Here is a 288,358-nt window from a genome sequence, read left to right on the forward strand (position 1 = left end):
GTATAATGACTGCACATGATGCTCCATATTGTATAATGACTGCACATGATGCTCTGTACTGTATAATGACTGCACATGATGCTCCATACTGTATAATGACTGCACATGATGCCCCATACTGTATAATGACTGCACATGATGCTCCATACTGTATAATGACCACACAGGGGCGAGGGTGGGTTTCGGGTGAGAGGTGACCCAACTTTTATTAAAAAAAAACAAAAAAACAAAACAGCAACAAACCTTGCGTAGTGCGGGACAACTAATGTCCCGCCCGGGATCACGGGGCTGTCAAAATCAGGACAGTCCCGCGGGATCCGGGATGGTTGGGAGGTATGAGTTAAGGAATGTACCCACCAGAAAAAGAAATGTTAACAGGTTAGCTTGTGGCTTCTTCATCATAATGCCTTGAACAATCACAATGTAATTGCCTATTGTATTAGAGCAAAAATATTTACTGTGCAAGTTTCAGAACAGTTTGTGGCAGCAAAAATAATAAGGAAGTTTTTGCTTCCTATTACCAGCTGCTATTGCCATCTACTGGTCAGGCTCAGAACTCCAGCTATTTAAACTCTGAATTTCAAAGTCAAAACAAATGTATTTTATTCCTGTATATAAAGCCATTCATTTACACAGTGCTTTACAGACATGATCATCACTGTCCCAATTGGGGTTCACAAATTAAATTCTCTATCGCTATATCTTTGAAGTGTGGGAGGAAAATGGAGAACTGGGAAGAAACCTACGCAAACACGGGGAGAACATACAAACTCCTTGCCGATGTTGTCCAGGGTGGGATTAGAACACGAGATCTCGAATCACTGAGTTTCCCAATTTCAAGTGAAGTACTTCATCATTTTTCTGTATTCAGGGTAACTTCACATGTGGCAGATTTCTGCCACTGAGAATTCATTCCATTCACATCAATGCAGTTATTTTTATGGGAAGCACGTGGATCTTTGTAAGTTACATTCACATGAAGGTGACAGTTCAGAAAGTTCTGCCCCAGAATCTATGGCATGTGACTTCACCCTTTGTATATTTTTTTTTAAATACAAGAACAATTAGTATCAAGGAAGCAAAAACAAACACTGAATATACAACTAAACATTTTGTTCACTTTAACAAAATCTGGTAGGTCAACGAATAAAACATTAGGTAAAAATGTTTAATCCTTTACCGATGGAGATCAAGTAAAATCTCTTGAACACTTCAACATTTTGAAGTGATTCTGAAAGTTTCATGACACATTGTACTTTGTGTTAGCAGTAAATTTGGCTTGAAATGCTTGCATTTTCTTTAAAAAAAAATCTGAAATTTGATGAAAATTTAGAAAAATTCAAAAAATTTAAATTTTGGTTAAATTCAGATAGTCATATCACACAAAATATTTTGGCGTATCTTCATGCAGTCAGTCGGGGCTCCTCTGGCATCTTCTTAAAGCCCGGAGGCCCCGCCGGCAGCTCCATTGCTACGATGCGGTGGCCTCCGGGAAAATGGCCGCAGGGGCGGCGCATGCTCAGATTCAGATCTCGTCCCGAGATCTCGGGAGACGAGATCTGAATCTGAGCAGCGGCCATTTTCCCGGAGGCAGCTCCATTGCTGCGATGCGGTGGCCTCCGGGAAAATGGCCGCTGGGGGCGGTGCATGCTCAGATTCAGATCTCGTCCCGAGATCTCGGGAGACGAGATCTGAATCTGAGCAGCGGCCATTTTCCCGGAGGCCACCGCATCGCAGCAATGGAGCTGCCAGTGGGGCCTCCGGGCTTTAAGGAGATGCCGGAGGAGCCCCGACTGACTGCATGAAGATACGCCGCCGCCGCCCCACAGCACAGAGGCCCCACACTGCAGAAGAGGAGCCGCCGCCCCACAGCACAGCACCCACGCGGCACAAAGAGGAGCAGCAGCCGCCGCTCTCAGCACAAAGACCCCACGCTGCAGCGCTACGATGAGGTAATGGGGGATACTCCACGCACTTTCCTGTGAGACGCCCCCTCGTCGTCATCAGGACCACTCCCCCCCCACCCACCATATACACCCGGTGTACAAGACGATACCCGGCGTATAAGATGACCCCCGACTCTTAAGATTTTCAGGGGTTAAAAAGTCGTCTTATACGCCGGAAAATACGGTATATAGGTTTTTTTTGTGCTACTTTTATGTATTACAAATTTAAATTATTTTAAAAAATAATAATATAGCCATATTCTAATACTCTGAAAGTTATAACTTTTATTTTTTGGCTATTAGAGCTATAAAATGACTTATTTTTTGCTGGACATGTAGAAATTTTAATATACCATTTGGAGTTACATAAAACATTTTATGATTGCTTTTTATTCAGAACTAGCTGTACTACCCGGCTTCGCCCGGGTTAATAACTGCTGTTAGCAAAATAGAATGTGTTAACAAAAATTTATTCTGCACACAAAAACCACAAAACAAATAGATAGAAATGTAATTATTAAAAGGCAAAAACTAAGCTAATAGAAGCATTTTACAACATATATTTCAACTCCAGAGATATTCCACACAGATTTAACTAAATTGGCCAAGTAATGTTAAGTAATCTTCTACTACTTATTCGAGAGCCTTTTGATAAACGACATTCTTAGTTTTTCCTTCAGGTGCAAAGACTAACAGATTTTTGGCTGTTCCAACTTTTGAACAGGCCACATAAAGTTGACCAAGAGAAAGGCATGGAGATTGTAAATCGATTCCAACTACTTTCAAGGACTGTCCCTGAGCCTTGTTGATGGACATAGCAAATGCCAGTCGAACAGGAAACTGGAGGCGTTTAAAATCAAAAGGCAAATCAGATGGAATGAGAGGAATTGTTGGAATGATAACATCTTCTCCTGTGGCACATCCTGTCAAAATGGTTGCCTCAATTACATGTGGAAACAGGTTCTTAATCAAGAGTCTTGTTCCATTACACAGCTTTGGTGGATCCAAATTTCTCAATAGCAGAATAGGTGCTCCAGGTTTTAGAAAGAGGTTGTGAGGAGGAAGTCCTTGTGGCTCCAAGGAATTGAGGAACTCAGTTGGATAAAATAATGCTTGAGCAGGGTCTATTACTGTATCTACTGACTTGTAGGTTGTGCACACACCTGGAAGGAGATTTAGAATTTAAAGATTGATCTTGTTGACGCTGTCATTTTTGGGAGCTAGAATAGCCCTTTCACACAGCCAGCCAGAATTTTTGAAGTGGAGTTGAATGTTTGGAAAAACCTTTGCTTTCAACTCCTCAATGGAAGTCACAATGCAACAAAAGTTGCTTGGGAAGGTGATCTGTCCAGTGGTTGCGTTTACTGGTGCCTTGCCATCTCCAATAGTCAACAGCTGGCTCGAAAACAGTCCAGCAGAAACATCGCCTGTCATGTAGACCCTCATGTTTGTGTTCAGTGACATTTTCTTTACTTTTCTCCAAAGGTACGATGCTTTGAGACAGGCATTGAGTTCGTCTGCAGGGGTTGATCGTGGAATAACAGGTAGTGTTTGGCGGAATTCACCTGCCAAAACAACAACTACTCCTCCCATTATATATTTGTTGCTACGCAGGTCTTGCAGCAGTCTGTCCACTGCTTCCAGAGCCCTTTTGTGTGACATGGTGCATTCATCCCAAATGATGGCACTGCATTTTTGAAGCAATTTGGCCAGTCCTGATCCCTTGGCAATATTACACACGGGGCTGTCACTATGAGACAGGTTAAGTGGTAGTTTGAATGTCGAATGTGCTGTCCTGCCACCTTTTAAAAGCGTAGCTGCAATTCCAGAAGATGCCACTGCAAGTGCAATCTTTATTTGTTGTCGAAATTTTGCCAGGAGCAAGTTGATTACAAATGTCTTTCCTGTTCCACCTGGAGCATCAAGGAAGACAATCCCATCTTTGTTGGTTTCACTGAAACTTAAAATGTAGTTATAGGCGTCCCTTTGATCTGATACCAATATTGGCTCGTTCTGAGATACAAATGCTGTCAGTTCATCAATATTGTAGTTTGTTTCTATGAAAATCTCCCTACACATTTGGATGCCTTCAGGATTTCTTATTGGAGCAGGCAAACCAAGCAACTGTAAGGCCTTTCCTGACATTGCTATGCACTGATCTTCAAGAAGCATTAAAGTTTCATTGAACATTTCCTCAGTGAAGTTGATTTGCTGAGTTGCTGAGGATTTTCCCTTCTAATCTGCATGAGGATGTCCTCACTGAGATCAGTTTTGTACTTTGTCCAAATCTCAAGAGGATTTGAAATGCTACAGGTTGTTAGAATAATAGCAAAGAGGTGTCTTAGTCGCTTTGGGGTTTGTGTGGCTGCTGCTTCACTGAGGGTCATGTCCCAGTGTCCATCATTTTCCAGAAGGCCTTTTCTTTGGCAAGCTTCCCTGAATGTTTCACACACATGGCCTCCGATGGTCTTCAGGTAAGAAAATGATGTAGGACCTTTGACAACATGAAGTAACATGCGCAGGTAGAAGCACTCTGCATTTGACGGATGAACAGTGTAGACGCGACCAAGCGTATCAGTTGCTTTCACCCCTGGATAGCCTTCAATATCAAGCCCCCGTTTCCTCAGTTCCAATGTTTTTCTGGAGGCATTCCAAGTGTAGTACTTTGGTAAATCACAGTAGAGAATTGTTTTTGCAAAAGGGTCTTGTTGACACAGCTCAAAAAATGCCAAGAGGGTGGTCTTAGGTGTGTTAGGAGCTGCTGCTGCAAGTTTGCTGGGTTAAAATAAATTCTCTGTCCATTTTCCAAGTGCACACTCAGATGCACAACTGGTGGGTAGCGCTCATGAATAGAGAATCCTAGTATTCTCCAAACAGCTTCATTGCTGCTTATGTACCTGCCCATCTGGAATGCTTCCACTTCATAATAGGTCCATTTTTCTGGAGTTCAAAAACTGCTTGATCACTTCCTTTGTGGACATATTTGCAGATATACTTGATTGATTTCACAGAGTGGCAAGATTTGACATTTATGTGGGCCTGGAAGATTGTTGAGAGCAAAGGGTTGTAAGGCACTACCCACCTGTTGTCAATTTCTATCTCTTGGAGTGATGATCCAACACGCATTTTGAGCTTTGCTGTGAAACCACCATCCCCTGGCTTTCTTCTTCGGTAGACTGGATATCCATCTTGTCCTGTTTGGGTTTCTTGGACCAGGGATCGTGGGTAATGCTTTGAACACCTGCCATCAATCATACAGGGAGAATTTTTGTTGAGACTCCCACACGGACCATGGATCATGTTTTTTGTGAAGGTGTCAAACAGCAATGGGTCAATCTGAAGGTCTGGCAATTCGGCACTGATGATATTGTAAATTTCGGTAGGCTGTATTTTTTGCTTCAGCCAGATCAAGATGTGGGCGTGAGGAAGGCCTCTTTTTTGCCATTCAACTGAATACATCCAGCACTGCGTCTCACCATAAATATGTGATTTTGTGATGAGATTAGTCATTTTTGAAAGTTTCTGTTTGAAAACCCGAGCAATAAGGTCATGGCGATTCACTGTTTTTTGGCCCGGCAACAGGTGCCCTCCAATTTCCTCCCAGGCAGGATTGCAAGTAAAGGTGATGAAAAGATCTGGACGGCCATACTTTCTCACATAAGTCCTTGCATCCTGTGTGTATTCATGCATGTGTCGTGGGCTTCCAGTGACAGTTGATGGAAGAATAACCATTTTCCCCAACTCTTTTGGATCAGCATCATTTGCAACAGCATCTCTAAGGTGAATATATTCCTCTGCCCTGAGCTTCTTTTGATTTAGTTGGATATATAAAAGACGTTCACTCTCAATCTTTGCATACATGTCAACAATAAATTGGTGGAAGAGGTGTTTGCATTTCAAGATGTGATTTTCCTCTGCAAATCTTGTCATGATCCTATATGCATAGAAGTCCATGGCAGACACTTTTTTTCCTGAAGGGTTGCCTGTTGTAGGATCTGTCTGAGGTATTCCAAAGTGATAGCCATCCTGTCCCTGCCAAAAGATGATTGGATATTGCAGTGCATCATAGGACCTGTGAGTTTCTGCTACTCGTTGCAAACTATTGTTCCTTTTCTGAAGCACAATGTCACGGCTTTAAAAATCATTACCTACAATCAAGATGGCTACCTCATCAAATGTGGGAGCATTGAAACGTCGCTGATGTTCACCTTGTGCTGTTTTGTCAGCTCGAATGACAACCTTGTAATCGTCATTTGGCATGCATTCAAGTGCAGTCTTGAAAAGTTGAACATATGGATTGTTGGAGTGAAGGAACTGCTGCAAAATAGTGACAATATCAAGGTGAGTGTTAGGAATTAAAGAGCATCTCCGCTGAGCCTCTGCTTCTGCATTTCCCACGAAGAGTTGAAGAAATTGAGGTTCTTCTCCTTGTAATGGAAGCAGTGAGCCAATTGAGTGGTAAACCTGTCCTTGAACTTTAAATGTCGGCATAAATCCTGTTGTAAACATTTCTTTTGTTGCACCAAATGATGTCATTTGGAAGCAGGAGTTGTACTTCCTGATGTTGTCCAAGAAATGCTTTGATATTGTACTGGTACCTGTCATCAGAGACTTTAGGGGATCTGGTGGTGACAGGAGAGGTGGAAGTTTTATCTTGCCATTTGCACAGCATAAACCTGGCGGTTCATCTTTCCATTTTAGGGCACTGTAGTACATGCAGACCACATCCATTTTTCCTACCTGAACTTTAGGACTATCCTGATAGTTTATGTCTGACTGGTAACAAAAGGCAGCATGTTTCAAATCTCCAACCATTTCCTGTGCCCTGGTGGAAGAAATAGAAATTCTCTTAGCGGCAAGTCGACCTACTCTCTGCTGAGATGACTCATTGGCCCTTGAGGAAGCAGCTCTTCTTCTCTTATCTGCAAGCCTTGCTTCCCTCTCCTCAGAAAGTTCATTGGCTCTTGAGGAAGCAGCTCTTGTTTTCATGTCTGCAAGCCTCGCTTCCTTCTTCTCAGAAAGTGAATTGGCTCTTGAGGAAGCAGCTCATTTTCATGTCTGCAAGCCTCGCTTCCCTCTCCTCAGAAAATTCATTGGCTCTTGAGGAAGCAGTTCTTGTTCTTGTCTGCAAGCCTCGCTTCCCTCTCCTGAGAAAGTTCATTGGCTCTTGAGGAAGCAGCTCTTATTCTCTTGTCTGCAAGCCTCGCTTCCCTCTGCTCAGAAAGTTCATTGGCTCTTGAGAAAGCAGCTGCTGTTCTCATGTGTGTCAGCCTTATTTCTCGGTCTTCACATTTTTCATTGGCCCGTAATGCAGCTTTTCTTTTCGCATCAGCTGACATTCGTGCCATGGAATTCCTTTTCTTATGAGGCATTATTGTGGTAAAAATAGTCTGTAACTGGCAGTTTCTATATCCTCTCACATAGAGGTAATGTGACTGACATCTGCCTTTCCACCAACACACCCTAACAACATGCTATTACCTCACACAAGCTTTGTTATACTGAGAATGTCCTGCCTATATTAACCAATCAGAGCTCAGATTAATTAACTGTAGCAAAGTAGAAGCTGAGCTGTGATTGGTTGCTATTGGCAGACTGATAAATCCCAGCCAACAGGAAGCCCTCCCCCCTGGCAGTATATATTAGCTCACACATACACATAATAGAGAGGTCATGTGACTGACAGCTGTCGTATTTCCTATATCGTACATTTATTGCTCTTGTAGTTTGTCCGCTTACTTATCAGATTTTTATTTTTGAAGGATAATACCAGACTTGTGTGTGTTTTAGGGCGAGTTTCATGTGTCAATTTGTTTGTGTTGAGTTGCGTGTGGTGACATGCATGTAGCGACTTTTGTGAGATGAGTTTTGTGTGGCGACATGTGTGTAGCAACTTTTGTGAGATGAGTTTTGTGTGGCGACATGCGTGTAGTAACTTTTTGCGTGTCGAGTTGCATGTGACAGGTTAGTGTGTTTTGCACGTCGAGTTTTATGTGTGGTGCGTTTTGAGTATGTGAAAGTTTCGTGTGAGGCAACTTTTGCATGTGTTGCAACTTTTGTGCATGTGGCAATTTTTCCACGTGTGCAAGTTTTGCGTGTGGTGAGTTTTGCACGTGTGGCGAGTTTTGCGTGAGCCTAGTTTTGCATGTGGTGAGTTTTGCGCGTGGCGAGTTTTGAGCGGCGACTTTTGTGTTTCGACTTTTATGTGGCGAGGTTGGTGCATGTGTGGTGAAACGTGTGCTGAGGGTGGTATATGTGTTCAAGCACGTGTTAGTGTGTGGCGCATTTTGTGTGTGTGTTCATATCCCCGTGTGTGGTGAGTATCCCATGTCGGGGCCCCACCTTAGCAACTGTACGGTATATACTCTTTGGCGCCATCGCTCTTGTTATTTAAGTCCCCCTTGTTCACATCTGGCAGCTGTCAATTTGCCTCCAACACTTTTCCTTTCACATTTTCCCCATTATGTATATAGGGGCAAAATTGTTTCATGAATTGGAACACGCAGGGTTAAAATTTCACCTCACAACATAGCCTATGACGCTCTCAGGGTCCAGACGTGTGACTGCGCAAAATTTTGTGGCTGTAGCTGCGACGGTGCAGGTGCCAATCCTGGACATACACACATTCAGCTTTATATATTAGATATACCTGTAAGTCATCTCCCCTGTATATAGTCTATACCTGTATGTCATCTCCTCCTGTATATAATATATAGCTGTATATCATCTCCCCTGTATATAGTATATACCTGTATGCCATCTCCTCCTGGCTGTCAATTTGCCTCCAACACTTTTCCTTTCACTTTTTCCCCATTATGTAGATAGGGGCAAAATTGTTTGGTGAATTGGAACGCGCGGGGTCAAAATTTCGCCTCACGACATAGCCTATGACGCTCTCGGGGTCCAGACGTGTGACTGTGCAAAATTTTGTGGCTGTAGCTGCGACGGTGCAGATGCCAATCCCGGACATACACATATTCAGCTTTATATATTAGACTAGCTGAAGAGCCCGGCGTTGCCTGGGCATAGTAAATATCTGTGGTTAGTTATAGCACCTCACTTCTCTTATTTTCCCACCACGCCTCTCATTTTCCCCATCACATCTTTCATTTTCCCCCTCACATCTCTCATTTTCTCCCTCACACCTCTCATTTTCCCCCTCACTCCTCTTATTTTCCCCCTCACTCCTCTCATTCCCCCCTAACACTTGTCATTTCGACCTCACATCTGTCATTTTCCGATCACTCCACTATTTTCCCTCACTCCTCTCATTTTGCACTCACACCTTTTCATTTTCACCTCACACCTCTCATTTTCACCTCAGTATATACATGTTTGTCATCTCCCTTATATATAGTATACACCTGTATGTCATCTCCTGTATATAGTATATACCTGTATGTCATCTCCCCTGTATATAGTATATACCTGCTGTGTGTCATCTCCCCTGTATATAGTATATACCTGTATGTCATCTCCTCCTATATATAGTATATACCTGTATGTAATCTCCTCCTGTATATAGTATATACCTGTGTGTCATCTCACCTATATATAGTATATATCTGTGTCATCTCCTCCTGTATATAGTATATACCTGTATGTCATCTCCTCCTATACATAGCATATACCTGTATGTCATCTCCTCCTGTATATACTATATACATGTAGGTAATCTGCTCCTGTATATAGTATATACCTGTGTGTCATCTCCTCCTCTATATAGTATATACCTGTGTGTCATCTCTCCTGTATATAGTATATATCTGTGTGTCATCTCCTCCTGTATATAGTATATACCTGTGTGTCATCTCCCCTGTAAATAGTATATTCCTGTGTGTCATCTCCTCCTGTATATAGTATATATCTGTATGTCATCTCCTCCTGTATTAGACCTCGTTCACACGTTATTTGGTCAGTATTTTTACCTCAGTATTTGTAAGCTAAATTGGCAGCCTGATAAATCCCCAGCCAACAGTAAGGCCACCCCCTGGCATTATATATTAGCTCACACATACACATAATAGACTGGTCATGTGACTGACAGCTGCCGGATTCCTATATGGTACATTTGTTGCTCTTGTAGTTTGTCTGCTTATTAATCAGATTTTTATTTTTGAAGGATAATACCAGTGTGTGTTTTAGGGCGAGTTTCGTGTGTCAAGTTGTGTGTGTTGAGTTGCGTGTGGCGACATGCATGTAGCGACTTTTGTGAGATGAGTTTTGTGTGGCGACATGCGTGTAGCAACTTTTTGTGTGTCGAGTTGCATGTGACAGGTTAGTGTAGCAAGTTGTGTGCAGCAAGTTTTGCGCATGGCGAGTTTTGCGCGTGGCGAGTTTTATGTGTGGTGCCTTTTGAGTATGTGCAAGTTTTGTGTGAGGCAACTTTTGCATGTGTTGCAACTTTTGTGCATATGGCAATTTTTCCGTGTGTGCAAGTTTTGCGTGTGGCGAGTTTTCCATGAGGTGAGTTTTGCACATGTGGCGAGTTTTGAGCGGCGACTTTTGTGTTTCGACTTTTATGTGGCGAGGTTGGTGTATGTGTGGTGAAATGTGCGCTGAGGGTGGAATATGTGTTCGAGCACGTGGTAGTGTGTGGCGCATTTTGTGTGTGTGTTCCTATCCCCGTGGTGGTGTGGTGATTATCCCATGTCGGGGCCCCACCTTAGCAACTGTACAGTATATACTCTTTGGTGCCATCGCTCTCATTCTTTAAGTCCCCCTTGTTCACATCTAGCAGCTGTTAATTTGCCTCCAACACTTTTCCTTTCATTTTTTCCCCATTATGTAGATAGGGGCAAGATTGTTTGGTGAATTGGAAAGCGCGGGGTTAAAATTTCACCTCACAACATAGCTTTGACGCTCTCGTGGTCCAGACGTGTGACTGTGCAAAATTTTGTGCCTGTAGCTGCGACGCCTCCAACACTTTTCCTTTCACTTTTTCCCCATTATGTAGATAGGGGCAAAATTGTTTGGTGAATTGGAAAGCGGGGGTTAAAATTTCACCTCACAACATAGCTTTGACGCTCTCGGGGTCCAGACGTGTGACTGTGCAAAATTTTGTGCCTGTAGCTGCGACGCCTCCAACACTTTTCCTTTCACTTTTTCCCCATTATGTAGATAGGGGCAAAATTGTTTGGTGAATTGGAAAGCGCGGGGTTAAAATTTCACCTCACAACATAGCCTATGACGCTCTCGGGGTCCAGACGTGTGACTGTGCAAAATTTTGTGGCTGTAGCTGCGACGGTTCAGATGCCAATCCCAGACATACACACATTCAGCTTTATATATTAGATGGACAAAACCCAGCGATTTAGTAATTTTTTTAAGTCGTTCAAAAAACTGTAAAATAAAACATGTATTTTCCAGATCAGTAAGATTATAGCAATGCTACATTATATACTGTAGTGTCACAGATAACAGGGAGGTCGTACAAATCCCACAACTATCACCAGTATGTCAGGGATACCAAACTCCGCTGCCTCCAATTGTCAGGACAATTAGCAAAATGGCTGATGAGTGATGGACGAGGCAGTGGCTGCTTCCACTAGGCCGGTTATTGGTGAACTCAGTGAGCTATGGTATATACACCTCAGATTACAACGCATGAAATATATATATATATATATATACTAGACTGTGGCCCGATTCTAACGCATCGGGTATTCTAGAATATGCATGTCCACGTAGTATATTGCCCAGCCACGTAGTATATTGCCCAGCCATGTAGTATATTGCCCAGCCACGTAGTATATTGCCCAGCCACGTAGTATATTGCCCAGTCACGTAGTATATTGCTCAGCGCCGTGGTATATTGCCCAATTACGTAGTATATTGCCCAGTGACGTAGTATACAGCACAGAGCCACGTAGTATATTGCACAGCGAAGTAGTATACAGCACACAGTCACGTAGTATATTGGCCAGTCACGTAGTATATTGCCCAGCCACGTTTGTCACAGGTTAAAAAATAAAAAATAAACATACTCACCTTTCCGAGGGCCCATTGTAGTCCACGGCAGCTTCCGGTCCCAGGGTTGGTCTGAGCGCAGGACCTGTTATGACGTCGCGGTCACATGACCGTGATGTCACGGCAGGTCCTTTCCGCGCAGGCCTTGTCATGACGGCGTGGTCACATGACCGTGACGTCATGGCAGGTCCTTTCCGCGCAGGCCTTGTCATGACGGCGCGGTCACATGACCGTGACGTCATGGCAGGTCCTTCTGCCATACGATCTTTGCCACCGCAACCTGTAACGGAAGATGGCGGGCGGCGCGAGCAGCTCAGCGGACTACAGAGGGTGAGTATAGCAGGTTTTTTTTAATTTATTATTTTTAACATTACATTTTGTACTATTGATGCCGCATAGGCAGCATCAATAGTACAAAGTTGGGGACACACAGGGTTAATAGCGGCAGTAACGGAGTGCGTTACCCGCGGCATAACGCGGTCCGTTACCGCCGGCATTAACCCTGTGTGAGCGCTGACCGGAGGGGTGTATGCGGTCGCCGGGCAGTGAGTGGGGGGAGTAAGGAGCGGCCATTTTTTTCCGGACTGTGCGCGTCGCTGATTGGTCGCGGCGCGTCGCTGATTTTTGCCATTAGTTGATAATGGCTTTCACTGTGGTTTGCTGGAGTCTCAAATCTTTAGAAATGGATTTATAACCTTTTTCAGACTAATAGATTTAAATTACTTTGTTTCTGATTTGTTCCAGAATTCCTTTGGATCGCGCTATGATCACTTTTTGACACAGGACTCTGTAAGTTTGGATTTCTTTTTCCCTTAATAATTAAGACCTTCATTTAAAAGCTCCATTTTGTGTTTACTTGTGTTTTCTTTGTCTATTAGTTAAGTTTGTTTGGTGATTTGACACATTTAAGTGTGACAAACATGCAAAAGAATAGATCAGGAAGGAGGTGAACACTTTTTCACACCACTGTATATTGGTGGTCCTGGATTTTGCTATATGGTACCCAGAGGCGGTAGCCTTAAGAAATTCCTGCGCAAAGTTCATCTCTCGAGAGCTGCTCAAACAGGTCTGCTGAAGGAGATACTAACTGATCAAGGTACCCCCCTTCACTTCGAAGGTCATAAGGGATTTGTGCAAGACACTGCAGATTTCACAGCTCAGAACTTCAGTGTATAATCCCCAACATCCAAAGCGCTGCCAATTACTGACTGTGGGGACATAGCCTAATAACAGTTGCTGTTTTGTTACAGCATATGTAGGTTAATTATGTTAATGCTCCTACATAGGCTGGTGACTAGTGTTGAGCGATACCGTCCGATACTTGAAAGTATCGGTATCGGAAAGTATCGGCCGATACCGGCAAAGTATCGGATCCAATCCGATACCGATACCCGATACCAATACAAGTCAATGGGACTCAAGTATCGGACGGTATTCCTGATGGTTCCCAGGGTCTGAAGGAGAGGAAACTCTCCTTCAGGCCCTGGGATCCATATAAATGTGTAAAAGAAAGAATTAAAATAAAAAATATCGCTATACTCACCCTCCGACGCAGCCTGGACCTCAGCGAGGGAACTGGCAGCGTTGTTTGTTTAAAATTCGCGCTTTTACTTGGTTACGTGAAGTCCCGGCTTGTGATTGGTCAGGGCGGCCATGTTGCCGGGACGCGGACCAATCACAGCAAGCCGTGACGAAATTACGTCACGGCTTGCTGTGATTGGTCCGCGTCCCGGCAACATGGCCGCCATTAACCAATCACAAGCCGGGACGTCACGGGAGGCTGGACACGCGCCCATTTTAAAAAGCGCGCGTGTCCAGCCTCCAGTGACGTCCCGGCTTATGATTGGTCACGGCGCCATGTTGCCGGGACGCGGACCAATCACAGCAAGCCGTGACGAAATTACGTCACGGCTTGCTGTGATTGGTCCGCGTCCCGGCAACATGGCCGCCATTAACCAATCACAAGCCGTGACGTCACGGGAGGCTGGACACGCGCGCTTTTTAAAATGGGCGCGTGTCCAGCCTCCCGGCTTGTGATTGGTTGACCGCGGCGCAACCAATCACAAGCCGGGACGTCACGGGAGGCTGGACACGCGCCCATTTTAAAAAGCGCGCGTGTCCAGCCTCCCGTGACGTCACGGCTTGTGATTGGTTAATGGCGGCCATGTTGCCGGGACGCGGACCAATCACAGCAAGCCGTGACGAAATTTTAAAATGGGCGCGTGTCCAGCCTCCCGGCTTGTGATTGGTTGATCGCGGCGCAACCAATCACAAGCCGTGACGTCACGGGAGGCTGGACACGCGCGCTTTTTAAAATGGGCGCGTGTCCAGCCTCCCGTGACGTCCCGGCTTGTGATTGGTTGCGCCGCGGTCAACCAATCACAAGCCGGGAGGCTGGACACGCGCCCATTTTAAAATGCGCGCGTGTCCAGCCTCCCGTGACGTCACGGCTTGTGATTGGTTGCGTCTCCCATGTGACTGCGACGCAACCAATCACAAAGCCGGGACGTAATTTTAAAATCCTTAAGGACCTGAAATTACGTCACGGCTTGCTGTGATTGGTTGCGTCTCCCATGTGACTGCGACGCAACCAATCACAACGCCGGAATGTAATTTTAAAATCCTGAAGGACCTGAAATTACGTCACGGCTTGCTGTGATTGGTTGCGTGCCGGTCACATGGGCGGCACGCAACCAATCACAAGCCGGGACTCACGTAAAGGAAAGAAAAGCGCGAATTTTAAACAAAGAACGCTGCCGCTTCCCTCGGTAAGGTGCAGGCTGCGTCGGAGAGGTGAGTATAGCAATATTTTTTATTTTAATTCTCTCTTTTACACATTTTTACATTAATGTTGTTTCGATACCGATACCCGATATCACAAAAATATCGGATCTCGGTATCGGAATTCCGATACAGCAAGTATCGGCCGATACCCGATACTTGCAGTATCGGAATGCTCAACACTACTGGTGACTGTGTCTGTGTGTCTTTATTTAACATTAATGAGGGTATCTGGCTGGAGGTTGAACAAGGAAATTACATCACATTTTTTTAATAATACATCTTTATTTAGCTTACAAATCCGCATGAAAAGCCACATAACAAACGCATCAAATCCGAATGGAATTTCAACTGCATTTTCTGCCAAGAGACAGAATCCGTGCAGAATTATACACAAGCAAATCTGTAACGTGCGCACATAGCCTAAACGGGGAATTATTATTATAGCACCATTTACGCCATGGAGCTTTACATGTGGAAAGGAGTACACATAACAAAAAAAGAAAACAAGTACAATCATCTTGAACAAAACAAGTCATCGACTAATACAGGAAAGAGGACCCTGCCCGCAAGGACTAAAAATCTACAAGGCATGGGTGAGGATGCAGTAGGTGAGGGTAGAGCTGCTTGTGCAGCAGTATGGTGGAACAGTGGTTACCGTAGGTTGTACACTTGTCGGAAGAGGTAGGTCTTCAGGTTCCTTTTGAAGGTTTCCATGGTAGGCGAGTCTGATATGTTGGAGTAGAGAATTCCAGAGTACATTGGATGCATGGGATAAGTCAGGGGTGAGCAGAGACAAAATAATATCAGAGCTTGTAAAAGCTGGATTGTTGTGTCTCACATACCAGCGGTGAGTAGCAGAATGTTAAAAAGCGAAAAAAAAGTTTACAAATATATGTATAAAACTTAAAAGGGTTGTCCACTACTAGGTCAACCCGTTCTTGAACTAAGTGTTCGGTCCCAATAAAATAATTAAGCCTATATGCAGCGCCCCAGAGTCCTGGTCGTTGCAGTATTGTCGCTCTTCCACCAGGGGGGAGTGATGGTACGTCTGATGGCACTAAAGGAGTTCACCTGACCAGGTATCACAGTCAAACACTACACTTCACACTCCAGTCCACCAGGGGGAGCAAAGGTTCTACTTACTAGGCCACTCCTCACACACGGGTAAAACTGGTGGGTTGGATAGGAAGTCAGGCAGAACGCTACTGGGTTTGACCCAGGGAAGACCTATCAGGCAGACAGGGGGAGAAGGAGGAACATCTGAGCTGCAGACAGAGGTCCCTGTCAGGGGTGGGATCCTGACAGAGACAGAGCGAGAGATAGAACGTTACGGAGCTGCGCCTGTACCTCATTGCGGCAGCATCTTAAGAAAGGACACAAAGCGAAGTATATTGTGGAGAGTGAGCAACGAGATCACAGCACAAGGAGATAACACCGGGAGGAGGGTCTGCCCCGAGATCGGCGGCCTCCTTCTGAGGCGCGTAGCCGGTGGCTGGAACACCGAGGGAGTAATAGGCTCTACGCATTACTTCAAACTACGGCAGGACAGTTAATTCCAAGTTGGCTGCCCAACCTTTAACCTAATGAAGACAACGGATGCAAATTGTGGGAGAGGGGCGTCTCTAGGGTCCCTATAAAATAGCTCCAGGCCTACCCCGTCATACGGGCCGTCCTATCCATACCATCTGGGGGACGGAGAGAGAATATCAGAAACATACACGACAGTTGTGAGGACTATCCCATGGTGCTCAGCAGGGAAGTACTACAACACACAGGCGCTAGTAGGAAGGCTACTGATTTCCACCTGCAAAGGGAACTCTGGATGTGCCTTCGGACTGGCCAGACTCAGCCAGCCCTGTTAGCAGTGCTCTGGATTGTGGACGCTGAAGTCTACAGTAAAAAGTAAAGAGACTGCAACCTGGTGTCATTATTTACTGCGACTTACACCATCATCATCTACATATCTGGGAAGCCCTGGGGACATACTTCACCTGTGGGAAGGTACACCATCTAGCTGCAATAACATCACCCCAGCGGACCCCTAAGCAGCGTCGGTCATCCTGACCGAATACCACAGGTGGCGTCACGATTTTGGACACAGCAAAAATGCAACTTGCTGCGTCCTCTGCACCCGGACGCGGGCGCCGCAGGGACGCATGCGGCGCAAAACGCAAGTGCGACGCATGTCCATGCGCCCCCATGTTAAATATAGGGGTGCATGACGCATGCGGCGACGCTGCGGCGCCCGACCCTGAGGCGCCGACCGCAAATGTGAACGTAGCCTCAGCGAGCCCTGTTAGGCTAGTTTCACATTTGCGTTTAAAAACGCAGCGTTTAAAACGCAAACGCAGGTGGTGAAAAAAACGCATGTAAACGCGTGCAAAAAACGCATGCTTTTTTTGCGGCAAAAAAAAACGCCTCTAGAAATTACTACATGTTGCATTTCTGCAGCAAAACGCAAGAATAGAAACGACGCATGCGTCGTCAAACGCAGCAAAATGCATACAAAAAAAAATGCATGCGTTTTTAATGTTAAATATAGAAAAAAAAAACGCATGCGTTTTTTTGCGCTAAAACACAGCGGCAAAAAACGCATATGTGAAACCAGCCTTAGCAGTGCTCTGAATTGTGGACACTGAAGTCTACAGTAAAAGGTAAAGAGACTGCAACCTGGTGTCCTCATTATTTACTGCGACTTACACCATCATCATCTACATATCTGGGAAGCCCTGGGGACATACTTCACCTGTGGGAAGGTATACCATCTAGCTGCCATAACATCACCCCAGCGGACCCCTAAGCAGCGTCGGTCATCCTGACCGAATACCACAGGTGGCGTCACGAACACTTGACAAACTACCACCTTTAATTGGGCGCCCCTTAGCAGGGCCACGGACTGGGTCGGGCCACCGTGACATCCCCAGAACCGAGACAGAGGGACCCGGTACCGAGTACCCCACTGCCCTGCGCCTGGGGGCGATCCATATACTCTCCCTCCTGTACCTTTCCACAGTGTCGGAAATCGCTCTCCCCGGGCTTCTGTGCTATTGTGACAAGTGACGCCGGCACCCAATCAGCGTTGGCATCACTGCTTCTATAGAATTGAACATGAAGAGGAAGTCTGGGCTGATCTGACTTTATCTTCACGTTCAATTCGACAGGAGGCAAAGACAGCGAGACAAGCGCTGATTGGGGACAGGGATCTCGTGTCACAACAGCAAGGAAGCCCTGGGGAAAGCGAGTGCCAATACTGCGGGAACAGCGTCAGTACGGGAGGCAAGCATAGGCTTTATTACTTTATCGGGGACAAACACTTAGATCACGATGGGGTTGACCTAGTAGTGGACAACCCCTTTAAGCTTTATTCACATATTTGTAAATTTGTATATTTGTAAAAATATATATATATTTGTAAATATATTTGTTGCTTTTTAACATTCTGCTACAATGCAACAATCCAGCTCTTCCAAACCCTGATACTATTTTATCTCTGCTACTCACCCGACATTTCCCGTGCATCCACGCTAATCTGGAATGCTCTACCCCAACATATACTGATTAACACCTTCACCCCGAAGCCTGTTTTCACCTTCCTGACCAGGCCAATTTTTACATTTCTGACCACTGTCACTCTAGGAGGTCATAACTCTGGAACACTTCAATGGATGCCACTGATTTTGAGTGTTTTCTCGTGACATATTGTACTTCATGATGGTGGTAAAATTTCTTTGATATGACTTGCGTTTATTTGTGAAAAAACTACAACAGAAATTTGGTGAAAATTTTCCAAATTTCAAACTTTTCATTTTTATGCCCTTAACCCCTTTCTGACATTAGACGTACTATCCCGTCGAGGTGGGGTGGGCCCGTATGACCACCGACGGGATAGTACGTCATATGCGATCGGCCGCGCTCACGGGGGGAGCGCGCCCGGGTGTCAGCTGACTATCACAGCTGACATCTGGCACTATGTGCTAGGAGCGGTCACAGACCGCCCCCGGCACACTGCGATCAAACATGATCGCAGTGCTCCGGCGGTATAGGGAAGCATCGCGCAGGGAGGGGGCTCCCTGCGTGCTTCCCTGAGACCCTCGGAGCAACGTGATGTGATCGCGTTGCTCCGAGGGTCTCTTACCTCCCCCTCGCTGCAGCAGGCCCGGATCCAAAATGGCCGCGACATCCGGGTCCTGCAGGGAGGTGGCTTCACAGCGCCTGCTCAGAGCAGGAGCCAGGAAGCCTGGATCTGTGCACGTCAGATCGCCGATCTGACACAGTGCACAGCAAAGTGTGAGATCGGCGATCTTACACTATAACATGATGCTAAGTTATAGTCCTCAGAATGAAGCGATGCAAAAATAATTATTTTTTCTATAAAATAGTTTTTAGCGCATAAAAGCGCCAAAACATAAAAAAATGATATAAATGAGGTATCACTGTAATCGTACTGACCCGAAGAATAAAACTGCTTTATCCATTTTACCAAACGCGGAACGGTATAAACGCCTCCCCCAAAAGAAATTCATGAATAGCTGGTTTTTGGTCATTCTGCCTCACAAAAATCGGAATAAAAAGCGATCAAAAAATGTGCCCGAGAATGTTACCAATAAAAACGTCAACTCATCCCACAAAAACACAAGACCTCACATGACTCTGTGGACCAAAATATGGAAAAATTATAGCTCTCAAAATGTGGTAACGCAAAAAATATTTTTTGCAATAAAAAGCGTCTTTCAGTGTGTGATGGCTGCCAATCATAAAAATCCGCTAAAAAACCCACTATAAAAGTAAATCAAACCCCCCTTCATCACTCCCTTAGTTAGAGAAAAATTAAAAAAATGTATTTATTTATATTTTCCCATTAGGGTTAGGGTTGGGGCTAGGGTTAAGGCTACAGTTAGGGTTGGGGCTAAAGTTAGGGTTAGGATTACATTTACGGTTGGGAATAGGGTTGGGATTAGGGTTAGGGGTGTGGTTAGGGTTACCGTTGGGATTAGGGTTAGGGATGTGTTTGGATTAGGGTTTCAGTTATAATTGGGGGGTTTCCACTGTTTAGGCACATCAGGGGCTCTCCAAACGTGACATGGCGTCCGATCTCAATTCCAGCCAATTCTGCGTTGAAAAAGTAAAACAGTGCTCCTTCCCTTCCGAGCTCTCCCGTGTGCCCAAACAGGGGTTTACCCCAACATATGGGGTATCAGCGTACTCAGGACACATTGGACAACTTTTGGGGTCCAATTTCTCGTTACCCTTGGGAAAATACAAAACTGGGGGCTAAAAAATAATTTTTGTGGAAAAGGATTTTTTATTTTCACGGCTCTGCGTTATAAACTGTAGTGAAACACTTGGGGGTTCAAAGTTCTCACAACACATCTAGATAAGTTCCTTGGGGGGTCTAGTTTCCAATATGGGGTCACTTTTGGGGGGTTTCTACCGTTTAGGTACATTAGGGGCTCTGCAAACGCAATGTGATGCCTGCAGACCAATCCATCTAAGTCTGCATTCCAAATGACGCTCCGTCCCTTCCGAGCTCTGCCATGCGCTCAAACTGTAGTTCCCCCCCACATATGGGGTATCAGTGAACTCAGGACAAATTGGACAACAACTTTTGGGGTCCAATTTCAACTGTTACCCTTGGAAAAATACAAAACTGGGGGCTAAAAAATAATTTTTGTGAAAAAAAAGGATTTTTTATTTTCACGGCTCTGTGTTATAAACTGTAGTGAAACACTTGGGGGTTCAAAGTTCTCACAACACATCTAGATAAGTTCCTTGGAGGGTCTAGTTTCCAATATGGGGTCACTTGTGGGGGGTTTCAATGTTTAGGCACATCAGTGGCTCTCCAAACGCAACATGGCGTCCCATCCCAATTCCTGTCAATTTTGCATTGAAAAGTCAAACAGCGCTCCTTCAATTCCGAGCTCTCCCATGTGCCCAAACAGTGGTTTACCCCCACATATGGGGTATCAGCGTACTCAGGACAAATTGGACAACAACTTTTGGGGTCCAATTTCTTCTCTTACCCTTGGAAAAATAAAAAATTAAGGGCGAAAAGATAATTTTTGTGAAAAAATATTTTTTATTTTTACGGCTCTGCATTATAAACTTCTGTGAATCACTTAATGGGTCAAAGAGCTCACCACACATCTAGATAAGTTCCTTAGGGGGTCTACTTTCCAAAATGGTGTCACTTGTGGGGGGTTTACAACAACTTTTGGGGTCCATTTTCTCCTGTTACCCTTGGTAAAATAAAACAAATTGGAGCTGAAGTAAATTTTTTGTGAAAAAAAGTTAAATGTTCATTTTTATTTAAACATTCCAAAAATTCCTGTGAAACACTTGAGGGGTTAACAAACTTCTTGAATGTGGTTTTGAGCACCTTGAGGGGTGCAGTTTTTAGAATGGTGTCACACTTGGGTATTTTCTATCATATAGACCCCTCAAAATGACTTCAAATGCGATGTGGTCCCTAAAAAAAATGGTGTTGTAAAAATGAGAAATTGCTGGTCAACTTTTAACCCTTATAACTCCCTAAAAAAAAAAAAATTTGGTTCCAAAATTGTGCTGATGTAAAGTAGACATGTGGGAAATATTACATATTAAGTATTTTGTGTGACATATCTCTGTGATTTAATTGCATGAAAATTCAAAGTTGGAAGATTGCGAAATTTTCAAAATTTTTGCCAAATTTCCGTTTTATTCACAAATAAACGCAGGTAATATCAAAGAAATTTTACCACTATCATGAAGTACAATATGTCACGAGAAAATAATGTCAGAATCACCGGGATCCGTTGAAGCGTTCCAGAGTTATAACCTCATAAAGGGACAGTGGTCAGAATTGTAAAAATTGGCCCGGTCATTAACGTGCAAACCACCCTTGGGGGTAAAGGGGTTAAATCAGAGTCATAACGCACAAAATAGTTAATAAATAACATTTCCCACATGTCTACTTTACATCAGCACAATTTTTGAAACTTTTTTTTGTTATGAAGTTATAAGGGTTAAAAGCTGACCAGTGATTTCTCATTTTTACAACAAAATTTGCAAAACCATTTTTTAGGGACTACCTCACATTTGAAGTGACTTTGATGGGTCTATATGACAGAAAATACCCAAAAGACCATTCTAAAAACTACACCCCCTCAAGGTACTCAAAACCACATTCAAGTTCAGTTGCTTGAATGTGGATTGTGAATGTGAATCACAGGATTTTTTGGAATGTGGAAGGAAAAAATAAACATTACGTTTTCTTTCACAAAATTTTTTTTTCAAACCTATTTTTTCTTTTTTTTTCTTTCGCAAGCGTAACAGTAGAAAATGGACAATATAAATTGCTGAGCAATTTCTCCTGAGCATGCCGATACCCCACATATGGGGAAGATCTACTGTTTGGGCACAAGGCAAGGCTCGGAAGGGAAGAAGCGCCATTTGACTTTTTGAATGTAAAATTTTCTGGAATAATTAGCGGATGCCATGTTGCGTTTGGAGAGCCCCGATGTGCCTAAACATAGGGGTGGAGCCGCATATTCATTACTGTAATGAGCGATACCAGTGACCACTCAACGCTGGAAGAAGCTGTCAGCACCCGGAGACCATCTGTAAGAAGTAGGGACCGCGCCGAGAGCAGGTGAGTATAATGGTGAGGGTGAGCACTGCGCAATATTCACCTGTCCCCGTTCCACCACCGTGCGCCGCTCCGTCTTCCGCAGTGATTGTTCAGGTCAGAGGGCGCGATGACGTGTATAGTGCGCACCGCCTTCTGCCTGAACAGTCACTGCAGAGGACGCGGAAGACAGAGCGGCGCCCGGCGCTGGAACGGGGACAGGTGAATATTGCAAGTGTCGGGGGCCTGAGTGACAAGAGGTATGTCACAAGACAATGGCACAACTGCAGTGATCAGTACCGCCGTGAGAAACAGCAACGGGCCAGGAGTGGTGCAGCAGCCAGTAAAAAGCAGAAATATATATATATTGTGACCGTTTGAATTTCCTAGCTCTCATTCTTGATCCACGTTCGTAAGTGCATGCTTGACAGAAATTTTCATACTTAGCCTTAAGGTACATCATTTAAATTTTACTTTGAATTTGAATAAATAGCAGAACTGAATCCATTACTGAAAGAGAAACAGTATCGTATTCCGAGGTCAACTTGGACCCTGTTGGCGAAGTTGAAGATGATACTGGAACTTCTTCTGCACCATCAGCAGCAAACTAACCACGACTTTCTGCAAGACAGGAATCCAATGGAGATGAGGATGAACGTGGACGTTTAAGTAGTCCTACTCTACGCCTGGATACCTCACCTCAGGCTGTGGCAATCCCACGCCAGAGCCGGAGGGAGATTCCCACATTGGAATTTTGGATTATCTCTCGAGCACTGTTAACGATGGTGAGGAGGCATATGCTCGGAGTATTGCACTCTATTTGCGCACAATTCCCAGCGAGTTTAGGCTGCGGCCAGAGGTGCACTGCAAATTGTGATCAATTCATGCACAGAGCTGAACAATCCAAATGTGGTTTTCAACTTCCTTGAAAGATGGCAGTTGTCCACCGACAACCACTTACACATGCCTGGAAGCCAGGATGAGCAGCCTACAGAACTCCCCGAACTACCTCCACCACTGATCACATCAACCCAGCCACATCAAACCACGTTCCAACATCACCAAACACATGCACACTCCTCAAATACAGCTACACCTGCCCAATATGGCCACTTGAACATACCCACTGTAGGAGAGTGGTCACAACATGGGTATATTTCACATGACCATTCTGGGGGAGGGTTTATCCAAATGCCAAACACAAATCCACATGAGTATGGATACCATTACCCAAGTGGCCAATACCATGTACCACAACAGGGCCCTCCATTGGTCTGAAATCCAGCGTCATCCACCTCTCTGGTGATAGAAAATAATTTGCTAACATGTCCCACACTTTAAAGGCCAGAGGGCTATTGATGTGGATTGTGAACATGTGTAGCCATGCCATTATTTCCATAGACTCTATCATCACTATCATTTGCTGGACAGTCATGGATCCTAATGAAATTCTGAAGAATGACACAGCCTTTAATGAGATTTATATTTCCTTCACTTAGTTGTATGGCTGACATCAGGACCCTCCATTTTGCACATAGGATTCCAAAGGTGCACTCCACCAATCCTCGTGCATGGGATAACCATTAAAAAGTCTGCGTGGGTGGTCAGGAGCTCTCCATTGATATGGCCTCATTGCATTGCGTTTCAATTGAAATGCCTCATCAGCAACCATGACATAAGGAACTACTTCCAAACTGGAACCCGGAAGAAGTGGGGGTGGGATGTCCAAATCATTATTTCGCAGCCTCCTTCCCATTATGGAAGAATTGGAAGACTCTGGAGTCTCCAGAATTATATATAGATATATAATATATATACACCACTATACACACCTCTATATAAAGATGTACATTTTGGGACAGTTCCCTTCTACAGGCCCCAATATCTAGAATTATAAACTTGCATGTTCTGTCGACCAGGGCCAACAGCACTACAGAAAAAAATTGCTTATAATTGTAATGTTGGGACCCTGAGTTTGGCGGCTTACGAACATGGATGTGTTTCCCATCCAGGGATCCTAGGCAGTTGGGGAACTGGCATGTTTGCTCAAACCAACTGGCTATCCGCAGTCTTCTTTTTTGGGCTCAGGCATTACAGAATTATGAAGGCGTGCCAATATTTCTGTACAAGCAGAACGTACAATGCCTGAGATGGTGGATTTCCCAATGAGAAACTCCAGATGAAGTGCCGCATAGGAGAGACCAGTGGGTAGAAATCTAAAAATAATAATAAACAATCAGAAATTGAGAAATTCACATCTCAACGCATAATCTTAACAGTGTAGGCCATCATAAAAGTAAGCTACATACCAAACTAAGCCCTTGCCCAACAAGAGGCAACACTATTACCATGCTAAGGAACAGATCATTATGATAAACATCAGGGAGTGAAAATGACAAAATGTGATGAAGCAATTAAAGATGCGGGCAAAAATACAAAGTTAAAAAAAAAAAAAAGGCTGGAGTGGGTTTGAAAATGCAAAAGACATTTAAAGGGAACCTGTCACCCCCAAAATGGAAGTTGAGCTAAGCCTACCAGCATCAGGGGCTTATCTACGGCATTCTGGAATGCTGTAGATAAGCCCCGGATGTATCCTGAAAGATGAGAAAAAGAGGTTAGATTAAACTCACCCAGGGGCGTTCCCGCTGCGGTCCGGTCCGATGGGTGTCGCGGTCCGGGGCCTCCCATCTTCATAGGAGGATGTCCTCTTCTTGTCTTCACGCTGCGGCTCCAGCGCACTGTCTGCCCTGTTGAGGGCAAAGTAGTGCAGTGCAGGCGCCGGGCCTCTCTGACCTTTCCCGGCGCCTGCCACTGAAAAGTGGGGCGTGCAATATTATTCGGCCCCTTTAACTTAATACTTTATTTTTGCTGCGATTACAGCTGCAAGTCACATGGGGTATGTCTCTAACAGTTTTGCAAATCGAGAGACTGAAATTCTTGCCCATTCTTCCTTGGCAAACAGCTTGAGCTCAGTGAGGTTTGATGGAGATCGTTTGTGAACAGCAGTTTTCAGCTCTTTCCACAGATTCTCGATTGGATTGAGGTCTGGACTTTGACTTGGCCATTCTAACACCTGGATACGTTTATTTGTGAACCATTCCATTGTAGATGTTGCTTTATGTTTGGGATCATCGTCTTGTTGGAAGACAAATCTGTGTCCCAGTCTAAGGTCTTTTGCAGACTCCAACAGGTTTTCTTCAAGAATGGTCCTGTATTTGGCTCCATCCATCTTCCCATCAATCAATTAACCATCTTCCCTGTCCCTGCTGAAGAAAAGCAGGCCCAAACCATGATGCTGCCACCACCATGTTTGACAGTGGGGATGGTGTGTCCAGGGTGATGAGCTGTGTTACCTTTACGCCAAACATATTGTTTGGCATAGTTGCCAAAAAGTTAGATTTTGGTTTCATCTGACCAGAGCACCTTCTTCCACGTTTGGTGGCTTGCTGCAAACTTTAAACGACACTTTTTATTGATACCTTTCTTGGTCAGATTTGTGCAGTGCACGACTGATTGTTGTCCTATGGACAGACTGTCCCACCTCAGCTGTAGATCTCTGCAGTTCATCCAGAGTGATCATGGGCCTCTTGGCTACATCTATGATCAGTCTTCTCCTTGTTTGAGATGAAAGTTTAGAGGGACGGCCGTGTCTTGGTAGATTTGCAGTGGTATGATACTCCTTCCATTTCAATATGATCGTTTTCACAGTGCTCCTTGGGATGTTTAAAGTTTTGGAAATCATTTTGCATCCAAATCCGGCTTTATACTTCTTAAGGCTATGTTCACACGCTGCGGATCCGCAGCAGTTTCCCATGCGTTTACAGTAAAATGTAAACCTATGGGAAACGCAATCCGCAGTGCACATGCTGCGGAAAAAAACGTGCGGAAATGCAGCTGTTTACATTCCACAGCATGTCAATTCTTTGTGCGGAATCCGCAGCGGTTTTACACCTGCTCCATAATAGAAAACCACAGTGGAATCCGCACAAAAACCACGGTAAATCCGCAGGAAAAACGGACTGTTTTTGCCCTGCGGATTTATCAAATCCGCTGAGGAAAAATCCGCAGAGGATCATTCTACGTGTGCACATACCCTAAGGCTATGTGCACACTTTGCGGGGTCCTCTGCGGGTTCTCCCGCAGCGGATTTGATAAATCTGCAGGGCAAAACCGCTGCGGTTATCCCTGCAGATTTATCGCGGTTAGTTTTGCGGTTTCCGCTGCGGGTTTACTCCTAAACTATTGATGCTGCATATGCAGCAATATGCAGCATCAATAGTAATGTTAAAAATAATAAAACATGGTTATACTCACCCTCTGATCTCCTCGGCGCTGCACGCGGCGGTCCGGCTCCAAAGATGCTGTGCGAGAAGGACCTTCGTGACGTCACGGTCATATGACCGCGGCGTCATCACGGTCATGTGACCGCGACGTCACCGCAGGTCCTGCTCGCACAGCAACCCTGAGACTGGACGGCCGCGTGCAGCGCTGAGAGGTGAGTATATCATTATTTTTTATTTTAATTCTTTTTTTTTTACACTAATATGGTTCCCAGGGCCTGGAGGAGAGTCTCCTCTCCTCCACCCCGGGTACCATCTGCACATTATCCGCTTACTTCTCGCATCGTGGGCACAGCCCCATGCGGGAAGTTAGCGGATCAATGCATTCCTATGGGTGCAGAATCGCAGCGATTCTGCACAAAGAAGTGACATGCTGCGGAATGTAAACCGCTGCGTTTCTGCGCGGTTTTTCCCGCAGCATGTGCACAGCGGATTGCTGTTTCCATAGGGTTTACATGTAAATGTAAACGCTATGGAAACTGCTGCGGAACCGCAGCATCAAAATCGCCGCGGATCCGCGGTAAAACCCGCAAAGTGTGAACATGGCCTAACAGTATCACGGACCTGCCTGTTGTGTTCCTTGGTCTTCATGATGCTCTGTGCTTCAAACAGAACCCTGAGACTATCACAGAGCAGGTGCATTTATACAGAGACTTGATTACACACAGGTGGATTATATTTATCATCATTTGGCATTTAGGACAACATTGGATTATTCAGAGATCCACAATGAACTTCTGGAGTGAGTTTGCTGCACTGAAAGTAAAGGGGCCAAATAATATTGCACACCCCACTTTTCAGTTTTTGAATTTCCACAAAAATTTAAAATAACCAATACATTTCATTCAACTTCACAATTGTGTTCCACTTGTTGATTCTTCACCAAAAATTTACATTTGGTATCTTTATGTTTGAAGCATGATATGTGGGAAAAGGTTGAAAAGTTCCAGGGGGCCGAATACTTTTGCAAGGCACTGTACCTGTATATACAAAATTTGAATATGAATAGGTACCCAGGACCACAAGTAGTCAAAATAAACATCTCAAAGTCCTGAACAAAATTTTACATAAACAACATCCACGCTATGTATAATTAAGAAATTATTAATGTAAATTGCTTATTTCTGAACGTTAATGGAAACTTGGAAGAGTTTCACCAGTAACTTGCTAGGACTATCATCACAATGTACTTCATGGCCAGAATGTTGTGAACTACATCCAGTAAGACATTATTCACAGATTCTGTATGAATTTGAAATTCTGTGTTACATAATGCTATAAGCGCATAATCAAACGTACTCAATCGTACATAAGTTTAATTTGAAGAGGTACCCTGGACCACTAGTATTAAAAATGAACATCTCAATGTCCTGAACAATATTTGCCAAAAAAATTATCAACTCCATGTGTAGTTCAGAAGTTATTCACGTAAATCGCTTATTTATGTATGTTAACGGAAACTTGGAAGAGTTTCACCAGTAACTTGCTAGGACTATCATCAAAATGTACTTCATGGCCAGAATGTTGTTATGTATGCGGCTTGGAATCTACCCAATCTAGCACACTATTATTCCACCAATCATGAAGCCCCAACGGTCTGAATTGAGAGCTCAGGGATATAGAAGGAGGACTGTCCAGTGACCAAGTCTCTTGCTGCATGGTACCAATTTTGGATCTGCGGATCCGATTGGCAGGCAATAAACAAACCTGGATTATAAGACTACATGGACTTCAGCATCGAATGCAAGGATTCGGCTGAGATATTAAAGACTACATTAGGACGGAATCCAGCTTGGGACAATCCAGTCACCTGACTACAGAATTTGCGGTACTCAGTCAGCTTCCTAAATCTGGCATTAATCTTTTCTCGGTGGGTGCCAGCCGAAAGCAGGGTGCTGCTGGCTTGGAGTAGGTAGCCCTGGAAGCTCTGAGGCACAGATATTATAATACAACCAAAAAAACTACTTGAAATAATTAAAGGAGAATCGTATATAAAATTTATAAATATTTTATTTAACACCAATGGAGCAATACACAAAACATTTAAAAACAAGAGGGGCAGTTGATGGCACTCAAAAACGATATGTATAAATCCATGATAAATATTTCTTTTATAACATTAAGTGCTGGTAGTAAGGAGAGAAAATTTATTTTTTCTGCTATAATACCAAATTGAATTTCATCCAACAGGAGCAATAGACTTCCAGATAAGAGGTATTGATGTTGTACATCTTGGTATTTGGGGAGGGAATATTATGAATAAATTAGCCCAAAGGGAATGCCGATGGATCTGAGAACGATGAAACCATACGGCTTAACCCCTTAACGACCGCCGATACGCCTTTTAACGGCGGCCGCTAAGGGTACTTAAACCACAGCGCCGTTAATTAACGGCGCTGTGGAAAAAGTGAATAGCGCCCCCCAGAGTCGGATTTTCTCTGGGGTCTCGGTTGCCGAGGGTAGCCAAGACCCCAGAGAACATGATTCGGGGGTTTTTTACCGACCCCCGAGTTGCGATCGCCGGTAATTAACAGTTTACCGGCGGTCGCAACAAAAAAAAAAAAACGCGATGTGCCGTTTAATTTCTCTGTCCTCCGATGTGATCGCACATCGGAGGACAGAGAAATAGGGTCCCCGATGGCCCCCAATAGCCCCCCGATACTTACCTACCTCCCCCGGTGCTCCTCGTGGGTCCCCATGGGCGCCGCCATCTTTTTTCCGGGAAAAAATGGCGGGCGCACGCGCAGTACGCCCGCCGCCCGGAAGATCTTTGGGGTCTCGGCTGCCGGGGGTAGCCGAGACCCCAAAGAACATGATCGGGGTCGGTTTGCACCGACCCCTGTTTTGCGATCGCCGGTAATTAACAGTTTACCGGCGACCGCAAAAAAAAAAAAAAAAAAAAGCGATCTGTATTTCTCTGTCCTCTGATGTGATCACACATCAGAGGACAGAGAAATAGGGGGATTCGGGGACCCTAACATACTCACCCGGTGTCCCTGGGTCCTCTTCTGTCTTCTCCTGCCAGCCGGCTTTTTCCTTATGGCGGGCGCATGCGCAGTGCGCCCGCCATCTGCTGCCATCTGCCGGCCGGCAGGAGAAGACGAGTTGGGGCTAAAATTAGGGTTAGGGTTAGAGTTAGGGTTAGGGCTAGAGTTAGGGTTAGAGTTAGGGTTAGAGTTAGGGTTAGAGTTAGGGTTAGAGTTAGGGCTAGTTAGGGTTAGGGCTAGGGTTGGGGCTAAATTTAGGGTTAGGGTTAGGGCTAGGGTTAGGCTACTTTCACACTAGCGTTTTTCACACTACCGGAACTCCGCCCCCGCCTCCCCTCACAATGGGGCAGCGGATGCGTTGAAAAAACAGCATCCGCTGCACCCGTTGTGCGGCGCTTACAACGCTAGCGTCGGTCCGGCACACTGCGATGGGCCGAGTACGACGCTAGTGTGAAAGTAGCCTTAGGCTTCTATCACACTTGCGTCGGTACGGGGCGGTCGCAATGCGTCGGCCCGACGTACCGACGCACGTTGTGAAAATTGTGCACAACGTGGGCAGCGGATGCAGTTTTTCAACGCATCCGCTGCCCAGTCTATGTCCTGGGGAGGAGGGGGCAGAGTTACGGCCACGCATGCGCGGAAATGGCGGACGCGACGTACAAAAAAAAGGTTACATTGAACTTTTTTTGTGACGACGGGGCTAAAGTTATGGTTAGGGTTGGGGCTAAAGTTAGGGTTAGGGTTGGGGCTAAAGTTAGGGTTAGAGTTGGGATTAGGGTTTGGATTAGGGTTGGGATTAGGGTTACGTTTGGGATTAGGGTTAGGGGTGTGTTGGATTTAGGGTTTTGATTAGGGTTATGGTTAGGGTTGAGATTAGGGCTGTTTTGGGGTTAGGGTTGTGATTATCGTTAGGGTTGTGATTAGGATTATGGATCGGTTTAAGATTAGGGTTAGGGGTGTGTTGGAGTTAGGGTTGGAGTTATAATTTGGGGGTTTCCACTGTTTAGGTACATCAGGGGGGTCTCCAAACACGACAGCCAATTTTGCGCTAAAAAAGTCAAATGGTGCTCCCTCCCTTCTGAGCTCTGCCGTGCGCCCAAACAGTGGTTTACCCCCACATATGGGGCATCAGCGTACTCGGGATAAATTGGACAACAACTTTTGGGGCCCAATTTCTCCTGTTACCCTTGTGAAAATAAAAACTTGGGGGCTAAAAATCTTTTTTGTGGGAAAAAAAAATATTTTTTTATTTTCACTACTCTGCATTATAAACTTCTGTGAAGCACTTGAGCATTCAAAGTTCTCACCACATATCTAGATAAGTTCCTTAGGGGGTCTAGTTTCCAAAATTTGGTCACTTGTGGGGGGTTTCTACTGTTTAGGTACATCAGGGGCTCTGCAAACGCAACATAACACCCACAGACAATTCTATCAAAGTCTGAATTCCAAAATGGCGCTCCTCTTCCGAGCTCTGCCGTGCGCCCAAACAGTGGTTTACCCCCACATATTGGGTACCAGCATACTCAGGACAAATTGGACAACAACGTTTGGGGTCCAATTTCTCCTGTTACCCTTGTGAAAATAAAAACTTGGGGGCTAAAAATCTTTTTTGTGGGAAAAAAAAATATTTTTTAATTTTCACTACTATGCATTATAAACTTCTGTGAAGCACTTGGGCATTCAAAGTTCTCACCACATATCTAGATAAGTTCCTTAGGGGGTCTAGTTTCCAAAATTTGGTCACTTGTGGGGGGTTTCTACTGTTTAGGTACATCAGGGGCTCTGCAAACGCAACATAACACCCACAGACAATTCTATCAAAGTCTGAATTCCAAAATGGCGCTCCTTCTCTTCCGAGCTCTGCCGTGTGCCCAAACAGTGGTTTACCCCCACATATTGGGTACCAGCATACTCAGGACAAATTGGACAACAACTTTTGGGGTCCAATTTCTCTTGTTACCCTTGTGAAAATAAAAATTTGGGGGCTAAAAAAATCTTTTGTGGGAAAAAAAAATACTTTTTATTTTCACTACTATGCATTATAAACTTCTGTGAAGCACTTGGGCATTCAAAGTTCTCACCACATATCTAGATAAGTTCCTTGGGGGGTCTATTTTCCAAAATGGGGTCACTTGTTGGGAGTTTCTACTGTTTAGGTACATTAGGGGTCTGCAAACGCAACATAACGCCCGCAGACAATTCTATCAAAGTCTGCATTCCAAAATGGCGCTCCTTCCCTTCCGAGCTCTGCCGTGCGCCCAAGCAGTGGTTTATCCCCACATATGGGGTACCAGCATACTCAGGACAAATTGGACAACAACTTTTGGGGTCCAATTTCTCTTGTTACCCTTGTGAAAATAAAAACTTGGGGGCTAAAAAATCTTTATTGTTAAAAAAAAAATATTTTTTATTTTCACGACTCTGCATTATAAACTTCTGTGATGCACTTAGGCATTCAATGTTCTCACTACACATCTAGATAAGTTCCATGGGGGGTCTAGTTTCCAAAATGGGGTCACTTTTGGGGGGTTTCTACTGTTTAGGCACATCAGGGGCTCTCCGAACGCGACATGGCGTCCGATCTCAATTCCAGTCAATTTTGCATTGAAAAGTCAAATGGCGCTCCTTTGCTTCCGAGCTCAGCCATGCACCCAAACAGTGGTTTACCCCCACATACGGGGTGTCGGCGTACTCAAGACAAATTGTACAACAACTTCTGGTGTCCATTTTCTCCTGTTACCCTTGGTAAAATAAAAATTTGGAGGCAAAAAGATCATTTTTGTAGAAAAAATGCGATTTTTTTATTTTCACGGCTCTACGTTATAAACTTCTGTGAAGCACCTGGGGGTTTAAAGTGCTCACCACACATCTAGATAAGTTCCTTAAGGGGTCTAGTTTCCAAAATGGTGTCATTTGTGGGGGGTCTCCACTGTTTAGGCACATCAGCGGCTCTCCAAACGTGACATGGCGTCCGATCTCAATTCCAGCCAATTCTACATTGAAAAAGTAAAACGACACTCCTTCTCTTCCAAGCTCTGCGGTGCGCCCAAACAGTGGTTTACCCCCACATATGGGGTATTGACGTACTCAGGAGAAATTGCACAACAACTTTTGTGGTCTAATTTCTCCTGTTACCCTTGTGAAAATAAAAATTTGGGGGCAAAAAGATCATTTTTGTAGAAAAAATGCGATTTTTTATTTTCACGGCTTTACGTTATAAACTTCTGTGAAGCACTTGGGGGTTCAAAGTGCTCACCGAATATCTAGATAAGTTCCTTAAGGGGTCTAGTTTCCAAAATGGTATCACTTGTGGGGGGTTTCCACTGTTTAGGCACATCAGGGGCTCTCCAAACGCGACATGGCATCCGATCTCAATTCCAGCCAATTCTGCATTGAAAAAGTCAAACGGTGCTCCTTCACTTCCAAGCTCTGCGATGCGCCCAAACAGTGGTTTACCCCCACATATGGGGTATTGACGTACTCAGGAGAAATTGCACAACAACTTTTGTGGTCTAATTTCTCCTGTTACCCTTGTGAAAATAAGAATTTGTGGGCGAAAAAATCATTTTTGTGAAAACAAATGCGATTTTTTATTTTCACGGCTCTACGTTATAAACTTCTGTGAAGCACTTGGGGGTTCAAAGTGCTCACCACACATCTAGATAAGTTCCTTAAGGGGTCTAGTTTCCAAAATGGTATCACTTGTGGGGGGTTTCCACTGTTTAGGCACATTAGGGGCTCCCGAAACGCGACATGGCGTCTGATCTCAATTCCAGCCAATTCTGCATTGAAACAGTCAAACGGTGCTCCTTCACTTCCAAGCTCTGCGGTGCGCCCAAACAGTGGTTTACCTCCACATATGGGGTATCGGCGTACTCAGGAAAAATTGCACAACAAAATTTGTTTTTACACTTGTGAAAATTAAAAAAAATGGTTCTGAAGTAAAATGTTTGCAAAAAAAAGTTAAATGTTCATTTTTTTCTTCCACATTGTTTCAGTTCCTGTGAAGTACGTAAAGGGTTAATAAACTTCTTGAATGTGGTTTTGAGCAGCTTGAGGGGTGCAGTTTTTAGAATGGTGTCACACTTGGTTATTTTCTATCATATAGACCCCTCAAAATGACTTCAAATGAGATGTGGTCCCTAAAAAAAAATGGTGTTGTAAAAATGAGAAATTGCTGGTCAACTTTTAACCCTTATAACTCCCTAACAAAAAAAAAATTGTTTCCAAAATTGTGCTAATGTAAAGTAGACATGTGGGAAATGTTATTTATTAACTATTTTTTGTGACATATCTCTCTGATTTAAGGGCATAAAAATACAAAGTTTGAAAATTGCAAAATTTTAAAAATTTTCGCCATATTTCCATTTTTTTCATAAATAATCGCAAGTAATATCGAAGAAATGTTACCACTAACTTGAAGTACAACATGTCGCGAAAAAACAATCTCAGAATCAGTGGGATCCGATAAAGCGTTCCAGAGTTATAACCTCTTAAAGTGACACTGGTCAGAATTGTAAAAATTGGCTCGGTCATTAAGTACCAAATTGGCTCTGTCACTAAGGGGTTAAATGATCAATGGGGATTCGCCAGTTTTTTGTAGTTTGAATCCTTAGCTGTTGCCTGTACTGCCAATAGTTATTTAGTTTTTAATAATTTTTTCTTCTTTTTTCATTATTTTGTATCAAAATAATGTTAGTTTTAAATTGTTTGTTTGTCCTGTTTAGGGTTGGTCTAAGGGGACTTTTGGTCCTCTGGTTATCCTATTGAAATGTGGGGCTCTCCTAATTAGTTTGATTGATTAGTTATTTATTGTTTTTTTGTTTTTCCTTTTTTGTATTTAGGTATCTATTATATATAAAATGGTATGAAGATGTACGTTGGTGAAGCAAAATCGTGGTTATGGATTTTAAAGAAGAATATATCACTTTGTATTGATAGAAATAAAAAATGTCACTTTTGTATATTAATATTTATTAATATTGGCTCATGTTTATTATTGATGCACTGTATATTAATATATTTTTTTATGTTGTAGTTTTTTATAAACTTCATGCCTTTTTATGGAGGCATATATTTTGATTATATGTATATTCCTTGTGGCACATATATTTTATTCACTATTTAAGATTAGTCACTATATGTTTGTTTAAATTCTCTTTATTATACTATTTAGTTTGCCCACATATCTTTACCCTTAGTTATTATGGCCGAAATGCTGCTGAGCGCGTTTCCTGTTTCCTTGTTGCGGCGGCGCCGTCCCATGCCCCGCTTGTGATATCGTGGATCGCGCTATGGCGCGGTTCTATGATGTTGCCGCGGGTTGTGGGGTAGCGATGCCGTTGCTATGGCAGCATGCGATGCGCCGACACAAAGGCATCATACCGGATATGACCTGCGAAGTACTGTGCGCATCCCCTGGTTCCCTGGTGTACGCATGCTCCGTCACATGTCTGGCCTGTGACGTCACGGACGGCGCTACGCGCCCTCTTGTGACGGCGCGGGCTGGCGTTGGGCGGGGGTGCCTCGCCGGGGCAGCATGTGATGCGCCGCTAATAACGTATTTCTGCTGGATTGGCCGCAATTTTGATTTACTGGGTATATAAAGCGATAGTATGACCTCCCTCATATCACTCCCTGAGGAAGCAAGACGTGTGAAACGCGCATTGGAGTGTGAGGTGGCAGTGTCAGCACGATTACTATGAGTACTGGTTAGTATACATCTCTTTATGCACTAGCACTATGCACTTTCTAATTACTCTTTTAGTGGGTTATTTCTGCATTTGAAATGCTATTAACTTCTCTTTGGTATATTTATTAAATTGCACCTTTTTTTCATTTTTTGCCCCACTGGGGTTATATACCAATTTGGTATTATAGCGGAAAAAATAATTTTTCTCTCCCTACTACCAGCACTTAATGTTATAAAAGAAATATTTATCATGGATTTATACATATCGTTTTTGAGTGCCATCAACTGCCCCTCTTGTTTTTAAATGTTTTGTGTATTGCTCCATTGGTGTTAAATAAAATATTTATAAATTTTATATACGATTCTCCTTTAATTATTTCAAGTAGTTTTTTTGGTTGTATAATAGGTTGTTTATCTGCTTGAAGTTTATTTATTTATTATTGTGGGATATTTTCCTTGTCGGATTACAGATATTATAATCCCTGGTGAGCCAGCGGAAGGGTGAGAAACTGTTGCCTTTTACATTTTGTGTTTTGCTGGTTATGTGATACTAGATGGTAGCCCGATTCTAACGCATCGGGTATTCTAGAATATGTATGTAGTTTATTTATGAAGATTTTAGAATAATACATTGAATACACAGGACTGCGCCTGTCGCTGATTGTTCGCGGCCGGCCACGTAGTATACACTGTGTTCCAAATTATTATGCACAAAGAGTTTAGGAGTGATAAGGTTAGAATTTTTTTGTTTGTCATTTAAACTCATTGATGGTGATGTGTGTCAGGGCTCTTTATATCACTGAAAGCAATTGCAGATACCTGTGCAAATTAGTTTGGCAGGTGTGTCCAAATAAAGGCAAGACTACTTAATAAGGCTGTTCCAAATTATTAAGCAGCCTACATTTTTTGCCAAAATGGGAAAGAAAAAGGATGTGTCGGCTGCTGAGAAGCAACAAATTGTGGAGTATTTAGGTCAAGGCATGACTACAATCAACATTGCCAAGACACTCAATCAAGAAGTATGTAGCTGATTCCCGGCACACACGTGTGCGTGCTGATAAGGAAAAATTGAGGACTCTTTGCAACAGGCAATTGCATAAGGTTAAAAGAGCAGCTGCAAAAATGCCTTGTCATAGCAGCAGATAAGTTTTTGAAGCTGCTGGTGGCTCCAATGTCCCCAGAACAACAAGATGCAGGGTCCTTCAGAGGTGCGTAAGCCATCCTGTCAACCACCTCTATCCACTGCACACAAGCAGAAACGGCTCCAGTGGGCCAAATGATACATGAAGACTGACTTCCAAACTGTTTTGTTCCAAGATGAGTGCCGTGCAATGCTCGATGGTCCAGATGGATGGAGTGGAGGATGGCTGGTTGATGGACACCCCATGAAAACACGGCTAAGGCCCCAACAAGGAGGAGGTGGAGTAATGTTTTGGGCTGGAATCATGGGGAGAGAGATTGTTGGCCCCTTTATGATCCCTGAGGGGGTAAAGATGAACTCCATAATCTATGTGGAGTTTCTAAAAACACTTCCTGCTATGGTTCAAGAGGAAGAACCGTGCTTTCCGCAGCAAGATCATTTTCATGCATGATAATGCACCGTCTCATGCTGCAAAAAACACATCTGCATCTCTGGCTGCTATGGGCATAAAAGAGGACAAACTTATGGTGTGGCCACCATCTCCCCCTGACCTCAACCCCATTGCGAACCTCTGGAGCATCATCAAAAGGAGTGACTATGATGGCGGGAGGCAGTTCACATCTAAGTAACAGCTCTGGGAGGGTATTCTGTCCACATGCAAAACAATTGAAGCAGAAACCATCCAAAAACGGACAAATTCAATGCATGAGAGAGTTCAGAAGCTTCTTTCGAACAAGGGGTCCTATGTGCAAATGTAACATCACCTAAAATAAAGTTTTCAATTGAAAACTGTTTGATTTCATTTTGTAATAAGCTGATAATGCTTATAACTTCACAATTGACCATTTTTTTTTGTTCAAAATAAAAAAAAGGTTGAAAACTCTGCTGTGCATAATAATTTGGAACATGCATTTTGAGTGTTTATTTTTTTTTAGAAAGGATACTGTTCTCATAAGCAGTTTGTTCCAAAACATTGCAATTATACTAGAATAGTAGATGACTGGAAAATAACAATGACTGCAATTCAGATAGGTAATTTAGAGAAAATATGAGGAAATAGTATTTGCATAATAATTTGGAACACAGTGTATAGCACAGCCACGTAGTATATAACAGCCCACGTAGCAAATAGCACAGCCACGTAGTAAATAGCACAGCCGCGTATATATAGCACAGCCCACGGAGTATATAGCACAGCCCACGGAGTATATAGCACAGCCCACGGAGTATATAGCACAGCCCACAGAGTATATAGCACAGCCCATGGAGTATATAGCACAGCCCACGGAGTATATAGCACAGCCACGTAGTATATAACACAGCCCACGGAGTATATAGCACAGCTACGTAGTATATAGCACAGCCCACATAGCATATAACACAGCCACGTAGTTTATAACAGCCCACGTAGAAAAAAGCACAGCCACATAGCACAGCCACGTAGTATATAGCACAGCCCACGGAGTATATAGCACAGCCCACGGAGTATATAGCACAGCCCACGGAGTATATAGCACAGCCACATAGTATATAGCACAGCCCACGGAGTGTATAACAGCCCACATAGCATATCACAGCCACGTAGTTTATAACAGCCCACGTAGCATATAACACAGCTCACGTAGTATATAACAGCCCACGCACGCAGTATATAACACAGCCCATGTAGTGTATAACACAACCCATAGTGTATAACACAGCCCACGTAGTATATAGCACAGCCACGTAGTATATAGCACAGCCACGTAGTATATTGCACAGCCCACGTAGTATATTGCACAGCCCACGTAGTATATAGCAATAGCATACTCCCCTCCACTCACACAGGGTTAATGCCAGCGGTAACGTACCGCGCTATGCCGCGGGTAACGTTACCGCTGCTATTAACCCTGTGTGTCGCCAACTTTTTACTATTGACGCTGCCTATGCAGCATCAATAGTAAAAAGATCTAATGTTAAAAATAGCAAAAAAACCAAAAAACCTGCTATACTCACCCTCCGTAGTCCGATGATGCGCTCGCGCCGGCCGCCATCTTCCGTTACCAGAGATGCTTTGCGAAATTACCCAGAAGACTTAGTGGTCTCGCGAGACCGCTAAGTCATCTGGGTAATTTCGCAATGCATTCTGGGAACAGAAGATGTCGGCAGCCGCGCGCATAGGGACAGCTTCGCTGGATCCCAGGGGGTGAGTATATAACTATTTTTTGTTTTAATTATCTTTTTTTTAACACGGATATGTGCCCACACTGCTATATACTACGTGGGCAGTGTTATATAGCGCGTGGGCTGCGTTATATACAGCGTGGCTGCTATATACTACTTGGCCAGTGTTATATACCGCGTGGGCAGTTATATACCGCGTGGCCAGTGTTAGATACTATGTGGACTGTGTTATGTACTGTGTGGCCTGTGCTATATATTACGTGGCCACTGTTATATACTGCATGGCCTATGTTATATACTGTGTGGCTACTATATACTGCGTGGGCTGTTATATACTATTTGGGCTGTTATATACTGCGTGGCCACTGTTATATACTGCATGGCCTGTGTTATATACTACGTTGCCTGTTATATACTGCGTGGCTGCTATATAATGCGTGGGCTGTGTTATATACTATTTGGGCTGTTATATACTGCGTGGCCACTGTTATATATTGCGTGGCCTGTATTAACGCATCGGGTATTCTACAATATGTATGTATGTATATAGCAGCCACATAGTCTATAGCACAGGCCACGAACTATTTGTCTGCTATATACTACATGGCTCCTATATACTACGTGGCCTGTGTTATATACTATGTGGCTGCTATATACATACATACATACATAGTCTAGAATACCCGATGCGTTAGAAGCGGGCCACCATCTAATAAAAATTATATCTATGATCAGTTGGTTTTGGAACAGTTGGTGCGCCATAGATGGAAATCTAATAGCTAAAGTCGAGCTGCGGCTACGTTCACATTTGCGGTCTGCGCCGCAGCGTCGGGCGCCGCATGCGTCATGCGCCCCTATATTTAACATGGGGGCGCATGGACATGCGTCGCACTTGCGTTTTGCGCCACATGCGTCCCTGCGGCGCCCGCATCCGGGCACAGAGGACGCAGCAAGTTGCATTTTTGCTGCGTCCAAAATCAATGAAAAAAAGGACGCATGCGGCGCAAAACGCAGCGTTGTGCATGCGTTTTTGTTTGCGTTGCGGCGCCGACGCTGCGGCGCACAACGCAAATGTGAACGTAGCCAGGGGCTGACTGGCCCAGGTGGCAAAGAGGCAAATGCCCCCCGGGCCGCTCCCCCAGCAGCTGTTCAGGGCCGGCTGCCTGGTGGTGGCTACAGCCACACAGCAAATTGTACGCAGCCATGTCTGCTGTACTGTGACATGGCCGGCAGCAGACACAGCCGCATCTCAGTCAGCGCACACGTCTGCGCTGGGGCCAGGAGCTATGCTTGGCTGTCACCTTGACGGCTGCGCAGCTACTGCTCCCTTCATGTTCTCTATACTTCCAGGTTAGGTGTTGGGCATGAGCGATGGCATCCTCACGCACACGCCGACATGACCCAGATGCTAGAAGCAGAGAGGCACTGCAGGGGAGCGACTGGTGAGGTAAGTATGAAGAACTTTTTTGTTTTCTTTATACAAGAAATTTTATGGTGGGTAACTGCAAGTGATGAAGTGGGTGGTGTAAGGAGACTGCACATGATGGAATATGGGGGTTAAAGGAGACCGCACATGATGGAGTTAGGGGGTAAGTAGGGCTGCACATGATGAAGGTTGAGTGGGGCTGTACATGATGGAGTGGGGCTGCACATGATGAAGGGGGAGTGGGGCTGCACATGATAGTTTAGTGGATAAAGGAGACTGCACATGATGAAGTGGGGAGAGTGGGGTTGTACATGATGGAATGGGGCTGCACATGATGTGGGGGTAAGGGGGATTGCGCATGATGAAGGGGGAGTGGGGCTGCACATGAAGTGGGGGGTAAGGGGGACTGCACATGATGAAGTGGGGGGTAAGGGGGACTGCACATGATGAATTGGGGGTTAAAGGGGACTGCACATGATGAAGTGGGGGGTAAGGTGATCTGCACATGAAGTGGGGGGTAATGGGGACTGCACATGATAAAGTGGAGTGTAAGATGGACTGCACATGAAGTGGGGGATAAGGGTGACTGCACATGATGAAGTGGGGGTAAGGGGACTGCACATGATGAAGTGATAGGTAAGGGGGACTGCACATGATGAATTGGGGGTTAAAGGGGACTGCACATGATGAAGTGGGGGGTAAGGTGATCTGCACATGAAGTGGGGGGTAATGGGGACTGCAAATGATAAAGTGGAGTGTAAGATGGACTGCACATGAAGTGGGGGGTAAGGGTGACTGCACATGATGAAGTGGGGGGGTAAGGGGACTGCACATGATGAAGTGGGGGGTAAGGGGACTGCACATGATGAAGTCGGGGGAAGGGGACTGCAGGACTGCACATGATGAAGTGTGTCTGATGTGGCACTGCTCATGATGAAATGGAAGGGGGATAGGGGGCTGCAAATGATGAAGGGGCACTGCAGATGAAGTGAGGGGTGATAGGGGACTGCAATGAATGAAGTAAGGGGACTTCAAATTAAAGTGGGGGGGCTGCAAAATGATACATTCAGTGTGAGGGACAGCAATTTAATTGAAGGTGGGGGTGGGGAGAGCAAATGATCAATTGAAGAGGGGGTGGGGAGAGCAAATGATGATCTAGGGGAAGAACAAATAATGAATTTTAAGGGTGGGGGAGTAAATGATGTATTGAATGTGCGGTAGAGCAGTTGATAATGAATAGAGGGTGAGAAAGAAAGACATGATAATGAATTGGGGTGGGAGGGGCATGTAACTATAATGAATCGGGGTTAGGGTTAGAGTGGTAGGTACATAGTGGGGAGCGTTGAGGATGAAGTGACTGGTAATGAATTGGGGAAAGAGTACAGGTGCTAATTAATTTATATATTAAATGGGGAAAGTGGCTATTTATAGTTAGTGGGTGCACAGTGGTGGATTATAATTTATATTTGGAATGGTCGGTTAATAATAATAATTATAATAATTTAATTTCTATAGTGCCAACACTTTACATTTTAGAGGGGACTTGTACAGACAATGGACATTAAGCATAGCAATAAACACATAGATCAACAGATACCAAAAGGAATGAGGGCCCTGCTCGCAAGCTTACAATCTATGAGGTTGCATAATAACCAATTATATATTGTTTGTGGGTGCACCTCTGTATTCAGATGTCTAGTGTACACCATGTTCCAAATTATTATGCAAATTGGATTTAAGTGTCATAAAGATTTAATTGTTTTGTTTTTCAAATAAACTCGTGGATGGTATTGTGTCTCAGGGCTCAATGGATCACTAAAATCAATCTTAAACACATGTGATCATTAGTTTTCCAGGTGATTCTAATTAAAGGAAAACTACTTAAAAATGATGTTCCACATTATTAAGCAGACCACAGGTTTCAAGCAATATGGGAAATAAAAAGGATCTCTCTGCTGCTAAAAAGCATTAAATAGTGCAATGCCTTGGTCAAGGTAGGAAAACATTAGATATTTCACGAAAACTTAAGAGTGATCATCATACTGTGAAGAGATTTGTGACTGAAACAGAGCAAAGACAGAGTTCATGCAGATAAAGGCATAATGAGGAAGGTTTCTGCCAGACAAATTAATTGGATAAAGAGAGCAGCTGCCAAAATACCATTACAAAGCAGCAAACAGTTATTTGAAGCTGCTGGTGCCTCTGGAGTCCCTCGAACCTCAAGGTGTAGGATCCTTCAAAGACTTGCTGTGGTGCATAAACCTACTATTCGGCTACCCCTAAACAGTGTTCACAAGCAGAAACAGTTGCAGTGGGCCCAGACATACATGAAGACAGATTTCCAAACAGTCTTGTTTACTGATGAGTGTCGAGCAACCCTGGGTGGTCCAGATGGATGGAGTAGTGGATGGTTGGTGGATGGCCACCATGTCCCAACAAGGCTGCAACGTCAGCAAGGAGATGGAGGAGTCATGTTTTGGGCCGGAATCATGGGGAAACAGCTTGTTGGGCCCTTTAAGGTTCCTGAAGGTGTGAAAATGACCTCGGCAAAGTATATAGAGTTTCTGAATGACAACTTTCTTCCATGGTATAAAAATCAGAATTGTGCCTTCAGGATCAAAATCATCTTCATGCATGACAATGCACCATCTCATGCTGCAAAGAAAACCTCTGAGTCATTGGCTGCTATGGGCATAAAAGGAGATAAACTCATGGTGTGGCCATCATCTTCCCCTGACCTCAACCCTATAGAGAACCTTTGGAGTGTCATAAAGCAAAAGATCTATGAGGGTGGGAGGCAGTTCACATCAAAACAGCAGCTCTGGGAGGCTATTCTGACTTCATGCAAAGAAATACAAGCAGAAACTCTCCAAATACTCACAAGTTCAATTGAGGCGAGAATTGTGAAGGTGATATCAAAGAAGGGCTCCTATGGTAACATGTGACTTGGCCTGTTAGGATGTTTAGCTTAGCTTTTTTGTTCAGTGAATGTGACCTCCTGATGCTGCAAATTCCACAAATGAGCATTTTCAGTTCTTTAAAACAGATCAAATGTTTAGAAATTCTACTGTGCCTAATAATTTGGAACAGTGCATTTTGAGTTTTTATTCATTTTGGAGATTATACTGTTATCATTGGGAGGTTTCTTCAATAAAATTTGATGTATACTCTAACAGGTGATGACTTTTATTAGACTGACTGTCATTTGCACCAACCAATTAGGAAAATCCGAGAAAAATATAATTTGCATAATAATTTGGAACATGGTGTAGAAGAAAGGGAAAAAGTGGGGAATGTGGTCTGGAAGCCGTGCTCTAGGTAACTGTGTTATTTTATGCAGAGACGAGTCCTGGCTGGAAGAAGTGACGGCAGTCTGTGCTGGATAAAAATGAAGAGCAAAGATGAAGGACTTCAGCTAGAGACGTCACTAGTGAGTCAGTGTATTACCTGTACACTGACACTATACACTGTATACTATATACAAAGCTCCTGTGTATAATGTCACTGGCAGTGGTGATCACTGTATTACCTGTACACTGACACCTTATACAGATCTCCTGTGTGTAATGTCACCAGTGATCACTGTAGTATCTTTACACTGACCGTAAATACAGAGTTCCTGTATACAATGGCACTTAGTATTGTGCTTTTTTAAAATTAATGATCAGTATTGTAGTATACAAGTAGTAAAAGGTGTACACTCCCTGACAGAAGTAATGTCGCTTATCCATGTTATGTAAATAAAAGCTTATAACCTGATGTTAAATTCATCCCTTGGTTGTATAAATTATTCTTTTGAAAGCTGAAACCTTCCAAAATGAGATTTAGGTTAAGAAAATAAATTGACATCAATGCAGAAATATTGATCAGTTAATGAACACAGAATGGTCAGATTTTAGCAAGACAAAAGTTTTGTCGCCTGGTCATATAATGCACCCAATCCTAGTTTACATCCTCACCTGTGCTCAGTAAATGATCGGTTATTTAGTGTGTGTGTGTGTGTGTGTATAAAAAGAAACCCAGCACCCCAGACCTTCACTTGAACTGCAACTTAAGCTCTGACAACATGCCAAAAATCCACCCTGCAACCAAAGCCTGGATTATCAAGAGGCTGAAGACCAGATCCACTGCAGAGGTGGCTGGCACCTTTAATGTGTCTCAGTGTCAAGTACAAAGAATTAAAAAAAAGATTTGAAGAGACTGGAGATGTGTTTGACTAGCCCAGGTCCGGCAGACCCCGCAAGACAACTGCTCAGGAGGAATGTTTGTTGGTTAGAAAATCCAAAGCAAGCCCCTCTTCCACAGCAGCAGAGCTCCAACAGGTCTGGTCACCTCAAGTCCCTGTGTCAACTAGAACAGTTTGTAGGATTCTGTCTCAAAATGGCCTCCATGGTCGAATCAGTGCCCAGAAGCCAGCACTAAACAAAAGGCAAATAAAAAACCGTGTGGCATTTGCAAACTCCCACAGCCTGCTAAACAGATGGACACTGGAAAAGTGGCAGAAGGTGGATTTCTCTTCAGTAGAATTACACCACAGCTGCCTGCCACAAACACTGCATGCAGGAGACTTACTGGAGCCTGTATGGATCCAAAATACACCCAGAAGACAGGTAAATTTGGTGGTGGAAAGATCATGGTCTGGGGTTACATTCAGTATGGGGGTGTGCGAAACATTTGCAAGGTGGAAGGCAATATCAATAGCCTAAAATATCAAGAAGTATTAGCTACCTCTTATATTCCAAATCATAAAAGAGGTCAAATTCTGCAGCAGGATGGTGCTCCATCTCATACATCCATCTCTACAACAAAGTTCCTCCAGGCAAAAAAGATCAAGGTGCTCAAGGACTGGCCAGCCCAGTCACCAGACATGAACATCATTGAGCATGTTTGGGGAAGGATGAAAGAGGAAGCTTGGAAGACAAAAAGCTAAGAATCTAGATGAGCACCACAACTTCATTCACCAATGTTATGCAACATATATTTGTATTTCAAGTTAATTATTTGTCTGTGGGCAATAAAAATTTTGTCTTGCCAAAATCTGACCATTCTGTGTCCATTAACTGATCAATATTTCTGCTTTGATAACAATTTATTTTCTTAACCTAAACCACATTTTGGAGGGTTTCAGCTTTCAAAAGAATAACTTATACAACCAATGGATGAATTTAACGTCAGGTTATAAGCTTTTATTTACATAACATGGATAAGCGACATAACTTCTGTCAGGGAGTGTATGGTGGCATCATTGGTCTTTGTATAGAATGTAGTTTCATGTAGAGGTAATGGTGGTATTATAATATTATGTATTCTCTGTGTAGTGGGGATAGTACTAGGCACTGTGTAGCTGTATTGTTGTGTGTATGTTTGTAAGTAAGCTCCGTTATGGCACCATATCTAAGCAATAAGCTTGGTTCTGGTACTGTATCAATGTAGTAATCTAGATGATGGTACTGTATGTATGTCGTAATCTCAGTTCTGCTCCAGTTTCTATGTAGCAGACTTGGTTCCATGTAGTAGACTTATTAAGCTCGGGTCTGCCCCCTTATCTCTGTAGTAAGCTCTGTTCTGCTCCCATATCTCTGTAGTAAGCTCGGTTCTGCTCCCATATCTCTGTAGTAAGCTTGGTTCTGCTCCCATATCTCTGTAGTAAGCTCTGTTCTGCTCCCATATCTCTGTAGTAAGCTCGTTTCTGCTGCCATATCTCTGTAGTAAGCCCCGTTCTGCTCCCATATCATTGCAGTAAGCTCGGTTCTGCTCCCATATCTCTGTAGTAAGCTTGGTTCTGCTCCCATATCTTTGCAGTAAGCTCGGTTTGGCTCCCATATCTCTGAATCTAGTAAGTTCGGTTCTGCTCCCAATCTCTATAGTAAGTTCGGTTCTGCTCCCATATCTCTATAGTAAGCTCTGTTCTGCTCCCATATCTCTGTAGTAAGCTCGTTTCTGCTGCCATATCTCTGTAGTAAGCCCCGTTCTGCTCCCATATCATTGCAGTAAGCTCGGTTCTGCTCCCATATCTCTGTAGTAAGCTTGGTTCTGCTCCCATATCTTTGCAGTAAGCTCGGTTTGGCTCCCATATCTCTGAATCTAGTAAGTTCGGTTCTGCTCCCAATCTCTATAGTAAGTTCGGTTCTGCTCCCATATCTCTATAGTAAGCTCTGTTCTGCTCCCATATCTCTATAGTAAGCTCTGTTCTGCTCCCATATCTCTATAGTAAGCTCTGTTCTGCTCCCATATCTCTGTAGTAAGGTCGATTCTGCTCCCATATCTATGCAGCAAGCTCCGTTCAGTTCCCATATCTGTGTACCAGCCTGTTTTTAAATCCTGTTATCTCTGCTACTTTAATGCAGTGGCCAGATATAAGCAGGGAAAAGGAGGGCCATCGCAACTCGAGGGCCACTGCCTTGTGATTGCCCCCCAGGCTGAAAATTGCCAGCCAGCCCCTGAACGTAGCCACTCGAAACCGGTGGGAATCTGCAAGGTGTGCACAAACCCTCAGGCCGCGCTCTCCGCACAACGAACGACGCAAAAGAAAAAAGGGAACAAATGCGGAGATTTTTTTCCCCACCATTTTACCTCAGCTCCCGTTACTCAGAACATTATACGGTAACACGAATTCAAAACTACAGCTAAACCCACAGAAAACTACCTCAGACAAAGCTTTGGCTGTTTGAAAAACAAATATTGGAAGAAGGAGCAAAAAAAAACCCCTCAAAAATAATTTGCTTCCTAAATTATAGCAGGAAAGGACTCCCCCGCCCGGATAACCGGAAGATTTTCTGTCGGCGCCACAAGAACACGGAATTTCCTGAAAAGTGAAATCTCCTCAGACTCCTCTCTCCGCCCGCGACCTCTGCCACTTCCGTCACCCCCGGCGACAGTCACGAGCCTGAGTTATTGAGTGACGTCACCTCGGTCCCGCCCCCTACCCTGGCTCCGCCCCGGCCCTCGCTTTGTCTTCTGGTGAAGCCGCAGACGTGTGACGTCACTCGCTCCCGTGCTTGTTGGTGTTCGGCCGCTCCTGCTGAGAGTAACGGTCCCGGTGTCTCCGTTATCTGCCCGCGGAACAAGGTGAGTGTGTGACCGCTGCAGCTCACTGGGCCTGCTCAGGGCTGCTGTTTCCGGACGTTGCCCCGGGCCGGCCTTCGCCCGCAGCAGCTGTGTGTCTGTCAGGTGTGGCTGTTATTCTCTGCTCCTTCCTTCTGCCCCGCGTCCCCTCCCCCACTGCTGCTTCCCTCAGGTCTTCGGTTTCTTCCCAAGTTGTTGTCACTTCTCCCTGCTCCTCCCAAGGCTGCAGCTCAGGAACCTAGAAAAGCTGAGTGACAAGAGGGGGCAGCTGTGATGGCGGCCTGGAGGGTCACCCAGCTTTCCTAGGAAGTCTCCGTCCGGGGGATGTCAGAGGGATAGTACATAATCGCCATTTGTCACCAGTACACAGGGATCGGGGGTCCGAAAGTGTTGTGAGCCATTGGTGGTCCTGCATTGGCAGAGAGCATTATAGGACCCTTGTTCTTAATCGGTGCCACCCCAGAAATTGGGCATTCATTACTTACTCTGCGTATAGGCTGTGTTTAAAAATAAGTTCCCACTTAAAGGGGATGTCCAGGTAAAACAAGCTCTCAGCTATCCGCAGACTAGGCGCTAACATAGGCTAGTGGGGGTCCGAGCGCTGGGACCTGCACCGATGGGCAGAACAGAGCCCTCCTATCCCCATAGAATGGCGTTTATCATTCTCTGACTCTCCGTCCACCCCCGATAAGGCTTTTTCCCGCGGCCCCATCGGGAATGAGTGGGATGGTGGTCGGGTATCTCATCTGCTGCTCCTTTTTGTAACTGGGATAAAAATTCCCAATTCTGCCGCTACGTGTGGACCCCAGCACTGGGACCCAACCCCTCCTATCGGCCGTTTCTCGTCCTGCAGATAGTTGGTGACTTAACCGACGTCTCCCTCTGCAGCTGATACTGTGTCCTCCACTAGTCTCCTGCTATCAGCATCCAGAAGGGGGCATCTCTTGACCGCTGCAGTCAGTCAGTGACTGTTGATCAGAAACATCTTCTTTCCTGTTTGTCTGCAGCATTCAGAATGCATCTTATCAGTGGCTTCCATAGGCTATGTGCAAAAAAAATCCGTGCTCATGATTCATCAAGACCAGCGGGTTTACACACTGGTCTTAAAGTTGGCGTGGTGTAGCCAGATGCTCCTGACTTATGGAGAGGCAAACTCCCCCAGCTCTGCCAAAATGGGGAAAATCTGGTGTGCAAATGGCAACAAAATGCTAAATTTTTGTGCAACTCCAAGTTGCATAAAACTATTGTGACTTTTCAAATCTTTTAATGCTGTTTTTCTAGATTAAAAGCTTGGATGAATCGAGGCCTGAATGTTTATTGTAGAAGTACACTAGTGAGAGATTAGCAGCTAATCTGCTCGTAAATATACCATAAAACTGGCTATACACATTAATATTGTGTGACCCCCGTCAATATCAGTGTGACTGTATAACCATTTAATATTTGAGGGTTTCTTTACTCTCCCCCGAAAGATAATGTTGAAAAAAGGATTGTGTTGATTCTCTTAGCTGAGATAGTTGGCAGCTGGGTATTGCTTGTATAACGCCATCATATTCCGCTGCTCTTTACAGACTTCATCATCTCTGTCCCCGATAGGGAATCTAGATTGTGAGCCCCATCAGTATGTCTTTGGTGTCTGGGAGAAAACTGGAGAAAATACAGTATGCAGATGTGGTCCTTGTTGGGATTTGAACCCAGGGAACCACCATTGCAAAGCAACAGTGCTAACCACTGAGCCAACGTGCTGCCCACCAGCTGTCCGAGATATATGGCCAGATGAAAGGAGTTCCCGAGAATGTGACAAAAATCTCTCCTGTCTCATATTTTCATGCTGCATCTCCTCTTAGTTAAATGTCATGACTAGTGATGAGCGAGTATGCGCATTATTTGAGTTTCTCCGAGCATGCTCGGCTTGTCTCCAAGTATTTCAGCGTGCTAGGAGATATAGTTTGCCGACGCAGCTGCATGATTGGCGACTGCTAGACAGCTTCAATACATGTGTGGGATTGCCTAACAAACAGGCAAATCATGCAGCTGTGTCGACACAAACTAAATCTCTGAGTACGCCGAAATACTCGGAGACCACCCGAGCGTGCTTGGAGAAACTTGAGTAATGAGCACACTCTCATCACTGGTCATGACTGTTTGCCACATGAAGAAACACTGCTCAAGACTAGTGATGAGCGAGTATACGCGTTGCTCGGGTTTGCCCGAGCATGCTTGAGTGGTCTCCAAGCGTTTTGTGAATGTTCGGAGATTTAGTTTTAGTCCACGCAGCTGCATGATTTGCGGCTGCTGGACAGCCTGAATACAATGTGGCAAACACAAGCAATGAGTATACTCGCTCATCACTACTCAAGATATGTCTTAACTGTTAGAACAAATGTATGATCTTCTCACTCAGGAGCAGGGTTGTGACAGGTGGTAAAAATACTTCTTGGCTGACTGAGCCCATTAGGGTCTTTTCCACCACCTTCATCCTGCTCTGTGCAGTAAGTGCACTACTATAAAACCGTTAGGATATGTGCACACGTTGCAGGTTTCCTGCTGATCCGCAGCATTTTTTTCTGTGCAGAAACGCTGAAGATCCGCAAGTGATTTACAGTACAATGTAAATCAATGGCCAAAAAAAAATGCTGTGCTCAAAAATCCGCACTGAAAACGCAGCAGATTCAAAAAAGAACCATGTCCATTGTTTTTGCGGATCTGCTGCTTTTCTGCACCCATTCCATAATAGAAATTCTCAGGAGTTAAATAAAAAAAAGGAAGAAATCTGCACAAAATCCGCAGCAAATCTGCACAAAAAACGGAACACCCCCCCGCAGATTCTGACCTATGTGTTCTGCCAAGAAATGCAGAATCTGCACAGAAAATTCCACAGTCAAATCTGCAACGTGTGCATGTAGCCTTAGGGTATGTGCACACATTCAGGTTTTTGCGCGTTTTTTTCGCGATAAAAACTCATTAAAAACGCATACATTATGCATCCTGTCATTTAGAATGCATTCTGCATGTTTTGTGCACATGGTGCGTTTTTGTTCTGTGAAAAAAACGCATCGCGGTAAAAAAAAGCAGCATGTTCATTAATTTTGCGGATTTTCCGCATTTTTCCCGCAATTCTATGCATTTGGAAAAAAACTCTTCAAAAACGCATGAAAAAAACGCATGCAGATTTCTGGCAGAAATGTCCGTTTTTTGTCAGGAAAATTTCTGGTAGAAATCCTGACGTTTGCACATAGCCTTAGGCCGGGATCACACGCAGCGAGATACGGCCGAGTCTCGCAGGTTAAAACCTAGCTCTGGCACCGGCACTCCAGAGCGGAGTGTGCGGCCGCATAGCAATACATGGAGCCGCACACTCCGCTCCGGAGTGCCGGTGCCAGAGCTTGTTTTTAGCCTGCGAGACTCGGCTGTAGTGTGACTCCAGCCTTAGGGTACCGTCTCACAGTGGCACTTTTGTCGCTACGACTGTACGATCCGTGACGTTCCAGCGATATCCATACGATATCGCTGTGTCTGACACGCAGCAGCGATCAGGGACCCCGCTGAGAATCGTACGTCGTAGCAGATCGTTTGGAACTTTATTTCGTCGCTGGATCTCCCGCTGTCATCGCTGGATCGGTGTGTGTGACACCGATCCAGCGATGCGTTCGCTTGTAACCAGGGTAAACATCGGGTTACTAAGCGCAGGGCCGCGCTTAGTAACCCGATGTTTACCCTGGTTACCATCGTAAATGTAAAAAAAACCAAACCGTACATACTCACATTCCGGTGTCCGTCAGGTCCCTAGCCGTCTGCTTCCCGCACTGACTGACTGCCGGCCGGAAAGCAAAAGCACTTTACGGCCGGCACTCAGTCAGTGCGGGAAGCAGACGGCTAGGGACCTGACGGACACCGGAATGTGAGTATGTACGTTTTTTTTTTTTTTTTTACATTTACGATGGTAACCAGGGTAAACATCGGGTTACTAAGCGCGGCCCTGCGCTTAGTAACCCGATGGTTACCCGGGGACTTCAGCATCGTTGGTCGCTGGAGAGCTGTCTGTGTGACAGCTCTCCAGCGACCACACAACGACTTGCCAACGATCACGGCCAGGTCGTATCGCTGGTCGTGATCGTTGGTAAATCGTTTTGTGTAACGGTACCCTTAGGCTGACTGCAGCAAGAGTTTACTAATTCACATACAGCAGGATAAAGCTAAAGAAAACCATTTAGCCCCCTCTGCTTGTTTGCTCATTCAGATAAGGATGCTTGTTTTGTTTTTCCCCTTTTGTCACATCCTTTCTCTGTATCTGAGTGAGCAGATCAGGTGCTCAATACTGTTCCTCAGGTAGTTGAGACACATGTCAAGCAGTGGTTTTTTTTTGTTTTTTTTAAAGGCAGTAACTAGTCCTGACTTGTGAGTAGGATGGGTTGCAGCATGAAATATGTACTGATTTTTCTCACATTCCCAGATAATCACTTTTCAGAATAGCTGTCATGCATATACACATTGAATAACACTTTTTCTTGCCTTTATCTGACTTCTACCCTGTATTTTTACCATTTTTTCTCTGCAGAATATCATCCAGCATAAACAGGACAGGTGCGAGCGAGATCAATGGCATTCTATGCGCACAGAGCACTTGTGTTAATGGCGAGCGCACTCGCAGTTGACCTTTCGTATTAAACTAATAAGTTACTAAATGACTGCCATCAGCAGTCATTTGATATCCGCTATCACTGAGTGTAAATGTGCCCTTAGCACACAGAGAAAAGTAGCGGCATGGAGGAAATTATACAGTAGTACTAAGCAGCGCTGATGTGAGTCCAGCTATGGGTTGTTATTGTTAGAAAGCTCAGCTAGATCTTTGTCTGTTTTCTCCCCTCTCCATAGAGTAGAATAGTAGGAGCTGTAACCTAACACATCCCTGTGCTGGCAGTCAGTCATGGCAGCTGTATAGGTTATGCCCCAATGAAAATTTTATATCTTTTTCTTTTTTTTTATGGATCAAATTTCTCAGTCGTGATAAGTCTAGTCTGGTACCACAGTAAAGTATCTTTTTTTTTTTTTTTTTTTTTATTGTGGATGAAGTGGCTACACAGCCATACCATCCATCACTTTTATATGTACAATGTGCTGACAGGTTCTCTTGGCAGATGATATGCAGGTAGGATGTGGCAAAAGTTTCCATAAACCTTGTTTTATATTCATTGAAATCCTGGTGTCTGTATATATACAGTGCCTTGAAAGTATACATATCCTATGAACTTTTCCACATTTTTTTTTTCACATTACACTTACAAACTTAAATGTGTTTTATTGGGATTCTACATGATATACCAACACAAAGTAGCAAGTATTTGTGAAGTGTGAAGAAAATGCAACTTGGTTTTCTAATTATTAAAAAAAAATAATAAATAAATATATATATATATTCTGAAAGTTGTAACGTGCATTTGTTTTCAGCTCCACTGAGTCAGTACTTTGGAGGACCAGCTTTCACTGCAATTATCGGTGGAAGTCTTTTGGGGTCTGGCTCTCAGCTTTGCACAACTAGAGGCTGGAACTTTTCTATTTTTCTTTGCAAACTAGCTGTAGCTCAGTGCGATTCAATGGTGATGACTGTGAACAGCAATTTTCAAGTGTTGTGTAATGAAAATATGTAAAAGGTCACAAGCCATGAATACTTTTTCAAGGCACTGTACTAGTCCAGTAGGTGGTCCTGCTAGTGATTCCCAGTATGACTGTGCATAGAGATACCTGTCAATCAGTGAATAGCACTGGCCCCTTGGACTCGGGTATACATACATCTCAGATTTCAATGAATAAAATACATAAGTTTTGCTGAATCTTTTCCAACAACCGATGTATAATTTGCTCAGCTTCTCCTCTACTCCATGCTGTGCCCAGATCGGACTGCATGTACGAGAGACAGGTTTAAGGCTCAGTTCAAATTTACAATGGAGGCTTTCTTCAGCCTTTGTCTGGCGTAGGACAGTGAGTCGTTTTTTTTTCTGTGAAAACCACCTGCACCACAACTAGCACAATAAAATACTTCTACATCTGATGCAGTTGTGATGACTGCAGTCTGTTCCATGTCCTCAGTTGGCTTACTGCTGCTGAGCAGTGTATAGTCCTTGTTGTTGGACTCCCTCGCAACGCCTACAATTTATCTGTTGTCCAAAAACTGGAATGGTGTCCAAAAGAGTCATAAAGGAATGTGTTCAGGTATTTTTATGCAAAGTCAAGTAGTGGTGGGTGCTTCTGCACAAATGTCACACACATCCCATGTGTATTTATTCATTCATTCATTCATTCATTCATTTTTGACAATAGATTGATCGTTACTTGATAACATTAACAGAAACAAGTCAGCGATTCATACTGCCTGGACCACACAATTAGGAAGCCTGACCCTCATTCATAATGCCTGTGGTGTAATCAGATTATCGTGTACAGAGCCGGATCAGCACAGCTTCTTAGACCGTGCAGTTGTCATTTTCGGGTCCTGAAGCTAAGCTCCAATTCGGTGCAGTAGGAGCTAAGCTGCAGTATTTGAGAACGACCACTTCAGTATACAAAGCTATGCTACTCCAGCCCTACACACTGATCTTGCCTCTATGGCCACTGATTAGCTGCAGCAGTTATCAGACTAATGGAATGAAGGCATGGTCCTGGATCAGGAGATAAGTAGGAGCTTGCTTTTTTTTTTGTCACATCTGAAGGCCCCGTCTCACATAGCGAGATCGCTAGCGAGATCGCTGCTGAGTCACAAGTTTTGTGACGCAACAGCGACCTCCATAGCGATCTCGCTATGTGTGACACGTACCAGCGATCAGGCCCCTGCTGCGAGATCGCTGGTCGTGTCGGAATGGCCTGGACCTTTTTTTGGTCGTTGAGGCCCCGCTGACATCGCTGAATCGGTGTGTGTGACACCGATCCAGCGATGTCTTCACTGGTAACCAGGGTAAACATCGGGTTACTAAGCGCAGGGCCGCGCTTAGTAACCCGATGTTTACCCTGGTTACCAAAAAAAACAAACAGTACATACTCGCCTTTCGGTGTCCAGGTCCCTTGCCGTCTGCTTCCTACTCTGACTGAGCCGCCGTAAAGTGAGAAGTGAGAGCACAGCGGTGACGTCACTGCTGCTCTCACTTCTCACTGTACGGCCGGATCTCAGTCAGAGCAGGAAGCAGACGGCGAGGGACCTGGACACCGAAAGGCGAGTATGTAGTGTTTGTTTTTTTTGGTAACCAGGGTAAACATCGGGTTACTAAGCGCGGCCCTGCGCTTAGTAACCCGATGTTTACCCTGGTTACCCGGGTGCTGCAGGGGGACTTCGGCATCGTTGAAGACAGTTTCAACGATGCCGAAGTCGTTCCCCTGATCGTTGGTCGCTGGAGAGAGCTGTCTGTGTGACAGCTCCCCAGCGACCACACAGCGACTTACCAACGATCACGGCCAGGTCGTATCGCTGGTCGTGATCGTTGGTAAATCGCTTAGTGAGACGGGGCCTTTAAGGTGGTTCTTCGGGGAGCTAAAACATTTTGTACTGCCCTCATAACTGTAAAGATGAGTTTTCCAGGGCACTTCTGTTGTCTTTATAAGGCCATATTCACACTTTGTGTTTGATCAATATTTTAAATCGGTATTTGTAAGCCAAAACCAGGAACAGGTGAAAAATACAGAAGTGGTGACGTGTTTCTATTATACTCTTCCTTTGATTGTTCCTCTCCTGGTTTTGGCTTACAAATACTGAACGTGTGAATGTGGCCTAACACTTGTAATTAAGTGTGACAGGAGCTGCTCCTCACTGCTCTCCCTTCCTGTCAGGGACATTAAAAGGAACCTGTCGGGAAAACCCTAGTAATGAGTGTACCCGCTCATCACTAGTTATAAAGATTATTAAAGTGTACTGGGCAGGGAGAGGGCAAAACTTTATCTCCCCAGAGTACCGCTTTAATTAAAAGGTGACTAACCTCTTTAAGGTTGGAGTTTACAAATGCTGTTAGATATCCCCAATGTATACCTCTAAGGCCTCTTTCACACTTCAGTCTTTTGGCGTCCGTTTGAATCCGCCGTTTTCCTCAAATAGCGGATCCGCAATTTTTTTTATTTATTTTTTTTTGGCGGATCCGCTATTTTCCCATAGACCTGCATTAGCGACGGATTGTGGCGATGGTCGTCCGTTCCATCCGCCATGCGACGGATCCGTCGAGATTTGGCGGACGTCATCTAGACATTGACTGACATTATAACGTTTTTTTGTCTGCGCTAAAATGGCGGTTCGCGATGGATCCGTCACGTCCGCCATTCCATAGAATGGCCGCCTATGGGCGACTGATCCATCGCGAAGGTCATTTGGCGGATCCGTTGCCCCAATCTGCTTTTTCAATTGCGCATGCTCCAAAAAGTAGATACTTTTCCCAGACAACCCCCAAGTAACGGATCCGTCAAAAAAAAACGGATCCATTAGAACCGTTTTCTCAACAATTGTGACGGATCCGTCACTTTGTCGGAGCAGACTGATGCCAAACAACTGAAGTGTGAAAGAAGCCTTAGGCCTAGTACCTGTTTGTTCGAGTGTGGATACCTGTCTAATAGTTATACTGACACAGCCCAGAGTATCCCAGAAGGTGCATGGGGCCCTAGGGATATGTCTGGCATCTGCTACATACATATACATTGATTATTTTCAAAAAGTCAAGTATGTTACTGTGTGTATATGTATGATACACAGCGATGATTGTGGCCCGTTAGACATTTTACATTGTGATGACTCATTTCTGCTGAATCGCTGGGAGTTCAGGAAATGTTGCAGTTTCGTTTCTCTGATGGTGTTTATTCTTGTTGTGTGATCTAGTTCTGGCTCCTGATCTGTAAGAAATTCATCATCATTCTTCAGTTGTGTGACTGCAGGATCAGTAACCAGAAGTAATGGCGCAGTCAGACTTCATGGACGACGATCACAACGCAGTGCTCGCACTGGCTGGCGACCCTCCTGACTGGAGCGTGATGGTTTCATGTATTTCTATGCAGTTGTCACGCTTGGGGTCAAGAGTGCCGCTGGCAATGATCGTCGTCTGTTATATGGCCGTCTAAGGCCTAAAGGTGGAATACACCTCAGAGCGCTCAGTCAACAGCTGATGCCCCTCACAGCCTATACACAGTGTGCATGAGGCACCCCTCAAAATGGCCCAGGCAAAATAATTGGCCATGTTCAAATTCAACATTTCTATCCCTTATTTTTTTATTTTCTTTTGCTTCTCATATAGTATACTGTAAATGGGGAAGCTGTGACATATAATACACATAGCCAAACTAGGTTTGGTTGGAACTGCTGACATTCATGTTGCAGTCCAGCATGGTGGAATCCAACGAAGAGCTGTACCTGCATAGAGCTTGTATGTTCTGCCCATATTGTGTGAGTTTCCTGTGTACTGTTTTTCTTCCGACACTACTAAAATATACTGTACTGGGGGACAAGTTGGCTTCCTATCTTCCTATGTAGATATGTAATATGTAACCCCCAGTGGGGACAGGAGCTGATGTGAATGGTGATCATTTCTGTACAGCACTGCAGATCATGTCGAGCTCTAACCTAGACCGTTTGACTTACCTGATAATTGTGTGAATGGAGTTGAAAAGCAAGTCTACATATAAGGTTTCTCTCAGGTCTTTTGCATGGGTGAATCACACCTGTTGCATACCTCCCAACTTTTGAAGATGGGAAAGAGGGACAAAGTTTGCGGCGCGCTTCGCGCGCCACGGCAAATTTTAGGCCACGCCTCTGACCACACCATTCATAATTAGTCACACCCATATCCACGTCCCAACCATACCCATTTAGCACTGCCGATCACACTGTTTCATATACAATAATTATAAACAAAAAAATATGGCCACAGTGCCCCATACTGTATAATGGCCACACATGATGCTCCATACTGTACGATGACCACACATGACGCTCCATACTGTATAATGACCGCACATGATGCTCCATACTGTATAATGACCGCACATGATGCTCCATACTGTATAATGGCCGCACATGATGCTCCATACTGTATAATGGCCGCACATGATGCTCCATACTGTATAATGGCCGCACATGATGCTCCATACTGTATAATGGCCGCACATGATGCTCCATACTGTATAATGGCCGCACATGATGCTCCATACTGTATAATGGCCGCACATGATGCTCCATACTGTATAATGGCCGCACATGATGCTCCATACTGTATAATGGCCGCACATGATGCTCCATACTGTGTAATGGCCGCACATGATGCTCCATACTGTATAATGGCCGCACATGATGCTCCATACTGTATAATGGCCGCACATGATGCTCCATACTGTATAATGACTGCACATGATGCTCCATACTGTATAATGGCCGCACATGATGCTCCATACTGTATAATGACCACACATGATACTTCGTACCATATAATGGCCACACATAGCTACTCCTACACACGCGGCTGCGCTCCGTACACTTTGCACATGGCTCCGCTCCGTACACCTCGTACACACGTGGCTCCGCTCCAGACACCTCGTACACACACTGCTCCGCTCCGCACACCTCGCGCACACACACGGCTCCGCTCCGCACACCTCGCGCCGCACACACACGGCTCCGCTCCGCACACCTCGCGCCGCACACACACGGCTCCGCTCCGCACACCTCGCGCCGCACACACGCGGCTCCGCTCCGCACACCTCGCGCCGCACACACGCGGCTCCGCTCCGCACACCTCGCGCCGCACACACGCGGCTCCGCTCCGCACACCTCGCGCCGCACACACGCGGCTCCGCTCCGCACACCTCGCGCCGCACACACACGGCTCCGCTCCGCACACCTCGCGCCGCACACACACGGCTCCGCTCCGCACACCTCGCGCCGCACACACGGCTCCGCTCCGCACACCTCGCGCCGCACACACACGGCTCCGCTCCGCACACCTCGCGCCGCACACACACGGCTCCGCTCCGCACACCTCGCGCCGCACACACACGGCTCTGCTACATCCACACCGCACACCTCCTGACCCCATACAAGGCATTACTTACCTCCTGCAGGACCATGTGTGTGGCAAGGTGGCAGAAACCAGCACAGCCAAGTCCTGTAATCCACGGAGGTCCCGGTCTGCCGATCATGTGACCGCTGACTCCTCCCCTCCTGTGACCTCATCACAGGTCCTGTGCGCAGAAAGCAGGCAGCCATACAGAACTTAGGGTAAGGGCCCGGGGCATGGGTTAACTATACAAGGGGGCGTGTCGGTCCTGCTGTCTGCACCGTGGGATTAGAGTGCCCCGTGCGGGAGTGCGGGGCAGAGGCTGAAAACCGGGACAATCCCGCACAATGAGGGACGGTTGGGAGCTATGCGAATGTGACTTCATTTACTCAGAGGAAGTGTTACGGAACTCAGGGCGCCGTGTACATTTATCATTACTGTGTATATTAGTATAATGAAATATGTCTTTCTCCAGGCCCAGATGGTGGATCTGATGGGTGTGCTTTTTATCACTTACATCCTTCTTGGTTACCTCCTTTTAATAACATTCCTATCGGTGACCTTTGTATTCTCTTTGGCACATAAGACTAATACTTCAGCCATAACAGTGAATAGAGGCGTTCACTTTTGCTACTTTCCTAGAACTTGTGGGAATTTCCCCAATTTGGTTAATGGTTATGATGGAATATGCTGGCGTGTTACTGGACATCATGTGACTGTCATCTGCCTGCGATCTGCTGATCTCACTAATCCTGTCATATGGTTCTCGTCGTTTGTTCTCCATTATTCTGGTTTTAATATTACATAGCTTGGTATTTGGTAGGTAAAGAGTTGCACATTTATCTTCATATTTCTAGTTTCAGAATCACTTGTTGTAATTTTATGCCGTATATTTTACTTCTCTAAGGGTATGTTTCCACGGTCAGTAAACGCTGCGGGTTGGACGCTGCATACATCCGCAGCGTCCAGATGTTACAGCACAGTAGATGGGGATTTCTTGAAATCCCATCTCCACTATTTCTTCAGAGATGCCCCCGGCATCCCTGCGTAAACAGATATGCGGCATGTCTATTTACGATGCGGAGACGCTCCAGTCTCCGCAGCGTAAATTTCACATTCACTATCATTAGATAAACTGCATTATCTTTATAGTCACATGAGTATTAAGTGTGGGAACGCAGCTTACTATGCATGTGAACTAATTTAAATGTCTTACCTTGTGCCACAGCCGGAAGTTCGTGTCCACTGCAGTTTTCGCGATGAGCTCAGTTGACCGCGAGAACTGCCTTGTACGTGACTGCCGGGTTTATATCCGGTCACTTGCCAAGTTCTCACGGTCAGCTGATCGTGACAACTGCTGTGCAGGTGACCGCCGGAGACCAAGTTATCTCTGGTCATCTACAATCTCCGCTGTGTCTGGATGTGAGGCTGGATGGTTGCATAATGCCAACGTTCAGCCTGACAACCAGATGTAGCAAAGCTGGACTCGTCATGGGACATTGTGGATTATCTTCTCGGCGGACAGGCATGGTATACTGTTGCTTTTTTTGTTTTACTTTTTTTTTTTTTTTTTACTGGAGATCGAGGGCTTCGGGGAATTAGGTGTTGCAGTAAGTATGATTGGTTTAATTTAGAATATTAAAGGGAACCTGTCACCCCCCCCCCTCCCCACAGGCGGTTTTTAACTAAAAGAGCCACCTTGTGCAGCACTAATTCTGCATTCTGTCGAGGTGGCTCTTTTTAGTTTGGGTCCCTGCCAACGCTGAAATAATCATTTTTAGAATTTGCCCCTCATACCTGCAGTTTGTCAGGGGGGCATGTCTTTTCTCCCCTGACACAAACGCCTCCTAGCCATCACTCGGGGCCTCCAGGCGCTGCCTCCATTTCCTTCCTGAACGTCCCCAGCGCCTGCGCTGTAAGTTCCCATCATGTGATGGGAGTTGAAGGGCAGCGCAAACTGCGCATGCCAGAAAAAAAACTTACAGCGCCGGGAACGTTCAGGAAGGAAATGGAAATGGAGAAGGCGCACGGAGGCCCTGAGTGACGGCTGGGAGGCGTTTGTGTCGGGGGGGGAAAGACATGCCCCCCTGACAAACTGCAGGTATATGGGGCAAATTCTAAAAACTATTATTTCAGCGTTGGCAGGGACCCGAACTAAAAGAGCCACCGTGACAGAATGCAGCATTAGTGCTGCACAAGGTGGCTCTTTTTAGTTAAACCCGCCTGGGGGGGTGACAGGTTCCCTTTAAATGAGTCTGTATGATTATTTCAATTAAAGGACTGGCTGTGTCTTTATTTGCCATATAACTATAGTAATTAGTAATGGAATCAAGCCCACGTCTCCATTACTAAGACATGGGCTTGATGTCATCGGTCAATACAAAGGTGATATCAACCCCACAAATATTACCCTGCTTGCCACCGCTACAGGGCAAGAGGGAAGAGCTGGGTAAAGTGCCACAATTGGCGCATCTTTGGATGTGCCAATTATGAGGTGGCTGCGGACTGCTATTTTTAGGCTGGTGAGGGTCCGAATCCATGGGCCTCGCCAGCCTGAGAATACCGGGCCGCAGCTGTCTGCTTTTTCCTTGGCTGGCTAACAAATATAGGGTGACCCCACGCTATTTTTTTTTTTTTTTTGGAAGGGATCCCACTATTTTTTTCGAACCATCCAAGGTAAGCAGACTGCTGCGGCCTGGTATTAGGCTGGTAAGGTTCATGGATATTGGATCCATACCAGCCTGAAATACCAGTCCCAGTAGTCTGCTTTACTTTGGCTGGTTAAAAAATATAGGGGGACTCCGTGCTTTCCTCCACTTCCTGTGTCGTGTATGTCCGGCTGTGTCACAAGATTCACCATTATGTAAATTAGTTCACATGCGTAGTAAGCTGCGTTCCTGCGCTTAATATGCATGTGATTGGGAAGATAATGCATTTTTACCGCATCTAATGATGGTGAGTGGGTAATTTACGCAGCGGAGACTGAGCGTCTCCACTACATAAATAGACATGCTGCGGTTTGGAAAGACTCTCCACATGTCCATCTATCGGGGTGTCAGTGCACGCATAGTGGGCATGGGACTTCTTGAAATCCCATCCACTATGCCGTAACATGTGGCCGCTGTGGGTTGGATGCTGCGGATGCACACCGCATCCAACCCACAGCATTTACTGACCGTGGGAACATACCCCAATATATCCGCAAACAGGAATCGCTTTTTTTTTTTTCCTTCTCAAAAGCTAACTTTCAATTAGCTTTATTTCAAGTGATAGAAAAAAATGCATGCGGAAAAAACGCTTCAAAAAACGCATGTAAAAAACGCAGGTGACCTGCCAGTGTCCTCAGATGCAGATTTCTCCTGCGTCAAATGCTGAGCAAATACTGAGCCATTCCTGACCGTGGGAACATACCTAAGTCTTCAAGAACAAAACTCCATCATGTGAGTTCTTGTTGATGTGGTCATTGGTCTAACAACCAAATCAATTCCCAAACCTGCGATTTCAAGAATTACCTGATTATTCCGTATTTACAGCTTATTTACCACTCAATCTAAAAGCCTCTATATACATCAATTTAATGGGGACTGGTTTTCCATTTGATGTCTTTGGGATAGGGATGAGCGGACGTGCTCCGATAATGTCTTATTCGAGCATCTGGGTGTGCTTGTATTTTATGTCAGAGTCCATGCGGCTACATGATTTTCAGCTGTTAGACAGACTCTGCACGTGGGGATTGCCTGTTGGTTAGGCAGTCCTCACATAATATACGAGCACGCTCAGATAGCACCCGAGCATGCTTGGATAAGATGTTTTCCGGGCACGTTCACTCATCACTAGTTTGGGGGGCTTCCTGGCAGATTATGTTGGGGGAGAGAGAAGGATCGGGCAGTTGAACTTCCAATGGTTGTTCTTCTTTTAAGATAAGCCGCTGCCCAGCTGCTTCCGCACCTCTCCCCATTTAACGTGGGGATGGGGGAGAGGGGTCAGGGAGAGCACTATTGACTATACAAATGTGCGACTGAAGTCTGTCTTTTGTGTCTGGCAAGCTTAAATTGATTCTTTGCCAGATATTGATAACCAATACTTGGGATATGTCATCGGCATCAGGTCGATGGGGGGGGGGGGGGGGGGGGGGTCCGACCGTCCAACACCCGGCAGCACCATGATCAGCTTAATGTAATTCTTGTTCTGATCTGCACTGTGCAGCTTTATTCAGTGTGCAGTGGCCACTGCTGGGTGCCGCAGAGCACATCCTATTCAATACAGCTACTAACTGGTGAGGGATTGTGACCCCCAGCGATCTAGTATAGATGATCTGTAGGTAATATCTTCTGACTCGACTACCCCCTGAAGCCTCATGCACACAGCTGTATTACATCTCCATTATGTACAGTCATAATGGGCCTCATGTGAAGTTCATTGGGCCTCAGTTGGGCTTTGATTTCATCCCAAGGATCTTTCTATCGGATTGTGAAGGATTCTGCACAGCAGCACAAAAGTTGTATGACTTGAGAGAGAGAACCACAGACTCCATGGGGCAGTGGAATCCTCCACTTTATATTGTCCATTGCCCCAGTGGAGCAGATAGGTGGAATTGGTTCTGTGGGACAACTCCTGAGTGCTTTTTGGACACAATTTGGGGTAAAATACAATTAAATCCTCTGCACTGTGTTTTTGGATCGTGTACTTGTTGTTATTCTACTTGTAATAATGGCTTTTTTTTTCTGCTTTCTTAATAGGAGGATCAAAATGTCTTTGTATCCATCACTTGAGGATCTTAAGGTCGACAAGGTCATTCAGGTAGGTAACATTCAGCTTTTAACCGGCCTTGTGTGACCTATCCTTAGTGAGAGGGGTTCATCCCTAAAGCTCAGACTTGAGTCCAGGTTCATCTTCGCTAAGGAGACCTCCATACACGTGCAGGGGATTTCTGTGAAGCATGAGTACTGTATGGCTAAGGTTAGTCTCTGACTATAGTGACCCTATAAAGTGCTGATGTGCTGGGTTCCTTGTCTTTTACATGGCCAATACACGTTCTGCACTGACCTAGTGTAATTCACAGCTGATGTTTGTGATAACAGATAAAACCTTGTCTGGACCGTTCTGCTGTGAACGCTTTCTCTGGACAGTGGATTACTAAAGGTTTTTCATTTGAGATGAGGAGCCATGTAAAGGCCGGACTTTCTGTGCTGGAAGGAGATAATAGAGAGCAGTGGACGGGAGCCAAGTTCTGGCTGAATAATTTGTGTCCTTGTGAATACGGGAATATTTGTATGCCAGCTATCCCCCTCGGACTGGTAAAGTGGACTATTTGTATAGTTTATAGTACCCTTTTTAACTCTTAATGGATGGATTAGTTTTACATTAGTAATGTATGACATTGTCTGAGGAGCTGTATTCCTCCTACCAGAGATAAGTGGCCATTGACTGTTTTTAGCTCCACCGCTGACTTGTCTCCATTTATCTCCCATTGCTGATGAGCTGGAAATGTTTTCCTCCTCCACTCAGAGAAGGTGTAGAGATGCATTTCTGAGGCATGCGATTTTTGTGTTTCCTTGCGCTATTCTGGGTGATGCTAATAGGTGTGGTGTTGTGAAATCTGAATCCAGTAAAACGTCAAGTTATGAGAGGTAGTAAGGATGTACCTGGTCGGTTGTATTGTCCAAATCTTGCAGAACATCGTCAGATGAAGCTCGTAGATAATAACTAGAATGGTTTATTACAATATGTATTTCTTATTTCGCAGGCACAGACAGCGTTTGCAACAAATCCAGCGACGCCAGCAATATTATCGGAGGCTGCAGCACCGTCATCTGCATCTCAGTATGGAGGTACTATCACAGCTGGAGAATTCACTGCGTTTGCTTGAATTACTTCTCGCCATTTAGACACCTTAGGTAGAAGTCAGGTACCCAAGTTACACAGTGATCTGCCTCCACACCCAGAAGGTCCTGTTAATATGTAGTAGACTTTCATCCATCTAAGGGTTGTAAAAATGAACCCACATGTTGAAGAATCCACCCCATTTCAGGTGTACGGAACATAATTTTCACGGTGAGAGGGGATCCGCCCTTCATGAACAGGAAACCTACAGGATAAAAGGGCAGTATGTCTCCCACGCATCAGTTGGGTCTTAGATAGAGGACCCGTTGTTTGGATCAGCGGTATTTTATAAAGATTTACCTGAGCCTGGCCAGTCGATTTTGGCAGCATCTCAGTCCCTGGTGCAGCCGGTGTAGGGGTCGTCCTGTTTGCGCCATAATGTGTCTAGGGGGGACTTAACTGACATGTGGGCATGACTAGCGGAGTCATTCTACGTGGTCGGATGGCTGCTGTGCACCCTGGGTCTGTGCATGCGCATCAACCAAGATTAAAAAGAAATAGTGGTATATTGGATAGGATTGTCTCCACATGACGACTTCTATTTGTGACGGCTTCTTAAAAGAGTTGTCCAATACTGGCTGACACCTTAATTGCTTCAGTGCGATGCAAAATAAACATATTTTCTGGATTGGCACCACTCTAAACAGTGTGTTCCCTCCCTGCTGGTTTTATTATTTATTATAGCGCCATTTATTCCATGGCGCTTTGCATGTGAGGAGGGGTATACATAATAAAAACAGGTACAATAATCTTGAACAATACAAGTCGCAACTGGTACAGGAGGAGAGAGGACCCTGCCCACGAGGGCTCACAATCTACAAGGGATGGGTGAGGATACAGTAGGCGAGGGTAGAGCTGGTCGTGCAGCGGTTTGGTCGATCGATGATTACTGCAGGTTGTAGGCTTGCCGGAAGAAGTAGGTCTTTAGGTTCTTTTTGAAGGTTTCGATGGTAGGTGAGAGTGTAATATGTTGTGGTAGAGAGTTCCAGAGTAGGGGTGATACGCGAGAGAAATCTTGTATGCGATTGTGAGAAGAGGAGATAAGAGGGAAGTAGAGAAGGAGATCTTGTGAGGATCGGAGGTTACGTGTAGGAAAGTACCGGGAGACGAGGTCACAGATGTATGGAGGAGACAGGTTGTGGATGGCTTTGTAGGTCATGGTTAGATTTTTGTAACATAAGCATTGTCTCTTTACCACTGCAACCAGTCAGGAGCTATTCTTTGTCATGGGATTGGTACAGTACACGGGGTTCAGAGCAGAGACACAATGCTGAACAGGGAGGTAAATATATATCTATTAGTACAGACCAAAAGTTTGGACACACATTCTCATTTAAAGATTTTTCTGTATTTTCATGGCTATGAAAATTGTACATTCACACTGAAGGCATCAAAACTATGAATTAACACATGTGGAATTATATACTTAATTTCAGTTGTTTCACACTTTTTTGTTATGTCTTATATTGTAGGTTCTTCAAAGTAGCCACTTTTTGCTTTGCACACTCTTGGCATTCTCTTGATGAGCTTCAAGAGGTAGTCACCGGGAATGGTTTTCACTTCACAGGTGTGCCCTGTCAGGTTTAATAAGTGGGATTTTTTGCCTTATAAATGGGGTTGGGACCATCAGTTGTGTTGTGCAGAAGTCTGGTGGATACACAGCTGGTAGTCCTACTGAATAGACTGTTAGAATTTGTATTATGGCAAGAAAAAAGCAGCCAAGTAAAGAAAAACAAGTAGCCATCATTACTTTAAGAAATGAAGGTCAGTCAGTCCGAAATATTGGGAAAACTTTGAAAGTGTCCCCAAGTGCAGTTGCAAAAACCATAAAGCGCTACAAAGAAACTGGCTCACATGAGGACCGCCCCAGGAAAGGAAGACCAAAAGTCACCTCTGCTTCTGAGGCCGTTTATCCTAGTCACCAGCCCCAGCCTCAGAAATTGCAGGTTAACAGCAGCTCAGATTAGAGACCAGGTCAATGCCACACAGAGTTCTAGCAGCAGACACATCTCTACAACAACTGTTAAAGGGAACCCATCACCCCCAAAATCAAAGGTGAGCAGAGGCTTTTCTACAGCATTCTGGAATTCTGTAGGTAAGCCCCCGATGTATCCTGAAAGATGAGAAAAAGAGGTTAGATTATACTCAACCAGGGGCGTTCCCGCTGCGGTCCGGTCCAGCGCCTCCCAGCTTCTTACGATGACGTCCTCTTCTTGTCTTCATGCTCCGGCGCACGCGTACTTTGTCCTCAACAGGGCAGACAAAGTACTGCAGTGCGCAGGTGCCGGGAAAGGTCCAAGAGGCCCGGTGCCTGCGCACTGCAGTACTTTGCTCTGTCCTCAACAGAGCAGGCAAAGTACGCCTGTGCCGGAGCCGCAGCATGAAATCAAGAAGAGAATGTCATCGTAAGAAGATGGGAAGCCCCGGACCGGACCGCGACGCCCATCGAATCGGACCCCCCGCCCAGGTGAGTATAATCTAACCTCTTTTTCTCATCTTTCAGGATACATCGGGGGCTTATGTACAGCATTCCAGAATGCTGTAGATAAGCCCCTGATGCCGGTGGGCTTAGCTCACCATCGATTTTGGGGGTGACACATTCCCTTTAAGAGGAGACTTTGTGTAGCAGGCCTTCATGGTAAAATAGCTGCTAGGAAACCACTGCTAAGAACAGGCAACAAGCAGAAGACTTGTTTGGGCTAAAAAAAACACAAGGAATGGACATTAGACCAGTGGAAATCTGTGCTTTGGTCTGTTGAGTCCAAATTTGAGATCTTTGGTTCCAACCACCGTGTCTTTGTGCGACGCAGAAAAGGTGAATGAATGGACTCTACATGCCTGGTTCCCACCGTGAAGCATGGAGGAGGAGATGTGATGGTGTGGGGGGCTTTGCTGGTGACAGTGTTGGGGATTTATTCAAAATTGAAGGCATATTGAACCAGCATGGCTACCACAGCATCTTCCAGCGGCATGCTATACTATCCGGTTTGCGTTTAGTTGGACCATCATTTATTTTTCAACAGGACAATGACCCCAAACACACCTCCAGGCTGTGTAAGGGCTATTTGACCAAGAAGGAGAGTGATGGGGTGCTACGCCAGATGACCTGGCTTCTACAGTCACCAGACCTGAACCCATTTGAGATGGTTTGGGGTGAACTGGACCGCAGAATGAAGCCAAAAGGGCCAACAAGTGCTAAGCATCTCTGGGAACTCCTTCAAGATTGTTGGAAGACCATTTCCGGGAACTACCTCTTGAAGCTCATCAAGAGAATGCCAAGAGTGCAAAGCAGTCATCAAAGCAAAAGGTGGCTACTTTGAAGACATATTTTAAGTTGTTTCACACTTTTTTGTTAAGTATATAATTCCACATGTGTTAATTCATAGTTTTGATGCCTTCAGTGTGAATGTACAATTTTCATAGTCATGATATGTATATAATTTTTTTTTAAGCCAGTTGCTATGTATATATGAGCATGTTGAGCTATTACAGAGAAGGCTGAGTTAATATTCCTTGCTTTGTCTAGGATTGTACCCAAAACTGTACCCAGAGCTTTCTCAATACATGGGATTAAACCTGAGTGAAGATGAAATACACAAGAACATGTCTATGGTGCCCTCGGCTGGGGTGAGTACTTTGCAACATAGTGAACTGATTGTACAGCTTCCTTTAGTGATGTGTAACTATAATCCAAATGACCTCCTTTGGGTTTGCACATAAATAATACATGAGCAATACACCAGGTTTCTGGGCATTTGTTGCTTTCTTTCTTATAATAAAAATTCTGTGCATTCACTACCAAGACAGGTAAGTCTGCTATAGACCATGCATAGAACTGTAGCGGGCTTCCCTGATCAATCCTGACTGCAGTGAGGATGAACACCTTGTTCTGAATGGTGAAAGTTGCTGCAATGGGGTTAACTGTTGTTGGATATTTCTCACCTATTCTGTGATTAAATCGTACTTATCTTTGGGAGAAAATGCTTTTGCATTTCACTCAAATACTTCTGCAACCAAAGTATTAGATCTATCTGATGTTTCAGCAGCAAATCTGAATTAGGCTGGATTCACACGTCTTGACGTTTCCGGTACTTTTGGTTTTCAAGTGTCCGTATGTGTACTACGTGTGACAGCTGTGGGAAGTGGTGTACAGTTGCCTGTGCTCATCATTCTCCCCTGCCGGTGATCAGCATGAATAGGGGAGAATGTTGAGTTATATTCCACTGATAACAGCGAGAGCAGGTGGTGGCTGATGGGACAATTACTCTCACTAGCCAACACCTGCTGCCGCTGATAACTGTGCGAGCAGTCTGCGGCTGAAGGGAGTATTCATCTGTCGCCTGCGCAATAGATAAATAAATTAGTTAAAAATCCGGCTTGAGTTTCCCTGTATTTTTGATTACCAGCCAGGCAAAACTAACAGCTGCGGGCTGCAACTCTCATCTTCAGCAAGCCTAGTTATCAAGAATACAGGGGTCCCCATGCTGTATTTTAAAATTATTTAAATAAATAATTTTAAAAAATTGCATGGGGTCCCCCCCAATTTTTGTCAACCAGTCTTTCTAAAGCAGACAGCGGGGGGCTGGTAAGGGGCCATGGATATTTTCCCCACCCAACCTAAAAATAGCAGCCTAGAAAAGACAAATCTATTAGATGCACCAATTCTGGCACTTTGCCCAGCTCTTCCCACTTGCCCTGTAGCGGTGGCAAGTGGGGTAGATGTCACCTGTGTATTGCCTGGTGACATCAAGCCCACGGCTTGGTAATGGGTAGGCATCTATAAGACACCTATCCATTACTAATCCTATAGTTGTATTGTAAATTCACAGCAAGAATAAAGTGTTTTATTTGAAATTAAAACAAAATACTTTTTTCCATTTTTATTTAAAGTGAACGGTTATACTCACCTAATACCCATTCTATTGAATCCCTCGTCTCCTGTAATAAAATTAAAAAAAATAACCATATCCTTCACCTGTCTGACGCTGTAATCCATGTCTGGGGATAAATGGTTTACAACCTGGACGGTGCCAAGATGCGACTGTCCAGGCTGAGAACCACTAATGAATGAGCTGCTGCGAGCGCAGCATCAGTGAGTAGTGGTGAACTCACCGAGCTGAATTGTGGTGAACTCTGACTTTTTCTCACGATGCTGAGGTTACCACAGTTTAGCCCGGCTGGGAATGCAGCCTCAGTGACCCGCTATAACCTTGATGATGTCAAATTGATTTCAAATAAGACTTTATACTGGCTGTGTCTTTATTCACAATACAACTATAGGATTAGTAATTGATAGGTGTCTTATAGATGACTCTCCTTTACTAAGCCATGGACTTGATGTCACCAGACAATGCAAAGATGACCTCAACCCCACAAATATTGTCCTGTAGGGATGGAAAGTGGGAAGAACCAGCCAAGCTCCAGAATTGGTGCCTCTAACTGATGTGCCTTCTCTGGGAAGCTATTTTTAGGCTGGGGGGCAAATATCCATGTCCCCTTGCCAACCTGAGAGTATCGGCCCCCTAGCTATCTGCTTTAGCTTGGCTGGTTGTCTCTTTTTAAAATTATTTATTTAAATAATTTAAAACAAAAATAAAACCAGCGTGGGGACCCCTCTGTTCTTGATAACCAGCTTTGCTGAAACTGACAGCCCACAGCTTTTGGGTTTTGCCTAACTGGTTATCAAAAATACAGGGAAACCCACTCCGATTTTATTTTAGTTATAGTGCAGGCAGCTGATGCATTCTCCCAACAGCCTCTGCCTGTTCTCACTGTTATTAGCAGCAGGGGTAGACGGATGTGAGAATAGTCCCATCAGCTGCCACCTGCTCTCCCTGTTATCAGTTGAATAGAATTCTCAACATGCTCCCATGCTTGTGCTGATTGCCAGCAGAGCAGGGGAGAATGAGAGCTGTCTTCAGCACCTGGCACCGGGGAACAGCGCTAACTGTACCGCTACTTCTCTGGCGATGGTACGTGTCACACTGATGACATCCCTGTGTTTCATCCGTGTGCTTGTGCGGGATGTTTTGTGGCTCATGCTGCTGTTAACAAAAAAAAATATATATATATATATATATATATATATATATATATATATATATATATACATACATACACACACACACACACGTCAGCGTATCTTGCCCAGACACCCGGTCCGTGGATACACACTGACATGTGCACAGACCCATTCACTTGAATGGGTCTGTGTGTAAGTGTCTCTGATACGTGTTAAAACTGTCACCACTCTTACCGGACACACTGATGTATAAAGGAGACCTTAAGTGGGTATTCTGCAATCTTACAAAAGTGAGTTATGAGCAAGAAATGCCTAAAATAAAACGGTTCTCCACTAGTTTGTACTGTGTAAATTACATTAGGGAAAGTAAGACCTATGTAGTTCTCACTGGAGAGCGCTGTGTAGGAGTGAACCTGACCTAACCGTTTAGTAGTGAGATTTCCATGGAAACTTTGCATCCAGCCTGACATTTTGCTTACTTGCAGTAACTTTCGTTAGATGAAAGTTTAATGCAAATAGTGATCTTCTGATACGCCTCAGACATTTTCTTTATAATATCCTCTTTGTAATTCTCCAGATGCAGGTAGCAAGACCATCAGCAGTGAATAATATGGTGGCTCCTGTAAGCGGAAGTGATGTTGGAATCCGCAGAGCAGAGATAAAGCAGGGGCTCCGGGAGCTGATCTTGTGTAAAGACCAGGATGGAAAGATTGGTCTCCGCCTTAAGTCCATTGACAATGTAAGTTTTGGATCGGTCAGTGCAGGGTTAAGACCAGATTTGGTCTTATATAAGTGTATTTTCTGTTTCAGGGTATTTTTGTGCAGCTCGTACAAACCAACTCTCCAGCATCTTTAGCTGGTCTCAAATTTGGTGATCAAGTTTTGCAGATCAATAGCGAAAACTGTGCCGGCTGGAGCTCCGAAAAGTCTCACAAATTCCTAAAGCAAGCTGCAGGAGACCGAATAAATATGGTGGTGAGAGACAGGTGGGTACAGTGATCCTCTAATAGAACCCAACAGGAAGGAGACATACAAGACTTAATTTTAAACGTTTGTTTTGGATTCCGTTTGATGTTTGCACCAAATTCATCAATGAAGGTCCGTTCCAGACAAGCATATTACTGGATCATTTAGCTACAGTGGTCATGTGAGTGGGTGCACAAGTACTGGCCTCAGCTGTGACGCTCGCATGCACAGCTCATGACGTCTGATGAATGAAGCAGACCGTTCAGGTCTTTGATCCGCGGTCAGGCCCGAACTTGCATCATGCCTGTGGTATGGCTAGAAAATCTGCTGGGGTGTTAATGCCTAATTAGAAGATCTGATTAAAAGGCATCCTGACCCACCAATGCTAAACAAAAATACCCACCACAATGCTATATCTGCTGTTGTGGCTTTAGATAAGTGATGTCTTGTATCCTTGCCATGACATTAATAACACTTTAAGGAAACATGATTTTCCAACCAAGCAAGTCAGTACAATTCGATGCCAGACGTGTTCCCATCCCACCTGTTTTAGCATTTCCTCTTTTTGGTCATTTTTAGATTTTTATTAGTTTGGATAATTACAAGTTTTATAATTTTTTTTTTTTTTTTAATGATTGGGTAAAAGCTACTCGAGACACTCACACTTCTTCTTTTTTTTTTTTTTTTTCTTTTTTTTTTCTTTTTAGTATTAGGGGACTTGAAACTATTCAGTACTCTAAAATGTTATAGCGTTTTTGTATGGGACGGGGGTTGGGGGCGATGGCAGCGGCATTTAAGAGGTTGAATCTGCACCCACGCAAATGAGGCTCAGAGAGGTGGCGCTGCTTTAGGAACACAAACTCATAACTCCTTTTTATTGTCTGATTTATTGATTTTATAAAATCTAGTCTTTTGATTTTCGTTGGTTGTACAAGCGATCGTAATTCCACACATTGAACTGTTTTAGGCCCTTTGAACGCACCATCACAATGCACAAAGACAGCAGCGGTCACGTTGGCTTCATTTTCAAAAATGGCAAAATATCTTCCATTGTTAAGGACAGCTCCGCTGCAAGAAATGGGCTTCTGACTGAACACAACCTGTGCGAAATTAACGGCCAGAATGTCATCGGACTAAAGGTACGTTATGCTCCCTGTGCGGTATGTCATGTATGTAGGAGCACGATTCTTCTGATAGTTTGGACCCTGCTTAATACAACTTCATACAAAACTAGAACCTCTGTACAATTTACCAGAGTGCTGCTACCTTCTTGGCCCAAATAAGGAGACAAGGGATGTAGGTCATTAATGCACCATAGTGCTGGCTTTAGCCTAAAGTTATGAACTTGTTTTTGGGCCTTAACATGTAATAGCAGAAGAACTGGTAAATTGCTTTATGTAACACTCTCTCGTTTTTTTTCTCATGGTTTAATGGGGGTAAAAGTGTTGAGTGACAATGGCAGATGTCCTTGTACAATGTGAAGAACCACATGTGATGCACGCAGCGTGTGCCCAGGTGGATGAGGGTGTAAAAATGTCCCATCGCTAGTAATCCGGCTATAAGGATTGTGGAGGCATGGACCTGCCGTCTGATTGAGGAGTAGCACAAAATTTCTCATCCACTGTTTCTCTCCTCCTCTGACACTGCAGCATGGTCTATGAACCTACATTTTTCCTCAAACATTTAAAATTTAAAGCATTTGATTAAAATACGTATTTTCTGTAAATTTGACTATTCCATGATCCACTGACTGTCTGCCCTTGTTCTGTTGGCCTTTTTGAGGGTTGTATCTCTAGGACATGGCATAATCTGTCTTATTGTTGCATTATCTATGGTAAAATGCTTTTAATGTCTGTTCCCGTGTAGTAAAATGTTAATGTCTTTGTGCAGGATTCCCAAGTTGCTGACCTGCTTTCTGGCTCTGCCAACGTGGTTACCCTGACTGTAATGCCATCTTACATTTTTGAACACATGGTGAAAAGGTGAGAGAGACCCATGAAATGTCTAAATGATTCATAGATCAAGCGCAGCTTTCTGGTTTCCCAGAAATGTCCTATGCTGAGTGTACTTGAGCCCCTGCTACATAGTACTCCAATTTTTTTCTGTATAGTTGCACCATGTCTAAGTCCCGAAATGAATAAAAAGGTATAAATTTATTTAACATATACTCGTACAAAAAAACATTAACCTAAATCCAAAAAATTAGATAACCGTACTAGAGACATAAAGCAGCAAGATCAGGTAGAAAGTGGCGCAAGTGTTGCAATTATAACAGGCAAATGTATAGTAAAGTGCTTAGTGCATATTTCCAATGGGAGTAAGCATAGTGGATATCATTGTATCATTGCCTTAGTGCTTATAAAGACCTGGTTCTAGAGTCCCCCACATCCTAAAGATTTTTACCCATGTCCTGTTAATGCAGAGAACGTGCTACGCCGCCACTGATGCGCTTTTCCCGTTCGCTTCTTCGAGGTGCAATGATATCCACTATGCTTACTCCCTTTGGAGATATGCACTAAGCACTTTATTATACAGTACATTTGCCCGTTATAATTGTAACCCTTGCGCCATTTTCTACCTGATCTTGCTGCTTTGTCTCTAGTACTGTTAAATCCCCAAAATTATATATGTTATGTTTTTTTTGTATGAGTATATGTTAAATGAATTTTTACCTTTTTATTAATTTTGGGACTCAGTACTCCAATTTTTTGTGTAGTTGCATTTAGGAGTGTCCTACTTCATTGTTGTGCCATAGATCTGGCCACGTGGCCTTTCATCTGTTTGGCTGTTGTTTCTTGATGGTTCCGTATATGATCTGTATTTGTCTTATAGTCATGGCGCAGTATACAGCAATATAATGAAACAACCAAAATAGCACATAGTAGTTTGTCCTAGAACCAATTATATTATGGTGAAACTATTGCAACTTGATTTTTTGGAAATCACTTTTAAGTTGCTGATCTCTGGAGGTCTGAATGCTAGAATCCCCCTCCAGCAGTTTTGAGTGTCTTTGCAGCCCTGTCCTGAATGGAGTTTTGGCCGGGCATGCGTACCACCACTTCCTTCAGGACTGGGCTGCAGAATCCCATTCTAGGGCTTCCAAAGCCCCACTGTAAGGAGTGCTGGGGGGATTCATTGGCCAGGCCCTATGTGATCAAGAATTTATTCCCTATACTGTGGATTTTGGGGTAATAACACCTCTGTTAGGCTGCAGCTACTGACAAAATTTCTCAGCTGTAAAAACCACTGTGGATCTGGCTTTCTTTGCCCTACACTTCACCTTTTGCATTACAATGGCATGCTGCCAAGCTGCAAATTTCAAACCCACATGTTGCATTTACCGTATTTTCCGGGGTATAAGACGGCTCTTTAACCCCTAAAAATTGTCCCAAAAGTCGGGGGTCGTCTTATACGCCGGGTACGGCGTGTGCAGGGAGCGATCCTGGATGTTCCCAGGGTCTGAAGGAGAGGAGACTCTCCTTCAGGCCCTGGGATCCATATTCATGTAAAAAATAAAGAATAAAAAAAAAAAAATATGGATATACTCACCCCTCCGAGAACCCTGGCTGTCGCCGCTGCAAGCTTCTGCCTCCGTTCCTAAGAATGCAGAGCGTGAAGGACCTTCGATGACGTTGCGGTCAGGTGACCGGTCACATGAGCGGTCACGGACCAATCACAAGACCGCGACGTCATCGAAGGTCCTTCACCCTCTGCATTCTTAGGAACGGAGGCAGACGCTTGCAGCTGTGACAGCCAGGGCTCATCCGAGGGTGAGTATATCCATATTTTTTATTTTTATTCTTTTATTTTTTACATGAATATGGATCCCAGGGCCTGAAGGAGAGTCTCCTCTCCTTCAGACCCTGGGAACCACACGCCGTATAAGATGACTGGGCATATAAGATGACCCCCGTCTTATACGGCGGGCATATTCCATATTTTATATGGAAAAGTTGGGGGTCGTCTTATACGCCCAGTCGTCTTATACACCAGAAAATACGGTAGTTTAGTTAGGATTTTTCTCTGCAGCACATACAGTGGCTTGCAAAAGTATTCAACTCCCACACCCTTTGGAATTTTATCCGTTTTGTTACATCACAACCAGTATTTAAATATTTTTGTATTTTGATTTGTGGGTGACGCATCACCAATTTAGTACTGAAGTGAGGAAAAAATATAGGCTTAAATTTATGGGATAAAATAGCTAAACATTGGCATGTGCATATGTATTCACCCTTTTGCCCTAAAGCCCTTAAAAAAATGTTGGTGCAAGCAATTGCCCTCATAAGTCACATGCTTAGTTAAAGGAAGTCCACCTGTGTGTAATATCGGTGTCACATGGTCTGTCAGTATATGCTCACCTTTTCTGAAAGGCCACAGAAGCTGTAACACCATTAAGGAAGAGGCACCACTAACCAAACACCATGAAGACCAAGTTGATCTCCCAGTCAAGTCTGAGACAAAGTTGTGGAGAAGTACACATCAGGGTTCGGTTATTTAAAAAAAAAAAAAAAAAATCCCAATCTCTAATTAATCCCCAGAGCACCATCAAGTCCATTATCAAATGGAAAAAAACATGGTAAAACAACAAACCTGCTAAGAGAGGCCCGCCCACCAAAACTCTCAGCCGGGGCAAGCAGGCAGCACAGAGACCTAAAGGTAACCCTGAAAGACCTGCAGAGTTCCCAAGCAGAGACTGGAGTATCTTGTCCATACGACCACAATAAGCCGTGCACTCCATAGAGGTCGTCTTTATGGAAGAACTAGAATGGTGGCCCAATTCTAATGCATCGGGTATTCTAGAATGTGTATGTATGTATGTCGCGCTGTGAGTGGGGGTTAAATTCCGCGCCAATATTGCTGATTGGTCGCGCCCGGCTGGCCGATCAGCGAAGCGTGGTTCAAATCTGGCGCCAATCTGCCAATCTGGCGCTGGACTGTGCCTGTTGCTGATTGGTCACGGGCAGCTGGGCACTACCAATGACCGAAGCCGTGTTTAAATTGCGCGCCAATATCGCTGATTGGTCGCAGTCGGCAGGACCGCGAAATCATCTGGGTAATTTCGCAATGCATTTCTGGGAACGGAAGCTGGCAGCAGCCTCGCACATCGGTGGACGGCGGAAGGTGAGAATAGCACTTTTTTTTTTTTTTTTAATTATTATTTTTAACATATCTTTTTACTATTGATGCTGCTTAGGCAGCATCATTAGTAAAAAGTTTGTCACACAGTGTTAATAGCAGCGTTAACGGACTGCCGTTATGCCGCGGTGTAACGCAGTCGGTTTAACGGACTGCTAAAACACTATCTGGGGGGGAGAAGTATGGAGGGGGCACTGACTGCAGGGGAGTAGGGAGCGGCCATAATATAATCACGAAAAAAAGGAACAGCACGAGAAAAATATACTTATCTTCGGGTACAAAGCCCCCAGCCAACCAGTCCTCCGATTATCCAAGTCAATAAGCTTCAAAAAAAAGAGGCAGCACTCCATTAGTCCAATATAAAACGTGCAGGGTTTAATTTACCCACATATTCAGGCAACGTTTCAGCTCCTAATGAGCTTTTCTCAAGCCTTGAGAAAAGCTCATTAGGAGCTGAAACGTTGCCTGAATATGTGGGTAAATTAAACCCTGCACGTTTTATATTGGACTAATGGAGTGCTGCCTCTTTTTTTGAAATGTATATACATACATACATATTGTATGTGTGTGTATTTTGCACGTACGTACGTACGTGTCTTTACTTACAATTTTTGTGTGTAAGGTTCATTTTAAGTTTTCAAAAATAGATGTGAGAGAGTCTCCAAAATAGAACTTTTTGGCCACCAAGTAAACTGTCTGGCGCCAAACCAATACAGCTCATAACCCCAAGAACACCATCTCCACAGTAAAACGGGGTAGATGGTGGTATGATGTTTCCGCAGCAGGGACAGAGAAAATGGTCCTAATCTAGGTGAAGATGGATGGTGCGATATATAGGTAGGTGTGTGTATATGTATGTGTGTATGGTATGTGTGTGTATGTACAGTGGGGCAAAAAAGTATTTAGTCAGTCAGCAATAGTGCAAGTTCCACCACTTAAAAAGATGAGAGGCGTCTGTAATTTACATCATAGGTAGACCTCAACCCCACTGTGATATATATATATATATATATATATATATACACACTAGCTATTGAACCCGTTCTACGCCCGGGTGGCGAGCATTTATATTGGAATATGGTCTCCATCCTGGTATGTGCTGCTCCCATCCTGTCATATGCTGCTCCATCCTGCGCCCCCATCCTGTCATGTGCTGCTCCACCGTGTCATGTGCTGCTCCATCCTGCGCCCCCATCCTGTCATGTGCTGCTCCACCGTGTCATGTGCTGCTCCATCCTGCATCCCCATCCTGTCATGTGCTGCTCCATCCTGCGCCCCCATCCTGTCATGTGCCACTCCACCGTGTCATGTGCTGCTCCATCCTCATCCCCATCCTGTCATGTGCTCCCATCCTGCGCCCCCATCCTATCACGTGCTGCTCCATCCTGCGCCCCCATCAGTGCGGGCGGCTGTATGTGACGTAGCTGTGCTGGGTGCGGGCGGCTGTGCTGGGTGCGGCAGCTGTGGATGGCTGTGCTGGCTGTAGGCGGCTGTGCGAGGCTGTGCGTGGCTGTGGGCGGCTGTGCGTGGCGGCTGTGCTGGGTGCGGCGGCTGTGCGTGGCTGTGCTGGGTGCGGCGGCTGTGCTGGGTGCGGCGGCTGTGGACGGCTGTGCTGGGTGCGGTGGCTGTGCTGGGTGCAGCGGCTGTGCTGGGTGCAGCGGTTGTGCGTGGCTGTGGGTGGCTGTGGGCGGCTGTGGGCGGCTGTGCGTGGCGGCTGTGCTGGGTGCGGCGGCTGTGGGTGGCTGTGCTGGGTGCGGCGGCTGTGCTGGGTGCGGCGGCTGTGGGTGGGTGCGGCGGCTGTGCTGGGTGCGGCGGCTGTGCTGGGTGCGGCGGCTGTGCTGGGTGCGGCGGCTGTGCGTGGCTGTGGGCGGCTGTGCGTGGCTGTGGGCGGCTGTGGGCGGCTGTGGGCGGCTGTGGGCGGCTGTGGGCGGCTGTGGGCGGCTGTGCGTGGCTGTGGGCGGCTGTGCTGGGTGCGGCGGTGCTACGTGTGGCGGGCGGCTGTGCGTGGCTGTGGGCGCCTGTGCGTGGCTGTGGGCGGCTGTGCGTGGCTGTGCTGGGCGCGGCGGCTGTGCTGGGTGCGGCCATTTTCTTGGTCCTGCTCCCGGAGTCGGCGCCTGCGCAGTCCGCGCTTTCCGGCGCCATTTTCTTGAAGACACTGCAATGTGTCTTCAAGAAAATGGCGCCGGAAAGCGCGGACTGCGCAGGCGCCGATTCCGGGAGCAGGGGGACAGTCACGGCCCGGAAGCGCGTCGGTGGAACGGGACAGGTAAGTATACTCACCCTCCGCCTCCTGGCTCGTCCCTGCTTGTCCGGTGGAGATCGCGGTGTGCGTTCAGCGCTTACGCATACCGCGATCTCCTGGGAGCGTCGCTCTGTGCGGTCCGGTCCAGACTGCGCCGGCGCTTGCGCAGTCTATAGAGGCTTCGGACAGAGTGACGCTCCCAGCGTTATATTATAGATATATATATATATATATTTTTTTTTTTCTCATATATTCTCGTGATGAACCCGCATCAGGCTGTTAGTGACTTGAGAATAGGATGGAGGTTCAACTTCCAACAAGACTATTACCCAAAGCATACTGCTAAAGCAACACTCGAGTGGTTTAAGGGGAACCGTGTAAATGTTTGCGAGTGGTCTAGTCAAAGCCCAGACCTTAATCTAATTGAGAATCTGTGGTTAGACATGAAGATCAGGGTATGTGCACACGTCCGTATTTCTTGCAGAAATTTCCTGAAGAAAACTGGAAATTTTCTGCAAGAAATCCGCATTTTTTTTTTTTTGCTTTTTTTCCGTTTTTTTCGTGCTTTTTTTAGCATTCTGCAAGCGTAATTAGCTTGCAGAATGCTAAAGTTTTCCAAGCGATCTGTAGCATCGCTTGGAAAACTGACTGACAGGTTGGTCACACTTGTCAAACATAGTGTTTGACAAGTGTGACCAACTTTTTACTATAGATGCTGCTTATGCAGCATCTATAGTAAAAGATAGAATGTTTAAAAATAATAAAAAAAAATGGTTATACTCACCTGCAGGCGTCCGTTCCTATAGATGCCGGTGTGGTTCAGGACCTTCCATGACGTCGCGATCACGTGAGCGGTCACATGACCGGTCTCGACCAATCACAAGACCGCGACGTCATCGCAGGTCCTTCACCGCACACCAGCTATAGAAACCGAAGCGGCAGCATGCACCGGAGAGGCGGGAAGACATCGAAGGTGAGTTATAGGACTATTTTTTATTTTAATTCTTTTTTTTTTTTGACCAATTATATGGTGCCCAGTCCATGGAGGAGAGTCTCCTCTCCTCCACCCTGGGTACCAACCGCACATAATCTGCTTACTTCCCGCATGGTGTGCACAGCCCCGTGCGGGAAGTAAGCAGATCAATGCACTCCTAGGTGTGCGGAATCCCCTGCAATTCCGCATTTTAATGAACATGTTGCTTTTTTTCCGCGATTTTTTTTTTCGCGGAAAAAAAGGCTACATTTGCACAAAAAATGCGGAATACACTGAAAATAATGGGAGGCATATGTTAGCGGTTTTTTTTCGCGTTTTTATCACGTTTTTATAGCGAAAAAATGCGAAAAAAAGCGAAAAATACTGAACATGTGCACATGGCCTTACTGTTCACCAGAGGAAACAATAGAACTTAAAGGAGCTGGAGTAATTTTGCCTTGAGGAATGAGCAAAAATCCCAGTGGAAAGCGCAGACACCTATCCAAAGCGACTTGCAGTTGTGATTGCTGCAAAAGGAGGCTCTACAAAGTACTGACTTTAGGGGGGTGAATAGTTATGCGTAGTGAAGTTGTCAGTAATTTTTTTCCTATTTGTTGTTTGCTTCACAATAAAAAGAAAACCGGATGTTCACAGTTGTAGGCATGTACTGATGCAACCCTCAAAAGAAAAAAAAGTGACATTCCAGGTTGTGTGGTAGCGAAACGCAAAACAATGCCAAGGGGGTGGGGGCGAATTGTTTCACAAGCCACTGTAGATGACTTTCTGTAAAATCTCACCCATCATACTGTAACACACAGCAGATTTCCTCTACAAAGAATCTACCACGGTTGTTGATGGGTAAAATAAAAAATGCCTGTATTACTGTAATGTGAATAATGTGATGTTCTTCTTAGTAAAAACCTATTTGAGTTAAAAAAAAAAAAAATAATAATAATCTACCACATTTTTGTCCCATGGAAAGATGCATTAACACTACAGCAAACTAGTCATTTGTTAATAAACCCTAAATTGGCATACTAAAATAAGTAAGAAATTAAGGTTTAGGGTATTGTCAGACATGGTGTATTTGCACAGATTTGCCATGCACTATTTATATGTGGGAAATCTGCAGCTATACAGTACCAGCAAAGTGGATGAGATCTCCAATAAATGTCATCTTGTTGCTAAGAAGTTCAATGTGGAAAATGACTGGTGTGAAGATGGAAAAGCAGAAAATACATTCAGCTAAAGTCCTCAGTGATATCCAGCTTCAGGCTGTTCTTTCTAGAGGGAGGTCAGGATCTTATTCAGAGTTTTGCATAGTACACATAGGCTCCAGTTCATCAAGACCACTGATTTTTATCGCCGGTCTTGATGAGGGAGTGTGGTGAAGTCAGACGCTCAAGATTCAAGTAGATTGATGTCACTTCATGAATCTGGAGTGTCTGGCTTGTGTGGTAGCTCTAGAAATCTTTAGTCAGGGACTGGAGTGAGATTTCTTGCTTATGGCACCACAGCTTGTCATCAATTAGATGAGCCATGACGTCACGTCTCCCTCTACACTCATTATGGCAGAGCTGGGAGAAACTGGCATAATAATATTAAGTTCCAAAATTCTACAACTTCTCAAAACTTTTAGTGCTCGGAGATTTACTTTTCATCGCCGCAGCTGAATGATTTACATCTGCTAGACAGCTTGATTACAAGAGCGGATTCCCTAGCAACCAGTCAACCCCCACATGTACTTGTGCTGGCTAGCAGCTGTAAATCCTGCAGCTGCATCAACAAAAACTAAATCTCCGAGCATTAAAAAATACTCAGAGAACACCCGAGCGTGCTCAGGAAATCTCGAGCAGCGAGTATACTCGCTCATCACTAGTAAGGTGTTATCAGAGCATGCTCGTGTGCTAACCAAGTTGCTTCGGCGCGCTCGAAAAATGTTTGAAGTCCTCGCGGCTGTTAGACAATCTCTGCATGTGTAGCGGATGTCTAACAATAAGGCGCAATAAGGGACAAAAAGAAAGCATTTAGAGAATTAAAGGAAGTAGGTAGTGAGGAGGCATTAAATAAATACAGAAAATTAAATACATTCTGTAAAAAGCAAATCAAGGCAGCAAAGATTGAGACAGAGACTCATTGCCAGAAAGAGCAAAAATAATCCCAAAATATTCTTTAACTACATAAATAGTAAGAAACTAAAAAATGATAGTGTTGGCCCCCTTAAAAATAGTCTGGGTGAAATGGTGGATGAGGAAAAAGCCAATATGCTAAATGACTTTTTTTCATCAGTATTTACAAAAGAAAATCCCATGGCAGCCAATATGATCAGTGATAACAAAAATTCCCCATTAAGTTTCACCTGCTTAACTCAGCAGGAAGTACGGTGGCGTCTAAAAATCACTAAAATTGACAAATCTCCGGGCCCGGATGGGATACACCCCCGAGTACTGCAGGAATTAAGTACAGTCATTGATAGACCATTATTTTTAATCTTTAAAGAGTCCATAATAACAGGGTCTGTACCACAGGACTGGCGTATAGCAAATGTGGTGCCAATATTCAAAAAGGGGACAAAAACTGAACTCGGAAATTATAGGCCAGTATGTTTAACCTCTACTGTGGGTAAAATCCTGGAGTGCATTCTAAGGGATGCTATGCTGGAGTATCTGGAGAGGAATAACCTCATGACCCAGTATCAGCACGGGTTTACTAGGGACCGTTCATGTCAGACTAATTTGATCAGCTTCTATGAAGAGGTAAGTTCTGGACTGGACCAAGGGAGCCCAGTGGATATAGTGTATATGGACTTTTCAAAAGCTTTTGATACGGTGCCACACAAAAGGTTGTTACATAAAATGAGCATAATGGGGATGGGGGAAAATGTGTAAGTGGATTGAGAGCTGGCTCAGGGATAGGAAACAAAGGGTGGTTATTAATGGAGCACACTCGGACTGGGTCGCGGTTAGCAGTGGGGTACCACAGGGGTCAGTATTGGGCCCTCTTCTTTTTAACATATTTATTAATGACCTTGTAGGGGGCATTCAGAGTAGAATTTCAATATTTGCAGATGACACTAAACTCTGCAGGGTAATCAATACAGAGGAGGACAATTTTATATTACAGGATGATTTATGTAAACTAGAAGCTTGGGCTGATAAATGGCAAATGAGCTTTAATGGGGATAAATGTAAGGTCATGCACTTGGGTAGAAGTAATAAGATGTATAACTATGTGCTTAATTCTAAATCTCTGGGCAAAACCATCAATGAAAAAGACCTGGGTGTATGGGTGGATGACAAACTCCTATTCAGTGGCCAGTGTCAGGCAGCTGCTACAAAGGCAAATAAAATAATGGGATGCATTAAAAGAGGCATAGATGCTCATGAGGAGAACATAATTTTACCTCTATACAAGTCACTAGTTCGACCACACTTAGAATACTGTGCACAGTTCTGGTCTCCGGTGTATAAGAAAGACATAGCTGAACTGGAGCGGGTGCAGAGAAGAGCGACCAAGGTTATTAGAGGACTGGGGGGTCTGCAATACCAAGATAGGTTACTACACTTGGGGCTATTTAGTTTGGAAAAACGAAGGCTAAGGGGTGATCTTATGTTAATGTATAAATATATGAGGGGACAGTACAAAGACCTTTCTGATGATCTTTTTAATCATAGACCGGTGACAGGGACAAGGGGGCATCCTCTACGTCTGGAGGAAAGAAGGTTTAAGCATAATAACAGACGCGGATTCTTTACTGTAAGAGCAGTGAGACTATGGAACTCTCTGCCGTGTGATGTTGTAATGAGTGAGTCATTACTTAAATTTAAGGGGGGACTGGATACCTTTCTGGAAAAGTATAATGTTACAGGGTATATATATTAGATTCCTTGATAAGGCGTTTATCCAGGGAACTAGTCTGATTGCCGTATGTGGAGTCGGGAAGGAATTTTTTTCCCCATGGTGGAGCTTACTCTTACCACATGGGTTTTTTTTGCCTTCCCCTGGATCAACATGTTAGGGCATGTTAGGCTATGGGTTGAACTAGATGGACTTAGGCTATGTTCACACGGTGCGTTTTTTGGTGCGGATCCGGAGCGGAATTTCAGCTGCGGATCCGCATCCGTTTTCCATGTAGGTTACAGTACAATGTAACCCAATGGAAAACAAAATCCGCTGTGCCGACGATCCTTTTTTCCCCAGGAAAATCCGCGCGGATTTGCCTGCGGAAAAAAGAAGTACCATGTCAATTCTTTCTCCGGATTCCGCTGCGGGTTTCCAGCAGCACCAATAGGAAACTGCATTTGGAAACCCGCAGTGGAATCCGCAGAAGAAAAAGGATCAAAATCCGCAGCTAAAATCAGCGCTGAATTTTAGCTGCGGATTTTCAAAACAGGACAGGAAAAAAAACTGATGAAAAAACTGAACGTGTGAACGTAGCCTTAAAGTCTTCCTTCAACCTTAATAACTATAACTAACAGCCGCAGGGACTTTGAACATCTTATTCTTGCACGCTGAAGACACTTGTTAGCACACGAGCATGTTCGGATAACACCTTATTCCAGCACGTTTGCTCATCAGTACTTGATATCAAACGGAGCGGCAGACCCTACTCCTAGTAAATAAGTCTGACATATCTAGTATTGCTCTAGTCAATGTAGAGACGCAACTAAATGGCAATTACAGTACTACGTGTTCTACCGATAACATGCTCGTGTGGATTGGCACAACAATTACATGTCAGTGTGTACAGGGTTACAGTAGGAAAGGGCACTGTACGGTGAAAACACTAACTTCAAGGCCGTGGTACCCTGCAGCTTCTGGACATCCATTTTGTCATCAAACATACACTGAATGCATTTTCTTCTCTCCGGCAGAATGGCTTCCAGCGTGATGAAGAGCTTGATGGATCACTCTGTTCCAGAGGTGTAATAGTATCTTCCGCCTTTCATCCAAGCCTTGAGACCTTGGCAGAGCTAGGACTGGCTTTACAATAAGCAGACAGCAGGGTATCCTCTGTGACAGCAAGGTGTCTACTTCTGCATGTTACCCTTTTTTGCATTGTATAAAATGGCCAATCCTTTTGCTGTCAGTTCTATCCAATATCTGCTAATTCACCTTTTACCAGGTAGAAATCTGTGCAACTTCCATTTAATCCAGAACATGTTTACAGCCTGTCATATGTAGTCCTGTAACAGCTGAATGAGAGGTATACAGTATATTTTGATTACTATTTAGTTCCGCAATGAGTTTTTTGCCCGTAGATTCTCGCTGTCGGCCATTATAACTTCGCCATGTGTTTAATGAAAGTGGAAATGCACTATATTCATGGAGGGCTGGAGTAGGTTTCTGATAAAATGCTGTAATTTTTTTATCCCTAAGAGCTATTTTCCTATGTATGGATCATGTTATATTTGCATGGCAATTTTTGGTATAGATAATGCTATTTATGTTGCAAAATGATTAAAATAACTGTTGCACAATGTAAACTTATTTTTAAAGAAATTGTAACTTTTATCCTTTAAGGGTATTTTCACCAACTGTTAATCAGAAGCCAGCTTTTGCCTACTTATTAGGAGGTCTTATAACAAGTCTCCACTTTTTTCTATTTTTGTCTAAGTTTAATTCTTCTGATAAAGATATATTAGGAAGTTTATTCGCTATGAATTCTAAAGCTCTGATTGCTTTACTCAATATTGCCATACATTGTAAAGGGCCATCAAAAGCTTGACTAGAACAATATGAGTCATTTTCTATGTTAAAACATGCTTTTAAAAAAAGTTGGTCATTATCCATATTTAAAGAAAAAAAAAAAAAAAAAACAGGTTTAAGTACAGTCATAGGCAGGATTACTAAGATTGACATCTCTAAGGGTGCGTGTCCACGGGCCGTACTACATCCGGAATAGCTGCGGATTGAACGCTGCGTGGAGCCGCAGCGTTCAATCCGCAGTGTCCAGATGTTACAGCATAGTGGAGGGGATTTTATGAAATCCCGTCTCCACTATGTGTGGGAACACGCATCCGGCGTCCCTGCGTTTCCAGACATGCGGCGCATCTTTTTAGAACGCAGCATGTCCGTTTACCTTGCGGCGACGCTGCGCCGCCGCAAGGTAAAACACAGGGCCCTATGTGTGGGGTGCGATGATGCCGGATGTGTGCAATGAACACATCCGGCATCATCGCGTCTACAGAAGGGGGTGGGGTGAGTTTTCCGCTCCTTCCAAAGCGCCGGCCATCCTGAACGTGGACACGTACCCTCACACTCCACAATAAGTTATGATCACAGATCAGTGTGTCTAATATAGTTCATTGACTTCAGCAGCGTCTGTCTATTGTGTTTTTTCTGGCTACTGCAGAGAACAGCTGCCCCCGTAATCATGTACAGAAAAATACAAAAGAACCTTACCTTCTAATTTGTCAGTAGGATCAACCCTCTTAAGCCTTCTGTATGTCATATAGATCAGTGTTCCCCAACTCCAGTCCTCAAGGCCCACCAACAGATCATGTTTTCAGGATTTCCTTTGTATTGCACAGGTGATGCAATTATCACCTGGGCAAGACTAAGGAAATCCTGAAAACATGACCTGTTGGTGGGCCTTGAGGACTGGAGTTGGGGACCCCTGATATAGATCATAGGAAGCTTTATAAAGGATACCTTGATAGGTGCAATCTGATGTCTTGTTACAGATTATTTTTTGGAATAAGACCTCAGATAATTTTTATATTCTGTTCAGGACTATGGGGCAGACACTGATCTCTGAGAATCTGCCTTCAGAGACTGTTGTAAGTATGGGGAGTTACCAGGTGTGAGACAAGTAAAGTCCCTTTCACACCCGTTTTTTTTTTTTTTTTCAAAATTCAACGGATTGTGACTGATGGCAAAAAAACTGATCAGCCGCAGAAAAACTGATGCAATGGATCATTTTTTGCCTAATCCGGCTAATTGGATCCAAAAAAATAGGAGCATGCTCCGTTAAAAAAAAAAAATGGAATCTGTCACCGGATTCCATCATTTGACGGATCCAGTCCTTCCATTCTAATGGACGATGGCAAACGACAGATCTGTCGCTGTCAGTTTTTTCGACAGGCACAAACGTTACTATGTCTGTTGTCTCCGGCCGCCGGATAAACAATGACTGATCCAGCGAACGATTGATGATACGGGAGGCCATCCGTCGCTAATACAAGTCTGAGGAAAAACTGATCCGGCAGCATCACTCGCCTGATCCGTTTATTTCAAAATTTGACGGATTACGACTGATGGCAAAAAACTGATGTGTGAAAGGGGTCTAACTAACACAAACCAGGAAAATGACTTATTTTCTTGCAGCTCTCTGAGCTCTGCTGTGTAACCCGGTCTGCCTGTGAGACAGAAGCTGCAGATGTCAGGTATAATAATATATAAAACACTGAACTTCCCCTTTTAATTTACAACAATCTCTGCAGTAAGGCCGGTTTCACAATAGCGTTTGTGCGCAGCGTAGGCCTTTGTACTTTCTTTAAGATCCGCATGAGTCTTGCCTACCTATATTACATTGTGTTTACAGGGATATGCGTTGTATGCGGATGTCATTTTGGCATGCACGGCAAAATGCACAAGGACGCATCCGCAGACAATGCATGTCCCTGCGTACACCATGTAATATAGGTACGCAAAACGCATGCGGATCTTAAGGAAAGTACGAAGGCGTACGCTGCGCACAAATGCTAACGTGAAACCGGCCTAAGTCTTGGGCAGATCGGTGTCTGGCCCATAGTCCTGTAACAGCTCTTTTATTTGAGAAATCATGTTTTTCCTTATGTAAGACACCGGATCACAAATATAAAGTATCATTGTATTTTGCTTTCTATGACTTACATGCCATATAGACTGCTTAGGAGGGACGGTTGACTGATTCACTTTTCAAAGCAGAAAAGCCGTGAGGTCCATAAAAAAAAAATTGTACATTCTTTCATTCCGTCATGTAACCATTATGCAGAATGCTCCCATGTTCTCATTAATCTGTACAAAGGTAAGTGTGCAAAACAAGGTGGGCAGAAAATGCTAAACATAGAATAGCGCCCACCATATAATATATTTGGCTCATCAGGCTAAACATATTGGACCTTTTGTCTTTTCAATCAAAAGTATGGCACGTCATAAACTAATCTGGCATGCTTAGCTCCCTCTAGTGCCATCTATTGGCAGTCAGCACCATGTTGTCACTAAAAAAGGCACCAGTACAGAACATTAATACTTTTATAGATTGAAAAAGAACTGGTCTTTAAGGGACCTTCACTTTAACTTCCCATTACAAAAGCATTGCATCCATGCTGCTTTTTTCTTTTAGCGCTGTGGCAAGGTTACAGTTGTACCCTATACTTTAGCAACATTTAAATGAGGTTGTCACATGAACAAAATACAGTACACCAAGAGCTATTGAGAAGTTCCACAATTGTATTCTTGTGCTGAAATACTTCTACAGATGTGCCCCACTGTGTAATGGCTGTGTCAGAGCATGCAGAGCTCCTCCAGTTCATAGTTAGCACATGCTTCCTCCTCTGGCCAGGAGCTGTGGTATTCAAATGAAACAAAAAGATCAGCAGCTGTGAGCCCCTGCTGATACAACACATACTCCTGTGATAAAACAGGCAGGAAAGAGGATTTATGAGGAGTTCAGAGTGCTGGAGACTTTGTCAGTGACATAGGAGCCCCAGCAGCTGAGCTCACAGATCACTGACAGGTATTGTGATGAGCTCACAGAGCCATGGACTGGAGCAGCATTGCATGGGGAGACAGTCATTACTCTGTGCAAAGCAGGGGCACAGTCATCACATTGTCAGCACAGGAATATTTTGTTGTTGTTTATAACCACATCCAGTTGTGGAACTTATCCCAACATACGTTAATGTAAATATACATTGTTGTGGGACAACCCCATTAAAGCACTTTGTGAGGAGTCCATGATGGGGACCAGTCTTAGTGATGCCCTAAATCTAGGCCTTCATCCTGTGCTGTGATATGGCTCCCTCCCTGTACTTCCATTTGTACATCTCGCTGTAATCTGGGAACAGTTGGTGTTCTGAGCAATACTGCACAATTAACTTTACTTCAGACCATAACCATTCATGTGTACAAGTTCAGTAGTTATGTTGCCCCCATTAATAGATTGTTGACCCTTACAAGCCTTATGAAGCCATTTGTTGCACAGTGAACTTATCCCCTTACTGTGGAATGTACCGCTGCTAAAATCATGTGCTCACGAGTCACCGCAGACTCTTCTTCTGTACCGCTCTTCTCCATTTCACATATGTACTGTGATTTAGCAATATGTATGACTAACAATGCAATGTACTTAACCCTTTCTTAACATTTCAGGTCTGTATATTTTGTATACAAGAAATAATAAAAAGCAGAACACTTATTGGAAAAATTATTTATTGTAATATGATGTAGGATAGAGATTGTGCTCTATAAGAGCTGGAATATTTCACATTGCATCTTACAAGAAGAAAATTCGAGACCTATCTGGGTAATGTTTGCTAAGTAACCCAAACATCAGCCATGAGACAACCTGCTGCCAGCTCCTTACGTATAAAAGGAAAGTGAATTTCTGGATAATTTTCGTCAGATGTTTCCCATGAAAAAAATCATACATCCACAGAAAATACTTTTGTTAAAATCAGTGGGGGATGTCAGCTAAAGAAGATTGTCTTTAAGTGACAGTTTCTTAATAATTTCAGTGGTGTTTTTTTAACACAATTAATTGGCTGATTTAAAGAGAATCTGTCAGGTGTGTTTTTTGCTATCCAATCAGAACACCATGATGAAGAGAATCTGAGTCCAGCAATTGTATCACTTACTGGGCTCCTTTTTGATATTCCAATACAATTACCGTATTTTCCGGCGTACAAGACGACTTTTTAACCCCTGAAAATCTTCTTAAAAGTCGGGGGTCGTCTTGTACGCCGGGAATCGCCTTGTACGCCGGGTGTATATGGTGGGTGGGGGGGGGAGTGATCCTGATGACGACGAGGGGGCGTCTCACAGGAAAGTGAGTATCCCCCATTACCTTATCATAGCGCTGCAGCGTGGGGTCTCTGTGCTGGGAGCGGCGGCTGCTGTGCTGTGGCGGCTCCTCTTCTGCAGTGTGGGGCCTCTGGTGCTGTGGGGCGGTGGCGTATCTTCATGCAGTCGGGGCTCCTCCGGCATCTCAAAGCCTAGAAGCCCCGCCGGCAACTCCATCGGTGTAATGCGCTGGCCTCCGGGAAAATGGCCGCTGCTTAGATATTCAGATCTCGTGTCCCGAGATTTCGGGACGAGATCTGAATCTGAGCATGCACAGCCCCCAGCGGCCGGGCCACCGCATCGCACCTATTGAGCTGCCTCCGGGAAAATGGCCGCTGCTCAGATTCAGATCTCGTCTCCCGAGATCTCGGGACGAGATCTGAATCTGAGCAGCGGCCATTTTCCCGGAGGCCACCTGACCGCATTGTACCGATGGAGTTGCCGGCGGGGCTTCCAGGCTGAGATGCCAGAGGAGCCCCGACTGCATGAAGATACGCCGCCGCCACTGCCCCACAGCACCAGAGGCCCCACACTGCAGAAGAGGAGCCGCCACAGCACAGCAGCCGCCGCTCCCAGCACAGAGACCCCACGCTGCAGCGCTATGATAAGGTAATGGGGGATACTCACTTTCCTGTGAGACGCCCCCTCGTCCTCATCAGGATCACTCTCCCCCCCCCCCCCCCCCCCCCCCCAAAAGGCACATATTCACCGGCCCTATAAGACGACATACGGTGTATAAGAAGACCCCCAACTTTTAAGAAGATTTTATTTTTTAACTGGTAAAGTTGGGGGGTCGTCTTATACGCCCAGTCGTCTTATACGCCGGAAAATACGGTAGTTTTTTTTTTTTTATCAGCAAGAGACTATCACTGCAGGACAAGCGGTTTCCTACCTTGTCCAGCCCCAGCACTGATTAGCAGCTTTCAGTCACTATACACAAAGCTGTCAGTGGTGTGGTCAGGTATACACAGCAGTCGGCGCTCTGCAACAGTGTCTCAACTGCTGCACCCAGTAAAGTTATGCATAGGTACATAACTAGAATCCACATCTCTCAGATTGTATAGCAAAAACCTGCTAACAGATTCCCTTTGAAGAGGACCTGGGGGCTTTCAGGACATGGCTGTTTTAGACAAGGTTGGGTAAAGTGTTCTTTTGAACTATGCATTTTATTTTTCTAATATTCCTCCTAAAAATGTTTTACACAAGCCAAAAATGTTGCTGCTATAATACAGCATAAGGTAAGTGAACATGGTTGCATTATGAGCTGCAAATCACAATATATCAAAAGAACTGATATTTTTGGGACTTGTTGCAGTGTGTCCATTTTCACTAACAGTGTAGTCTTTTGCTACCCCAGGCGTTTTGCAGCAAAAGCCCAACATAACATTGAATTGTTGGCAGTAGGCTTTGGCCAACAGTAAGTATCCATTAATTGGACAGTGGCAAGGTTTTTATGCATGAACCCAGACTATGTGGAGAATCTGTCCTATTCCTCCTGGAGATGGATAAATAAACAGAGTTCTAATCATAAAACGAACACTGAAGTTGTGAATGCAACAAACATGGCAAAGCTTATAGATCCTGGTTAAAAGAAGGTCAGTGGCTAAAATCATTAGTGCTGAAGGGTATGTGCACACGTTGCAGATTTTGCTGCGGATCGGCAGCTGTGGATTTGCAGCAGTTTTCCATGAGTTTACAGTACTATGGAAAACAAAACCGCAGTGGACATGCTGCAGAAAAAAACCCAGCGGAAACGTAGCATTATTTATTCCACAGCATGTCAATTATTTTTGTGGATTCCGCAGCGGTTTACACCTGGTCCATAATAGGAATCCACAGGTGTAAAACCGCAGGTGGAATCTGCACAAAATCCACCAAAAAAATTGCGGTAATTCTACAGTGCAGTTTACCTGCAGATTTACCAAAATCAGTCCGGACAAATATGCAGAGTAATCCGCAGCGTGTGCACATACCCTAAGGACATCTGTCCTGGCATTGGCCTTCTTTTAACATGGATCTATAAGTTCTGACATGTTTGTTGTTCTCCAAATCTTTGATGGCCAAATATCACTGAGTGCTACTGCCATGGAGCCAATTGGTCACGTTCCAGGTATCACGCACAAGACTTGGCTATCGGCTGATGGACAGCAGCAGCGCCTCATCTCACAATTCAGGAGTTAGAGACACTTACACACATCTAATTGTTGCTCTATGGGGGCATTTATTGACTGGTTTACTAATTGGTTATCTTACAACGGTCTCTTCACTTTTTTTCTAGTATGGGATAGGACCTGGAATGTCCTGCAGGTTAGTGATAGTCTTGCTCTAGAGACTTGCACCAATCACACAAAACCGTTACAGGAACAAAGACTTCATGGAGTCTGAACACTGCTGTGTACACTAGTATAGGAGCAGTGCTGTGGGGGTTGGGGATATGCTTCATGTGATCTGCACTGCTGACAGATTGGCTATAGTATGTGTTGTTGTCTAAACTATATGTACATAGTGGACCTAAAGTTGAAGGGTGTCTTTCAAACGGACATCCTCCATAGGTATGTGGTCTGTACACAAGGACACATGTACCATACATCGCAGCAAAGTAAACATACAGCATTGTAGAAGGACCTGCCCTCCAAGTGAAGCAAACAAAAGCAGCTAGTAAAGTTATATAAAGTGTACTAAAATCGGTTCACCGCTACTTTAGCACTGATGACCTATTTTTAAGATAGGTCATCATGGTCTGATCCATCAATTTTGGACTCCCAGCACCCCCAATAATCAGCTGCTCTTATTTGTCGGCAACCGCCTGCTGAAACTCCTTGACTGCTGAGTCTTCTGGTAGTGGCTACGTCGGGGTACTGCACATCCGCTGCCTATTCAAATCAATAGGAGGCAATGTGACGCACCTAGCTGCAGCCACTCCAGGGCAACAGTGCAGATCTGCACTCAAGTAGTTCCAGCCAACACCACCACAAAGAGCTGATCGGCAGGGCTGCTGGGTGTCAGACCTTGAACAATCAGAGATTGGTTATTTAGTCTAAGGATAGGTCATCAATAAAGAAAAAGCGGACAACCTCTTTAAAGGGTTGGAGTTCAACCTTCTGACCTACCAGAAACCCCAAATAAGTTAGAACTGAACTTGGATCGCTTTAGTAAGGTCCTGTTCTGTAGCCACATAGTGGGTCCAGGAGTTTACAGTCCAATGCTTGTGAAGAACATGCACCCTCTGTAATCTAGCCCAGGACAGGAATAGCAGAGCGTTCCCTCAAGACAGGGCAGACAGATTTTGATGGGCAGGGTGATTCACAATTCAATGGATTGTATGTACAGTTTGTACAACTAAAAGGCAAGAGCCACATGACACGGACCGTATGGAATAGCAGACAAGGCACATGTGTTGAAGCAGCGATGACATTGGACAATACATAAAAACTTCTTTTTAAAAAAGAAAAAAAAAAAATCTTCAAGTCGGGCCATGAACTGGAAAGAAAAAAGCTCAGTACTGCAGCTTCCAGAGAAAAATCTGTCTGTCTGCTGCGCCTGTGATGATAGTATTGCAGGGTTCATTCATCCACATACATGTCACAGCATCTGAGGATAAAAAAAGGAAAATGTACAATTATAAAACAATGAAGCATATATTTCATAGGGCTGTTAGAGGTGTGCACCAGCCATGATCACTGGCCTTTATGCAGCAGACAATCGCTTCCTATCATCTAGACAGGATTGAAAATTAAAATTAGGGCACATGATTCCGAAACAGCATCTGAAAGATCAGAAGACGGCAACAAGTGCTGGAATACACTTTATAAACGCACATTATTGATCGCCGACAGGGAGAACCAACCAGAACTGCTGGAGTGCTCCTTTAAACATTTGTTAAACAAACAAATTGGAAGCGCAGAATTATAAATATATATATATATATATATATATATATATATACACACACACACACACACACACACACACACACACACACACACACTTGATTTGTCCTCCATAAGAAGAAGCCCTTTAGAGAAAAAAAAAAAACCAAAAATACACAGTAGGCACAAGTTTTGCTTGAGATGCGAGAACATGGCCATATCTGACCTGTGTGGAGAGACTGGAGACACTAAGGCCAAGAATAAAAAAGGATAAATCTATTCCTCATACCTGCATGACCAGCCATTCTTTCCAGGACTCTTCCAGCAAGGAGGTCCCAGACTAGCAATTCTCCAGCGTCATTGCCTGACAGAACAGTCTGACCATTCCAGCAGAAGCATCTATAGAGACCGGCGGTATATAAGTCAGAGGGCCAGAGAAGCATGCAAAAATGTAACTAGGATGCAAAATAGTATATGCCAAAAAAAACAAAACCCTGTACATCCCAAAGTTAAGCTTTACTCCACATAACCCACACAGCATAGCAAATTAAAAACATCAAAATATGCGAGAATCAATCAGTCCAAGATAATGGAAAGGATAAACCGTGTCCTCAACCCAAAATACTGGATCCAGATACAAGAGGACAAACATCAAAATAATCCCACTATTCATGGTCTATGGTAAATGTCATTATTGTACAGGTAGGTCATATATTAATATGTTTCAAATATAATATAAATGATATAATAAAGAGATAACATGTACCATATGTAGTAGTATATACTGCATTTTTCGTGGGAAAAACACTGCAAAAACGCAACATGTCTCAACTCGGTGATAACTTTAATCCTGGCTGTTAAATTACTGCAGCATGTAAGAGATTAAACGCTTTAGACGGAGGGAGTTCCTGCTTATTACACCATGAAAAAACACATTTCATATCAAATATGTAATCTATACAGCACTGTGCAAAAGGTTTAGGTAATTGTGGAAAAAAAAGATGCAAAGTCTAATTGGCTCACCATCATCTAGTCTGTCTGAGATTACAAGAAGAGACAAAGATTGGTGCCAGCCTACATCTACAGAAGATCTGTGGACAGCATCTTTATATCTTTATTCCAAGCAAGCGGATCACAGCAGCATGAGCAACATTGGCCTGGTGTTGTCGTATTGCCGCTTTGGAGGAAAGGCCATACCACTAGTTTGTCATTAATCGGCAATTACAAAGGGAGCTTGATGATTTGCCCAAGTGCATTCAGTGTGGCAGAACATTCCTCAGACCACTAATAACCTCATTGATAGATAGCAGCTAAGGCTGTAAGGACGGAGATTTCTTAATACTTAATAAAAAATTTTTCATGATTTGCATATCATTAACGTCTATCCACCTTGGGATTTTCATCATTCCTGGACTTTTCATTCTTAATGTTGCAAGTTGAGGTGTGCATGTATTGCTGAAGATTCTAATCCCCTCCTTTATGTTGGTTAATTACTGTCTGCCCGCTGTAGGTGCATGTTAACAGGCATACATGTGTGACATATTACCTCTGCTTTTCTCCAGAGGACAGAGAAGAGATCAGCATTCCTGTCTGCACATCAATGATCTTTAGGCAGCCATCTTCTCCAGCAGAAAGAACATGTCTGGCATCTGCAGAAAGGGGCACAAATCGATAATGATGAATAACTGATAGTCACGTGGCACTCTGAAGCCTTACAGATGGAACAGATCAGAGAACTGAAATAAAGGAGATACAGGCATTACCTCCATTCAGCCGCCTCATACAGTTAGGTCCATATATATTTGGACAGAGACAACATTTTTGAGCTTTCATTTGAGGGTTTCCACATTACAATTGGATGAAGGGTTTAGGAGTTTTCAGCTCCTTAACATGTGCCACCCTGTTTTTAAAGGGACCAAAAGTAATTGGACAGATTCAATAATTTTAAATAAAAATGTTCATTTTTAGTACTTGGTTGAAAACCTTTTGTTGGCAATGACTGCCTGAACTCTTGAACTCATGGACATCACCAGACGCTGTGTTTCCTTCTTTTGATGCTCTGTCAGGCCTTCACTATGGTGGTTTTCAGTTGCTGTTTGTTTGTGGGCCTTTCTGTCTGAAGTTTAGTCTTTAACAAGTGAAATGCATGCTCAATTGGGTTGAGATCAGGTGACTGACTTGGCCATTCAAGAATATTCCACTTCTTTGCTTTAATAAACTCCTGGGTTGCTTTGACTTTATGTTTTGGGTCATTGTCCATCTGTAGTATGAAACGACGACCAATCAGTTTGGCTGCATTTGGCTGGATCTGAGCACACAGTATGTCTCTGAATACCTCAGAATTCATTCGGCTGCTTCTGTCCTGTGTCACATCATCAATAAATACTAGTGACCCAGTGCCACTGGCAGCCATGCATGCCCAAGCCATCACACTGCCTCCACCGTGTTTTACAGATGATGTGGTATGCTTTGGATCATGAGCTGTACCACACCTTTGCCATACTTTTCTCTTTCCATCATTCTGGTAGAGGTTGATCTTGGTTTCATCTGTCCAAAGAATGTTCTTCCAGAACTGTGCTGGCTTTTTTAGATGTTTTTTTAGCAAAGTCCAGTCTAGCCTTTTTATTCTTGATGCTTATGAGTGGCTTGCACCGTGCAGTGAACCCTCTGTATTTACTTTCATGCAGTCTTCTCTTTATGGTAGATTTGGATATTGATACGCCGACCTCCTGGAGAGTGTTGGTCACTGGGTTGGCTGTTGTGAAGGGGTTTCTCTTCGCCATGGAGATTATTCTGCGATCATCCACCACTGTTGTCTTCCGTGGGCGCCCAGGTCTTTTTGCATTGATGAGTTCACCAGTGCTTTCTTTCTTTCTCAGGATGTACCAAACTGTAGATTTTGCCACTCCTAATATTGTAGCAATTTCTCGGATGGGTTTTTTCTGTTTTCGCAGCTTAAGGCCGGTTTCACACGTCAGTGGCTCCGGTACGTGAGGTGACAGTTTCCTCCCGTACCGGAGACACTGACACACGTAGACACATAAAAATCAATGCATCTGTGCAGATGTCATTGATTTTTTGCGGACCGTGTCTCCGTGTGCCAAACACGGAGACATGTCAGTGTTCGTGGGAGCGCACGTTTTACACGGACCCAATAGAGTCAATGGGTCCGCGTAAAACACGGACCTCACACGGACATTCTCCGTCTGGGGTCCGTGTGCGTGCCGGAGACAGCGCTACAGTAAGCGCTGTCCCCCCCACATGGTGCTGAAGCCGGTGTTCATATCTTCCCTGTAGCAGCGTTTGCTATAGAGAAAATATGAAGAATAGTGTTAAAAATAAAGATTTAGGTGTCCGCCCCCCCCCCCACCCCCTGTGCGCCCCCCCCCGCTGGTCAGAAAATACTTAGCCGCTCCCTCGCTCCTTCCTGGTCTGGCCGCGCCTCCTACTGTATGCGGTCACGTGGGGCCGATCAATTACAATCATGAATAGTCGGCTCCGCCCCTATGGGAGGTGGAGCCACATATTCATGACTGTAAATGATCGGCCCCACGTGACCGCATGCAGGAGAAGCCGCGGCCAGACCAGGAAGGAGCGACAGCCGACGGGGGACCCGGGTAAGTATTTTCTGACCAGCGGGGGGGGCGCACAGGGGGTGGGGGGGCGGCGGACACCTAAATCTTTATTTTTAACACTATTCTTCATATTTTCTCTGCAGCAAACGTTACTGCAGAGAGGATATGAATGGCAGCTTCAGCACCATGCAGAGTGGGTACCACACGCTCCGTGTGGTACCCACTCGCCATACGGGCGGCACACGTGTGCCGCAGGTATGGCCTCCGTGAGTTCCCAGGCACACGGACACGGATAACTCCGGTACCGATTTATTCCGGTACCGGAATTATCTGGACGTGTGGGACAGCCCTAAGGATGGTTTGTTTCACCTACATGGAGAGCACTTTTGACCGCATGTTTACTTCACAGCAAAACCTTCCAAATGCAAGCACCACACCTCAAATCAACTCCAGGCATTTTATCTGCTTAATTGAGAATGACATAATGAAGGGATTGCCCACACAAGTCCATGAAATAGCCTTGGAGTCAATTGTCCAATTACTTTTGGTCCCTTTAAAAACAGGGTGGCACATGATAAGGAGCTGAAACTCCTAAACCCTTCATCCAATTTTAATGCGGACACCCTCAAATGAAAGCTGAAAGTCTGAACTTCAACTGCATCTGAATTGTTTTGTTTAAATTCATTGTGGTAATATCTATAACCAAATTAGAAAAATGTTGTCTCTGTCCAAATATATATGGACCTAACTGTAGATAATGGCCAGAAGAAATGCCGTCCTGCTATGCCTAGGAGGGGTTTTGTGTTCACTAATATGACAGCAGCCACTTAACAAATCATAATGACTGACCCCTAAGCAAGAGGAGCATAAAAAAGTAGTTAATTAAAAAATACATTGCTACAGATGAATTGATAAAAACTTGTACTAGTTTTCTTTATCTCTTGCCACTTAACTCCCCAAACTGATTAATTTAAGAACTGATGCAGAGCACAGAAGCAGCCCATTGATTATTACGGGTCTTTCAGAGTTCCACTACGTTCCTAGAATGGAAGAAAGTGCATTGTGCAAAACTTTTCCCCATTTTAAAGGTGTACATGGTGGGATAAAACACAAAGCGAATGTAGCGTGACTCCATCACACATCTAGGGGTTGCCTTACAAGGTCACCCGTTTATATGCCCCATTTATGTTTGAAGACTGGAATAAAACACATGAAACTGAACATGTACCGGGACTCAGAGCAAGGTCATGCACGGATCCATTGTGGCAAGGCAGCTGATGCAGCACACACGACTCTGCCACATCCCAGATGCTGACGACACCTTCTTTAGTTCCAGACGTCAGCAGTGACCCATCAGAGCTCACGTTGATGGCATTTATCTATGAACATAAATTACAACGCAGTGATAGTTACTGGAAGGCATTTTATAGCCACATAACAGCTATGTAGTATTCTATAAACTACACACGTATGGCAACGCCACACTCCGGTTACCACAGGGACAATGTGAGCTCCTGGAAAGTCAAATTGGGCCAGGACCAGGGAATCTTTTTTGCTCAATTCTAAAGATATTCATCAACATAGAATGAGATATTTATGGATAATGTATCTTAGACTTTGTGAATTTGAGACAAGGCAATCTTAAAGTTGATCTCCAGGCATAAAATACAGTTGATCTTTTCCTTGGAAGCAGTCATTAATATCACATCGGTGGGGATCCGACACCCAGCACCCCCACTGTTCAGTTATTAGTCCCCCCGGCAGGATGTAAAGGCTGAACAGCACAGCTCCGCTCAATCTGTAGTAGCTGCTACCAAGTACTGCAGATCGGCTCCTATTCAGTACCAGCTGATCGGTGGGTGTAAGAGCAAAAACCCCAAGTGCATTTAAATAACTTAGGGTTCTTAGCAATACTGTTTTTGATCAAAAATAGCATTAAAACCATACCACCATCGTCAAGGTGACCCTGATTGGGATGGTCCTACACTGTCTAATATTAAAAACCTTACCATGTGTCAAGAGTTGACCTCAGTGTGTGAATAAGGGCAGACAGAAGGACCAGGTCCCAATCTATGGACACCAGTCTGGGGAAGCTTTTAAATGTAATTGCCAGCTCAGAAAAGGGAGGCCACACCCCGGCTTGCACAAAATGCAAAAATACAAAGAAAAACAAAATTTGAGCTTGGATTAAGTTGGTATACATACAGCACATAAACACATGTTCACATTGGCCATAAATCATCAAGCTGCCCTGATTGTGCCCTTTTCTGAGCTGATAATTACATTTAAAAGCTTCCCCACACTGGTGTCCATAGATCGGGACCCGGTCCTTTTGTCTGCCCTTATTCACACACTGACGTCAGCTCTGACACATAGTGAGGTTTTTAATATTAGACAGGGTAGGACCGTCCCTATCAGGGTCACCTTGACGATGGTGGGATGGCTTTTATGCCATTTTTGATCAAAGACAGTATTACTAAGAACCCCGAGTTACTTAAATGCACTTTTGCGTTTTACTTACCGTATTTTTCGGACTATAAGACACACCCAGGTTTTAGAGGTGGAAAGTAGGGAAAAAAATATTTGAAGCAAAAAAAAAAAAAAGTGGTAAAATTTAATAACATACTATTATATGTGGTGTTATTATATATAATAGTATGTTATTATGTTGGAAGCTGTGGGTAGAAGATGGTGCTGCGGGACTAGTGTGGTCTCTGTAAAGTACTATATGAAGACGCTGGAGGGTGAGTATAAGAATGGGGGCACAGGGCTTATATTTAAAGCACCACTCCAGAACTGAAAACTAACACTGGAGTGCTGCTTTAAGATCCCATTGGGAGAACTACAACTCCCAGCATGTCCTGCAGATCGTACGGCATGCTGGGAGTTATAGTTCACAACAGAGGAGTGGCACAGTGCTTTATTGTGTGTTGTAAAGACTAACCTTTTAATTGTGGCAGCCAGCTACTGTGGTGAGGTGAAAAGCTGGAGCATCCCATGACTGCACACACAGAGCTCTCCCTCTTGTTGCCTCTCCACAGCACAAGTCATAAGAGGAAGCCAGCAGATTGTAGTGGGGAGTCTGAAGGACCTGTGATGACATCAGAAGAGGGAGGGCTCTGTGCTGCCATGTGATGCTCCAGCCCACCCTCTTCATGACATCACACAGGTCCTTATGCCTCAGCATCCAGCACAGCCAGGCAGGTATGTGGCGATCTAGTCTCCCCTCTGGTCCCCTGCTGCTGCCCCCTCCTCCACCGGACACACAGATCTCCCCAGCTGCTGCAGGAATCCAGCGCTGGGGAAACAATGTGTGTTTCAGTGAAGGACTATTCATGTGCTGCTCCCCCCTCACTGCTCACCTGACAGGTAGGCGGGGAAGCTGTAATGAATATTCACTGCACTTTAATCATCGGGACTACATGGTTTCCCCAGTGCTGGATTCCCGGCAGCAGGGCCATTTTTCTGCCTCCTGAAAGTGGGATCACAGTGCGATCCCACTGCTGCTGTCCCTCCCCACATGCTACATTCCGACCATAAGACGCACCCACACTTTCCTCCCAAATTTGGAGGAAAAAAAGTACGTCTTATGGTCAGAAAAATACGGTATTTATTTACAACAGGGTTTTTTGCTCATTTTGTTTCTTGTAGGTTTTGTGCGCTTTATGGCCAATGTGAACATGTGTTTATGTGCTGCATGTATACCAACTTAATCCAAGCTCAATATTTGTGTTTGTTGTTTTTTTTTTTTTTTTTTCAAATCGGTGGGTGTGCTGGGTGTCAGACCCAAAGATCTGATGTGAATTACCCATCCCAAGGACAATAAGGATATAATGAGAACCTCTTTAAAATAGCGGTGTAGTGTGTTACGTCACACCTATTTCTGCTAAGCTAGAAACCCTTTTCAGCAAAGAAACACCACTGGTCAGAAAACGCAAACAAAAGGTGTAAAACACCAATATGGTGCAATTCGTGAAAGACCAGTTTTTTGGGGCACACATTGAGCCAGAATTGTGGTTTGTGCAAGTTAATAAACCTCTTCCATTTCTATTCTATATAGAGATACTGGAGATTTTCCCCCTTAGGTCACTATTTTTTTTCGCTTGCAGTATTTATTAATATTTTGCCAAATTCATGAAACTAGCACACGTGGGTCATTAATTTTGCTGCATGTTCAAAACTGATTTTTTTTTTCTGTGTTTTTCTGTGTTTAATCTTTTTGTGACATATCAAATCCCTCTAGGAGCGACTGAGTACATTTGTGACAAATTTAGAATTTTTGGAAAACTTGTAAATAACGAATAAGGTGGAAACCTATGGAAACCCAAAACCACTGCCATGGTGGGGAAATAAAAAACAAAAAAAAAAACCACCATCTGCACCGAAAACAACAATTCACCAATGTTTACCTGGCCTCCGTGATCGCCAAATCTAACCCCCAATAACATTTTTCTGTGGGGCTACATCAAGGATCCTCAAGAGGAATTAGTGTAGTGCCTCCCCCTAGTCAGAGGAAGTGAACGACCTGAGACAACGCCATCGCCCAAACAGTAGAGTCCATATCAGAGGACATGCTGGCACGTGCCGGATGGAAGTGGACTGCCGCCTAGACATCTGCCGTCACCAATGGAAATCACTTTGAACATCTGTAGCATGCAGATACAACTTGGATAGCGTCTTCTCATGTTAATAGATTTGCGTCATGTTCTCTCATTAGGAATACTGAGACTATCTGCACACATTTTTGGCTCATCCCGTTGGGCACAGCGGTGAGCTCCACTGTTTAGGACACAGGAGTCAATGTCTACCATTTTCACAGAAACACTGGCTTTACGGAATTTCATCGGAAATTAAGTGACATTACATAATAAATTAAGCAACACTCAGACGGGAATAAGGTGGACACACTAACATTTACAGAAGATCGTGGTCTTGCGGTGATAATATGGATACTAAAATGCCACCATGCCAGGACACATAAGTGGGTACTCTGCAGAAAATAATAAAAGGGTCTCGCCAAAATGTTACAGCTACATTACATGTACAGCACACAGACCACTGAAGCTACAGTATTGTCTTCTGTAAAAGCCACAGACATTAAAAACTCACGCCAGCATCATGCTCCAATTCTGCCAGCAATTCAAAGTTGTTTCTCTTGGTCCCACACACGTCAGTGGGTACACAACGCCACACCTAAGGGAGAAAGGCGGAATTAGACGACGGCTTACTCTGAAATGCTACCTGAAACAGGCAGGTAAATCTTTGATACAAGTCACCAGAAGCCAAGAATTACACCTAAATATTAGAATACGATAGTGTAAATTATTTTATGACCATCCTTACGCACAGCGTAGGACCACTCATAAAAACCTAACTGGGCAAAACACTGAACAGGCAGCGGAAACTGGGAGAGGCGAGCTCAGACATAGGCAAAAACCTGCAGAGAATTCTGCACACAGCGATTTTACACCATAGCATCTGTTCGGTGAAAGTCCATTTATCTGATAAGCAGTTTTCTCAGCATTATGGTTGTCCACAACTGTTATACTGATGACCTATCAGATCTGTGGTGGTGCGACAATCGGTATCCCCACCAATCAGCCGGCCAGATGCGCTCAGTTGTGGAGCTGCGTAGCACAGCTCAGTCAACTGTATTATTTTGTCCACAGCCGGGTACGGCACATTGGCCCCTATTCAAATCAATAGTGGGTGGACGTGCAGTACCTACCGCGGCCACTATACAGCTGTATGAGCTGTGCAATTCCACAAGTGAGCACATCAGCCGCAGCTGGCACCAGGACCAGATCGATGGAGGTCCCGGGTGTCAATCCCCACTCATCAAGTATCCATGACTTATCCTAAGGATAGGGCTTCGACATTAAAGTTCCAGACAACCCCTTTAATTGCAGACTAGCTGCTTAACCCACAACAGTATTATAGGGAATCTGTGCCCAGGTTTTTGCTATCAGAGCAGCATAATGTAGGGGCAGAGACTCCGATTCCTGAGATAATTCACTTATGGGGCAGTTGCTGCAGTTTTCATAAATGTTTTATCCGCTGCAGATCTAGCTGTTCTCAATGCCAAGCTTTGTAAAACCATGACCACACCACTAATTGGCAGCTTTCTGCCTATTCACAGTAAACACTGAAAGCTGCCAATCAGTGGTATGGGCGGGTTATATAGCACAAGTATGTATGGAGGTCTTCATGGCGGTACATGCACTACTCCTCTAGTGAATCTCCTGATCATTTTATCGAACGGCCCAGTGAGTGACATTGCTGGAATCAGTGTCTTGGTCTGTACATTATGCAACTAGTGGACATGGGCATCAGAGAAGGAAGCTCCCTGTATTAGCCAGTATGTAGAGACCCCAATTAGCCCAGGCAGACTGGACCTTGTCATATATTACACAGTGGCCCATTCATATGAATTAGTACAATGTGACGGTACATTTCCCTGCTGTAGGCAAAACACGTGGCTGGGTTGAATTTTGCCTTGGGTTTTAGAAGCTAGACCCCCGGTAATCAACTGATCATCAGATTGTGGTGGTGAGACAACCCCTTTAACAAGGAGTTGTGATGTCTATTTGTTGGCGGTGTCCAATTGCAGGTAAGACACGGCTCTTTAAATCAATTTACAAATTCTACACGATATTGTACATCTTACGTCCAAGGACGCATTCACATGTTGCCCTGAAAAAGTGTAGTGTTTTACTAGAAAAGTGATTTTTGAAATCTCATGCATATGTGGCTTATTCTTTCCTTGGAGATTAGAAGCAGGACATTCCTTCAGCTTTTCCCACCTTTCAAATGAACATTCGAGGGGGCAGACAAAAACCCTCAAAACACATGATACCGCGTTTTTCCTGCCAATACTCCCGTATTTGCAGTAGATTTTTGTGCTGCAATTATTAAAATGTGTGAACATAACGCAATGTGAACCTAGCCTTAGGGTAACAGCAGCCCATTCAACACATGCGCTAAACGGGCTGCGTTAATGCAAGTGCCGACATGCCATTGCGCTAGCGCAGATAGAGCTACCAGATGTTCTATCTGCACTAGCGGTGACGGACCTAGAAACGCTGCAGCCCGCGTCCCAGGGTCCGTCACTCAATGACGGCACATCGCTAGCGCACGCCCATTTTGGGCGTGTGCTAGCGATGCGCCCGAAATAGAGATTAATGGCAGCGTTAACGGACTGCTTGAACGTAATGTGAACCCAGCCTAAGGCGGTATAAGTTCAATGCCATGTAATAATATTAACATTTTACACAGATCTGTCACCGCTGTATTATACCAACCCCACCCGAATCCTATAGTCCTCACGCTGTCAGTACCATGTACACACCTTTACTGTAGAATCCCAAGATGCGGAGAAGAGTTTGTTGTTGTTCCAGAGAATTCTACTAACGGCGTCATCATGTCCCATCAGCGTGTCCTGTCTTCTTCCAAAAGCAATAGAGTAAAAATATCTGGACACAGAGGAAAGATTCAGTGCACGGCGTTCTGATGAGGCTTAGTGTATGAGCATACAGGCAGAAATACGCACACGTTATTATCCCACGAGGAGCACATCACTGTTGTATCTCCAGGCAAGAGGACGCAGGACGACAGCGCCTGAGGGAAAGAACAAAAAGATAATCAAGGCAAGATGTCTGATGAAAAAAGGCCGAAAAAAATAACTCAAAAAAGGACAAGTCACTTTGGCAAGTAAGGTTGGAACAAGGCTCTAAGCTTTTTGGCTACACCAGATGAATATTTGTACTGCCGAAATGGCCATGGATCCCTGATGAACTTAAGTTTTTTAAATGTGCCAGAATACTTAAGGTCCATTTATATCGACAGGTAGCACGATATATCCAGCAATTGGCTCCAATATAGTAAAAAATGAGGCGTGAACACATAATTACTTAAAGCACCGCTCCAGCGCTTTTTTTATGCACCGCCCCAGCGCTATTTTATTTTTTAGCTCTGGAGTAGCAATTTAAATGTAAGCCCCCTGCCCCCGTTTGCATATTTACCTTCCAGCGGCTCCACCTTTTACCAACGCCTGCATGGTCCCGCGGTGCCATCTTGTGCCCATAACTTCTGACTGGCAGAAAGTCATAAGTTACATCACAAAAGCGCAATGCGAGCCAGAACGAGGCTCTCAAAAATGTATTGAAAAAGTGACCGTCCGTGCAGCTCCATGAAATAATGGAGTTTCTGGCAGGTCACGTTTCGCAGGCGATCAATGGGAACGACACTGGAAAAGGATGAAAGTGGGGGCAGGGGAATTACATTTAAAAGCACCACTCAATCATTGGAATAAAAAAGTGGAATGGTGGTGTAAAAAGGAAGATCATTTAATTCTGAATGATAAGAGAATAAAAAGAATGGTCTTCTAAAATAGACCTTGTGTTCCCATCAAATCCTGAACTGAAACCAAGCTTCTCGACCCCTTCAAAATCTTCTGGGAAACACCCGGTACAATTTTGTTGCTGTTTGTTTTCTGAAATTTTTTCCTTTTGCATAAAAGCTTTTTTTTGGGGTGAGTTTTTTGTTCATTTTTTATTATTTTATTGAAACGGTACACAAAGTCGATTACATACATAGGATGTAAACTGTCAATTATATTTATTTCAAGAACTGAAGTCAATACGCTCCAATTGTGGGAATAGCTCTTTAACCCCTTCATGACCTTGGGATTTTCCATTTTTCCGTGTTCGTTTTTCCCTCCCCTCCTTCCCAGAGCCATAACTTATTTTTCCGTCAATATGAAGGCTTATTTTTTGGAGGACGAGTGCAATCCCATGCGTGTTTTTTGTTTGCCTTTTTTGCTAGGTTCACAAAATGCTAAAACTGACCTGCCATTACGACTCTCCAAGTCATTACAAGTTCATAGACAGTAAACATGTCTAGGATATTTTTTATCTAAGTGGTGAAAAAAAATTCCAAACTTTGCTAAAAAAAAAAAAAAATTTTTGCAATTTTCCATTTTTCGTGATCTGGGGTCGGGTGAGGGCTTATTTTTTGCGTGCCGAGCTGACGTTTTTAATGATTTGGTGCAGATACGTTCTTTTGATCGCCCGTTATTGCATTTTAATTAAATGTCGCGGCGACCAAAAATAATGTAATTCGGGCGGTTCTAATTTTTTTCTCGCTACGCTGTTTAGACATCAGGTTAATCCTTTTTTTATTGATAGATCTGGCGATTCTGAAGGCGGCAATACCAAATCTGTGTATATTTGATTTTATTTTTATTGTTTTATTTTGAATGGGGTGAAAGGGGGGGTGATTTAAACGTTTATATTTTTCAGGTTTTTTTTATAACATTTTTTTTTTTTTTTTACTTTTGGCATGCTTCAATAGTCTCTGGGAGGCTAGAAGCTGGCACAACGCGATCAGCTCTGCTACATAGAGGCAAAGCATAGATCGCATCTATGTAGCTTAATTACAGGCTTGCTATGAATGCCGACCACAGGGTGGCACTCACAGCAAGCTGGCATCAACAACCATAGAGATCTCAAGGAAATCTCTGGTTATGGCGACGCAACGCTGACCCCCGATCATGTGACAGGGGTCGGCGACGAGCGCATTTCCGGCCGCGCGGCCGGAAGCGGTAGTTAAATGTCGCTGTCAGCGTTTGACAGCGGCATTTAACTAGTTAATAGGGGTGGGTGGATCGCGATTCCACTCGCCGCTATTGCACGCACATGTCAGCTGTTCAAAACAGCTGGCTTTGATGTGGGCTCACCGCTGGAGCCCAAATAAAAGCAGGGGATCTGACCTTGGACGTACTATCCCGTCCAAGGTCAGAAAGGGGTTAAATATACCGCAATCATTTATTTATAAGTGGGTCATTACGCCTGTCTAAACCATTTAGAGAACAGCCCCAACTTTTCAAATCCGCCATATGTCTCTATGTGGTAATAAATCTGCAATGATTCTACATGTACCAAGGATTTGAAGAAAGTTTTTTCATGACACATTGCACTTTGTGTAATTAGTAAATTTACGTAGATAAATTTTGCATTTATTTAAGAATGGGCACCACATTTAAAAAAAAAAAAAAAAACAACAAACTGGAGCAAGTTAGGGAGAAGAGCGACCAGAATGGTTACCGGTCTGCAAACCATGTCCTATGAGGAACGTTTACAGGATCTGGAAATGTTTAGCTTGCAAAAAAGAAGACTGAGAGGAGACTTAATAGCTGTCTACAAATATCTCAAGGGCTGTCACAGTGTAGTGGGATCATCTTTATTCTCATTTGCACATGGAAACACTAGAAGCAATGGGATGAAACTGAATGGGAGGAGACACAGATTAGATATTAGAAAAAACTTTTTGCCAGTGAGGGTGATCAATGAGTGGAACAGGCTGCCACGAGAGGTGGTGAGTTCTCCTTCAATGAAGTCTTCAGACAGAGGCTGGACAGACATCTGTCTGGGATGATTTAGTGAATCCTGCTTTGAGCAGGGGGTTGGACCAGATGTCCCAGGAGGCCACTTCCAACTCTACCATTCTATGATTCTATGAAAATTGTCTCTTCAGAGAGGAAGGACTAGAACTCTAGTGCCACCTATTGGAGGTAGCAATCCTAACAGTCAATGTCGACCCTTTAACGAGCCTTGTCACATGACTTAGGATAATAGCCAAACCAGAATCTCAATTTGCAGACACTGTGTTTCGGGGTACTGCCCCTCGTCAGTGCAAAGTGGAGATCTGGTTTGGCTGATTGAGAGGCGTCTGACCGGGATCCAAGAAGTATCGTTTCTCCTTGCGGAGAGTAACATGATAAGCCTGTCGAGGTGAGGAGACTTAAAGCCGCAATGCTCCTCTGGGAAATATGCAAATTGTCTCTTCAGAGACGTGTACTATTGACTTATGAAAAATAAATATATAAAACCATGGATAGGCTTTAAGCTTTTAGATCTTCACCAACTAAAAACAAAAACAACTTTTTTTGTGCCCTTTTATTTCTGATCCTTTGAAAAAAATCCATGTTGCATTGAACGTCTCAGCAGATTAACCCTTTAAAGACCATCTCAATGCCTTACCATTAGTAGGTTAATGGCTGCTAGTATTAATATTGACTGAGGAACCTAAAAACCTAAACGGCTGGGTCCAGAGAAAAGGCTGAATCCGTGCATGGCTCCTGCTGAATCTGCGCCCTTGTGATCTCACAATGTAGATGTACATCATGAAGTGTTCAGCCTTCCCTGTGCCGTACTTCTTATAGAGGGCTAACCTGATGCCAGCTGCATCTTACCATGTTTGAGAATGAAACACTTCTCTGCAGAGACTTCTGACTTGTAGAGAACATCTTCAAAGTTGAATCTGAAAAAAAAAAAATTAGACTGTTCTTCATACATTAAGTGTTAAAATACAATTAGTATTCATGATGCAATAGGGGGAATATTAAGAGAAAACATCGGAGCCGCGAGCTCATCGTCATAAACAGACAGACTAACCTTGTGATGTGGTGAAGACTGAAGACCCATTGGAGGAGACAGCAATACCGGTTATAGCCCTGCAAGTAATCCATCAACAACACATCAATAACCATGGGGAGGTCCTATACTTAGTAATAACGTGTGGGGAACAGAATGTTCTATGTGGGCATCAACATATATTTATTTGATGCAGATGAACATAGAAATAAGTTGCAAAAGTGCAATAAGTAAATACACAGAGCATGAAAACAAGAAAAAAGGTTCTAAAGTCTTGATCCCAAAGTTAATATGTATGTTATACACTGACAAATGACCAAAGGTGGATAAAATCACATTAAAAGAAAAACCACGCTGCTGGAAAGAACTTATCTTGCTATGGTTAATGAGAACGCATGTACTGACACTACGCATTTCGACACCAAACTGGGGAAATGTGTAATGTAAAAAATCAACAAGTCAACAGATGTAATACAGAGAAAGTCTGTAGTTTCTGTAGTTGACTTCATGAAGCTGCACTTTTCGGTTGGCCATATATCCTGCACCCACTACGGTGCACTGTGTATATAGTCACAAAACATCTGGTAAGACAACTTGTTATAGTGGTGTTAAAGGGGTGGTGTAGTTTAGAAAAACAATTAATTATTATTTTTTCTTTTTTTTACAAAGCCCACCAATGCATTATTAGTTAATAGAGGAGGTTTCTGCAGTTTAGGATTATTTGGGTCTTGTCAAATGGATCTTGAAACTGGTGAACCCTTTTAAAAGAATTCCTTGCACATATGCTTTTAGTTACAGATACGTAAAACAATCTTTATTAGCATCAACCTTAGCAATGTATCAATGATAAGCTTGTGGCAATTACACAAGTCACTACACAGCAAAGTCTCCAAGTGGATGTCATGTAGTTACGCTCAGCACCCTATGTAGTATTATACTTCTTGTAATCCCCATATAAGCCATGTTGTATCCTAGCAGACAGGACTAAGGCCATAATCACACGTGCGAGATCGTTATACAGAAGCAAAATGACCAAACCATCCTCCGTGCAACCAGTTTACTAGATGCCACTCGTGTGCGGTTTGCTTTTCCTTTTACCCACTTAACTGGGTACTTTTGTAAAATTAAGCTACAATATATAGCGGCGCTAGTATATGAGGTATCCTATTGCTGCAATTCTAGACAATAACCACAATGTTGTCGAAACGATATATAATATAGCAAGTATTAGATTTGCGCAAAGGAAACCAGAAGGGAATACTGTTTTATCCCCAGGATACAATATTCACACTAGATGGGATCTAAATAGAAAAAAAATGTATGTTTACTGAGGATAAAGAATTTAAAAGTTGTATGCTGTAAGAAGAGAGGGGTGATAAAAGTACAGAAAAAATGCAATATAGAGACAATAGTTTCCTAATTGTAGATGAATAAATTGCATTATGCCCATAAAGCCAACAGTACTTCGTTTGTGACGCTGTGGAAGAAAGACACCATGTACTTATTAAACCAGCGCTGAACACCTGTGGAAAAATGGAAGGAATGCTCAAGGATGGGATAATGTGCTGCGTTATCTAATATCTGGTGGATGAACGAGGCCACCTAAAATGAAAATTGCAAGGATTATATGCTGGAAACCTGTGTAGTAGAAAGTGGAACAACAAAGGGGCAACAGGTTGGACAATAGTCTATAGAGAATTGTTCCAGAATATCACAGATCTTGATCGCTCTATATGGACTGGACCATTGGTCGCAAATAAACAGACGTGTGCACCAAATGTAATTTATCTGTGCAGTATCCACAGAAAACACAGGCCACACACAGATGCCAAACACCGATGTCTGATTAAGGCCTGAACAGATGCAGATCTCACAGTAACAGGACACTCACTCTTTGTGAATCTTGTGTCTGCTCTCTATCTTGAATTTGGTGATGTTGCTCCATGCAAGAGTTTTACTTTCTTCGGTTAAGTCTTCAAAAGAGTCTTCACTGGGAGAAACTGCAAGAAATAAAAAAAGCCATTATCAGTATTACTACTTTTTATGGGGTCCTGATCATCTGGGTTTTACATAGGACACTATTTGGGGACCACACTAATTAGATGGTGTGCTTATATGTGGTGTTAGGTGTCCATCTATATAAATTTACAATCAATAAGGAATAGTTTTTTTCCCCAAGATCCATAATGTTTTCATTTGACGGGATATGTGGCTGTGTGAGAACTTTTTAGCACTGAGCAAACATTTTTCACCAATACCATGTTGGGGTAGATACGATGTTTTAATTGCCTCTTATTGCAATGTTGAAACAGCCAAAAAAATAACAATTCTCAAGTTTTGATTTTTCTTTGTTGGGCCGTTTACCAATCGGATTAATTTACTTTATATTTTAACAGATCAGACTTATTTTAATGGAGAGTGCGGGGCAATTTGAACTTTCTTTTTTCCCCCACTAATTACTGTATTTGATAGTCCCCTTAGGGGACTTGAAGCTGTGATCGTTTAATTGTGTGTGCTGTACGTAGCAGTACATCACAATCTTCTATGAACACCAGATCTGGGCTGACTTTCACAGGAGGATCGTAATGACAGGCCGTCATGACAATCCAATGGCGCTCTGAAACGGGAGCGTGGAACAACGCGTGCCCCTGCTGACGAGTGTTAAATGCCGCTGTCAGAGATCTGCCCCCTGTTAAAGGCATATGATTAAAGCATCCATCAAGTGAGGGGAACTATGTGGGCTCGGCATGCCATCGCGCATCAATGTCAGGGACACGAATTTTGACGTATAGGTTTATGCTTTACGGGGGTTAATAAAACAGCTACCAGTTACCTTGTGCATGCATCCTACCTGGCGATTCGACTGTAGATAGATTCTGGCTTGATGATCGTGAAAAACTTTTAGACTTTGAGAAAATCCTCTTTGGATGGGGTTTTGTAAACAGCTGTTTCGGAGTTTGACCAAATTCCAAAATTTGAGTCAGCATTGCAATTTTGTGATCCGGATCTTCAATACTAGAAAGGAAAAATAAAAACTCAGGTTCCCCAAGATCCAAATGGATAAGTGCAGCATATTGTATTGCTAGATTCTGGAATAGAGCAGGATGAACCCCACGAGGCAATATCACGTGTAAAAATAACAGTTGACTAAAAATATTAAACCCAAAATATGTCTTGTCCACATCACATTTTTCGGTTATCCTTATATATATTTTTCGAAAACAATCCGATTCTGAACTTTAAACAGGGTAAATTGGAGACTGTCATATTTCTTTTACATTGAACAACAGAATGGATACAGTACTTTTTTGGGGGTAAAAACACGCACTTATTTTTTTACATGATAGAAAGGAAAAGGTTTCAACAGGTTGGAAAGAAGAAAAAAAATAACCAGTGAGAACACTGTGTAAGAACAATTAGCTTTGTCATTTTATGATTTAAAGAGCAAAGTTGTGCAGCTAGAAAGGCTTACTGAGTATTACAGGTTTTCACAACCAGCTGCTGATCTGTCCATGGCACCCTCCAAATAAAAAGTAGCTCAACTCTTCCACAACCTGGCCATTTCTCATTTTTGTGCTTTTGATTTTCATATCTCACCTTCTTCCAAGAGACAGAACTTATTTATCTTCCTGTCAATAAAGCTAAGGCTAGTTTTCTACACGAGGAGTTGTGTTTGTGAATGACACCATTCATTTTACTATATAAATTACTCAAACACTGTGAAAAAAAAAAATCCATGCGGGCTTAAATGGTGAAAAGCATTAAGCTACTTACGGGTAGCGGCATTTCTCGGAGACCCATGACAGCACGACGAGAGAGGGGATCCGCCCATTAGGAACAGGAAACCTACAGATACAAAAGGGCGGCACCTCTCCCCTGCATCAGTTGTATTTTAGAGCCTTGAGAGGACTACCGCGGTTAGTGGCACACAAAAATATACATTATATACAGTTTATATACAATATTATAACCCATATATTGGAACTGGGTATCATACGTGAGATATATACATTATAGGAGGTGCAACCCCCACGTGAAATAGGGAGGGAACTAAGGGTGCTGTCATGGGCCTCCGAGAAATGCCGCTACCCGTAAGTAGCTTAATGCTTTACTCGGACTCCCATGACCGCACGACGATAGAGATTTACAGAGATGTAACACTACCTTAGGGAGGGACTATAGCTTGCAGCACCCTTAACCCGAAGGTGATATCAGAGGAGGACCCTAAATCCAACCTATAGTGTTTAAAGAAGGTGGACGGGGATGACCATGTGGCCGCCTTACATATCTGGTCGATTGATACTCCAGATTTTTCCGCCCAGGATGTAGCCATGGCTCTGGTGGAATGCGCCCTCAGATTCTGCGGAGTCGGACCCCCACCTGCAGTATAAGCCAAAGAGATAGCCTCCCTAATCCACTTCGCTAGTGTGTACTTTGATACCCTGAGTCCCTTTCTAGGATTTTGGAAAGATAAAAATAACGCATTATCTTTCTTCCATGTATCAGTAACAGAGATGTATTCTAACAGGCATCTCCTAACGTCTAGTGTATGGAGTAGCTCTTCTTTAGGGTTGGAGGGATTGGGAAGGAAAGATGGTAAAACTATCTCCTGTGACCTGTGAAACCGTGATGACACTTTTGGTAAATAGGGTAGTCCTCAGACCGGACCCAGCCTATCTGGCAGAAACTCTGTGTAAGGGGAAATTCTGGAGAGAGCTTGTATGTCTCCTACCCTACGGGCAGATGTTATCGCTACCAGAAATGCTGTTTTAAGGGATAAGGCCTTAATTGAAGCTGATTGTAATGGTTCAAACGGCTCTCTAGTCAATGCTGACAGGACTAGGTTGAGATCCCAAGGCATAGATCTATCCTTATGTATGGGTCTAGCCCTACTAGAAGCTTTAATGAACCTTGAGATCCAATAATTATTGGCGATGTTACAGGAAAACAAGGCCCCTAGGGCCCAGACTTGTACCTTTAGGGTACTAGTGGATAGATCTAGCTCTAAGCCCCTTTGCAGGAATTCTAAGATCTGTTTTATAGGAATTCCCTCTTCTAAATTAAAGTCAGAAGAGGCTAGGAATTTCCGCCAGGTTCTAGCATAGATTGTTGTTGTAATCTGCTTTCTACTTTTCATAAGGGTTTCAATCAAATTCGGGGAGAACCCTTTGTCCTTCAGTAACGCCCTCTCAAACTCATGCCGTTAAATGGAGATTCTTTACTTGAGGATGGCTAATTGGACCCTGGTAGAGTAAATCTGGAATGTCCGGAAGCACCCAGGGGTCCTCCACTGACATGATCCTGAGCCAGGTGAACCAGGCCCTTCTGGGCCAAAATGGGGCAATCAAAATAACTCTTGCCCGATCCTCTCTTATTTTCCTGATTACCAGAGGTATCAAGGCCAGCGGGGGGGGAACGCATAAGCCAGCCGAAAGTTCCAACTGATCAGAAAGGCGTCTACCGCTAGAGGATTCTCCCTGGGATTTAGGGAACAGAATTTTACTGTCTTTCGATTGTCCCTGGTGGCAAATAAATCCACCTCTGGATGTCCCCATTTGTGGACAATCTGGTCGAACACAAGACCGTTTAGAGACCACTCCCCTTGTCTCAGGGTGTTGCGGCTTAGAAAGTCCGCTTTTACATTTTCTTTTCCTCTTATGTGCAGTGCGGTTAAAGATAGAAAATGGTCTTCCGCCGTCTGGAATAGACGATCTGTCACTCTCATCAGTGATTCGGAATGAGTTCCACCCTGGTGATTTATGTATGCGACCGCCACCTGGTTGTCCGAGAGGATCTTGACGTGGTGACCCTGCAGATATGAGAGTAATTTTTTAACTGAAAGTTCAACCGCCATTAATTCTTTTTGGTTGGAGGAGGCTGATGTTAGGGGGTCCCATAGACCCTGAACTATCATGTCATCCATGTGTGCTCCCCAACCTGAAGGGCTAGCGTCTGTCGTTACAATACGTGTCGCCTGTGTCACCCAGGGAAATCCTGCCGATAAATTGTCATTGATTAGCCACCATCTAAGAGATGTCAGTGCTTCTGGACCCAAAGTAATCTGACTTTGCAAGGATCCTTGTAAGATTCTGTCATTAACCAGTACCTCGGATTGTAAAGGTCTGGTGTGAAATTGGGCCCAACGGACAGCGGGAATGCACGAGGTTAGAGATCCTAACAGTGACATAGCCTGTCTAAGTGTCATGGATGGATTATCAGTTGCTCTAGACACCTGTTGTTGGATGTGTAATAACTTGTCGGGCGGAAGACAACACTGTTGGGTCTCTGAATTTAACAATAGTCCTAAGAATCTCTGTATTTTCTGGGGCTGTAATCGGGATTTTTCATAATTCACAATCCACCCCAGATGCTCAAGTTTGGTTGTGGTTGTTTTTAGCTGAGAGAGGCAATGGTCTGCTGAATCCCCAACTATAAGGAAATCATCCAAATAGGGGACAATTAAGATGTCAGACTCTCGTAAGTGCGCCATGACTTCGGCCACTAACTTGGTAAACACCCTAGGAGCCGCTGATAAGCCAAAGGGAAGAGCTCTAAACTGGAAATGACGAATTTGTCCCCCCATTGACACAGCTACCCTCAGGAATCTCTGGAAGTCTTCATGTATTGGGACATGATAGTACGCGTCCTTTAGATCTACAACTACCATGAAGCAGTGTTTAAACAACATTTTTATTGCTGAACCAATTGATTCCATTTTGAACGATTCATTGGTCAGAAAATTATTAAGGCCTTTAAGATTTATGATCGTTCTAAACGATCCGTCCGGCTTCTTGATCAGAAAGAGAGGAGAGTAAATTCCCCTCCCTCTTTCTGATACTGGGATTTCAACCAAAACATTCTTGAAGCATAAGTTCGTGACCTCTGCTTCCAAGGCTGCTTGCTCAAGGGGGGAGGAACGTAAAGGGGTTCATTTAAATTTATCTCGAGGCCAGTGATCAAAGTCAAGTCTTAGACCTTTCGCTATGATGCCTCAGACCCATTTACTGTTCGTAATGTCAAACCAAGCTGAGGAGAATGCTGACAGTCTACCCCCAACAGGGATTGCTAGTCATTGGTCCGGTTTTTTCTGTTCTTTCGAGGAACGGCGGAACATATAGCCCGTACCTCTTCCGCGTCTATCCTCCCATCTAAAACTCTCTCTAGAGGGTGAGGATCCGCGTTTTTTCCAAATCTCCTCTTAATGAAGGGCCTGCGGTAGGATGCTGAAGACGGATTAGGAAATTTCTTCTTATCATCCCCCGCTTTCTCCAGCAACTCATCCAGAGTTGGTCCAAAGAGATATTCTCCTTTACACGGGATGGCGCAGAGCTTAGTTCTGGATTGAATGTCGCCAGACCAGCACTTCAACCATAAAGCTCTACGAGCCGCGTTGGAGAGTCCTGCCGCTCTAGACGCCATCCTGACTGAGTCCACAGATGCGTCTGACAGAAAGGCCGCAGCATTCTGCATTGTTGGTAAAGCCTTCAGAATGGAATCTCTGGAAGCGCCGTCCTTGAGCTGGGACTCTAACTGATCCAGCCAGACCATTAAAGACCTGGCTGTACATGTCGCGGCAACTGCTGGTCTTAGAGATCCCGCCGCCGTCTCCCAGGTTCCTTTAAGGAAAGTATCTGCCTTTCTGTCAAGGGGGTCCTTGAGGGTCCCCATATCCTCAAATGGCAATGAGGCTTTCTTTGACGCTTTTGCCACCGCCGCATCCAGCTTAGGGGCTTTATCCCATGTTTCCACAACCGGATCATCGAAAGGGTACCTGCGTTTCAACGCTGGCGGTAAGGAACCCTTTTTCTCGGGTTTCTTCCATTCTCGGAGAATCAAGTCTTGGATTTTTTCGTTCACCGGGAAAGATCTATATTTTTTACGATCAAATCCGCTGAGCATCATATCCTGCTTTGAGGGCTGCGGCTTGGGCTCTTCTATCCCCATTGTGCCTCTAACAGACTTGACGACTTTGTCAATTCTATCCAGGGGTAGACAGAATCGTCCAGACTTCTCATCTGAAGAAGAGGAGGAAGGACTTGAGTGATAGGCACCCTCTTCTCTTTCTTCCTCCGAAGAATTAGAGTCCAGGGGGGTCCTATGTTTTGAACCTCCCGCTTGGGACAGGGACCGTAGGGATTCCCTTACTTACAAACGGATCATTTCTTTCAGGTTAGCCGCACTCACAGATTCTTCCGCTACCTAGGGGAGGACAATATAGGTGATAACTACTATCTGACCTAATGTCACTTCCACCCAACCACTCCTGTAGACCTCACCGTCTGTTGTATACAGGGGGCACATAATTTTTTGGGACAAGAATCAGGGACCCCACAGAGGGCACATTCCTTATGCTTTGACTTGTCCGTGCTTTTCTTCCCCTAGAATGATAAAGTATAGGGGGCCTGCGTCACAGAGTGAACTTTCACGTAGATCACTTACCCGTGCGCCAAAGTAAGTACCGGAATACGAGGGGGTTCTTTCCTAGCCGAAGCTCTGGATCCTTTTGCGGATGAGCTTCTTCGACTGGACTGGTCGCTTCTGTCCTTGTCCTTGGGCTTCTGACGCACCTCATCCAGCTGCTGCTGCTGCTGCTCACCACCACTCTCCATGACGACTTGCGACCAAAAGCAGGGTTCTGCAGTTGTCACCTGCTTAAATCCCCATTGGATCCGGTCAGCAGATAGGTCAGCGCTGCCCCATTGGCTCAGGATACAGCAGGGAGGCAGGAAACCATGTGGGAGAAAACCGGCATTAGGATGCTATGGGCGCCGCCATCTTGGATCGACTGCGCATACGCAGACACCCGGCGACCCAGAAGCGGCTGCTAACTCCGCCCCCTCACGTCACCGCACCCGGAAACGCTCCAGCACACGCTGAGAGCGGTGCAGGACGCCGGGGACGGACCGCAGCGCTCCGGGAGTTCACCCAGACAGCCCTGACGCCAGCACCCCACATTCACCGCACCGCTGCACCACCAATGGGTATACTTACCGGCGCCGACGCTGATGGAGGCAGGAAATCCTCCGGACTCCGCTCCCTGCTGCGAACGCCACCGCGTGCAGTCCAGCCAGGACCACCGTGGCGTCTCCAGGGTTCTCCGCACCGGCCGAGGTAGGAGACCCCCCCGCTACCAGATTCGGTCCGGCCGGCCTGGGCTCCTTTAGTTCATCTGTAGGCACCCGTCCCTTTAGGAACAGGAAACCAACTGATGCAGGGGAGAGGTGCCGCCCTTTTGTATCTGTAGGTTTCCTGTTCCTAATGGGCGGATCCCCTCTCTCGTCGTGCTGTCATGGGAGTCCGAGTAAAAATGAAATACTGCCATTATTTTTTTGGCGCTCATTGTGCAGCATTATCGTCCTAGTCAATCCAATGAGACCCGTAACTTTTTCGGTCTGTGGAGAAGGGTGAGGGTTTGCTTTTTATACCAGCGTCTGCCAGGTATAAAGCAGGCTTGGCACCTGAGCCCGCTCCATACATCACACCATGTAATGAAAATTTACATCACAGGTCGTTAAGGTGTTGATCATGTGCCACATTATTCAACTGAAGGAGGCAGACTTACTGGTCACATGCTCCTCCACCAGCAGACTCTATAAGAACTGAAAAGCTGTTCAGTCTGTAAGGAAGGCTGTACTAACAAATATAGGAGGATAACCTGTAATGCTAAAATTATTAGTAGGTGTCACGAAATCATATCCAACACATTTTAAAGCAAGAATTATAAGAATGAAGTTTTGTCACTTTCTTTTCTGCACAAAAGTCACCCAGACTGCACGATAAAAAGGAAAATATAAGGGATCCGCACTGTATTCATAGATAGTTAAAGGGAATCTGTCACCCCAAAATTTGCCTATAAGCTAAGGCCACCGGCATCTGTAATTCTGTACAGCATTCTGTAATATAAGAGGTAAGGAATGCAAATATGTTCTTCTCATCCTTTCCCAAGTTGACTTCAAGTACAAGATGTCATGTGTCATGAATCCAAAGTGTATTATTCCCCATGTAATGGAGACTACATTCACCAACTGCCCGGATCTGTCAGAAAGAATAGCCAACAGTTTATTTATTTTACTCACTTATATAGCGCCATTAATTCCACAGCGCTTTACATACCGTAAATTATCAGCACTGTCCCCATTGGGGCTCACAATCTAAATTCCCTATCATTAGGTCTTTGGAATGTGGGAGGAATCCAGAGGAAACCCACGCAAACACGGGGAGAACATACAAAATCCTTGCAGATATTGTCCTTGGTATTGTACTGGATCTGAACCCAGGATTCCAGCGCTGCAAGGCTGCAGTGCTAACCACTGAGCCAACAGTTCCCACTAATCTCTAATTATTTGTAGATTAAAACTCCACAGCCAAAACCTTCCGTCAGCAGTGGTCAGCAGTTACTGTAAGAACTGGGGCCCATCTACTTTCCATTAGACAAGACAACAGGGGTCCCAATTCCTATAATCCCTCTGACAGCAATACAAAAAAATGGTACTGCACCTTTTTAAGTCAATTTCTCCTTCATATGTCACTGGATGGAACACTAAAAAGAAGCAAGCACAACTTTAATACAAGAAAGTAGCAGTAGAATATGTTAAGCAAAGTATTTCCCTGGTCCACCGACTTCACAACTTTCAACCACGTGTTTAGCAGATCAGTTATGACATCTGTCAGCCCTAAGGAGACTTATGTGCCTATATAGGCTTCAACAAGCAGTAACTGCTCGCTGAAAAGTGTCCACTGTATGGAGTCATTACCAGTAAATGGAAGTCTCTGCACTCTGACTTTAATTTCATTTGGACATTAATAATAGTCCAGGCTTTTACAGATGCGGTGATACCAACTGGGTTTGTCTTTTTTAATTTATTTCTAATAATGGTTATTGGGGATGATCACATTTTTTATTGCTTATTTTTAAGTATGAACACTTACTGAGCTCAGCTTCGACCTCAGAACATTCGTAGAGCTCGGCTGTCCATGCAACTGGTGCTCCTACAGAGTGCAGCAGACGACTGTCACTGCCCAATGTACTGCGAAGCAGCTGACGACAAAGGCAACTCGTCTGCCTCGCTCAGTAAGTGTTCAATGTCCAGAATAACCTAAATGATCCAAAATTAATCCAGTCAGTGGGAAAGTACGTGTGTGTGTGTGTGTGTGTATGTGTGTGTGTGTGTGTGTGTGTATGTGTGTGTATGTGTGTGTATGTGTGTGTGTATGTGTGTGTGTGTGTGTGTGTATGTGTGTGTATGTGTGTGTATGTGTGTGTATGTGTGTATGTGTATATATATATGTATATATATATATATATAATTAAACAAGTGCAAATAAAAAGGACTAAGTTGTAGCGTTCGAAACGCGTTGGTTTTTATGAAGGGTCTTCACTTTCAACCTTTTGGAGAAATTTGATGTTTTTTATATTATACTGGAAGCTGGATCCTTTCCCATTCTTGGACATAATGTTCATAATGCAGCGACCTGAACGTCAGTTACAGCAGGTCGGCAGAAAGATTGTGGCAGGGACTTCATGCAGCAGGTCCGGCAATTCATACCTAGCTGCCCAACCTGTTCTCACCGCTGGAAGAAGTCACTGTGCCGCAGCCATGTCATAGGAGGTGGGTCGCAGCCCGACCCTGTTCTGCTATGGTCACGTCTGCTGTAAATGCCATAGATCCCTTTAACAGGCTTACCGTTATTTGCAGTAACAGCCTCACTTCCCCTCTGCTTGCAGCCAAATATCAAGTCAATCCATTGATGGAGATGGTCGGACACATATTGGCTTTCTAAAGCCTCTCTGTTCTTCCGTAGAAAGTCATCTACATCTATTAATTAAAAAAAAAAAAACGTACTTAGCTTCTCATGCACATTATACACTTTGCACAGAAGCCGTACTGATCTGCACTCTTACACGGCAGTATTTGGGTCTCGTACCTGATGCCCATGGAGGGATATCTACATCATCAACTAATTTCCCCCCTTGTCTTTTTCCAAGGTCCAAGTTCAAACTGTTTAGCAAGAATGTGCCATCACTTCCATAAAACTCTGGAATTAACTAAGATAAAACGGAAATTAACAGAAAAAGAAAAAAAAACAGAAAAATAAGTCCTGACCATATGCAAGCATGAATTACCTCTTTGAAGTCTGTTACTCCTTCTAAGCAGTTCCTCCATGTTTCTGCAATACTGGAAAGGTGAAAAGGTAATTTTTTTGCTGGGCCTTGGCGCTTGCTTTGCTTCATTTTATACTGCAGTGCTGACCATTTTCCTTAAAAGAGCAGACAACTACTCCGACAACCACTTCTCCATATTCTCCCTTGTAAAATAAAAAAACCCTACATACTCCCCTCCTGTACCAGATCTGTTCCAGTAGCCCAATAGTGGCTGCCTATTGGCTGCAGGGGTCAAGTGGCATAAAAATGTTACGCGAGTCTCAGTAGGCCCAGGGCCAACATGAGGGAACAGAACTGGTGCGGGAAGTGTGTAGGGTATTTTGATCTTACAAGGGGGAGCATAGTATTTCAGAAGGGGTTGCCCGTGTAGTGGACAGAATCTTTAAAGGGAAACCATCATCAGAAATTGACCTATTGTTTAAAATCAGGTTTTAGCATTAATTTTTTTTTTACATTCCACAATCTGAATTGAGAATAAAAAATACAATTTTTGCAATCTTCACCCTGACCACGGGAGTTTTTTTTCCCCTTAGACTAAGCCTGTGTGCACACGTCACGTTTTTGTCAGAAAACCTGAAGGGAATCGCGATGCCAGAATAGTGAATGAGAACCCTAAAGTGTCATTCACACTTTGCGTATTTGTGACTTGCAGATTTGGTGCAGATTCAAAACTGCAGCATGTCAATTCCTTCAGAGTTTTATTCCACCCATTGACTGCAGTTAAGTTAGTAAAAAACAGATCTAAAAAAAGACTGCGGATTTGCTGCGGACTTGCATTCGTTGTTAGACAGCAGTGAATGTGACAGAGACATAATTGCACTGCCTCCGACATAATAAAATGACAAGCTTATTGGACAGCTTTTTATTAGTAAATAAAAAAAAAATGATGTGGTTATTGGGCCCTTAAGAGCCTTAATTTACCAGCCCACAGCCGCCCCAGAAATGGCGCATCATATTAGATGTGCCGCTCCTGGCATTTTGCCTTGACTCTTATAGATTGCCTTGGTGTGGTGGCAATAGGGGTAATGGTGCTTGACGTAGATGTCAGCTGTGTAGTGTCCATCACGTATTGCTATTATTCCTTATCTCAACAACATTCATTGCTGTCCAAAACTGAATGCAAACAAAATGCGGCAAAAACGTGCATTTTTCCTGCCAAGACCTGCAGAACTTGTGCTGAAATTTCTGCATTCAAATACTCAACATGTGCGCATAGCCCAACTCCATTTCAAGAAATCTGAAATAAAAATAAAAATGCCACAGCGGAGAGCGTGAAAATTAGCTGGATTTTCTAATTTTAAATTCTCAATTTAGTTGGTGATATATTTGAAAAAATAACATTACATTTAACCAAGGAACACGATTTTAAACAATAAGGAGATTTTTGTGTACTCACCGTAAAATCTCTTTCTCTTAGCCTCTAATTGGGGGACACAGGACCATGCTGTTATGCTGCTGTCCACTAGGAGGCGACACGATGCATAATCTGAAAAAGATTAACTGTGGCTCCTCCTCTGCAGTATACACCCCTGGACAGCATCAGCCTTCTCCAGTTTTGGGCAAAAGCAGTAGGAGGAACGTAACATGAATAACATAATTATGCCTATAAGAAGGCAACTATGTACAAGCTCAAGAAAACAATATGAGAACTCAACAGTTACAACTGCCCGGAAAGGGCAACAGGGTGGGAGCTGTGTCCCCCAATTAGAGGCTAAGAGAAAGATTTTATAGTGAGTACACATAAATCTCCTTTACTCTGTCGCCTCATTGAGGGACACAGGACCATGGGACGTCCTAAAGCAGTCCCTGGGTGGGAAGCAATGGACGAATATTGTGCAGACAGGCCCCTATACTTAGGGCACCGCCGCCTGCAGAACACATCTACCCAGGCTCGCGTCCACTGAGGACTGGGTATGAACCCTGTAGTGTTAAGTAAACGTGTGTAGGCTAGTCCAAGTGGCCGCCTTACACACTTGTTGTGCCGAAACCTGGTGCAGAATGGCCCAGGAGGCCCCTACCGCCCGTGTAGAGTGTGCCGTAATACCGGCTGGAAGAGGAGAATTCTTAAGGCGGTAGGCCTCTTGTATGGTGGATTTGATCCACCTGGCAAGGGTAGCTTTGGAAGCTGGCAGACCCTTGTGGCCGCCTTCTGGAAGGAGGAAAAGAGAATCAGACCTCCGGAAGGACGCAGTCCTAGACACGTTTATACGCAATGCCCTGACAAGGTCAAGCGTATGCAGAGCCTTCTCCACTTTATGAACCGGGACCGGACAAAGGGATGGTAGTGAAATTTCCTCATTGAGGTGGAAGTTGGACACAACCTTCAGAAGGAAGGATGGGACCGTACGAAGAACTACCTTGTCCTGGTGAAAGGCCATGAAGGGCCGTCTGCAGGAGAGTGCTGTCAGTTCAGACACCCTGCGTAGCGAGGCGATTGCCACCAGGAAAACCACCTGGGAGAGAAGGCGGAGCGGGACCTCCTTAAGGGGTTCGAAGGGTGGTTCCTGCAATGCTGTCAGGACCAGGTTGAGGTCCCACGTTTCTAGTGGTCATCTGTAGGGGGGAACCAATTGGGAAACCCCCTGAAGAAAAGTCCTTACTTGCGGCTTGGTAGCAATGCGCCTTTGAAAAAGCACTGAGAGGGCTGACACCTGGCTCTTAAGCGAGCCTAATGACAGCCTGGCCTCCATACCCGATTGGAGAAAACCAAGTTCTTTGGGTAGGGAATAAGGGAGTGGGGTCTGGCCACGAGATTCGCACCAGGTAAAGAAAGCTTTCCAGGTACGGTAATAAATCTTGGCAGAGGCTGGCTTCCGTGCCCTGATCATGGTTCCAATGACGTCCAGCGAGAGCCCTGCCTGGGTTAGAACCCAGGTCTCAAGGGCCACGCCATCAAATTGAGAGCCCCTGAGTTCTGGTGGTAGAACGGGCCTTGTGATAGAAGATCGTGGCGGTCGGGGAGACGCCAGGGGGCGTCTGCTGTAAGTTGTACGATGTCGGCGTACCATGTACATCTGGGCCAGTCTGGTGCAATTAGGATGGTTGGAACTCCCTCTTGTTTGATCTTCCTCACCACTCTGGATATCAGGGGGAGAGGTGGAAAAATGTACAGAAGCTGGAACTGGGTCCAGTCCCGAACCAGAGCGTCTGCTCCGAGCGACCGCGGATCGTGTGTTCTGGCCATGAAGTTGGAGACTTTGGCATTGAAGTGGGATGCCATTAGGTCCACATCCGGGGTCCCCCCGTGATGGCAGATCTGGCGAAAAATTTCGGGATGGAGAGACCACTCTCCCGAGTCTATTTCTTGTCGGCTGAGGAAGTCTGCTTCCCAGTTGTCACACCTGGAATGTGGACCGCCGAGAGAACCGACCCTGTGTCCTCTGCCCAGTGGAGGATATGTGACACTTCTCGCATCGCCTGGGCACTGCAGGTCCCCCCTTGGTGATTCACATATGCCACAGCCGTGGCATTGTCCGACTGTATTCTGATGTGAGAGGCTGTCAGTAGGTGATGAAAGGCCCTCAATGCCAGGAGGATGGCACGAATTTCCAGGATGTTGATGGGCATGGTCGCTTCCACTGGGGACCACTTGCCCTGTGGTGTAGGTGCACTGCACCCCAACCCGTCAGGCTCGCATCGGTGGTCAGAACTTTCCAATGACCTGTGAGAAAGGATTTCCCCTTTGCTAGAGAGGTTGGCTTGAGCCACCAGTGCAGGGACCTCTTGGTTGACGACATTAGCTGGAACTCCCTGTCGAGAGAGAAAGGGTTCTTGTCCCAGGACTTGAGGATGGCTAGTTGGAGATGCCCGAGACTAAACTGGGCAAATGGGACGGCTTCTATTGCTGCCCACATCCTGCCGAGGACTCTCATGGCAAACCGGAGAGATCGAGGGGGTTTGCGAAGGAGGGTGCGAACTCCTAGACGGAGAGCCAGTGCCTTGTCCTTGGGAAGGAGAACTAGACCCCTGGAGGTGTTGAATAGCATTCCCAGGAAGGTCAGAGACTGACTCGGGGTTGGTGATGACTTTTGTAGGTTGACTAACCAACCCATGCGACTCAGTGTCGATTGTGATTGAGACGCTGAGCTCGTAGTCCTTGAAGGTGGGAGCCTTGATGAGTAGATCGTCCAAGTATGGAACGACTACTATGCCTCTGGAGTGCAGGACGTCCATGGTGGCTGCCATGACTTTGGTAAACACTCTGGGAGCCGTGGCGAGTCCAAACGGGAGAGCCACGAACTGGTAGTGGTCCTGGTTGATTGCGAACCTGAGAAATCTCTGATGAGCAGGTGCAATCGGTATATGCAGGTATGCGTCTTGTATGTCTATGGAAGCGAGATATTCTCCCTTCTCCATGGACGCAATGATGGACCGAAGGTACTCCATGCGGAAGTGACGGACCCGTACGTATTTGTTGAGTTGTTTTAGGTCCAGTATGGGCCGCACGCTGCCTCCTTTCTTGGGAACTACGAATAGATTGGAGTAGAACCCTCGGAAGCGCTCGGCCATGGGTACCGGTACTATGACTCCTGCTTGAAAAAGCGAGGAGACCGCTTTCCGGAAGGCACGAGCCTTGGCTGGTGGTTTTGGGGGGACAGAGAGGAAGAATCGGTCCGGTGGGTTGGAGGTGAACTCTATCTTGTATCCGGAAGACACTAGTTCCCTGACCCACCTGTCTTCTGTAGTAGGCAGCCAGACTTGATGAAAGAGCAAAAGTCGGCCGCCTACGGGTGTGGTGTCTTCCAGGGTCCGTGAGTCATGATGAGGAAAAAGTCTGAGATTTTCCTCCTCTAGGTTTAGACTGGGCTGCTTTTGACTGCCAGGTCTTGTCCGACCTTTGCGTTGATCGTGAGTTGTCCCTGCGTGGGGAAGGGTTACGATTTTGTGCTGGATGCGAGACGGACCAGCCCGAAGAATTCCGAAAGGATCGGAATAGAGTTTGGTTACGCTTCTTGTAAGTGCGTTTAGGTTTCAGTTGGGGAAGAGAGGTACTCTTACCCCCGGTGGCGTTGGATATCATTGTGTCCAACTGTTCACGGAAAAAAGCCCACTGAGGTAGGGGAGGTGCGTGATGGACTTCTTTCATGCTGCGTCGGCTTTCCATTCCCGCAGCCAGAGGATATGCCGAATTGTGATGGCGTTTGATGCTATCCCCGCTACACCCCTTGCTGAAGCCAGAGCTGCATGAAGCATGTAATCTGCTACGACTGCTATTTGAACCGCTTGGTCCGACAGCTCAGTAGCGGATGCTTGGAGAGCTTGTAAATTTTTGGCCCAGGCCAGAATGGCCTTGGCAGCCCAAACTGAAGTGAACGCGGGAGCCAGGGATGCCCCTGCGGCCTCGAAAATTGAACGAGCCATGCGTTCTACCTGCCGGTCTGCTGCGTCCCTGAGGGTTGAGCTATCTGGCAGTGAAAGGAGGGTCTGTGCTGCTAGTCTAGAGACTGGGGGGTCCACTTCGGGTGGGTCTGTCCACTCCTTGGTATCCTTCTGCGGGAAGGGGTACCTCGCCTCCAGATATTTGCGATTAGCTAATTTTTTCTCAGGCTGTGAGAACTGCATTTTAAGGATTGCCTTAAACTCTAGGTGGTTAGAGAAAACCTTAGGCGGCTTCAGAGGTCCTTCAAAGGAAATCTTGTGTTCTGGGGCCTCTGGTGGCAGATCAGAAATGTCCAGCACCCGATGGATGGAAGAGATTATGTCCTCAACTAGCGCAGTATTGCTAGGGGGGATTGGGATCAGGGACCCCTCCGTTTACTTGTCTGAGTCGGAGTCACAGATGCCTTCCAAATCCTGTGTATCACTGAGGCGTCCCCTGCTGGGTGAGCTGGGGAGGAGGCCTTCTCTGGTCGGGGATTGCGGAGATCTGTGTTGTCTGTCCCTGGAAGGGGACGGTCTAGCTGACCTGAAACTACGGTGTCTCTCCCTAGAAGGGGATGACCGAGTGCTATGGGTTGACGTAGATGGACTATGGGTCCGCTTGCGTCCTGACTTAGACGTGGATGTGCCAGGGTCGTCCTGTCCCCGAGACAAGCTCTCCCTTTGCTTCAGGCTCTGCAGAGTCATGCCTTGGCTATGACCGTTACCCAGCAATGTGGAGGTTAGGGTATCTAGATTGCGACATCTGAGTAACCCATTCCGGCATGGCATTAGACACCGAAGCATTGGCAGGGGCCTCTCGGGGCTCTTACACAGTAGTCTGAGTGCAGTCCTGGCAGCGTGGGTAGATACTGCCACTAGGGAGAGAGGTCCTGCAGGCTGTGCAGAGTGCATAACAGCAGTCCTGCCTGGTTCTCTTGGACCTTCAGCCCGGCATAGTGCACAGAGTGATAACAAAACTAGGCAACATTTTAGCAGGGGAATTAAAGCACTAGATAGTGCTGTAAGAACCCGCAACCAATAAGGCAAACTAACTCCATATAAGCCATTTAGAAAGAAGGAGTACGAAAGGAGCAGGAAGAGGGTGCAAAATTTAAATATTTATTAATTAGCATTAGCATATAGTGCATAAATACATACAGAACAATACAAAAAAGAGTGGAGATCCCCACGAACTGAATCCTGCCCGGTACACACTGCCTCTGCACACTCTATTGGTAAGCGCCTCCTTGTTATGGATATTGGACACTGTGGGGGGTATACTAGTTACCCACGGTGGTGATTTGGCATATATACTTGGCTGATCTTATAGGGTTACTTTATGTGTGGGATACTGATCATTGGCAGTGTGTTCACTGGTGAAGACTCACTTTATTTTAATCATCCTTTTGTATTGTTCTGTATGTATTTATGCACTATATGCTAATGCTAATTAATAAATATTTAAATTTTGCACCATCTTCCTGCTCCTTTGGTACTCCTTCTTTCTATAGTGCACAGAGTGCAGAAGGGCTGCTATGCAGAGGACGATACAGGGGTAGCTATGAGGAGAACCCTATAGGGGAGCCTTATAGGGAATATGGATTCAGTAAAACAACCCAGCTGTGATCTTACCCCACCAGTTTGCCCCTAGGTCCAGCGCCGAAGATCCACAGTCCTGTGTCCCCCGGAGACTGGCTGGCCTGGTCCTGCTGACCGGGAGATGCAGGGTTAATCCTTGCTGCAGTAGAAATGGCTGCTGAGGAGAAGAGGCAGGGGGAGAAGGGGGCGGAGAGCTGAGAAAAAGGCGGCAAAGCTGTGTAAAAACGCGCCCTTTCTGTCTCGATCCGCCCCCTCTATGACACTGTAGAGTGTCATATTTGTCATCCGGGGGGCGGGCCGGGGGGCGGAGAGAAAGCGGTGGCTTCAGCTAGGCCGAAGCCGGGGCCTAAATTAGATGCCTGATACCCAGAAGGGATCCAGGCCGGCGCGAAAGTCCGGGAGGTGGTCGGATCTGAACTGGACCCCCCGGATTTAAAGGCAGGATAGCGGTGGGGCTGTAAGCAGAAGGGGGACCCGGTGAGGGGTTCCCCTGAGGCAGTATAGAGCTGGTGCTGCCGCAGAGACAGAGGCGCAGGGAGCCCTGTGTCTGTATGTGCCATGCCAGCCTGCACTCCCCCCGACCCCAACAGGAGCCTGCAGCTGGGCTGGGGTCCCTGGATGCAGGCGCAGTGTGCTGGCCCATTGCTGGGAGCTGTAGAATGCTGCCTGTACAGGCCCTACCTGAGGTGTCTCAACCTAATACCCCCAGAGGGGGATTAGGGAGGGTGCTGTTGTCACCTTCAGGGGCCTTTATCCTCGCCTCGACCTCAACCCAGAAACCAAAAGGAATTGGGGAAGGAGGGGGGGTCTCGACTTAGAACCAGCACCCAAGGGACTGGGGAAGGAGCAACATGGGGAATAGCCATCTCTACTTCAACTTGGGCACGCAATAGGGGGCCGAGGAAGGAGCCATGCCGGGAGTCTCGCAGGAGACCCACTTTTCTTCAACTGGAATCCGTCGGAAAATAACGGAGTAAAAGAAAAAAATCTTAGGTGTGCCTCCTATGCGACACTAAGCAAAAACTGGAGAAGGCTGATGCCGTCCAGAGGTGTATACTGCGGAGGAGGAGCCACAGTTAATCTTTTTCAGATTATGCATAGCGTCGCCTCCTAGTGGACAGCAGCATAACACATGGTCCTGTGTCCCCCAATGAGGCGACAGAGTAAGGTAATTTTCTGATAACTTCCCCTTATATATACAGTGTAACTAGAGGACCCAATTGAAAACCATTTCTGATTTGCACAATCAATGTAAATGCAAGATTCAAATCCATATTTAATAAAACACAAGTCAAAATGAGCTGTATTCCAATGTAAGCCACACACCACATTCACTACAGTATGGTACAGATTAAAAGGAAAACCGGATTAGTGCCGCCCTTTACTTCCTCCCTGCTGTCAGCTGCAGGAGCAGATGGAAACAGGATATATGGAGAGATCGCTTTCATAACTTGAATATCTGACCCAAGCAGGTCAATTATAAGTGGTGTCTGCAGAGGGAACGCGCTAAATGCCTCATTCACAAGTCGGTACTTTTCATCAGGGTTTGGATGCCAATATAAGGAGTGGCACAAACAAAAAACTATAATAGAAATACTGATTGGGTAGTATACCGGGGCATAGAGACCCCGTAGAAAATGATTTGGGTCGTTTTTTACCAACCCCAGTGTTGCGATCACCTCTTATTATAGAATTATAATTAACGGTGACAGCAAAAAACAAACAAAAAAAAAAAAGTCTGATTTCCCATTTAATTTCTCCCTCCTGATGTGATCCAGCACAACCGAGGTACCAGGAGGGCTCGGGGGACCCCATTTCTCTCTCCTCTGGTGTCCTTAGACCCTCCTGCATCCCCCGGTCCTGTCCCCTGGCCATCGGAGTCTTCTTCCGGGAAGAAAATGGCGGGTGCATGCGCAGAGCGCCCGCCAAGATTTGCTGGCCAGCACGTGGCAACAATAGGAAATTTTTCCTATTGGTTCATTTCTATCACAGTGATCAAAAGAAAAAAGAAAAAAAGTTAAATCAAACCCTCCTTAGTTAGGTAAAAAAATAATAAAATGTATTAATTTCCATTTTTCCCATTGGGGTTAGGGCTAGGACTAGAGCTAGGGTTGCTGTTAGGCTGCCGTCACACTAGCAGTATTTGGTCAGTATTGTACATCAGTATTTGTAAGCCAAAACCAGGAGTGGGTGATAAATGCCGAAGTGGTGCATATGTTTCTATTATACTTTTCCTCTATTTGTTCCACTCCTGTTTTTGGCTTACAAATACTGAGGTAAAATACTGACCAAATACTGCTAGTGTGATGGCAGCCTTAGAATTCAGTGGTTCCACTGTTTAGGTACATCATGGGGTCTCCAAACGCGACATGGCGCCCGCCATGGATTCCAGCCAATTTTGCATTAAAAAAATCAAACAGTGCTCCCTCCCTTCTGAGCCCTGCCATGCCCCTCAAACAGGGGAAATTGCACAACAAATTTTGTGGTCCATTTTTTCCTGATACCCTTGTGAAAATAAAGTTTAGCTCCAAAGTAATTTTTATGTGAAAAAAAGCAAAATATTCATTTTTTCCTTCCACATTGCTTTAGTTCTCATGAAGCACCTGAAGGGTTAATAAACTTCTTGAATGTGGTTTTGCGCACCTTGAGGGGTGCAGTTTTTAGAATGGTGTCACTTTTGGGTATTTTGTGTTATATTGACCCCCCAAAGTCACTTCAAATGTGATGTGGTCCCTAAAAAAATGGTTTTGTAAATTTTGTTGGAAAAATTAGAAATCGCTGGTCACCTTTTAACCCTTATAACGTCCTAAAAAATAAAAAAAATAAAAAAGGGGTTTCCAAAATTGTGCTGATTTAAAGTAAACATGTGGAAAATGTTATTTATTAACTATTTTGTGTGACACCATTCTCTGATTTAAGGGTAAAAAAATTAAAAAAGTTTGAAAATTGCCAAAATTCAAATATCTGTGTTTTTTTCACAAATAAACACAAGTCATGTCAAAGAAATGTTACCACAAACATGAAGTACAATATGTCACGAAAAAACAATCTCAGAATCAGTCTGATCCGTTGAAGCGTTCCAGAGTTATAACTTCATAAAGTGACAGCGGTCAGAATGGTAAAAATTGCCTTGGTCATATACCGTATACACTCGAGTATAAGCGGACCAGAGTATAAGCCGACCCCCCTAATTTTGCCACAAAGAAACTGGAAAACTTAATGACTCGAGTATAAGCCTAGGGTGGGAAATGCAGCAGCTACCGGTAAATGTCAAAAATAAAAATAGATACCAATAAAAGTAAAATTAATTGAGACATCAGTAGGTTAAGCGTTTTTGAATATTGATATTGAATCAAGAGCCCCATATAATGCTCCATAAAGTTTATGATGTGCCTCATAAGATGCTCCATATTAAAATATGCCCCATATAATCCTGCATAAAGTTTAATAATGGCCCCATAAGATGCTCCATAAAGATATTTGCCCCATATAGTGCTGCACAAACGTTGATTATGGCCCCATAAGATGCTCCATACAGACACTTGCCCCATATAGTGCTGCACAAACGTTGATTATGGCCCCATAAGATGCTCCATATAGACACTTGCCCCATATAATGCTGCACAAACATTAATTATGGCCCCATAACATGCTCCATATAGACACTTGCCCCATTTGCTGTTGCTGCGATAAAAAAAAATAAAAAAAAAAAAAATCACATACTCACCTCTCGTCGCTCAGGCCCCCGGCACTTGCTATATTCACCTTTCCGCATTCCGGTGCCGCTCTGTCTTCAGCGTCTTCTGCACTGACGTTCAGGCAGAGGGCGCACACTAACCACGTCACCGCGCCCTCTGACCTGAACGTCACTGCAGAAGATGCTGAAGACGGAGCGACACTGGAAAGAGGAAAGGTGACTATCGCGCAGCGCTGCGCTCCCCCACCCCCAATTATACTCACCTGCTCCTGGCGCGGTCCCTGCAGGTCCCAGGTTCCCCAGCGCTGCAGCTTCTTCCTGTATTGAGCGGTCACCGTTACCGCTCATTACAGTAATGAATATGCAGCTCCACCCCTATGGGAGGTGGAGTTGCATATTCATTACTGTAATGAGCGGTACCGTGTGACCGCTCAGTACAGGAAGAAGCTGGGGAGCCGGGGAAGCAGGGACCTGCAGGGACCGCGCCAGGAGCAGGTGAGTATAATTAGACAGCCCCCGCTCCCCCTCCCCTGCCGACCCCCCTGGGTATGACTCGAGTATAAGCCGAGAGGGGGACTTTGAGCCCCAAAAAATGGGCTGAAAATCTCGGCTTATACTGGAGTATATACGGTAAATACCAAATTGGCTGTCACTAAGGGGTTAAGTTAGTATTTTCACTGATGGTATATTATTTTTAAGACTACAGATGAAGAGGACATACAATATACATCAGATCTGATACTAATCCTAAAACATTTCTACAAAGGACCCAACTCGACTGAGGCTCAGCACAGCACTAACCTGTTGAACATTCTATCGGCATGGTCAAACTTTCCATTTTGGATGCAAAGCATGTGCTCTGGTGCTGTAAAAGAAAGGAACATCATAAACACTAAATATCGACAAATGGAACCACAGTAACATGGCCATTTAATGTTATACTTCCTTTCGTGGGAAGTTTTCAAATAAAAGTAAAACAATTTCACTGAAATATTCCTAAACTTCACCAATAGGAATAAAGTGTTTTCAGCTTTGTACAATCTCTCGGAATAATTTAAGGGTAACGTCAGTTCTAATCTGTGAGGGCTTCAAGCAAGTGTCAAGCTTCATTGTGGAACCAACGTCAGGAGAAATGAAGCATTACACGATGGTTTTCCAATGAATGAATCTGGACCCGTGGAAGCATGTTATACGCGAAACGGCCGTAGTCCTGCTCTTTTGCCAGCATGCCCGCATTTGTCCTGCCCTAATATACCTTGACCAAGGAAAGTATTCGTAAATAAAGGACTAAGGTTTTTATGACACAATAAACTGAGTGTTGGTGCTTTTTTCTTCATTGTTGGATTACTACATGTGTTTCTTCAAGCAAGCACCTTTATCACCGTGATCTCACCCAGTAAGGTGTCGCTGACTCAGAGTCCACCTACTCCACCAGTAAGTACACGGTTTCTTAGTGCCATTCTACTTTTCTCTTGATTTACACAATGGTTTTCATGCTTGTATGATAGAACAGAGAATGCTGTGGGTATAAGCTACTTCTACTAGGAAGCAGACACTTCAGGGAGACCGCCAAGGCAGAAGGATTGCTCAAACTAAGTGCAGGACTCTACGCACCAGAGCTTTCCACCTGCTTGAGTTCCATCCATCGCTGCCTTTCTCTGGCTCTATAAAGCCAAAGCAGTCAATCAAAGAAGAGGGGGTAGGGAGCAGTGGTGGAGATAGTGGGAAAGTGCATTTAAAGGGTTGGCCTCGCTAAGGGTGCGATGAGCACCTGTACTTGGCTTGATCAGTTGTTCTGTGTTGACAGACCTCCTTTAAGTTTCATCCTCCTACACAGACTGTTCCTATCCTGTAGAAACTAAGCTAATCTGTTCTAATTTAGTGTTGTAATAGACAGACCTCTCTGCTTCTCCAAGGTATTGCAGATCTCTGTTTGTCATCTCAACTTCTTGAACCTTTCACTTGGTCCTTCAATCTGTAATTGCCTCCTTTGAGGACAATAAATTATGAGCATCATTCTTTTATTTTCCTTAATGTGCAAAATAATGATGATATTCCGTACTTTGGAGTGTGGAAATAAAAATCTGGATGCAAACCAAGCACGTGGAAACACGCACGTAAATGTTTGGCCACACCAAGGGTGCACCGAACGCCTGTACTTGGTTTGAACAGTCATTGGGTGCTAGTAAAGTCCCTTTAAGGGCAGAAATCTCCATTTCTGACTCGCAGGTAATTCTACTAGATGCTACACAGCCTACTTTGTTCTATACATATGAAGGACTCTTCTGCAACCTCTGATTTTTCTGTCAACTAGATTCTGCTTCTTTGTGAATAGCCCAAGAGGCCGAAAACTTCAGCAACAGATAGCAGCATGCCGCTCCGGTCACAGCTATTACTGCTGGATGTGATCTGATCTGCTGAGCCATCTCCTACACCGGCCCCAGATGCATGACGTACATGAATGTCAGATGTCAGGAAGGTGTTAAATAGGACCTGTCACTTGCCAGAAATACGCATTTTTTTTTTTTTTTTTAACTTGACCTCATTGCGGTTCTCCTAAATCAGCTGTTTTTTCTTCTTTTATTCTTGTGCCTTTGTTCCTCAGGTATGGCCCTCCTCTTCCCATTTTATATTTTTAAATGCTGGACTGTTGGCCATGGAGGTGTTTTTATCTAAAGAAGACGCCCGTAAAGAATCGCCCCCTTGGCTAAGAAGAGTAGAGTTACATATAAGGGCACAAAAAAGGAAAAGAGGGCCTTATTTCAAGAACAGGGAGGCAAAGCAAGAAGAAAAAAGCTACAATGGCACATTTAGGAGAACAATGGCATCCAATGGGTAAAAAAAAAAAAAAATTGCATTTTTGGCAAGTGACAGGTCTAGTGATGAGCGAATATATTACTCGAGATTTCCCAAGCACGCTCGGGTGTCCTCCGGGTATTTTTTAGTGCTCGGAGATTTAGTTTTCCTTGCAGCAGCTGAATGATTTACAGCTATTAGCCAGCTTAATTACATGTGGGGATTCCCTAGCAACCAGGCAACCCCCACATGTACTCAGCCTGGCTAATAGCTGTAAATTATTCAGCTGCTGCAAGGAAAACTAAATCTCCGAACACTACCAAATACTCGGAGTCACCCGAGCAACGAGTATATTTGCTCATCACTAGACAGGTCCTCTGTAAAGAATGTTTTCCCAAGGATGGAAAACCCTTGTAAAATTACATAAAGAACTATAAATACTGTGCACTACATCCTACAACCTGACAGAGGAGAATGTACACCTCCCCGTATACAGAACAGCTTGTATGCAGTAAGTGTGATCTCTGGGAAAGTGTTTGTAGATTTTAGAAGGAACCATAAAGACTTTGCAAGAGTTGTCTGTATCACACCACTGCAGCACAATGACCAGGCGTTAGCTGTCACCATCTCGGATAAACCACCAAAGGAGGCACTCGCCCTGACAACCACCGGCAGCTTCACACCTATTCATTGTACAAACCAGTCACCAAGTAAGAAAAATAAAAAATATAATGAAAGTGTGGTGTCTTACCAACTCTAACCAAGTAGAAGAGGACATATCCTGGAGAAGAATAGTGACTTCCATATATAAACTTGGGCTCTGGCATTTCATGATACCGCTTCTGAAAGTCATTAGAATAAAACCCATTATAGTCATGTTCACCATTAGTCATCAAAGACTCCAGAATGAACACAGTTTAACGTCTTTATATTTCACAAATTTAGTTGTTTAACCCTTAGTCCCCTCCTGCACAACCACATACTGCTGTAACATAGGGAGTGGCGGTGTCCACAGGCACAACCTCTATAGCCAGTGTCGTTACGGATCTAATCCGCAGTAATCAAGAAGTCAGAGGGATGAGAAGGTCCACTAGGAAGACTCTACTCACTGCAGATTGGTAAGAGAACAGAAAAAAAATCTCATCACCATGCTACAGATCACTTCTATGTGCAAACTAACCTGGGCCGCTGAGTATTCGATCTGCATTACATTCATTATTTCTGCAGATTTTCATTGTGCATTTTGCCCTTTACAATGCATAGGGCGACATCGGCATAATTTACGCAGCAAACCCACATGTAAATAAGAGGGAATGGGGATAGGAGAGTGAACCACTGCCGGGCAGTCAGAGGATCAATGGAGAAAAACAGAAAATCGCCAACATTTTGTTTTTGTTCTACAAACATTGTATAGTTTACTGTTTCCTATACGGTTTTTGTTGCAAAGGACAGATTACATTGACTTACAAAGCAAAATTGAGATTTATACCAGTGTTTATGAATCACAAATTTCACTTGAAAATAAAGAAATATGTGAACAACTCCCGACTGCCTACTTATTGTAGGAAAAAAGGGCCTGGGGAGCAACATTTAAACGCATTTATGTGGAATATTAGATTATCCATTATCTGATGCCTTGGATATATGAAAAAAAAAAAAAAAGGATCGAGTTCAAACATCGAGTCAGAAGGCGTCCATAGACATCAGATCAACTCAATATGGCAGTTTTTGATAGTCGGTAATCTAATGTATCAGGGCTTTAAGGGACTCGAGACTGATTTACAAATAGTCAGACACGACCACTGTGAAAACGACTTATGTAGCATTTAACATAGCATCTTTGCTGGAGGACTACATTCAGCGCTGCGCATTCACAGCTATGGGGAGGGGGCTTTAAAAAAACCTCACACACCAAAGAAAAGAATAAAATTGTGTTAAAAAACAGGAAAACTGCAGATTCTAAACTGCACAGCATGGTCATTATACAGTGGAAATGCTCCTGAATAAGTGTCCTGATATTTTAGATTTCAAAAATATATAAAATGACGATAAGTGTTTCAGATAAAATCCCAATTTAACCCCTTCTCATCCAATCCATTATTTTAGTGTTTACCCACTTGTTTTCATTCTCCCCTTTTTCCAAGAAACTAGAACTTATTTTATTCACCCCCTCCCCCCCATCAACATGGCCGTAAGAGCAGTTGCTTTTTGCAGGAAGAGTTAATTTGTTCACTTTATCATACAATGTACTGGGGGGAATGGTGAGATTAAAATGGGATGAGATGGTTAAAAAAAAAAAAAAAAGTGGAATTTCACTTGGCAAAACAACCACAGAAATTGGTTTGTTTGGGTTCTGTTTTCCTTTCTATATGTGATTGTAATATAAGCACTATTTTTTTGCAAGATAGCAATTTTGTGCCAAAGGTTCATCTTGTGGTTGCTCTTGAGGACAGCTGGCTACACACTGACACAAGTGGTAATCACTCCTGCAGTGTGTGCGCTAAGCTGCAGTGAAAAAGTTCACCGGAGTTCATCCGCTGGTGACCTTTCTCACCACAGCTCAGCGCACACACTGCAGGAGTGATTTCACGCTCCTATCAGAGTGTCAGCTGGTGCGACTACTACACAAGTGATCCAACTCGTCGAGAGACATTATGAATTACAGCAGATACGTGAGGGATATGTTTGTTTTTTTAATTTTCCAGGTGACATGGGCTTCCGGCATTAGGCGTTCAGGTGAGAATATGGTTTTTTTCTATTTTTGATTTTTCACAGGAGACAAAGGGTTTCATGGATTAGGTGTAACATTAGTATACAAAGTTTTATGATTTTTATGTCAATATTTTTTTCTTTTTTTTACTTTGAGCATAGGCGGTGGCTGATGTCTATGCTCCCGCTGTAATCAGTGACATCAGGCGTTGGCTGATTCTCTGAGGCTACTTTCACACATCAGGCTTTTTGGTTCAGGCACAATCCGGAAATTTTTGGAAAAAACAGATCCGTTTTTTATGCCGGATCCATTTTTTCCCCATAGAGTTGTATTAGCGCCGGATTGTGCCTGATGGCCAGACGTTTAATCCGTTTTTTTTCTGGATCCGTCCAAATAGTTGTTTCCAGCGGACGGAGAAAACGTCCACTGCAACGTTTTTTTGTCCGGTGAAAAAAACGCAGTGATGGAAACACTGGATCCAAAAACACATGAAACGGAGGTGTGAAACAATGAATTCGGCACCTGGATCCGGTCTCTCTCTCTTACTCATCCGGCGCATCAGTTTTTCCCAATTTGCGCCGTATCCGTTTTTGTTTTTTTTACACATTTGCCGGATTTAGCCTGAAAACAAAAAACTGATGTGTGAAACTAGCCTTATCAGGCGATCCCGGTGACCTGCGATAAGATTTTTACTGTGGGTCACAGTATCTCTGCGGGGTCATGCTGACATCTGACAGCATGACCCCGCAGTGCTCTGGCCGATGGTAACAATCTACTGGCAGTAACGTTACCGCTGATCAGAACCGCTGCGCCGGTGTTTCATAAAAACAAATCTCAGCAAATCCGCAAACATTTTTTTTTTTATACCTGCGTTTTTGCTGCTTATGACTCAATTGAAGTCAATGGGTGAAAAATGTGGCAAAAATGCACAAACAATTGACATGTTGCAGACTTAAAAGCAGCACAAATCCAGATAGGAAAATTACTGATCATGTGCATAGCTCTTCAGGATTCTCATTGACTTTGCTGGCAAGAGGATTCCCTAGCGTTTTGCTGCAGATTCTGTGCAGAAAAAAATGCACCATGAGCACACAGCCTAAATGTTGGTTAAAGCCATTTAAGGGGAACCTTTCCCGCCAAATTCAGGTGACAGGTTCCCTTTAAGATCACACACCTTAGAGGAATATTGCCTGAACTCGCTAATATCGGCCACCAACTATTCAATACGTACCGGGTCCTCTCCATATTGAATTTCTATGCCAAATTCTCTTTCTTCAAGTAGATTGCGTGTCCGCGACGTCACAAAGGTCCTTCGCGGCACGCAAAGCATCCTTGGGAACGGAAGCCGCCGCATGCATTGCGGAGAGCTGGGAGAACTCCGGGGCCCGTCGGAAGGTAAGTATATCCATATTTTTTTTTTACATGAATATGGATCCCAGGGCCTGAAGGAGAGTCTCCCCTCTCCTCCAGACCCTGGGAACCATCCGGGACCGCTCCCTGCACACGCCGTATAAGGCTACTTTCACACTAGCGTCGTACGACGCACGGTTGCGACATACCGACGCATACTGTGGAAGCGCCGCACAACGGGGGCAGCGGATGCAGTTTTTCAACGCATCCACTGCCCCATTCTGAGCTCCGGGGAGGAGGGGGCGGAGTTCCGGCACACGACGCACCAAAAAACGTTACATGCAACGTTTTTTGGTGCCGACGGTCCGACGCAACCATCGCACGACGGTTGCGACGTGTGGCAATGCGTCGCAAATGTTAGTCTATGGAGAAAAAAATGCATCCTGCAAGCAATTTTGCAGGATGCGTTTTTTCTCCAAAACGACGCATTGGGACATGCGTCGTACGATGCTAGTGTGAAAGTAGCCTAAGACGACACCCGGTGTATAAGGCTTCTTTCACACTTCAGTTGTTTGGCGTCAGTCTGCTCCGATATAGTGACGGATCCGTCACAATTGTTGAGAAAACGGTTCTAACGGATCCGTTTTTTTGACGGATCCGTTACTTGGGGGTTGTCTGGGAAAAATATCTACTTTTTGGAGCATGCGCAATTGAAAAAGCGGATTGGGGCGACGGATCCGCCAAAGGACGGTCCGGCCATTCTATGGAATGGCGGACGTGATGGCAAACCGCCATTTCGGCGCAGACAAAAAACGTTATAATGTCCGTCAATGTCTAGATGACGTCCGCCAAATCTCGACAGATCCATCGCATGGCGGATGGAACGGACGACCATTCGCCACAATCCGTTGCTAATGCAAGTCTATGGGAAAATAGCGGATCCGCCAAAAAAAAAATGGCGGATCCGCTATTTGAGGAAAACGGCGGATTCAAACAGACGCCAAAAGACTGAAGTGTGAAAGAGGCCTAAGGCTACTTTCACACTTGCGTCGTGTGACTGCACGTCGCAATGAGTCGTTGTGGCTAAAAAACGCATCCTGCAAAATTGCTTGCAGGATGCGTTTTTTGTCCATAGACTAACATTAGCGACACATTGCCACACGTCGCAACCGTCATGCGACGGTTGCGTCGGACCGTCGGCACCAAAAAACGTTGCATGTAACATTTTTTGGTGCGTCGTGTCCGCCATTTCCGACCACGCATGCGCAGCCGGAACTCCGCCCCCTCCTCCCCGCACCTCACAATGGGGCAGCGGATGCGTTGAAAAACAGCATCTGCTGCCCCCGTTGTGCGGCGCTTTCACTGCTTGCGTCGGTACGTCGCAACGACGCAATTCGTCGTACGACGCTAGTGTGAAAGTAGCCTAAGATGACCGCTGAAAAATACGGTAAATATTTGTACCAGGAGTGGCATAAGGGCACCCAAAAGCAGCGTGAAAGACTAGTGAAAGCATGCCAAGACGCATGAAAGCTGTGATTAAAAATCATGGTTATTCCACAAAATATTGATTTCTGAACTCTTCCCGAGTTAAAACATTAGTATTGTTATCTCTAAATGATTCTGAAATTGTTTTTTTTGCATTATTTGACTCTGCAAACAATGCATTTTTTTGCTATTTTGACCATTTCTCATTTTCAGAAAATAAATACAAAATTTATTGCTTGGAACTCTGGAGACATGTTGTCAGAAGTTTATAGAATTAAAGAGCAATTTACATTTTACTCAAAAATATACCTATAAAGAGAAAAATCAGACAAACTGAAAATTTTGCAGTGGTCTCAAAAGGAATCGGTCACCTTATTTTGCCGCTATAAGCTGCGGCCACCGCCATTAGGGGCTTATCTACAGCATTCTGTAATGCTGTAGATAAGCCCCCGATGTATCCTGAAAGATAAGAAAAACAAGTTAGATTATACTCAACTGGGGGGTGGTCCGGTCTGATGGGCGTCGCAGGTCCGGGTCCGGCGCCTCCTATCTTTATGCGATGACGTCCTCTTCCTTGCTTCTGTCGTGGCTCCTGCGCAGGCGTAATTCTCTGCTCTGTTGAGGGCAGAGCAAAGTACTGTGCACAGGCGATGGGAAAGGTCAGAGAGGCCCGATGCCGGCGCCCTCAACAGGGAAAATCAGTACGCCTGCGCAGGAGCCGCAACAGAAGCACGGAGGAGGACAACATCGTATGAAGATGGGAGGCGCCTGCCCCGCGATGCCCATCGGACCGGGACCACCCCTGGGTGAGTATAATATAACTTGTTTTTTTTATCTTCCAGGTTACATCGGGGGCTTATCTACAGCATTATAGAATGCTGTAGATAAGCCCCTGATGCCGGTGGCCGCAGTTTATAGAAGCAAAATGAGGTGACAGATTCCCTTTCATTTTGCCAGAGCTGTATGTTAATTATAGCAGTTTTTCTTACAATTAACCTCACTTTCCATAACTGCCGTCATGTTGTGTTCTGGTAATATCTATAGACAATACACGTAGAGGACACTAGGTGACAATACAACACGCTGTAGACATTAGGAATATGATCGGCTATAAAGTAGAAGCGTACAATTCTTTGTGCATAAAAATCAACCTGTGACTATACAGCAGAAAAGCAAGAAAACCCAAGGATTGTTTCTACAAACTGCAGTGTATACAGTGTCCAGGAAATACATACCAGTAACCGTTCAAGCCTGTCTTTATTTAGAGCACCCACCGGTTTTCTCAGATCTCGGAAGGTTTCAGAAACCGTTAAATCTGAAGAAAGCAAAATTGTTGTATTAGAGGAAAGTTTCCTGCACTGTGTGGTGGTGACCCATACTGCACTTCCCCATAATCATGGCCAACATTTTACAAGGAAAATGGGACATCAAGTGGTCATTCTATGTATGAATAATTCACATAATGGAGATTTTCAAAATAGTCTAATGTTCTAGGGCAGAGGTCTCAAACTGCATTCCTCGAGGGATGCAAACAGGTCAGGTTTTCAGGATTTCCTTGTATTGCACAGGTGATAATTTAATCACCTGCACAGAATGATTCCAGCACCTTGTGCAATGCTAAGGACATCTTGAAAACACGCACGGTTTGAGGCCCTCGAGGAATGCAGTTTGAGACCCCTATTCTAGGGCATTGAGCTTGGTTTGTTTTACAGGGGTTTTCCAGTGAAACGAAATTAATACCTATTCAAAGGTGATACCTTGTTGATCACAAGGGGTCCGACTGCCGGGAACCACACAGATTGGCAGAACAGAGAACCTTTATCCCGGTTAGAGTGGACTAACAATGCACATGCACGGCTCCATTTATTCCCTAAGGGATTTTTTCAGCAACTGCAGAGAGAATGAATGGGCGGGCGCCTACTGCGCCAATTATGTAATGGGAAATTTATATCCCAAATCGGTCAATTGGAATGGGTCTCAGGGGTGGGAGACCCACCAATCAGCTAGTTGTGTGACCTACTCTGCAGATAGCGTATAACAGTTTTTCACTGGACAACCCGCTTGGATAAAAAAAAAAAAAAAACACACCGTGTGCTAGATCTTTATGATGTAGTTAAAGACAGGGGGAATCTTCGTGCAATGACTACAAAGGATTTAAGAAGTTGTGTAGTGCTTCTCATATCTACATTGGGCATGGAGAAATTCTGCTGCTGGCTGGGCAGGACAGTTGCAGAGGTGATCAGTTTGACAATGAGGAGTTATCACATTTGAGTCCCCCCAAAAAAAAAAAAAAACTTCAAGAAATTCTCTCAAAAGTAAGAAGCGGACACAAGTAGGATACCAGCTGCCCACTGGATGTTTCCTCACCAACTGTCCCACCGAGGGCGCAGCAGAACGCAACGTTAAAATTAGAAAATAAAGGTTGTGGAATCCCCTTATAAATGCTTACTAATGTTGGGATAAAAAAAAGGTTATACCCAAATGAGAACTGGTGTAGTCGGCGATGATCCATGGAAACACAGGATACTGGGAAAGGTCATTGCAGCTCCGATCTGCCAGGTTATTGAGATGTAAAAGATACTGGTAATTGGATATTTGGCCCATCTGCCACTGAAGCATGTAGCTGTCTGCCGTGTGCTCCGTCACGTGGTTTTCTGCAGGAAACGAGAGACAACTATTAGTCTCCTTTCAAAAGCTTCCACACAGAACACGAAGGAAAAAAAAAAATAAAAAAATCTGCAAAAATTAATTCTAGAATATAAAACATGGTAAAAGGAAATAAGCTAACCTGTAATACTAATTTACCATCAAGCAAAATGGTGTGAATCGTGTAAAGAGTTGAACAGTCTCTAAAAAAAAACTAATCTGCAGTAAAACATTCATCTACACATTACATTATAATTACATGTGAAAGTTAACTCGATAAAAAAACCGATGAGAGGAAAGAAACAAACACCAACCTATATATGAAGCAATATAGTAGTACACGTCGTCTCGATCTTTAGGGTTGTAAAATTTAAGGTATATATCCGAGCACAGGTCATTTTCAGTACAAAATACTTCCAGGCCCTAAGAGACATTAGAACATGAGGTCACAGAGTTACATTATCTGCTGCTACACTATACATCAGCATCACTGTGCACACTGGCACCACATCAAGGGAAGGAAAAACAGCGGGGAGACGAGACTGATCACAGTACATGTGAACGTATAGAAAACGGGTAGTGTGGGCTCATCACTGCGCACCAGAACCTCTCCTAGAACGCAGGCATCATCGGCTATAAAGCTGCACGTTACTCCAGGCAATATCCTGCCGTACTCACCAACTCAGCTGCCAACAAAGTGGTGAGAAGACGCAGCTTATGCCCATTATTACAGGGGGTATGTCGTGTTAGAACAAGTGGACCTCAGAGAAGAGATTCCCTTGCTGGCATGTGGCCTCCGTAAACGCTCATTGCTGGGAGAGGGATCAGCAGCCAGACTATGCCAATCTGTGAAGTGCCAGGGGCATCTTTATTATGGCAAACCAACCTTTTTAAAGTATGGAGTTGGACCAGGCAACCTCTAAAATCTATTGTGCAATAGGACTGTACTTAAAGGGTTTGTCCATCAGCTGGGGAAATACTTTTTAAACGAAGTAGTCCCCCTTGTAAAAATAAACAACAGCTAGAGATGAGCGAATTTGATCATCAGGTCAGGGCTTATTCGGCAGGCTACAGCCTGTGTTGTGGGCTCTCTAGGAATGAATTGTGACTGTAACACAGCTGCAACACATGCAGCTGCGGAGCCGAACAGCTGATCAGCCGGAGCGATCCAGGTATCCGGGTTCCCTCTGCAGCTTATTCCGTAAGCCCTATAGCTTGCCGAATAGGTCCTGACCCGATCAAATTCGCTCATCTCTAATAACAGCACCTTCCGCAATGGCGCCATTCCAGTAATGTTGGCACCAGGTCTCTCGACAATGCTATGCCATGTGAGCCCTGCAACCCATCAGTGGCTGCTACACTTGCAATTTTCTGCTTATGAGTGGTGGAGCAAAAGTAAAGCAACCCAATATGGGGCGCTATATGGCTGCAGGGTTTATATGGCATAACAATGTCACAGGAGTCACAGGAGCCCCAGAGCAGACATCGCTAGAATGGCACCGCTGCAAGAGAAGAGTATATATTTCCATTTTACAAGGGGGCTACTTTTAAAAAGGGCTCTGTCCAGGTAGCGGACAACCCTTTTCAAGTGTTATTCTTTTTTTGTTTACCGCTGCTGTACATCAGCGGTGACCCAACATATGCAGAACTTACAAGCTTTTACCCACTGAACTTGTAAGCACTGCACAGCATCATGAGAGCACACTGTCAGCTCCCAATCCGGCGGAGGCAAAGCTGTCACATGTAGCACCATCAGGAGAAAAAAAAGTTTAGACAAGTGGAGCAACGATGCTGCTGCTCTGAACTGTGAATCAAGCATGAGTGCTTGGCCCGCAGAAACCAGAGGGCTGTTGAGTTGTACACAGGGCCGGACTGGCCAACTGGCAACTCTGGCAAATGCCAGAAGGGCCTGCCTGGTTGTGGGCTGCCTTGTCTGCTATGTTGTTAGCAGAATCGGTGTTCTTAAGACATCCATACTGTTAAGAGTTGTGATGGAGCACAAAGTCGCTGACTCAGTCACTTACTCCAGCAGGCCACGGGTATCATTAGAAATATTGGGCTTGTAGAAAATCTTCCTTTCCTCCATCCAGGGTAATATTAGTAATATATTACATCTAGTGCTTGGGGACAGGAACAACAACTGTGTGATTTCAAATGCCAGGACTGAATTTCAGCCCCAATCCGTACCTGGTTGTACACCTAAAACTAAACAATGGGAACTACCATTTAGTGAATAGCTTCCACTTCAGAGCAAATCTAGCAGTTAAAAAATGCCATGGGAAGCCATGTAACCCGGCACTCACGAGACCAATCTAGAATAGGTTACATAGATGTATGGACCAGGAGAGCTCCAGTATCTCACAATATTGAAGCCACATCAAAGTGTTTTTTTTCCACTGCAATCATTGCAAACTGAACAATTTTATTAAGTTACTCACTTTTATATAGCGCCATCATATTCCCCAGCACTTAGTAGACATCACTGTCTCTATTGGGGCTCACAATCTGAATTCCTTAGGAGTATGACATTGGAGTATGGGAAGAAATCTTAAAACCCGGAGGAAACCTACGCAAACACGAGGAGAACATACAGGACATACTCCTTGCAGAGGTTTACTTGGTTGGACTTGAACCCAGAACCCCAATGCTGTAAAGAAACCGTGCTACTCACTGAGCCACCGTGCTGCCTATTCAACCCAAGGAATAGCAAGTAGTAACAATATGGTGGGTGTGAAAGAGGAGCTGTCATCACACCTGACCTATTTTACTAAATCCTTTCCCATGTAATAACAATAGCTGATAATCTTTCATAACTTTGTGCCATTAATATTGCTCCTGAATATTTACTAAAAAAAACAAACAAAAAAAACCTGACAACTTATGTTCCCAGAATAAATGATTAAATTCGAGTCACAGCTAGTTGTCAATTCATTGCTAACATTTCTAGGAGGAGCAATAGAGGAACACTATACACAGGTATGAATCAGATGCTCCAGAAATGGTATTTCATAAGGAATACAAGCATTTACAAAAGAGTTATCAGGAATCTGAAAGATCCTCTTAAGGGGACCGCTCATCTGATTCATGCTTTTCTGAGAGGTCGCATAAATCACATATCGGCTGCATTATTGCACCTGTGTATATATTACACTGAAGCCCTGCGGAGTTTCAGAAAAAAACATGCTTTGGAAAGTTGGTGTCCGCTGTCTTGTCCTAGGTAAATCCTTGGCGGCTACTCCCTGCGGTGATCCCTTTGACTGGCAAGTCTCTTTTGTGTACCCACATAGGGAAAGACCTTTTGGGCAAGGAGAATTTGCAGGGGACCAGGCTAGGACCATCTTTTCTATGACACACCAGTGTTTTAGAGTAAAACATAAATGTTTGCAATAACACAGCCGGTCTCAGATTGATGCTGACCATGGTTCGGGCAGCATGAATTAGATGACAGGTTCCCTTTAAGACAATTGTTCATATACATTATGGTCCAATCATTACTCTCTTCTCCAGTCCAAATCTAATCATCGACCTGTTAGTTGTCACTTGTCTTACCAGAGGCATCAGCATATGTCTCCTTTTATATATTCGACGAATGTCAGCCAGGCTAATAAAAACTACATGCTTCTGTTAAATAAATAAATAATAAAAAAAAAAAGTTAACATTTTAATTTTCCATTAGTAGGTCAACAATTGTGCACAGGAATATTGTTAAAAGCTCTGCACATTACAAAAAGATCCAACTAATACGTTTACTAAGTGCTCAACCTCGCTCAAAATAAAGTATATCAATTTTTAGTTTTTACATCAATGTTGCTGTAGGAGAGCTGATTTTTGCATAACGAGTTGGACTATTTTGGTATACGTAAGGCTAGTTTCACATTAGCGTTTGTAGGAGCTGCGGAGGGCTGCGGACTTCCTCCGTGAAGCCCCGCCCTCAGCCGCACCTTCGCCGCTAGCACCGCCTACTTCTGCATGCGGCCAGCGTACCTATCTTTAACATTAGGTACGCAGGTCGTGCGGCTGTATGCGGATGCTTCCGCATGCGTCGTTTTGACGATGCGGAAAAAAAAAAAATTACTACAAGCTGCGTTCTACACTGGTCGCCGCATTGTCAAAACGACGCATGCAGAAGCATCCGCATACAGCGGCACGACCTGCGTACCTAATGTTAAAGATAGGTACACAGGCCGCATGCAGAAATAGGCGGAGCTAGCGACGGAGGTGCGGCCGAGGGCGGGGCTTCACGGAGGAAGTCCGCCGCCCTCCGCAGCTCCTACAAACGCAAATGTGAAACCGGTCTAAAGTCATAAAAATTGTTATTCTTTATATCATACATCAAGAGAACACAAGAGAAACGTGGCTCTGTCTTCTCTTGGACTGATCTTCCACTCTTAATTCAAATGTAAAATCTGTAAATCAGTGAAGACAATTTCCAAATCACCAAAATAGCAGACGAGATCGGTGCTTTTAAAATTCGATGGAGGGGGAGGAGCCATAAGTGACAGATGGAGAACTGTCACTGGTTCAGGAGAACTTTCAGCAGAATGTCTATCTATATAATTGTCTAAGGGTCACTTCCGTCTGTCTGTCTGTCTGTAACGGAAATCCAGCGTCGCTGATTGGTTGCTGCCGGCCGCGACCAATCAGCGACGGGCACAGTCCGGCCGCAAAGTCACCCTTCCCTTCTTCCATCCAGTCAGTGCCCCCTCCCAACTCCCCAGTCAGTGCCCCCATAGCGGTTTAGCAGTCCATTAACCAGACTGCATTACACAGCGGCATAATGCGGTTTAACGCAGTCTGTTAACACTGTTATTAACCCTGTGTGACCAACTTTTTACTATTGATGCTGCCTATGCAGCATCAATAGTAAAAAGATCTAATGTTAAAAATAATAAAAAAATAAAAAATCATTATATTCTCACCTTCCGGAGCCTTTCCCGCTCCTAGCAACGCTCCGGTCCCAAGAATCCATTGCGGCAATGACCGGAGATGACGTACCGTCTCGCGAGATGATGACGTAGCGGTCTCGTGAGACCGCTACATCATCACGTGGTATTGCCGCAATGCATTCTTGGGACTGGAGCGTCGCGAGGAGAATCGGTAACTCCTGGGCTGGATCCGGGGGGCCGACGTAAGGTGAGTATATAACTATTTTTATTTTAAATTCTGTTTTTTTTGTTTTTTTTTTTAACAGGGAGATGGTGCCCACATTGCTATATACTACGTGGGCTGTGCTATATACTACGTGGGCTGTGCTATATACTACGTGGGCTGTGCTATATACTACGTGGGCTGTGCTATATACTACTATACATATTCTAGAATACCCGATGCGTTAGAATCGGGCCACCATCTAGTAGACTTTATAAGCACCAACACAGATTTTACTTCTGAATGGAGACTTTTGAAAACGAAAGATCAGTGCAGTAGTTAAAACTTGTGGGTAAAATCTTAAAATTAACAATTCTGCCATTTATGTGTTTACCTAATGCTTTTCATTTGCTATAGGTGTTGCTAACTGTATTCTGCAGGACAGCAGGATTATGGCAATACCAAATTTATACAGCTTTATGTTTTATTACTTTTGTGGAATAAGTGCAACGTTTGAAGAAAATCCTTTTGCGTCGCTATATTCTGGGCCATAAATTATATACCGTATATGACTTATTTATCATTTTTAGGAGGTGAAAATAACAAAAAAGAAAGATTTTGGATTTTTAAACACAGTTGGCCATTTACAGGGTAACAAAAAAAAAAAAAAAGTCTCCATATGCCAAAACCCATAGCCTTTTTTATTTGTCAGTAGACAGAGGGTTTGGTTTTATGTGGGACAAGTTATAATTTTCATTGGTGCCACTTTTGATCATATTTAATTTTTTTGTGATGTAGGATGTACAAAAACAGCAATTCTGACAATGTTGTATGTTTTTTTCTGTGGTGTTCACTGTGCAGAATAAACCGTGATATAGTTTCATGATACCACTCATTAGGGAGTTGTTTTTTGGAGCGGGTTCTGGTCTTCCACATTAAACCACTTTTCATTAGTATAAACAGATTGTTGTTTTTTTCTACTTTTGTAAAAATGTAATTAAATTATATTCTTTAATTTTTACATTTACTAGTGCCAAGAGGGAAATTGATCTTAGCCTGTCCCTCAGGATCTATTAGGCTATGGTCCATGGCAGACCAAGTAGTGGGCATTGTTAGGCCTCCCTCTGTCAAACTCCTCAAATGTCGTGGTAAGTATTGACCGTAGCATAGGTGGCATGCTGTTGTGATTGGACTAGTTAGAGTCCCAGTGAGAGTTAGGCTGTGTGCACACGTTGCTGATTTTTCGCGTTTTTTTCGCGATAAAAACGCAAAAAAACAGCATACAATATGCATCCCATCATTTAGAATGAATTCCGCATGTTTTGTGCACATGATGCGGTTTTTTTTCGTAAAATCTCTTTCTCTTAGCCTCTAATTGGGGGACACAGGACCATGGGTGTTATGCTGCTGTCCACTAGGAGGCGACACTATGCATAATCTGAAAAAGATTAACTGTGGCTCCTCCTGTGCAGTATACACCCCTGGACGGCATCAGCCTTCTCCAGTTTTGTGCAAAAGCAGTAGGAGGAACGTAACATGAATAACATAATTATGCCTGTAAGAAGGCAACTATGTAACATGAATAACATAATTATGCCTGTAAGAAGGCAACTATGTACGAGCTCAAGAAAACAATATGAGAACTCAACAGTTACAACGGCCCGGAAAGGGCAACAGGGTGGGAGCCGTGTCCCCCAATTAGAGGCTAAGAGAAAGATTTTACGGTGAGTACACAAAAATCTCCTTTACTCTGTTGCCTCATTGGGGGACACAGGACCATGGGACGTCCTAAAGCAGTCCCTGAGTGGGAAGCAATGGACGAATATTGTGCAGACAGGCCCCTATACTTAGGGCACCGCCGCCTGCAGGACACATCTACCCAGGCTCGCGTCCGCTGAGGACTGGGTATGAACCCTGTAGTGTTTAGTAAAAGTGTGTAAGCTAGTCCAAGTGGCCGCCTTACACACAGGTTGTGCCGAAGACTGGTGCCGAATGGCCCAGGAGGCCCCTACCGCCCGTGTAGAGTGTGCCGTAATACCGGCTGGAAGAGGAGAATTCTTAATGCGGTAGGCCTCTTGTATGGTGGATTTGATCCACCTGGCAAGGGTAGCTTTGGAAGCTGGCAGACCCTTGTGGCCGCCTTCCGGAAGGAGGAAGAGAATCAGACCTCCGGAAGGACGCAGTCCTAGACACATATGTACGCAATGCCCTGACAAGGTCAAGCGTATGCAGAGCCTTCTCCACTCTATGAACTGGGACCGGACAAAGGGATGGTAGTGAAATTTCCTCATTGAGGTGGAAGTCGGACACAACCTTCAGAAGGAAGGATGGGACCGTACGAAGAACTACCTTGTCCTGGTGAAAAGCCAGGAAGGGCCGTCTGCAGGAGAGTGCTGTCAGTTCAGACACCCTGCGTAGCGAGGTGATTGCCACCAGGAAAACCACCTTCTGGGAAAGAAGGCGGAGCAGGACCTCCTTAAGGGGTTCGAAGGGTGGTTCCTGCAATGCTGTCAGGACCAGGTTGAGGTCCCACGTTTCTAGCTAGCGGTCGTCTGTAGGGGGGGAACCAATCGGGAAACCCCCCGAAGGAAAGTCCTTACTTGCGGCTTGGTAGCAATGCGCCTTTGAAAAAGCACTGAGAGGGCTGATACCTGGCTCTTAAGCAAGCCCAATGACAGCCTGGCCTCCAGACCAGATTGGAGAAAACCAAGTACTTTGGGTAGGGAATAAGGGAGTGGGATCTGGCCACGAGTTTCGCACCAGGTAAAGAAAAGCTTTCCAGGTACGGTAATAAATCTTGGCAGAGGCTGGTATCCGTGCTCTGATCATGGTTCCAATGACGTCCATCGAGAGCCCTGCCTGGGTTAGAACCCAGGTCTCAAGGGCCACGACGTCAAATTGAGAGCCCCTGAGTCATGGTGGTAGAACGGGCCTTGTGATAGAAGATCGTGGCGGTCGGGGAGACGCCAGGGGGCGTCTGCTGTGAGTTGTACGATGTCGGCGTACCATGTGCGTCTGGGCCAGTCCGGTGCAATTAGGATGGTTGGAACTCCCTCTTGTTTGATCTTCCTCACCACTCTGGATATCAGGGGGAGAGGTGGAAAAATATACAGAAGCTGGAACTGGGTCCAGTCCTGAACCAGAGCGTCTGCTCCGAGCGACCGCGGATCGTGTGTTCTGGCCATGAAGTTGGAGACCTTGGCATTGAAGTGGGATGCCATTAGGTCCACATCCGGGGTCCCCCAGCGGAGACAGATCTGTTGAAAAATTTCGGGATGGAGAGACCACTCTCCCGAGTCTATTCCTTGTCGGCTGAGGAAGTCTGCTTCCCAGTTGTCCACACCCGGAATGTGGACCGCCGAAAGAACCGACCCTGTGTCCTCCGCCCAGCGGAGGATGTGTGACACTTCTCGCATCGCCTGGGTACTGCGGGTCCCCCCTTGGTGATTCACATATGCCACAGCCGTGGCATTGTCCGACTGTATTCTGATGTGAGAGGCTGCCAGTAAGTGATGGAAGGCCCTCAATGCCGGAAGGATGGCATGAATTTCCAGGATGTTGATGGGCATGGTCGCTTCCACTGGGGACCACTTGCCCTGTGCCCTGTGATGTAGGTGCACCGCACCCCAACCCGTCAGGCTCGCGTCGGTGGTCAGAACCTTCCATTGACCTGTGAGAAAGGATTTCCCCTTTGCTAGCGAGGTTGGCTTGAGCCACCAGTGCAGGGACCTCCTGGTTGACGACATTAGCTGGAACTCCCTGTCGAGAGAAAAGGGATTCCTGTCCCAGGACTTGAGAATGGCTAGTTGGAGAGGTCTGAGGTGAAACTGGGCAAATGGGACAGCTTCTATTGCTGCTGCCGCCATCTTGTCGAGGACTCTCATGGCAAACCGGAGAGATCGAGGAGGTTTGCGGAGGAGGGTGCGAACAGCTAGTCGGAGAGCCAGTGCCTTGTCCTTGGGAAGGAGCACTAGACCCCTGGAGGCGTTGAATAACATTCCCAGGAAGGTCAGGGACTGACTCGGGGTTGGTGATGACTTTTGTAGGTTGATTAACCAGCCCATGCGACAGAGTATCGGTTGTGATTGAGACGCTGAGCTCGCAGTCCTTGAAGGTGGGAGCCTTGATGAGTAGATCATCTAGGTATGGAACGACTACTATGCCTCTGGAGTGCAGGACGTCCATGGTGGCTGCCATGACCTTGGTGAACACTCTGGGAGCCGTGGCGAGTCCGAAAGGGAGAGCCACGAATTGGTAGTGGTCCTGGCCTATTGCGAACCTGAGAAACCTCTGATGGGCAGGTGCAATGGGTATATGCAGGTATGAGTCTTGTATGTCTATGGAGGCGAGATATTCTCCCTTTTCCATGGACGCAATGATGGACCGAAAAGACTCCATGCGGAAATGACGGACCCGTACATATTTGTTGAGCTGTTTTAGGTCTAGTATGGGCCGTACGCTGCCTCCTTTCTTGGGAACTACGAACAGATTGGAGTAGAACCCTCGGAAGCGGTCGGTCGTGGGTACTGTTACTATGACTCCTGCTTGAAAAAGCGAGGAGACCGTTTGGTGGTAGGCACGAGCCTTGGCTGGTGGTTTTGGGGGGACAGAGAGGAAGAATCGGTCCGGTGGGTGAAGTCTATTTTGTATCCGGAAGACACTAGTTCCATGACCCACCTGTCTTCTGTAATAGGCAGCCAGACTTGATGAGAGAGCAAAAGTCGGCCGCCTACTGGTGTGGTGTCTTCCGGAGTCCGTGAGTCATGATGAGGAAAAAGTCTGAGAATTTCCTCCTCTGGGCTTAGGCTGGCCTGCTTTTGACTGCCAGGTCTTGTCCGACCTTTGCGTCGATCGTGAGTTGTCCCTGCGTGGGGAACAGTTACGATTTTGTGCTGGACGCGAGACGGACCAGCCGGAGGAATTCCAAAAGGATCGGAATCGAGTTTGGTTACGCTTCTTGTAAGTGCGTTTAGGTTTCAGTTGGGGAAGAGAAGTACTCTTACCCCCGGTGGCGTTGGATATCATAGTGTCCAACTGTTCACCGAAAAGTCTCCCACTGAGGTAGGGGAGGTGCGTGAGGGACTTCTTTGAGGCTGCGTCCGCTTTCCATTCCAGCAGCCAGAGGATACGCTGAATCGTGATGGCGTTTGATGCTATCCCTGCTACTCCCCTTGCTGAATCCAGAGCTGCATGGAGCATGTAGTCTGCTACAACTGCTATTTGAACCGCTTGGTCCGACAGCTCAGGAGCGGATGCTTTGAGAGCTTGTAAATTCTTTGCCCAGGCCAGAATGGCCTTGGCAGCCCAAACTGAGGCGAATGCGGGAGCCAGGGATGCCCCTGCTACCTCGAAAATTGAACGAGCCATGCGTTCTACCTGCCGGTCTGCTGCGTCCCTGAGGGTTGAGCTATTTGGCAGTGAAAGGAGGGTCTGTGCTGCTAGCCTAGAGACTGGGGGGTCCACTTCAGGTGGATCTGTCCATTCCTTGGTGTCCTTCTGTGGGAAGGGGTACCTCGCCTCCAGATAAAATTTGCTAATCGCAATTTTCTCAGGCTGTGAGAGCTGCTTTTTAAGGATCGCCTTAAACTCTGGGTGGTTAGAGAAAACCTTAGGCGGCTTCAGAGGTCCTTCAAAGGAAATCTTATGTTCTGGGGCCTCTGGTGGCGGATCAGAAATGTCCAGCACCCGATGGATGGATGAAATTATGTCCTCAACTAGCGCTGTATTGCTAGGAGGGATTGGGATCAGGGACCCCTCCGTTTCTCTGTCTGAGTCAGAGTCGCAGATGCCTTCCGAATCCTGTGTATCACTGAGGCGTCCCCTGCTAAGTGGGCCGGGGAGGAGGCCTTCTCTGGTCGGGGATTGCGGAGATCTGCATTGTCTGTCCCTGGAATGGGACGGTCTAGATGACCTGGAGCTACGGTGTCTATCCCTAGAGGGGGATGACCGTGTGCTATGGGATGACGCAGATGGACTTGATCTATGGGTCCGCTTGCGTCCTGACCTAGACGTGGATGTGCCAGGGTCATCTTGTTCCTGAGTCAAGCTCTCCCTTTGCTGGGTAACGGTCATAGCCGGGGCATGACCCTGCAGAGCCTGAAGAAATGTGGAGGTTAGGTTATCTATAGACTGCGTCATAGATTGCGATATCTGAGTAGCCCATTCCGGCGTGGCATTAGACACCGAGGCATTGGCAGGGGCTTCTTGGGGCTCTGACACATTAGTTTGTATACAGCTCTGACAATGCGGGTACGTGCTACTACTGGGGAGAGCGGTCCCGCAGGCTGTGCAGAATGCATAATAGCAGTTCTGCCTGGTTCTCTTGGACCTTGAGCCCGGCATAGTGCACAGAGTGCAGAAGTGCTGCCAGCAGAGGACCTTACAGGGGTAGAGAAACCTATAGGGGAGCCTTATAGGTAGTATGGATTCACAGCTGAGTAAAAAACCCAGCTGTGATCTTACCCCACCAGTGTGCCCCTAGGTCCAGCACCGAAGATCCACAGTCCTGTGCCTGTGCCCCCCGGAGACTGGCTGCCTGGTCCTGGTCCTGCAGACCGGGAGATGCAGGGTTAATCTGCAGCCGAAAATGGCTGCTGAGACAGAGAGGAAAGGAGGAGAAGGGGGCGGAGAGCTGGAAAAAGGCGGCAAAGCTGTGTAAAAACGCGCCCTTTCTGTCTCGATCCACCCACTTTATGACACTGTAGAGTGTCATTTGTCATCCGTGGGGCGGGCCGGGGGGGCGGAGAGGAGGCGGTGGCTTCAGCTAGGCTGAAGCCGGGGCCTAAATTAGATGCCTGAGGCCCAGAAGGGCTCCAGGCCGGCGCGAAAGTCCGGGAGGGGGTCGGATCTGAACCGGACCCCTCCGGATTTAAAGGCAGGATGGCGGTGGGGCTATAAGCGGAAGGGGGAGCCGGTAGGGGTCTCCCTGAGGCAGTATAGAGCTGGTGCTGCCGCAGAGACAGGGGCGCAGGGAGCCCTGTGTCTGAATGTGCCATGCCTGCCTGCACTCCCCCCGGCCCCAACAGGAGCCCGCAGCTGGGCTGGGGTCCCTGGATGCAGGCGCAGTGTGCTGGCCCATTGCTGAGAGCTGTAGAATGCTGCCTGTACAGGCCCTACCTGAGGTGTCTCAACCTAATACCCCCAGTGGGGGATAGGGAGGGTGCTGTTGTCACCTTCAGGGGCCTTTATCCTCACCTCGACCTCAACCCAGAAACCAAAAGGAATTGGGGAAGGAGGGGGGTCTCGACTTCGAACCAGCACCCGAGGGACTGGGGAAGGAGCAACATGGGGAATAGCCATCTCTACTTCAACTGGGCACCCCATAATAGGGGGCCGACGAAGGAGCCATGCTGGGAGTCTCACAGGAGACCCTCTTTTCTTCATCTGTAATCCCGTCGGAAAAAACGGAGTAAAATCTTTTAGGTGTGCCTCCTATGTGACACTAAGCAAAAACTGGAGAAGGCTGATGCCGTCCAGGGGTTTATACTGCACAGGAGGAGCCACAGTTAATCTTTTTCAGATTATGCATAGTGTCGCCTCCTAGTGCACAGCAGCATAACACCCATGGTCCTGTGTCCCCCAATGAGGCGACAGAGTAAAACGCATCGCGGTAAAAAACGCAGCATGTTCATTAATTTAGCATTTTTTTTGCAGATTTCCCACTATAAAATGCATTGGGAAATGTCTGGGAAAAAAACGCGGCAAAAAACGCATGCAGATTTCTTGCAGAAAATTTCAGGTTTTTCTCAGGACTGGGGTCTAAGGGATAACGTTTCTCCTTGTGGAGAGTGACATACCAGCTGGCTTGTCAAGGTAAGGAGGCTTTGATTTGGCTTTTATCCTAAGTCATATTGCACGACTCGTTAAAGGGTTGATTGTGACTTGTAGGATTGCTACTTCCAACAGGTGGTGCTATAGAGTTAAGTCCTCTTTTTCTCAGAAGAGGCAATTTGCATATTTAATTTCCCAGAGGAGCATTGCACGGCGAATAAGCCTCCTTACCTTGACAAGCCAGCTGGTATGTCACTCTCCATAAGGAGAAACGTTATCCCTTAGACCCCAGTCCAGAGCCTCTCACCTAGCCAAATCAGTTCTCATGCTTCGCACTGACGAGGGCCAACAGCCCGAAACACCGTGTCTGCGGATTGAGATACTGATTTGGCTTTTATCCTAAGTCATATTGCACGACTCGTTAAAGGGTTGATTGTGACTTGTAGGATCGCTACTTCCAACAGGTGGCGCTATAGAGTTTAAGTCCTCTTTTTCTCAGAAGAGGCAATTTGAAGGTTTTTCTCAAGAATTTTCTGCAAGAAATCCTGAACGTGTGCACATAGCCTTAGGCTCTTTGTCACATCTGGCTCCTGCTGACCCAAGCACAACTCCCTTTGCCAGCGCCATGTCACTCTACTTCCAGGTTTGTTCCATCACAGAAAGTGCCATCCTCCAGTCTCTGGGTCAACACACGACAAGTAAATGTGTATGAAGAATGACTGTCCACCTGACTACATGAAGCAGACTATTTTTTCCATCACTGCTGATGCAGACAGAGGTGGGCTGGCTTAGGCTGGTTTCACATTTGCGTTTAAAAACGCGTTTTAAAAAAAAACCGCATGTGTTAAAAAAGCGCATGTAAAAGCGTGCAAACGCTGCGTTTTTTTAGACGCATACGTTTTTGCATGCAGAAAAAAAAAGCGGCGTTTTGCTGCGTTTACATGCATTTTTTCCTGCGTTTGCGTTTTTTACACGCATGCTGAGAAGTGTGTGACAGCTGCCAATCATCAAAATCAACTAGAAAACCCACTATAAACAGAAATAGCTAGGGTTAGGGTTAGGATCCCTAGTAACTCTAGGGATCCTAACCCTAACCCTAGGGATCCTAACCCTAACCCTAGGGATACTAACCCTAACCCTAAGGGTTAGGATCCTAACCCTAACCCTAAGGGTTAGGATCCTAACCCTAACTTTAAGGGTTATGGTTAGGATCCCTAGGGTTAGGGTTAGGATCCCTAGGGTTAGGGTTTTCTTGTTTTTTCTTGTGTTTTTCTATAGAAACGCATGCATTTAAAAATGCATGCAAACGCATGTGCCTAAAAACGCATGCGTTTACATAGACAGCAATACATTTTTTTGCCGTAAAAAAACGCATGCGTTTTTTTGCCGCAAAAAAACGCCGCTAGAAATTACTACAGGTTGCATTTCTGCAACAAAACGCAAACATAAAAAACGCATGCGTTTTTAATGTTAAGTAGAGAAAAAAAATGCATGCGTTTTTTAGCGCTAAAACGCAGCGGCAAAAAACGCAAGTGTGAAACCAGCCTTAGCTATTGAAAGGGGAGAGGAAGCCAGCTCCCTTAGGCCTCTTTCACAATTCCGTCTTTCAGCTCCCGTCACAATCCGTCGATTTTTGATAATGCAGGATCCTGCATTTTCTCATAGACTTGTATTAGTGACAGATGGCCATACGTTTCATCCGTCGTGCACTGGATCCTGCGTAAAAAAATGGTCCGTCGGGCAGAGAAAACGTTCAGAGGAACGTTTTTTCTGTATGTCGGAAAAATCAATCAGTGACGCATCCTGCGCTGCCCGTCACTGGCTACAATGGAAGCCTATGGGTGCAGGATGCGTCGCTGACTGTGAAAAGCAGGAATTCAGCGACGGGTCCCATCTTTTCAAACTGAGCATGCGTGGAATTCTGACGGGAAATTCTCTCTCGCTCTCTTAACTATTGATGCTGCCTATGCAGCATCAATAGTAAGAAGATCTAATATTAAAAATAGAAGAAAAAAAAACACAAAAAAACCCCGCAATATTCTCACCTACCGACGTCCCGCGCAGCGTCACCGATGCTCCCGGCAGCTAGCGTTCCTAGTAATACATTGGGAAATCTTGCGAGAAGTCGCAGTCTCGCAAAACAGAGAGATTTTGCAATGTATTACTATGAACGCTAGCTGCCGGGAGCATCACTGCGCGGGACGTCGGTAGGTGAGAATACTGCGATTTTTAATTTTTTTTAACCTGGTTTGTGTTTGCGTTTTCGCAGCGGAAAACCGCTGCGAAGACGCATACACAACAGGTGCACATAGCCATGACGTGTCCACACGTTTTCCACAATCTGCACAGGATCCGTCATTTCAATATCTTGACGGATCCTGTGCAGATTTGGAAGACGGAAGTGTGAAAGAAGCCTTAAACATCATTGGTCATATAGTGGGAAGTGTCAGTTCTGCATGAGAAGTTAAAAAAAATAAAGCAATTTCTTACTGGGTATCCATTTAAAGGCTGGAAATAGAGATATTTATCTGTGATGCACACATGGCCCGGGTTGGAGACCAGCGGCGTTATCATCTCGGCTTCACATTCCATGATCCATTTCTCACATACACTCTGAAAGCTGACAGATTTAAGAAAAGCATCAGAAAAAATGGATCTTATAAAATACCTGTTAAAAAAAAATGGAGTTAAATGACTTTCAAAAATCTGAGCTACCCTGATTCTACTACTTTCTTCCTGTTTGCACAGATATTCACATTTGTTTCTTCTGGAGCTCAGTATGTGGCATGAGCAGTCACCTCTCCCATATGCTGCTAACCACAGCTCAGCAGCTGATACAGTGGCTTGTGAAAGTATTCGCCCCCTTGGCTTTCAACCTATTTTGTTACATTATAACCTGCGTTTAAATATTTTTGAAATCCGATTTGTGTGAGATACATCAGCACTAAATAGTCTAAGTTGGTGAAATGAATGAGAAAAATATAGGCATAAATTACATTTATGGGATCAAATAACTAAAAATTGTCACTTACATATGTATTCACTCATTTTGCTACGAAGCCCCTACAAATTTCTAGTGCAAGCAATTACCTTCATAAGTCAAATTATTAGTGAAAGGAAGTCTCCCTGTGTGAAATCTAAGTGTCACATGTTCTGTTAGTATATTTTTCTGAAAGGCCACAGAGGCTGCACCACCATTAAGCAGGAGGTACCACTAACCAAACACCACCCATGAAGACCAAGGAGATCTACAAACAAGTCAGGGACAAAGTTGTTGAGAAGTACAAGTCAAGGCTGGGTTATAAAAAAAAAAAAAAAAAAAATCTCAAATCTGAGATGATCCCCCGGAGCACCATGAAATCCATGATCATTAACTGGAAAGAACATGGTACCACAAATCTGCCAAGAAAGGGCCACCCAGCAAAACTCTAAGCCCGGGAAATGAGGGCATTAATCAGAATGGCAGCACAGAGACCAAATGTAACACTGAAAGAGCTGCAGAGTTCCCAAGCAGAGACTCAGACTCAGTATCTGTCCATATGACCACAATAAACCGAACACTCCATATAGGTGGCCTTTATGGAAGAATAGGAAGAAAAAAAGCATATAATTACACATAAAATTGTAAGGCTTGTTTTGAGTTTGCCAACAGACATGTGGAAGGGTCCCCAAATGTAACGGGGAAGGTGGTGTGGTCACATGAGAACAAAACGGAACTTTCTGGCCACCAAGGTAAATGCTATATCTGGTGCCAAACCAACCAAGCTCATCACCTCAAGAACACCATACCCACAGTGAAACATGGCGGTGGCAACATCATGCTTTGGAGATGTGTTTCGGCAGCAGGGACAGGGAAAATGGTCCAAGTTGAGGGGAAAATTGATTGTTCAATATACAAAGATATTCGAGCAAAAACTGTTTATTAGTGCTTTGAGACTGGGATGGATGTTCACCTTCCAACAATACAATGAGAACAGTCCAATGGTTTAAAGATGAAACGTGTAAATGTTTTGGAGTGGCCTAGTCAAAGCCTAGACCTTAATCCAAAGGAGAATCTGTTGTCAGACTTGAAAATTTCTGTTGAACCAGTAGTGATGAGCGAATATCCTCGTTACTCGAGATTTCCCGAGCACGCTCACGTGTCCTCAGAGTATTTTTTAGTGCTCGGAGATTTAGTTTTCAGCGCCGCAGCTGAATGATTTACAGCTATTAGCCAGGCTGAGTACATGTGGGGATTCCCTAGGGGCCAGGCAACCCCCACATGTACTTAGTCTGGCTAATAGCTGATGAAAACTAAATCTCCGAGCACTAAAAAATACTCGGAGGACACCCGAGCATGCTCGGGAAATCTCGAGTATCGAATATATTCGCTCATCACTATTGACCAGAGGAAACCATCTAACCTGCCTTGTGTTAAGTGACTTGCAGCTATAAATGCAGCAAAAGAGGGCTCTACAAAGTACTGATTTTAGGATGTGGGGAATAGTTATGCACGCTGAAGTTTTCAGTTATTTGTCGTTTGCTTCACATAAAGAAGAAAAATCACAGCTGCAGGCATGTTCTTTACAAAAACGAATGCACAAGGGGTAGAATACTTTCACTAGCCACTTTAAGACTGCTAAACTGATGGATCAGGTGCTGAGCCGTAATTGGCAGTGAGTTGGAGGGAGGGATAAAAGTGTACACCCCAGAGAAGACTCTGCAGAAAGCAGAGATTTCACATACTGCACTCCAAAACAAATGAGAGTATACAACTTACAAAATCAGGGGAGCTCAGGGAATTTTTCCAGGGTATTTAGCTCCGTTTCTTTGAGCAAGTAGCAGAACATACAATTGTAGTAAACTAACTAAACTAAAGCAGCATGCATTAACTATAGCTAAAATGTATGAACAATATCATCTACGGTACATTGCACCAGCTAAGACCACTATTTCCTACAGACAAACCCAAACTGTCAGTCCAGCTCTCCGGAGACAATGAAGGTAGCAAATGGTGAAGGTTATGCTCTGAGTGGCAGAATACAGAGAGCCAATAGGGCTGACACTAGTAGCTAGAAGCAAGTTACTTCCTATACTAGTCACTGGCAGGGGACAACTACAGAACGAACGACTGAGCTGAGCTTACCAGAGAAAGATTGCTCACGGTTATCACTCGCATGTATTCAGGAGGCTTTTTTGGCTGGAGGAATGATGGAGACAATCATAATGCCTCTGATACCAAAATCATCAAGTTTAACTGATTAAGAAAAAGAATGAATTGGTGGTATTGCACATTACTGTCTCACGGTGCATTCTTATGTGAGATCTGGATGGTATTCTTATCAAAGATATCAGGAGCCAAAGCATTGTAGGAGCTATAATGGAGAGACCCATCAGCAGATTTATGAAAGTGCTGCAGACACAGGAGGAGAAGTCAAATGGGGTCGCTCAGCGGACATCTTGCCGTGCCCAGCCTTACTCCAATCACATAGTTTAAACCACTTGCATAAAACTGGTAAAATGTTGCAAAAAGAAAAAAACGGCAACTTTTAGCCCATCTCAATTCCACCCACTTTTTGAAACGGGGAGGGTGCATGAATGACTAATTGTGCCACTAAAGTGACAAAACTACAACAAAAATGTACGCCCTATCCTGAGACATGCATCCTACTAGTGCACCCTCTATCTAGACTCGGAAGGAAAATGCAAATCCTGGTAAATTGGGAGTCTTTGATTTCTAAGGCTAGGTTCCCATTGCGATAATGGGAGAACGCTAACGGACAGCGTTGCACGGCGAAATTAACGCCGTGCACCGCGTCCGTTAGCGCTCCCATTGCCGGCAATGTTAAAGCGCATTGCTAGCGCGTGTCATTTTCGGCTCGCGCTAGCGATGTGTCGGTCTTTTGTAGCGCGCCTCGGACGCTGCTTGCAGCGTTCGCGGCGCGCCTTAGGTCCGTTCCCCGCTCTCGCAGATTGGGGATCTGTGAGAGCGGGGACGTTAACGTGACCCCTAAACGCGGCCCCGAAAAAGACATTGCGTTAGCGCAATCCGCTAGCGCTAAACGGATTGCACTAACGCAATCTGAACCCAGCCTAAGACACTGCAGCGCTTTATTGTAATGAGGGATTATGGAGATCTGTCACGCTGCCCGCAGATAGGGAAGCATGAATTTGCTGACAGGTTCCTTTTGAATATTGGCTTTGAAAGCATCAGTTGTGGCATCTGCTTTATAAAATGTTGAAAAATATTTGCACTTTTTCCTTTTAATTTGAATTTTTTTTTTTTTTATATAGAACTAAGAAGAAATAAAATATCCCATACTTATGATCAATATTGATCCCTATGTGTCGGGTGTAGTGGACACTTCAGCTGCTTTTATATTTATCTTCAGATAGGTGCCCATACTTTCACTAACCTGTTTTTATCAAATGAGGCCCTTGCCAAACGAGACTGCAGAATAGCAGTAATCTGGTATCGAAACAAGAGAAAACAAGTTATACAAAGGAAACTAGAGAAAGTATTAAGTTAAAACAGAAAATTAATCCAGTACCATGGCCGTCTGATCTCCAAGTTTTTCTAGACGAGAAGCTCTTTGAAGCTGTAAAAATAAAAAAAATAATCAGACTAGATGTTCTTATGAAATTGCAGACACTTCCTGTACGCAGTCACTCACAGATCTAATGATACGGACAATTACATAATGAAAAATACTAGTGTCTCAGTTACTCTTGCAAACTGGAAAGAAACATCCGTCTCAGAAGTCCATTAGATTTTTGTTGGCAGACCCCGATAATGTAATAAGCAAGGAAAAGAAAATCCTGATTTTGCAATCGTGTAAAGAAACACAGTACAAGTCACATACATCACAGATATCTGTATATACACACACAAGCTCCTGGTGATCACAACTAGGCTTCTCATTAAAGAGCAATTCTTGTAGGATTATACCTGTAGAAGGTTCTGTACAACATCATCAACCTTTCTAGAATCCTCCAGCTGAAAGAAAAAATGGCCTCCACCCTGAAAAAGGAACAGTGAATGAAGTTATTTGCACAATATATTATACATTAGCATAGCAGGTTCAGGTTTATGAGGAGTCACCTATAGCCTGGGAGCGCTCCTGTCCTAGGCAACAAAGATGAACAGCAGTGATGGAAGTAGAAGAGTATGGATGTTCTCACTACTGCCCTCTTCTTCTTGGCCCCACTCATACTTGTAAAGTTGTTAACACAAATACCCGACAGCAACATGAATCCAATGTGAAGATTCATCTTTATTTTAAGGGTTAATGAGATCCTGCCAAGTTCTTTTATTTTTCACTACTAAACCTGGCAGCTTCTAAAGGTGTCCTTATTAGTCCGATATGATTTATTTTTGCAAAACACATCATACACCAATTAGTTGTATCCAGCCACGGAGGTGGAGACACTATGAATTAAAAAGTCAAGCTCTCCACGATTTATTGCCAAACTTTCTGGTTGAACCGAGGTCCCTGAGGACAGGGTATCTAATGAGGATTCCCAACTTTAGGGGGATGTCAATCCAGTTTTATTTGGAAGGGGTAGGATGTGGAGAGTTTGTGTTACTTTACTCATCAGTATCTAACCACCTCCTTGATCAGATGAAACCAATTACCATGTGGCACAAATGGACTTTAAACCTAATTTTACACAAAAGGTCACATCAAGTTGGGCCATTAAGCACACCTTTGAAGACTGCAGGTAATGAACTACAATCAGATGGTGCTGTAGGCCAAAAAAACCTGACAAGTTCCTTTAAAGTTAAGGATTCACAAAAACAAAAAAGGTTACCAAGTTAGAAAACTTTATGGAAATACTTAAATAGGACATTTCACTACAGTTTCCATGTTAAACTGGTTACCTCATCATAAAGTAACTGAAGAAGTGTAATTTACTGTTTTATTTATTTCTCATTTCCAGAGATATTAACTTTAAAAATGTAGGGAGCACAAATATTTTCCCCTTCAACAAAGTGGTCATTAACACAGATAAAATCTCTGGGGACATTTACTTTTTCTCCTGCAAGATGTAGACCAATCAAAAAGGCAGCATACTACAGAGGGGATAAAAAAAAAAAAAAAAAAAAGTAACTGCCGCTTCCCCCAGAAAATTTAAAACTTGTCATTTTCTGTGTGGTGATAATGAAGTATTTAACCCTATTATTTATAGAGCACCATTGATTCCACGGTGCTGTACATGAGAAGGGGTCACATACAAATATCACTTACAGTAAATTAAAAATGACAGACTGGTACAGAGGGAAGAGGACCCTGCCCTTGCAGGCTTACATTCTACAGTTCTCCTCACCCACCGCACAAATTGACATTATAGCAAGGACAGGAGGACACCTGCACTGTAATGTTATCACATACTATGCTCTATCATAGGTTTCAAGGAATAATGCTATTTATTTTTTAAAGAATAGCATTGGTGGCTGAACATTGGCCGGTATATTGTTAGCTCCTCATCCCAGCCAGCTTCAGTCTCCCTGCACTCCTCCAGTGGTGCACAGACAAAGCTGTCTCTGCTTGCAGTACCAAAGAATGGAGAATTTGAGCCAGCGGGACAAAGATGCCGCTGCTCTGAATTGTCAATCAAGCAGGGACGTTCCAAACCAGGCAATCTGAAAGCCTGGGGAGTGCAGATCTGGTGCACAAAGTGAGACAACCCATATAATTGCAATGTGTCAGCACATATGTATCAGTGGTAGGGCTGTATAGGTACCTGTCCCCCAATTTAAAAAAAATACCTTTTTTTTGCAGCGATCAGATGATTTAATAGTAATAGGAAATCTAGTACAAAAGCCATATGCAAAACAGATGGGAAGGGCACTGGGAATGGGCATGTGAATGAAATTGGACAGCTTCTTCCAACATCATCGATATGTCCCCAGTGCACATCCAGCCTGATTTCCTAATGACCGACAAATCGAATTTCCACACAAAAAGAAAAAAAAAAAAAAAAAAAGTCTAATCTTTTATTGGGGGACAAGCACCTACACAGCCATACCACTACTTCCATTTTTGAAAACATGCTGGCAGGTTATCCTTTAAGATAGTCATAGCTGTAGAAAAAGACATGGACCGCACATCGAAAACGTATCCATTGATCTACTGCGGCTATGCAAAAATGTACAAAATTGAGGTTCTTAGTTTAACATTCTGATCAGACTGCGGTATCACAGAGAACCCTCAGTGGGTCCCTGACCTAAAAGGCTGCATAGCCATGCTCCAACCACTGCCCCATGCAGCAGCATAGTGAGCGACCTGGTGCGCCACAGCACCCATGTAGCAAGGCTCAGCCCCCATGACTCAAGGCGACCCCAACCCCACGGGCACAACAACAAGTGAAAAGAGCTTTAAAAAAAAACAAAACAAAAAAAAACCTTCCACATGTTCTCAGAATGTGACCAAGGAGGGAAAAAATTAGACAGAACCCCTGTTGAAGTCTCCTGCTAATTAAAGACACCTGGGCCTTTAAGACAACCCTGGCTTATTTTAAAAGAATCTTGAAGACATAAGCTTGTTGGGGGAGACTTGCCGTTAGACGTGCCCCTAAAAAAGCAGCTATAGGACACGGTACCTCCGAAAAGGTAATTTTCAATGCACTGGAGGATGTTTATTGTCTCACCATACAGGAGAAGGCATTTCTAACCACCTACTCCTTTCAAATGATGCTTGCTGTACTCCACAGCTGGAGATCTCCTTGGCTTTATACACAAAGAGTAATTTGCGGACAAAAAAGTCAAAAGCAAATCTGCCCCAATGTCCATACCGAGACACAAGCAAATGGAAAAAACAAGAGCGACTTACACGCTGAAGGTTGTACGGAGTAACAATGTTTTGTTCCTTGATGAGGTTAACCTAGAAGAACAAACAATCTATGAATAGTCCCATCAAAAAAACCAAAGCAAATCAACTACATCATTCATAAATCAGATGTTCCTGCGTTACTAGTCAGCTCTCCCGACAAGTCCATGCTAGTAGAGGATTCTCATCTTTTAAAATCAATAATTAGACAATGAAAAATATGCACGGCACTCAAGGTTCCTGTGTGGTGCTCAAGTCGGGTTTCCAGCCCCTCAATCCAATACTCAAAAATACTTGGCACTCAGAAGAATGTTTTGCAAGTTGATTATTCCATTTATTTGTACACCCAGTTTAGAAAATGAACGTTTTCGGTCCAAACATCAGACCTTCATCAGAAATGTCTTTTTTAACAAACTGGTAGATATAACGTGGAAGGGTATATCAAGGCCTAGATAGGCCAGAGCTGGGTGGCCCGGGATAAGGCAGGGAGGCTAACAGCCAGGTTGCTGGACGATGCCTGGATAGGTGCTGCTGTGAGAAAAAGCGCCGGTCCACTGCTACAAGTGGCGCTTGAAACGCCAGCTACGTGGCGTGAGAACTGGAGGTCCCGGGTACCGCTCAATTAGACAAGTCAGCACTTACAGGACAGTGTCAGACTGTAGATCTCCCCCCACTTGGTAGCACTTAATTCATTCATACATTTCCAGGAGAACAAGGAATAATAATGTGATCACATTTGGTCACATTTGGTCACATTAGATGGGATGTGAACTAATGCTGGTGGCAAAAACTAAGCTCAGTTTAAAATGTTTTTTTTTTTTCCATTATTGGACAACCTCTGTCTAATCAATTAAGTGCCATACAAAGTAGATGTAATGTATACTCCCCTCCCGCAGCGGAGCCTTTACAGCAATGCTGGCACCAATGTTCCTGGTGAGGGAGTGACACTTGTGTCAGAATATGACCTGCTTTATTTTTGGCAAATTTTGTCTGAGTGGATGTCAACTCTGATGGAAAATTGATTGGCTGCAGCGGTCATCTGCGCTGCTGCAGGAGGCTCAAAGACGTATATAGGATCATCAAAAAGACATGGAATGGTTGAGATCAAGTAGTAAATGGAATATGTAGCGAAATCTGCTCTTATAGGACTTTTCTCAGACTATAAAATTGACATCATGCTCTTATTTGTGTATTAAATGGATGCAGTAATGGAGGACCACGCTTAGGGCAAGTTTACACAGGGCGTTTTTGCTGCAGCAAAACCTGATCTTATTTGGTGCGTTTTGTTTTTTCTCTTTGTCCAGGCTAATGTCCTTGAATTTTCAGCAGCAAAAACGCAGCAAATAATGATACCTGCGTTTTTGCAGCGTTTTTTTAACACCCATTCAAGTCAATGGGTGAAAAATGCTGAAAAAAAACGCAGCAGAAACGCTGAAAGAAGTGACATGCTCTATGTCCAAAAAACGAAGCAAAGCACAAAATACTGACCACACAAAAAAAAAAAACAATATGTGTGCCAAGATTTCTGAAATCTCATAGGCTTTGTTGGTACTGTAAAAAGCAGCTGAAAATTAGCATGAAAAAACGCAGCAAAAATATATGTATACTTCTACATGTAGCTTTGCTGCTCACAACATAATCCTTACCTGACTGAATACAACAGAAAGTCTTTTGTGCTTGTTGCTAAATATGGAGGAGAAAAAAAAAAAAAGGGGGCAAAGATGTAACATCGCATCACATAGGATAAAAGGTGTTCAGAGAAAGCAGAGTCTAAAGTCCGTACTTCCTGAACAGATTGTCACCATCTTCCACTTCAATTCTTGAGCAATCCCGCAATGCGATCTGTAATAGATAGTAAGGAAAAACAGTTTAATGTGACGTTATCTTTACAGAACTACACTGATCCTGGGATCATCAGGAAACGCTCACCTTCAGTATGGGCTCTTCAATTTTATCAGGTTCAAATATAAGGGATTTGGAACATACTTTCAGGGATCCACTTACGCTTCTACGTAAAAATAAAGGTGTAAGTCCATGACTAGAGAATTACGCTCACATCTCAGAGTCCTTACCATACAAAGATCGCATCCTATAAAATGTCCTGAATTGCTTGGTTACATTCCATGTTACAGCACATTCACATTGGGGGATTTGCCGTTGTTTTTTTTTGTTTTTTTTAGTTACCTATTGAGCAGTTTTTCATTATAAAAGTTTCAGGGTGCACTTAGACTAGCTGAAATGTGGCGCTAATGGAGTGATATACACTTATGTGCAGAGACCGGACAGCCCAGGCCAGCGAGCGGGCAGGATATTAAAGTAGGTTTTTCACCTAAATGCCACAGAGCTGTGTTCATATAGACGATGCCGAATACTTGCAGTGGACCGCAAAAATAACAAAACTTTTCTGCTATCCCCACAGCAAACTATATCAGATACCCACTTTTATTAACTGTGATACCAAGTACGTGGTGTACTGCATCCAGTGCTCTTCATGCCAAGTATATTGGCTGCACGATCCGTAAATTCAAAAAGAGGATCGCCGAACATATCGCCAACATTAAGGCCAACAACAGGTCCTATTCTGGGGCAACTAAACAGCTTGCCTTACTCATTTTACATGTTATGCCAGACGAGGTGGAGACTGGCATAAGCATTTATTGATGAGGGAGGCTTTTTGGATATTGTTCCTAGATACAAAATTCCCTAGGGGAATGAATTATAAAATGTACTTGTTCTACATTTATTGATTCCACTAATTATCTCACTTTTCAGTCCTCACTTGGTTTGTGTTACAGCTGCTGGTGTTTGTTCCCCATTTATGTCTGCTTGTTTTTATTACGGTATATCCTATGACGAAGGCCGCACTGCTGTGCCAGAAACGCATCAGGTTGTTTTTAGCGTTTTATTTCTAGTCATGTTTAAATAAACTTTTTTCATTTTATCTGGTCGGTGTGCCAGAAACCTATCCTTCCTTTTGCCTTCGTTTGCCGAATGCACCAGCTAGATCGGCACCCACCAGATATATGCCATCAAACTTGAGAGAAGACAGGTAGAAATCCAATCATGTGGAGACTCCCTGTCCCTCTTTCCTGTACTTCTACAATGCTGACCAGTCATAAGCAGGCAGTGACACTCGAAAGGAAAGAAGAGCAAGCATCCACCATGGCTTAGAGCAGATTTCCCAGTGTGAGGCCACGTTCACATGTTCAGTATTTGGTCAGTATTTACCTCAGTATGTGTAAGCCAAAATAAAGAATGGAGCAATCAGAGGAAAAGTGTAGTTGAAACACGTCACCACTTCTGTATTTTTCCCCCACTCCTTGATTTGGCTTCCAAATACTGAGGTAAAATACTGAACGTGTCCTTAGATGTATAATGACAGACAGCCTGATCTCCTGGTCTAATCTCCCACATGATTAGAAAGCACAGATAACTAACATGACAGAGAAGGCTCCCGTGGGGAGAGAAGCAGTGCAACGGAGTTTAATTGTGTCACATTACAAACCATTCTAACAGATCTCTTCTCATAGCACTGTCATTTCTACTGTACTGCCCCTCCCCCCACACCGACTGTCTGGAGATGATAGCTCATAGTATCACTATCACACTTATGCCTGCTATGCTGAACTTTGTCATTACAGCTCACATGGGAGTAGTCCAGAACAGGCAGGCTACTACTATAGGAGATGTAATGACAGCCCTGACCTCACACAGCCATTACAAGCTGCTTGAGAACAGCAGACTTAAGTTTGATTGCTAATGCACCCTGAACCACTCTCCTGATTGCCAACAGTTGACACCACTAAACTCAGCTGCACTGCCCCTACCCCAATATGGTTTCATGGAGGACGTATCTATCATTACATCTCACACACTGAGAAACATACGCTATTGGCAGTGGGTGCTCTTATCCTTCTTTATTGAGGTTTGCGTCATACATGGAGAAGTACAAACCCACAGTGAAAAAGGTCTGAAAACACCCACTTGGACTTAAAAAGTTAACTCATTGGGTGTAAGATACTTTGATTGCTTATATCTGCACAGTGCAGAGGAAAAATAATAATAAAAAAAAAAAAAAAGCTTTATTTTACACGGCGGTTACAATTAGATCCAGAGTCCATTTCAACATGAAAAATTTGGGGAAGGGTTCTCTGTAACCGTCTGACAGTTTAGCTCTATATCACTCAGCTATGCCAATAATGCCCACAGATGTCCATATTTGTACTATGTTAACAATGGACGCAAAGATCTGTGCATCCATGCAATGAAGGTGGCACCAGTTGTGCGACTATACCACATGGCCCCCTCTTTGGCTGTTACACTTATGTACAGGTGCTGGATGTATTCACAGCTTAGGCTACGTTCACATTTGCGTTGTGCGCCGCAGCGTCGGCGCCGCAGCGCACAACGCAAACGAAAACGCGGCAAAACGCACGCTAAAACGCTGCGTTTTGCGCCGCATGCGTCCTTTTTGGCCGAAAGTTGGACGCAAAAAAAATGCAACTTGAAGCGTTTCTTGCGTCCAACGCTTGCGGCCATGCGGCGCAAAACGCAGCACAACGCATGTCCATGCGCCCCCATGTTAAATATAGGGGCGCATGACGCATGCGGCGCCGCTGCGGCGCCCGACGCTGCGGCGCTGACCGCAAATGTGAACGTAGCCTTCCACAGAATTTACAAAAGACGTCCATCTTCATCATATAGACACAGAGATTGCCACATCCATTATTTGCACATCCATTATTTGCACAGCACAAAGATATAAGAACTTCTGCATTTCCCAGGTTAAGGGCACAAGTTAACTCAATTGCTAAATTTTTTCCTATGAAGTGAGCAAAATCTTTTAAGAGCATCATCAGCATCAACTATATAATTTATGCTCTTAAATCTTTGACTCCGATCTTGTTTTTGGACACAGATATAGGTTTGAGAATACTCCTGACTAATACCTTTATCAGAAACCTCAAATGTATTGGCCATTAACAATTTTTAATTGTTCCCCAGTCTTTATAGCCTATACTTTCTAATACAGTGGTAAGAATCATGTACACCTATGCATAATGACCCAATGTAAAGAGGTCTACGCATGAGTCAGAGAGGTACGGTAATTATTGAGACGTGAAGAGAGACTAATCTGCAGACTTCTTTAGTTTTTGGCTTTTCTAATGTTAATACAAAGGCTTACCTTTCTATCGCGTCCCCTGATTTAGTAATGTGATGTGCTAGATGCTGCTCAAAAAAGTATTCCTCCAGGTCCAAAAGTAACAAAGAAAACCTGCAAAATGTAAAGAATACACAATGTGCCATAAGACCTGTATTACATATTTGTTATATTTCAGAACTAGCAAGAAACAATATACACTTCTAATGAAGAAACCATCCCTTGACCCGACCTATGCGTCAAGCCATCGTCCCAGATCGCCGCTTCCATTCATCTCCAAACTCCTCAAACAGCATGTCCATGCTGAACTTTCTTTCCACCTCTCATCTAACTCACTCTTTGAACTCTTTCAACCTACAATCTGGCTTCCGTCCCCACAGCTCCACTGAAACGGACTGTCAAAGCTAACAAAAAAAATTCTCTATACATGTGCTCTACCATCAACACTGTTAACCATTCACTCCTATTAGAAAGCCTCTCTTCCTTTGGTGTAAAAGACCTTGCCCTCTCCCGGAGTTCCTACTACCGTTTTAACCACACATTGTTTCCCAATCCCATATTACCTCCTCATCCTGACCACCCTCTGTCAGTGTTCCCCAAGTTCAGTCCTGGGACCCCCTACTCTTGTCAATCCATACATTTGGCAACTCAAAGTCCCATGGCTTCCAGTAACACCTATACTCTCATGACACTCAGATGTGCCGCTGTAGCCCAGAGTCAGCTTTATGTTGTCCAGAATTCCATGGTGTTAGCCATGTCCGCCTCCTCTCGCTACCTAAAACTCAATGTAGACAAAACCAAACTCATCATCTTTCCTCCATCTTAACCAATTTCCCTAGCAGATGTTTCACAATAATGACAACACTTTCCCCTGTACAGGAAGTCCACTGCCTCGAAGTAACCCTCGACTCTGCCCTGTCCTTCAAAACAGCACATCCAAGCTCTTGCCACCTCCAACTTTCCAACTCAAAAACAATTGCCAGAACCCTCAATCTAACAAAATATTACAGCATGTCCTCATCTTCTGAAATATCCTCCTCTGTGACCTCAATGCCAACACTGTCGCATCTCTCCAGACTGTCCTTAATTCAGCTGTCTAACTAAGGCTACTTTCACACTAGCGTCGTACGACGCACGTCGCAATGCGACGTACCGACGCATACTGTGCAAAAAAAACACAACGGGGGCAGCAGATGCAGTTTTACAACGCATCCGCTGCCCCATTGTGATGTCCAGGGAGGCGGGGACGGAGTTACGGCCACGACGCACAAAAAAACGTTAGGCTGCTTTCACACTAGCGTCGTACGACGCACGTCGCAATGCGTCGTTTCGGAGAAAAAAACGCATCCTGCAAAATTGCTTGCAGGATGCGTTTTTCTCCGTAGACTTGCATTAGCGATGCATTGCCACACGTTGCATCCGTCGTGCGACGGATGAGTCGGACTGTCGGCACAAAAAAAGTCCCATGTAACTTTTTTTGTGAGTCGTGTCCGCCATTTCCGACTGCGCATGCGCGGCCGGAACTCTGCCCCCGCCTCCCCGGACATCACAATGGGGCAGCGGATGCGTTGTAAAACTGCATCCGCTGCCCCCGTTGTGTTTTTTTTGCACAGTATGTGTCGGTACGTCGCATTGCGACGTGCGTCGTACGACGCTAGTGTGAAAGTAGCCTTACATGTAACTTTTTTTGTGCCGACGGTCCGACGCAACACAACGCATCTGTCGCACGACAGATGCAACGTGTGGCAATCTGTCGCAATGCGTTGCTAATGCAAGTCTATGGAGATAAAAACTGCTTGCAGGATGCGTTTTAACGCTAGAGAAGGTGTAATAAATACAGAGTTAATTTAATGGAACCAGTAAGAAGGGTGTTCACTACAAATCCCCTAGTGATGGCTGGACCTGCCAGCAGGAAGGTGGGAATCCACCATTGATGGCTGTTTAGCCGACAGCTTTACCTCCCATCAACTCGCGTACATTCAAGCCAATACAGAGACAAGCTGTCTGACAGCCAACATGCATCTAAAGTTTATGGCTGAATTAAGATTTCCGTATGGGAACTATGTAGTAGGATTTAGCCTAACTTATGTCATAAAATAAGCATTCTTTTACAAAGCATAATGTTGTATTAAATAATTATATACTTTTGATTATAGCAGTTATGGATCATTAAAGGAATATGTAACCTGCTTACTGCTTATCAGTCCCACAAGCTCGCTGCCTCAGGGTAATCCTTGACGTTGATCTCTCCTTCATACCACATATCCAAGCCCTTTCCACTTCAACTCAAAAATATTTCACGAATCCGTACATTCCTCAACCAAGAATCTGCAAAAACCCTAGTCCATGCCCTCATCATCTCTCGCCTTGACTACTGCAACCTCCTGCTCTGCGGCCTCCCCTCTAACACTCTCGCACACCTCCAATCTATTCTAAACTCTGCTGCCCGACTAATCCACCTGTCCCCCTGCTATTCCCCGGCCTCTCCCCTCTGTCAATCCCTTCACTGGCTCCCCACTGCCCAGAGACTCCAGTACAAAACACCGGATTACGTACCGGTAATGCTCTTTTATAGAGCCACGACAGCACCCACTGAGAGAGGGGATCCGCCCCTAGGAACAGGAAACCCTACGGAGAGATAAAAGGGGCGGTCCCCCTCGCTCCCACAGTTTGGGTTACAGAAATTGCGAGGAACCGCCCACCAGTATTAGTAGGCAATTCTACATTATCATTTTATCTTAACTACTAATATTTACAAGAACCAAACACCCTTATCCGTGCTCATATGCAAACTATTATATAAGGGAGGGAAGTGAAGGGGTGCTGTCGTGGCTCTATAAAAGAGCATTACCGGTACGTAATCCGGTGTTTTCTCTTCGCCACGACAGCACCCACTGAGAGACTTTCAGAGACAGTTATTTGGGGGGGGATTATCGTGTTAAGAACCGATCTACCGAAACACAGGTCAGTGGAGGCAGATAAATCTAGTCTATAGTGACTATAGAAGGTAGTAGGAGACGACCAGGTTGCGGCCTTACATATGAGATCTATTGGAACCTCTGCTCGCTCTGCCCAGGATGATGCTATCGCCCGGGTGGAGTGTGCCTTTACAGTCCCAGGTGGATCTTCCCCTTTAGACGAATAGGCCAGGTATATCGCCTCCCGAATCCATCGGGATAATGTGCCTTTCGTAACACCAGCTCCTTTCTTTTGACCCTGGAAGGAAACAAAGAGAGCCCTGCTCTTCCTCCAGGGACTAGTCCTGTCTAGATAGGTTAGCACAGCCCTTCTCACATCTAAAGTATGGTATTTTTCTTCTTCCTGATTTGTAGGGTTATTATAGAAGGTAGGAAGAAGAATTTCTTGAGATCTATGGAATTTAGTACACATTTTAGGTAAGTAGGAAGGGTCTGTTTTTAGGATAATCCTATCTGGCAATATTGACATAAATGGAGGATCTACTGATAGTGCCTGTATGTCACTGACCCTTCTTGCCGATACTAAGGCGACAAGAAGAGCAGTCTTGAGGGAGACATGTTTAATGTGAGCAGAATGTAGAGGCTCAAATGGGCGATCCGTTAAGGCTTCAAGGACCAGATTAACATCCCAAGGAGGTGAGTTGGGAATATGGACTGGTTCTGCTCTCTGGCAGGCTGAGATGAATCTGGATATCCATCTATCTCCCGCAACATTGCGACTATACAAAGCCTCTAGCGCGGAAACTTGCACTCTTAAGGTGTTAACTGAAAGGCCTAAATCACGTCCTCTTTGGAGAAATTCAAGAATAATAGGGACTGGAATTTCCTTTGACAGGGCTGAGGGATAGAGGCTTAAAAATTTCTTCCATACTTTTACGTAGATTGATGTAGTGGATCTTTTCCTACTCAGCAATAGGGTATCAATTACTTTATCAGAGAAGCCCCTTAGTTTTAATAGCTGCCTCTCAAATCCCAGGCTGTCAACCGTAGACCCTTCACATGAGGGTGGTTGAAGGGCCCCTGGAAAAGCAGATCTTGATTCTCTGGGAGAATCCATGGATCCGAGACGGACATGGCTCTGAGCAGGGAAAACCATGGTCTTTTTGGCCAGAATGGGGCGATTAAGATTATATTCGCTCTGTCCTCTCTTATCTTCCTGATTACTGTTGGAAGAAGAATCATCGGGGGAAAGGCATATGCTTTCCGAAACGTCCATGGAATCTGGAGGGCGTCGAGAACATCGGGGTTGTCGGTTCGGAACATTGAGGCGAATGTTTTTACTTGCCTGTTGTCTCTTGTAGCGAAGAGATCTATGTCGGGTATACCCCATTTTATAGTTATCATTTTGAATATCCGACGATTTAACACCCACTCCCCCTGATGGAGGGTATGACGACTGAGAAAGTCTGCTTTTGCGTTGTCTATCCCTCGGACATGTAGTGCTGACAAGGACAGAAGATGATCTTCGGCTATAGTCAGGATGTTTTCGGTTATAGACATGAGAGTGCCTGATCTCGTTCCGCCTTGATGGTTGACGTAAGCCACTGATGTCATGTTGTCCGAGAGTACCCTGGTATGTGTTCCGTGCAACTGAGGGAGGAATTCACATAGGGCATGATAGATGGCTTTTAGTTCTTTTTTATTAGACGAATCGTCTAATTCCGTAACCGACCACAGCCCCTGGACAACCTGGTCCCCCAAGTGTGCTCCCCAACCATGAGGGCTGGCATCCGTAAAAATTATGTTTGAGGGTTTAACCTCCCAGGGAACCCCACTAACTAGATGATCTGGTTGTAGCCACCAGGTCAGGGATTGGATTACGTCATTAGAAAGGGAAATTTTACCGTCTAATCGCCCTTGTAATTTTATCTCCTCATGCAAAATCGTATACTGTAAGCACCTTGAGTGGAACTGGGCCCATGGAACCGCCGGGATACATGACGTGAAGGAGCCAAGTAAGGACATGCCTTCCCGGAGGGAAATTATAGGTTTATCTAGTACAGATTGGACTTTATTTCTAACTGTTAATTGTTTAGATTCCGGGAGAAAACATTTTTGACTTACGGAATCTAATATAATTCCCAAAAATACCTGCCGAGTTGTCGGGATTAGCCTAGATTTTTCCCAATTTATTAACCATCCCAAGTTGTGCAAGGATGAAATCATATGACATAATCTTTGCTGACATTGTGAGGGGGATTTTCCCACTACTAGAAGGTCGTCTAAGTATGGGATTATGAGGGTGTCTTTTAATCTTAGATAAGACATGACCTCTGACATTAGTTTAGTGAATACCCTTGGAGCAATTGATAGTCCGAAGGGCATTGCCGTATATTGAAAGTGCCGTATACATCCATTCAATACAACCGCTACGTGGAGAAACTGTTGATGTTCTTTAAAGATTGGTAGATGGTAATACGCATCTTTCAAGTCCAGAACCGCCATAAAGCAATGGGGAAACAGGAGTTTTACGGTGGATCGAATAGATTCCATTTTAAAGGTTTGATTTTCTAAGAAGGTGTTTTTTAAGATTTATGATGGTTCTGAATGATCCATCAGGTTTTGTAATCAGGAATAGCGGGGAATAGAACCCTTTCCCCTCCTGAAGAAATGGAACCTCCACCAAAACTCCTTTGGATAGAAGATTCATTACTTCTTGCTGTAATGCCTCCTGTTGGGACTGTGATTTTAAAGAAGTCAATAGAAATGAGTCCGAAGGGACTCGGGCAAAATTTAACTTTAAGCCAGAGGTGACGAGACTATTCGCCCAAACGTTCGATGTTATTCTTCTCCATTGGTCTGAGAAGGAGGATAATCTACCTCCCACAGGTAGATCTGCTCTAACGGGGCTTGTCTTCAGTTTTATAAGGGCGCTTCCCAAAGAATGCACCCCTTTGTTTGGCGTCTCTAGGGGTCCAGCGATCTTGGTTTTTAAAATCTTTCCTTTTATTAAATATGGGCTTCCGGAACGCTTTCCTATAGAATGGAAGGTAATTGTTATTAGGGAAGCCCTTCTTTCTTTCTCCCACTTTAGTTAAGATTTCGTCCAGTTTGGTACCAAACAGGTACTCACCCTGACATGGGAGGCCACATAATTTGGACTTCGTCTGGGGATCGCCTTTCCAGCCCTTAAGCCATAGGGCTCTACGTGCCGCATTTGTGAGGCCTGCCGATTTGGGCGCCAAACGTATAGAGTCGGCAGATGAATCTGCCAGGAAAGCTGTAGCCCCTCTAATTAAGGGTATAGAGGACAACAGTTTGTCTCTAGAAAGACCACTTTTAAGTCCTTCCTCTAAGTCACTCAGCCAGATCAACATGGACCTAGCGGTGCATGTAGCAGAGATAGATGGCCTAAATGCTCCCGTACACGACTCCCAGGCTCTTTTTAATAGTGAGTCGGCTTTACGGTCTAACGGGTCCTGTAATGAGCCTGAATCCTCCACAGGCAAAGATTTTTTGGATGTGGATGCTACCGCAGCGTCCACTTTTGGCGCTTTTGTCCATGTTGAAAACTCTTCATCATTGAAGGGATACCGTCTTTTTGAGGATGGAGGTAATCCTCTTTGGCCCTGGCTTTCCCACTCTTTTTTGACTAACGATTTTATCGCTGCTATCACCGGAAAAGAGGGCCTTTTCTTTTCTGATAGACCGGCAAACATAATATCCTGCTGTGTCTTAGGGACTTTAGAATCCTCAATGCCCATGGTATTACAAAAGGACCTGACAAGGTTGTCAATACTATCAGTGGGAAAGCACATATCCTGGTCCTCATCTGAGGAAACATATTCGTGGGAGATGTCAGAGTCTGCTTTCTCCCTATCCGAAGATGGGTCAGATATAGGGGATTCATATCCTCTTTTACTTTTGGCACGCGGTTCTTTATCAGAACCCTGTAAGGCTTGCAACTCTTGTCTTATCATGAGTCTGATGTCCTCTGATTTAACTGAGGCTTCCTCCCGCAAGGTAGAAGCAATACATGATTTACAAAGTCTCTTTTTGTAACTATCCGGGAGGGGCTGGAGACATAACGCACATTGTTTGTGCTTCGTTTTTTCAGTTTTCTTTCCCTAGGTGTATAGAAGGAAAGGGAACACCAGTCAGCCTATGAGGGTAGATGCACACTCACCCCAGTGAAGCCTTTACGGTACCGATTGACGAGGAGGAGATTTAGGTGGAGAACCGGCTTTTTTCCTGGAGGATCCGCTCTGTTTAGAGCGACTGCTGCTGCCCCGTGTACGTGGGGTAGATGCGGTGTCTTCTACAGAAAGCATCGCAGGGATCTGCGATGAATCCATTGTGGACACCGGGTGCTTGTGCCGGCGTCCTTTTACATGGGGGCCGCCATCTTCTTCCGGTTGAACCCGGAAGTGCTAATCACTTCCGGGTCGCGGCCATACTGTATGCACCCGCGCTGCCACCGGCATCAGCGCGGGTGCCGTCCACCTCCTCCCTCACCCCGGAGTTTACTTCTGGACTCCCGGGGAAATAGTGGAGCTCCACGCCGCATGAGCGCTCGCCAAAGCGCAGCGCTTACCTCACCCCGGCGCTTGGTCCCGCAGACTGTCCGGGTGGAATTTTCATGAGCCAGGAACCCCTGTAGTTCTGGCCTCATGGTGTCTGCCAGCAGAGGGGGGAAGCTGAGAAGAGGACCCCCGACGCTGCATCCAGCTCTGGAGCCCTTGCCGTCCTCACAGGTAAACTGCGCAAGCGGCATCCAGGCTAGGCATCCTCTTCTCCGTGGATTTCCCATAGGAACAGGAAACCAAACTGTGGGAGCGAGGGGGACCGCCCCTTTTATCTCTCCGTAGGGTTTCCTGTTCCTAGGGGCGGATCCCCTCTCTCAGTGGGTGCTGTCGTGGCGAAGAGAAAACCCTAACCATGACGTACAAAGCCATCCACAACCTGTCTCCTCCTTACATCTGTGACCTCGTCTCCCGGTACTTACCTACACGTAACCTCCGATCCTCACAAGATCTCCTTCTCTACTCTCCTCTTATCTCCTCTTCCCACAATCGCATACAAGATTTCTCTCGCGTATCACCCCAACTCTGGAACCCTCTACCACAACACATCAGACTCTCGCCTACCATCGAAACCTTCAAAAAGAACCTGAAGACCCACCTCTTCCGGCAAGCCTACAACCTGCAGTAACCACCGATTGACCAAACCGCTGCATGACCAGCTCTATCCTCACCTACTGTATCTTCACCCATCCCTTGTAGATTGTGAGCCTTCGAGGGCAGGGTCCTCTCTCCTCCTGTACCAGTTATGACTTGTATTGTTTAAGATTATTGTACTTGTTTTTATTATGTATACCCCTCCTTACATGTAAAGCGCCATGGAATAAATGGCGCTATAACAATAAATAATAATAATAATAATAATAATAATAGTCACCTAATCTGAAATCAGCATGAAGTAGAAACAGAGACCTGGATTCCAGTGTTGTGTCACTTACTTGGCTGATTGCTGTAGTTTAGATAAAAATCATTATTTTAGAAGCAGATTTTCACTAGACATAAACCTGCTACCATGTAGCCCATGAGTGTACCCCAGCCCCCATCACTGATTTCTGCCTATGAACAGGGTACACAAAGTGGTGTGGGCAGGGTTATACATAGCTCAGCATTCAGAGAAAACTGTGAGCTTATCAAATAAACATTAAGCAGTCAAGTAAGTGATACATCGCTGAGCTCAGGATCTCTGCCTCTACATATTGATCCCATTTGAGTTGCAAAAACCTGGTAACAGATTCCCTTTACACTTGGAAGCATGCATTTTTTGGCTAAAATATTTTTCTGCAATAGCATTTCATTAACAATGTTGGTCTCTTTGGCACAGGACATAGCAGCCTAAAGAATGAGTTTACATGGAGCTAAATCTGATGAATACATTACAGCTCATCTCTCTCCCATTTGCATGATATACTAAACAAATTTATAGGCAAACCATAGTTTAAATTTCAACTAGGTATTTAAAAAAAAAAAAAACAGCTTTATAACTTAATTTTGTTCTTATCTCATTCTCAAGTGTCCTATGTACTGTGATACACAATCTGTAACTTTCTTTTTTTAAAATAAGTCAATTGAAAAAAAAAAAAAAGAGGCAAAAATGTATGCAGGTAAAGAACCATCCCCACAATGGGAATAATTAAATATAGCTATGGTTAACATACAGCCCAAGCCCATCATACAGTTTCTTTCAAGGCCCTTCTGTGCAGCCAACTTCAAGATGGAGCTCTTAGGCTACTTTCACACTAGCGTCATGCACTGCACGTCGCTATGCGACGTTGCAGCGCAGCGACGCATAGTGTGGAAGCGCCGCACAACGGGGACAGCGGATGCCGTTTTACATCGCATCCGCTGCCCCATTGTGTGAGGTGCGGGGAGGCGGGGGCGGAGTTCCGGCCGCGCATGTGTGGTTGGAAAAGACGCTATCGACGCACAAAAAAAACGTTACATGTAACTTTTTTTGTGCCGACGGTCCGACGCAACACGACGCAACCGTCGCACGACGGTTGCGACGTGTGGCAATGCGTCGCTAATTCAAGTCTATGGAGAAAAAACGCATCCTGCAAGCAATTTTGCAGGATGCGTTTTTTCTACAGAACGACGCATAGCGACGTGCAGTGCACGACGCTAGTGTGAAAGAGGCCTAAGCTGTTAAAACTACATTTCCCAGAAGCACACTGCTTCTCTTCATTACTGCAGGCCCCTTCCTCTGCTTTCCTGTGTGCTTCCTGAGTTGCTCCAGACTAATGCATGCTGAAAGGCTTACAACACATCTCTGTGGTCTGTGTGGAAAATTACTTGTGTACACTACAACATAGACCAAACACGGATGAATTGTAACATATTGAAAACAGCACAAAAAGTGAAAATTAAATTATCAGAATTATCAGAAGTATTTAATCAAAAATCATAATCCAAAGCCATGAGTGGACTGATTCCGAGACAGAGCACTGATGTAAATCTCTATATGGCTATGTGCACACAGCATCTTTTAGAAGTCAAAGCAGCCACTGGAGTATTCCCAGGCAAAGCCTCATTCTCGTGACTGCTCCGCCGTCGGGAACTTTTACAAGTAAAGAAAGAGCATGTCATAAGATGGAACATCATAACAGACATATCACTGTGACATTGATGTGCATTGTGTTCATTTTATGGGGCGCTTTTACGGTGCTGGTTTTAGGCGGATTCCGGACAGAATCATCCTAAATAAAGGCACCGTGTGCACACAGCCTGTTACAGTTTTTCACTCAGTAGGTTCAGAACCTGACTTCGGATTACAAAGACTGGTTATTGGTGAACCTCCGTACTGAAGAGGAAATGGGCATGAGACCAGGTTTGGATGTATTTTATCTTCTGCTATATGCATTTCTGTAGTTGCAGCACATGCGCCTTTACTTCATTGATCTGTCAGTGGCCTAGCTACAAGTGCTTCTCACTAAATTAGAATATCATCAAAAATTTAATTTCAGTTCTTCAATACAAAAAGTGAATCTCATTATATAGTCATTACAAACAGAGTGATGTATTTCAAGTGTTTATTTCTGTTAATGTTGAGGATTATGGCTTACAGCCAATGAAAACCCAAAAGTCATTATCTCAATAAATTAGAATACTTTATAACACCAGCTTGAAAAATTATTTAAAATCCAAAATGTTGGCCTACTGAAATGTATGTTCAGTAAATGCAGTCAATACTTGTTCGAGGCTCCTTTTGCATCAATTATTGCATCAGTGCGACATGGCATGAAGGCGATCAGCCTGTGACACTGCTGAGGTGTTATGGAAGCTAGGTGTTAACGATATCGTTGCAACGTCATGCTTTTGGTGATGTAGCAACGATCCCGCTAACGATCTCGTTATGTGTGACAGCGACCAATGATCAGGCCCCTGCTAGGAGATCGTTGGTCGATGGGAATGATCAGGACCTTTTTTTGGTCGCTGATGACCCGCTGTCATCGCTGGATCGGCGTGTGTGACGCCGATCCAGCGATGTGTTCACTTGTAACCAGGGTAAATATCGGGTTACTAAGCGCAGGGCCACACTTAGTAACCCGATATTTACCCTGGTTACCATTGTAAAAGTAAAAAAAAAAAAAAAAGCAGTACATACTCACATTCTGATGTCTGTCACATCCCCCGGCGTCCACAGGGTTAAAACTGCTTTCGGCAAGAGCGCTGCTAATATGCACGCGCTGCTGCCGAGACCTTCCCTGCACTGACTGTGTCAGCGCCGGCCGTAAAGCAGAGCACAGCGGTGACGTCACCGCTGTTACTGCCGGCGCTGACACAGTCAGTGCAGGGAAGCTCTCGGCAGCAGCGCGTGCATATTAGCAGAGCTCTTGCCGAAAGCAGTTTTAACCCTGTGGACGCCGGCGGGGGACGTGACAGACATCAGAATGTGAGTATGTAGTGTTTTTTTTTTTTTTTTTTACTTTTACAATGGTAACCAGGGTAAATATCGGGTTACTAAGCGCGGCCCTACACTTAGTAACCCGATGTTTACCCTGGTTACCCGGGTGCTGCAGGGGGACTTCGGCATGGTTGAAGACAGTTTCAACGATGCCGAAGTCGTTCCCCTGATCGTTGGTCGCTGGAGAGAGCTGTCTGACAGCTCCCCAGCGACCACACAGCGACTTACCAACGATCACGGCCAGGTCGTATCGCTGGTCGTGATCGTTGGTAAGTCATTTAGTGTAACGGTACCTTTAGGGCTCGCTCACACTAGCATATAAATCAGATGAGTGCAATGCGAGAAAACAAAAAAAAAAATAATTCCACTCAGGCCAATGTTGTTCAAAGAAGCAGTGCAGATCTAAAAATCAGACAGTGCAAGAAGAAAAAAAAAATAAAAATAATAAATTGCATGCCAGACAGTGCGACACCCGATTCTTACATATTAAAATTCTGTAGCACAGGAAACTGTAAATTATCCTGTAAATATTTAACAACTGCCAAGTTTAAAAAAAAAAAAAAAAAAAAAGTGATAAATGAGGAAAATATAGTCCCACTTTTCTGGATGAGAATGGGACCGATTTTTTATTTTTTTTTGTTATTAAATGCAAGTGTGAGTGAACCCTAACAGTGACAGAAAATAGGAGTACAAAAACCAGACACTGCCGGGAGTAATGTGCTGAAAATCTGTGTCAAAATAGGCAGGAGAGTTTGCTAGATGAATGAGTTAAAGGGGTTATTCACTACTGGTCAACCGCAGTTTAAAGGGAACCTGTCATTAGGACCAACACCTCTAAGCCTCCTGTCTATACAGGCATGTAGGTCACAGGAAGCTGAATTGAATTATACCTTAAAGGGGTTATCCACTACTAGGACAGCCCCTTCTTAAACTAAATGTTTGGCCCTGATAAAATAATAAAGCCTATACTCGCCTCCTATGCCGCCACCGTTCCCGTGGTGTTGTGACACGTGACGCCGGCACCCAATCAGCACTGGCGTCACTGTCTCCGCCTTGAACATGAAGAAGAAGTCCAAGCTGCAGCTGATCCCAGAATTCCTCTTCATGTTCAGTTCGTTTCAAGGCAGAGACAGTGACGCCTGCGCTGATTGGGCGCCAGGCATCACGTGTCATTCCACCGCATCACCGCCCCGGTGCCGCAAATGCCGGCACTGCTGGAACAGCGTCAGCACGGGAGGTGAATATAAGCTTTATTATTTTAATCAGGCAGAACATTTAGTTTAAGAAGGGGTTGTCCTAGTAGTGGACAAACCCTTTATTATCTGCGATCTGATGCCTCCGTCCAGGAAAACGCATGCATTCCTTACATGTAAATGAGCTGTTCCAGGCTCTGGGCCAAACACTGATCTGCATGAGAATCTGCCCCCAGAGCTTATATTACATGAAGGAGGAGTTACCAGTGTGAGGTATAATGGCCGCTCTCAGCTCTCCTGATCTCACTGCAGAGCTGTGTGTGATTATACCGGACACATCTGCAAGTTCCTCTCAGCTTCCATCTCACAGATAGACAGGGCTGCAATATTGTTACAATACAGCCCAGCTCAGCTCAAGACCTGCAAAAACTGTGTTTGTAAGAAGACTAAGGCTTCTTTCACATTTCCGTCGATACTCAGCCATCGCCAAGCATCGGCGCGACATTCCGAAGTTTGTGAATTTGTGAGTGAAGTGAGCAGCTGACGCAGTGTTTCAACGCATCCGCTGTCCATTGTAAAGGCCCAGGGAGGAGGGGGCAGAGCTCCGGCCGCGCATGCGCAGTAAAAAATGCAGGACACAACGTACGAAAAAACGTTCCCTTGAACGTTTTCTCGATACGACGGCCCGCCAAATATCGACAGATCCAGTGCACGACGTATCAAACGTGTGTCCATACGTCTCGATGCGTCGGTAATACAACTCTATGTGAAAAAAACGCATCCTGCGGGCAACTTTGCAGGATACGTTTTTTTTCACAGAACGACGCATTGTGACGGTCTGCAAAAGACGGAAATGTGAAAGTAGCCTAAGTTCAGTTCTTCTGTCCTGTGTTTCATGTCTTACACTGGTAACTCCCCTCTTATTTACAACTAGCTGTTTCCAGCCAGCTAACGCGCAGCATGCTCATTGCTATGTAATTAACGCTGCTAGTGATTAAACTAAAGTAAATAATGACAACATTCAATAGCGCTTACGCAGGTGGTAAATTAACTTAAAATGAAGTTAATAACAATAATAATAATAATTAAAAATCAGAATACTACTAATACATTTTATTCACAGTGTAAAATTAAAACTGGATTTGTGTGGCAATCTGGGGGGACGGAGCCTCGTGTGGCAATCTGGGGGGACGGAGCCTCGTGTGGCAATGTGTGGGGACGGAGCCTCGTGTGGCAATGTGGGGGGCGGGATTATGTATGGTAATATGGTGGGGGCGGGATTATGTGTGGTAATGTGGTGGGGGGGCGGGATTGTGTGTGGTAATGTGGTGGGGGGGCGGGATTGTGTGTGGTAATGTGGTGGGGGGGCGGTATTATGTGTGGTAATGTGGTGGGGGGCGGGATTGTGTGTGGTGATGTGGGGGGCGGAGCTAATGTGCAGGGGGCGGGATTAGCGAGTAATCACGATGTTATATATATATATATATATATATATATATATAATTTAATAGTGAAGAGGTATTAAAAAAAAACACCTTTGAAGCAGATCCCACCTTTGCCCATACCCTTTTACAAGCAGCTTCTTTCTGCAGTGTGAATGTGAGCTTGTACCAAGGCCGAACCAGTCACTGTATGTTACATAGCAAGCAATGAAAAGTTTGTGCTGGAGGAGACCGTTTCTCAATTCTCATTTGTCATGTAGGACATAAAAAAAAAAATAAAGTGGACCCTGGACAGAGTACTGGGGACTTCCGATCTTGTTATTGTAAGTCTATTCTTTATTCCCCTGGGTTTGTTTCTGGATCTGAAGACTGACCTTATGCATGTGACATGAGAGACTGGCCTTTCTCATACAAGGTCTGCCTTTTATTCAACAGTAATTGATGATCTGAGCCAGAGAAACCGATGGGATCTAAAAGAACTGAGTTCATTACTGGAAACCAAGATTACATCAGGAGACAGTGATTTAATGCAAACATTTGCTCACGCGTCTCAAAGTTCATTGCCATTAGCACACGTGCAGGGGAAGAAACAAACGTAATGTTAAAAAAGTGAATCTCTGGTGCTTCTGGCCGGATACACACTTGTGAATGCATGGACCGGCTGGTGGGCTCAGACTCATATTTGACAGTCTCGTAGGCATATGAGGCTGTAGGGCTCAGGTCAGGAGACCCTCAGCCAGCACGTTTTGTAGTTTGAGTACATACCGTGAAACACGGATGTGTCAATCTGGCGTCATAAAATAAGAGCTGCCACTTCTTGTGTGAAGCCACGCTGTACATGGTTCTGTGTATGACTTACATCTGGTCACTGCTGGAGGACATGACCGCTGATCAGTGGGAGTGCTGGACCGCAAAATCAGATATAGCAACATGTTAGTCCTGGACAACCCCTTTAAGGGTATTATTCACATGCCACCTTTTAACAGTGGTTTTTTTTTTTGCGGTTTTTGTTTCTTTTATTTATTAGCTGTATACATGCACAGTAAAATACACATGTACTGCACTAATTATCGTACTGACATTTATTCCTATGGACAGGTGTCAGCAAGGGAATACTCATCAGCGAGATCAGGCGTAAGCTTATGAGAGTAGTACTCATCAGCCGAACCAGACCAGCAGTAATCTTTTCACATCTGCTGACTCATATGCTGTCATCTGTGTGACAGCATGGGAACCGCAGCGCTGTGACCGGCAGTAAAGTAGAGTCGGTGTTTCTCGTGCTGCCACACAGATGGAAGCGTGGGAAATGCCGGATGTTCGGGCCCTTATTCACTTGAATGGTGTCCGGGTACCGTTCTGGTACACAATTCAAACCTTTTTTTTTTTTAAAGTTCGGCCAAACCTGATAGACCCAAACATCCACGGGTCCGTCTATCACTAGACAGAACTACAGAACTTCTCAACAGGACTAGAGCTGCACTATTTTGTTCTCATTCACTGACAGACAAATATCTAAATTTGGTGAGACTAACAGAAAGTAGATTAAAAAAGTGAACTCTCATTACACAATGATTAAGCTCTTTGTATAAAACTGAAAACCCCCATCTAATAAAGGTGACTCACTAAGACGATCCCTATTATTGTGCCTTATAATATCATTTGAAAAACTTGGCATAAACCCCCCCTAAAATTTACAACAGAAACTATTGCATTCTGTAATTTATTTATTTTTTTAACACCTTCCCTTTGACTTAATGTTTGGTTTTGTGCCTTACTTCTTTCAAGACTCATAACTTTGCATTTTTCCATCCACATAGCCCCAAGAGGGCAGTTTTAGTTTGCCATTTCATAATGTAGGGTGAAGAAAAAGCACCATTTAAATAGTTAAACTCTGATGACTGTCATTACAGCTCGATGTTGCCCATGTAACACAGGGGGATCTACCAGGGCCGCTGTAGGCTCAGCTCCTGAAGCCGCGCCATACACTAGCGTATGACATACAAGTGAGTCACATGTGGGGAAAGGGTTAAAGCAGTGGCCCTATAATAGACCATACAGTACACTGGGTAATGTTTTAGCAGCTTTATCATCAGGATATAATTATACATAGTGATCCGCCTAAGTTAATAAATAGTATTCTGCTGCCTAGTCCGACTTGGAAAACAATAACAGGACAAAAATCTGCATAGGACGAGATAATACTTTCTACGATGACACCAAAAAAGAGTATTTCCTCATTTAGGAAGTGTATTATGCCCAGCTTACACGCATACAATACATGTAACTCTGCATTATAGCTCGCTCTCCCTGTAGTCCATGAGCCAAGAACCAAATTTGACGATATCGGTACCAAGCGGAGTGACTAATTCTCTTTGGTATTTTTAGGTAGATGCATGTCTGTAGTTTATTTTTTGATATGATAGCCCTTACATATACGTAGCTTATTAACCCCTTCAGCCCTAGGCCTATTTGTACCCAAGTGCCTAAGCCAATCTGACCTGTGCCACTTCATGGGCTAATAACTTTGGAACGCTTTCACCTATCCAAGCCATTCTGAGATTGTTTTCTCGTGACATATTGTACTTCACGTCAGTGCTAAATGGGAGTCAATATATTTTACCTTTCTATATAAAAAAATGCTAAATATTCGGAAATTTTGGAAAAATCGGCAATTTTTTAACTTTGAAATTCTCTGCTTTTTACAAAAATACTGATACCCCCCATAATAGTTATTAATTTACACTCCCCACATGTTTACTTCATATTGGCATCATTTTGAAAATGAAACCTTATTGTTTTACGACGTAATAGGGCTTATAGTTTTATGCGCAATTTTTCACATTTACAGCAAAACCCACTTTTCAAAGGACCAAGTCACTTCTGAAGTCACTTTAAGGGGCTTACATAACAGAAACCACCCATAAATTACCCCATTTTGCAAACTACACCCCTCAAGCTGTTCAAAACTCATTTTTAAAAACTGTTAACCCTTTAGGTGTTCCACAGGAATTTTAGCATGAGCCAAGAACCAAATATGACGATATCGGTACCACCCGGAGTGACTAGATGTAGTATTTGTAACAAAATTTAATCCAAGTTATGTAAATACACACTGAACATGTCATGTGCATATATATATATATATATATATATATATATATATATATATATATATATATATATATATATATATATATATATATATATATATATATATATATATATATATGTTACTCCATAATATCTTCAACATCGGACTCTGAATCTGACTGTTGTTCTACTGGCTCGTCTTCAGTACCCTTGTTCTGGCATGTCTGTAATCTGCACATGTCTGTGCACTTCAGGCCATTGCTGAGGCAAGTACACTGAGGAAGTTCACATGACCGCACACACTTGCAGGACAGTAGCTGTATAATAGCTTCTGGTGCTGGTGCCCCTTGCATCCACTTGACAACAAGCTTTCCGTCGTTATCTATCATCCAACCGCAGTCTGTTGGGTTTGCAACCCATGGCTGGCTCTGCAGACTTCTCCTCCAGATCGCAGCCTGGTAGTTTGCACGCAGTGCATGCATGAAAAGGCAGTCCTGGCAAGGAGGGAGTTGACTTGACTCTACCACTCCACGTCTGGCACAGAACAGCTGATAACGGAGCCTGTTTACCTCAGTTGTTTGGGTAGTTGGCAGGTACATGTGGCAGGTGATTTCCTGTAACTTCTCAAAAAGTTCGGTAGACACTTCCCATGAACGACCAACTTCCTGAAAGGCATCCTGGTATGTCTTGTTCATCTTCAACTGCTTGAGTGTCGTCATCTTCCCACGGCCAGCGAATGCACTGACGGTGTCACAGCCTGTAAATGCATGCATACCAATCAATGAATCACATACGCTGCCTCCCAATGTTCGGCTCAGAGTGGTGATATCCAGGAATCTTGTCCGGTTCTGTGTACCGCATTTCTGGAACAGGTGGGATGGGATTTTGTGGCACATGCCCAGACACAGGACCATGACATCAGTATCCTCCGAAGTGATGATGACCGACTTGTAACCAGATTCTGCTGCATGAAGAGCATGGAGAAGGAGGCGTGTGTCTGCTTCTTCTTGATTTGACTTAAGGTCAGCAGCCTCTTCCCACTGTTCTTTGGTGATCTTAAAGCAGAGCTGCTCACATGTGACATACAGCTCCTTCTCCTCAAGCTTCTCCCTGTGGTGTTTCGCCTTCCATTCTTCTACCAGAAACTTTATGAGACTTGCCTTGTTGGAGGAACTACTTAGAAGCTTTTTCCACTGCTGGATGTTGTGCCCATGTTGAATGTTCTTGAAATGGATCCCTGTGCCTTCATATCTGTTGACTCTTTCTGTATCTTTGATGGATGTCTCCTTGTAGACGTCAAAGACAATATCAATGCGCTTGCTCTTAGCACCCTCATGGATAGCGCGACTCATTGCTGTGCCTGCTAGCTGGCCAAATGTTGCATTGTTTCCCTTCAGTTTCTGAACCAGGCTCATCCCATCAATGATGGTTGCAGAGGGCTCGGGGATCACTTCTGCAGGACGAGCATTCCTCTCCAACTCCCTTGCGAGGGCAGCCTTGTTGGTCTTGCGGATAGACCCATCACCATTGGCAAGTGCCCATGGCAATGGACCCAGGGGATGAGTCAAGACATCACTCATTTGTAGCTTTCTGTTCTCAGCTACAAGTATCATCTGGCCAAATAGGTTTCTGTCAGCCTTCAAAATTACCTCCTTGCCAAGACCTTGTCTGCGTGTCTTCATTTGGATGTTAGAGAACGTTTTAAGTTTGTTCTTCGTCATCTTGTCATGAAACAATGTAGTTGGCTTATCGGTACCCAAACGCTCATCCTTGAATGTTTGATATGCATCCTCTCCTATACTGTATGCCCCTTGAAGGTCTTTGGCTACATCTGGTGGTGCTACAGTCGCTGTTGACAAACTGATAAGTTCACCATTATGCTCTTTGTTGAAGGGGTTCACCCAACCTGTCTCCAGCAGTTGAACGAAAGATTGGACATCGGCTTCATCTCTTCTAATCCTAGACACCTGTAGGTCTGAATGGCTGAAGTCAGTATATTGTTGGCCTACCAGGGCCCTCAGCTGCCTCAAGTACATACTGCGGTACTCTGATGTCAGGTAGAACCTGGAAACAGCTCCAACTTTGAGGCTGAAGCCTTTTGTGCCCCCTGGTGTCTGGGTGTCTTTGTTGATTGTCTCTTCAATGGTCTGGTCCACAGGAATTCGTCCAAAAGGATTCTTGCTACCGATCTGGACCGAAAAGCCACCTTGCATGAAGTATTCATGGACCTCTGGGTGTTCTATGGGCAGCCGAGACATTGTGGCATAGTAATAGGTTAGGTATCGGGCATAGTTGACCTTGTCATAGGCAAAACACCATGGTATCATCTGTCGGATTGCTCCTAGGTGAAGCATCCAGTTGCCTTCTCTTGAAGCTCGAACCAGGGCCAGCATGGTCTCGACCATGTCCAAGTATGACATCCAGAATGCTGAGAGTTGTTCATTTCTGAGGGTCTCAAGATAAACTTGAAAGAGCTTCAGGGTAAGTGTGCAAGATTCATTATCCAAGAGCTTTTCGAAGGATCCCTGCGACACACTGATGCGAAAGTTTGTGATGTTCTTCAGTGTTTCATCCAGATGGTGAAGGTCCCTTGCATGGTTTTCTTCTAGCCATGGAAGGAAGTTTTTCCATGCAAGCCTCATAAGTGCTTCATAGACCAGCTTGTGTAGTCTCACTGCTCTGTTGTACCTCCGGCCGTCCATCACTCCAGACACTGATCCTTCAGCGATTACACCGGATTCAACACACAGATCTCTAAGGCCTGCATCCTGAAATCTGTTCCCTATGATAGAGAGGAGATTACAGATTGTGTGGAAGCCTAAAATGACACCTTCATGTAAAAAATGCACTTTTTCCATTTTCTCAACCAAGTGTTTCCAACTACTGTGAAACACTGGTTGGGTCAAAGTGGTCACTATACCCCCTAAAAGATTCCTTGGGGGTGTAGTTTCCAAAATAGGGTCACTTTTTGGGGTTTCCACTGTGGGGGTACCTCAGGCAGCCTTCAAATGTGACATGGCCCCCTAGATTTCTTCCAGTGAATCCGCCACCCAAAAACCACATAGCGCTCCTTCCGTGTTGAGCTGTGCTGTGTGCCCATACTTTAGTTTACGAGTACATGTGGGGTGTTTCTATAAACTGCAGAATTAGGGTAACCAAGTTTGGGTTTGCCGTTAACCCTTGCTAGGTTGCAGGTAAAATTGGATTACAATGTAATATCTGGAAAAAAAATGAAATTTTGAAATTTCGCCTTCATTCTGCTAAAATTCCTGTGGAACACCTAAAGGGTTAACAGTTTTTAAAAATGAGTTTTGAACAGCTTGAGGGGTGTAGTTTGCAAAATGGGGTAATTTATGGGTGGTTTCTGTTATGTAAGCCCCTTAAAGTGACTTCAGAAGTGACTTGGTCCTTTGAAAAGTGGGTTTTGCTGTAAATGTGAAAAATTGCGCATAAAACTATAAGCCCTATTACGTCGTAAAACAATAAGGTTTCATTTTCAAAATGATGCCAATATGAAGTAAACATGTGGGGAGTGTAAATTAATAACTATTATGGGGGGTATCAGTATTTTTGTAAAAAGCAGAGAATTTCAAAGTTAAAAAATTGCCGATTTTTCCAAAATTTCCGAATATTTAGCATTTTTTTATATAGAAAGGTAAAATATATTGACTCCCATTTAGCACTGACGTGAAGTACAATATGTCACGAGAAAACAATCTCAGAATGGCTTGGATAGGTGAAAGCGTTCCAAAGTTATTAGCCCATGAAGTGGCACAGGTCAGATTGGCTTAGGCACTTGGGTACAAATAGGCCTAGGGCTGAAGGGGTTAATAAGCTACGTATATGTAAGGGCTATCATATCAAAAAATAAACTACAGACATGCATCTACCTAAAAATACCAAAGAAAATTAGTCACTCCGGGTGGTACCGATATCTGGCCCGGCTCATGGACTACTGTTCGACTCCATCTTGCTGGCACCTGCTTGGGAAGATTTGGACAGAGGTAAACTGTGAATACCCGGTCAAAGCAACTATAAAATGTCAGGGTTGATGCTGGCATGTCATGGATCATCCCTACAACGTGTCCACGGACGATCGGTGACCTTACAGGTATGATGAGAACACAAAGCTAACTGATGTGCATGGGAAGCAAAGATCACAAAGAAGGGTGAGTGTAGCACAAGTTGCTGAAAAACTGAAAGCTGGCCCAGATAGAAAGGTGTCGGGGCACACAGGACATCAATCATTGCTGCACATGTAACTTTATATCCACAGACTATTCTGATGCCTTATTCCAGATAAATCAACATTTTTCTTACATATCACAGATCACCCAGAGCTTAATTTAAATGAAAGGTGGGGTTACCAGTGTGAGACATGTAATGACCAACAGTCAGCTCTCCATGTCTCACATTGGTCATGCCCCCTACCTACTGACAGATTCCCTTTAAAGTAGTAGGAAAAATTAATAGCTGGAATGGAGGAGGTCCACTGTCACCAATAGACCCATCAGTGTGATCATTTGGACCTTCTGCCCCAACTTTCACAACCCTTCTATTAAACTACATTATCTGATCGTCTTGGGATATTGAGATGAGTTTACTTTGCTGTAAACTGTTTCAATTTAAAGGTTTTCAAGAGGCCACAAAAAAAGAGGATAAAAGGCAGTAAATAGGATAAAATAACAACCATTACCTACCTACCTAACAAATTCAATCACTCAAGTATAGTCATGTTCTAGCTATGAAACCGCTGCGGCCAGTCACTGACCCGTGGTCACCACAGAGGTCAGTCGTTGGCTGTAGACAGCACAGGCTGGGCCCGCTGCAGAGTGGTGGAAACACTGAAGTAACCACCAGGAGGCGCCAAGCAACGGTTACCAGATTTACCCTCTTCAGCCCAATTTCTGATTACTGTGTTTTTCGGACTATTGGGGTATGTTTCCACATTAAGGATTAGTGCAGGATTTACTGAGGATTGGACCCTGCTTACAGCCACAGCGTCCAATCCGCAGTGTCCAGATGTTACAGTATAGCCTCCGGTGGCCCTGCGTAACATCTTTCCAGACCGCAGCATGTCAATTTATCTTACAGAGACGCTCCATCTCCGCAAGATAAATAACACAGTCTATGAATACGATGCGGTGATTCCACACGGTTCAATGAACACATCCGGAATCACCGCGCATTCAAAATGGGGCGGTGCTTTGGGCTTAGCAGGGTATCCGCTGCGTCCAAAGTGTAGAGATTACACCCTGTGGAAACATACCCTAAGACAAACTTTTTTCTCCCAAAAAATTTTTTGGGGGGAAATGGGGGTGCGTTTTTAGTCAGAATATACTGCAAGTAGTGTGGCAGCAGCAAAAGTCAGGCCATTCTGCCGCGGTCCCAGTCCGACACTGCAGGGCGATGATCACACTCCCTTCCCAGGCTGGTGCAGTAGTGCTCTGTGGTGTGGGGGGGCTCCGCAGGCATTTTGTGAAAGCCCGGAGGTCCCGGCACATCAATTAATGCTATGCAGTGGCCTCCGGGAAAATGGCCACCGGGGACGGTGCATGCTCAGATTGAGATCTCGGCAACAAGATCCCAGGAGACGAGATCTCGGCCGCATTGCAGCAATGGATGTGCAGGGATCTCTTGCCTTTCACAAAATGCTCAAGCAGCCCCCGCACCACAGATCACTGCCGCACCAGTCTAGGATGGGAGTTATAGTGTCGGACCATCGAACACCTCGTGACCACGCTCCACCAGAACTGCCGATCCTGTACCCCCCGGTAAGCTGAGTTCGGACTGTAAGACGGACCCCCATTTGACACAATTTTTTCCTTCTGAAAATTTGCGGTGCGTCTTATGGTCCGGTGCATCTTATAGTCCAAAAAATACAGTATCTGACATAATTTAGAGCCATGTCATTGTGGCCCCCCACTCTTGTAAAGATGGGTCTCCATATGGGGTAAATAACCAGACCTCCTGTGTGTGATTGGTCTCTACACTGGTTTCCCCATCACTCAGAATGACCCAAAATGGAAACCGCACTGGTCTTACTGGGAAACAATACAAGTGCGCCCAATGGGATGACGCCCACTAATAACTACAAATCATAAGTCAGTGAAGTCATGATATATATATATACACTCACTGGCCACTTTATTAGGTACACCTGTCCAACTTCTTGTTAACACTTATTTTCTAATCAGCCAATCACATGGCGGCAACTCAGTGCATTTAGGCATGTAGACATGGTCAAGACAATCTCCTGCAGTTCAAACCGAGCATCAGTATGGGGAAGAAAGGTGATTTGAGTGCCTTTGAACGTGGCATGGTTGTTGGTGCCAGAAGGGCTGGTCTGAGTATTTCAGAAACTGCTGATCTACTGGGATTTTCACGCACAACCATCTCTATGGTTTACTGAGAATGGTCCGAAAAAGAAAAAAAATCCAGTGAGCGGCAGTTCTGTGGGCAGAAATGCCTTGTTGATGCCAGAGGTCAGAGGAGAATGGGCAGACTGGTTCGAGCTGATAGAAAGGCAACAGTGACTCAAATCGCCACCCGTTACAACCAAGGTAGGCCTAAGAGCATCTCTGAACGCACAGTGCGTCGAACTTTGAGGCAGATGGGCTACAGCAGCAGAAGACCACACCGGGTACCACTCCTTTCAGCTAAGAACAGGAAACTGAGGCTACAATTTGTACAAGCTCATCGAAATTGGACAGTAGAAGATTGGAAAAACGTTGCTTGGTCTGATGAGTCTCGATTTCTGCTGCGACATTCGGATGGTAGGGTCAGAATTTGGCGTAAACAACATGAAAGCATGGATCCATCCTGCCTTGTATGGAGCATCTTTGGGATGTGCAGCCGACAAATCTGCGGCAACTGTGTGATGCCATCATGTCAATATGGACCAAAATCTCTGAGGAATGCTTCCAGCACCTTGTTGAATCTATGCCACGAAGAATTGAGGCAGTTCTGAAGGCAAAAGGGGTCCAACCCGTTACTAGCATGGTGTACCTAATAAAGTGGCCGGTGAGTGTATATATATATATATATATATATATATATATATATATATATATATATATATATATATAGGCACATTATACAATGTATACCATATATATTAGGTTTGTGTAGCCGCGCAGTACATGAGCACATTGCCTCCTTTGTACCAGCAGCCTCATGACTGCACCAATGTGACAGGGTCTCACCTCTCCTTAGAGGAAAGCTGCAGGGAGTCCGCTCTCCTCCAGGAAGCCATGGACAAGCCGTCCGCCCGGCAGGCACAGCTGGGCTACAGTCACCGCACAGCGACCGCGTCCGACGCCGGGAGGACACTCAGCAGTCCCCGCAGCTACAGCTTTGACTTGCTGGGAAGCTGAGTGATGAGAACGGTCACCTGATTGGCTGGAAGTTCCCGTAGCGCCCATGTTCGTGAATAACAAATAGCGTAGGATTGGTTGCCGAGCTACTTCCTCATCGGATCCAAGCACTTTGATTGGTTGTCCAGAAGAGATGCCGGTGTTTACGGAAGAACAAATCTACGGCTGTGGCCTGACCACGTGACTAGTCAGGCTGCGCAGTCAGTCACAATGGCTGACACGGTATGGAGTGACCCTACTTCTCTTTTTATGTATTTTTTGGTGGAAACATTTCTATGTAAAATGCACAAACTAGCAGCTTCTAATATGTTTTATACCATTTTTATTTAAAGGGGTTTTTCAGGCTTACATTTTTGTTATTGCTTAGGGAGTCCACATGTAAAATTAAGTGAATTTGCAGTACTGACCCCTTGCTGCTCCAATGAAAAAAATAAAAAAAAAACAGCAGGGACATCAAGCATGTGACCACTGCAGCCAATCAGTTGGCCCAGCAGTCATGCTGATAGGGGCGGACAGTGACAATGAAGAACATCTGCCCCATCATCGTGCTTCAGCAGCTTAGAGAAAAATATGCCTGTTAATACATTACACACGTGTATATAATGCACACATATACAGAGTACATAGCATGTTAGAGTTTGAAGGGACCTCCTGGGTCATCTGGCCCAACCCCCTGCTCAATGCAGGATTCACTAAACCATCTCAGACAGATGTCTGCCCAGCCTCTGTGTGAAGACTTCCATTGAAGGAGAACTCACCACCTCTTGTGGCAGCCTGTTCCACTCACTGATCGCCCTCACTGTCAAAAAGTGTTTTCTAAGGGTATGTTTCCACCTTCAGGATGGCCGGCGGTTTGGACGGAGCGGCGAACCCGCTCCACCCTAAGCCTCGCCCCCTTCTGTGACGCGATGATGCCGGATGTGTTCATTGCACACATCCGGCATCATCGCCCCCCACACATAGGGCCCTGTGATTTACCTTGCGGCGGCGCAGTGTCGCCGCAAGGTACACGGACATGCTGCGATCTTAAAACACGCGCAGCATGTCCGGAATCGCAGGGCCGCCGGGTGCGTGTTACCACGCATAGTGGAGATGGGATTTCATAAAATCCCCTCCACTATGCTGTAACATCTGGACGCTGCGTGTTTGACGCTGCAGCTCTGCGCAGCGTCAAACACGCAGCGTTTCCTGAACGTGGACACATACCCTTATATCTAATCTGTGTCTCCTCCCATTCAGTTTCCTCCCATTGCTTCTTGTGTTTCCATGTGCAAATGAGAATAAGGATGATCCCTCTACACTGTGACAGCCCTTCAGATATTTGTAGACAGCTATTAAGTCTCCTCTCAGTCTTTTTTTGCAAGCTAAACATTCCCAGACCCTTTAACTGTTCCTCGTAGGACATACTTTTGCAGTCCGCTCACCATTCTGGTCACTCTTCTCTAAAATTGCACCAGTTTTTCAATGTCTTTTTCAAAATGTGGTGCCCAGAACTGGACACAGTATTCCAGATTAGGCCTGACCAAGGAGGAGAACATATACATAGTGCTCACATGCACAAAACCATATATACATAGTCCACACATAAACCTAATACACACACACATATATACATAGTACACACATGCACACAAGTATGCATGCACACGTACATCGCACACACATTTACACATTACACACAAATACATAGTACACACATGCAGGGCTGGACTGGGACTAAAATTCAGCCCTGGCATTTGAAGTTACACAGGCCCACTTGTCACATGGTGACTGTATAATATCTTTGTACACTTGTAGGCAGGGCCGGTTTTAGGCAAAGTGGGGCCCTAGGCAAAGTTTATAATGGGGCCCCAAATGTTAACATATTGCACATCACACAGAAGCATTTCGGTTGTATTTACAAGCGCTGAGTTCAGGCCGCTAAATGAGTTTGATCGACCATACTGAAGTTGTTCAACCCTTGTTTCCCGGCCTCTTTCCACCACTGAGGAATAATGATGGGACAGAACGATCACTAATAGATCACTAACAGATCACCATACAGTATCATGTTATCAGCAGCACATCAACAGTTTACACCGGCGATGTCCTGCTGAGAACAAGGATTTTTTTTCCAGCAAAAACAATCTGAATATGCAGCATTTTACTTATTTAGTAAAATACACCCCATAGTCCTCCATATATTATAATGTGCACCACAGTCCTCCATATAGTATAATACACTCCCTATAGTCCTCCATATATTAAAATACACTGCTCAGTCGTCCATATAGCATAATACACTCCTCATAGTGCTCCATATAGTATAATGCACCGCTATAGTCATCCATGTAGTACAATTCACTTCCCATAGTATAATGCACCCCATAGTTCTTCATATAGTATAACGTATTCCCCATAGTCCTCAATACAGTATAATGCAGCCCACATATAGTATAATGCAGCCACCACCCTACAGAATATAATGCAGCCACCCTAGAGTATAATGCAGCCATCCCATAGAATATAATGCAGCCCCCCTCATAGTTTAATGCAGCTCCCTCATAGAGTATGACGCAATCACCCCTCAAAGAATATAAATATAATACAGCCCTCCATAGAATATAATGCAGCCCCGAATAGAAGATAATACAGCCCACCTCCCCACAGAATATAATGCAGCCCCATCAAAGAGAATGATGCAATCATCCCTCATAAAATCTACTACCGCCCCCATAGAATATAATACAGCCCACCTCCCCATAATATATAATGTAGCCCCCATAGAATATAATGCAGCCCCCATAGAATATAATATACCCCCACAATAGTATATAACACAGCCACATAGTATATAACACGGCCTCCCCCATAGAATATAATATACCCCCATAGTATATAGCAAAGCCTGCATACTATATAGCACAACCTGCATAGTATATAGCAAAGCCCGCATAGTATATAGCACAACCCGCATAGTATATAGCACAACCCGCATAGTATATAGCACAACCCGCATAGCATATAGCACAACCCGTATAGCAGATAACACAGACATGTAGTAGTATACAGCACAGCCCACACAGTAGTATATAGCACAGCCCACACAGTAGCATACAGCACAGCCCACATAGTAGTATATAGGACAGCCCACATAGTAGTATATAGCACAGCCCACATAGTAGTATACAGCACAGCCCACATAGTAGTATACAGCACAGCCCACATAGTAGTATACAGCACAGCCCACTGTTGTGAATTCTGTTGTGGGTTCTGCTCTTGGGCTCCCTCCGGTGGTTATAAGTGGTAGTGCTGCTGTTTGTCCTTTACAACAGTCATCAGCTGCTTCCACTTTGGACGGGGCTATTTAGTCTGGCTCCTTCCTTTAGTGAGTGCCAGTTGTCCATTGTTTTCTAGGGATCCACATCTCTGCTTGGTTTCTCCTTCTGGATTGTCCAAATCATCAAAGATAAGTCCTGGCTCTGTTTTTGCAGTCCACATGCGGTGGACTTAATAGTTCTGTGAATTGCTATGTTTTTTCTTGTCCAGCTTTGTCTGTGTAAAGATTTATTCAGCCAAGTTGGAAGCTCTGGAGTCACAGAGTTACCCTCCATGCCTTTAGTTAGGTGTGGAGATTTTTGTATTCTCTGTGGTGGATTTTTGTAGTTTTTTTATACTGACCGCACAGTACTCTGCCCTGTCTTTTCTTTCTAGGTAGCGTGGCCTCCTTTGCTAAATTCTGTTTTCAGTCTGCGTTTGTAATTTCCCTCTCCTCTCACAGTCAATATTTGTAGGGGGCTGCCTTTCCTTTGGGAATTTTCTCTGAGGCAAGATAGTATTCCTGTTTCTTTCTTTAGGGGTAATTAGTCCTCCGGCTGTGACGAGGTGTCTAGGGAGTGACAGGAACATCCCACGGCTACTTCTAGTTGATGTGTTAAGTTCAGGGTCTGCGGTCAGTATAGAGGCCACCTACTCCAGAGCTCGTCCATGCTGCTCCTAGGCCACCAGTTCATAATAGTACAACTGGCCAACAATGAGTTAACCGCATCTCAAAAGAAGGGAAAGAAAGTGCTGAGCCATTTTTTTTTCTGTACTCTGTTGTGTCTTTTTTTCCCTCTTCACTTCTGGGTGACTCAGGAGTTAGGCGTTGACATGGATGTTCAGGGACTTGCTTCTCGGGTGGATCAACTTGCTGCTAGAGTACAGGGTATTTCTGATTATATCGTGCAGACTCCTGTTTTAGAGCCTAGAATTCCTACCCCCGATCTGTTCTTCGGGGACAGGTCCAAATTTTTGAGCTTAAAAAATAACTGTAAACTGTTTTTTGCTCTGAAGCCCCGTTCCTCTGGTGATCCCATCCAGCAGGTAAAAATTGTCATTTCTCTGTTGCGTGGTGACCCGCAGGATTGGGCATTTTCCCTGGAATCTGGGAATCCGGCCTTGCTTAATGTAGACACCTTTTTTCAGGCGCTTGGGTTATTGTATGATGAACCTAACTCTGTAGAGCATGCTGAGAAAACACTTTTGGCCCTGTGTCAGGGTCAAGAAGCGGCAGAGTCATATTGCCAGAAATTCAGAAAATGGTCTGTGCTTACTAAGTGGAATGAGGATGCTTTGGCGGCAATTTTCAGAAAGGGTCTTTCTGAATCTGTTAAAGATGTTATGGTGGGGTTTCCCACGCCTGCAGGTCTGAGTGATTCTATGTCTCTGGCCATTCAAATTGATCGGCGCTTGCGTGAGCGCAGAGTTGTGCACACTATGGTGTTGTCTTCCGAGCGGAGTCCTGAGCCTATGCAGTGTGATAGGATTGTGTCTAGAGCGAAACGCCATGGATTCAGACGTCAGAATAGGTTGTGCTTTTACTGCGGCGATTCTGATCATGTTATTTCTGATTGCCCTAAGCGTGCCAAGAGAATCGCTAATTCCGTTACTATCAGTACTGTACAACCTAAATTTCTGTTATCTGTGACCCTGATCTGCTCATTATCGTCATTCTCTGTCATGGCATTTGTGGATTCAGGCGCCGCTTTAAATTTAATTGACTTAGAATTTGCCAGACGTTGTGGTTTTTCCTTACAGCCTTTGCGGAGTCCTATCCCTTTGAGGGGGATTGATGCTACACCATTGGCTAAAAATAAACCTCAGTTTTGGACACAGCTGACCATGTGCATGGCGCCAGCCCATCAGGAAGATTGTCGCTTCCTGGTGTTACATAATTTGCATGATGCTGTTGTGCTGGGGTTTCTATGGTTACAGGTACATAATCCGGTGTTGGATTGGAAATCTATGTCTGTGACTAGTTGGGGTTGTCAGGGGGTTCACGATGACATTCCTCTGATGTCAATTTCCTCCTCCCCCTCTTCTGAAATTCCTGAGTTTCTGTCAAATTTCCAGGATGTTTTCGATGAGCCCAAGTCCAGTTCCCTTACACCGCATAGGGACTGTGATTGTGCTATTGATTTGATTCCAGGCTGTAAGTTTCCTAAGGGCCGACTTTTCAACCTGTCTGTGCCTGAACATGCCGCCATGCGGAGCTATGTAAAGGCGTCTTTGGAGAAGGGGCATATTCGGCCATCTTCTTCTCCATTAGGAGCAGGATTTTTTTTGTTGCCAAGAAGGATGGCTCCTTGAGACCTTGTATTGATTATCGCCTCTTGAGTAAGATCACGGTCAAATTCCAATACCCTTTGCCTTTGCTTTCTGATTTGTTTGCCAGAATTAAGGGGGCTAGTTGGTTCACTAAGATTGACCTTCAAGGGGCATATAATCTGGTTCGTATTAAGCAGGGTGACAAATGGAAAACTGCGTTTAATATGCCCGAGGGCCATTTTGAGTATCTTGTGATGCCATTCGGACTCTCTAATGCCCCATCTGTGTTTCAGTCCTTCATGCATGATATTTTTCGGAATTATCTTGATAAATTCATGATTGTATATTTGGATGATATTTTGATTGTTTCAGATGATTGGGAGTCTCATGTGAAACAAGTTAGGATGGTGTTTCAGGTCCTTCGTGACAATGCCTTGTTTGTGAAGGGGTCTAAGTGCCTCTTTGGAGTACAGAAGGTTTCTTTTTTGGGCTTCATTTTTTCTCCATCATCTATAGAAATGGATCCGGCTAAGGTTCAGGCCATTCATGATTGGATCCAGCCCACATCCGTGAAGAGCCTTCAGAAATTTTTGGACTTTGCTAATTTTTATCGCCGTTTCATTGCCAACTTCTCCAGTGTGGTTAAACCCCTGACCGATTTGACAAGGAAGGGCGCTGATGTAGCTAATTGGTCCTCTGAGGCCGTTTCTGCCTTTCAGGAGCTTAAGCGCCGATTTACTTCTGCCCCGGTGTTGCGTCAGCCGGATGTTTCTCTTCCTTTTCAGGTTGAGGTTGACGCTTCTGAGATTGGGGCAGGGGCCGTTTTGTCTCAGAGGAATTCTGATGGTTCCTTGATGAAACCGTGTGCCTTCTTTTCTCGAAAGTTTTCGCCTGCGGAACGCAATTATGATGTCGGCAATCGTGAGTTGTTGGCTATGAAGTGGGCATTTGAGGAGTGGCGACATTGGCTTGAGGGGGCCAAGCACCGTATTGTGGTCTTGACCGATCATAAGAATCTGATTTACCTCGAGTCTGCCAAACGGCTGAATCCTAGACAGTCCCGATGGTCCCTGTTTTTCTCCCGTTTTGATTTTGTTGTCTCGTATCTTCCAGGTTCTAAGAATGTTAAGGCTGATGCCCTCTCTAGGAGTTTCTTGCCTGATTCCCCTGGGATTCTTGAGCCGGTTGGTATTCTTAAGGAGGGGGTGATTCTTTCTGCCATCTCCCCTGATTTGCGACAGGCTCTTCAGGAGTTTCAGGCTGATAAACCTGACCGCTGTCCAGCGGGGAAACTGTTTGTTCCTGACAGATGGACTAGTAAAGTGATTTCTGCGGTTCACTGTTCGGTTTTGGCTGGTCATCCTGGTATTCTTGGTACCAGAGATTTGGTTAGTAGGTCCTTTTGGTGGCCTTCTTTGTCACGGGATGTGCGTTCTTTTGTGCAGTCCTGTGGGACTTGTGCGCGGGCCAAACCTTGCTGCTCCCGCGCCAGTGGGTTGCTTTCGCCTTTGCCGGTCCCTGAGAGGCCTTGGACGCATATTTCTATGGATTTTATTTCGGATCTTCCTGTTTCCCAGAAGATGTCTGTTATCTGGGTGGTCTGTGACCGGTTTTCTAAGATGGTTCATTTGGTACCTTTGCCTAAGTTGCCTTCCTCTTCTGAGTTGGTTCCATTGTTTTTTCAGCATGTGGTTCGTTTGCATGGCATTCCGGAGAATATTGTGTCCGATAGAGGTTCCCAGTTTGTTTCTAGGTTTTGGCAGTCCTTTTGTGCTAAGCTGGGCATTGATTTGTATTTTTCTTCCGCATTTCATCCTCAGACAAACGGCCAAACCGAGCGAACTAACCAGACTTTGGAAACTTGTTTGAGATGCTTTGTGTCTGCCGATCAGGATGATTGGGTGGCTTTCTTGCCATTGGCCGAGTTTGCCCTTAATAATCGGGCTAGTTCTGCTACCTTGGTGTCACCATTCTTTTGTAATTCTGGGTTTCATCCTCGTTTTTCTTCAGGGCAGGTTGAGTCTTCTGATTGTCCTGGGGTGGACTCTGTGGTTGACAGGTTGCAGCAGATTTGGGCTTATGTTGTGGACAATTTGGTGTTGTCTCAGGAGGAGGCTCAGCGTTTTGCCAACCGTCGTCGGCGTGTGGGTTCCTGGCTTCGGGTTGGGGATTTGGTCTGGTTGTCTTCTCGTCATGTTCCTATGAAGGTTTCTTCCCCGAAGTTCAAGCCTCGGTTTATTGGTCCTTATAGGATTTCTGAGATTATCAATCCAGTGTCTTTTCGTTTGGCCCTTCCAGCCTCTTTTTCCATCCATAATGTTTTTCATAGATCTTTGTTGCGGAAATATGTGGTGCCCGTGGTTCCCTCTGTTGATCCTCCTGCCCCGGTGTTGATTGATGGGGAGTTGGAGTATGTTGTGGAGAAGATCTTGGATTCTCGTTTTTCTAGACGGAGGCTTCAGTATCTTGTCAAGTGGAAGGGTTATGGCCAGGAGGATAATTCTTGGGTTGTTGCCTCCGATGTTCATGCTGACGATTTGGCTCGTCCGGATCGGCCTGGGGGCTCTGGTGAGGGTTCGGTGACCCCTCCTCAAGGGGGGGGGGGGTACTGTTGTGAATTCTGTTGTGGGTTCTGCTCTTGGGCTCCCTCCGGTGGTTATAAGTGGTAGTGCTGCTGTTTGTCCTTTACAACAGTCATCAGCTGCTTCCACTTTGGACGGGGCTATTTAGTCTGGCTCCTTCCTTTAGTGAGTGCCAGTTGTCCATTGTTTTCTAGGGATCCACATCTCTGCTTGGTTTCTCCTTCTGGATTGTCCAAATCATCAAAGATAAGTCCTGGCTCTGTTTTTGCAGTCCACATGCGGTGGACTTAATAGTTCTGTGAATTGCTATGTTTTTTCTTGTCCAGCTTTGTCTGTGTAAAGATTTATTCAGCCAAGTTGGAAGCTCTGGAGTCACAGAGTTACCCTCCATGCCTTTAGTTAGGTGTGGAGATTTTTGTATTCTCTGTGGTGGATTTTTGTAGTTTTTTTATACTGACCGCACAGTACTCTGCCCTGTCTTTTCTTTCTAGGTAGCGTGGCCTCCTTTGCTAAATTCTGTTTTCAGTCTGCGTTTGTAATTTCCCTCTCCTCTCACAGTCAATATTTGTGGGGGGCTGCCTTTCCTTTGGGAATTTTCTCTGAGGCAAGATAGTATTCCTGTTTCTTTCTTTAGGGGTAATTAGTCCTCCGGCTGTGACGAGGTGTCTAGGGAGTGACAGGAACATCCCACGGCTACTTCTAGTTGATGTGTTAAGTTCAGGGTCTGCGGTCAGTATAGAGGCCACCTACTCCAGAGCTCGTCCATGCTGCTCCACTGCCCACATAGTATACAGCACAGCCCGCACAGTAGTAAATAGCACAGTCCACATAGTACTATACAGCACAGCCCACACAGTACTAAATAGCACAGCCCACATAGTAGTATATAGCACAGCCCACATAGTAGTATATAGCACTGACCACATACTAGTATATAGCACAGCCCACATAGTAGTATATAGCACAGCCCACATAGTAGTATATAGCACTGCCCAGACAGTAGTATATAGCACTGCCCACACAGTAGTATGTAGCACTGCCCACATAGTATATAGCACAGCCCACATAGTAGTATATAGCACTGACAACATAGTAGTATATAGCACTGCCCACATAGTAGTATATAGCACAGCCCACACAGTAGTATACAGCACAGCCCACACAGTAGTAAATAGCACAGCCCACAGTGGTATATAGCACAGCCCATATAGTAGTATATAGCACTGCCCACACAGTAGTAAATAGCACAACCCACATAGTAGTATATAGCAGAGCCCACATAGTAGTATATAGCACTGCCCACACAGTAGTATATAGCACTACCCACAGAGTAGTATATTGCACAGCCCACATAGTAGTATACAGCACAGCTCACACAGTAGTAAATAGCACAGCTCACATAGTAGTATATAGCACTGCCCACACAGTAGTATATAGCACAGCCCACATAGTAGTATATAGCACAGCCCACACAGTAGTTTATAGCACTGCCCACACAGTAGTATATAGCACAGCCCACATAGTAGTGTACAGCACAGCCCGCACAGTAGTATATAGCACTGCCCACACAGTAGTATACTGCACAGCCCACACAGTAGTATATAGCACTGCCCACACAGTAGTATATAGCACTGCCCACACAGTAGTATATAGCACTGCCCACATAGTAGTATATAGCACATCCCACATAGTAGTATATACAGTTATATGAAAAAGTTTGGGCACCTCTATTAATCTTAAGCTTAATGTTTTATAAAAATTGTTTTTTTTGCAACAGCTATTTTCAGTTGACCGATGCACAGTGACACCATCTGCAGCAAGTTGATGCTGCAGCTCTCTAGAGGTGGTCTGAGGATTGTCCTTGACTGATCTCACCATTCTTCTTCTCTGCCTTTCTGATGTTTTTCTTGGCCTGCCACTTCTGGCCTTAACAAGAACTGTGCCTGTGTTCTTCCATTTCCTTACTATGTTCCTCACAGTGGAAATTGACAGGTTAAATCTCTGATACAGCTTTTTGTATCCTTCCCCTGAACAGCTATGTTGAATAATCTTTGTTTTCAGATCATTTGACAGTTGTTTTGAGGAGCCCATGATGCCACTCTTCAGAGGAGATTCAAACAGGAGAACAAGTTGCAAGTGGCCACTTTAAGTAGCTTTTCTCATGATTGCATACACCTGGCTGTGAAGTTCAAAGCTCAATGAGGATACAAAACCCAAAAAAGTGCTTTAGTAAGTTAGTAAAAAGTAGGTAGGAGTATTTAAAACAAGAAAATGATAAGGGTGCCCATACTTATGCACCTGTCAAATTTAGTTTGAATGCAGATTGCACATTTTCTATTAGTACAATAAACCTCATTTCAAGGCAGAAACATTACTGTGTCCAACAGTTATTAGATATATGAAACTGAAATAGCTGTTGCAAAAAAACCTATTTTTATAAAACATTAAGCTTAAGATTAATAGGGGTGCCCAAACTTTTTCATATAAATGTAGCACTGGTAACATAGTAGTATATAGCACAGCCCACATAGTAGTATACAGCACAGCCCACATAGTAGTATACAGCACAGCCCACACAGTAGTATATAGCGCAGCTCACATAGTAGTATATAGCACTGCCCACACAGTAGTATATAGCACTGCCCGCACAGTAGTATATAGCACTGTCCACATAGTAGTATATAGCACAGCCCACATAGTAGTATATAGCACTGACAACATAGTAGTATATAGCACTGCCCACTTAGTAGTATATAGCACTGCCCGCACGGTAGTATATAGCACAGCCCACATAGTAGTATACATATATATAGTTATTAAGGTTGAAGGAAGACTTTAAGTCCATCTAGTTCAACCCATAGCCTAACCTAACATGCCCTAACATGTTGATCCAGAGGAAGGCAAAAAAAAACCATGTGGCAAAGAGTAAGCTGCACATTGGGGAAAAAAATTCCTTCCCGACTCCACATACGGCAATCAGACTAGTTCCCTGGATCAACGCCCTTTCAAGGAATCTAGTGTATATACCCTGTAACATTATACTTTTCCAGAAAGGTATCCAGTCCCCTCTTAAATTTAAGTAACGAATCACTCATTACAACATCATACGGCAGAGAGTTCCATAGTCTCGCTGCTCTTACAGTAAAGAATCCGCGTCTGTTTTTATGCTTAAACCTTCTTTCCTCCGGACGTACAGGATGCCCCTTTGTCCCTGTCTCAGGTCTATGATTAAAAAAGATAGAACGAAAATCACAACAAATATAGCAAAATATCCAGACTGAGAGGGGCCAAAGCCCTGCTCTCTCCGTGAGTACATCAATGAAACCGCAATAGTCATAGGTGTAACACTCCTAGAACATATACAAAACTAGAGAACATGGAGTACAAAAACACCAGCAAATTTGAAAAGGTAAAAACAATAATTTTATTATTACATTTAAAACATACAAAAACGGCCCAATCAAAGGGCATAATACAAAAAAGAGGAAAAATACTGGGAACCTACTAGCACAGCAGGCTAGATGGACCAGTAATGCAATATATATGAGGGCAGGTATAGCAAAACCAAATTAGGGGGGAGGAGAAATAAATTCAAAATAGGTAAAACATCCAGGCTCTACGCATAAACCTCTATGGATGTTCCCAACAGTGGGTCACAGCAGGAGGACCTAGGATACTTGTATTTATGGGTGAGTGACGGCATCCTATTGATAGGTATAGGGGGTTTGGGGATTTTACACTGTTGGGAACATCCATAGAGGTTTATGCGCAGAGCCTGGATGTTTTACCTATTTTGAATTTATGTCTCCTCCCTCCTAATTTGGTTTTGCTATACCTGCCCTCATATATATTGCATTACTGGTCCATTTAGCCTGCTGTGCTAGTAGGTTCCCAGTATTTTTCCTCTTTTTTGTATTATGCCCTTTGATTGGGCCGTTTTTGTATGTTTTAAATGTAATAATAAAATTATTGTTTTTACCTTTTCAAATTCGCTGGTGTTTTTGTACTCCATGTTCTCTAGTTTTGTATATGATTAAAAAAGATCATCCGAAAGGTCTTTGTACTGTCCCCTCATATATTTATACATTAACATAAGATCACCGTTTTTTCCAAACTAAATAGCCCCAAGTGTAATAACCTATCTTGGTATTGCAGACCCCCCAGTCCTCTAATAACCTTGGTCGCTCTTCTCTGCACCCGCTCCAGTTCAGCTATGTCTTTCTTATACACCGGAGACCAGAACTGTGCACAGTATTCTAAGTGTGGTCGCACTAGTGACTTGTATAGAGGTAAAATTATGTTCTCCTCATGAGCATCTATGCCTCTTTTAATACATCCCATTATTTTATTTGCCTTTGTAGCAGCTGCCTGACACTGGCCACTGAATATGAGTTTGTCATCCACCCATACACCCAGGTCTTTTTCATTGACGGTTTTGCCCAGAGTTTTAGAATTAAGCACATAGTTATAAATCTTATTACTTCTACCCAAGTGCATGACCTTACATTTATCCCCATTAAAGCTCATTTGCCATTTATCAGCCCAAGCTTCTAGTTTACATAAATCATCCTGTAATATAAAATTGTCCTCCCCTGTATTGATTACACTGCAGAGTTTAGTGTCATCTGCAAATATTGAAATTCTACTCAGAATGCCCCCTACAAGGTCATTAATAAATATGTTAAAAAGAAGAGGACCCAATACTGACCCCTGTGGTACCCCACTGCTAACCACGACCCAGTCCGAGTGTGCTCCATTAATAACCACGCTTTGTTTCCTATGCCTGAGCCAGCTCTCAACCCACTTACACATATTTTCCCCTATCCCCATTATTCTCATTTCATGTATCAACCTTTTGTGTGGCACTGTATCAAAAACCCACACAGCATACAGCACAGCCCACACAGTAGTAAATAGCACAGCCCACATAGTAGTATACAGCACAGCCCACATAGTAGTATATACCACTGCCCACACAGTAGTATATAGCACAGCCCACATAGTAGTGTACAGCACAGCCCACACAGTAGTATATAGCACTGCCCACACAGTAGTATACAGCACAGCCCACATAGTAGTATATAGCACTGCCCACACAGTAGTATATAGCACTGCCCACACAGTAGTATATAGCACTGCCCACATAGTAGTATATAGCACAGCCCACATAGTAGTATATAGCACTGACAACATAGTAGTATATAGCACAGCCCACATAGTAGTATACAGCACAGCCCACAGTAGTATACAGCACAGCCCACACAGTAGTATATAGCGCAGCCCACATAGTAGTATATAGCACTGCCCACACAGTAGTGTATAGCACTGCCCGCACAGTAGTATATAGCACTGTCCACATAGTAGTATATAGCACAGCCCACATAGTAGTATACAGCACAGCCCGCACAGTAGTATATAGCCCAGCCCACATAGCAGTATACAGCACAGCCCACATTTCTCCTCCCCCCCGAGAATAGCCCCACAGTCCAGTAAAAAAAACACACTCCTCACCTCTCCTCGTGCTCGCGTTGCTCCTTGCTCGTGTCTCAGCGGCTGCCGCTGCACTGCCTGAGACACAGTGAGTGCGTGCGCACCCGCAGTGTCAGAGGCAGAGCGGGGAATGATGGGAGAGGGAACGTCAGCAGACGCTCTCTCCTCCATCATTGCATTCAACTGTACCGGCATCATAGACGCTGGTATAGTTGAATCTGGCGGCGCTGGTGGGGGGGGGTGAGTCGGCGCGCAACGGGCCACTACTGGCACCGGCCCTTCTGGCATTTGCCAGAACTGCCCAATGGCCAGTCTGGCCCTGCACACATGCACACAACCATATATACAATGCACACATACATATACACTTGGAACTTTTTGTGAATCACCTCTTCAGACAGCCAGAAGAATTTCTTGTTTTTACCTTCTCACGGTCATAACTTTTTTTTATTTTTATATAAACTTCACAATAGGAGGTCTTGTTTTTAGTGAGATGAGCTGGAAGTTTGTAGGCATCATTTTGCTATACACATTTATTTTCATGTAAATGTTTTTATGGATTAATGTGCAGAAAAAAAATGCAACTTTTTAACTCTATTTTCCAATCACCTTAAATAATATGTTCAGTGTATTGCAGGGGTTAATACAATCTCATGGATACCTATTATATCTATTTTATTTACTGATTTGCAACATTTGGATAAAAAGTGAATTACAGAAATGTGATTATTGTTTTTTTGCGTGTCATTTTTTAGTAACTATATGGGGAAAGAATCTCTAGCTTTTATTTCTCAGCTTTTTTGTGCCCAAAATGTAGAAAAGCATCGGCATGTAGACACATACAGTATATCTATGCGCAATGCAATGTTTCTGCAAAGAAGAATACCATTTAGATCTTTCTGTAGAAAAAATTCTCTTGTACATAACAGTGTAGATGGGGGCTTACTGTAAGGCTATGTGCACGCGTTGCAGATTTCCTGCGGATCCGCAGCATTTTTTGCGGTGCAGAAACGCTGCAGATCCGCAAGTGATTTACAGTACAATGTAAATCAAAGGCAAAAAAAACCCGCTGTGCTGATGGTGCGGAAAATTCCGTGCGGAAACGCTGCGGATTAAAAGAAGTAGCATGTCACTTCTTTTTTGCGGATCTGCAGCATTTTTGTACCCATTCCTTTATAGAACTCCGCAGGGGTAAAATACGCAGTAAATCCGCAAAAAATCCGCAGCAAATCCACACCAAAAATGCACAAAAAACGCGACAAATCCGCACCTGTGTTTTCTGCCAAGAGATGCAGAATCCGCACCAGAAATTCCTAAGCCTAATCCGCAACGTGTGCACATCAGGATTGCCGGCGCTTTGGAAGGAGCAAACCCGCTCCGCCCCCTTCTGTGACGCGATGATGCCAGATGTGTTCATTGCACACATCCGGCATCATCGCACCCCACACATAGGGCCCTGTGTTATTCCTTGCGGCGGCGCAGCATTGCCGCAAGGTACACGGACATGCTGCGATCTTAAAAGACGCGCAGTATGTCCGGAATCGCAGGGCCGCCGGATGCGTGTTACGATGCATAGTGGAGACGGGATTTCATGAAATCCCCTCCACTATGCTGTAACATCTGGACGCTGCGGGTTTGACGCTGCGGCTCTACGCAGCGTCAAACATGCAGCGTTTCCTGAACGTGTGCACATACCCTTAATGTTTCTACAGTCCATGCTGTAGGTTTTGAGTTTGATTCCTGGGCAGGAATAGTTTGAAGAAAAAGCAAATTAATTATTCATATAGATGCATCTACTGAGCACAGATGCCCGAAGCAGACGATAAAAGATAGTTAAGAGGATAGCCATTGCTTTGAGATAGTATATTGCTGAAATCAACTATCAGCCCAGATCAGCTGCACACACCCCATTCTCCTTCTCTACAGGCATCTGTGCAGCTGCCCCTGATGACAACAGTAATTACTGGATAGCTACACAATACAGGATGCACTTTTGAACCATAAAGGGAATCTGTCACCAGTTTTTTTCTATATATTCTGAGAGCACCATGATGTAGAGGCAGAGATCCTGACTCCAGAGATGTGTTACTTATATGTCTGCGTGCTGTCATTTTCATACTATCTCCCCCTCCCACCACTTACCACTGATTGGCAGCTTTCTATATACACTGTATATTGACATCAAGCTGCTAATTAGTGGTAGGTGTGTAGTTGGGCTAGAAGACACCAGACACCTAGTCCTCCAGTGATAATCATCTACTGATAAAACACTGATCTTATTGAAACAGCAAAACACAGCTCAGTAAAGGTACCTTCACACGAAACGACGCTGCAGCGATAGCGACAACGATGCTGATCGCTGCAGCGTCGCTGTTTGATCGCTGGAGAGCTGTCACACAGACCGCTCTCCAGTGACCAACGATGCCGAGGTCCCCGGGTAACCAGGGTAAACATCGGGTTGCTAAGCGCAGGGCCGCACTTAGTAACCCGATGTTTACCCTGGTTACCAGCGTAAAATGTAAAAAAAACAAACAGTACATACTTACATTCGCGTCCCCCGGCGTCCGCTTCCTGCACTGACTGACTGACTGAGCGCCGGCAGTAGCAGGGCACAGCGGTGACGTCACCGCTGTGCTCTGCTTTCACTTTCACTTTGCGGCGCTCAGTCAGTGTGGGAAGCAGACGGCGGGGGATGCGAATGTAAGTATGTACTGTTTGTTTTTTTTACATTTTACACTGGTAACCAGGGTAAACATCGGGTTACTAAGTGTGGCCCTGCGCTTAGTAACCCGATGTTTAATCTGGATACCAGTGTAAAACATCGCTGGTATCGTTGCTTTTGCTGTCAAACACAACGATACACGGCGATCGGACGACCAAATAAAGTTCTGAACTTTATTCAGCGACCAGCGACGTCACAGCAGGATCCTGATCGCTGCTGCGTGTCAAACTAAACGATATCGCTAGCGAGGACGCTGCAACGTCACGGATCGCTAGCGATATCGTTACAAAGTCGTTTCGTGTGAAGGTACCTTTAGTGACACATGTCTATAATCAGGATCTCTGCTCCTATATTATGCTGCGCTCAGATTACAAAGCAGACACCTGATGACAGATTCACTTCAAGAACATGTTCCAACTAGGTAGCCTCTCATTTTCAGTCTGTCTTTGATGATCAGACTTTCATAGATTTTTTTTTTTCAGAGCAGAATTATTTTTCCTTTGATGAACTCCCCAAAGGGGATAGACTCAATAGTGTCCATGGCGTGACAACTATCTGCATGTAATGTAGTGCTACCACAGACAGGTTTTCAAAAAATAGAACATTGTATAGTGGGAGCTGTTGTTAACAGCCGCCATCGGTCTGAGGACCACACAGTTACAAATATACATTTACACCCAAGTGCCTAGATGACATAATTTCTGATCAGAGTTGTTCTCATTTTCTCTTCATCTTGTCCAGACACCATGATGACATTTCACATCCACAGCTCTCTCTGCATGCTTCTCTCTTCTCTGGTCTTCTGCAATACACCCCAACATGGTGCTCTTAAATGTGTGTCCTAATGCTCCTAAATAGAGATATCTGTCTAGACTAGGAGCCCCACATGAGGCTCCCTACACATAATATGACCTCGACTCTGTCCCTCTTATTGTACATGACCTTGACATTGTCCTCTCTACCGAGAAAGCTGTTTACACTGTCCCCCCTACACTGCCAAGTCTCTATACTGTGCACTGCATATTGTCCTCTCCATGATGTGTCCTCATACTATTTCCCCACTCTGTCCCCTCTCTGTACTACTACCCAATACCCTGTTTTTATACTGAGTCCTCTCACACTTTTCTCCCACCAGACTCCCCCTCACACTTTCCACCTTCATACTTTTTCTCCCTCAAACTTTTCTTCCATATTGTCCCTTCACACTTTCTCCCTTACTGTAATCTCACACTCCACTCAGTTATGCCCCTCACACTTCATTCCGTACTGTCCCCTCACTTTTCTCCCCATTCTGTTCCCTCACACTTTTCCCATGTGCTCTCCTCTCACAATATTCACAGCATACCAATATTGTTCCCTCACACTTTCCCCCTTATTGTCTCCTCACACTTTCTTCCTCTATACTGTCCCCTCAAATTTTTCTCACCTGTTTACTCAGAAGACTACCACCCCCATCCTCCCCCTAAACACTCATTACTTTAACTCCATTGGAGCGCTGTTCACATCCTCTGTGATGCAGGAGTTATGTTAGCAGGTGACCAGCTGGTGATCAGAGCATCAATTGTTTTCTCGCTTGGAAGATTAAAGTGCAATTGAAAGCAGGGGATCTGTTTTTTAACAACCAGGTTGACAAACAATAAATTCCACTTCCAGGGATAGCCAAATGCTACCAAATGGAAGCTGGACCCCCCCCCCCTCTTGCTTGTTGCGCCAAGGACAAATGCCTCCCGTGTCCGTCCCTATATGCACTCGTGCCAGAAGAAAAATATTTTCTGTAAACACCCATGAAGTAGTAGTACAACCCACAAAGTAATAATGCTTCCAAAGTGCTAATACCTACTTTGGGTCTCATATCTATAAAGTGAGGCCCAATGTGTACATAACCCACATAGTATGGGCTTAAATATTTGTAGCTTTTTGGATGCATTTTTATGTGTTTTTTTTTGTGTAAAAAAGCAGAGTCTTACAGTAATACTCCTAAAAGATTTAACAGATGAGTATTACATGTTTTTTGTTTTATTATCTTTATTGCTGTTAGCCATGTTTTTTTTAAATCCTCGATAACCTCTTGAATGAAGGGGTATGATTTATATCTTACCATGTGCCTACAGTACTTTCTAGCTATGAGCAAGAATATTTAGTAATTTTACGTTGCCACCTTGTGTTCATAAGAGAAATAACAAGTGCTGGTCACATTTGAAAAAAAAATTTGAAAATTCTGTGCAATGTGAAATCAGTATGGATAAAACAACATCTAAAATGGCAATTTCTTCTTTGCGGGTGAAGCATCACAATCAGCTTATGGGCTGATATTCAGAAAGAAGAAAAACAGATGAGTGCAAGCCTTTAAAAAAATTGGATTGCACTCTGATCAATGTTAATCTATGAATTAGAGATCATCTGCATTTTTTTATCAGATCTGATCAGGCTGAGAAAAAAATCACAGCATGCTGCGAATTGTCATCGTACGATTGTCATCATATCTCAGACGAGACTCCCCAGTGCAAGTCGATGGGTGTGATAAAAAAAATCGCACGGCGCTCAGACGATGCAAGTGCTGTCTGATTTTTAAACATCGATGTCCTTGAAAACCCAACATTTCTTGTGTCGCGTACAGTAAAATCACAGCGTGACCCAACAGAATAGAATATATAGAACAGATCTGTACGTTGAATAGATAGATATATATACAGTACAGACCAAAAGTTTGGACACACCTTCTCATTTAAAGATTTTTCTGTATTTTCATGACTATGAAAATTGTAAATTCACATTGAAGGCATCAAAACTATGAATTAACACATGTGGAATTATATACTTAACAAAAAACTGTGAAACAACTGAAATGATGTCTTATATTCTAGGTTCTTCAAAGTAGCCACCTTTTGCTTTGATGACTGCTTTGCACACTCTTGGCATTCTCTTGATGAGCTTCAAGAGGTAGTCACCGGGAATGGTTTTCACTTCACAGGTGTGCCCTGTCAGGTTTAATAAGTGGGATTTCTTGCCTTATAAATGGTGTTGGGACCATCAGTTGTGTTGAGCAGAAGTCTGGTGGATAAAAAGCTGATAGTCCTACTGAATAGACTGTTAGAATTTGTATTATGGCAAGAAAAAAGCAGCTAAGTAAAGAAAAACGAGTGGCCATCATTACTTTAAGAAATGAAGGTCAGTCAGTCCGAAAAATTGGGAAAACTTTGAAAGTGTACCCAAGTGCAGTGGCAAAAACCATCAAGCGCTACAAAGAAACTGGCTCACATGAGGACCGCCCCAGGAAAGGAAGACCAAGAGTCACCTCTGCTTCTGAAGATAAGTTTATCCGAGTCACCAGCCTCAGAAATCGCAGGTTAACAGCAACTCAGATTAGAGACCAGGTCAATGCCACACAGAGTTCTAGCAGCAGACACATCTCTACAACAACTGTTAAGAGGAGACTTTGTGCAGCAGGCCTTCATGGTGAAATAGCTGCTAGGAAACCACTGCTAAGGACAGGCAAAAAGCAGAAGAGACTTGTTTGGGCTAAAGAACACAAGGAATGGACATTAGACCAGTGGAAATCTGTGCTTTGGTCTGAAGAGTCCAAATTTGAGATCTTTGGTTCCAACCACCGTGTCTTTGTGCAACGCAGAAAAGGGTGAACGGATGGTGTTGTGAATTCTGTTCTCGAGCTCCCTCCTGTGGTTATGAATGGTACTTCGGCGAGTTCTGTTCATGGACTCCCTCTGGTGGCTGTGAGTGGAGCTGCTGGTTCTGAGATTCCTTCTCCAGCTGATCTCGTTCAGGTCTTGGCTGGCTGCTCTATTTAACTCCACTCAGATCGTTACTTGATGCCAGCTGTCAATGTCCTTGTACTGGTTCAGTTCTCTTGGATCTTTCAGATGACCTGTCTACTTCAGCAAAAGCTAAGTCCCTGCTAGCTTATTTGTTACCACTGTGTTTTTGTCCAGCTTGCTATTATGATTTAATCTTGTTAGCTGGAAGCTCTGGGATGCAGAGTAGCACCACCGCGCCGTGAGTCGGTGCGGTGGTTTCTTTTGCACACTCTGCGTGGTTTTTGTTAGTTTTTATGCTGACCGCAGAGATACCTTTTCTATCCTCAGTCTGTTTAGTTAAGTCTGGCCTCCTATGCTGAAACCTATTTCATTCCTGTGTTTGTGACTTCCATCTTAACTCACAGTCAATATATGTGGGGGCTGCCTATTTCTTGGGGGAATTTCTCTGAGGCAAGGTAGGCTGTATTTTCTATCTTTAGGGGTAGTTAGCTCTTAGGCTGTGAAGAGGCGTCTAGGCCGAGTCAGGAACGCTCCACGGCTATTTCTAGTTGTTGTGATAGGCTTAGGGCTTGCGGTCAGCAGAGCTCCCACTTCCCAGAGCTCGTCCTGTATTGCTAGTTTGCTCATCTGGTCATTTCTAGTGCTGCTAACCACCAGCCCAACATAACAGTACAGCTGGCCTACAAAGTGTTAATGCATCTCAATAGATGGATAAGAGAAGTTCTGAGATCATTTTTTTTTCTCTGCAATCTGTTTTGTATTTCTTTTCCCCTTAACCTCTGGGTGGTTCAGGACACAGGTGTAGATATGGACATTCAAGGTCTGTCCTCTTGTGTGGATCAACTCACTGCAAGGGTACAAAGCATTCAAGATTATGTAGTTCAGAACCCGATGTTAGAACCCAGAATTCCAATTCCTGATTTGTTTTCTGGGGATAGATCTAAGTTCCTGAATTTCAAAAATAATTGTAGACTGTTTTTTGCTTTGAAACCCCGCTCCTCTGGTGACCCCATTCAGCAAGTAAAAATCATTATTTCTTTGCTACGTGGCGACCCTCAAGACTGGGCATTTTCCCTTGCGCCAGGAGATCCTGCATTGCGTAATGTAGATGCGTTTTTTCTGGCGCTTGGATTGCTTTATGATGAACCAGATTCAGTGGATCAGGCAGAGAAAATTTTGCTGGCTTTGTGTCAGGGTCAGGATGAAGCGGAGGTATATTGTCAGAAGTTCAGAAAGTGGTCTGTACTTACTCAGTGGAATGAGTGTGCCCTGGCGGCAATTTTCAGAAAGGGTCTTTCTGAAGCCCTTAAGGATGTTATGGTGGGATTCCCCACGCCTGCTGGTCTGAATGAGTCTATGTCCTTGGCCATTCAGATCGATCGACGCTTACGTGAGCGCAAAAATGTGCACCATTTGGCGGTGTTTTCTGAGCAGAAGCCTGAGCCTATGCAATGTGATAGGACCTTGACCAGAGCTGAACAGCAAGAATACAGACGTCAGAATGGGCTGTGTTTTTACTGTGGTGACTCCACTCATGCTATCTCTGATTGTCCTAAGCGCACTAAACGGTTCGCTAGGTCTGCCACCATTGGTACGGTACAGCCAAAATTTCTTTTGTCCGTTACTCTGATTTGCTCTTTGTCGTCCTATTTTGTTATGGCATTTGTGGATTCAGGCGCTGCTCTGAATTTGATGGACTTGGAGTTTGCCAGGCGCTGTGGTTTTTTCTTGGAGCCCTTGCAGTATCCTATTCCATTGAGAGGAATTGATGCTACACCTTTGGCCAAGAATAAGCCTCAGTACTGGACTCAATTGACCATGTGCATGGCTCCTGCACATCAGGAGGATATTCGCTTTTTGGTGTTGCATAATCTGCATGATGTGGTCGTTTTGGGTTTGCCATGGCTACAGGTCCATAATCCTGTATTGGATTGGAAATCAATGTCTGTATCCAGTTGGGGTTGTCAAGGGGTACATGGGGATGTCCCATTGTTGTCTATTTCGTCTTCCCATCCTTCTGAAGTCCCTGAGTTCTTGTCAGATTACCGGGATGTATTTGATGAGCCCAAATCCAGTGCCCTGCCTCCTCATAGGGATTGCGATTGTGCTATTAATTTGATTCCTGGTAGTAAGTTTCCGAAGGGCCGACTGTTCAATTTATCTGTGCCAGAACACGCTGCAATGCGGAGTTATATAAAGGAGTCCTTGGAGAAAGGGCATATTCGCCCGTCGTCATCACCGTTGGGGGCAGGGTTCTTTTTTGTGGCCAAGAAGGATGGTTCTCTGAGACCTTGTATAGATTACCGCCTTCTTAATAAAATCACCGTCAAATTTCAGTACCCTTTGCCGCTACTGTCTGATTTGTTTGCTCGGATTAAGGGAGCTAGCTGGTTCACCAAGATTGATCTTCGAGGGGCATATAATCTTGTGCGTATTAAACGGGGCAACGAATGGAAAAACAGCATTTAATACGCCCGAGGGCCATTTTGAGTACTTGGTGATGCCATTCGGGCTTTCTAATGCTCCATCTGTGTTTCAGTCCTTTATGCATGACATCTTCCGAAAGTACCTGGATAGATTCATGATTGTATATTTGGATGATATTTTGGTCTTTTCGGACGATTGGGAGTCTCATGTGAAGCAGGTCAGAATGGTGTTCCAGATCCTTCGTGCTCATTCCTTGTTTGTGAAGGGGTCTAAATGTCTCTTTGGAGTTCAGAAGGTTTCATTTTTGGGCTTCATTTTTTCCCCTTCTACTATCGAGATGGACCCTGTTAAAGTTCAGGCCATTTATGATTGGACTCAGCCTACTTCTGTGAAGAGCCTTCAGAAATTTCTGGGCTTTGCTAACTTTTACCGTCGCTTAATCGCTAATTTTTCTAGTGTTGTTAAACCATTGACTGATTTAACCAAGAAAGGTGCTGATGTGGTCAATTGGTCCTCTGCGGCCGTTGAGGCTTTTCAGGAGCTGAAGCGTCGTATTTCTTCTGCCCCTGTGTTGTGTCAGCCAGATGTTTCGCTCCTGTTTCAGGTCGAGGTGGATGCTTCTGAGATTGGAGCAGGGGCGGTTTTGTCTCAAAGAGGTTCTGATGGCTCTGTGATGAAACCATGTGCTTTCTTTTCTAGAAAGTTTTCGCCTGCTGAGCGCAATTATGATGTGGGTAATCGAGAGTTGTTGGCTATGAAGTGGGCGTTTGAGGAGTGGCGACATTGGCTTGAAGGAGCCAAACATCGCGTGGTGGTCTTGACGGATCACAAGAATCTGACTTATCTCGAGTCTGCCAAGCGGTTGAATCCTAGACAGGCTCGATGGTCGCTGTTTTTCTCCCACTTCAATTTTGTGGTTTCATACCTTCCGGGTTCTAAGAATGTGAAGGCTGATGCCCTTTCAAGGAGTTTTGTGCCTGATTCTCCGGGAGTTCCTGAGCCGGCTGGTATTCTCAAAGAGGGGGTAATTTTGTCTGCCATCTCCCCTGATTTGCGGCGGGTGCTGCAGGAGTTTCAGGCTGATAGACCTGATCGTTGCCAAGCGGAGAAGCTGTTTGTCCCTGATAGATGGACTAGTAGAGTTATCTCTGAGGTTCATTGTTCGGTGTTGGCTGGTCATCCTGGAATCTTTGGTACCAGAGATTTGGTGGCTAGATCCTTTTGGTGGCCTTCCTTGTCAGGAGATGTGCGTTCGTTTGTGCAGTCTTGTGGGACTTGTGCTCGGGCTAAGCCCTGCTGTTCTCGTGCCAGTGGGTTGCTTTTGCCCTTGCCGGTCCCGAAAAGGCCCTGGACGCATATTTCCATGGATTTTATTTCAGATCTCCCTGTCTCTCAGAGGATGTCAGTTATCTGGGTGGTTTGTGATCGCTTCTCTAAGATGGTCCATTTGGTACCTTTGCCTAAATTGCCTTCCTCCTCTTATTTGGTTCCATTGTTTTTCCAGCATGTGGTTCGTTTACATGGCATTCCGGAGAACATCGTGTCGGACAGAGGTTCCCAGTTTGTTTCAAGATTTTGGCGGTCCTTTTGTGCTAAGATGGGCATTGATTTGTCTTTTTCTTCAGCTTTCCATCCTCAGACAAATGGCCAAACCGAACGAACCAATCAGACTTTGGAAACATATCTGAGATGCTTTGTTTCTGCTGATCAGGATGATTGGGTGTCCTTCTTGCCTTTGGCTTTGGCTGAGTTCGCCCTTAATAATCGGGCTAGCTCGGCCACTTTTGTTTCGCCTTTTTTCTGTAATTCTGGTTTCCACCCTCGTTTTTCTTCAGGGCAGGTTGAGCCTTCAGACTGTCCTGGTGTGGATTCTGTGGTGGACAGGTTGCAGCAAATTTGGACTCACGTAGTGGACAATTTGACATTGTCCCAGGAGAAGGCTCAACGTTTCGCTAACCGCCGTCGCTGTGTTGGTCCCCGACTTCGTGTTGGGGATTTGGTTTGGTTGTTGTCTCGTTTTGTTCCTATGAAGGTTTCGTCTCCTAAGTTTAAGCCTCGTTTCATTGGTCCTTATAAGATTTCTGAAATTATTAATCCTGTGTCATTTCATTTGGACCTTCCAGCTTCTTTCGCCATCCATAATGTGTTCCATAGGTCGTTGCTGCGGAGATATGTGGCTCCTATGGTTCCCTCCATTGATCCTCCTGCCCCGGTGTTGGTTGAGGGGGAGCTGGAGTATGTGGTGGAGAAGATTTTGGATTCTCGTATTTCGAGACGGAAACTTCAGTACCTAGTCAAGTGGAAAGGTTATGGTCAGGAGGATAATTCCTGGGTGGTTGCCTCTGGTGTTCATGCTGCCGATCTTGTTCGTGTCTTTCATTTGGCTCGTCCGGAGCAGCCTGGAGGCTCTGGTGAGGATTCGGTGACCCCTCCTCAAGGGGGGGTTACTGTTGTGAATTCTGTTCTCGAGCTCCCTCCTGTGGTTATGAATGGTACTTCGGCGAGTTCTGTTCATGGACTCCCTCTGGTGGCTGTGAGTGGAGCTGCTGGTTCTGAGATTCCTTCTCCAGCTGATCTCGTTCAGGTCTTGGCTGGCTGCTCTATTTAACTCCACTCAGATCGTTACTTGATGCCAGCTGTCAATGTCCTTGTACTGGTTCAGTTCTCTTGGATCTTTCAGATGACCTGTCTACTTCAGCAAAAGCTAAGTCCCTGCTAGCTTATTTGTTACCACTGTGTTTTTGTCCAGCTTGCTATTATGATTTAATCTTGTTAGCTGGAAACTCTGGGATGCAGAGTGGCACCACCACGCCGTGAGTCGGTGCAGTGGTTTCTTTTGCACACTCTGCGTGGTTTTTGTTAGTTTTTATGCTGACCGCAAAGATACCTTTTCTATCCTCAGTCTGTTTAGTTAAGTCTGGCCTCCTATGCTGAAACCTATTTCATTCCTGTGTTTGTGACTTCCATCTTAACTCACAGTCAATATATGTGGGGGCTGCCTATTTCTTGGGGGAATTTCTCTGAGGCAAGGTAGGCTGTATTTTCTATCTTTAGGGGTAGTTAGCTCTTAGGCTGTGAAGAGGCGTCTAGGCCGAGTCAGGAACGCTCCACGGCTATTTCTAGTTGTTGTGATAGGCTTAGGGCTTGCGGTCAGCAGAGCTCCCACTTCCCAGAGCTTGTCCTGTATTGCTAGTTTGCTCATCTGGTCATTTCTAGTGCTCCTAACCACCAGCCCAACATAACAGTACAGCTGGCCTACAAAGTGTTAATGCATCTCAATAGAGGGATAAGAGAAGTTCTGAGATCATTTTTTTTCTCTGCAGTCTGTTTTGTATTTCTTTTCCCCTTAACCTCTGGGTGGTTCAGGACACAGGTGTAGATATGGACATTCAAGGTCTGTCCTCTTGTGTGGATCAACTCACTGCAAGGGTACAAAGCATTCAAGATTATGTAGTTCAGAACCCGATGTTAGAACCCAGAATTCCAATTCCTGATTTGTTTTCTGGGGATAGATCTAAGTTCCTGAATTTCAAAAATAATTGTAGACTGTTTTTTTGCTTTGAAACCCCGCTCCTCTGGTGACCCCATTCAGCAAGTAAAAATCATTATTTCTTTGCTACGTGGCGACCCTCAAGACTGGGCATTTTCCCTTGCGCCAGGAGATCCTGCATTGCGTAATGTAGATGCGTTTTTTCTGGCGCTTGGATTGCTTTATGATGAACCAGATTCAGTGGATCAGGCAGAGAAAATTTTGCTGGCTTTGTGTCAGGGTCAGGATGAAGCGGAGGTATATTGTCAGAAGTTCAGAAAGTGGTCTGTACTTACTCAGTGGAATGAGTGTGCCCTGGCGGCAATTTTCAGAAAGGGTCTTTCTGAAGCCCTTAAGGATGTTATGGTGGGATTCCCCACGCCTGCTGGTCTGAATGAGTCTATGTCCTTGGCCATTCAGATCGATCGACGCTTACGTGAGCCAAAAATGTGCACCATTTGGCGGTGTTTTCTGAGCAGAAGCCTGAGCCTATGCAATGTGATAGGACCTTGACCAGAGCTGAACAGCAAGAATACAGACGTCAGAATGGGCTGTGTTTTTACTGTGGTGACTCCACTCATGCTATCTCTGATTGTCCTAAGCGCACTAAACGGTTCGCTAGGTCTGCCACCATTGGTACGGTACAGCCAAAATTTCTTTTGTCCGTTACTCTGATTTGCTCTTTGTCGTCCTATTTTGTTATGGCATTTGTGGATTCAGGCGCTGCTCTGAATTTGATGGACTTGGAGTTTGCCAGGCGCTGTGGTTTTTTCTTGGAGCCCTTGCAGTATCCTATTCCATTGAGAGGAATTGATGCTACACCTTTGGCCAAGAATAAGCCTCAGTACTGGACTCAATTGACCATGTGCATGGCTCCTGCACATCAGGAGGATATTCGCTTTTTGGTGTTGCATAATCTGTATGATGTGGTCGTTTTGGGTTTGCCATGGCTACAGGTCCATAATCCTGTATTGGATTGGAAATCAATGTCTGTATCCAGTTGGGGTTGTCAAGGGGTACATGGGGATGTCCCATTGTTGTCTATTTCGTCTTCCCATCCTTCTGAAGTCCCTCAGTTCTTGTCAGATTACCGAGATGTATTTGATGAGCCCAAATCCAGTGCCCTGCCTCCTCATAGGGATTGCGATTGTGCTATTAATTTGATTCCTGGTAGTAAGTTTCTGAAGGGCCGACTGTTCAATTTATCTGTGCCAGAACACGCTGCAATGTGGAGTTATATAAAGGAGTCCTTGGAGAAAGGGCATATTCGCCCGTCGTCATCACCGTTGGGGGCAGGGTTCTTTTTTGTGGCCAAGAAGGATGGTTCTCTGAGACCTTGTATAGATTACCGCCTTCTTAATAAAATCACCGTCAAATTTCAGTACCCTTTGCCGCTACTGTCTGATTTGTTTGCTCGGATTAAGGGAGCTAGCTGGTTCACCAAGATTGATCTTCGAGGGGCATATAATCTTGTGCGTATTAAACGGGGCGACGAATGGAAAAACAGCATTTAATACGCCCGAGGGCCATTTTGAGTACTTGGTGATGCCATTCGGGCTTTCTAATGCTCCATCTGTGTTTCAGTCCTTTATGCATGACATCTTCCGAAAGTACCTGGATAGATTCATGATTGTATATTTGGATGATATTTTGGTCTTTTCGGACGATTGGGAGTCTCATGTGAAGCAGGTCAGAATGGTTTTCCAGGTCCTTCGTGCTCATTCCTTGTTTGTGAAGGGGTCTAAATGTCTCTTTGGAGTTCAGAAGGTTTCATTTTTGGGCTTCATTTTTTCCCCTTCTTCTATCGAGATGGACCCTGTTAAAGTTCAGGCCATTTATGATTGGACTCAGCCTACTTCTGTGAAGAGCCTTCAGAAATTTCTGGGCTTTGCTAACTTTTACCGTCGCTTCATCGCTAATTTTTCTAGTGTTGTTAAACCATTGACTGATTTAACCAAGAAAGGTGCTGATGTGGTCAATTGGTCCTCTGCGGCCGTTGAGGCTTTTCAGGAGCTGAAGCGTCGTTTTTCTTCTGCCCTTGTGTTGTGTCAGCCAGATGTTTCGCTCCTGTTTCAGGTCGAGGTGGATGCTTCTGAGATTGGAGCAGGGGCGGTTTTGTCTCAAAAGAGGTTCTGATGGCTCTGTGATGAAACCATGTGCTTTCTTTTCTAGAAAGTTTTCGCCTGCTGAGCGCAATTCTGATGTGGGTAATCGAGAGTTGTTGGCTATGAAGTGGGCGTTTGAGGAGTGGCGACATTGGCTTGAAGGAGCCAAACATCGCGTGGTGGTCTTGACGGATCACAAGAATCTGACTTATCTCGAGTCTGCCAAGCGGTTGAATCCTAGACAGGCTCGATGGTCGCTGTTTTTCTCCCGCTTCAATTTTGTGGTTTCATACCTTCCGGGTTCTAAGAATGTGAAGGCTGATGCCCTTTCAAGGAGTTTTGTGCCTGATTCTCCGGGAGTTCCTGAGCCGGCTGGTATTCTCAAAGAGGGGGTAATTTTGTCTGCCATCTCCCCTGATTTGCGGCGGGTGCTGCAGGAGTTTCAGGCTGATAGACCTGATCGTTGCCAAGCGGAGAAGCTGTTTGTCCCTGATAGATGGACTAGTAGAGTTATCTCTGAGGTTCATTGTTCGGTGTTGGCTGGTCATCCTGGAATCTTTGGTACCAGAGATTTGGTGGCTAGATCCTTTTGGTGGCCTTCCTTGTCAGGAGATGTGCGTTCGTTTGTGCAGTCTTGTGGGACTTGTGCTCGGGCTAAGCCCTGCTGTTCTCGTGCCAGTGGGTTGCTTTTGCCCTTGCCGGTCCCGAAAAGGCCCTGGACGCATATTTCCATGGATTTTATTTCAGATCTCCTTGTCTCTCAGAGGATGTCAGTTATCTGGGTGGTTTGTGATCGCTTCTCTAAGATGGTCCATTTGGTACCTTTGCCTAAATTGCCTTCCTCCTCTGATTTGGTTCCATTGTTTTTCCAGCATGTGGTTCGCTTACATGGCATTCCGGAGAACATCGTGTCGGACAGAGGTTCCCAGTTTGTTTCAAGATTTTGGCGGTCCTTTTGTGCTAAGATGGGCATTGATTTGTCTTTTTCTTCAGCTTTCCATCCTCAGACAAATAGCCAAATCGAACGAACCAATCAGACTTTGGAAACATATCTGAGATGCTTTGTTTCTGCTGATCAGGATGATTGGGTGTCCGTCTTGCCTTTGGCTGAGTTCGCCCTTAATAATCGGGCTAGCTCGGCCACTTTGGTTTCGCCTTTTTTCTGTAATTCTGGTTTCCACCCTCGTTTTTCTTCAGGGCAGGTTGAGCCTTCGGACTGTCCTGGTGTGGATTCTGTGGTGGACAGGTTGCAGCAAATTTGGACTCACGTAGTGGACAATTTGACATTGTCCCAGGAGAAGGCTCAACGTTTCGCTAACCGCCGTCGCTGTGTTGGTCCCCGACTTCGTGTTGGGGATTTGGTTTGGTTGTTGTCTCATTTTGTTCCTATGAAGGTTTCGTCTCCTAAGTTTAAGCCTCGTTTCATTGGTCCTTATAAGATTTCTGAAATTATTAATCCTGTGTCATTTCGTTTGGACCTTCCAGCTTCTTTCGCCATCCATAATGTGTTCCATAGGTCGTTGCTGCGGAGATATGTGGCTCCTATGGTTCCCTCCGTTGATCCTCCTTCCCCGGTGTTGGTTGAGGGGGAGCTGGAGTATGTGGTGGAGAAGATTTTGGATTCTCGTATTTCGAGACGGAAACTTCAGTACCTAGTCAAGTGGAAAGGTTATGGTCAGGAGGATAATTCCTGGGTGGTTGTCAGTATTCCGGGTTTTCCAAGTTACCTTGTGAGTGATTTTGCCCTTTGTTAAGATGGAGTTTGCTGTTTTTGTCTGCCCTACTTCCTGTTCATTTGTTTAAAACCCGGGTCAGGTGTCAGCCTCACTGCTGGAGTATTCTGCTTGGTTTCTCCATCAGCTCAGCTGCTTGTTTGCTGTACTGCTACCCGTGGCTCTGGACATTCTCTGCCTATGTAAGTTACACTCTCAGTCTGTTGGCTTGGGAACTTAACCCTTGGTTCACTCCTCCGGGTAAGAACTCTGTTTTGGAACTGTGTTTGGAGCTTGGTGCTGGACTTAGACTAAGTTTGCTATTTAATTCTTATTTACTCCCCCCGGTGGGAGCTACTGGAAATTATACCAGTATAATTCTTTATGTGAACTTGTTTCTGGACTTACCCGTGTTTATGCCACAACTGAGATAAACTTATGAACTTGTTTCTGGACTTCGCCGTGTTCGTCCCGCACCTGGGATTAACTTGTGAACTTGTTTCTGGACTTACCCGTGTTCGTCCCACACCTGGGATTAACCTGAGGACTTGTTTCTGGACTTCCCTGTGTTTCCTTCATACCCGGATTTGACTCTTTCTGCACCAGCTGTGTTTGGATCTGCACGTCACCCGTCACAATAACCTTGCCAAGGACATTGGCTTAAGAACTCTTCTATTTTGCTGTATATGTTAGGGACTTGTTTCATTGCAGGTTATCCGTATATTGTTTTTTGTGTTATTGCTGTGTTACAAATACACTTTTGCACTAAAGAAACCCGTCTCTGTCTGTTCATTGCCCCATGCTACCAGAATCCTAGAGTTCCTACAATAGTATTACAGGATACTCCAGCCCTAAAAAGGATTCTGCTGGGGCAATGACAGAGACACGGGTAGACAAGATGTTTGCTATGATTAACTCCTTGCAGCAGGAGGTGGTGGCTATGCAAAATAAGATCAGAGACATGGACTCCCGAGCTAACCATAATGCGCAGGTGTTTGGTCAGGCTCTTCAAGATTTACGTACTCAGGTAGAGGCTCAGGTCACACCACCTGCTCAGCATGCACCACCTGTTCAGCATGCACCACCCACCAGTATGCCTAAATTGCCTCCTTTTCGGTTTAATGGTGACCGAAGTCAATTCCGTGGGTTTGTAAATCAATGTATATTATTTTTTGATGTACATGCCTCCTACTATCAGTCTGATAGATCTAAGGTACTATGTATTATTATGTTGTTAACATCACGGGCACTGGCTTGGGCAAATCCTATGGTAGAAAGTCGCGATGTCCGTCTAAATAATTTGGATGATTTTCTGGCAGCTATGGCGCAAATGTTTGATGATCCCAACCGCCGTGCCTCCGCTGAAAAATCCTTGCTTTCCTTACGCCAGGGGAAACGTTCAGTCATAGAGTATATTACTGAATTTAAGAGGTTAGTAGTGGATACCAACTGGGATGAAAATGCTTTGTTACCAACCAATTTTCAGGAAAGGGTTGTCCAGTACAATCAAGGATGAGCTAGCTCGCTCAGAATCTCCACAAGAGTATGAGTTATTCTTACAACACTGTGTGCGTATTGATATCCGCCTAACTGAACGCAGACAGGAGAAATGGGCAGCTGTAAATCGCATCACTAATTTTACTCTTCCGTCTAGGGAAACTACCAGTAAGAACCCGCGGGAAGCTGAGGAGGTGCCGATGCAAGTGGACTCACTACAAAAACGTGAAAGTAATGAACGCCGTGAATATCGCTTTCGAGAACGCTTATGCTTTTACTGTGGCCAATCAGATAATTTCCTTATTAATTGTCCTAAATGTCCCATGTATGGACATTTTGAATATTTAGTGATGCCATTCGGACTCTGTAATGCTCCTGCTGCTTTCCAACACTTGGCCAACGATATTTTCAGGGATTTACTGGATCATTATGTAGTCATTTACCTGGATGACATCTTGATTTTCTCTGATTCCCTACAGGAACACCAGGAACATGTCAAGACCGTGCTCAGACGTTTGAGAGACAACCATCTGTATATCAAACTCAAAGTGTGAATTTCATTGCTCCAAAATTCAATTTTTAGGTTATGTTATTTCTCCCCAGGGATTGAATATGGAGTCCCGCAAGATCCAGGCGATCATAGATTGGCCGGTACCAGGAAACGTCAAAGAGGTACAAAGATTCATTGGCTTTGCTAACTTTTATAGACGTTTCATCCGGAATTTTTCGGAAATTGTCCATCCCATCACTCTCCTCACTAAGAAGGGGAGGAAGTTTCTATGGTCTTCGCAAGCCCAGGAAGCCTTTGATCGCCTAAAGGTTTGTTTTACCACGGCTCCGATATTGACACACCCGGACCCTGCACTGCCTTTTGTCGTGGAGGTGGACGCTTCTGACTGTGCACTGGGAGCAATCCTCTCACAACGAACCGGAGATAAAGGTTTGCTGCACCCGTGTGCCTTCTTTTCTCGCAGGTTATCATCTGCTGAACTGAACTATGATATTGCAGATAAGGAACTTTTGGCAATCATTTCCGCTTTTAAGGAATGGAGACATCATTTGCAGGGAGCAACTCAACAGGTAGTGGTGCTCACAGACCACCGTAATCTGGAATTCCTCAAGTCCGCCAGATGTCTCTCTCCTCGACAAGCTAGGTGGAGTTTGTTCCTAAACCAGTTTGATTTTGTCATCTCGTACCGCCCAGGTTCACGTAATGGGAAAGCCGATGCACTATCCCGAATCCACACGATGGACTCCGTGCCTGGGACCCCGTCTAAGACCATCTTGTCGGATGCCAATTTCATAGGAGTGCTCCAGGACCGGGACCTGTGGGAGGAGATCAAGCTGGCCTATGATGGTGACGTATTTCTTGCTGCCCCACCTGACAATGTGAATCTTGTCTTACAGAATGGTGTATGGCTTAGAGATCGCTGTATTTATGTCCCTGAGGCTGTGAGACTTCGAATTCTCAAATTGGTCCATGACTCCGTATTGGCTGGTCATCGGGGGGTACAGAAGACGCAGGAATTTTTAAGCCGTTTTTTCTGGTGGCCTACCTGTTTGAAGGATGTGAATGACTATGTCCGCTCTTGTGAGGTTTGTGCCCGGTACAAAGTTCCTCGTGTTTCACCTACGGGCCTTCTTAAGCCACTACCCGTACCATCTCGTCCTTGGGGGTCTATTTCGATGGACTTTATTGTGGAGTTACCCACCTCCGGCGGTAAGAATACTATTCTGGTGGTAGTGGACCGTCTAACAAAGGCTGCTCATTTTATTCCTTGCAGTGGTCTTCCCTCAGCCACAGAGACAGTGGATCTGGTTATCCAGAATGTTTTCCGGCTGAATGGGGTACCAGATGAGATCATCTCTGACCGGGGAATACAATTTACCTCTAGGTTTTGGAAAGGATTTTGTTCTGCACTCCACATTAATGTTTGCTTGTCTTCTGCATACCATCCTCAGACCAATGGGCAAACCGAACGAACCAATCAAACCTTGGAGCAATATCTACGCTGTTACGTCAGTCATTTGCAGGATGATTGGCTGAAGCTTCTTCCGTTAGCGGAATTCTCGTATAACACTCCGGTTGCTACTTCGGTACCAGCAGTTCAAGACAGAGTGGCAGTGTTGCAACGTAATCTTGAAGTTTTGAAAGACTCCCTGACCGCAGCACAGGAGCGTTACAAGAAGTCGGCTGATAGATTCCGGAAACCGGCACCCATGTATAAGGTAGGAGACTCGGTTTGGTTGTCTACCAAGAATCTAAAATTGGGTGTTCCTTCGCAGAAGCTGGGGCAGAAGTTCATCGGTCCATTCAAGATCACTGGGATTGTGAGCTCTGTTGCTTGTCGGCTGAAGCTGCCACGAACTCTAAAGGTACACCCAGTATTTCATGTTTCTTTATTAAAACCAGTCTCTCTCAACACATTTCAGGGACGTATCGTACCTCCTCCTCCACCAGTGTTGGTTGATGGCGAAGAACAATTTGTTGTACAGGACATTATCGATTCAAGACTTCATAGGAATCGACTTCAGTATCTGGTTAGATGGCAGGGTTACTCTCCTGAAAACGATTCTTGGGAACCAGTAAGTAACATCAATGCTCCCCTGAAGGTTGCTCAATTTCATCGTAGATACCCAGGCAAACCTGGTCCAGGATCGTCCTGAGGCCGTTTCTAGGGGGGGAGTAATGTCAGTATTCCGGGTTTTCCAAGTTACCTTGTGAGTGATTTTGCCCTTTGTTAAGATGGAGTTTGCTGTTTTTGTCTGCCCTACTTCCTGTTCATTTGTTTAAAACCCGGGTCAGGTGTCAGCCTCACTGCTGGAGTATTCTGCTTGGTTTCTCCATCAGCTCAGCTGCTTGTTTGCTGTACTGCTACCCGTGGCTCTGGACATTCTCTGCCTATGTAAGTTACACTCTCAGTCTGTTGGCTTGGGAACTTAACCCTTGGTTCACTCCTCCGGGTAAGAACTCTGTTTTGGAACTATGTTTGGAGCTTGCTGCTGGACTTAGACTAAGTTTGCTATTTAATTCTTATTTACTCCCCCCGGTGGGAGCTACTGGAAATTACACCAGTATAATTCTTTATGTGAACTTGTTTCTGGACTTACCCGTGTTTATGCCACAACTGAGATAAACTTATGAACTTGTTTCTGGACTTACCCGTGTTCGTCCCACACCTGGGATTAACTTGTGAACTTGTTTCTGGACTTACCCGTGTTCGTCCCACACCTGGGATTAACCTGAGGACTTGTTTCTGGACTTCCCTGTGTTTCCTTCATACCCGGATTTGACTCTTTCTGCACCAGCTGTGTTTGGATCTGCACGTCACCCGTCACAATAACCTTGCCAAGGACATTGGCTTAAGAACTCTTCTATTTTGCTGTATATGTTAGGGACTTGTTTCATTGCAGGTTATCCGTATATTGTTTTCTGTGTTATTGCTGTGTTACAAATACAGTTTTGCACTAAAGAAACCCGTCTCTGTCTGTTCATTGCCCCATGCTACCAGAATCCTAGAGTTCCTACAATAGTATTACAGTGGTTGCCTCTGGTGTTCATGCTGCCGATCTTGTTCGTGTCTTTCATTTGGCTCATCCGGAGCGGCCTGGAGGCTCTGGTGAGGGTTCGGTGACCCCTCCTCAAGGGGGGGGTACTGTTGTGAATTCTGTTCTCGAGCTCCCTCCTGTGGTTATGAATGGTACTTCGGCGAGTTCTGTTCATGGACTCCCTCTGGTGGCTGTGAGTGGAGCTGCTGGTTCTGAGATTCCTTCTCCAGCTGATCTCTTTCAGGTCTTGGCTGGCTGCTCTATTTAACTCCACTCAGATCGTTACTTGATGCCAGCTGTCAATGTCCTTGTACTGGTTCAGTTCTCTTGGATCTTTCAGATGACCTGTCTACTTCAGCAAAAGCTAAGTCCCTGCTAGCTTATTTGTTACCACTGTGTTTTTGTCCAGCTTGCTATTATGATTTAATCTTGTTAGCTGGAAGCTCTGGGATGCAGAGTGGCACCACCACGCCGTGAGTCGGTGCGGTGGTTTCTTTTGCACACTCTGCGTGGTTTTTGTTAGTTTTTATGTTGACCGCAGAGATACCTTTTCTATCCTCAGTCTGTTTAGTTAAGTCTGGCCTCCTATGCTGAAACCTATTTCATTCCTGTGTTTGTGACTTCCATCTTAACTCACAGTCAATATATGTGGGGGCTGCCTATTTCTTGGGGGAATTTCTCTGAGGCAAGGTAGGCTGTATTTTCTATCTTTAGGGGTAGTTAGCTCTTAGGCTGTGAAGAGGCGTCTAGGCCGAGTCAGGAACGCTCCACGGCTATTTCTAGTTGTTGTAATAGGCTTAGGGCTTGCGGTCAGCAGAGCTCCCACTTCCCAGAGCTTGTCCTGTATTGCTAGTTTGCTCATCTGGTCATTTCTAGTGCTCCTAACCACCATCCCAACATAACAGGATGGACTCTACATGCCTGGTTCCCACCGTGAAGCATGGAGGAGGTGTGATGGGGTGGGGGTTCTTTCCTGGTGACACTGTTGGGGATTTATTCAAAATTGAAGGCATACTGAACCAGCATGGCTACCACAGCATCTTGCAGCAGCATGCTATTCCATCCAGTTTCCGTTTAGTTGGACCATCATTTATTTTTCAACAGGACAATGACCCCAAACACACCTCCAGGCTGTGTAAGGGCTATTTGACCAAGAAGGAGAGTGATGGGGTGCTACGCCAGATGACCTGGCCTCCACAGTCACCAGACCTGATCCCAATCAAGATTGTTTGGGGTTCTGACAAGCCTACAACCTGCAGTAACCACTGATCGACCAAACCGCTGCGTGACCAGCTCTGTCCTCACCTACTGTATTCTCACCCATCCCTTGTAGATTGTGAGCCTTTGCGGGCAGGGTCCTCTCTCCTCCTGTACCAGTTATGACTTGTATTGTTTAAGATTATTGTACTTGTTTTTCTTATTGTTGGCCTAATGCATATTGATCTGTATGTATTGCAACAACTATTGTTTGTTTAATATGATGTGATTTTTATGTCTGCATGCATATTGTTCACATGTCAACAAAGTTAAAAAAAAAAAAAAAAAAAGGAGTCCTCATGTACAGATAGGATGCTCCTCCTCCTCCTTCCCTGTGAGCACATTTCTTGTGTGTGGAATTGAAACTGAAAGTAACAGCATATCTCTCTCTCAGAAACCAGATTGATCCTGTTCTCATGTTGTATGCTGAATGTTCTTAGTTCTTAATAAATGAACATTCTCTGTTGCTCGTTGTGGACATCATGCTGATTAACCCGCTGCTAACAATTATGTATACCCCTCCTCACATGTAAAGCGCCATGGAATAAATGGTGCTATAATAATAAATAATAATAATAATAATAATAGTGAGCTGGACTGCAGAGTGAAAGCAAAAGGGCCAACAAGTGCTAAGCATCTCTGAGAACTCCTTCAAGATTGTTGGAAGACCATTCCCGGTGACTACCTCTTGAAGCTCATCAAGAGAATGCCAAGAGTGTGCAAAGCAGTCATCAAAGCAAAAGGTGGCTACTTTGAAGACATAATTTAAGTTGTTTCACACTTTTTGGTTAAGTATATAATTCCACGTGTTAATTCATAGTTTTGATGCCTTCAGTGTGAATGTACAATTTTCATAGTCATGAAAATACAGAAAAATCTTTAAATGAGAAGGTGTGTCCAAACTTTTGGTCTGTACTGTAATTTACTTCATGATACTGGCAAAATTTCTGTGATATGACTTGTGTTTATTTGTGAAAAAAATGGAAATTAGTCAAAAATGTAGAAAATTTCACAATTTTTCAACTTTGAATTTTCATGCCCTTAACCCCTTAACGACCGCCAATACGCCTTTTAACGGCGGCAGTTAAGGGTACTTAAACCACAGCGCCGTTAATTAACGGCGTTGTGGAAAAAGTGAATAGCGCCCCCCAGAGTCGGATTTTCTCTGGGGTCTCGGTTGCCGGGGGTAGCCGAGACCCCAGAGAACATGATTCGGGGGTTTTTTACCGACCCCCGAGTTGCGATCGCCGGTAATTAACCGTTTACCGGCGGTCGCAAAAAGAAAAAAAAACGCGATTTCCCATTTAATTTCTCTGTCCTCCGATGTGATCGCACATCAGAGGACAGAGAAATGGGGTCCCCGATCGCCCCCGATACTCACCTGTCTCCCCCGGTGCTCCTCGTGGCTCCCGATGGGCGCCGCCATCTTCTTCCTGCAAAAAAATGGCGGTCGCATGCGCAGTGCGCCCGCCGGCCGGCACCCGGGAGATCTTTGGGGTCTCGGCTGCTGGGGGTAGCCGAGACCCCAAAGAACATGATCGGGGTCGGTTTTTACCAACCCCTGTTTTGCGATCGCCGGTAATTAACTGTTTACCGGCGACCGCAAAAAAAAAAAAAGCGATGTGTAATTCTCTGTCCTCTGATGTGATCGCACATCAGAGGACAAAGAAATAGGGGGATTCGGGGACCCTATCATACTTACTGGTGTCCCTGGGTCCTCCTGCGTCCCCTCCTGCCCGCCGGGTTCTTCCTCTGGAAAGAAAATGGGTTAGGGTTAGGGTTAGGGTTAGGGCTAGGGTTAGGGCTAGGGTTAGGGCTAGGGTTAGGGTTGGGGCTAAATTTAGGGTTAGGGTTGGGGCTAAATTTAGGGTTAGGGTTGGGGCTAAATTTAGGGTTAGGGCTAGGGTTATGGTTGGGGCTAAAGTTGGGGCTAAAGTTAGGGTTAGGATTGGGGCTAAAGTTAGGACTAGGGTTGCGGCTAAAGTTAGGGTTAGAGTTGGGATTAGGGTTTGGATTAGGGTTGGCATTAGGGTTACGTTTGGGATTAGGGTTAAGGTTAGGGTTGGGATTAGGGGTGTATTGGGTTTAGGGTTAGGTTTGAGGTTAGGGTTGAGATTAGGATTAGGGGTGTGTTGGATTTAGGGTTCTGATTAGGGTTATGGTTGTTTTGGGGTTAGGGTTGCGATTATCCTTAGGGTTGTGATTAGGATTATGGATCGGGTTGGCATTAGGGTTAGGCCTCTTTCACACTTCAGTCTTTTGGCGTCAGTCTGAAACAGACAACCCCCAAGTAACGGATCCGTCAAAAAACCGGATCCGTTAGAACCGTTTTCTCAACAATTGTGACGGATTCGTCGATTCGTCACTATGTCGGAGCTGACTGGCGCCAAACAACTGAAGTGTGAAAGAAGCCTTAGGGGTGTGTTGGGGTTAGGGTTGGAGTTAGATTTGGGGGGTTTCCACTGTTTAGGTACATCAGGGGGTCTCTAAACGCCACAGCCAATTTTGCGCTCACAAAGTCAAATGGTGCTCCCTCTCTTCCGAGCTCTGCCGTGCACCCAAACAGTGGTTTACCCCCACATATGGGGCATCAGCGTACTCGGGATAAATTGGACAACAACTTTTTGGGTCCAATTTCTCTTGTTACCCTTGTGAAAATAAAAACTTGGGGGCTAAAAAATCTTTTTTGTGGAAAAAAAAATATTTTTTATTTTCACAACTCTGCATTATAAACTTCTGTGAAGCACTTGGGCATTCAAAGTTCTCACCACACATCTAGATAAGTTCCTTGGGGGCTCTAGTTTCCAAAATGGGGTCACTTGTGGGGGGTTTCTACTGTTTAGGTACATCAGGGTCTCTGCAAACGCAACATAACGCCCGCAGACCAGTCTATCAAAGTCTGCATTCCAAAATGGCATTCCTTCCCTCCCGAGCTCTGCCTTGCGCTCAAACAGTGGTCCCCCCCACACATGGGGTATCAGTGTACTCAGGAAAAATTGGACAACAACTTTTGGGGTCCAATTTCTCTTGTTACACTTGTCAAAATAAAAATTTGGGGGCTGAAAAATCTTTTTTGTGGAAAAAGTTTTTATTTTTATTTTCATGACTCTGCATTATAAACTTCTGTGAAGCACTTGGGCATTAGAAGTTCTCACCACACATCTAGATAAGTTCCTTGGGGAGTCTAGTTTCCAAAATGGGGTCACTTGTGGGGGGTTTCTACTGTTTAGGTACATCGGGGGTTCTGCAAACGCAACATAACGCCCGCAGACCATTCTATCAAAGTCTGCATTCTAAAACGGCGCTCCTTCCCTTCCGAGCTCTGCCGTGCACCCAAACAGTGGTCCCCCCACACATGGGGTATCAGTGTACTCAGGACAAATTGAACAACAACTATTGGGGTCAAATTTCTCTTGTACCCTTGTGAAAATAAAAACTTGGGGGCTAAAAAATCTTTTTTGTGGAAAAAAAAAATATTTTTTATTTTCACGACTCTGCATTATAAACTTCTGTGAAGCAGTTGGGCATTCAAAGTTCTCACCACACATCTAGATAAGTTTGAAAATTGCGAAATTTTAAATTTTTTTGCCATATTTCCATTTTTTCATAAATAATCACCACTAACATGAAGTACAATATGTCATGAAAAAACATTCTCAGAATCAGCAGGATCCGTTGAAGCGTTCCAGAGTTATAACCTCAAAGTGACAGTGGTCAGAATTGTAAAAATTGGCTCGGTCATTAAGTACCAAATTGGCTCTGTCACTAAGGGGTTAAATCACAGAGATATGTCACACAAAATACTTAATAAGTAACATTTCCCACATATCTACTTTACATCAGCACAATTTTGGAACCAACATTTTTTTTGCTAGGAAGTTATTAGGCTTGAAAGTTGACCAGTGATTTCTCATTTTTACAACACCATTTTTTTTGTAGGGACCACATCACATTTGAAGTCACTTTGAGGGGTCTATGTGATAGAAAATACCCAAAAGTGACACCATTCTAAAAACTGCACCCCTCAAAGTGCTCAAAGGTGCTGGAATGTTTAAAAAAATGAACATTTAACTTTTTTTACACAAAATGTACTTCAGATCCAATTTGTTTTATTTACCAATTGTAACAGGAGAAATTGGATCAGAAAAGTTGTTGTGCAATCTGTCCTGAGTACGCTGATACCCCATGGGGGGGGTAAACCACTGTTTTGGCGCATGGCAGAGCTCAGAAGGGAAGGAGCGCCATTTGACTTTACAATGCAAAATTGGCTGTAATTGAGATAGGAAGCCATGTCACGTTTGGAGAGTCCCTGATGTGCCTAAACAGTGGAAACTTCCACAAGTGACACCATTTTGGAAAGTAGACCCCCTAAGGACCTTATTTAGATCTGCATTGAGCACTTTGAACCCCAAAGTGCTTCACAGAAGTTTATAACGTAGAGATGTAAAAATAAAAAATCATATTTCTTTCACAAAAATGATCTTTTCGCCCCCAATTTTTTATTTGGGGGCGAAAACCCTAACCGCACCTCTAACCCTAATCCCAACCCTAATCCCAGCCATAAACATAATCCAAACCCTAACCCCAGCTCTAGCCCCAACCCTAACTCTAACTTTAGCCCCAACCCTAACCCTATCTTTAGCCCCAACCCTAACTTTAGCCCTAACCCTAATTATAACCCTAATGGGAAAATGGAAATAAATATTTTTTTTAACATTTTATTAGTTTTCCCTAACTAAGGGGGTGATAAAGGGGGTGTTTGGTTTACTATTTATAGCGGGTTTTTGTTTAGTAGTTGTCACACACTAAAAGACACTTTTTTGTTTTTACAAAAAATAGTTTTTGCATCACCATATTTTGAGAGCTATAATTTTTCCAGATTTTGGCGCACAGAGTAATGCAAGGTCTTGTTTTCTGCGGGACGAGTTGATGTTTTTATTGGTACCATTTTCGTGCACATGACATTTTTTGATCGCTTTTTATTACGATTTTTGGAATGCAGAATGAACAAAAACTAGCAATTCATGAATTTCTTTTGGGAGGGGCATTTATACCGTTCCGCGTGTGGTAAAATTGATAAATCAGTTTTATTCTTTGGTTCAGTACGATTACAGCGATACCTCACTTATATAATTTTTTTATGTTTTGGCACTTTTATACAATAAAAACTATTTTATATAAAAAATAATTATTTTTGCATCGCTTTATTCTGAGGGCTTTAACTTTTTTATTTTTTTGGTGATGATGCTGTATGGTGGCTTGTTTTTTGCAGGACAAGAAGATGTTTTCAGCGGTACCATGTTTATTTATATCGGTCTTTTTAATCGTGTGTCATTCCACTTTTTGTTCGGCGGTATGATGATAAAGCATTGTTTTTTGCCTCGTTTTCTATTTATTTTTTTACGGTGTTCACTGAAGGGGTTAACTAGTGAGATAGTTTTATAGGTCGGGTCGTTACGGATGTGGCGATACTAAATATGTGTACTTTTATTTATTTTTTTACTTATATAAAGAAATGTATTTTTTGGAAAAATATAATTTTTTTTCTTTATTCAGGAATTTTAAAAAATATATTTTTACACATTTTTTTAAATTTGTTTTACTCTTTTACATTGTCCTAGGGTGGGACATCACTGTATAAAGTCAGATCGCTGATCTGACACTTTGCACAGCACTGTCTCAGATCAGCAATCTCACAGGCAGTGTAGGAGGCTTCTTAGCGTCTGCTCTCAGCAGACACTGACAAGCCACCTCCTTGCATGACCTGGAAGGACCCCACAGCCATCTTGGATCCAGGGGCCTGCAGGGAGGATGTGATCGTGTTGTTCTGAGGGTCTCAAGGAAGCATGCAGGGAGCCCCCTCCCTGCGCGATGCTTCCCTATGCCACTGTGACACTGCAGTCTTATTTGATCACAGTGTTCCGGGTGTTGAAGTGCCGGGAGCTGTCCGTTACCACTCCTGGCACATAGTGCCTGGTGTCAGCTGTGATAATCAGCTGACACCCGGCCGCGATCGGCTGCGCTCCCCCCGTGAGCGCAGCTGATCGTATATGATGTACTATCCCATTGATGGTCAGACAGGCCTAGGACACCTCAACAGGATAGTATGTCGGATGTCAGAAAGGGGTTAACAAGGTTCAGGGACAGTTCTTGAAAGTAGTAGGAATCGATTTGCAATCTCCATGCTTTTCTCATGGTCAACTTTACGTGGCCTGTTAAAGAGTTGGAACTGCCAAAAATATGTTCATCTTTGCACCGGAAGGAAAAACAAAAAATGTTGTTTAGCAAAAGGCTCTTGGATGAGTTGAAAATAAAATACTATCAATACTTGGGTAATCATTTAGTTAATTTGTTTTGCAAATCTGTAGTGTTGAATATATGATGTGAAATGTTTTTATGTGCAATATAATCATTGTAATTTGTTATAACTAACTACAGTTAGCTACTATTTCCGGGCAATGCCGGACTCTTCAGCTAGTATATATACTGTATATATATATACTGTATATATATATTCATATAAATATTTCATTTGACAACTATGTGTAAATGACAGAGAATTACTATGTGTAAAAGCTCATGTTAAAATTACATTGCAATCAGATCGCATTCGCATGTAATTCGGAAGTCATTCAGATGCTAGGTGGTAAAAATCGCATTATACTCGCAAGAAAATCACATGACACTTGTCCCTTTTCTGGACCAATATCGGACCGTTTTTACAGTGATGGTTATAAGCCCTAAAACATGATGGGTGGGGCTATCAGACCCTAAATGATCTGATATAGATTACTTACCATATGTTAGGTCATCAATATCTTGTGACCTGACAAGTACTCCAGTATAGGCCATCAATATCAGATTGGTTGGGAGTCAACTTACGGGCACTCCAATTGATCAGCTGAATAAAGGTTTATCAGCACTGCAGCTTTGTAGTTTTGGTAATATGTGTTGAAGTCAGGGCTCATTCTGACTTCACTGATTTTTCTTATAAGCAAAAACAAGGTTCAAGTTTAATCAGTGTTTTTTCCATAGTATAATCAGTTTGGAAATTGTGTCAGCTTTACCATCAGAGCTTGGTCACAGATTAATCAGTTTTTTTGGGGCTGAAATAAAACCTTATGGAGGTTTCTCAAAGTTCTCAAATCAAATAGTCCTCGAAAAGGATGGCATCGGAACGTCCAATTTTTTTTTTCAAGAACCATAGACTTGTATCAGCAAATTTTATCGGCTAATTGGATCAATATCGGACTAGTCTTCATGCTTTTGTGCGAATCACCTGGTCAGAGGAAAAAATCAGACATGAACTATGCCATAGAGTTTCACCGGTATGATAGCTATCCCTGAAAAACTCGTACGAGAAAAATGAAAAATTAACGTCTGAACAAGCCCTTAGGATCAGGCCATATGACAGTATGTGGGCACAACATGGCATACTGTAAGGTGCTATTATAGGAACATTGATTGTTACTTTTATTGGAAATAATATTGGGAAAGCTGGAGTAGTAGCCGCAAGAACGATCGCAACACAATAAGGCTAGGTTCACACTAGGTGTTTTTGCTGAATTTGTTTATGCTTATTTTCAGCTACATTTTACAGTACCAGCAAAGCCTATGGCATTTCAGAAATCTCATGCATACACTTTTTTTTGTCATTGGTATTTTCTGCTTTGCATGTTTTTTGGACATAGAGCAGGTTACTTCTTTCAGCGTTTTTTCAACATTTTTTATCCATTTAATTGAATGGGTGGTATAGAATAGGACTTTTCTTTTCAAAACTAAACTTTATCAGCCTGCACAAGAGACAAATCTAGCATGTCAAAATGGCTGCACAAAAAGTACAAAAAATGCATAACAAATGCCAAAAAAAAGCAAGAAAAGCCAAGGAAATCATGCTTTTTTCTGCAGTTTCTTTCCTGCCTGGAGATCAGATTTTGTTGCAGAAAAAAAAAATGCTGAAAAAACATCAAGTGTGAACTTATCCTTAACCCCTTTCTGACCTCGGGCGGGATAGTACGTCCGAGGTCAGATCCCCCTCTTTGATGCAGGGCTCCGGCGGTAAGCCCGCATCAAAGCCGGGACATGTCAGCTGTTTTGAACAGCTGACATGTGCCCGCAATAGCGGCGGGAGAAATCGCGATTCACCCGCCGCTATTAACTAGTTAAATGCCGCTGTCAAATGCTGACAGCGGCATTTAACCGGCGCTTCCGGCCGGGCGGCTGGAAATGAGCGCATCGCTGACCCCGTCACATGATCGGGGGTCAGCGATGCTTCTGCAGAGTAACCATAGAGGTCCTTGAGACCTCTATGGTTACTGATCGCCGGTAGCTGTGAGCGCCACCCTGTGGTCGGCGCTCATAGCACACCTGCATTTCTGCAGCATAGCAGCGATCTGATGATCGCTGACATGTAGCAGAGCCGATCGCATTGGGCCAGTTTCTAGCCTCCCATGGAGGCTATTGAAGCATGGCAAAAGTAAAAAAAAAAAAGTAAAAAAAAATGTGAAAAAAATAAAAAAAATATAAAAGTTTAAATCACCCCCCTTTCGCCCCATTCAAAATAAATCAATAAAAAAAAATCAAACCTACACATATTTGGTATCGCCACGTTCAGAATCACCCGATCTATCAATAAAAAAAAACATTAATCTGATTGCTAAACAGCATAGCGAGAAAAAAATGTGAAACTCCAGAATTATGTTTTTTTGGTCGCCACGACATTGCATTAAAATGCAATAACAGGCGATCAAAAAAACATATCTGCACCGAAATGATATAATTAAAAACGCCAGCTCGGCACGCAAGAAATAAGCCCTCAAACAACCCCAGGTCATGAAAAATGGAGATGCTACGGGTATCGGAAAATGGCGCCATTTTTTTTTTTTTTTTTTTTTTTTTTTTTAGCAAAGTCTGGAAAAAACAAGTGTGGGATTGCACTTTTTTTGCAATTTCACCGCACTTGGAATTTTTTTCCCATTTTCTAGTACACGACATGCTAAAACCAATGATGCTGTTCAAAAGTACAACTTGTTTCGCAAAAAATAAGCCCTCACATGGGCATATTGACGGAAAAATAAAAAAGTTATGGCTCTGGGAAGGAGGGGAGTGAAAAACGAACATGGAAAAACGGAAAATCCCAAGGTCATGAAGGGGTTAATAGGTTATCACATCCTTATTTACTTCTGCTACAAAAGTGCCTAAAATTAATATTTATAGCCTGTCAAAATTAGAGCAGAATTAGGAACGTTGGAATAGACTTTGAGACTTTCGTGATATTATTATTTGGATTGTGTTACTGTTCTTTTAGGTATATTAGGTCTTACAACTTGATAATATAGAGTGGGATTGGTTGTTTGGATGATATATTCAGTACCATTAGGATGACTAGAATTGCCCTTTTATAACTTTGTACCTGTATTACCAAATAAAAAAGAAGAATTATTCTTAAAGAAATAAAGGATTAAATACACCAGCACCCCACAGAAAGTGTTAGCTGAGGATGAAGCCACAAAAAACAGATGTACAAATCTGTGCAATAATCTGTAAAGGGGAAAAATGAAGATAAAAATAGCAATAAAACATTGCTGGTAAATAAACAAATAACCATATAACAAAGAGTGGCTCGATAATAAATTATAATAGATAGATATGTAACACCCCAGGGTCCTGGTTGTTACAGTGGCATTGCTTTCCTCACGGGGAGAGTGATGTCATGCTTGGAAGCAAGGGAAGATCTCTTCTTACCGGTTAACCACAAACATACAACATGTTCACACTCCAGGCCAGAAGGGGGAGCTCTGATCCAACTTGTGGGGGCTCCCCTATATACATATATATTCTGGCTTGGAGGGAAAGTTAGTTAGTTGGTGCCAGACAGCACACTGGAGCAGTCTGAGGCAGAGAGACGTGTGAGCTCCTGGATAGTGATATACAGAGAACATATTGTAGAGAGCGTGCAGGAGAGCAAATCACAGGAGAGTGACACCTGGGGAGGACAGCTGCGATTGGGCTCTCTCCCTGCAGAGCGCAGACACCGGTAGCTGGAAGACCAAGGTTGTGTCGGACTCTAAGAGGCTCAGCAGAAACCAGCAGGACAGCTGGACTACACATAACCTCTCCACCCTAACACCCAGGAGATACAGTGGTGCATAGAGCCTGGGTCATGATATAGACCCTGTAAAAAGGCTCGAGCCACCTGTCATACAGGTTTGTGTCCCACCTTTAATGAGGACAGAGAGAACTGTGAGGACCTTGATAGAAGCCACAGGCAGCAAGGGAGTATACCAAAGCGCTGGTAGGAAGGCTTCTAACTCCCCCTGGTAAAGGGGTCTCTGAACTTGCTTCCAAGCCGCCTGGACCCTGCCTGTACCTGTAATCAGGGACCCTGGACTGTGGATACCTGAACTCTCCAGTAAACCAGGTAAAGAGACTGCAAACCTGTGTCCTCCATTCTTTACTGCACCACTCACCATCCTCTTCTACACACCGGGAGTCCTGTTGATCAACTTCACCTGTGGGAAGTTATACCATCTTAGCTGCCATAACATCACCCCAGAGGACCCCTTTAACCAGCATCGGTCCCCACTGACCGAATACCACAGGTGGTGTCAGGAACATAAACTTTATTCGCCAAATCCCTTTAAAGACATTCCCTTTAACATGGGCACCCAGGGCCATGGACCGGTTCGCTGCCACCATGACATCCCCCTTTGAGTACCGGACCCAGTACCGAGTACCCTACAGCCCTGGCGGGCGACTCAGATATACAACTCTGCATGGACATGAATCTAAAATATATTCTTAATATTCTTTCAATATGAAGATGACTCTAGAATAAAACATCAACAAATATCAATATGCATCCGTTTAGTATCAGTTGGTGTCTGTGGTTAAATATAGTTTTTTCAGCTGTGAAATAGGTTTGCTTTAATGCAACATGTAAAGTACATAGGTGTCTTTGATGTGTTTGCTGTGTAGACACCTTATATGTATAAACATATTTTGTGTATAAGTATTATCTTTGTTGGTGATTTAGCATATTAGCAGTAAAAAGGTAACTTGCATTACGTTACTGTACATTTAAAACAATTGAAGATCGTGCACAAGATAGTTCCTTGTGAAGGATGGCCGTATTCGGGCATCCGAGGCAAGATGCAACTGAGATTGCTGTGTTCAGATGTCCAAAAGAGAGTATAGCTGCAGGCTTAGCAGTGAGGCAGCACTGCCTGGGGAGGATGAAAGTAGCCACTTGTGTAGAGGCAGGGGCACACCGGTGTAACAAGGTGGCACGGGGTGGTAGTCATGACCGAGTCTCTTAAAGCAACAGTCTAGAAGCACCCCAGCCCCTTGCACATAAAATGACAGTTCTAGTCCCAGCCCCAGGTTACAATGGGTTACCTCAGTCCTGCAGCTGTTCTCCACAATGGGACGACATCCTCCGGATGAACCACGCTTCACACTGTATAGGACCCAACAGTGGCAACTTGCATTTTAATAATAAAGGTGTAAAAATGAACAAGGGATGAATGATTCCTATTCTATTCCTAGCTACAGCAACGGCTGCAGCAGCAATGTCCATGACTCTCAGCAAGCTCTCCAGAGCCAAAGTCTCTGGTGGGGCACCAACACAGTCCTTGTGCCCTGTTCCACTGACTGGCAATCCTTGGCAGCTTGAAGTCCCCAGCCTGGGATTTCGTCTGTCCCAGATGGGGATCCACATATACCCCAAACAGGGGTCCTCACTGTTCCAGATGGGAGCACACTTATGCCGAAGACAGGGGTCTCTTTTGTCCCAGACGGGGACGCACATGTGAGCATGTTGTGGGATGCAGTAACGGACAGGAGACAGAGCAAGAGTTAACTTGGTTTTCTGGAACAGGGGTATACTCCACGCAGGGAGGAGGTAGGATAAAACTGGGGTTTAACAGTTTGGCATATGGGATGGGGTAAAGTATATAATAGAGTTAACAACAGTTCTCAAGAGTTAACTTATCAGTCTGATGGCTTGCTGACTGAAGAGGCAACAATAGGTATGGTGGCGCCAACACGGTCAGCGTGGGATAGATCCGGCCTCATCCTGTAGGTGTCCTTGAGTTGAATCCCGACGGCAGCGGCTTGTCCTCGGCATCTTTAATGAGTTCCTTGGTCCGGGGTTTGCTGCGCAGGGTGCAGTCCAGTCCACAACTGTAACAGAGCCTAACGTGGCTCGAAAGATGTATACCGGGAGGTGAGAGCACAGTTGTTGGTGAATCACCTGGTCTTTCCCAAGCGGTGCGCGCATGTTGCTCATGGGCCCAGAGCGTCTGGCACCTCGAGTCGCAGGAGCCAGCGGGCACATGGCAAGATACTGGTCACAGTCATTGTGAATTACCAGGGAAGCACGAGCGCAGGCCTGCGCTATTTCGGTTCTCAGTAGTCGGAGCACTCTCTCGTCCCTGTCATGCAAAGGTCTGTCCGGGTCTCTAAGCTTTCCCCCGGAAAACAGAGGAGACAGCTCCAACAGTTCCAGTTGACAGTGTATAACATTAAGGCATAAATGGTACATAGCATTGCACATTATTGAACAACAGTGAACATTAACATGTTAACATCCAGGTACACCATCCGGGTACCGCATAAAGTGCACGGGACCAGCATGAAGGAGAGAGGGAGCACCAAGGGTATCCGCCACCTCCTTACACTGGCCGGTAGTGTCCCTGGATACCAGGGAAATCCAAGATGGACGGCATCGCTGGGAGGCGTGTGACATCACAGAGGTACAAATGCCTGGAGAAGCTAAAAAGGCTAACCAACGCATTTCAGGGATGCTTGGTTCCCTGTTATGGACCGGTGATTTAGGAGCGACATGCGACTAGCTCTGAGCAGGTGGTAACTATACAGACCGCAGTTCCTGATCTTAACACAACACTAGCAGTAGCCGTGGGATGTTCCTGTCACTCCCTGGGCACCTCGTCACAGCCGGAGAACTAGCTACCCCTAAAGGTAGAATCAGGAAAGCTATCTTGCCTCAGAGAAAATCCCCAAAGGATAGGACAGCCCCCACAAATAATGACTGTGAGAGGAGAAGGAAATGACATACATAGTATGAAACAAGATTTAGCAAAGGAGGCCACTTCTAGCTAGATAGATAGTAAAGGAAAGAACACTGTGCGGTCAGTAATAAAAACTAGAAAAAGTCCACCGCAGAGAAATGCAAAAATCTCCACACCTGACTAAGGGTATGGAGGGCAAAATCTGCTGCCCAGAGCTTCCAGCTTAGCTGAATAGATCCATACTGATAAGCTGGACAAATGAGCAAAACATAGAATGTGCTGAAAAATAAGTCCACAACAAGTGGACTGCAAAAGGACAAGCAAGGACTTATCTTTGCTGAAAGGGTCAGAGTGTCAGGGAAATCCAAAAGAGCAATGACTCCAAGCAGGAACAATTGACAACTGGCAATGATTGAGGGATAAGGCCAGACTAAAATAGCCGAGCCAGAAAGACGATCAGTGGAAGCAGCTGCTGATGCTAAATCCAAGAAGCAGCTATATCACTCAAAACCACAGGAGGGAGCCCAAGAGAAGAACTCACAAAAGTGCTACTTACAACCACCGGAGGGAGCCCAAGAGCGGAATTCACAACAGTTCCCCTTTGTCAGGGTAATTAGCCATCCTTCAAAAGGAACTATCTTATGCATAATCTCCAAATGTTTTAAGGGTACAGTAACGCAAGTTACCTTTCTACTGCTAATATGCTGAATTACCAACGAAGATAATACTTATACACAAAAGACGTTTATGCATATAAGATGTCCACACAGCAAAGACATCAAAGACACCTATGTACTTTAGATGTTGAATGAAAGCAAACCTATTTCACAGCTGAAAGAACTATATTTAACAGCAGAGATATAATCCTTCACTGAACACCAACTGATACTAAACAGATGCATATTGATGTTTATTGATGTTTTGTTCTAGGATCATCTTCATATTGAAAGAATATTAGGAATACTTTTTAGATTCATGTCCATGCAGAGTTGTATATCTATCTATTATAATTTATTGTCGAGCCATTCTTTGTATTTTTATCTTCAAGAATTCTTAGTCGTTATGTGTTAGGGCTTCTGACCTATGAAAAAAACACTTCCAATCTCTCCATGTTTCCTTTCATATCTATCTCAGAATTCCTGCAAGAAATGCAAAATTATTACGATACTTGATCAATAGTTTATTCTCTGTAGCCTTTTTATCAAAGAAGACATCAGCTATGACTCCGACTCTTTCCTGCCCAGCTATAGAAGATGTCAGATAAACAGCTCAATTGTTTTTCCATTGTTCGTGATCCTCTAAGGCAACAAAAATCAAGATCCAATTCATATATAGTTTGTTAAGACAACTGCAGTCATTTCAAGTATGACATCACTAAAGTAAATTAATTTATATCAAGTTAGATTTTTTATTTTTGGTATAAAATATTCATGGCATGCAAATTGAGCCATTTGTACCTTGTGTCTGTAGTTTGGCGATCAACGGAAAATAAATCTCATTTAGGCTTTGCAAAGATTTTGAGGTGATATTCCTAGAACCCAATCTATGCAGAATCACAATGACTGTACTCATGTGTTTTGTATGAGTTTTCCACTAGTCAGGTCAAAGGAGCAACAATATAACTGGGGAGAGAACAGCATTTCGAAGAAAGGGCAACAGTTCAACCAGTTTTGCTTCTTATGCACATACTGAAAATAAGAGTTTGTAGATTTTTTTCTTAAAACTCAGAAAGTGAGCTTTGAGCTGAGGTTGTCCATTTGTAAAAAAAAAAAAAAGGCATAACAAAATAAAAAAAGCATCAGGCCGCTCTGGTGGTTCCCTCTGGTCTTGCAATGCTGACAGCTGCTGACCATCACTGTCTTTCGTGGTCACTTACCGGCTGGAGTAATGCTTCTCAATTTGAATTGTCTGGGCAGGACCCCATACAAGGTTGTTCAGTTCACTTCCAGTGGTCCCTAATCTAATACATAAAGCTGAATGTGTGTGTGTGTATGTATGTGTGTATGTCCGGGATTGGCATCTGCACCGTCGCAGCTACAGCCACAACATTTTGCACAGTCACATGTCTGGACCCTGAGAGCGTCATAGGCTATGTTGTGAGTAGTGTTGAGCATTCCGATACCACAAGTATCGGGTATCGGCCGATACTTGCGGGTATCGGAATTCCGATACCGAGATCCGATACTTTTGTGGTATCGGGTATCGGTATCGAAACAACATTAATGTGTAAAATAAAGAATTAAAATAAAAAATATTGCTATACTCACCTCTCCGATGCAGCCTGGACCTCACCGAGGGAACCGGCAGCGTTCTTTGCTTAAAATGCGCGCGTTTCCTGCCTCCCGTGACGTCACGGCTTGTGATTGGTCGCGTGCCGCCCATGTGGCCGCGACGCGACCAATCACAGCAAGCCGTGACGTAATTTTAAAATGCGCGCGTTTCCTGCCTCCCGTGACGTCACGGCTTGTGATTGGTCGCGTCGCTCATGTGACCGCGACGCGACCAATCACAAGCTGGAACGTAATTTTAAAATCCTGTATGCCTAGAATTAGGCATTCAGGACCTGAAAATTACGTCACGGCTTGCTGTGATTGGTCGCGTCGCGGCCACAGGGGCGGCACGCGACCAATCACAAGCCGTGACGTCACGGGAGGCAGGAAACGTGCACATTTTAAGCAAAGAACGCTGCCGGTTCCCTTGGTGAGGTCCAGGCTGCGTCAGAGAGGTGAGTATAGCAATATTTTTTTATTTTAATTCTTTCTTTTACACATTAATATGGATCCCAGGGCCTGAAGGAGAGTTTCCTCTCCTTCAGACCCTGGGAACCATCAGGGATACCGTCCGATACTTGAGTCCCATTGACTTGTATTGGTATCGGGTATCGGTATCGGATTAGATCCGATACTTTGCCGGTATCGGCCGATACCGATACTTTCAAGTATCGGACGGTATCGCTCAACACTAGTTGTGAGGTGAAATTGTAACCCCGCTCGTTCCAATTCACCAAATAATTTTGTCCCTATCTACATAATGGGGAAAAAGTGAAAGGAAAAGTGTTGGAGGCAAATTGACAGCTGCCAGATGTGAACAAGGGGGACTTAAAGAATGAGAGCGCTTGTGCCAAAGAGTATATACTGTACAGTTGCTAAGGTGGGGCCCCGACATGAGATACTCACCACACACGGGGATATGAACACACACAAAATGTGTCACACACTACCACGTGCTTGAACAGATATACCACCCTCAGCACACATTTCACCACACATACACCAACCTCGCCACATAAAAGTCGAAACACAAAAGTCGCCACTCAAAACTCGCCATGCGCAAAATTCACCACATGCAAAACTCGCCACATGCAAAACTAGGCTTACGCAAAACTTGCACACGTGGAAAAAATGCCACATGCACAAAAGTCGCAACACATGCAAAAGTTGCCTCACAAAACTTGCACATACTCAAAACGCACCACACATAAAACTCGCCACGCGCAAAACTCGCCATGCGCAAAACTTGCTGCACACAACTTGCTACACTAACCTGTCACATGCAACTCGACACAAGTTGCTACACGCATGTCGCCACACAAAACTCATCTCACAAAAGTTGCTACATGCATGTCGCCACACGCAACTCAACACACACAACTTGACACACGAAACTCGCCCTAAAACACACACAAGTCTGGTATTATCATTCAAAAATAAAAATCTGATTAATAAGCAGACAAACTACAAGAGCAACAAATGTACCATATAGGAAATATGGCAGCTGTCAGTCGCATGACCTGTCTATTATGTGTATGTGTGAGCTAATATATACTGCCAGGGGGGAGGGCTTCCTGTTGACTGGGGATTTATCAGGCTGCCAATAGCAACCAATCACAGCTCAGCTTCTATTTTGCTACAGTAAATTAATCTGAGCTCTGATTGGTTAATATAGGCAACAAAGGACATTCTCAGTATAACAAAGATTTTAGCTTAGTTTTTGCCTTTTAATAATTACATTTCTATCTATTTGTTTTGTGGTTTTTGTGTGCAGAATAAATTTTTGTTAGCACATTATATTTTGCTAACAGCAGTTATTAACCCGGGCGAAGCCGAGTAGTACAGCTAAATGTTCTTATAAACACAGACCAGTGGGGACGACAAAATCACGCATACAACTAGTTGTGTGGGTATGACCTGAAATAGCCATCCTCCATTTTATAGGAGAATACAGTGGAAGAATATAATACAGCGATTCCAATCACTTGACTGTGCTCAGGTGTTGGCCTTCAATCAAAATAAAGAAAAAGTTATGAAGACACATCTCATTATCTATTTATGGTCCCAGATAGGGTTAATCAGTTGCTAATATGGTTGAAAGGCTAGAAATAAAACAAATGTCCAATTTCTAGAAACACGTTTAAACACCTAGAACTTTCTCACATAGACGTTGTGTAGACTGAAAACCAAGGTCAGCAAGATACCAAAATGATACAGACAGAGCTTTGAGATATATCAATAGCACGCAGTATATAATATACTAGGCTTCATGGTTTGTAAAGGCCTTTGTGAGGAGCGATATATGCTATATGACATATCATTCGGTATAACGATTACTTTTTCATTTACCTTTCTCTTGGTTGATACTAGAGCTTCCACAAATGCCAGACACCACCTGCTTCTATCTGCCAACTCTTCTTACTAGGACGACCAATAGGTGCCCAGGCAGCCAAGCTTCTGTCATTCAGCAGTGAGTTCACACCTAACAAACCTCTTTACCTTCCCATGGTGTATAGATGGACTGTCAGATGACTGACACCATCATATTTACCCCATCTTCCTTCTTCATAATGGACTTGAAGGGGTTTCCTGTATGTGGTATGCCCGTAACCCTATGCACAGTTTTTTAAAATGTGCTTTACTCACTCTCCCTCCACTGCTCCTGGTGTGAGTTATTGTCTGCAGTGCTGACATAACATTACCCCCACTGCAGAAAATAACTGAACTTAGTGGCTGTCAGCAGCCAATGTCATCTGCTCGGGCAGATGTGCTGAGCTCAGTTATTGGCTACTGTGCTGTCAAAGTGATGTCAGCTTGCAGACAACAACTGACACAAGAAGCAGTAAAAAGGTTACCTTCGGTCACAGGAGTTGACTGATGAGAAATTGCTACTCCTATCAGCCTACACACTGTTTCTGAAAACAGTGAGAGCAGGCGCCGCTGATGGGAGTATTCAACATCCAGCACCTGTACTATAAATCAATAGATTAAAAAATGACGTGGAGTCTCGAAGAATAGAGGGGTCCTGTGCCTTTTTTTGACAAACAGCTGAAGGTTGGTACTATCAGACTGGTAAGGGGCCGTGGATATTGCCCACTCAGCCTAAAAATAGCAGCCCACAGCGGCCCCAGAAAAGGTGCATCTATTAGATGCGCCAATTCTGGCACCTTGCCCGGATTTTCCCACTTGCCCTGGTGCAATGGCAAGTGGGGCAATGGTTGTAGGGTTGACGTTTTATGGCTGCTGACATCAAGCCCACAGGTTAGTAATGGAGAGGCATCTATAAGACACCCCCATTACTAACCCCATAGTTAGATTGTAAAAAAGACACAGCCAGGATAAAATCCTTTAACCCATTATCTACCAATGTCCTTTTTTGGGACGCCTAATCTTTAGCTTCTAGCAACTAAGATTTTATCATTTTTATAATTAGGTCCAATTTTTTGTGTTGTGTTTGTAAAATGAATGTTTTCAAAATAGGAAATCATGTCATTGTCATTTTTAATTGAATATTGGGACATCCTTTTCTGAAAAATCCGTACTTGAAAAATTTTTGCAAATTATGTTTCTGATTCATTAGAACCCAAATCATTAAAAATCTGTCATTAAAAAAAAATAAATGAAAATTGCTAATTTGGCAAGTAATGGGTTAATTGAAAGAAATACACAGACTCCTTTATTTGAAATAAAAAGAAAGCACAGTTATACTCATTGCACACCTAATCCACCAATGCTCACGTCACCTGTAAAAACTGTAAAATAATAAACAGCCATAGTGCTCACCTTTACACCTAATCAACCAATGCCCATGTCCCCTGGAAAAAGCAGAATATAATAAACAACCATATCACTCACGTGTCCGATATGAAAATATCCCATACAGTCCCACGGCGATCTGGATGATTTGGAGAGCAGTCACATCAGTGATTGCTCTTCCCATCAGCCGGAACACACTGATAGGAGCATAATCGCTCCTGCAGAGTCAAGCGCTGAGCTGCCGTGCTGTAAATGAGGTCACCGGGGTTCATCAGGTTTGAACTCCGGTGAACTTTCTCCCGTCAGCTCAGTGCTAGACACCAGAAGAGCGATTTCTCTGCTGTCAGTGTGTTCTGGCTAGCGGGGATAGCGGTCGCATCACTGATGTGACTGCTATCCAAATCATCCAGATCGTAATGGGACTGTATGGATTATCTTCACATCGGACAGGTGAGGAATATGGTTATTTTTTATTTTTCTTCTTTTCCAGGGGACATGGGCATCATTGGATTAGGCGTAAGGTGAGTATAACTGCTCTTTTCTTATTTTTATTTCAAATAAAGGAGTCTGTATCTTTCTTTCAAATAAAGGACTTTATTCTTGCTGTTTCTTTTTTATAAGGTAATTATGAGGTTAGTAATATAGTAATGGGATTTCTTATAGTGACGCGCAATTGCAGACATACCCTTCCTGCACTCACACAGGTCTGTGAAGAAGAACTATCTCACCCAGTGGTCAGATCTGTGAGCGCAAGGGGAAGAATCACTGATATGCTTGCTGCCAGACATATGTGAGGTGAGCGCAGGGAGCATATGTTATGCACACTGGGGGTGGGGAGTTGGGGGGGACTCTTATGACAACAGGAACTGCGCATGCTGGGCAACCTCAACGGCCACTGAGGTTAGAATGGATTAACGTCAGGGGGCATACTTCAGCAGATGAAAGCTTGTTATTTTTTGAATGGAGCATATTTTTTGATAACTGTAAATTACAAAACAATTTATTTCTGACTTTTCTGCTTAGTTAAATGTATGCTGGCACAACCAATTTAAACACTAAGTCTGCATTCTTAGTTGATTTTTCATAGGATCCATAAATTTACTTCTATACCAAGAGTGCCCATAATTATGGGCAATTCAAAAAGCTAACCTTGAGTCTGTGTTCTTATTGGCAGTCTTCTGTTCAGCTAGCTTACACGTACCAGTCAGCACCATCAGCTGCCATTCTAAGCTCATTGTCCAGAAGGAAGTAGTTGTCAAATTATTACTTCATTAGGGGAAACCATGTCATTCCCTGTCCTGTATTTTCCATTTTGGTGATATACAGTACAGACCAAAAGTTTGGACACACCTTCTCATTCAAAGATTTTTCTGTATTTTCATGACTAAGAAAATTGTACATTCACACTGAAGGCATCAAAACTATGAATTAACACATGTGGAATTATATACTTAACAAAAAAGTGTGAAACAAATGAAATTATGTCTTATATTCTAGGTTCTTCCAAGTAGCCACCTTTTGCTTTGATGACTGCTTTGCACACTCTTGGCATTCTCTTGATGAGCTTCAAGAGGTAGTCACCAGAAATGGTTTTCACTTCACAGGTGTGCCTTGTCAGGTTTAATAAGTGGGATTTCTTGCCTTACAAATGGGGTTGGGACCATCAGTTGTGTTGTGCAGAAGTCTGGTGGATACACAGCTGATAGTCCTACTGAATAGACCGTTAGAATTTGTATTATGGCAAGAAAAAAGCAGCTAAGTAAAGAAAAATGAGTGGCCATCATTACTTTAAGAAATGAAGGTCATTCAGTCCGAAAAATTGGGAAAACTTTGAAAGTGTCCCCAAGTGCAGTGGCAAAAACCATCAAGCGCTACAAAGAAACTGGCTCACATGAGGACTGCCCCAGGAAAGGAAGACCAAGAGTTACCTTTGCTTCTGAGGATAAGTGCATCCGAGTCACCAGCCTCAGAAATCGCAGGTTAACAGCAGCTCAGATTAGAGACCAGGTCAATGCCACACAGAGTTCTAGCAGCAGACACATCTCTACAACAACTGTTAAGAGGAGACTTTGTGCAGCAGGACTTCATGGTAAAATAGCTGCTAGGAAACCACTGCTAAGGACAGGCAACAAGCAGAAGAGACTTGTTTGGGCTGAAGAACACAAGGAATTGACATTAGAACAGTGGAAATCTGTGCTTTGGTCTGATGAGTCCAAATTTGAGATCTTTGGTTCCAACCACTGTGTCTTTGTGCGACGCAGAAAAGGTGAACGGATGGACTCTACTTGCCTGGTTCCCACCGTGAAGCATGGAGGAAGAGGTGTGATGGTGTGGAGGTGCTTTGCTGGTGACACTGTTGGGGATTTATTCAAAATTGACGGCATACTGAACTAGCATGGCTACCACAGCATCTTGCAGCGGCATGCTACTCCATCCGGTTTGCGTTTAGTTGGACCATCATTTATTTTTCAACAGGACAATGACCCCAAACACACCTCCAGGCTGTGTAGGGGCTCTTTGACCAAGAAGGTGAGTGATGGGGTGCTACGCCAGATGACCTGGCCTCCACAGTCACCAGACTTGAACCCAATCGAGATGGTTTCGGGTGAGCTGGACCGCAGAATGAAAGCAAAAGGGCCAACAAGTGCTAAGCATCTCTGGGAACTCCTTCAAGACTGTTGGAAGATCATTTCCGGTGACTACCTCTTGAAGCTCATCAAGAGAATGCCAAGAGTGTGCAAATTAGTAATCAAAGCAAAAAGTGGCTACATTGAAGAACCTAGAATATAAGGCATATTTTCAGAAGTTGTTTCACACTTTTTTGTCAAGTGTATAATTCCACATGTGTTAATTCATAGTTTTGATGCCTTCAGTGTGAATGTACAATTTTCACAGTCATGAAAGTACAGAAAAATCTTTGAGTGAGAAGGTGTGTCCAAACTTTTGGTCTGTACTGTATATATATATATATATATATATATATATATATATATATATATATATATATATATAAAAAATAGAATTATAAAAAAGATTTATAAATTGGATCCTACTTTATGAATTGGACCTCATTAACATTTTCTAAACCTTACATTTATGTGCAAATTTCAGGGGACGGGCAAATGTTTGTGTGTCCATTTCTCTGTTTCCATAGTCTTCCTTCGTTTTGAATCATGCAGAAGGAATGTAGCTGGGTTCAAAACAATGCAATGTTTAACAGTAAGGCTGGAGTCACACACAACATGTAAAAAATCGGTCCGTTTTAGACAGACAAGAATCGCACAAATGTTTCCTGAACAGTGATCCGTCTGTCATCCGATTGGAATGTGAGGATGCGATTTCCTTGCATCTGAGCGTCCGTTGGACAACCGTTTGACATCTGTCTGGCGATTTTTTGTCGGCGGCAACCAAAATGGACAAATAACGGTTTTTAGGCCTGAAAGTAATTTAAATCATCAGCCAGACCCCTATTTATTGCTTCTACACCAGGTGTGAGCCTCCCAACTTTGCAGAAGAGTCCTTGCTTGATTTGTGTTAGTTATGCTTTGTGACAAACATGACAGAGAGGCTGACATTTAACACCACTGAGCGGGTGCTTTACTATTGGGTTTTATCCCGACGTTTTGGGGAGCCATACCCTGTGATTGTGGATCCGGGAAGGCGGAGAAGAATGTGGGTCCATCCACTTTTGAGGCGAAGGATAACTAAGGGCCATTTCCACCGTGTCTACTCATTTCTGCGTAGCCATCCGGACAAGTTTTTTCAATATTGTCGGATGACCCTTGTTACGTTTGATATTTTGTTGGAGATTGTGCACCCTGGGATCACGTTTCAGGACACCAGGATGCGCAAAGCTATTTTTGCAGAAGAGTGGCTTATCCTTATGTTACAGTATGTATTACAACTATATGTTGATGATGTTTCAATCAGCATAGTTACTTTCCTGCCCTTGGACCTTACGTATTGTTTACATTTCTGAATATATTGTTTTAATAACAAGTAGCCATGCAAATTATATGCTTGTGTATTAAAAAAAAGCCATGGCATCTAATTATATGTTGTGCATGCATGCTTTAGAACTTAGCCACTGTATAAGTTTCACCAATGCTTTGTCTGTTGTTTGTTGGCCTGTCTTCTAATTTTTTTTTTTTGGTTTTTGTTTTAGCTTCCTTTCGACATGCTGCTCTGCATTTAGAATTTTTAATAGGCAAGTCAACAATATAAGGCATTGTCCGCTCAAGCTGTTCAGAAATGTGGTCCCGGCTACATCAAGAGGTCATGCCGGAGCCAAAAATGGCAGACTGATTGCGCATATCCCGTGGTTTTCAGGACACGTGCCAGTTTCCACAATGTATTGGAGCCCTGGATGGGAAGCACCTCCGTGTCGCCGAACTCAGGGTCCCAATTCTATAATTATAAACAATATTTTTCTGTAGTGTTGTTGGCCCTAATCGACAGTCACTACAGGTTTATAATTGTAGATATTGGGGCCTATGGAAGAACTGGAGATTCCAGGGTCTTCAATTCTTCCATTATGGGTCGGCGGCTGCGCAATAATCAGTTGGACCTACCACCACCACGTCAGCTTTCAGACTCCAATCTTGAACCGGTGCCTGATATACTTGTAGCAGATGAGGCTTTTCAATTGACCCATCATGTCACGAGGCCATATCCCCGTAGAAACCTTGACCACCGGCGCCGAATATTTAACTTGCGCCTATCACGCGCACAGCGACTGGTGGAGTGCGCTTTTGGGATTCTTTGTGCCAAGTGGCAGGTACTCCAGTCAGCCATTCAGCTGAGTGAAGCTAATGTAAATGTGGTAATCCAAGCATGTGTGGTCCTACGTAACTTCACACAAATTCATGAATGCTCCTCATCTGATGGTGCTGAAGTTGTGTCTGCCAATGTGTATAGGCCTAGGACACATGTGATCCCTCCCCGTTGTCCCCTCTCTGGACTAAAAGTACGTGATGTTTTCACTACTTATTTTGTTTCACCTCAGGTTGCTACTCCCTGGCAAGAGAATGCATTATCTATGTAGTGTTTTTTGATTTTGCTATCATAAACTATTTCCAGTTGACCTTTTAGTTGTTGTTGTTTTGCTACTGCTCTCCTGTTAGCTTTATCTAACAAATTACATAACATCTTATAAAATCAACAAGCAGTCATTGTGAATTAAATTTTTTAATTCTTATGTATATTTTGTTTGACTGAAAAAATATAAAACATAACATCAAAAAATTATTTCCAAAAAATGTAAGGCACTCACTGTGTCACAAATGAAAAACTACAACTGATGGTAGGTCGGGGGTGGGGAAGGCGGTGGACCTGATTGGGTGGTTTGGCTATGTTGCTGGACAACCACAGTGTCACCATCTGTGCTGGCAGACAGACCTGGATTCTGTTGGATCCTGCCAGAATCCAGTTGTGAGTTTTGGTAGGAATAATTTTGAAAATGTTGGGGGTTGTCCTGAGGGTAGGGCTGCCCAATGTGACTGTATCCCCCAATATGCCCATGTCGCCCATACCCATGTTGTGGCCAGCCTATAACATTGGGTATGTTCAAGTGGCCATAATGGCCATGTGCACTATGGCCCATATATTGGACCTGTTGTGGCACATTTGTTGGTAGTGCTGGCTGTGGCGGAGGTGTTGGCATCCATGCAGGAGGAGGAGGAGGGGGAGGAAGATGAGAGGCTGAGTCACCCTGCACTTGATGGCTTCCCAGCGTATGTATTTGATTTTCATTTGAAAGCTGCTACCTTTCTAAAAAATTAAATACAGTGCTGGGATTATTGGGTGGGGTGCCAGCATCCAGGACTATTTGTATAGCCCCTCTGGTACGCAGCCTGTACTCACGGGGAATAGCCCTGAGATACCATGCCAGACTGCATCCATAAGCCTCCTCCCCATCATCATGAGCAGCTGTGGCCAAATAACTAAAACACCTCTGTCCCCCTGCCTCCTTGTGCCAGAAGCTGCTACTTCTCTCCTTCTCCTGGCTCGCCGTGGGATGGCTGAAGCCTGGGGAGAGGCATCCAGAGGCATGGTGGGGCTGCTACTGATGCCCTGTTCCTCTGGATGTGCTGCCTGGCTTGCAGATTCCGGTGGTGGTGGTGATCTTGGTGGTGGTGGTGGTGCTTGGGTGCATCTTGAAAGTGATGAAGAAGGACCAGCCTGTTCAGCAACATCACCCACTGGATCAATTTGCACCTCGGAGTCGGAAGCCGTCTCCCTCTCCGTAAGGTTTGACTCGTTGCTAAATTTAGAATAAAATAAAAAATAAACATTACTAGTTGACACCAAAATCAAATACAACCTTTATAAAGCCATGCACTTACGATCATAGAGCCATCACCGGAGCTAGGAAATTCAGGCGGTCAAAGTAGAGGTATTTCATCTTTGTAGTTGCATCCGCTCCACTCCGGGCCCGCAGCTGTCTCTCCCTCCTATATGAGTCCCTACAGCTGCGCCAATGACATCATTCACTGCAATGTAACAACAAAACACAAGTGTTGAAACCACAAATATGGATATGTTCTGAGCATAAAAATTTTTACTTTGCAATCAATATAAAAATTATAGTTGTTTTTTTTTACAGCTCCAGAAAAATAATACAAAAGTAGTAACGATTTCAGGGAGAAAAAGGACCTTCATCGGAACATACTTGAAAGGAAAATTACTACAATGATGAGGTTTTGAGGTATGGGTAAGGACATCTATTATTACTTAAGGCCAAAGCATTCACCTATATACTGGCTAAGATAGGGGCAAAACATCAACAAGAAAAGCAACACATTTGTTGTGTGCTAAATTTTGCAATTACTGCATTACAAATTAATGGGGACAGGACAACATACATGGATCTATAAATTATATTGTGTAAAGATTACCACATAACAATGTGGTGTATTACTTTTAAACTGTTTAGCTGTTTAGCTGAGGGCACATTTTTAAAATCCAATATAACATATGAATATTGTACATTTTACTTTGCTGCAACATTCTAAAATTTAAATTTACACATTTTGACATTATTTCACTTACTAATTCTCTCCTGGTCCTCCCGAGATCTGTCTGCATAACCTGGGAACATTTGGCAACAGATTCTTTTCCACACTGCCTCCTTGCACGCCCAGTCGGCATAGTGGGCATCTCTCTGGTCCCATAGTTCAGGCCTATCTAGGACCTGAACTATGAGCATCTCAATGTTAATAAGCGTCGACATGCTTGTAGGAATCCGTGGAAGCGTTGTTCCGGGTTTTTTTTTATCTGTTCCAGGGTAACTTGCATGCCAAAGCTTCCTGACAATGCCTGATGCAATTTCCTGTCACCCGGAGAAGTCTTGCGATTTAATCGCAAGTCACACTTGTGGTCTATTTGTAATCCGATTTTTCATCGCACCCATAGACTTGCATTGGCGAGTCTGATTCAATAATCAGTGACAATCGCAGCATGCTGCGATTTTCTCAGCCCGAAGAAAACGGCCGGCAAAAAATCGGCTGCTGGGAGCTGCCCCATAGTGTAACATTGGTCTGAATGCAATGTGATTTTTTAGCGCATTGCACTCGTCCGTTTTAGTCGCCAGTGTGACCCCGGCCTAACATGCAAAGTTGCAAGAAAAGAGACCTCATACTTGATAAGCTCTGCTGACTACAGATGTGTAACACCCCAGGTAACCAGTTGTTACAGTGATGTTGCCTTCCTTTCGGGGAGGGCAATATCACGCTTGGAAGCAAGAAGGATTCCCTTTACCACATTCCGAATCCAGGCCAGAAGGGGGAGCTTTGACCCCGGAATCAGGGGAGCTTCCCCAGCTTTAAGTGTTCTGGTCTGGAGGAGGAGTTAGGCATTTGGTCTAGGGAGACCAAAAAGAGCAGTCTGGAGCAGACAGTGGAAGTGGAGGGAAGTCTGGAACTGAGACCATACAGCAGAGCCGTGCAGCCAGCCAGGACTGAGCTGCAACTCAGGGAACAGGGAAGGAAGTGAACCAGAGGGGTTGAATGCAGTGAAGCTACTGAGGAAAGGAGCACAGGAGAAGGAAAGGGGCTCAGACGGGAACTGTGACCGGGCACCCTCAGAGCTGGAGCACAGGAACCGGGCACCGGGAGCCCGAGGCTGTGGCATACTCCAGGAGACACTGCAGAACCAGAGGACATAGGACTGCAGGTTATTTGCCCACACCACACCTGAAGGTGAAGCAGCTCCTGAAGAGCCTGGGTCATGATAGAGACCCTATAAAATGGCTCAAGTTGCCCACCATACAGGTAACTGTCCCAGGACAGGAGAGAGAGGACTTTGCCAGCAGCTACAGGCAGCAGGGACCTCGCACACTAGTGCGAGTAGGAAAGCTTACGGACCTCACCTGGGAGAGGGATTCACTATTGCTTCCAGGCCATACCATCACCTGTTTCTGGTACCCTGGACTGTGGACTGCTGCTGACAGTAAACCAGGTAAAGACCTTACAACTTTGTGTCCTCCACATATTTGCCAGCATACACCAAACTTGCCCATACACCTTGGGAGCCCTGGGGACCCCGCTTCACCTCTGGGAAGCGTCACCATCTTGCTGCAACAACATCACCCCAGAGGACCCCTTTAAGCAGCATCGGTCCCCTCTGACCGAGAACCACAGATGGCGTCATGAGCACAAACTTTAATACAAAACCCTTTAAAAGTCCTTCCCCTTTAATTGAGTGCCCAGTGCCACGGACCATGTCGCAGCCACCGTGACATCCCCTTTACATGCGACCGGACCCGGTACTGAGTACCACACTGCCCAGGCGTGCGACTCAGATGCCTGGTTTAATTTTGGTGCAGCATATCCCTTACTGAATGTAGTACCATTATGATAAGTGGGTAATTCAAAATTATGTCGGTTGCCATTGTTACCCTTTTACTGCATGTAATATGTTACTACCATGATCTGTCTGGGTAACTGTCACTCCTTACTGTGGTTCAGATGCACTTCTGTTAAGGTACCTTCACACTAAACAATATCGCTAGCGATCCGTGACGTTGCAGCGTCCTGGCTAGCGATATCGTTTAGTTTGACAGGCAGCAGCGATCAGGATCCTGCTGTGATATCGCTGGTCGTTGAAGAAAGTTCAGAACTTTATTTGGTCGTCAGATCGGCGTTTATCGTCGTGTTTGACACCAAAAGCAACGATACCAGCGATGTTTTACACTGGTAACCAGGGTAAACATCGGGTTACTAAGCGCAGGGCCGCGCTTAGTAACCCGATGTTTACCCTGGTTACCAGTGTAAAATGTAAAAAAAACAAACACTACATACTCACCTTCGCGTCCCCCGGCGTCCGCTTCCCACACTGACTGAGCGCCGTAAAGTGAAAGTGAAAGTACAGCACAGCGGTGACGTCACCGCTCTGCTGTTAGGGCCGGTGCTCAGTCATTGCAGGAAGCGGACGGCGAGGGACGTGAATGTGAGTATGTAGTGTTTGTTTTTTTACATTTTACACTGGTAACCAGGGTAAACATCGGGTTACTAAGCGTGGCCCTGCGCTTTGCAACCCGATGTTTAACCTGGTTACCCGGGGACCTCGGCATCGTTGGTCGCTGGAGAGCGGTCTGTGTGACAGCTCTCCAGCGATCAAACAGCGACGCTGCAGCGATCGGCATCGTTGTCGCTATCGCTGCAGCGTCGCTTAATGTGAAGGTACCTTTAGGCTGAGCCACAAAGCCTCTGGTCAGTGTGGACAATCGGATCCCGGATGTTGCCACAGCAGGCTATCAGGCAATGCAAACAACAAACTGCCAATGTAGGACATGCTAGAAGATACAGAAAAAGGCAAACAGAAGCAGGAAGAAGGCAGGCCTGAAGCAGGGACAAAAGTTTAGGTAAAGCGAATAGTCTCCAATAACAGTTCAGAATGTTCACTGCATGGAGTGGATTAAATGGCAGATGGTGCAGGTATTGCAAGAGACTTCAATGGTAGTCCAAGGAGCATAGGGCAAGGTAACAGGTAAGTTGCTGGAATGATAAAGAGTTTACACAAGTCTTGAGGACTTAACAGCAACCAAGGTCTTGAATAAAGTCAGAGTTAAAACACACTTCTATAGGACACAGTCCTTGTTTAACGTTCAGACCCAGGGGTGTGTCTAAACCGGCCTTTAAAGACCTATGGAAATAATGTCATGAAGGCACTGTATGCTACTGCAGCGCCCCAGAGTCCTGGTCGTTGCAGTACTGTGGCTCCGCCGCTAAGGGGGGCTATGGTACGTCTGATGGCACTGAAGGAGTACATCTGACCAGGTATCACATACACCAATACATTTCACAGTCGGGCCTCCAGGGGGAGCTAAGGGTACTATTCATTAGGCCACTCCTCACATACTGGTAAAACTGGGGGTCAGGCAGGAAGTTAGAGAGAAAGCTGACTGGGTTGGAACCAGGCAACACCTTGTGGCAGAGGGTGTTGTGGGGGAAGATTCGGTAGGGTCCCTGTCAGGGGTGGGATCCTGACAGAGGCCTGGCAACGAGAGAGAACATTACGGGACCATGCCTGCTCAGTATAGCGGCGGTGCCCCAAGAAAGGATCAGAAGCGAGATTTATTGTGCTGAGTGAGAAACGAGATCAAAGCAAGAAGGAGAATACCAGTAGGAGTCGTGCTGTAAGACCGAGGCAACATCCTACTGAGGCGCACAGCCGGCGGCCGGAACGCCGAGGAAGTATTTCTATATATAGCTTCAGGCAATACTTCAAACCAACGGCAGGACAGTCAGTCATAGGTGGGCTGTCTCACATAAATCACCTAAGAAGACATAGGGGGCAACCTGTGGAGAGGGGCGACTCTAGGGTCCTGGAAGAGCTCCGAGCCTACCCGTCATACGGGTGCGTCCCAACCGTAACATCAGGGAGGGACGGTGGATTAGCAGAACATCATCTAATTGAGTTGTGAGGGAACACGAGAAACAGACACAACAGTTGTGGGGACTATCCCGTAAGCACAGCAGGGGAGGACCACAACACATAGCGCTAGCAGGAAGGCACAGATTTCCACCTGCAAAGAGAACTCTGAAGGTGCCATTGGACCGGCCGGACTTGCGCAGCCTGGTGAACCGTATTCCGGACTGAGGACCCAGAGACCTTCAGTAAAGAGGTAAAGAGACTGCAACCGGTTGTCCTTGTTATTTATTGCGTCCTGCACCACACACCGAACTGTCATCCCTTTTATTGGGCGCCCCTCAGCAGCAGGGTCACGGACCGGGCCTAGCCACCGTGACAACCCCAGAGCAGCAGAGACCAGCGGTGGAATCCGCGTCTGCCACAGCACTTCCCTGTACGGTCTCCACAGTACCGCTCCTATTTGGCTCACATACCAGACGCTGCTCCTTAGAGCCATCTGACCCTGTGGTCCCTTCTCTATTTTCTAGTACGTTACTGACGAAGGTCCATATGTAGGACCGAAACGTTTATTGAGTACCACTACAATAAAACTCACTCTAAGCAACAAGTTGAGTGCTAGGTTCTTTTCAATTATAAACCCCAGAGCAGAGACTCAGAGGCCCGGTACCGGGTACCCCTCGGCCCTGCGGCGGTGGGGGCGCTACAATTTGGTGTCACGAACAGGATCTACTTAAGCCTGAAGAATCAGGTCATGTGTGCCTTAGAACTGTGATTTACTGTGCTTGGACTGTACTTTATTGCAAAGACTGTGGATTGTCACTTGCCGCCAAAAGTTCGCGCCAAAACCGCCGCCATTACAGCGCTAAGGAGAGCGCAGGAGAAGAAGAAGGGCGTGGAAGTGGGCGTGAACAAGCTGAAGAGCGCGAAAGACAATGGCCGCCCAGTCTAAATATCTCGGCCCCTTGAGGACGTGTCCGTCAGCAGCCGAGATCCGCCTCCTGATCCTCAATGGTGGGCAGAGACAGAGAAAACGAAACCGCCCACGAAGGAGAGAGCGGGAAAAGGACCAGGAAGAAGAAGTCAGCGACATGGAGGACGCCATGGCGAGCCACCCGGAGCCGGAGTGTGGGGTAGGAGCAGAGGACTCCCCCAGCTACTCGGAGGGGCACCGCAACCAGGCCTCCACCGCTGATATTGACTTCCTGCAGGCCGGAGTGGATGAGCTTGGCGACCAACTCCGGCGGACGCAGCTGAGCACTGAGGCCGGGTGGAAGAAGACCATCATCGGGAGCCTCGCCAGACGTCTGTCGGCAGCCTCGTCTGGTCCGGAGCAAGAAAGAAGTTCCAGCGCTCCAAAGCCAGAAAGCAATGCCCTGCCGAAAAGCAAGATGCTGCGAACGAAGATGACAACGCCGCAGCGCAAGGCCCTGCAACCAGCGCTACAGACCCCAGTGGAGACGGAGCAGACCGGCACCGGAGGGACCGCATCTGAAGCAGGTATGAAGGACGACCCTGCTCTGACAACCGACACCACTCCAGTGACTGCTAGTGCCACAGCTGCTGACTCCGTTCCAGTGACTGATCTTGCAGCAGCCGCTATCTCTGCTGCAGCAAATGCCCATACTCAAGCTGCGCAGATTTCCATCGCTGCGCCTGATTTAACCGTACATGAAAGACGGATTAACGGCGTTTGTCCAGCACTGGGTGTAACCCTGGACCTCACTTTTCCCAGGCCAAGAAGGGTTAAGTGCCAGGTGCAGCCCTGGAAGCCGTCCAACTAAACCTCGGAAACCTGAACATGTAAATAGTTAACTGTTTGTTTCCCTGCTTTTTGCTGCTTTATACCCGACTAGGGTTAACTCTTAAAGGGATCCCTTTGTTTACCCGGGATCCCTATTGTTTCTTATTTTTGTTTGTTTTCTACTTTTCTTTGCACAAGTTATCAAAGAACTGCTGAATCATGAACAATGCATGATACAAACTCCTTGTATATAGTTTGCACCTTCTTAAAGGTGCTCTCTACTGGTTTAAAAAAACAACAACAAAAAAAAACGGACTCTTTGCGAAGATACGGTTCTTGGAACTTGCACTGGAGTCCTTGCTGCATACAGACTTGCAGCTTGAAAAGTTGCACTACCTCATCGAGACTTGGTCCCCTCTTAAAGGGGATGTTCGCATCCTGCACTTATGAACAGTGTTGCCTTAAGATGGTTGAATGGCAATAATGTCTTGAAAAGGAAGTATTGATGATGTTGATATATGAAAGTTAAATGTAACCAATTAGTTGATTGTAAGAAATGTTCGATAATGTTGATAGAGGAATGAGGACAGGAAGTGAACCCGTAGGGGTTAGTAGTGAGTCCTCCTAGGAGCCATATAGAGATGGCTCAGTGATCCTAAACTGAAAGAAAAATGATATGTTCTATACTGTGTATAGTAGTGGAAGGACAGTAGGCTCGGGCGGAAAGGAGCGGTCCTGTAACAGAAAGGAGAGGCAGCAGGCCTGGAGCAGTTAGGACAGGCGGCCCTGCAGAAATAAAGTAGGAGAATGTAGCACAGTTGCTTAAGCCTTATAATGTGTTATAAGAAGGTATTTAGTGGATTCAGAGTGTACATCCTTAAAGGCAATGTTAAATTATTTTTCAAAAATTTTGCACTTAGTAGAATACCCGGTTGGGTAAGAAAAGTTATTTATAGTAAGTTATTTAGAAATAAGTAACCATGTTTGTAACGTTTAAGTGTCCTCACCTCCCATAAAGGGAAGCTCTGTTCAAATATGCTTATTGTTATTGCACTCACAAAAATTGTATGTCTTTTTGCTGACATGTATTGTTGTTTTCTTCCCAGTCCAGGAGTACTGGATTTAACCGGGGGGGAGTGCAGCGCCCCGGAGTCCTGGTCGTTGCAGTACTGTGGCTCCGCCGCTAAGGGGGGCTATGGTACGTCTGATGGCACTGAAGGAGTTCATCTGACCAGGTATCACATACACCAATACATTTCACAGTCGGGCCTCCAGGGGGAGCTAAGGGTACTATTCATTAGGCCACTCCTCACATACTGGTAAAACTGGGGGTCAGGCAGGAAGTTAGAGAGAAAGCTGACTGGGTTGGAACCAGGCAACACCTTGTGGCAGAGGGTGTTGTGGGGGAAGATTCGATAGGGTCCCTGTCAGGGGTGGGATCCTGACAGAGGCCTGGCAACGAGAGAGAACGTTACGGGACCGTGCCTGCTCAGTATAGCGGCGGTGCCCCAAGAAAGGATCAGAAGCGAGATTTATTATGCTGAGTGAGAAACGAGATCAAAGCAAGAAGGAGAATACCAGTAGGAGTCGTGCTGTAAGACCGAGGCAACATCCTACTGAGGCGCACAGCCGGCGGCCGGAACGCCGAGGAAGTATTTCTATATATAGCTTCAAGCAATACTTCAAACCAACGGCAGGACAGTCAGTCATAGGCGGGCTGTCTCACATAAATCACCTAAGAAGACATAGGGGGCAACCTGTGGAGAGGGGCGACTCTAGGGTCCCGGAAGAGCTCCGAGCCTACCCGTCATACGGGTGCGTCCCAACCGTAACATCAGGGAGGGACGGTGGATTAGCAGAACATCATCTAATTGAGTTGTGAGGGAACACGAGAAACAGACACAACACTTGTGGGGACTATCCCGTAAGCACAGCAGGGGAGGACCACAACACATAGCGCTAGCAGGAAGGCACAGATTTCCACCTGCAAAGAGAACTCTGAAGGTGCCATTGGACCGGCCGGACTTGCGCAGCCTGGTGAACCGTATTCCGGACTGAGGACCCAGAGACCTTCAGTAAAGAGGTAAAGAGACTGCAACCTGGTGTCCTCGTTATTTATTGCGTCCTGCACCACACACCGAACTGTCATCCCTTTTATTGGGCGCCCCTCAGCAGCAGGGTCACGGACAGGGCCTAGCCACCATGACAACCCCAGAGCAGAGACTCAGAGGCCCGGTACCGGGTACCCCTCGGCCCTGCGGCGGTGGGGGCGCTACACTACTTATAAAAGCCAACGTGGAGCACAGCAGAGAGCAGCGGCCATAGGGAAAGGAGGTGGCGCCCTGCCAAACAGCTTAGCCACTTTAATAGGGAACAAAATTAGACATATACTAACATTGAAATCAACACATAGTGATGCAAAGATAATTAGGAGACCTTACATCCATTATTCACAATAAGGATTTCTTATGTCCTTGGTAAATACAGAAGAACTCCAATCCATGAGAGTGTAAATGCACATTTCAAAGTAAAATATTGTAAAAAACTAGCATTCCAATCTAAATAATAGGCACCGAAAACATTACGCTCTAATCCAATTTTTAAAGATGTTCATGATAGTACAGTTCATAACAGTTTTCAGTTCACACATTCTTCAATTATTATTGTTATTCTGCTCATACTTAAAACCTTGATGAAATTCTTGTGAGCTAATCTTGTGAATGTGCTCTACAAAAGGGTGTTTTCTCAGGCTGTTTATTTTCAGTAACCTTATCTTTTCTGGTCTTATATACATGTGATGATCTTTTCTTTTATTTGCATATTCTGTAACATAACGTACCTGACTTTATTAACAATTTTAAATATTTTTGCTAACTTTAGATATTTTATGTTCAGATTATCAAAACTAAAACACAGTCATAACAAACTCTATACAATACATCATGTAGAACATATCATTACAAAACTTAGGTACGACATAAACACCAGGAAGAGTGGCATGGAATCTCACACCGAGAGACCTTGAAATTCTTATCACTCATTAATAATTACAAGTTAATGTATATAACATACATCCTTCACAGACAAGGACAGGATCTCAAAAAATACTACCCATTGTACTTGCTAAGACAAACATCTCAATTGTCATAAGAACTATCTCAATTTTTTCCCATCAATTTATAGAGAATATCACCATATTTCCCAATTAACAGATTCCTTTCTATCAGACTAGCCACTACTCACATTTCAGCACTGTTCTAAAAGTATAAAACATTATTTTGGCTGTATTATCAGTGATCATTATACAATTCATCGTACTGAAAGACACGACCCATTATAATCTACTTCTTTTCACTTATTCAGACTATCTTTACATTCAGCAATCCTTCTTTAACCATTCTTACTCTCTTTGTTAACTCATACTAAGTGTCACGATCCATCTGTGGCAGATCTGGCCTCTCAGATTAAAACTTTTTTTCCTCTCAGGCTATCGGGGGTTAATGCAGTTTTTGCCCCGGTGGCCAGCTGGTGTAATTGCATTGCTGCTGGGTCAGCTGATGTGGGTGATGACCACTCCCACCATCCTTCAAGAGGTCACCTGATGCATCAGCTGCCGGTGTTAGAGATCAATCTACAGTGACCAAGTTGGAGAGAGGAGCTCGCTGGGTGCAGTTGTGCTTTTGCTGAGTTTGCTTTCCTGGTGCCTTAATGTCTGCTGTTCGGTGCTGTGCAGCAGAAGGAGCTAAGTGTTGCATGTTTTGTTTATCCTGTCCCTTTTGGTGTCTGTCCTTACGTTTTGTTGGATTAGTGCAGCGGTGGGACCAGTGCTTTCACCTGCCAGTCCCCTACTTAGGGATAAGAGCAGGGCAAGTGAGGGATTAGGTATCCTGCTCGGGGTGAAAGAACCTGTATAGGGACGATAGTGAGATTAGGGCACATCCTCAGGTGAGTGCAGGAGGTGTCCATTCCCCCATTCCCTATTGACAGGGCCCACCGTTGTTATAATTTGTTGTGTTGTTTGGTGCCTTCTGCTTTGAGGTCAATTTTCTGAACTTGCTTTTACTTGCATTGGAGCCAGTTACACTCAGGTTGACTCAGGTTGAAGAAACCAGCAAAATATCCTTCTAACTCAGGTCGCTTTATATTCCACCACAGCAGACCACACCAACACCCATGTCCGTAAACAGTAAGTCGCAGACAATACAAAGTGGTCTGTGCCTGTTGGTCCCTCAGAACAACAAAGTGGTCTGTATTCAGGCTCGTTGTGTCATGGAGACAAAAAGCTGGTGTGAAGACTACACAAAAGCATAGTCTGAAGGGAAACGGGCCTAGGCCCCTCAAAAGATGATAGTGGACAACACATCACCACTCCATCACAAACACACGCCAACAGGAGTTAACTTTTTTGGAAAGGAATGAGCGTAGAGCAATTGGTTTTAGGACACAGATAGAAAAAGGCCCCTGTGCAAGAACATTATATGAACCCTTTACAGTCCAATAGTTCTGTGCTTTTGCACTTTCCCTTTGTCATTCCTTCCAGTCTTTGTCTGTCTTGTCAGCGACATCACTTTCTGGGTTTTCTGCAGCATAAATGTTGGAGTAATGCTTCTTAAACCCCATACACATTTCTTCAGTTCCCTCCCAATGGTTCCTAATTATTCTTGTAAACACTAGTCACTGGATATGACAAAATCACACAGCCAACTAGTTGTGTGGTTATGGCAAAGTCTAAACCAAAATAGCAAGCCCCCTTTTTCTAGGAAAATAAAGTGGTAAAGGATAATACAGTGACTCCAATCACTCACTCGTACACAGTGGTGGACTGCAATCATAATAAAGAAAAACAAGTTATGTAGACATATCGTTACTAGGGATGAGCGAGCATTCTCAGTGATACTCGGATATCACTCAAGTATCTGGGTGCTCGGATGTGCTCTGCACTTGATGAGCATTGTCTGGTGTTCGAATCCCTGCCCCACATGTTTGGCGCCTTTTATGCAGCCAATAAACGTGGGAATTGCCTGTCACTGTAAGGCTGCAGTCATCTTTGTAGTGGCATTACTGTGGTTGGCTGGCCATATGACATCATCAGCGATTATAAAACGACAGGCACTGCCAGGCTCGGTACACTGATGCCATTGCACAGCTATGTGACAGTTGTTATTGGAGGGAGAGAATGCTTGTCCAGTCATGTATATGCACAGTATAATGAATCCTCTAGTGTTGATACTGGTGCTGAAGCTGAACCATCATAGTAAAAGCCTTTGCAAGGGATAATCCTTTGCATTCCTGCTTGTGTCACAAATATTCTGCATTTAGTCTAGGGAGGGAGAGAAAGTTGCAGGAGCAGGGAGAGTGGCTGAATACAGTCTGTAGGCAGGGATTATGGCTTTGCAGTTCACTGCTAAATAATATAGCTGCGACAGTTGCTTTTTTTTGTGTGTGTGTGTGTGTGTGTGTGTGTGTGAAGAAATTTAATATATTGTGATCCCATGAGTATTACATGTTTTATGGTACATTTTAGTGTTATACAGCCCCTGGCAAAAATTATGTAATCACCGGCCTTGGAGGATGTTCATTCAGTTGTTTAATTTTGTAGAAAAAAAGCAGATCACAGACATGGCACAAAACTAAAGTAATTTCAAATGGCAACTTTCTGGCTTTAAGAAACACTAAATGAAATCAAGAACAAAAAATGTGGTAGTCAGTATTGGCTACTTTTTTTAACCAAGCAAAATTAAACAACTGAACGAACATCCTCCAAGGCCGGTGATTACATAATTTTTGAAAGGGGTTGTATAACACTCAAAAAAAGTGTTGAATTTTTTTCTGGATTAAAATATTTAGCTCAACCATCAGGAACTAAACACTTGCCTCGAAGAGTGCAAAAGCTGACAGCTGGAACCAGGGTCACATTCCTCAAATTGGGGGGGTCAACATTGCTGGTATGCAGTGGGTGTGATCCAAGAAGAAAGGGAGCATGATGAACCCTTATTGAGGAATGCACAAGCCTGAGAGAGGCTCCTCAATGCTGCTGGAGATGGGGATACAGCCTTCCCTGAGAGATCGTATTGTCCATGGGGTTCCCCAACTCCTATGCGGGAACAGGTCTGTCACCCTTTAATGCATGTTGGGGGCTCCAGCACTACCGAAATATGGATCACTTACAGCCCAGGCATCTGGGAATTGGGCTTCAGGAAGCTGGTGGAGGCAGTCCCCCGAGCCTCCCGAAGAAGGAGAAGAAGAAGCAGACACCTGAACATGATTACTGTAGTTCCCTCATTATAATTTTTTTATGGCTTTGTACTTTGTGCAAAGTTATTTTGAGTGTAGAAGTGCAGTAACTACAGTTTAAAAATATTTGAATGTGGCACATCAGTTGTTGCCTTTCAGGGGTCTGTGGAAGACCCTCCTTTTAATTTTTCTCTTGCTTTGCACTTTCTGCAAAGTCTTTATGAGTGTTGGAGTAAATCAACTACACTTTAAAAATATTTTACTGAGACCCACCAGTTGTTGCCTTTCAGGGATCTATGGATGACCCTCCTTATAATTTTTTCTACCTTTGCACTTTCTGAAAAGCTTTTATGAGTGTAGAAGTACATCAACTACACTTTCAAAATATTTACCTTATATAAACTTTTCTGGATTCAATTAGTCATCCATACAGTTGAACGCGGCTCTTGTTACATTACGGTGGTGTGTAAAACTACAAAAAAGCGTTGAAAAATATTTCTGGATTCAATTGTGCATCCATAGAGTATTACATTCTCTTGAGTAAATTTCGGAGATAGATAATCCTTCAAAAAAAGCATTGACATTTTTTTCCTTATTCAATTACTCATCCATAGAGTACTATGTCCTCTGGGGCATATTTTGGTGGTATATAACCTTAACACATTGACCACTGACATCATTATCCAGGGCAGCACGCATGCAGCCAGATGGCCAATCAGCAAATATCTGCTGAAGACACTACTGAGACAATAAGGGAAAGTCCCTAGGATGCTAATATTGTTTATATAGTACCGTATAATTTTGATTAATTGGGGTACGCATATATCAGTAGGCATCACTGAAAGAATAAACTCAGCTACTGATATATAAGTGGGTAGCGGCCAATGTGTTAAGTTTTCAAAACATTTTCGGCATTATATTGCTAATCCATAGATTATTACAAGTTCTGGGGTAGATTTCAGTCGTATATAACCCTAAAAGTAAGTTTTCAAAAATGTTTTTCGGTATTATATTGCTTATCCATAGAGTATTACATGTTCTGGGGTACATTTCGGTGATATATAACCATAAAAAAAGTTTTCAAAAATGTTTTGATGTATTTCTCATCCATAGAATATTATGTGTTCTGGGGTACATTTCGGTGGTAAATAACCCTCAAAAAAATTGTTCAAAAATGTTTTGGTATTACATTGCTCATCCATAGAGTATTATATATTGTCGGGTACATTTCGGTGGTATATAACCCTCAAAAAATGTTCAAAATATTTTCGGTATTACAGGTGCTTCTCACAAAATTAGAATATCATCCAAAAGTTAATTTATTTCAGTTCTTAAATATAAATAGTGAAGCTCTTATATTATATAGAGGCATTACAAACAGAGTGATCTATTTCTCAAGTGTTTATTTCAGTTAATATTGATGATTATGGCTTACAGCCAATGAAACTCCATAAACACTCAAAAAAGTTCAACAATTTTCTAGAATGAATTAATAATCCATTTTAGTGTAAGTGGGCGACAAGGCAACAAAGATGGCAGAATCCTGCGAGACTCCTGAGGGAGCGACCATAGGAATATCAGAGCCAGGCCAAGCTGGTGATGTCAGTAGCCTGTAGTCTGGAACTTTCCTAGAACCACTAAGGCCCAAACCTGGGCCACAGCCTTCACTGTTTGTGTTCTTGCCAACTGCAGACATGAGAGCCAGGAACGAGCAACTAGTGAGCCTTCATGACCATGGCTGGAAAAATGCTATCGGGCCTGCTGCTGCAAGGTACCGACAGTTGGCATCCCGATGGGAGGTCATTACATACGACTGGCAGCAAAGAAGGGGGTCCATCGAAGAGTGTGGGACCCGGCATCACATCTCTTTCAACCAGCGGGCAGTAGAGACTAAACACTTGCCTCCAAGGCTGCAAGAGCAAATGGCTTGAACAAGGGTCACGTCCTTCAAAATGAAGGGTCAACATCCGGTGGGTGTTATCCCAGAGGGAAGGGAGCAGAATAAACTCTTCTTGAGAAATGAAAGGCCTGTTAGAGACTCCAAAAGACGGCTCAAGAAAAGACTACCACCCCTGACAGATCCTACTGCACTTGGGTTCCTCACCTCCTATGCGGGAGCAGGTGATACAGGGAGCTGTTGCCCATTTCTATATGTCGAAGACTTCTGCACTGCCCAAAGCCGGGTCACTTAAAGCCCAGGCATCTGAGAATCTGGCTCCAGGAAGCAGGTGGAGTCAGTCCCACCAGCCTCCCAAGGAAGGAGAAGACGAAGCAGACACCTGAACAGGATTACTGTATTACCCACCTTTATATTTTTTTCCTGGATTTGTACTTTCTGCAAAGCATTTAGGAGTGTAAGAGTATATGAAGTACACTTTCAAAATATTTGTTTTGGATTAAATTTTTCATCCATACAGTTTAACCTGCTTTGTGTAAAATTGTAGTGGGTTAACAATTTTAAAAACCGCTTGGCCTGGTTCAGTTCACAAAGTATTTTTGTTCCAAAAATTGACTATTGTCATATACAGTACAGACCAAAAGTTTGGACACACCTTCTCATTTATAGATTTTTCTGTATTTTCATGACTATGAAACTTGTACATTCACACTGAAGGCATCAAAACTATGAATTAACACATGTGGAATTATATACTTAACAAAAAAGTGTGAAACAACTGAAATTATGTCTTATATTCTAGGTTCTTCAAAGTTGCCACCTTTTGCTTTGATGACTGCTTTGCACACTCTTGGCATTCTCTTGATGAGCTTCAAGAGGTAGTCACCGGGACTGGTCTTCCAACAATCTTGAAGGAGTTCCCAGAGATGCTTAGCACTTGTTGGCCCTTTTGCCTTCACTCTGTGGTCCAGCTCACCCCAAACCATCTCGATTTGGTTCAGGTCTGGTGACTGTGGAGGCCAGGTCATCTGGCGTAGCACCCCATCACTCTCCTTCCTGGTCAAATAGCACTTACACAGCCTGGAGGTGTGTTTGGGGTCATTGTCCTGTTGAAAAATAAATGATGGTCCAACTAAACGCAAACCAGATGGAATAGCATGCCGCTGCAAGATGCTGTGGTAGCCATGCTCATTCAGTATGCCTTCAATTTTGAATAAATCCCCAACAGTGTCACCAGCAAAGCACCCCCACACCATCACACCTCCTCCTCCATGCTTTACAGTGGGAACCAGGCATGTAGAGTCCATCCGTTCACCTTTTCTGCGTCGCACAAAGACATGGTGGTTGGAACCAAAGATCTCAAATTTGGACTCATTAGACCAAAGCACAGATTTCCACTGATCTAATGTCCATTCCTTGTGTTCTTTAGCCCAAACAAGTTTCTTCTGCTTGTTGCCTGTCCTTAGCAGTGGTTTCCTAGCAGCTATTTTACCATGAAGGCCTGCTGCACAAAGTCTCCTCTTAACTTTGTTATAGAGATGTGACTGCTGCTAGAACTCTGTTTGGCATTGACCTGGTCTCTAATCTGAGCTGCTGTTATCCTTCAATTTCTGAGGCTGGTGACTTGGATAAACTTATCCTCAGAAGCAGAGGTGACTCTTGGTCTTCCTTTCCTCGGGCGGTCCTCATGTGAGCCAGTTTCTTTGTAGCGCTTGATGGTTTTTGCCACTGCACTTGGGGACACTTTCAAAGATTTCCCAATTTTTCAGACTGACTGACCTTCATTTCTTAAAGTAATGATGGCGATTCGTTTTTCTTTACTTAGCTGATTTTTTCTTGCCATAATACAAATTCTAACAGTCTATTCAGTAGGATTATCAGCTTTGTATCCACTAGACTTCTGCACAACACAACTGATGGTCCCAACCCCATTTATAAGGCAAGAAATCCCACTTATTAAACCTGACAGGGCACACCTGTGAAGTGAAAACCATTCCCGGTGACTACCTCTTGAAGCTCATCAAGAGAATGCCAAGAGTGTGCAAAGCAGTCATCAAAGCAAAAGGTGGCAACTTTGAAGAACCTAGACTATAAGACATAATTTCAGTTGTTTCACACTTTTTTGTTAAGTATATAATTCCACATGTGCTAATTCATAGTTTTGATGCCTTCAGTGTGAATGTACAATTTTCATAGTCATGAAAATACAGAAAAATCTTTAAATGAGACGGTGTTCCCAAACTTTTGATTTGTAACGTACGTCAGTTTTCTCTCCTGGTCATGTGATTTTTGCCTCCAATGTGCAGTGTAATTTGTAGTTACAGTTGAAACTAGAAGTTTACATACACTATATAAAAAGACACATATGCATGCTGTTTCTCAATATCTGACATGAAATCAGAATAAACCTTTCCCTTTTTAGGTCAATTAGAATTACCATAATTATTAATATTTGCAAATACCAGAATAATTAGAGAGAGAGAATGTTTTAAGGCATTTTTATTACTTACTGCAAAATCAAAAGTTTACATACACTAAGATTACTATGCCTTTAAACAATTCTGGATTGCGCATATGATGATGTCATGTGTTTGGAAGCTTCTGAGTTTTTTTGGCAGCATCTGAGTTAGTAAGAGACACACCTGTGGATGTATTTTACTTCACACCTGAAACCCACTGCTCTTTGTGTAGCATCTTGGGAAATTCTCAAGAAATCAGCCAAGATTGTGGACTTGCACAAGTCTAGCTCATCCTTGGGTACAATTTCAAGATACCTGAAGGTTCCTCGTTCATCTGTACAAACAATTATATGCCAGTACAAACAAGATGGGAATGTCCAGCCATCATATCGCTCAGGAAGGAGACGGGTTATGTGTCCCAGAGATGAATGTGCTTTGGTCCAACATGTGCATATCAACCAAAGGACAAAACCAATATTGTGTCAATATCCTCAGTGAAACGAGTACTGCAACATGGGCTTAGTGGCCACTCTGCCAGGAAGAAGCCATTAGTCCAAAAGAAACATAACAAAGCCAGATTAAAATTTGCAAATGCACACAGGAAGAAAGACCTTAATATTTGGAGACATGTCCTGTGGTCTGATGAAACTAAAATTGAACTTTTGGGCATAATGACCATCGTTATGTTTGGAGGAAAAAGGGAGAAGCTTGGAAGCCTATGAACAGCATCCCAAATGTGAAATACGGGGGTGGCAGCATCATGTTGTGGGGTGGTTTTGCTGCAGGAGGGACTGGTGCACTTCACAAAATAGATGGCATCATGAGAAAAGAAGGCAATACTGAAGCAACATCTCAAGACATCAGCCAGGAAGTTAAAGCTTGGGCAGAAATGGGTCTTCCAAATGGAAAATGACTGGAAGCATACTGCCTAAATGATAACAAAGTGGCATAAGGATAACAAAGTCAATGTTTTCGAGTGGCCATCACAAAACCCTGATCTCAATCCTATTGAAATTTTTTGCCAAAACTGAAAAGGCAGGTGCAAGCAAGGAGACCTACAAACCTGCATCAGTTACACCAGTTTTGTCAGCAAGAATGATACCAAATTCCAACCAACTATTGTGAGAAGCTTGTGGAAGGATATCCCAAACCTTTGACCCATTTCATTCAGTTTAAGGGCAATGGTACCAAATGCTAATGAAATGTATGCAAACGTTTGACTTTGCAGTAAGCAATAAAAAATGCCTTAAACATTCTCTTTCTCTCTCATTATTCTGGCATTTGGCAAATATATAATTATGGTAATCCTAAGTGACCTAAACAGGAAAGGTTTATTCTGATTTCATGTCAGATATTGAGAAAAACATGCATATGTGTCTTTTTATATAGTGTTTGTAAACTTCTAGTTTCAACTGTATGCATTAGTAGAGTATTAGAACATTTATCTAAGAAGCTGGAACAAACCCTTTTTAATTTGGTTTATACGTTGGATCAGGATGGAGTTCCGTGCACCCGGAATTCAATTAAAGTGGTAATCTGGCTTTTTCTTCATCTTTATGTTATATATATGCAATATCACAGTATTGCTGCATGTAACCTCCTTTAACACTAGGACTACTGGACTGGTCACCCCCCTAGAACCACCAAATGGAGTCATTTTGACTCCTGGCTTGTTTTCTTTTATTTTTTAGACTTTCTTGCTCCTGGTATTGTTGTAACTTTAATTTATAGAATGTATAGAATGTATATAGAATGTATAGAATGCAAAATAGCAAGAATATCGTCAGACTTTAGCGCACTTCTTCTAGCCATATTAGCAATTAGCAAAACTGCAGGCCGTGTTCTACCGAAATTATGTAGTCCACTCGAGAGTTCACTGGTTCACCGACGAATCTCCTGTATATGTCCCGTCTATGTCAAGTATATTTGCAAAAATGCTAATGATTCTAAAGGCTGAGTCACACATAACGATATCGTTAACGATATCATTGCAATGTCACGCTTTTGGTGACGTAGCAACGATCCCGCTAACGATCTCGTTATGTGTGACAGTGACCAACGATCAGGCCCCTGCTGGGAGATCGTTGGTCATTGGGGAATGATCAGGACCATTTTTTGGTCGCTGATCACCCGCTGTCATCTCTGGATCGGCGTGTGTGACGCCGATCCAGCGATGTGTTCACTTGTAACCAGGGTAAATATCGGGTTACTAAGCGCAGGGCCGCGCTTAGTAACCCGATATTTACCCTGGTTACCATTGTAAAAGTAAAAAAAAAAAACAGTACATACTCACATTCTGATGTCTGTCACGTCCCCCAGCGTCCACAGGGTTAAAACTGCTTTCGGCAAGAGCGCTGCTAATGCACGCGCTGCTGCTGAGAGCTTCCATGCACTGACTGTGTCAGCGCCGGCTGTAAAGCAGAGCACAGCAGTGACGTCACCGCTGTTACTGCCGGCTCTGACACATTCAGTTTTAACCCTGTGGACACCAGCGGGGGATATGACAGACATCAGAATGTGAGTATGCAGTGGTTTTTTTTTAACTTTCACAATGGTAACCAGGGTAAATATCGGGTTACTAAGCGCGGCCCTGCACTTAGTAACCCGATGTTTACCCTGGTTACCCGGGTGCTGCAGGGGGACTTCGGCATCATTGAAGACAGTTTCAACGATGCCGAAGTCGTTCCCCTGATCGTTGGTCGCTGGAGAGAGCTGTCTGTGTGACAGCTCCCCAGCGACCACACAACGACTTACCAACGATCACGGCCAGGTCGTATCGCTGGTCGTGATCATTGGTAAGTCGTTTAGTGTGACTCCGGCTTAAGTCTAAGCCAACATTTATTCTAAACATACTAGAAAATGAAAACTAAAATAAATAATAACATTTAGCGACAATGGCTCAAATGACTCCCTTTGGTAATTAAAGGTAAATTGTGAAAAAAGGGGTACTCTTTTTTTTCAAAAATTATTGTCACAAAATCTTTTTTCGCATCCTAAATGAGTAAAAGTCACTGAGTCTCAAACTGGAATTCAGAAAAATATAGTCACAGAAGAGAAATAAAAATTGCGAGGAGTCAAAACGACTCCATCGGTAGTTCTAGTGTTAAAGGCCCAACCAGGTTTCAAAGGAGTTCTATGATGACAGGTTCGGAGGTCTTCAACAGACCCCAGCTGTCATAGCAGCCCATCGGTGCCCTGCGCTTCTGTCATGATGGCACTGATGGACGCATAGCATGATGCACCCCCATCTGTTAATGCCACTGTCAGGCTCTACCCTCACCTGTGCCACAGCCATTTTCTGCCACTTCTGGGTCAATCTTGCTCATTATACCCACTACCGACTTGCGCCGTACATGTATGGGGGATGTCAGCAAATGGTTAACCACTGTTAAACAATAAAAACATATATGTACTTGACATTGTGGTGCCTAAACATCACCAGTTTGAATCTTGAAGTGCACTTGGCTTTTAGAGACATTGTTGTCTATTTGGATTATCTGTAACATTTCTACCTAATGTAACATACTTAGTTAAAACCAGCAGAGGGCACTACAATTACATTTACAACCAAACCAAGCAAAAGTCACATGAATGCTCTCCCTTCAGTGTAATTTAATACTTACTGAACAAAGAAAAAACTTCAGAATCTGTCAGAACTGAAATATGAGAAACTGCAAAGTATACTGTTTGTGGAGTGTGACTGATAGCTTCAACAATGCAGCATATAAACTCTACATCGATATTTTCGTACAGTGCAGATGCATTTTTAGCAATAGTCTTTAAGGTTTATTCAGTCATAGATGCGGAGTAAGGTATTGTATTCTTAAAAATCATATTTATACAGATGAGAGAAGAATCAATTAAGTGTATTTTAGCAAATTTAAAGAGATTGTCCAGGATTAGGAAAAGAGGATTACCGATTTTAGTCTAATATTGCAGTTCAGCCCCATTCAGCTAGTTGAAAATCAAGATGTAGCTTCCGAACAAACATGGCGTTGTTTCTGAAAAGACCATGGGCCTGATTCATCAAAGCTTTATGCCAGTATTGTAGTGTAAAAAGCTTTGAAAAGTATTTTGGCAAAACTTTAAAAGGCCACTGTAAAATTTTGTGACATTTGGTGTTCTGGAACCATTTTTTCTCAGCTCTGACAAAGTGGGCAGAGCTGGGGCGAAACGGGGCATGACGACCGCCGCTTGTCAAATTCAATACTTCACAAATCTTCCTCCAGCTCTCAGTTGGATTTGTGGTGAGGCACACACAGAGGTGTACACCACTCATCCGGTATCCTGGTTCATGTAGAGGTGTAAGCCTTTTCATGAATTAGGAGTGTCTGACTCCGACACTCCTGCTCATCAAGACTGGCGTGAACAACACTGGACTTGATGAATCGGGGCCTGGTGCATATGGCTCAAATCAGTGTTATTTCACATGCACTATGATTCTAGCAGGCTTGGTATGACTTACCCAGCTAACCAGGAATTCACGGTAAGAAATTATGCTTTTAAAGCATACCTATTACCAAACTTGGGCTGCTATTTTTATGTAATATTACAGTGGGCAGCACCAGACTGATGATTTTTCTAAATATCACCAATTAACAAAACTTCTCAGAAGTAGTCAGAATGCTCCCGAAATGGGTCTGGCTTTCAAGCAAAAGTCAGACCTGAAATTCTAGATTGCTTGGTAGAGAGAGGGATCCCACAACTCTCTCAGATTACTAAAGTAAGGCGGCAGCACTTGGTATGGGCAAAGAGCAAGATCTTGCAAGATCTCATTCTTTCCCTGTGAAAGGTGCTGTAGAATGTGGTGGGATCCAGCTCTGCTTGCCAGGATCCCACAATTAGAAATATGGAGCCTGACTTTTGATAGAATGTTATACCCTTTTGGAGGAGGGGTACATTAGAGTTACAATTGAGCTCTTTTGTCAATTGGAGATGTTTAGAAAAATCACCAATCTGAGGCTGCCCACTCTTTTATTAAATTAAAAGGGCAGCCCCAGATTGGTGATGGGTCCTCTTTAAAGGGAATCCGTGAGTAGTAACAACCCCACTAAGCCATCTATATGGGCATGTAGATCATAGAATGCTGAATGAAGTGATACTTTGATATCTGTAATCCTATGTCTTATTCCATAAAAATCAAAGTTTTTCTTATATTTAAATGAGCTGCTAAGATATGTGGGCCAGACACTGATCTCCTTGAGAAACTGGTAATTGCGGGAGTTACCACTGTGAGACATGTAATGTCTGACAGTCTGCTCTCATAATCACACACAGCTCTGCAGTGAAATCAGAGTTAACACAGTACAGCAGAGATAACATAGTAGAATGTGTTTGTAATGAGACAAGGTTCAGCTCTGCTGTACTGTGTTAGTCCTGCTCTCACTCTGAAGTAATGTACATTAGTTTCTTAAGCCTTTTGCTTAATAGGGAGAATTTTAAATGTCATTTCTATCTCCAGTTCATGCCTGTAAGGGACCTAGATTAAACATTGGTACTGACCTCTGACAAAATCAAACAAATGCTTTATTAAAATTACCATAGTAATGCCAGTCAGTGTTTGGCTTTGGTGGCAATGTTTTATATTTCTTCTATCACATCTCCTTGAAATAAGGAGTCCTGTAATATTGGGCACATTCCTGTATTATGGTAAGTGTCTATAACAATGCGTGATGATGTCCTATTGCTACATTATCATTTTCTCATTTTCCTTCAACAGCTTAAATGTCCCTGGATTTTACTTCTCAACCATATAACTCTGAATGTTTGCCTCTAGCCATATCGATAATGTCTCTACTGGTTCCTGCAGGTTTATTAGAGAGGTACTCCAGCTCCACGGACTTACTCACATCAGAAGGTGAGTGGGGCCAGTGACGTCATGTCTACAGATACCTGCCAGGGTGCATCCGTGATCAGCAGGTATTGCGCACCTGTCCTATTCTAATGAACAAATTCCTAAACAACTGTGAAATAATTCAACACATCAGTTTCTTCAGCCTTTTGCTCAATGGGGGAATCATAAGTTTCATTCCTCTCTGAAGTTCAAGCTCATATTGGAACTGGATAAAACATTGATACTGTCCTCCATGAAATTAGACAAATGCTATATAAAATAAATAGGATGGTTGCATGTTTCCTGCCAATTGCGCACGCATGATAGAGCCTTAGTTATGAGTTTACTGTATTCATAGGTGGAACTCGTGGCAGATCTGGGTCTGCTGTAATTTAAATGTAGTTTTTTCCTTTGGACTAGCAAGAGTTAATGTCAGTATCTTTCTGGCAGCTTATTTTAGGCTAGTCAGCTGATATTGGTTGGTAACAACTCCCACTTCTCTTGAAATAGTCACATTACCCATCAGCAGGAGATTCTGTGCTAAATTGTTTTTTTTTGTCAGTCCCTTGTCTGTCTATTTCCCTGTGTAATTTTACCTGCAGTGGCTAGGCTTGCCGGCCAGTGCACTAGTCAAAGGTTAGCATTTGGAGACAGCCAGGTGTCTCCAATCCTGCCCCCCAGGGCTGGACTGGCCATCGGGCACTTCTGGCAAATGCCAGAAGGGCTGGTGCCAGTCGTGGGCTGCTCGATCCGCCTCCCCCCGCTGCCGCCGACTCACCCCCCTGCCGTCGCATTCAACTATACCAGCGTCTATGACGCCGGTACAGTTGAATGCAATGATGGAGGAGAGAGCATCTACAGACGCTCCCTCTCCCATCATTCCCCACTCTGCCTCTGACACTGCGGGTGCGCGATGACATCATATCATCGCGCACCTGCTGTGTCCCGGGCAGACTGCAGCCACTGAGACAGGAGCAGGAAGCAACGCGGGCAAGAGGAAAGGTGAGGAGAGTGTTTTTTTTTTTACTGGACTGTGCGGACATTCTCGGGGGGAGGAGGAGGAGAGATGCAGGCTCTGCTGGATATACCACTGTGCGGGCTGTGCTGGATATACCACTGTCCGGGCTGTGCTGGATATACCACTGTGCGGGCTGTGCTGGATATACCACTGTGCGGGCTGTGCTGGATATACCACTGTGCGGGCTGTGCTGGATATACCACTGTGCGGGCTGTGCTGGATATACCACTGTGCGGGCTGTGCTGTATATACCACTGTGCGGACTCTGCTGGATATACCACTGTGCAGGCTGTGCTGGATATACCACTGTGCGGGCTGTGCTGGATATACCACTGTGTGGGCTCTGCTGGATATACCACTGTGCGGGCTGTGCTGGATATACCACTGTGCGGGCTGTGCTGGATATACCACTGTGTGGGCTGTGCTGTATATACTACTGTGCGGGCTGTGCTGTGTATACTACTGTGTGGGCTGTGTTATGGACCTGGTGGTTAGGAGCACCCGGAATGACCTGATGGTTAAACTAAAAATAGGGACAAGCTCTGGGGAAGTGGGAACTCTGCTGACCGCAAACCCTACTCCTATCACACACACTAGAAATAGCCGTGGAGCGTACCTAACTCTCCCTAGATGCCTCTTCACAGCCTAAGAGCTAACTACCCCTAAAGATAGAAATAGAAGCCTTACCTTGCCTAAGAGAAATTCCCCAAAGGAAAAGGCAGCCCCCACATATATTGACTGTGAGTTAAGAGGAAAGTCACAAACACAGGAATGAAACAGGTTTTAGCAAAGGAGGCCAGTCTTCACTAAATAGTCAGAGGATAGAAAAGGGAACTATGCAGTCAGCACAAAAAACTACAAAAACCACGCAGAGTATGCAAAAAGACCTCCACACCGACTCACGGTGTGGAGGTGCAACTCTGCACCCCCAGAGCTTCCAGCTAGCAAGGAAATATCATGATAGCAAGCTGGGCTAGAATTAAACAGTACTAAGAAACATATTCAGGAAGCAGTAACAACAAATGAACTAGCTGGGACTTAGCTTCTGCTGGAGTAGACAGGTCATCAGAGAAGTCCAAAAGAGGTCTGAACCAATACTGAGACATTGACAGCTGGCATGAAGTAACGATCTGAGTGGAGTTAAATAGGGAAGCCAGCATAGCAATAAACGAGGGCAGCTGAGCAAGCCAACCTCAAGGACCAGCAGTTCCACTCAAGGCCACCAGAAGGAGTCCAAGGACAGAACTCACCAAAGTACCATTCATGACCACAGGAGGGAGTCCGAGAAAGGAATTCACAACAGTACCCCCCCTTGAGGAGGGTCACTGAACCCTCACCAGGGCCCCCAGGCCGATCAGGACAAGCCAAATGAAAGGCATGAACTAAATCGGCAGCATGGACTTCGGAGGCAACAACCCAGGAATTATCCTCCTGACCATAGCCCTTCCACTTAACCAGGTACTGAAGCTTCCGTCTTGAAATACGAGAATCCAAAATCTTCTCTACCACATACTCCAACTCCCCCTCGACCAACACCAGAGCAGGAGGATCAACGGAGGGAACCATAGGCGCCACATATCTCCGCAACAACAACATATGGAACACATTATGGATGGCAAAAGAAGCTGGAAGGACCAAACGAAATGACACAGGATTGAGAATTTCAGAAATCTTATAAGGACCAATGAAACGAGGTTTAAACTTAGGAGAAGAAACCTTCATAGGAACATAATGAGAAGACAACCAAACCAAATCCCCAACACGAAGTCGGGGACCAACACAGCGACGGCGGTCAGCGAAACGTTGAGCCTTCTCCTGGGACAACGTCAAATTGTCCACTACGTGAGTCCAAATTTGCTGCAACCTGTCCACCACAGAATCCACCCCAGGACAGTCAGAAGGCTCAACCTGCCCCGAAGAAAAACGAGGATGAAAGCCAGAATTGCAAAAAAAAGGCGAAACCAAAGTAGCCGAACTAGCCCGATTATTAAGGGTGAACTCAGCCAATGGCAAGAAGGTCACCCAATCATCCTGATCAGCAGAAACAAAGCATCTCAGATAGGTTTCCAAAGTCTGATTGGTTCGTTCGGTTTGGCCATTTGTCTGAGGATGGAAAGCCGAAGAAAAAGACAAATCAATGCCCATCTTAGCACAAAAGGACCGCCAAAACCTAGAGACAAACTGGGAACCTCTGTCAGACACAATGTTCTCCGGAATGCCATGCAAACAAACCACATGCTGAAAAAATAGTGGAACCAAATCAGAGGAGGAAGGTAATTTAGGCAAGGGTACCAAATGGACCATCTTAGAAAAGCGATCACAAACCACCCAGATGACAGACATCCTTTGAGAGACAGGAAGATCTGAAATAAAATCCATGGAAACATGCGTCCAGGGCCTTTTCGGGACCAGCAAGGGCAAAAGTAACCCACTGGCACGAGAACAGCAGGGCTTGGCCCGAGCACAAGTCCCACAGGACTGCACAAAAGAACGCACATCCCGTGACAAGGAAGGCCACCAAAAGGACCTAGCCACCAAATCTCTGGTACCAAAAATCCCAGGATGACCAGCCAACACCGAACAATGAACCTCAGAAATAACTCTACTAGTCCATCTATCAGGGACAAACAGTCTCTCCGCTGGACAACGGTCAGGTCTATCAGCCTGAAACTCCTGCAGCACCCACCGCAAATCAGGGGAGATGGCAGACAGAATTACCGCCTCTTTGAGAATACCAGCCAGCTCAGGGACTCCCGGAGAATCAGGCACAAAACTCCTAGAAAGGGCATCAACCTTCACATTCTTAGAACCAGGAATGTATGATACCACAAAATCGAAATGGGAGAAAAACAGCAACCATCGAGCCTGTCTAGGATTCAACCGTTTGGCAGACTCAAGATAAGTCAGATTCTTGTGATCCGTCAAGACCACCACGCGGTGCTTGGCTCCCTCAAGCCAATGTCGCCACTCCTCAAATGCCCACTTCATAGCCAGCAACTCCCGATTGCCAACATCATAATTACGCTCAGCAGGCGAAAACTTTCTAGAAAAGAAAGCACATGGCTTCATCACAGAGCCATCAGAACTTCTTTGAGACAAAACAGCCCCTGCTCCAATCTCAGAAGCATCCACCTCGACCTGAAAAGGGAGCGAAACATCTGGCTGACGCAGCACAGGGGCCGAAGAAAAACGACTTTTCAGCTCCTGAAAAGCCTCAACGGCCGCAGAGGACCAATTCACCACATCAGCACCTTTCTTTGTCAAATCAGTCAAAGGTTTAACCACACTAGAAAAATTAGCGATGAAGCGATGGTAAAAATTAGCAAAGCCCAGGAATTTCTGAAGGCTCTTCACAGATGTAGGTTGAGTCCAATCATAAATGGCCTGAACTTTAACAGGATCCATCTCGGTAGTAGAAGCGGAAAAAATGAAGCCCAAAAAGGAAACCTTCTGAACTCCGAAGAGACATTTAGACCCCTTCACAAACAAGGAATTAGCACGAAGGACCTGGAATACCATTCTGACCTGCTTCACATGAGACTCCCAATCATCCGAAAAGACCAAAATATCATCCAAATATACAATCATGAATCTATCCAGATACTTTCGGAAGATGTCATGCATAAAGGATTGAAACACAGATGGAGCATTAGAAAGCCCGAATGGCATCACCAGATACTCAAAATGGCCCTCGGGCGTATTAAATGCTGTTTTCCATTCATTGCCCTGTTTAATACGCACAAGATTATACGCCCCTCGAAGATCTATCTTTGTGAACCAACTAGCCCCCTTAATCCGAGCAAACAAATCAGACAGCAGAGGCAAAGGGTACTGAAATTTGACCGTGATTTTATTAAGAAGGCGGTAATCTATGCAGGGTCTCAGAGAACCATCCTTCTTGGCCACAAAAAAGAACCCTGCTCCCAACGGTGACGAAGATGGGCGAATATGCCCTTTCTCCAAGGACTCCTTTATATAACTCCGCATAGCGGCGTGTTCTGGCACAGATAAATTGAAAAGTCGGCCCTTAGGAAACTTACTACCAGGAATCAAATTAATAGCACAATCACAATCCCTATGAGGAGGTAGGACACTGGATTTGGGTTCATCAAATACATCTCGGTAATCCGACAAAAACTCAGGGACTTCAGAAGGAGTGGAAGAAGAAATTGACATCAACGGAACATCGCCATGTACCCCTTGACAACCCCAACTAGACACAGACATTGATTTCCAATCCAATACTGGATTATGAACCTGAAGCCATGGCAAACCCAACACGACCACATCATGCAAATTATGCAACACCAAAAAGCGAATATCTTCCTGATGTGCAGGAGCCATGCACATGGTCAACTGAGTCCAGTACTGAGGTTTATTCTTGGCCAAAGGCGTAGCATCAATTCCCCTTAATGGAATAGGATACTGCAAAGGCTCCAAGGAAAAACCACAGTGCCTGGCAAACTCCAAGTCCATCAAATTCAGGGCAGCGCCTGAGTCCACAAATGCCATAACAGAGTAGGACGACAAAGAGCAAATCAGAGTAACAGACAAAAGAAATTTAGGCTGTACAGTACCAATGGTGACAGACCTAGCGAACCGCTTAGTGCGCTTAGGACAATCAGAGATAGCATGAGTGGAGTCACCACAGTAAAAACACAGCCCATTCTGATGTCTGTGTTCTTGCCGTTCAGTTCTGGTCAAAGTCCTATCACATTGCATAAGCTCAGGCCTCTGCTCAGAGGACACCGCCAAATGGTGCACAACTTTGCGCTCGCGCAAACGCCGATCAATTTGAATGGCCAAGGACATAGATTCATTCAGACCAGCAGGCGTAGGGAACCCCACCATGACATCCTTAAGGGCTTCAGAAAGACCCTTTCTAAAAATTGCTGCCAGGGCACACTCATTCCATTGAGTAAGCACAGACCATTTTCCAAACTTCTGGCAATATACCTCCGCTTCATCCTGACCCTGACACAAAGCCAGCAAGATTTTCTCTGCCTGATCCACTGAATTCGGTTCGTCATAAAGTAATCCAAGCGCCAGAAAAAACGCATCTACATTAAGCAATGCAGGATCTCCTGGCGCAAGGGAGAATGCCCAGTCTTGAGGGTCGCCACGTAACAAAGAAATAATAATTTTTACTTGCTGAATGGGGTCACCAGAGGAGCGGGGTTTCAAAGCAAGAAACAGTCTACAATTATTTTTAAAATTCAGAAACTTAGATCTATCCCCAGAAAACAAATCAGGAATTGGAATTCTAGGTTCTAACATCGGATTCTGAACTACATAATCTTGAATGCTTTGTACCCTTGCAGCGAGTTGATCCACACAAGAGGACAGACCTTGAATATCCATATCTACACCTGAGTCCTGAACCACCCAGAGGTTAAGGGCAAAAGAGAAACAAATCACACTGCAAAGAAAAAAAAATGGGTTCAGAACTTCCCTTATCCCTCTTTTGAGATGCATTAACACTTTGTGGGCCAGCTGTACTGCTATGGACCTGGTGGTTAGGAGCACCCAGAATGACCTGATGGTTAAACTAAAAATAGGGACAAGCTCTGGGGAAGTGGGAACTCTGCTGACCGCAAACCCTACTCCTATCACACACTAGAAATAGCCGTGGAGCGTACCTAACTCTCCCTAGACGCCTCTTCACAGCCTAAGAGCTAACTACCCCTAAAGATAGAAATAGAAGCCTTACCTTGCCTCAGAGAAATTCCCCAAAGGAAAAGGCAGCCCCCACATATATTGACTGTGAGTTAAGAGGAAAGTCACAAACACAGGAATGAAACAGGTTTTAGCAAAGGAGGCCAGTCTTCACTAAATAGTCAGAGGATAGAAAAGGGAACTATGCGGTCAGCACAAAAAACTACAAAAACCACGCAGAGTATGCAAAAAGACCTCCACACCGACTCACGGTGTGGAGATGCAACTCTGCACCCCCAGAGCTTCCAGCTAGCAAGGAAATATCATGATAGCAAGCTGGGCTAGAATTAAACAGTACTAAGAAACATATTCAGGAAGCAGTAACAACAAATGAACTAGCTGGGACTTAGCTTCTGCTGGAGTAGACAGGTCATCAGAGAAGTCCAAGAGAGGTCTGAACCAATACTGAGACATTGACAGCTGGCATGAAGTAACGATCTGAGTGGAGTTAAATAGGGAAGCCAGCATAGCAATAAACGAGGGCAGCTGAGCAAGCCAACCTCAAGGACCAGCAGTTCCACTCAAGGCCACCAGAGGGAGTCTAAGGACAGAACTCACCAAAGTACCATTCATGACCACAGGAGGGAGTCCGAGAATGGAATTCACAACAGGGCTGTGCTGTATATACTACTGTGTGGGCTGTGCTGTATATACTACTGTGTGGGCTGTGCTGTGTACTGCTGTGTGGGCTGTGTTATCTACTATGTGGGCTGTGCTATATACTATGCGGGCTTTGCTATATACTATGGGGAGTATATTATCTTCTATGGGGAGGCCATGTTATGTACTATGTGGCTGTGGTATATACTATTGTGGGGGTATATTATATTCTATGGGGGAGGTTGGGTTATATACTATAGGGGAGGTTGCGTTATATACTATGGGGGAGGTTGTGTTATATACTTTGGGGGGCTGCATTATATTCTATGGGGGGGCTACATTATATATTATGGGGAGGTGGGCTGTATTATATTCTATGGGGTTACATTATACTCTGTGGGGTGGCTGCATTATACTATGTGGGGTGGCGGCATTATACTGTGGAGTGGCTGCATTATACTCTGTGGTTGCCGCATTATATTCTGTAGGGTGGTGGCTACATTATACTATATGTGGGCTGCATTATACTGTATCAAGGACTATGGGGAATACGTTATACTATATGAAGAACTATGGGGTGCATTATACTATGGGAAGTGAATTGTACTACATGGATGACTATGGCGGTGCATTATACTATATGGAGCACTATGAGGAGTGTATTATGCTATATGAGGAGTGTATTATGCTATGTGGAGGACTGAGCAGTGTATTTTAATATATGGAGGACTATAGGGAGTGTATTATACTATATGGAGGACTGTGGAGCACATTATAATATATGGAGGACTATGGGGTGTATTTTACTAAACAAGTAAAATGCTGCATATTCATGTTTATGTTTTTGCCGGAACAAAAATCATTGTTCTCAGCAGGACATCGCCGCTGTAAACTGTAGATGTGCTGCTGATAACATGATACTGTATGGGGATCGGTTAGTGATCTGTTGGTGATCGTTCTGTCCCATCATTCTTTCTCAGACGGTGGAAAGAGGCCGGGAAACAAGTGTTGAACAACTTCAGTATTGTCGATCAAACTCATTTAGCGGCCTGAACTCAGTGCTTGTAAATACAACCGAAATGCTTTTGTGTGATGTGCAATATGTTAGCATTTTGGGCCCCATTTTAAACTTTGCCTAGGCGTAGGGCCCCACTTTGCCTAAAACCGGCCCTGCCTACAAGTGTACAAAGATATTATAAAGTCACCATGTGACAAGTGGGCCTGTGTAACTTCAAATGCCAGGGCTGAATTTTAGTCCCAGTCCGGCCCTGCTGCCCCCTGTGTCTCCATCCTGCTCCCGGTGTCTCCATCCTGCCCCCTCTGTCTCCATTCTTCCCCCTGTGTCTCCATTCTTCCCCTGTTTCTCCATTCTTCCCCCTGTATCTCCATTCTTCCCCCTGTATCTCCATTCTTCCCTTTGTCTCCATTATTCCCCCTGTATCTCCATTCTTCTCGATGTAGCTCCATTCTTCCCTGGGTCTCCATTCTTCCCTGTATCTCCATTCTTCCCCATGTCTCCATTCTTCCCCATGTATCTATTCTTCCCCCTGTGTCTCCATTCTTCCCCATGTATCTATTCTTCCCCCTGTGTCTCCATTCTTCCCCATGTATCTATTCTTCCCCCTGTGTCTCCATTCTTCCCCATGTATCTCCATTCTTCCCTATGTATCTCCATTCTTCCCTGTGTCTCCATACTTCCCTCTGTGTCTCAATACTTCACCCTTTGTCTCCATACTTCACCCTGTGTCTCAATTCTTCCTCGTGTCTCCATTCTTGCCCCATGCCTCCATTCTTGCCCCATGTCTCCATTCTTCCCCCTTTATCTCCAATCTGCCCCCTGTATCTCTATTCTGCCCCCTGTGTCTCCATATTTCCCCATGTCTCCATTCTACCCCCTGTGTCTCCCATCCTGCCCCGTGTCTCCATCCTGCTCCCTGTGTCTCCATCCTGCCCCCTGTGTCTCCATCCTGCCTGCTCTGTCTCCATTCTTCCCCCTGTGTCTCCATTCTTCCCCTGTTTCTCCATTCTTCCCCATGTATCTCCATTCTTCCCTGTGTCTCCATACTTCCCTCTGTGTCTCAATACTTCACCCTTTGTCTCCATTCTACCCCCTGTGTCTCCCATCCTGCCCCCTGTCTCCATGCTGCTCCCTGTGTCTCCATCCTGACCCCTGTGTCTCCATCCTGACCCCTGTGTCTCCATCCTGCCCCCTGTGTCTCTATTCTTCCCCCTGTTTCTCCATTCTTCCCCGTGTCTCCATTCTTCCCCCTGTGTCTCTATTCTTCCCCCTGTGTCTCCATTCTTTCCTGT

General features: G+C 44.5%; 2 protein-coding genes across 2 annotated transcripts; one reads left to right on the top strand and one right to left on the bottom strand.

The window, feature by feature from the left end:
* Window positions 1–46,982: 46,982 nt before the first annotated feature.
* SDCBP (syndecan binding protein) lies at window positions 46,983–84,843 on the top strand. Its single transcript, XM_077270535.1, has 9 exons — window positions 46,983–47,119; window positions 62,868–62,928; window positions 63,875–63,959; window positions 67,538–67,638; window positions 70,611–70,772; window positions 70,844–71,019; window positions 71,967–72,138; window positions 72,890–72,981; window positions 84,228–84,843. The coding sequence occupies exons 2-9, from the start codon at window positions 62,878–62,880 to the stop codon at window positions 84,280–84,282; spliced, it is 894 nt and encodes a 297-aa protein (XP_077126650.1). The 5' UTR covers window positions 46,983–47,119; window positions 62,868–62,877; the 3' UTR covers window positions 84,283–84,843.
* Window positions 84,844–90,586: 5,743 nt separating this feature from the next.
* Window positions 90,587–194,448, bottom strand: NSMAF (neutral sphingomyelinase activation associated factor). Its single transcript, XM_077270536.1, has 31 exons — window positions 194,241–194,448; window positions 169,936–170,025; window positions 166,680–166,758; window positions 166,534–166,592; window positions 166,397–166,433; window positions 164,754–164,804; window positions 161,870–161,941; window positions 161,472–161,519; window positions 161,337–161,389; window positions 157,432–157,561; window positions 145,633–145,704; window positions 142,398–142,506; window positions 141,915–142,091; window positions 140,673–140,752; window positions 134,644–134,734; window positions 131,898–131,961; window positions 120,401–120,452; window positions 120,202–120,322; window positions 119,961–120,092; window positions 118,774–118,816; window positions 111,128–111,291; window positions 110,168–110,276; window positions 108,298–108,356; window positions 108,096–108,163; window positions 104,394–104,461; window positions 104,193–104,316; window positions 101,954–102,037; window positions 98,073–98,223; window positions 94,816–94,918; window positions 93,559–93,668; window positions 90,587–92,991 (listed from the first exon to the last, which is right to left on the bottom strand). Exons 1-31 carry the CDS (start codon window positions 194,288–194,290, stop codon window positions 92,897–92,899), a joined length of 2,745 nt encoding a protein of 914 aa, XP_077126651.1. The 5' UTR covers window positions 194,291–194,448; the 3' UTR covers window positions 90,587–92,896.
* Window positions 194,449–288,358: the final 93,910 nt, after the last annotated feature.

Source organism: Ranitomeya variabilis, chromosome 6 (genome assembly GCF_051348905.1).
Source record: "Ranitomeya variabilis isolate aRanVar5 chromosome 6, aRanVar5.hap1, whole genome shotgun sequence".
Taxonomy (NCBI): Eukaryota; Metazoa; Chordata; class Amphibia; order Anura; family Dendrobatidae; genus Ranitomeya; species Ranitomeya variabilis.

Coding starts and splice junctions, on each gene's coding strand:
- SDCBP (XM_077270535.1), top strand. CDS start 62,878: ATGTCTTTGTATCCATCACTTGAGGATCTTAAGGTCGACAAGGTCATT. Junction 71,020..71,966: donor AATATGGTGGTGAGAGACAG/GTGGGTACAGTG, acceptor GAACTGTTTTAG/GCCCTTTGAACGCACCATCA. Junction 72,982..84,227: donor TTTGAACACATGGTGAAAAG/GTGAGAGAGACC, acceptor TCTCTCCGGCAG/AATGGCTTCCAGCGTGATGA.
- NSMAF (XM_077270536.1), bottom strand. CDS start 194,290: ATGGCTTCCTGGAGGAGAGCGGACTCCCTGCAGCTTTCCTCTAAGGAG. Junction 164,805..166,396: donor TTTCTGTTGTATTCAGTCAG/GTAAGGATTATG, acceptor TTGTTCTTCTAG/GTTAACCTCATCAAGGAACA. Junction 142,092..142,397: donor CTATATTGCTTCATATATAG/GTTGGTGTTTGT, acceptor CGTTTCCTGCAG/AAAACCACGTGACGGAGCAC.